Source organism: Pelophylax lessonae, assembly GCF_965119305.1.
Source record: "Pelophylax lessonae genome assembly, chromosome: 2".
NCBI lineage: Eukaryota > Metazoa > Chordata > Amphibia > Anura > Ranidae > Pelophylax > Pelophylax lessonae.
In genome coordinates, this window is record NC_138769.1 from 601,597,298 (window position 1) to 601,849,538 (window position 252,241).

Genomic DNA, 252,241 nt, shown 5'->3' on the forward strand with positions numbered 1-252,241 from the left:
ATGGCAACTTTGCATGAATATGTTTTTTTTCCTCTGTACCATTTTTTTGTATTTCTTATTTATCCCCCCCCCCCTTTATATTTTATTTTATAGTTGTATTTTTCCCCCTTCCCCCATTTCTTGACCATAACAGGGATGGAGGTGCTTTGATTATAAGCACCTCATATAAAGTCCCAAATTTTTCTTTTTTCTTTTATTATCTATATATGTTCATAGTATAGTCTATATACAATTAGGGCAAGCCTGTTGAAATTGACCAAACAAAGGGGATGTAATAAAACCTTGGATTGCAAGCATAATTTGTTCTGGAAACATGCTTGTAATCCAAAGCACTCTTAAATCAAAGCAAATTTTCTCATAAGAAATAATGGAAACTCAGATGATTCGTTCCACAACCATTTATTCTTAAATCCTTCAGTTTATAGTCCATATAATAAGTTTATAGCAATGGGATAGGTTGTGTAACCATAAAATTTCCATCCACAAGGGGATTAGAAGCAAAATCCAGCAGGAACTACAGAGTGTAAAAGGGATGAGAGGCGCCTATAGGTGTAGCAATATGGTTACATTTAATGAATGTTCAACATTTAGCAAATCACATGGTCGATTATTAAGAGGCACATCTAAGAATGCAGGCAACTGGGGTAAAGCTGTCCCCCTAGACCATCCTCTCTCTTCCCCGCTGGCTCCCACCGCCGTCAATCTGCAGTCATGCCCGGGATGACCACCCTGCAGTAGAGCGAACTGAAAGCGAGGCTTGAAGCGTTCGTAATGCGCAGTGTGGAAGGGATGATGTTGATAGTGGTGCGGAGGATGGCCTGTGTGGACAGCTTTATCCCAGATGCCTGCATAAATTGATGTCCCTGTTTTAATCTTCAACCATGTGAGATGCTAAATGTTGAACCTTCATTAAATGGTAACCATACTACTACACTTAGAGACACCTCACTTCTCTTTTTTAGTCAGTTGGGACATGACGCTACTTGTATATCAAGACATTACCTGTTTATCAAGTCAAAATTTATAAAAAAAATTTGCTGGTCTTGCAAAATGCTCTTAAACCAAGTTACTCTCAATCCAGGGTTTTACGGTCTAAAAATGTCTCCAGTTGCAGCTAACACAGTAAGTTCTTCCACTACACTTAATACACAAACTCCAAAAATGAGTGCAGCGCTACTGTGAACTACTTATAGGTACCTGCATTTGTGCAAATCATACAAACTTTTACCTAGTGCAAGCTTTATATACAAGAGTGCCAAGTAAATAAATAATTTCAATATATGGTTAAGGATAATAAATATGATATATAAAATGTTGTATATAAAAATGTGTGGTAAGCCGTAAATCAAAGTGACATGTGCATTTACGTCCCTCAAAAGCGACGTGTGCTAAAATGATCGTAAAAATAGAACCAAATATTGGTATAGGGTAGCGGTATTATGGATATAGGTGTCCTAGTGAATACAGGTGTAATAATATGTATACACTGACACCAATAAATAAATGCAAAAAAATATATATACTGTAAGTGCAATTATACTTAAAGTGACACGTGTGACAACCTCAATTTAAAGTGACATATGCTGATAGAACTATAAATAGATAATTAGAATCTTCCTAAAAAAAAATATATATATATATACATATATATATATACATATAAGTGCCAATAACCCAAGTAAAAAATTAAAAAATATTAATAAATAGAAATTTATATATACAGGGAGTGCAGAATTATTAGGCAAATGAGTATTTTTGAGGATTAATTTTATTATTGAACAACAACCATGTTCTCAATGAACCCAAAAAACTCAATATCAAAGCTGACTATTTTTGGAAGTAGTTTTTAGTTTTAGCTATTTTAGGGGGATATCTGTGTGTGCAGGTGACTATTACTGTGTATAATTATTAGGCAACTTAACAAAAATCAAAGATACAGTATACCCATTTCAATTATTTATTTTTACCAGTGAAACCAATATAACATCTCAACATTCACAAATATACATTTCTGACATTCAAAAACAAAACAAAAACAAATCAGTGACCAATATAGCCACCTTTCTTTGCAAGGACACTCAAAAGCCTGCCATCCATGGATTCTGTCAGTGTTTTGATCTGTTCACCATCAACATTGCGTGCAGCAGCAACCACAGCCTCCCAGACACTGTTCAGAGAGGTGTACCGTTTTCCCTCCTTGTAAATCTCACATTTGATGATGGACCACAGGTTCTCAATGGGGTTCAGATCAGGTGAACAAGGAGGCCATGTTATTAGCTTTTCTTCTTTTATACCCTTTCTTGCCAGCCACGCTGTGGAGTACTTGGACGCGTGTGATGGAGCATTGTCCTGCATGAAAAACTGAATTTTTGTAAAATCTTACCTGTAAAATTCCTTTCTCTGAGTCCTCCGACAGTCGCCGCCACTTCATAATCTTCACTAATGGGGACGTCCCAGAGCAGTGTAGACATGAGGGGTGGGAAAAACGCAGCCGCGCCTAAAGCAACGCAGTACCCACATCAGAAAAAGGCACCTTACCAAGGTAAGAAAACCAACTGGGCAACAGGAAAAAAGTGCCCAACAGGAGCAACAACCCAGGAAGAACAAGTAACCTAGGGGTAAAAACACCCCAACAGCCAAGGACCCAACAAGGGACCCTAAGGCACTGCCGCACTAAGAACTTTACGGCCAAAGGAAGCATCTGCCGATGCCTGAACATCCACCTTGTAAAATTTTGAGAAGGTGGGAACGGACAACCAAGTCGCCGCCTTACACACCTGGGCCACAGAAGCCTGATGACGATAGGCCCAAGACGTACTCAGAGACCTGGTAGAGTGCGCCTTCACAGGGAAAGGAGGAACCTTCCCCTTCAAAGCATAGGCTTGCACAATGGTCTGTCTGATCCATTTGGCGATGGTAGCAGCCGACGCCGCCATGCCCTTCCGAGGTCCCTCTGGAAGGACAAATAGAGAATCCGACTTGCGAAAGGATTTCGTCGACGACGGGTAAACTCTGATCGCCCGAACCACATCCAAGGAATGCAAAGCCACCTCCTTTGGATGCTTAGGCTTCGCGCAAAGCGAAGGCAAGACAATATCCTCATTGAGGTGAAATTCCGAGATCCTCTTCGGAAGAAAAGAAGGATTAGGTCGTAAGACCACCTTATCCAAGTGAATCACCAAGTAGGGAGAGCTGCAGGACAAAGCCACCAGCTCCGATACCCTGCGAGCCGAAGCGATCGCCACCAAAAAAGCAACCTTCTTGGACAACAGAGACAACGAGATCTCCCTGATCTTCTCAAAGGGAGCATGCTGCAACACGGACAGAACAAGGTTCAAGTCCCATGGAGGCAAAGGGTCCCTCCGAGGAGGAGCCAAGTGTCGCACCCCTTGAACAAAGGTGCTAACCAAAGAATTAGACGCCACAGGGCGTTGAAAGAGAACAGCCAGCGCAGAAATCTGACCCTTAATCGTGGCCAACGCCAAACGCTGGTCCACGCCCGTTTGAAGGAAAGCCAACACTCTCGACGAGTATGAGCGAGGGGAAAACCCCCTGGACTCACACCAGGCAAAATACGCCTTCCAAGTACGGTAGTAAATCTTCCCCGAAGAGGCTTTTCTAGCCTTGATCAAAGTGGGAATGACCTCAGGGGAGAGACCCCTATCCTTCAGGACCTGGCTTTCAACAGCCAGGCCGTTAAAGCCAGCGACTGGAAAGCAGGATGGAATATCGGTCCTTGAGACAGAAATCTTCCCGAAGAGGCAGACGCCACGGAGCGTCAACCGCCAGATTCACGAGGTCTGCGTACCAAGACCGGCGAGGCCAGTCTGGCGCCACCAGAATCACCGTGTGCGGTTCCGAGGCCAACCTGCGAAGGAGCCTGGACAGCAGCTGAATCGGTGGAAAGGCATACATCAGACGATACTGATGCCAGGGCGCCACTAACGCGTCTGAGGCGTTGTTAGCTCAATTCTCGTCAGGAGGCAATCACGATGATATTACAGCCCTTCAGTTGCTAACTTCCCCCAATAGATAATGGATTTCCCCTCCAACCAGCTGGGAGTTATGACGACACATCGTACTCAAACTTCGTGCAGTCACAACTAACTTTATTGAATGTGAAGCTCATATTTAAAGCATATTTGTTGAGCAGGAAAAGACTGCTCCAAACCGGTTTTACAGTTCATCAGTCGAATTACATATCAGACAGAACAATACATGAAAGGGCCTTTGCTTTTGCCATGCATCTGTATGTCAATCTAAGGCGTTCCCGAATCTGAATGTGTGTCCTATGACAGTCGCCCTGTCTGCATTTCGTTGTCATGTGTTAATGTAAGCAATTGTCAATTGTTTATGGGTTTGTCCGTAATTTCCATGCGCAGACTTAACTTTGTCAAGTGTCCCAATGAATGAATGAACAGGTGTTTACATGTCGTCTAAATGCAAAACATAGCTGTCTGCTGACCAAGGTGGATGAATGGCTGTCAGTGCCAGCTCGTTAATATGTAAATGCAAGGGCCTACACTTCATCACAGAATGGGCACAAACCGAAATATATATCTGAAAAATCATAAGGCATATTAATACAACCTTTCAACCCAACCTTTGATCCCAGCTTATTCATAACGGTGGGATCACTTAGAGTCTCTGAATAGCACAAAACAGGTGACATTATTCCAAGGTGTATGTAGGCTGGTGACTTGGTTGTGTGCACATAGGGATATAACTTCTTAGAATTCTATTAAATCAAAACAGACATGATCAATGGGGAGGGCCATAGCTTGCAAGAGTCCATGGTCTGAAAAATCCAACTCCATTGTTATGGCGATAAAGTCACTACAAATAGACCATGGCAGCACATACCACCTGTTGACGATGGCATGTGATTTTTCAACATGTCCTAAGGCCTTTTCCAGGAAAGGGCAAAAAATAAACCTCCCGTTTTTTTTAATGAGAGGAAAAAAATTCCCTTTCAACCCTCGTTCAGAGTGGTCAGACCAAGTCCCTGGTGGCTATAACGAAAAAACAATGTCCTTTGTGTCCAATCGGCTTGACTTCGACTGTAAAAGTGGAGACATGAATGTCTCGTGTCTCTCTCCTTTCCTGGGGTGAGCAAGGGCAAAATGAGGAGAGGTTCTCGGGTGGTGAGCACATGTTGCAAGTAACTAGACAGTGGCTACTAGTGCTCAGCTTGCTACAAAGAGTACCACTGTCGCACGAATGCGAAGTCTTCCAGGAGTAGGGGTGTCCACTGGCATTGTACCAATGCGTCTGTCTAGATCCAGCTGGAATTCGTCTGGTGCTTGTCGTCACAATCTCCAATGATTCGGCTGGTGCTCGTCACAATCTCCAATGATTCGGCTGGTGCTCGTCACAATCTCCGGTAAGTTGTCGTGGGGTCCAGGGGTGGGGCTTCCGTCTGTCGCGATGCGTGGATCCAAGCCGGGGAGTCGTCTGTCAGTACCGCTGTTCTGGTCACTGCTTGAACCGTTGCAGGAGGTCCGTAGGGTCAGTCTAGCGACGTCAGCTTATGGAGGGGCCTTCACCAGGATTCTGTCACCAGGCTTGAATGGGTGGGTTGGTGCACCTGTTGGCAAAGGAGATGAGAGTGAGAGATCACCATAATCACTGTTTAATTTTTCAATTAATTAATTCTGCCACATTTTCCTCTGGCAAAATCTCTAGATATGAGAATAAATGGACTCATGGGGTTGAGACAGGTCTGAAGTCATTCTGACTTTAGCAAGAATAGCAGGTAAGTACAGAGACAAAAATACAAGTTTTACAAGAATGGCAGGAGTATTTTGTGCCACTGGGCGTCTGGCCTATAGACAGGCAGCAAAAATAAATGCTAGTGAAACTACTCGCAGCACTGGGGTTTAGGGCCTACAGGAAGGCAGGTAACAGGAAGGATACTTAATGGCACTGTTTTGGGAGAACACAGCATGTCTACACATGCAACAATGGTGGGGGCCCTTGGAGGGGTTGAACTGCCTTGTATTCCTCCAAAGGTGGAAATGGGTTAAATTGCAGTCCTCTGACTCACCCAAGCAGGAAGCTACCTAGAACTGAGTATCCCTTGCATGGCTAAGATGCTGTGATCACTGAACAACAGGGAGTGAAATTCAAGCTGTCTTGTGTACATGGACACATAGAGACACACAAAACAGCTAGAAGTCAGTACTCATGCAAACATAAATTTATAAGAGATTGCACAGTTTGCTTGGTGACACCTGACCAGGAAATTGAAACCCAAATAGCCTTGGAGACACAAAATCTGACTTCAAGGACCATTCATATGCAAAACCTGGGCAGTGAGTCACTTTTTGGATGAAAAGAGATCAACTAATTGAATTCACCGCAGGAGGTTACCTTTAAAATTTTATCAGAGTAGTAACGCTGGCATAAATTCATTTTAATTCTTAGCATACTATCAACAATCCAACCACTTCTATCCTATTTTTTTTTTTTTTTTGAATGACAGCTTTCTCTTCTACTATTTAACAATACAGATTTCACATACTGCACATCTGATAACGTGCTGTGACATATAAATGACAATCAGCTCACTAGTTTCCAGATTTACATATGGTATACGTACACAAATCTGTAAAATTTCATTTGTATCCAAGATTATTATATAAGAGTAGTACTACAGTATCTGCCTGAGCACATTATCCCATACCAATAATCTTGTCAAGAGAAAAGGTAGTAAAAGCATAAGTGCATAAATTCAAAAATTAGTGTCTAGCACCAGAATACAAAAGTATGTACCAATATACCAAAGGAAAACTCTAAAAAAAGACCAGAGATGCTTAATTATCTAAAGCATAGCACCTCATTTATGCCAGAGCTCATATATGTCAAATTTAGAACACATCAAATATCTGACACCCAATAAATAGAAACTTTCTAACACCCATAAAAACAGTCTAATCAATCAGAAAAAAATCAATTTGGAAACAATACTCCCATGAGGTTGGTTGTTGTTGAAGGCTGTGCTTGGTCGTTCTGAAAATCTCAAATTTCACTTATCTGAGGAATAAGCATCAGAAAGGTTTAGTAACAAAACATTTTACTTTTCCTCCTAAAAATAAACCAACGGTTAGAGGAATTGAGCATACAGTACGCATATCAAACATTTCCCTTCCTAACAGTGCACTTTTCTAATACCAAAAATTGTTGACGTCAAATTAATTATTACCACGTGGATTTCTATATTTTTTTGTTATTATTATGGTATACCATAAACTTAAAGAAAAAAATTATTATTGTTCACCATGGTTGAAAAAAAATGAGCAGCTCAAAACATTAGTAATTTCTCATTTGAAATACAAGAACCCATACGTCACCCATTCTTCACCAATTCGGAACATTCCTTAAAACTTGTTTTCTCTACAAGGCAAAACTGATTGTTAATTTGTATGACAATACAGCTGTTTACAATTCTTCTTTCTATTACCTGTGTCACAGACCGAAAGAGGTGGGGGGGGAGGGGGGTTTGTTTGCTAAAAGGGCACTTAGAAAATATATACTTTTTTTTTTTTAAAAAGCCAGTGATAAAGAAAGAAAAGTTGGTGACACAAAACCTTAATGATGAAAGTTCAAAATTGCTTACGATTTTTAAGGATAGAAATACAATTTTAGTCCTTAAGGTCACACTTTACACACCAAATATATATTTCCTTGCTTCTAAAAGCTGCCATGACCAGCATAGTACGGCAAAATCACATCACTTTTAAAACATAAGTAATAACCACAAAACAAATTATTATGCAACCAATATTCATTTAGTGTTATGAAATGCTTTGCTTGATACAGCACCTTTAGGAACAGTGTTAAAACGAACACAACATAACGATTCATGGATCTAAGGTTGCCCATACACGATACAATTTTCATACAATCTTCCTAAACGTAAATTTCATCATTTTCTCGGAATTCTCCTTACCTTGAAAATTTCCCATTATCTTAAGCTCAGAATACAAAGTGAGATCAGCTGAGTTTGAAGGTTTATATCTCTATGGGTAGTGACATCAGTGTTTTATACTTTATTGGAAAAACCTAGTTTCCCAATTTATGTGGTTTGCTGCGCCTAAATAATCAGATTTATACATATCCAACTCATGGTCTGCTGATTAACTATCCTTGGTGGGCAAGACTATACCTTCAAGCTCAGCTTAATATCACATACAATCTCCACATACATCTATACAATGGCATGCAATCTTATATAACGACTAAATACACTTAAGTGTCTATACAAATATATACAAGGTTTTGGAGGGGGAATCCACCATCACACACAGTACTGCTTTGTAACCGGGTTCCAGACCCCATTTTATCTTTGGCGCTCCAAGCGCTGGAGTATCAAACCCCATCTTTGGGAATTTCAGATTCCCGGGAGTTGCTAAAATTAGCGGTTAACTGGGTACCGTTTATCTGCTCTGACAGTATAGGGTAGTAATAATAATAATAGAAAATATAATCACTTACCCCATACTGTGTTTTGGCAGATCTCACTTTCTGACACTAAACTGTTAGCTCAATTCTCGTCAGGAGGCAATCACGATGATATTACAGCCCTTCAGTTGCTAACTTCCCCCAATAGATAATGGATTTCCCCTCCAACCAGCTGGGAGTTATGACGACACATCGTACTCAAACTTCGTGCAGTCACAACTAACTTTATTGAATGTGAAGCTCATATTTAAAGCATATTTGTTGAGCAGGAAAAGACTGCTCCAAACCGGTTTTACAGTTCATCAGTCGAATTACATATCAGACAGAACAATACATGAAAGGGCCTTTGCTTTTGCCATGCATCTGTATGTCAATCTAAGGCGTTCCCAAATCTGAATGTGTGTCCTATGACAGTCGCCCTGTCTGCATTTCGTTGTCATGTGTTAATGTAAGCAATTGTCAATTGTTTATGGGTTTGTCCGTAATTTCCATGCGCAGACTTAACTTTGTCAAGTGTCCCAATGAATGAATGAACAGGTGTTTACATGTCGTCTAAATGCAAAACATAGCTGTCTGCTGACCAAGGTGGATGAATGGCTGTCAGTGCCAGCTCGTTAATATGTAAATGCAAGGGCCTACACTTCATCACAGAATGGGCACAAACCGAAATATATATCTGAAAAATCATAAGGCATATTAATACAACCTTTCAGGCGTCTGCCCGAGGATCGCGCGTCCTTGCCACGAACCTTTCCACCTTGTTGCTTAGACGAGACGCGAACAGGTCCACATCTGGAGAACCCCACTTCGCGCACAGCATCTGAAAGACATCCGGGTGAAGGGACCATTCCCCCTGGTCCAGGGTTTGGCGACTCAGATAGTCCGCCTGCCAGTTCTCCACCCCCGGAATGTGAACTGCAGATATCGCCGGGACGTGCGTCTCGGCCCAAGACAGAATGTCGGCTACTTCCCGAGCCGCTCGGGCACTCCTGGTGCCCCCTTGGTGGTTGATGTAGGCCACCGCTGTGGCATTGTCCATCTGCACCCGAACCGGACGACCCTGAAGTCAGTCCGTCCAATGCAGAAGGCAAAGATTTATCGCTCGTAATTCCAGAATGTTGATCGGAAGGGAGGATTCCTCCTCCGACCAAGTTCCCTGGGCGGACAGAACGCCCAGAACACCACCCCAGCCAGACAGGCTGGCATCCGTGGTGATCACCGTCCACGACAAAGGACGAAAGGACTTGCCCCCCGACACCGCCGGGGACTGGAGCCACCATAAAAGACCCCTTCGGGTGAGGCGGCTCAACGAAACCCACAGCTCCAGAGATTGCGGACGCCCGTCCCACTTGGCCAGGACCTCCGCCTGAAGATCCCGCGTGTGAAACTGGGCGAAGGGAATCGCCTCGAAAGCCGAGACCATCAATCCCAGACACCTCATACACGTCCGGAGGGACGAGCACTGATTGTCCCTGAGGGACCCGACTTCGCTCTGAAGTGTCCGGAGCTTGACTTCCGGCAGGATGACCTTCGCTTGAACAGAGTCCAGGATCATCCCCAGGTAGGGAAGACGAACCGACGGACACAGCGTCGACTTCGGAAAATTTATCGTCCAACCGAACTCCTGCAGAGTCTGCATCGTGAAGGACAGGTCGTTCACCAGGCCCTGACTGGTCGCAGACCGAATCAAGACATCGTCCAGATACCCCAAGACAGAGATGCCCTGGGCTCTCAATAAAGCCAGGACCGGCGCAAGCACCTTGGTGAAAACCCGCGGAGCCGAAGCGAGACCAAAGGGTAACGCCACAAATTGGTAATGATCCTCCGCAATGGCGAATCGAAGGAACCTCTGGTGACCCTCGAAAATGGGGATGTGAAGGTACGCATCCTTCAAGTCGATGGAGGCCATGAATTCCCCCGGAACCAGAGCAGCCACCACTGACCGTAGGGATTCCATGCGGAACTTGCGAACCCGCACAAAGTGGTTCAGAGCTTTTAAGTCCAGAATCGGACGTACCTTGCCCTCCTTTCAGGGCACAGTGAACAGATTGGAATAGAACCCCCGAAATCTGTCCCGATGAGGCACCGGAACCACCACTCCTTGGGCCCGCACCGCCAGGTGCAGATCCTGCAAGCGCTCCGGAGATAGCTGAAGGTTTGAGGGGAAAAATCTGCCCGCCGGCCGAGAGAGAAACTCGATCTTGTAACCAGATCGAACGATTTCCTGAACCCACCTGTCCCGAATGCGGGCCAGCCAAGGTTTAAGAAAACCGAGCAAACGTCCCCCCACCCCAGAAACGGGTGAGGGCGCCCCTTCAGGCCAAATTGGAATGGGCAGCGGACCCGGACTGACCGGACTTCTGCTTACCTGCCCACGGCTTCTTCTGGGAGCCTTGGCCCTTGAAGGGCTTGCCCTTATAGTGCGACCGAAAGGCACGAAAGGACCCCTGAGAGGGCCTGAACGAGGTATTCTTCTTACCGCGAACAAACTTATTCTTTTGAGTTTGGGGTAAGAGAGAACTCCTACCCCCGGAAATTCCCTTTATCAGAGTATCCAAGGACTCGCCAAAAAGGCGAGATCCCGCTTAAGGCAAATTAGCTAAAGTCTTGCGAGAAGATTGGTCAACCGACCAACATTTCAGCCATATCAGGCGACGGTTCAATACCGCCACACTTGAGAGGCGTGCAGCCAAAGGAACTAAATCCCAGTCCGCATCGCACAAATACATGACACCCTGATGAATTTGATCCACCATAGCCAACGTGGTCGGTGGGGCAGAGTCAGCCACCAGGGTGCGCCTGAGCACCTGCGTCCAATCCGCAACAGCTTGGGCTGCCATAATGGAAGCAAAAATAGGTTTCAGCATAGAACCAGCAACCGTATAAGCATGACGGGCCAGAGACTCCAATCTCCTGTCTGTAGGGTCCCGGAACACCGGGGTATCCTCAGCAGGGATCGCAGTAGATTTATTCAAAACCGCCACCGCGTGATCCACCTGAGGCGGCACACACCAACGCTCATCCGCGGTGGGTGTAAAGGGATAACGCAGCTTGAACTTACTTGGCACAGTAAAGGGCTTCTTTAAATTGCGCCATTGCTCATCAACAGCGCGCTGAAATTCCGCAGGGCAGGGAAAAACCTGCGCTGTTTTGCGTTTCCTTTGCATCCCATAAGAGGACATCAAAGCAGGAGGACATGGTTCATCCTGCAAATGCAGCGTCTCCTTGATAGAAGCAACCAGCTCATCCATGAGTGCAAGCTCTTCAGGCGAGCCAGGGGGAGAATTATCAACCCCTTCTACCTCAGCCTCCCCCTCAGACCCCCCAAGGTCTAGAGATGAGCGAGACCCTGAGAAGGGCACTCCAGCCATAGCAGCCCCATCGCCCTCTGAATCAGAGGAAATAGACAATTTGGGCCGTTTTGCGGATCGATCAGCCATAAGCATCTGCACCTGAGAAGCCAAATTTGCCACAATAGCAGCCAGATCAGCCCCCTCGGGGGATGCAGCAGCCCCTTGGCCCCCCACCAGGGTGGGAGGAAACTTGCAATCCTGAGAATCCATGCCCCAGCAATACTGACAAAAAGGAGAACTGCCCCTTTAAGACCGCGGCGAGCGTAGCCCACCGCACACTACTGTATGAACCGACCCCCACAGGGATAAAGACACTGGGCAAGGAATACAGGAAAAAGAAAGGTAAAAACCTGGAGAGACCACACAGTGCTGCTGCCACCGATCGCTGTTCCAGAGCAAAAGGAAGTGATGCAATGACTGACCGCCCTATGAAGCCTATGCAGGCTACACAAACATGGCCGCTCAGCTGAGGGATTCAAGCAATGAGAAAATGGTGCCGACATGTGGCTGTATGCGATCGCCGCTAAAATGGCGGCGTTTGGCGCCAAAACACAGCGCCGTACCACACAGGGCCGGTCACCATAAATTGCCGCAAAAACATGGCGGACCGCAGTAGCGGTCGCCGCACAGCATGTCAAAGCCCAGTCTGTCCCATACATTCACATAGCAGAGCGGGAGAGCCCCCCCCCCGCAGCCCACAGAAAGGCAGCTATTCCACACAGGAATCTGACAGGGAGCTCAGCACATACACAGACATGCAGGGTCACACAGTCACAGACTGACACCCAAAACAGACAGGTCCCCACATAGAAGTGCACTTACCAGTCCAGATGGCGTGGGAAGCCTTCTCCAGCGACCAAACCGCTGCACTGAGGACAGGGAGTGTCGCAGCCGGGACGCGTGGAACTGCGCTGCGAAACCGCAAATGGCGTCCGGTGAGGTAGCCACCTCACAGGCAGCATCCCTGCAGCGAACAGGGATGGGTCGTTCAATATGCCAGGGAAACCTGAGCTGAACGCTCGATGGCAGGCTGGGAAGCCCCTGGCCCTGCGCCCTGGGATCCAGGGTGGCCAGTCCGAGACCCAGCTCCGCATAATCATCTTCATCCGAAGAAACTAAACTAATGCTGAATAAAAGAACAGCTAAGTAAAAGAAAGAGAAAAAATACTCAAAATAAAATCAAAAAAGATGATAGAAGGCTGAGACTGAAAAGCCCCAGCACAGGATCAGCCTGCTACTCCTAAGCTAGGCATTAGAAACTGAGTTGAGAATGCAGGAAGCAGGGAGGTATTGACTGAGGGGACCACCCCCTAGGGGTGTGATATGCTAAAAGCTTTTATATTAACAAATCTTGTTGCCTAGCTACTCCTGCGGAGCAAAGGTCAATTACCCCATTAGTGAAGATTATGAAGTGGCGGCGACTGTCAGAGGACGTAAGAGAAATCATGTTTTTCTTGAAGGATGCAGACTTCTTCCTGTACCACTGCTTGAAGAAGGTGTCTTCCAGAAACTGGCAGTAGGACTGGGAGTTGAGCTTGACTCCATCCTCAACCCGAAAAGGCCCCACAAGCTCATCTTTGATGATACCAGCCCAAACCAGTACTCCACCTCCACCTTGCTGGCGTCTGAGTCGGACTGGAGCTCTCTGCCCTTTACCAATCCAGCCACGGGCCCATCAAGACTCACTCTCATTTCATCAGTCCATAAAACCTTTGAAAAATCAGTCTTGAGATATTTCTTGGCCCAGTCTTGACGTTTCAGCTTGTGTGTCTTGTTCAGTGGTGGTCGTCTTTCAGCCTTTCTTACCTTGGCCATGTCTCTGAGTATTGCACACCTTGTGCTTTTGGGCACTCCAGTGATGTTACAGCTCTGAAATATGGCCAAACTGGTGGCAAGTGGCATCTTGGCAGCTGCACGCTTGACTTTTTTCAGTTCATGGGCTGTTATTTTGCGCCTTGGTTTTTCCACACGCTTCTTGCGACCCTGTTGACTATTTTGAATGAAATGCTTGATCGTTCGATGATCACGCTTCAGAAGCTTTGCAATTTTAAGAGTGCTGCATCCCTCTGCAAGATATCACACTATTTTTGACTTTTCTGAGCCTGTCAAGTCCTTCTTTTGACCCATTTTGTCCAAGGAAAGGAAGTTGCCTAATAATTATGCACACCTGATATAGGGTGTTGATGTCATTAGACCACACCCCTTCTCATTACAGAGATGCACATCACCTAATATGCTTAATTGGTAGTAGGCTTTCGAAGCCTATACAGCTTGGAGTAAGACAACATGCATAAAGAGGATGATGTGGTCAAAATACTCATTTGCCTAATAATTCTGCACTCCCTGTATATATGTGGCTAATAAATGAAGAAAAAAAGGGGGACAGTATAGTGGTCCGATAATAACTATAAAGTGACAGGTGCTTGAAACTCCAAAGTGGTGGGTCCAAATGACAACAGCGGAATAAGTGGGAATAAATCAATAATAGTCTATTTCAGGTGAAACGGTGATGGGTGACCGTCCTAGGGGGGTGATTATGGGATTCTTCGTGTATACCGTACACCAGTGGTCCTCAACTCCGGTCCTCAGGGCCCAACAGGCCAGATTTTAAGTATTACCTTGGGGAGATGCAGACTAGAGTACTGCAATCACTGAGCAGCAAATGATATCACCTGGGATGTATTTCAGTTATCTTGCAAACCTGGCCTGTTAGTGGGCCCTGAGGGTCAGGGTTGAGGACCACTGCCGTACACAATACTGTGTGGCCCCGTGGGGGGTGGTGAGGTGCCCAGTGACCCCTTCGATATACAGCGCACTCACCAGAGATACCCACCCCACACAGGGGTACAGGGCGGGTATATTGAGATGTGTAGGTGGTAGGCCCTGTCTCCTTCTCCAGGTCCGGGATGGGGCGTCTGGGGAGATCCCTAGTGGTCCTAGGGTAAAGGTCACGGCTATAGGCTATGAGAGTCTGGTGGGGTCCGGGGGTATACACTCCAGAAGTCCGTAGTAGTGTGGGATAAGTGTTCAAAAGATAGAGAGGCACATAGTGTAATACTGTAGATTCAGCTTTTATTAAACATACAGGGTAAAAGGTACTCACAAACGATATGTCATAAGCAGGCAGTGAATCCGAGCGTCCGGAATGCTGTGCGGTCCAAGCCTCGATTTGGGAACCGGAAGTGATGCGACACTCTGTACCGGTTTCGTAATGATACGTCCTCAGCAGCCTCTGAGCAGGCTGCTAAGGACGTATCATTGAGGGATGATGCTCTGTCACCTGAAGGTGGAGGGATCTGAAGGAGCTTAGGGATGATGCCTAGCATGCTGCTGCTGAAGTGCACTGGTCTCGCGGGGGGGGGGGGGGGGGGACACACAGGCTGGTCACTCTGCATTGAAAGGGGGCACGCTGGCATCTCTGCATTGAAAGGGGGCGCGCTGGCATCTCTGCATTGAAAGGGGGCACGCTATACCTTAATTACTGAAGGCCACTTTCACACTTTTGTGACCTCAAAGCAGTAGCATGCTAGGCATCATCCCTAAGCTCCTTCAGATCCCTCCACCTTCAGGTGACAGAGCATCATCCCCAAGCCCCATTCAAAACCTTCAGATGTCCAGGTGACAGATCAGTATTCTAAGCATGATCCCCAAACCCACTCAGATCCCTCTACCCCCAGGTTACAAAGCAGCAAGCTAAGCATCATCAGTCTAGTGAAAGTTCAAATATTAGCCCTGCTCTTCACAGCCACTGACTTCTATCTAAGAGGCACTAAAAGAAAAAAACTAATAAGGGTTCCTCAAGACAGTTTCTTCCTTCACAGTAGAATGGATGAGGACTCCAGACCTACATGCATGCCTGTAGCAAAGACAAGTCTCTAGCCCTCTTCTGATAGGAAAGGGTGTGAATTATTGGCAGGGTAGCCTGGTAGTGTATCCTCCAGCCTCATGTTTTGATATTATTACAATAAGGTGTTAGAATCACGCCCCTAGGGACACACTTAACTGTATAGGGGCGTGGCTTGTGATGTAACCACAGACATACGATCCTACATAGCAGGATCATATGATCTCTGCAGTTACACCAGGGAGAATGACAGGCGGCTTTGTTTACATCAGCCGCCTGCCTTTCTCCCTCTCCAGCGGGAGATTGCGAGTGGCCAGCGGACATCAGAGCCGCCGGTCACATGCGCAGGAATGGCCATGAACAAGCAGGGGCTGCAGGCTCCTGGGCGAGCGACGTAGTACTACATCGCTTTGCCCAGGAGGGGCTGACTGCCGCAGTAAATATACTGTGGGCGGTCGGGAAGTGGTTAAAGAACTTTGTGAAAGTGTGCACTGAGGACCAGGAGGCCACCTTACAAACCTGCATCACACCTGATGACGGGAAGCCCAGGAGGCACTGAGCACTCGAGTAGAATGTGCCTTGACAGGGAAAGGAGGAACCTGACCCTGGATGGAATAGACCTGAACCACTGTCTGTCTGATCCATCTGGAAATGCAGCGGAAGAGGACAACCCTTTCCGATGCCCATCCATGAGCACAAATAGGGAGTTTGACTTCCTAAAAGACTCTGTAGCTGCCAGGTACACCCTAATTGCCTGGACCACATCCAAGCCATGCAAGGCAATTGTTTCGCCTGGGACACAGGGAAGGTAACACAATGTCTTCATTCAAATGAAAATCAGAGACAAGGAGGGAACGACGGACAGGGGTGAAAAACACCCAATCACTGTGAACCACCAGTAAGGTGAACGACAGGATAACGCTGCTAATTCAGACACCCTGCAGAGGTGAAGCCACCGAAAAGTAGGGATGCACCGAAATGAAATTCTTGGCCGAAGCCGAATAATAATGAAATGCTTGGCCGAAGGCCGAATACCGAACGCGGTGTTTCGCATTTTTTCCATTTATTTTGCCAATTTTTAGGGGGCACGCTGATGGGCACATTTTATGTTAGGGGGCACGCTGATGGGCACATTTTATGTTAGGGGGCACGCTGATGGGCAAAACAAAACATTTAAATCAGCGTTGCTCTTAACATAAAATATGCCCATTAGCGTGCCCCTTAAAATAAAATATGCCCATCAGAGTGCCCCTTAATATAAAATATGCTCATCAGCATGTCCCTTAGCATAAAATAAGGGGCACGCTGATGGCCACATTTTATGTCAAGGGAGCACTCTGTTGGGCACATTTTTTTTCTTTTAAGGGGCACTTTATAGGGCACTCTAATGTAATGAGCATGGCAAGTGGCAACAACATATGGCAGTCTGCACACTAATGCTTGTGCAGCTGCCAGCTACCGTATTCTCCCCCAAATGTGCTCAGCTCCACATCACATACCTGAACTGCAGCCAGAGCCAAAAGCCGCGAACAGGGGGGCGGGGCGTGGACCTAGTGTGAAGGAGCCGCTGTCAGGAGCAGGGGGCGGGACGCGCGCGTGACGTCACACCCCCTACTCGCGGCCGGACAGGACACCCGCGGCGTGTGAGAAGGGAGCCGCGAGCCGCAATGAGGAAGGTGAGCGGTAAGGGCGGAAGCTGACATTGTTCGGCTCAAAATTATTCGGCCTTTTGACTTATTCGGCCGAACGCCGAAAGTGCTATTTTCTCTATTTTCGGCCAAATAATGTTCGGCCGCCGAATATTCGGTGCATCCCTACCGAAAAGGCTACCTTCTGGGACAGCGTAAGCAGGGGAATCTCCCGAAAATTCCTAAAAAGCTGCTTCTAGGAGGACAAAGCAAAAAAGCGAGGCCCCAAGGCGGAAACAGAGACCACACTGGAGGTGTCAAGTGCCTAACTCCGTTGAAATAAGACCGCTAAGGCTGACCCCTGACCCTTGATAGTACTTTAGGCCAGTTTCTGTTGAAGGAAGGTCAAGATCCGAGCCACTGAACAAGAGCGAGGATGAACCCCAAGAGACCCACACCACGCAAAGTGCATCTTCCAGGTACGACGGTAGATCTTCCTAGAAGTAGGTTTCCTAGCTTTTAACAGCATAGGAAACACAGACTCACGACTGTAAAGCAGGATGGAAGATTGATCCTTGGGAGCGAAGATCCTCTGTGAAAGCTTCCAAGGAACGTTGGCGACCAGCCGCACTAGATCGGCGTACCAAGCCTGGCAAGGCCAGTCGGGGGCCACTAAGATGACCGAAATCACTTCTGCCTCGATCCTTCATGGAAGTCTTGACAGAAGCTTGAGAGGAGGGAAGGCATAAATCAGATGATACTGACCCCACAGGGCCACCAGCGCATCTGTGGCGTTCGCCAGAGGATCCCGTGACTGAGCCACAAACCTCTGCGCCTTTCTGTTGAGCCAGGAAGCCAACAGATCCACCTCGGGGACGCCCCACCGAAGATACAGTGGATAAAACCCCTCCGGATGAAGGGACCCCTCCCCTTGGTCCAATGCCTACCGACTGAGGTAATCCGCCTGCCAGTTTTCCACCTCGGGAATGTCTATGGCAGAGAGAGCTGGAACAAATCATTCTGCCCAACTTAGAATGCCAGGTACCTCCAGAGCCGCCAGGACACTTATTGTGCCCCCCTGGTGACTGACATAAGCCATGGCTGTGGCATTGTCCGACTGAACATGCACTGGACATCCCTGAAGACGATCCGTCCAATGTTCCAGGCACAGTCTGATCACTCGGAGTTCCAAGACCTTGATCAGTAAGTCTGGACTCTTCCAGTGTGCAGATCCCCTGAGCAGAATATTTGCAGAGGACACCTCCCCAACTGGACAGGCCGGCATCTGTGGTGACCACTGTCCAATACAAGGGGAGAAAAAATTAGCCCCGCCGAAGCAGAAAGCCACCATATCAGGGGCTCCGTCGCTCCCTGGCTCAGCCGGGTCTGATTGTCCAGAGACACTGGATTCTTGTCCAATTTGGCCAGAATCTCCTTTGCAGTGACCTCCTATGAAACTGTGCAAAACGGAACCGCCTGGAAGGTAGACACCATCAGGCCCAACACCTGCATGCAAGTCCAGAGGGGTGACGATCTGCTGGACAGCAGGAGACAAATTGCAGCCTGTAGTTTCTGGAGTTTGTCCAGAGGAAGCTGCACTCGGCTAAGGCCGGGTCTAGCGTCAGACCCAGATAGTCCAGCTTGGATGGAACCAGAGCAAACTTCTTAAAATTCAGAATGCACCCAAACTCCTTTCTAGCTTGTATGGTGACTTCCAGGCTTTACGCCAGAGCAGTAGAAGACTCCGCTCGCAGAAGGACGAAGTCCAAGTAGCCCAGTAGCGCGATCCTTCATTGGCACAACATTGCTAGCACCGGGTCAACACCTTCTTGAAGACCCGAGGAGCAGAGGCAAGACCAAAAGGTAATGCCACAAACTGATAATGCTCCTCTCCCACAGCAAAGCGGAGGAGACCGACACATATTAGAATATGAGGGTAAGCGTCTTTCAAGAAAATCCCCCTGATGCAGGGAAGCCACCACTGTGTGAACGGACTCCATTCTGAACTTTTGCACCCGCAAAAGCAGGTCAGCGCCTTGAGGTCCAGAATTGGACGCACCTTTCCTTTCTATCTGGAGACTGTTAACAGAATTGAGTAAAACCCCTGAAAAAGTTCCGAAGTCGGAACCGGCCCATTACCCATAAAGTAAAAGGTCTTGCACCGCCCCAAAATAAGCCTGTAAGCAGACCAGGGACAGTTGCATGTTGGAAGGAAGAACCTTACCGAAGTGTAAGAACAAAACTTGATCTTCTAGCCAGACCAAATGACCCCCATTTGTTCTTGTACCAGAGGAGTCCACGGGTCTGGGAACTAGTGAAGACGACCCCCACCCCAGATGCGGGTGAGAGCGCACCTTCCTGCTGAGGACGAGGGTCCTTGCCCTTAGTAGCTTGCAGAATAAAAGGTATTCTCCCCCCCCCTGTGAGACCTTTAATGATGTCATCCAGGGTAGCACCAAACAGGCAATCTCCTTGAAAGAAAAGATCAGTCAAGGTCTTTTTAGACGTTTGGTCCACAGACCAGCATTTAAGCCAAAAGACACGCCAAAGGACCACTGCCGAAAGAGAGCCGAGCCACTAGGGGGAGCCGCATCCAAAGAGGCATCACAGATCAACTGCAGCCCCTGGACCAGCTGGTCCGCCATCTTAGCAAAGGCAGGGGGCAGCTGTTCTCCTTCCAGGTCACGGCATAAAAGCTTAGCCCACTCGTCAGCCAGCGTGTAGTATTTCACGGGCCACAGCCTCCACCTTCCCGTCAGCCAGGTCCTTAAAGGCCGGGGAATCTTCAACTGGAATCATGGGTGCCTTGTTTAATCTGGAAATCGGAGGGTCCACCTACGGTGGAACAGTCCACTTCTTAACCAGTTCTGGAAGGATTTGCCCCCTAATGACCGAGCCATTTTTTGAGATTCAGCACTGAGTTAATTTAACGGAAAATTGTGCGGTCGTGCGACACTGTACCAAAATAAAATTGATGTCCTTTTATCCCACTAATAGAACTTTTGTTTGGTGGTATTTGATCATCTCTGTGATTTTGATTTTTGCGCTTTAAACAAACAAAGAGCGACAATTCAGAAAAAAAAAATATATATTTTTCATAGTCTGTTATATAACATTACCAAAAAAAAAAAAAAAAGTAAAAATCAAATCAAAATGTTTCATCCTTTTAGAGCAATTTGTATTCTGCTGCATATTTATGGTTAAAAAAGAAAAAAAAAAAAAACGCAATAAGCGTATTTTGATTGATTTGCACAAAAGTTATCGCGTCTACAAACTAGGGGAAAGATTTAGGTCATTTTATTTATTTTATTTTTTTACTAGTAATGGCGATGATATGCGTTTAGCGAGACTGCGACATTGCGGCGGATGGAGCGGACCCCTAACTGACATTGACACTTTTGGGAGGACCACTACAGTAATCAGTGCTATGTTACTGTAATAATGACATTGGCAGGGAAGGGGTTAACCTTGGGGTGATCAAAGGGTTAAGTGTGAGTCTAGGGGAGTGTTTACTAACTGGAGATGGGCTTGTGAAATGACCATAGAGACCTGTGATCCTATATAGAAGGATTACAGGCGCTCTGATCATTTCAGAGGGAAGAACAGTCAGGTGTGTTTAAAGCAGCTGACCGTCCTCTCTCAGTGGGAAGCGATCGCAGTTGCCCGACGGGAAACGCAGCCACCGATCCCGTGGTTTAACATCCCCAGTGGGGGCGGGAGGGCGGCGCGCGCCCCCCCCCCCCAGCACCACGCACGCGACCGTCGTTTTCCGCAGCCGAGCCAGCCGCAGTAAATATGTGGCTGGCAAGCAGGTAAGAAGGGACTCCTCATAGGAGTATCGCCTAGCAACTCGCTTAGGGACCCCCACAGGACGCTTTGGTCGTCCCTACTCTTCAGGGACAAGTCTGTCAAAATAGGAGGGGAAAAGGGAACTCCTTTGCCGCTCTGGATGGCTTGTGAGTACCAAAAAAGAGAACCTGCGCCTCCATCGCAGCCGCATCCTCCAACTTTAAGTCTCAAGCACAGACACAATCAATGCGCGGTTGCAGAAGCGGAGGAATAATCCTCAGTATCTGTGGATTCAAGGTGCATGGTTGCAGACCCAGCAGAGTGACCCATGTCCACGGTGGCTGAATCAGATTCAGGATTTGAGGAGATAGATGAGGCAGGGGAAGGCGAGGGGCGCTTTATGCCAGCCCATCGCCCATAAGCTACCTCCACCCAGGACACAAGGGACTCCAGGACCACCTTCAGTTCATCGATGGATGGGACTTGGAGGGACCCTCAGCCCCAGAAAGGGGATTAGGTAGGGAGATGTGCTCCAAAGACTCCATGAGTCACCAGGGGGACCCCACAAAAAAGTGTAAAACACTGCTAAGGGACAACCCCCACCACGCTGGCAGCACCACCCGGTCGCCAGGGACAAAGCACCAAGCGATCCTCAGCAGAGAGGGTTAGGGCCCCACCAGACTCCCCACTTCGCAGAAACCAGGCACCGCAGCCACCAGGAGAATCTGCACTTCACAAGCGGCGATCAGGAAATAAAGGATCCAGGAGTCAGCGGGGATGAGGAGGGGCTCTCACCGCCAAAATCGATGCCCAGAGGGCTGCACTGTCATGGCCGCCACTATTTTCAATTGCAAACCAGTGCAAAATGGCCGCCGGACTACACAAACATGGCCGCTGTGCATTGTGCACACTGGCTACAAGAAAATGGCGGAACCAAGAGGCTCCCGGTAGGAAACCTTAGGCCTCAAGGACAGGCCCAGGCAGGACAGGGGGCCCTTGCAGGAGTCCCTACCAGTTACAACCCCCCCAAACAGCCGATAGTCCGGTCGCGCTCCACTCCCTCATCGCCAACATGAGGTGGACCAGACCACCCACACAGCCCCAGCATAAGTGGAGGGGGGGGGGTAGAATGGGGGTGTAATGACATCTCGTAGTGGACAAACAAAAGGTGTCGCAAGTGGCAATGTTGTTTAGTTATCAAAGCTTTAGCCATGACAGTCTTTCAGGACAGTTACACATTGCTGCAGAGATATTACCCCCTCCCTCCTCCTTTAATTCATAGAATGCATAGGTTTTACACTTCAAAAGAGCCGCCATCTCAACTCAGAGCCATCAAAACCAGCACTTAATTATCGGTTTCCAGCTCTGCACAGGCCTAAGTCCTGGCAGGATGTCTGTTTCTTCTGTCCAGGCCTATTGTAAAACTTTGACCAAATCCATTAAGGATAACCAGAACTAATGGGGATCGTAAAAGGCAACCATAGAGCTCTGCCCAATTCAAAAATTAATAAATACACACACGATTCATAAACTCAGACAGGAACATGACATATTAAAAAGAAGTATATATTTGGATGAGAAATGTCATACTGAACGAATTAAGGACATACATGACCACACTAGCACATATAGAAGAGAAGATAGCTGTCAGATATTCCCTGTGTTACAAGTTTATCTGAGCTATCCTGTGTTCAGTATCCCTGGATGTGAGATTCAATGCTGAACCATAATCTATCACTTTCAAGATTGCAACCAGTACATATTGGAAGATATGAATAGTGGTATAAAACTGTCTATAGAGGGACCTGATATTGTCAAACTCAGGACAGCCCTTGACCGTTTTATTGGTCAGAGGCATCTGTCAACTCCCCTTTGATCCCAGAGAAAAAGGGAGATCCCTAACCAGTTGGGAGTGCTCATGGTAGCATCAAAGCAGGAACGACTGAACTCATAACACCCAGGACATTGGCTGCAGGTATTCTTTCTCTACAATTCTACCTTATTTCGCTATTGCTGAAATAGGTCTCCATATTTCTTTGAAACACCTTTTTTCTGTAACTAATTTGCACCCAGTGTGACCTTTTTTTATTATTAAAACCTTATTTTGAAAAGTGTTAACCTTGTCCCTAATCTGTTAATGCAAGCTATCAAAGAACCTCTCTCTTGAAGAGTGCTTCTGTATAGGATAAATCCTATGAACATACCTATACCCTGTGTAACTATGCTAATTAATCAAAGAATCAACAGCTGCAGCTTTAAAGTGAGATAACACCAAAAACAAGAAAAAAGAAAGAAAAAAGCTGCGCTAATCTGAAGAGACCATTGAATCTCCCAAAAAATGCAAGAAATGTTATTGAAAGCTGTGACCATTAATAAACAAGTGAAGTACAGTGAATCACAAAATCATACACCAAATATCACAAATGTTGTGAACAGATATAAATCAAAGGTGATAAAAACAAATAAATCAATATGTATATCTTTCTGAAATTATTAAAGAGTCCCAAATAATTGAAGATCCAAAAGGTGATTAATTGTAAGTGAGTAGAAGTGAAAAAGTGAAAAAATAGCAGCGATGCTGGCTTCCACCACGGTGCTCCAATCAATCAGACATACATATGAGCTTACCAGAGAGCAAAAAGAAATAAGCCTGTAGAGCAAATTGCTCGTGTCACTGCTTCTCATGAGAGATCACGTTCCTCGCCCAATCGATTAGGACCACAGGTGGTGTATGACACACGGGCAGCAATGTTCCTGAGCACTATTCCTTAATAGTGTCTCCGGTAATGTCATATAAAAATAAAATAGGCTCCATAGTGTTATACCATAAACACTTTTATTTTAATAATTAAAATCAAACTCACATTTTGCGGAAGAATGATATGCATAAAAGACAAAAAAGCCAGCCGGCTCACAGTGTAGCCCGTCCTTCCGGGTTGTGTGGCGACGTCAGCATGGCGGATCCTACGCGCTCGTCATAAATTACTTCTAATGGGAAACTCTCTTCACCAGTGGGTTTTTTTTTTTTTTTTTTTGCCATCTGTGTCCCATTGGAGAGATATCTCTGACTTCTGTCCTATAGACAAAACAGGGAGTGAGAGGAAATCCATCCATCAGCCGCGTGGCGGCTGATGAGGACAGGTCTTCAACGTCAGAATGCGACAACAACAACCCCTCAGGTTGGTCTGCATCTGCCATGTCTATCTCAGAGTCCGAAGACCCTGCAGATGGAGGTGAGGACGGAGGGCGTTTGCAGCTGGCAGCACTAGCAAAGACAAAATCTACTTTAGACATCAAATTTTAAAAAAAAAGCTGCAATCTCTGGCTGATACTGAGAACCAGAAGGTCCTGCAATCGCTCCCAGGGGGTCTGCAGGTGAAATATTATCTTGGGACTCCATGTTACACTTTTTAAAATAATTGGGCAGTGTCTCCTTAAGACTGCTAAAAACGTGGTCCCACCGCTAGAAGTGCGGGCTCACAAGAGTGATGAAGAAAAACCCACAGGGAACCTAAGGAAAAACGTTACCAGACCACAGAGAAGACTTCCAGCATGATCTGTGCAAAAACGAAACTGACACTGACTGTACAGGAAGAGAAAAAGCCTCTATATTTTAAACAACCATGCAGCCTTCCTGTCCAGCCTATGGATCTAAGGAAAATGGTCGCTCATTCATTCTCAATGGGGAATTACAGAAAATGGCTGCCCATATAAACTAATGGGAATATAAAAATCAAGATCCACAGCAAAATGGTGGCCCCCAAAAGCGTGCCACGCGGTCTCAAGGACCCCCAAAAGGGGGCCAGAATAATAGGCATCAAAAGGTCCCTGCCCAGGGGCCCACACAGGACAAGTTACCCCCCTCAAATAAGCGCCACAGCGGCCGCATTATTACCGTCCCTCCAAGGTAAAAACCTGCTAGGGGTAGGGGAATGCAGAGGGGTACAAAGGCCTAGTCCTCCGAGGTGCCAGGGGAACCAAGGAATTCCCTAAGGTCTGACTATTCCAGGGAAGGGCCCACGTCTGCCCTGAGACCGCCAGGGGTTTTTGGGGGGACAATTTACTCACCCTACCACAGTACCAGGTGGGCGCCATTCCAAAACAGATCACCTCCCACCCGGGATGGGGGTGCTGTCAGCCAAGGGGAAGCTGCAACTCAGGGCGTTCCAGGTCGAGTGTAGAGAAATTTTCTCGGGCCGCATATAAAATATATACTATAGTTAGGGGATATAAGTAATAAAATGCCGCCTTCCAGCACCGCCTGTACTAATTTAACACAACTAGAGGATGATCAAATGAAATGGAATCAGTATACAGAGGTTTACTTCTTCTGAGAGATAATAAAGGAACACTGTAACCACCATGACCACTTCAGTGATTTGAAGTGGTCATGGTGGTCAGAGTCAGAAACACTGCACATGCTCGCCCCCCCCCCCCCCCTTCGAGGCAGCCTCTGCCTACTGTTAGTTGGAAGCCGCTGTGGCCGTGCCCCCGACCCGACTTCCTTCCTCCCTAGCAAAAAAAAAAAAATTGTCAGGGGGCAGTGGGCCGCATTGCCTGGGGTTCCGGGCAGCATGTGGCATTCGGGCCGCAGGTTGGACATGCCTGATCTAGATTATCCAGTGCGAAACCTCAGCCGGCTGTTGCTTGTAGTTCCTCTGGATCTTGGTCCTCAGGAGCTAACTAGTGGAAATAAAAAAATCAGACTAACAAACTTTCCTATAATAGCGAAGACTGAAGTCCCACCTTAAACTAGGCAGAAACAAAATGTTTGAGGATGCAGGGTGTGTGGGGGTTATGCCTGCAGGGACAGCCCCCATAGGTGTGGTTAAGCTTTTTTCCTGCCTAGTGCCTATTCCTGATAGGAGCATAACCCTATTCCTGATAGGAGGAGCATAACCCTATATAAAAGAAGTATATATTATGGGGTTCTAAGTAATTTTCTAGTAAAAAATACTGAATTACTAAAATAATTGTAAACACGTGTCAGAAATAGGCCCGGTGCTTAGGTAGTTAATAAATGTTATTCAGTGCTTTAAGCACATTTCTTCAAAACCAGAAAAATACAATTCATATTCACAGAACATTATGCTGAACTTCATGTATTACCTAAAGCTGGCCACACACCAGTCGAAAAATCATTTAAACGCGTTTTCAAAAAACGGTCGTGAGATCAAACAATATATATTGTTCATCATGTAATGACTGAGTTTCGAACAATAAAGGTTTTTTTTTTATCTTTTAAAAATGGAAAATACTGCATTTGGCCACTGCTTGAGGCATGTCTATATGCTACATGGAGCCAGCTAGTGGCCAGATGCAGTATTTTTCTTTAAAAAAAAAAAAAAAAAAAAAAAAAAAAAATCAATGAAAAACATTCATCCAGCAAAGGGAAAAAGCCTGTTTTTTTATTTACCCAATGTCAAATACATTTTTGTTTAATCTCTAAATGTTAGGATCCTTAAAAAATACCTAAACCCTAACTAAATTAAAAGCCTGACTTTTTTTCAATAAATCAGTTTTCGGCCTTTATATTTACCCTTAGGCCTCATTCACACAGGGCGTTAAACAAAAAAAACAAGCTGCAGAGCCACTGCTAACGCCAGGAAAAAGAAGCTGTAAAAACGTGCTTTTAGTAGCTTTTTCCATTGGTTTTATTGCACATTTGGCCACATCAGCTTTTAGCAGTGTTTTTCTGCCTCCATTCAAGATCAATGATTGCCTATGAGCCGTTGATACGGCTTTCAGCCCATTGATTTGAACGGAAGTCGCATCACAAGTCAGATCATTCCAAATCCATACCAGACCCTTATCCGAGCATGCAGCCAGACAGGTCAGGAAAGGGGAGGGGACGAGCGAGCAACCCCACCCCCTCCTGGACTATACCAGGCCACATTTCCTCAACATGAGGGGGTGGGTGCTTTGAAGCAGCAGGGCTCTGCACCCCCCCACCCCAAAGCCTCCTTGTCCCCATGTTGATGAGGACAAAGGCCTCTTCCCGAAAACCCTGGGCGGTGGTTGTGGGGGTCTGCGGGCAGGGGCTTATCAGAATCTGGATGCCCCCTGTAACAAGGGGGCCCCCCAGATCCCGGACCCCCTCCCTAGGTGAATGAGTATGGGGTACATTGTACCCCCTACCCATTCACCCCAAAAAAGGCAGTGTAGTGTAAAAAATTATAAGAGATGGTTTTGACAAGTCCTTTATTAAAAATCTTCCTCCGACGATGTCTCCAGTGATTATGCTCTTTGCAGCTTCTTATATAGCCATGGGGGCCTGGCCTCCCGGTGAAGTCACCCGGAGACCCCACCACTTTACGTCGTCATGCATCATCAGATGATGCCATAAGGAGCGGGGTCTCTGAGAGGCCACGCCCCCATAGCTATGTAAGGAGCTGCAAAGAGTGGAGCCAGCATAATCACTGGACATCGTCTGAGGAGGGACCAGAGGAAGACTGGAGAAAGAAGACCAGGAGAGCAGATCAGAAGATTTTTAATAAAGGACTTCTCAAAACCGTCTCTTGTCATTATTTACACAACACTGCCTGTTTTGGGGTGAATGGGTAGGGGTACAATGTACCCCATACTCATTCACATAGGGAGGGTGGTCCGGGATTTGGGGGGCCCCCTTGTTACAGGAGGGCGTCCAGATTCCGATAAGGCCCCTGCCCACAGACCCCCACAACCACTGCCCAGGGTTGTCGGGAAGAGGCCCTTGTCCTCATCAACATGGGGACAAGGTGCTTTGGGGTGGGGGGGGGGGGGTGCAGAGCCCTCCCTGCTCCAAAGAAGTCACCCCCCCCCATGTTGAGGACATGTGGCCTGGTATGGTCAAGGAGGGGGTGGTGCCCCTCGCTCGTTCCCTCCCCTTTCCTGACCTGCCAGGCTGCATCTCGGATAAGGGTCTGGTATGGATTTTGGGGGGGACCCCATCCATACCATTTTTTCGGCGTGGGGCTCCCCTCAAAATCCATACCAGACCCGAAGGGCCTGGTTTGGAACCTGGGGGGGGGGGGGGAAGGGGACCCCCACGCCGATTTTTTCCCTCCATTTTGGAGTGAAGTTCCCCCTCAAGATCCTCAGAGCGCAAGTCGGACCACAAGTCGGATCATTCTGATCCGACTTGTGATGCGACTTCTATTCAAATCATTGGACTCCCATAGGGAACTGTATAAGCAACATTAAGCAGTGTCAGATGTTTTTACAGCCTACAGCTGTAACGCTGGTCCTCAGAACACACTGGCCCTGTTTTTTTTTTTTGCAGCTTGAAAACACCTATGCCACTTAGAAATGCAAAAACTGGATTTTTGACAAAGTACCACTTGGCCCTATGATCAACATATAGGGAGAACGACAGGACAATGTTGCGAGTGCTGATACCTGACAGCAACCAAGAAGGCCACCTTCTGTAATAAGGTAGGCAGGGGATACCCTCGAATACTCGCAAACAGAGGGTCTAAAAGAACCGACTGCACCAAAATCAAGGTCCCCAGTGGGTGACGGAGGTCGCACCGGAAGTCCTAAGTGTCGCACCCCCCTGGAAGAGGTCAGGGCACAGGCGGCCAATGGCCTTTGGAAGAAATTTGCCAAAACCGAAACCTGACCCTTGACAGTACTCGAGGCCAACTTGTGATCAACTCCCCATTGAAAGAAGCCAAAATCCGGGCCACTGAGAAAGAGCGAGGGAGAGCCCACGCAATATACAACTGTCTCGTATGATAAAAAAAAAAAAAAAAAATCACCCTAGAAGTCGCTTCCCACGCTTCAAGCAGGGTGGAAATCCCTGAAGCAGCCAAACCCCCATCCTTCAGCTCCTGGCATTCAACAGCCAAATGGGCAAAGTCAGTGAATGCAAAGTTGGACGGGATATGGGCCCTGGAGATAATAACTCCTCCCTGAGAGGAATTCTCCAAGAAGCGTCTGCAGCTAACCTGACCAGGTCGGCGTACCAAGTTCGGCGAGGCCCGTCTGGAGCCACGAGAAAGACCGGAATCCCTTCCGCCTTGATCCTGCGAAAAATTCTTGGCAGCAACTTGGGAGGAGGAAAGGCAGACTGCAGCTGATACTGACCTTTGCCCATCCATGAGCACGCACACACGACCATACCAGCGGCAGCCGTGCGCAGATGACCATGCTAAACTCCACGGCATTGTTCAAGTTGAACTTAGCAAATGTTCTTACCCATGACAGAACCCATGGTGCCACTATTGCATCCGCCAGAGGGTCCCGGGAGCGGGCCACAAATCGCAGCATTATCCTGTAGATGCAACGCCAACAGGTCCACATCTGGAGTGCCCCCAATGAAGGCACAACTGCTGAAACACCTCTGGATGAAGGGACCATTCCCCTGCATCCAAGGCCTGTCGACTGAGGCAATCCGCCCGCCAAAGTTTCCACACCTGGCAAAGGAACAGCGGAAGAGCTGGAACAAGGCGCACTGCCCAAGGAAAAATGGACACTTCCAAGGCCGCAAGGACACCCTTGGTGCCCCTTTGGTGAATGACAAAAGCCACGGTCGTGGCGTAGTCGATTGAACGTGCACCGGCCAGCTGCAGGTGCCCGATCCAGTGAACCAGGCAAAGCCGGATCGCTCTCAGCCCCAGGATATTGATCGGTAAACTGGATCCTCCAGGGACCATACTCCCGAAGCAGAGAACTTGCCAAGGGACTCCTTTCTACCCAGACAGGCTTGCATCCGCGGTGACAAGTGTTCAGGAAAAGGGGAGGAAGGATTCCAGCTCTAGACTACCTGGTTAGCCAGCTCAGCCAGATCCAAAAGTCCAGATAGTTTGGATTCTAGTCCTATTCGAGAAGGATCGCCTTCTGGGGGATCCCAGAGAGGGATTGAGCGAAAAGGACCGTCTCGAAAAACGGCACCATTAGTCACAGAACTCGCATACAGGTCCGAAGGGACAACCATGTGCGGGACATGAACCGCAGTCTGAAGTTCCAAGAGTTTTTTTCCCCGGAGGGAGAAAACAGACTGAGGGCAAGTCCAAAGTCAGACCCAGATAGTCCATTCTCATGGAAGGGACCAGGGATGACTTCTGAAGGTTCAGAACCCACCTGAACTCCTCCAGAGTTCTCGTGGTGACTTTCAAATTCGTTTGTCAGCACCGTAGGAGACTCCACAAGGAGAAGCAGATCAGCCAGGAACACCGGACCAATACGCCCTGCAGCCACAACAGCACCAGGACCGGAGCAACACCTTTGTGAAGACCCCAGTAGCATAAGCGAGACCCAAGGGCAAAGCCACAAACCGATAGAGATCCTTCCCCACGGCAAAAAACGGAGAACCCATAGGTGTCCCGAACATAACAGGATGTGAAGGTAGGCAGCTTGATGTCTATGGAGGCCAGGAATCCCCCCTGATGCAGGGAAGCCACCACTGTGAGAACCGATACCAATTTGAAATTTTGATCTGCACGGAACCATCAAAGGACCAGTTGGTCCAGCTTGTTGAACCAGAGCCTGAACTGCCCACAGAGTGCCTGTTAGCGATCCGGGGACAGCCGTACATTGGAAGGGAAAAAACCTTACTTGAAACAAACGGATCGGGACTCGATCTTGCAACTGGACCGCATTACCTCCTGAACCCAGCAACCTGGGAACCGGGCCAGCTGCAGGTCCTCGACTGGCAAGGACCTCCCCCCACCCCCTAGATGGGTGAGGAAGCACCTTCAGGCCGAGTAGGCCTAGTCCGCAGGTCTGGAAAAAAAAAAAAAAAAAAAAACGATCTCATGTTCTCCAGACCAGGGTTGTTGGAACCACATGCAGAAGTCTGGAAGGACTTCGCCACATCGACCGTCCCCGAGGGACGAAGAAACTGTTTGTGAGCCGAAAGGGAAGAACCCCAACTGTGACAAAGGCCCTTACCCTTGTTAGCCTGTAGAAGAAAGACTCTTCCCCCCCATGAGACCCTTATATAATGTCATCCAGGGCAGTGCCAAACAGACCATCTTAGAAGTTTGATCCGCAGACCAACACTACGGTCAAGTAGACGCTGGACAACCACCGCCAAAAATGACAAGGTGACCCATACAAGGGAGCCTCGACCAGCGCAGCATTGCAAACAAATTACAGCCCCTGCGCCAGCTAGTCCAACAGCTCCCCCAGGGCAAAAGGGACATGCCCCACACCAAGTCATGGCGGTGGAACTCCGCCCACCAGGCAGAATCTGCGTGGCAAGGGCAAACAACACTGTTCCCAGTGCAGACTACGCCAGGGAGCACAGATCACAGGCCACAGCCCGCGCCATCCTATCCCCAAGTCCTTAAAGGACAGGGATTCCTCCACTGGAACAACGGTAGTCCCATTCAGCTAGAGACTGTACGTCTGCGGTGGCTGAGCCAGACTCAGAGACTTCAGATGAGGCAGGGGTAGGCTGAGAAACGTCTCAGCGCACCTATTTCACCCGGGCCCAAATGCTTCCCGAACGGTCGAAAAGGCATCGATGGACAGTGGAGATCCGGAAGGCCCTGCGCCATCCATGAGGGGGTCAGGTGGGAACAAACGGCCTGCAGGGTCCATACTGAACCTGAGAAACCCGCCAGCAATTAAAAAAAAAAAAAAAGACAAAAATTACTTTTTTTTTTCAAAGCGGTCACAACAGGACAGAGGGTAACACCCAGGAGTGTGAGGGTCCGACCATCCCAGGGAGAGGGCCAGCGTCGACCCTAAAATCCACCAGAGAAAGGGGGGGGGGGGGGGGAGGGGACGTTCACTCACCATACCAGGAACACAGGCGGGCGCCATCTCGTGACAGGACCCCACGCCACCGGAGTAGGGGGGCTGTCGACCAAATAGGAATGCTGCGACATAAGCCTAGACCCTGTTCGTGTGCGTCGCTGGGCCAGTCCCCGTCCAGTGGGACTATGTCGTGGCTGACCCAGCACGGAGGTACGGTCTGCATGCGCTCGCTAACCAGACTGGGGTGACCACTGGATATGGGGGTCCAGTCTGTCGCCCAGTCCGGCATAATTGATTGAAGATCTCACAGGAAAAAAAAGTTCCGGAGAAAAAAAGGCTAGCTAAAAAAAAAAAAAAAAATTGACGTAAAAAAAAATACTTCATATGCCAGGACCAGAGATCCCAGCAAGGAACTAGGTCCTTACTCCTGACTAGGCAGATTAAAACTGGCATCCTATGCAGGAAGAGGGAGGGTGTACCCTCCGGGACTGCCCATAGGCATAGCCAGAACTTTTTTCTGCCTAGTGTCCTACTCCTGTAGGGGGCAGTATTACCCTACTGATATGGATCAGAGAGAACTACGTCCGTCAATGAACGATAGAAAAACGTTTGTGTGTGCATGAGTTCATCAGATAACATGGAGGGGCGTTTTTAAGCTGCAAAAACAAAAAAAGCGTCTGACGCTGCTAAAAGCAGATGCAAAAACACCCTGTGTGCATGAGGCCTTAGTTGGATCTTGGTACTCCTGATCTCCTGCAGCGCAGCCACTTCCTGTCTACATGCACTCCAGCAATGGCTGCATGGCATTCCCAGGGCAGGTTTTCGGATAGTGACAATAGTGGACCATGCCTGTGCAATGAGTGTTAAAATGGTCATCAGAAGCCCATGTGACTGGATGACAATGCAGGAGCACAAGTGGGAGACAGGGACAGAGCATCTTTATCCCATAACAGGAAACGGCTGCAAACGGATCTTCATGGCAGGATCACCAAGTATTTTTATTATTTGAATTTATATCATTATGTTAAAGTTTGTGAGATTTGTGATTGAGTATATATTACTTAAAAAAAAAAAAAAAAATACACCAATCGGTATTAACACTTGTTTAGAAGGCATTTTTCATGAGTCTATTGGAAACAAGCCCTAACAAAGGGGAAGGAGTCTTATCTGTCACAAATATTACCACCCATCAGGAAACCAGCACATTTGTTTAGACCGCTTTATTTTTTGCATTATCACTTTTCCAAAATAAACTGGACCAGGATTAAATCATTGGAGGTACAATTCTGTCATCTTTACATTTCACTTATCTTTGCAAAAACAGAAAGCTGAACCAAAAAATACCCACATTTATTTTAGTCCAAAATGTTGTGTCCCTCAGAAATGTTAGTTTCAAACTGAAACTCTTAGCCGGCAGTACATCCCAGATCATCCATACTGAGTAGACACAGACACAGGTGTACCAATCTGTACACCGTGCAAAGGGAACATCTTCAGCAGCCCGGGATGAAAAGGTGTTCCAAACAAGCAGCCTGTTGAATTCAGACTGCATCCTAATACGTATACGTGCATCAGACCCACTCCAAATTGTGCGTGGAGGTCTGTTTTGAACGGGCTTGCCTGCACACCTCCGCATACTGGGGAGCTAAAGATGGACTTCACTCAGTACAGATTAGTACATCTGCGTGAATGAATCCTTAGGGAAACCGGTAAAGGTGTTCTGGATGTAGCATAAAAAAAGATACATTTGTTGAGATTAAATCCCAATTTTACTTTCTAGTTAAACCATGTAAAAAAATGTTACTGTGCAAGAAAACTCTAAGAGCTCAGTCTTCCAGTCTATTTTGGATGTAACGCAGCCACATGCCAGAAATACCTGCCCCCCCATCCCTCTCAGTCAGTGCCACAACTCTACAATCAGCAGTTTGAGGCATACTGATTAAGTGCAGTGATCCTGCTCTGTCATAAACTGGCAGGGGACAGGCTTTTCTACTACTTTATAAACTAAACAAACTGTAAGCTTGTACCAGACCTATTGTTTTCTAGCACACAAGGTTTAATATTTATTACATGATTGAACCAAAATGTGCAATTGGGCTACGATGGGTGTCAATTTAAAAAAAATTGGATTTTTGTACTTACCGTAATATCTATTTCTCCAAGTTATTCGACAGACATAGCGCTCCATAAATCACAACTAGTGGGTTATATTGCCTCCTCCAGGACTAGGCAGAACAAAAAACACCTGGCTACGCCCATGGGCCGTCCTCAACTGGTATATAACCCCCTGCTCTAGGTAATCAGTTTAGTAGCAAGCAGTATTAGAAGTATCAGAATTCCATAGAGGGGTGGGTGCTGTGTACGTCAAATTCAGAGAAATAGATTTTACGGTAAGTACAAAAATCCCATTTTCTCTTTTGTTAATTGGTGGGCACATCGCTCCATAAATCATAACTACTGAGACATTCAAAAGCAGTGCCAAAAGGAAAATTAGGGGTGGGGAAAATAACCCCAGACTAAACATAAGAGCCCTTAATCAGGTCACAAGAGCCCCATCTGAAAAATAAAAAAAAAGTTTAAAGAACAAAAAACACCCCTCAAGGGGGAACAGCCCCTCTTTTAAACAGCAGTCTGCAAAACTTTGCAGCCAAAACAAAGTATCTACCTTATAGGATTTTGTGAAGGTATGCACTGACGACCAAGTGGCCGCCTTGCAAATTGTCAATATTGATGCCCGATGATGGAAGGCCCAAGAAGCACTCAGCGCCCGAGTAGACTGCGCCGTGACTGGGAAAGGTGGAACCGGAACTTTAATGGAATAGGCCTAAGTCACCATCTGTCTGATCCATCTGGAGATGGTAGCCAAAGAAGCAGCAAGCCCTTTTCTTGGTCCGTTTGAAACGACAAAAAGTCTGACCTTCTGAAAGGACTCAGTAGCTGCCAGATACACCCGAATCGTAAAAACCACATCCAAGGTATGCAAATCAAATTCCTTGGGATGACGCAGCTTGGGACAGAAGGAAGGCAACACAATGTCCTCATTCAAATGGAAGTCAGAGAGCAGAACCACTATATCCCTATGGACCACTAAATAGGTACTGCAACAGGATAATGCCACCAATTCTAATACCCTGCAGGCCAAAGTCATAACCACCATCACCTACTGGGATAACCTAGGCAAGGGAATCTCCCGAGTATTCTCAAATGGAGGTTTCTGGAGAACCGAAAATATTACATTTAAATCCCATGGCGGCAAAAGAGACCGTACAGGTCGAGCCGCATGCGGAACCCCCTGAATGAAGGTACAAACTAAAGAGTGCATGGCTAGGGGGGTCACTGAAAGAAGGTTGCCAGGGCAGACACTTGGCCCTTGATGGTACTCAAGGTCGACTTCTGATCTACGCCCTGTTGAATCGTTTAAGAGCCGAGTCACAGAAAAGGATCGAGGATGAGCGCCAATCGACTCCCACCAAGAAATGTATGCTTTCCACGTACGATGGTATATCTTGCTGGGAGAGTAATACCTCACCTTCATCATAGTATGAATCACTGATCCAGACAGACCTCAGTACCTGGCTTTCAATAGCGAAGCCATTAAAACCAGCAACTGTAAAGCAGGATGGTAGATCAGCCCTTGGGACAACTGGTCTTCTGAGAGGAAGCCTCCAAAGGAACGTTTATGGCCACCAGACTGATTGGAAGATCCTCGCCCTTGATTCCTTGCTGGAATTGTGGAAGAAGCCTGAGCCGAGGATAATGCTGGCCTTACCATGGCCCTTTGATGCCTGCGGCATCTGCCAGAGAAACCCATGATCTTGCCACAAACCTCGATATCCGCCTGTGGAGCCGAACCTGCTAAAGGAGCTGCATGAAGGATTGTGCACACAGAACTGTCCTGAAGGTGGGTTACACCAGACTCAGAACCTGTATGCAAAATGGGAGAGAACTATCTGTGTGACAGCAGCCGTTGAATCACGGCCTGTGGTTCCTGGAAGTTTGTGCAGAGGAAGGACCACCCTGGTCAGAATTAGACCGAGGTAAATTAATTTGCTGGACAGGGATGGGGGGGGGGGGGACCTTAGGTATTTCGAACATCACCTGAACCTTTGCAGGAAATAAATCCACCTAAGGAGACTCAGGACTTAACAAAAATCTGAAAAGGACAAGCTTTGTCCGAATTTCTGGGTACCCCCAAAAGAATAATTTTGTTGATCCACTTGACGCTCATGAAGGAGGTCCATGAGGCCGGAAACCAGCGAAGATGTCCACCCCACCCCAACAATGGGTGAGGGCAGACCTTCATGCTGAAGGGGGTCTTGTCTGCTGGTTCGGAGAAGCTAGCTCTAGGCTTACCAGACCAAGGATGCTTGGAACCTCCAGGGGAAGATTTGAAAGATCCATTTCCCTTATTCTGCGTCCCAGAAATACGAAAATAATTTCTATGTGCCAAGAGGAAGGGCCACCGACGAGGCTCCTTCCCTTTCCTAGACTATGGCAGGAAGGTACTCTTTCTCCCCCCCCCCCCCCGTGATACCTTTAATGAGGTCATCCATGGTAGCCCCAAACAGGCGAACGCCTTGAAAGGACAGATCAATAAGAGCTTTCTTAGAGGCTTGGTCTGCGGACCAATTCTTAAGCCACAGCACGCGCCTAATCACCACCGCTGAAACAGAAAGTTGGACAGCACAGGAGCTGCATCCAAAGCTGCATCACAAATAAACTGCAGCCCATGGACCAACTGGTCGGTTAAATCAACATAAGCAGAGGGGACCTGCTTACCCCCCCCCCCAGGCCCTGGCACAAAAGCTTGGCCCATTCAGTTAAGGTCTGAGACACCAGGGCTGGGACAAAGACTGGCCACAATGTCGAACCAGCCATAGTAAACATGCTGCGTGCCACAGCCTTCGCTTTCCTGTCAGCCAGGTCCTTAAAGAATGGGGATTCCTCTACTTGGACGATGGTAGCTTTGTTAAACCTGAAAACAGGAGGGTACACCACTGGTGGACTAGTCCACTTTTTTTTTTTTTAAAAGGGACTCCTCAAAAGGGTAACGTAGAGCAAAATGTTTGGGGACCACAAACAGTAATTTTGGTTGTTCCAATTCCTTACAGGAAAAGCTGTCAAAATAAGGTACATAAGGAAACACCTTTGGAGTGCGAGGTGACTTATGATACCAAACGATACAGCCACGTCCGTGGCTACATCAGCCACATCCTCCATTTTTAAAAGTCTCACACACTGCAGTGATAAGTGCGTTTAAAAAACGCTTTTTTATTTGCTGCTGCGACCATAGAAGAATCATCCTCACTATCGGATGGATCTGGGGGTGCGATGTTAAGCCCCCCTGGACAGGCCGCATCCACGGCGGCATCAGGCTCAGAAACCGATGAGACAGACTGAGCATAGGAAGGTGGGGGATGCTTCCTCCTGGGCCTTTGCCCACACGCCACTTCCACCCGGGACACTAAGGACTGCAGGACCACCGTCAGTGCAACCATGGGAAGCTGGGGTTCTGAAGGACCTGCCACCTCCATGAGGGGTTCAGTGGGGGAGATGTGACCCGAGGCTCCATAAAAGGAAAGGAAAAACTTGCAGTACAAAAACAAACTTTTGGCACCACTAAAGGATCCCCGAAGGCTCAGGGTACCCATCAGCAGAGAGAGAGATAACTGGGACCCCCAAGGACTCACCCTAATGATCGGAGGAACGCAGAGAATTCGGACCCAGCATCACCATGGACGCCAATCCTGTTCATATGTCCCGGGCACAGGAAGAGGAAACTGAGGAGCTTTGGCATTCCCACAAGGCTTCAGTTGTCTCCAGCATCTCCCAAACTAACGGAAAATGCCACCTGTGACATCAGGCTACACAAACATGGCCGCCAACCAGAGACCAGCCAGACTAAGGGAAAATGGCCACCATCAGCTACAGCATGCTACCAGGATCTTCCCATTGCCCTCTGCAACGCTGCACCCTCTGCAAGGGGACCCCCTCCTAAAAGTTAGGACACAAGTTAGGGGAGACTCCACTGCGCACTCTGCACCGGGACCCTCCTACACTATACCCACACTGCAAACAGTGGGGCATGCACCTAGGGGTCTCCTTCACTGGGACAACTTCAGACTACCAGGGCAGGACACTATCTCAGGACCCTTACAGAGTGGGGATAGCGGAGGGAGTCCCCAGGGGTCTCCACTGCATCCTCTGCCCCGGGACCCCACCAGACTCTAGGCCCAGACAGGGGGGAAAGAGTGGGGGGAGGGAAGGCCAGCTCACTGAGGGATTTTTAAGGATGGGTGGAGGGAAACTGCAGACAGGTTCGACCGTCCCTGGAGGTTACCCCTGTTTTAAAAAAAAAAAAAAAAAGCCAAAAAGGGGAGGGGGGGAACAGTACCTACCCTTCCATGGTGCGGGTAACGCTACAGACAGAATCCTCACCACCGAAGTAGGGGAGCTGCTGGCCAAGGGACCGCTGGGACTCAGACCCAAGCCCAGTCGCATGCGACCCTGCAAGACGTTTAACTCACGGGCCAGCCTCTGTCCGTGAGGCTATGCCGCGGCCGACCTATCGCGCTTGCTGGCTGGGCTGGGGGGACCACTGGATCTAGATTGCCCAGCAGTTGATTGTAGAGAGCGCTCCCAAGAGAAAAAAAAAAAGATGCTAGGACCAGAGAACCCAGCTGGGAGCCTAGGTCCTTACTCCTGACTAGACAGATTAAAACTGATTATCTACAGCAGGGGGGGGGGGGGGGGAGGCTTTATACCAAGCTGAGGATGGCCCATGGGCGGAGCCAGGTGTTTGTTCTGCCTAGTCCTACTCCTGGAGGAGGAGGCAATATAGCCTAGCAGTTATGATTTATGGAGTGCCGTGTCCGTCAAACGAAACAGAAATAAAAATGATTTTAGCTGCTAGCACAGTTAGTTAGATTGCAGTACTTTACAAATGCACCAAGATTTAGAAAATAAAGTGAGCAACACTCAAAAGTCTGTGTATACTACAAAAGTCAATCCCCTACCGCCAGAAATTCTAGAACCATCCTCTGAAAATTAGATCAAACCATATACTCCCATTGGCGGAAATGTGTGCCTCTTTTATAGAGATATATATATATATATATATATATATATATATATATATATATATATTTATTTCGATTGCTTGGCACTATAGGATTAGCTCTTGTATTATACTCTGAGCCGGCCATTCCTTTTACTTGAGTTTACAATGAAACAAATCATCCCTTCGTCCCACTTTTTTTTTTTCCACATTTTTGTACATAGAAACATACCACATTTAAAAAATAACTAGGATTTCTTTAGACCAGTCCAAAATAATAATAAAAAGTAATATATAAAAGAAGTTGCATCTTCATTTGAAAACCAGTGTCGATCCCATCTGTATAGCGTCCATCTCAATATTTGTGTGACTGTATAACTTAGGCTCCTGAAGTCTCGAGTCCTTGGCTGAAAAGGTAAGCTGGTTGTGGGGTTTCATTTTTCCTGGGGGAGCTGGTGCTCCCCCACCACATTCACTTGCCTCCAGCCATAATTTTCAGATACTGCAAGGCATTGTGTGCTGCATTTGCACGTGCTGCTTCTCTGGTTGCAGCAGAACCATGGCATACAGTGGTGGGTTGGGTGGAGAGTTCCACTAGACATTGGTACAGGCCACTCAAACTGCGTTCATCTGGGAAACAAACAAACAATGCAAAGCCAATGAGTACAGGCACGTTCAACAAAGTAAAAAAGAGATGACAAATGAATCTTCAAAACAAATGGAAAATATCAGAAATCAGGAAAATCTTTACTTAAAATACCAAAAATCTTTCAGGCTAAGAGAAATCTGTCATAGAAGAATTATGTAGGCTTCCACACGAATTGATAAGAGGGCAAAAAGGGGGAACTGCCCTGGGCCCCCCTGATAGAAGGGACCCCCTCCCTATACAAAAATATTATAAAAAAAGAATGGGATTTTTGCCTTACCGTTTATTCCTTTTCTCTGAAATTCGACAGACGCAGCTCCATCTAGTCAGACTATACTATACTTGGCTCCTCTTATAAGGAATAGGCACTAGGCAGGAAAAAAAGCTTAACCACACCTATGGGGGCTGTTCCTGCAGGCATAACCCCACACACCCTGCTATCAAACAGTTTAGTTGCAAGCAGTGTTTAGAATAGAAAAAACCTCATTCACGCAGAAGTAGAGGGGCGGGTGCTGCGTCTGTCGAAATTCAGAGAAAAGGATTTTACGGTAAGTTCTTACAAAAATCCAGTTTGCTCTATCGTTCATAAACAGACGCAGCTCCATCTAGTCCAGGCATGTCCAACCTGCGGCCTGGAGTCGCAGGCAATGCGGCCCACTGGCCGCGGAACTCCGCACAGTCTCCTGCCTTCACATTTTTTTTGTTTTCTTCTTGTTTCTTCTGTCAGGCAAGGGACACAGCTGCTGCGGCCGGCCGCGGCAGCCAGCCGCTAACTAGCTGATGGCGCTGATGCATTCTTGGAGTTGGGTGGAGTGGAGACTTGAGAGCAGCGCAGCCAGACAGGAAACTACAACTCCCAGATCTTTGAGGCAGGCAGAGGCAGGGCGCGCTAGGGAGTCAGGACACATGATTGAGGCTGTCGGGCTGAGCACTGGCAATTTTACTTAACCCCAGGACAGGAGCATCCACCCCCCCCCCCCCCCCAGGACTGGAGGAGGCCATGCAGGGACTTGCTGAGCTGGCAGCTGCCATTTCTGAGGCGAGACCCTGACATCCCCATATCCCATCTATATAACCCCCGTTTACCCTGCCCCAGTGCCCACCCAGCAACCTCAAAACAGCCCTCAACACTGTGGGTCCTGCTGGCCCATGGCCTGTGGGTCCTGCTGGCCCATGGCCTGTGGGTCCTGCTGGCCCATGGCCTGTGGGTCCTGCTGGCCACGGCCTGTGGGTCCTGCTGGCCACGGCCTGTGGGTCCTGCTGGCCACGGCCTGTGGGTCCTGCTGGCCACGGCCTGTGGGTCCTGCTGGCCACGGCCTGTGGGTCCTGCTGGCCACGGCCTGTGGGTCCTGCTAGGAGCTTGTTAATGGCCTGTGGCCGACAGCTTATGGCCAACTCCCAGCAGAACCTACAGGCCAGGAGGACCCAAAGGCCATGGCCAGCACCCAGCAGAACCTACAGGCCAGCAGGACCCACAAGCCATGGCCACCTCCCAGCAGAACCTACAGGCCAGCAGGATCCACAGTAATGGGCACTGGTGCGGCTGCATTGATGGGCACTGGTGCAGCTGCATTGATGGGCACTTGTGAGGCTGCATTGATGGGAGCCGGCTCTCTACAGAAGCCGCCGCTTCCTCCAGCAGTACCCGACGTCATGACCAGCAGTACCCACATGACTAGTTTTATCCACCAGCAGTGCCAGCATTACCCACCAGCAGTAACCGCCAGCGTTACCCGCCAGCATTACCCGCCAGCAGTAACAGCCAGCAGTCTGCAAAATAAGTAGAAAAGGTATGTGCATTAGCGTGTGTAAATTGTTGCAATGTGTTTTTTAATAACTAGTTGTGTTTTGTCATAATATATGTCATGTCCTTAACCACTTAAGCCCCGGAGGATTTGGCTGCTAAAAGACCAGGGGGTATTTTGCGATTCGGCACTGCGTGACTTTAACGGACAATTGCGCGGTCGTGCGACGCTGTACCTAAACAAATTTGGCGTCCTTTTTTTTCCCCACAAACAGAGCTTTCTTTTGGTGGTATTTGATCACCTGTGCGATTTTTTGATCATGCGCTATAAACAAAAAAAAAGAGCGTCAATTTTGCAAAAATAGCAATATTTTTCACATTTTTTTATATGAAATTCCCCCCAAAAAAAATGTAAAAATCAAAATTTTTTAACATTTTCGGCCAATTTGTTTTATGCTACCTATGTTTGGTAAACAACATTTTTGTTGTTTTTTTTTTTTTAACGCGTAATGGCGGCGATCTGCGATTTTTTTTGCGGTACTGCAACATTGCGGCGGACAGATCGGACCCTTGACTGACATTTGACACTTTCGGGGTTACCAGTGACATTTCTACAGTAATCAGTGCTATACATATGCACTGTTACTGTAAAAATACACTGGTAGTGAAGGGGTTAACTTTATTTGGGAGGGAGGGGCTGTGTGTGTCCCTAGGGACGTGCTTTCTACTGTGATTGGCTGTGGCTTGAGCTGTAAGGACACTGATCAACAGATCTACATAGTAGATCCGTGTGATCAGTGTCATTACACCGAGGAAAATGACAGGCAGCTTGTTTACACAAGCTGCCTGACTTTCTCCCTCTCCCCCGCCGATCGCAGAGTGGCCGGCGGACATCGGGTCCGCCTATCACACGCGCGGGGGGGTCCGGGAGCGCGGCGCGCGCTCGCTCCCCAGACCCTCCCAGGCTAGTGACGTACCGATACGTCACTCTGCCTGTGAGGGGCTGACCGCCGCAGTATATAGTCGTGCGGCGGTCGGCAAGCGGTTAATACATGTAGGAAGAAGGACATGACATTTTCTGGCTGCCTAAGTCACATGTGTGCTAGGGGTGCAACTATCCCCCTGCACATAACTAAATATCCCAGCATGTGCCGTGTTTCTGACTTATACCACCATGACCAATTCAAATCACTGAAGTGGTCATGGTGGTTAGAGTGTTCCTTTAATATTTCTCAGAAGAAGTAAACCTCTGTATACCGATTCCATTTCATTTGATTATCCTCTAGTTGTGTTAAATTAGTGCAAGGGGGCGGCGCGGCGGTGTTTTATTACTTATATACCTTAACTGTAGTATATATATATTTTATATGCGGCCCGAGAAAATTTCTCTACACTCAATGTGGCCCAGAGAAGCCAAAAGGTTGGACACCCATGATCTAGTCAGACTATAGAGAGGTCCCAAAGCAGTATATTCATGAGGGGTGGGAAGACAACAACGCAAAACGGAAACTTAACTCCCCAAAGGCTAAAAAAACTTAGCCAACCAGTAACATGGAGCTCAGCTAGGAATAACTGGAGCTTCCCCTGAAAACACAATACACCCTCTGGAGTATTCTGTCCAGTTCTGGTCGCCAGTCCTCAGGAGGGATGTGTTGGAGCTGGAGAAAGTCCAGAGAAGGGCAACTAAACTGATTAGGGGGTTGGAGGACCTTACCTATGAAGAGCGGCTGCAATCGCTCGATTTATTTTCCCTGGAGAAAAGACGTCTGAGAGGGGACATGATAGCAATTTATAAATATCTTAATGGGGATCTCAGCTTAGAAGAAAAGCTGTTCATTCGAAGGAATTGCATGAGGACTCGAGGACATACAATGCGATTAGAGGAGAAGCGTTTTAACCTCAGGCAACGTGGGGGGTTCTTTACTGTTAGGGCTACAAGATTGTGGAATTGTCTACCACAAGAGGTGGTTTCTGCGGGTAGTATGGTGACTTTCAAAAGACTCTTAGACTTACATCTCAAGGATCAGGAGATTGAGGGCTATGTTAGATGATTACAGTCACACACACCTACACAGGTTGAACTGGATGGACTATTGTCTTTATTCAACCTCACCTACTATGTAACTATGTAACCCTCAAAGCAGTGTTAATTTTGGCAGCAAATTTCAATTTAGTTTTAGTCTTAGTCTTAGGACTAAAATGGCATTTTAGTTTTAGTCCCATTTTAGTCTTCTGCAAGTGTTTTAGTATTAGTCGTATTTAGTCGACTAAAACTCCAGTATATTTTAGTCGACTAAAACGCCCTACATTTTAGTCGACAAACTCATTTTAGTCATCTATAATCAAATGGGTGTAGTTCAATTGTAATTTGTAATGCATTATTTAAGCATTTCTCTACAATTTCCAAACTCATTATATACTACTGCTGGTCCTGGAGTGAAAAATCTAATATGTTATTATTTATGCTTTGAGCATGCACCAGTGTTAATTTTTGGCAGCAAATTTCGATTTAGTTTTAGTTATAGTCTTTTGACTAAAATGCCATTTTAGTTTTAGTCGTATTTTAGTCTTAAGACTAAAATGCCATTTTAGTTTTAGTCGTATTTTAGTCATCTGAATTGTGTTAGTCGACGAAAACGTTTTAGTCGGTTTTAGTCGACGAAATTAACACTGCCTCAAAGAGAAACAAAAAAAAAAAAAAAAACAGTTCTCTTTAAACAGCAGCCTGTAAAACCTTGCAGCCAAAGGAAGCATCCAAAGATGCCAACACGTCTACTTTGTAGAATTTTGTAAAGGCATGCACAGACGACCAAGTTGCCACCTTGCAGACTTGCAGCACCGATGCCTGATGGTGAAAAGCCCAAAAGGCCCTCAGCACTCTCTTAGAACGTGCCTTCACCGGAAAAGGAGGAACCTGACCCTTCAGTAAATAAGCCTGAACAACCGTCTGCCTGATCCATCTGGATATGGTCGCCGCAGACGCAGCAAATCGCTTACGAGATCCTTCGGTGAAGGATAAAAAGAGCGTCCGATTTTCTAAAAGACTCAGTGATCTCCAGATAGACCCTGATCACCCAAACCACATCACCAGAACCACATACAAAGAGTGCAACGCAAATTTCTTAGAATGTTTGGGCTTAGGGCAGAGTGAAGGCAACACAATGTCTTCATTCAGATGAAAATCAAAAACAACCTTAGGAAGAAACGACTGATTAGGTCGTAGTACCACTTTATCCCTGTGTATCACCAGATAAGGTGAGCGGCAGGACAATGCAGAGAAATCTCCCGAATATTCTCAAAAGGAGGCTTTTGAAGAACAGATAATACCAGATTGAGGTCCCACAGGGACCTTCTCGCAGGAGCCATATGGCGCACTCCCTGTATAAAAAGGTACGAATCAAAGCAGGCGTAGGAAATATATAGCCAAAGCAGAGGACACTTGGCCTTTGAAAGTGCACAAAGCCAACCGCTGTTCAACTCCTTTCTGCAGAAAGGCCAAGAACACTAGCTATCGAAAACAAGCAAGGGTTCACCTTCAGTGATTCATGCCATCAAATATACGATTTCCTCGTACGATGATATATCTTCCCAGTCCGGAGCCACCAGAATGGCCTGAATGCCTTCCACCTCTATCTTGCGTAGAAGCCTCGGCAAGAGTTTTAGTGGGGGAAAGGCATAAATTAGCCGATACTGACCCCAAGGGGCAACCAGAGCGTCTGTGGCATCTCAAGACCTGGCTACAAATCTCTGAACCTTCTTGTTGGAGGCGAGAAGCAAACAGATCTACCTCGGGAGTCCCCCACCGAACACACAGGAGATGAAACACCTGTGGGTGCAGGGAACACTCTCCTTGATCCAACACCTGACGACTCAGGTAATCCGCTTCCCAGTTCTTCACACTTGGGATATGTACAGCAGAGAGGGCTAGAATAAATTTTTCCAACCAGGCCAGAATCTCGGCCACCTCTTTGGCTGCCAAGACACTCTTGGTGCCCCCCCTTGGGGATTGATGTAAACCACAGCCGTGGTGTTCTCTGATTGAATCCGAACAGGACAATCTTGCAGATGAGTCGTCCAACGGCTCAGACAAAGCTTTATTACTCTGAGCTCCAAAACATTTATTGGTAGTTTTGACTCTTCCATCGTCCAGGTACCCTGGGCACAGAGCTTCCCCAGCACCACGCGCCAGCCCGATAGGCTGGCTTCCAGGTTCACCACCGTCCAAACAACGGAAGGAAGGACTTGCCCTGGCATAGTGCTGGAGACTGGATCCACCACAGTAGAGTTGACTTTGGATCCTTGTTCCATTTGACAAGAATCTCCCTTTGCAAAGATCTGGTATGGAACGTAAACGTGGAAGTAAACGGAAACCGCCATAAAGGTTGATACCATCAGACCCAAGGCCCGCATGCAAACTCAAAGAGAGGACAGATTGTTCGCCAACAACAAGCAAATCGCCTCCTGCAACTTTTGCAGCTTGTCCGGGAGAAGAAACACTTTGGCCAAGGCCGAATCCAGAGTCAAGCCCAAATAATCCAGTGTCAAGACAGGTGTCAGCGCAGATTTCTTGAAATTGATGTTCCAACCGAAATCCTGCAGAGTTCTGACAGTGACCGTCCGATCTCCCAACAAGACTGAAGGAGAGTCCACTCTCAACAGGAGATAGTCTAGTTACCCCAGTACTGCAATCCCCCGCTGGCGTAGCAATGCCAATACCGGTGCTAAGACCTTGGTAAACACTCTGGGAGCTGAGACGAGAACAAAAGGTAATGCCACAAATTGATAATGCTCCTCTGCGACCAGAAAGTGAAGAAACCGCTGGTGTCCAGAGTAAATAGGGATGTGTAGATATGCGTCCTTGATAACTATGGCGACTAAGAAGTCTCCCTGGTACAGCGACGCCACCACCGTGGGGATGGATTCCATCCGAAACTTCTGTACCCACACAAAACAGTTCAGGGCCTTGAGATCCAGGATGGGACGCACCTTGCCTTCCTTCCTGGGCACAGTGAAGAGGTTTGAATAAAACCCTTAAATGTTCCTGAAAAGGAACCGGTACATTTGCTCCTTGCGACAGCAAATCGTGTAATGTCCCTCGCAAGTCCCTTACTCAGACTGGGGATAGTCGAATATTGGACGGGAAGAACCTGTCCGATGGGCTAGACCGGAATTCGATCTTGTACCCAGAGCGGATCAGTTCGTGAACCCATTTGTTCCGAAGTCCCCCCCACCCCACTACAAAGTGTAGGGCGGCACTTTGCGGGGGGCGGCAAAAAAGCCGCCCCCCCGCATGAAAAAAAAACAAAAACCTGATCCGTTCTGTGAGTCCCGTCTGCTTGTCTGCTCCAGCCGCCTCTTTTACACACACAGTCCCCGGCTTTCAGCAGTGAAGGGGGCATACGAACATGCTAGAGAGGGAGGCGTACGTACTTGCTAGGGAGGGAGGGACTGGCACCCCCATAGAGCGGCCAGTGACTGGCCAGATCAGCTGCACTTCATTCAGTGGGTGGGGCAGAGCCTGTAGCTCCGCCTACCCTCCTCCGCACGGCATGTAAGGGATACCAACTTCTCCCCAGGGCAGGTCTATGTATGTTGAGGAGGAGGAGGACTCAGGACAAGGAAACCCCCAGGCCAGGACTGAGGACATCCAACAGCAGGTAGGAATCACGATTTTAGGTCATCACTGCTATGGCTACAAATAATAATTCCATTTAAACTTTGCAGTACATGAACTTTCACTGCATGTGAACTGTTAAATGAGTTTGCATTGGTTTCAGAATGTGCAACCTGCTCCATGCATGCTGAAATCGTGGAAATGCATTTAACAGTTCACATGCAGTGAAAGTTCATGTACTGCAAACTGCTACAAGCTTTAACCACTTCTTTTTTCCCCCTTAATGACCAGGCAATTTTTTGTAATTCAGGACTGCATTACTTTGACATTTGTTCGGTTGTCTTCTTTTTCCCCACAAAAACAGCTTTCTTTTGGCGGCATTTGATCACCTGTGCGATTTATATTTATTACGCTATAAACAAAAAAAAGAGCAACAATTTTTTTTCGCATTCTGCTATATCACATTCCCCCCAAAAAAATGTCTCATCCTTTTAGGCCAATTTGTATTCTGCTACATATTTTTGGTAAAAAAAAAAAATCCCAATAAGCGTATTTTGATTGGTTTGCACAAAACCTATCGTGTCTACAAACTAGGAGAAAGATTTGTCATTTTTATTTATTTCATTTTTTTTTACTAGTAATGGCGGCGATCTGCGATTTTTAGCGGGACCAACATTGCGGCGGACAGATCGGACCCCTGACATTTTTGACACTTTTGGGGGGGGACCAGTGACATTACTACAGTAATCAGTGCTAAAAATATGCACTGTTACTATAATAATGACACTGGCAGGGAAGGGGTCAACCTTAGTGATCAAAGGGTTAAGTGTGAGCCTAGGGTGTGTTTTCTAACTGTATGGGGGATGGGACTTGTGAAATGACCACAGAGACCTGTGATCCCAAGTAGGTGGATCACAGGCGCTCTGTGATTATTCCAGAGAGAAGAACGGTCAGCTGTGTTTACAACAGCTGACCGTCATTCTCTCTCAACTGGAAGCGATTGCAGGTGCCCAGCGACAACTGCGGCCGCTGGCCCTGTGTAGTGACATCCCCGCTGCCTAGTGAGGGCAGGAACGCGCACTTACCCCCAACAGCGCTCCCACGAACCAATGTACCCATACGTTGGTCCTCGCAGCCGAGCCAGCCTGCCGCAGTAATTCTGCGGTAGGCAGTCAGCAAGTGGTTGACCACTTGCCGACCGCCCGCTGCAGTTTTACTGCGGCATGTTGGCTTGGCGAAACAGGAAGGGGTGTGGCATTGACAGGAAGGGGTGTGGCATTGACAGGAAGGGGTGGGTCATAGTTAAATTAGGGGGTGCACGAATTTAGTCCGGCCTAGGGCAGCACAAAACCTAAATACACCACTGTCCCACCCTAGAATCGGGCGAGGGCACCCCTTCATGCAGACGAGGACTTGCCTGCAGGTCCAGATTGGCCGGTCTTTGCTTTCCCCGACCACGGCTTCTTGGAACCCCCAGAAGACCTGAATGATTTACCTTTTTCTTGCGACCCGGAGGCACGAAAAAGACGTCTATGAGCATTAAAAGGAAGGCCCCTGCCTAGGAAGTTGCGCCTTCCCTTGATTGGGGGAAGATGAGTACTCTTACACCACCCCCCCCGTGATACCTTTGATAAACTCGTCCAGAGAGGATCCAAACAGCCCCTCCCCTAAGAAGGGAAGATCAGTCAAGGCCTTTTTAGAAGCTTGGTCCGCCGACTAGCTTTTCAGCCACACCATGCGCCTAATCGCAATCCACACTGCCGAAGCCCTGGCCACCTGGCAATCCAGGGACGTATCACACATGAACACCAGGGCTTGAGCCAACTGGTCCAGTAGATCCAACACTGCAGGGGGGGGGGGGGGCGTTCAGCTTCCAAGTTACTTTTCACCCATTCCGTAGCAGTCTGCGCTACCAAAACATTTACCGAGGTAGTCTTTAATATGTGACCCGCTACCACGTGTAAATGGCAGGACAAGGATTCCACCCGTCTATCCACGGGCCCGCAAAAGTTAGAGACTCTTCGACCAGTACCAGAGTCGCTTTATTGAACCTGGAGACCGGGGAATCCACTTTTGGTGGTACAGTCCACCTAGTGGACACGGTCTCCGCAAAGGGGTAACATCGTGCAAAACGCTTAGGCACCACTAACATGTGCTTAATGCGCCGCCATTGTTTATCCACAATAGTATGAAACAATTGCCCGATTTACAGGATTTGTGGGAGCAAAAAGACACCTGTGTACCCGGCGCTGTGGGTTCATCAGCCAATTTTAAAGTTTCCCGCACTGAAACTATCAGAGTATCCACCAAAGCACATTCCTACGAGATGGCTGAGGAGGACAGGTCCTCTTCACCGTCCGAATGCGATGACACAGACTCTTTAGGATGGTCTGCGTCTGTGGCGGCCAATCTCAGAGTCCGAAGACCCTGTAGATAGAGGTGATGGCGGAGGGCGTTTGCGGCTGGCAGCACTAGCAATAACAAAATCTACCTCAGACATCAAATTTTGCACGAAAAGAAAAAAAAAAAAAAAAAACTGCAATCTCTGGCTCTGACTGAGAATGAGAAGGTCCCACAAATCGCTCCCAGGGGGTCTGCAGGTGAAATATTATCCTGGGAGTCCATGTTACACTTTAAAATAATTGGGCAGTGTCTCTTTAAGACACCGCTATAACTGCGGGCTCACAATCCCTGGTTGTTATACGATAATAGAGTGATGAAGAAATACCCACAGGGAACCCCAGGAAAACAAGTTACTAGACCACCCACAGAGAAGACTTCCAGCACGATATGTGCAAAAACAAAACGGACACTGACTGCACAGGAAGAGAAAACTCAGCCCCTATATTTCAAACAACCATGCCGCATGCCTGTCCAGCCTATGGACCTCAGGAAAATGGCTGCTCATGCATTCTCAATGGGGAATTACAGAAAATGGCTGCCCATATAAACTAATGGGAATATAAAAATCATGATCCACAGAGAAATGGCAGCCCCCAGGGCGTGCTATGTGGCTCCAGGGGGCCCAAAACAATAGGCATTGAAAAGTCCCTGCCAAGGGTCCACAATGGACAAATCACCCCCCTCAAATAAGCGCCACAACAGTCACCTTATTACTGACCCCCCCCCCGGTAAAAACCTGCTTGGGGTAGGGGAGTGCCGAGGGGTACACAGGACTAGTGCTCCGGAGGTGCCAGGGGAACCGAGGGAGCCCCTAAGGCCCATCTATTCCAGGGAAGGGCCCACGTCTGCCCCGAGACCGCCAGGGGTTTTTTTTGGGGGGGGGGGGTCAATTTACTCACCATACCACGGTACCAGATGGGCGCCATTCCGAAACAGATCAACTCCCACCCGGGATGGCGGTGCTGTCAGCCAAGGGGAAGCTGCGACTCAGGGCATTCCAGGTCATGTGCATCCCAGCGAGATGGTCCACTCACAGGCTTGTCCCCCATCCATCGGGGCACTGTCGTGGCAAGGCCTAGTTCTGGACTATAACCTGCTCACGCTCGCTGGCCAGGCTGGGAGACCTTAAGCCTCAGCCGGCTGTAGCTTTTAGTTCCTCTGGATCTTGGTCCTCAGAAACTAACTGGTGAAAATAAAAAGAAATCACAAACTAACAAACCTTCCTATAATAGTGAAGACCGAAATTCCACCTTAAACTAGGCAGAAACAAAAGGATGATAGCAGGGTGTGGGGTTATGCCTGCAGGGACAGCCTCCATAGGTGTGGTTAAGCTTTTTTTCCTGCTTAGTGCCTATTCCTGATAGGAGGAGCATAACCCTATAGTCTTTGACTAGATGGAGCTGCGTCTGTCAATGAACAATAGAGAAATTATATTTTTACAAACAAATTTTGTCAGCTCCAGCGAACCACACAGAGCACTTACACTCTTAAGGCTGGGTTCACACTGTTGTGAATTGGATTCAGGTTTCCCCGCATCAAAATTTGCATGACAGGAGACTTTCCCTGGCTCTCAATGGAGGCAGTTCACACAGCTCTGTTGGCTGCGGTGCGGCTTGCAGAATAGTCATGTGCGTCTTCTGGTCTGAATTCAGTCAAATAGTCGGACCAGAAACAGTGCACGGGGATGCACCGGCGAACGCCCCTGCTGCGAGCCACCCCAGATTTAGTGTGAACCCAGCCTAAGGAAGGTGGCCTAGGACTGCATGTCCTCAGAATGATGTTGGTCATGCACTTTGAAAATGTGTGACTTATTGAGAATGTAAACAAACTCTGTAGGAGGGGCCCCCAAACCTAAACTGCCTCAGGCCCCCCAAGGTCTAAATCTGGCACTGGCAGGGCCAGATTTGTAAGGGGGCAAACTGAGCAACTGCCCTGCCGCCCCCCCCCCGATACGAAGTTAATACAAAATTATATTCAAACAAAAATATATAATAAAACGATACAACTTTAAAAAAGTACTGTTATTAAATGTATCGTGTGAAGTTATATTTTGCCTGCCATCATCTGTAAAAGTTTTTACTCTGGACTAATGTATTGTATAGTTTTTTAAAAAATTTTGGCAGCTCAAGCAAACCACACAGCATGCTTACACATTCTAAAGTGGTTGTAAACCCTTATATATACTCAATGAAGTGACTGGCCTCAGGTGATACACAGAGATGAAAAATTCTCCAATAAAAGTGGTACCTGTTTATCTGCAGTTTTCTCTTGGCTACATTCATTCAAAGTGCTGAATATTTAAAGTTTGTCTAAACTCAGAAAAAAGGGGGTGGAGAGTTGAGGTTAGACTCTGCAGAGCTCAGTGAGGAGAGCTCTGACAGCTGATTGGAGGGGGGAGACACACACCACACCCCCCTTTCACACAGCTCACAGGAACAGTGCTGTCAGTCAGCTGGAGGTCCCTGCCCTGTCACCTTTATTCTGTAGGTGTCAGGAAAACTCGTCAGAAATGATTCATGTTGATAGAGGAATGAAGCAGCAGACAGAAATTACACTTGGTGCTCTTAAGACCACTACATGCTATAGATGGATATGCTTTGTTCATATTTCATGTGTAAGGTTTACAACCACTTTAACCACTTCCCAACCGCAGATATACTGTGATAGGCTAGCTCCACTGCGCAAACTGACGTATGGGTATGTTGGTTCGCAGGAGCGCTCCTGGGGGGAGAGTGCGCGCCATCGGAGGCACGCACCTGCCCTCACTAGGCAGCGGGAATGCCAATCCACGGTGTGGGCCGCCGCGATTGCTCCCCGCTGAGAGAGAACAATGGTCTGCTGTTGTAAACACAGCAAACTGTTGTCCTCTCTGAAATTATCACAGAGCGCCTTCTATATAGGATCACAGGTCTCTGTGTTCATTTCACAAGTACCTCCCCCATACAGTTAGAAAACACTCCCCTAGGCTCACACTTAACCCTTTGATTATCCCTGGGTTCACCCCTTCCATGCAATTGTCATTATTACAGTAACAGTGCATATTTTTAGCACTGATTACTGTAGTAATGTCACTGCTCCCCCCAAAAGTGTCAAAAATGTCAGTCAGGGGTCCGATCTGTCTGCCGCAATGTTGCAGTCCTGCTAAAAATTGCAGATCGCCGCCATTGCTACTAAAAAATAAAAAAATGACATAAATCTTTCCCCTAGTTTGTAGACGCGACTGGTTTGCGCAAAACAATCAAAATACGCTTATTGGGATTTTTTTTACCAAAAATATGTAGCAGAATACAAATTGGCATAAAAGGATGAAAAAATTTAAATTTTTTTTGGGGGGGGGGGGGGGTAGAATATTATATAACAAAGTGAATATATATATATATATTTTTTCAGAATTGTCGCTCTTTTTTGTTTATGGCGCAATAAATAAAAATCCCGCAGGTAATCAAATACCACCAAAAGAAAGCTCTATTTGTGGTGGAAAAAGGCCATCAATTTTATTTAGGTACAGCGTTGCACAACCGCGCAGATGTCCGTTAAAGTAACGCAGTGCCGAGTCGCAAAAAATGGCCTGGTCAAATCCTTCCTGTCCCAGAAGTGGTTAAGGAAGGTAGCCTATGACTGCGAGTGTGTACATGTGTGACCTCTAAAGGACAGTCATGCATTTTGAAAACATGTGACTATTACGAAGCATGTAAACCAACTCTGTGTACGAGGACCCCCCCCCACCCTCCCCCCCAACCTGAGCTGCCCAGAACTGCAACCCCCCCCCCCAAGTCTAGCCCTGCTTCCACTGCTGAACTATTTTTTCAAGAATGTGGTCTGAATTGCTGACCCAGAACACATTAACAAATAAAGAGTAGTAAAACTTTTCTGACACTTCTTTACAGCATGTTTGTTCTAAATCAGACACAGCCAGGTCATCTAGTATTTTCACAAGAAGTCTTAAGTAGGAACTAAATGATACTTATGCTTTGTGATATAAAGCTGGTGTCCACTATTTTCATCTCTTAAATGTCTTCTTTTAAAACATTAAAAACATTGTTTAATAAAAAGTGAAAAGCTATAACTCTCCAGGTGCATTTCTCCTTCACTCACCAATATCAAGATAACTGATCTGAAAACTCTGCTCCTCAGACAGGTCCTGAAGAAGGCTGCAGAAACCCGAGCTCTGGATGGTTAGGGGATGACTCCTCAGGTGTAGGATCTTCTCTCCGGCAGAGTTACGGAGGGAGTCCCAAGTGCATGCCAAACCTCGCCCCCTGCCTCCGTCCATCTTTCCCCCTCCCGTACACTGAAAAGACATAACACCACCATGTAAGAGGTATCCTTTTCTTGATGCAGAACTACAAGATGAATTTAATGTTGAAGTGGTTCTGAAAGCAGATTATTTTTTATCTTAATGCATCTTAATGTATTAAGATTGAAAAAAAGAAAACCTGTGTGCAGTAGCCCTCCTCAGCCCCATCTCGATCGAGCAAGAGAGCGCGAGACTCGGCTGTCTGGAACTCTTTCTCCCGTTTGGCTGAGACACCGCAGTGAGTGACATAGGTTCCCGCTGTAGTCTAAGTCAGTGAGCCAATGAGGAGGGGGAGGGGGTGGGGCCTGAGCCGCAGCTCCATGTTTGAATGGACACAGAGCAGCGGCTCGGGTGCCCCCACCACAAGCTGCTTGCGATGGGAGGCAGGAAGGAGGGGCCAGGGGTACTGGTAAGGGACCCGAGAAAATGAGGACCTGAGCTGTGCAAAACCACTGTACAGAGCAGTTAAGTATGACTTTTTTTCTTTTAGTATCACTAAGAGCAAGAAAATTCACAAATAACCATGCAATTTACCTGCGGTTCCCTTGCCCTAAAATGCACTGCAGGCTGAGATGCGTGAGGGTGCCATTCAGAATGCATGACAGCCCCGCATGTCTCGTATGAGCAGCGCAATTTGGTTGCGGGTATGGGAACAGATGCAGCCCGCAGACTGCAGGCAGGTGCAAACCTAGCCATAAGCCTCATTTATATGCCCCCCCCCCCCTCCCACTTTCCTTTAAAAGCTGCAAAGAGTTGTACACATGCCATGGCAAAAATTACCCCCTATCGCTTTCACTGGAAAGGGCCACATCCCAACCACGTTCAACGCATGTAGTTGCGGAATGGTGGGATGGAGTTTACAGGATTAAAACCGCCAGTGAGGAGGTGACCCTCACTTTCTGTTTGGTGTTATAAGTCTCATCAGCTGTTTTAGTTTTAACATAAAAGCTTAGATTGATCTGCTTTCCACAATCCTTTCAAAAATGCTTATAGCTCACCCCTGGCAGTGCATTGGACAGAAACCAAAATCAGACAAAATTGCATATAAAAAGTACACTGTTCAAAAAAAATGGAACACTTTTTATAACACATCAGATCTCAACTGGGAAAAATCTCATGCTGGATATCTATACGGATATGGACTGGGTAATGGGTTTAGAATGAAAGGATGCCACATCTTTTGATGGAGATGAAAAATGATCAACCTACAGAGGGCTGAATTCAAAGACACCCCAAAAATCAAAGTGAAAAAATGATGCAGCAGGCTAGTCCATTTTGATTAAATTTCATTGCAGCAACTAAAAATGGTACTCAGTAGTTTGTATGGTCCCCACATGCTTGTATGCATGCCTGACAATGTTGGGGCATGTTCCTAATGAGACAACGGATGGTATTTCCTCCCAGATCTGGGCCAGAGCATCACCAAGCTCCTGAACAGACTAAGGTGCCACTTGGCGGCGCCAGATGGACCAAAACATAATGTCGCAGAGGTGTTCTATTGGATTTAGAGCAGGCGAACTTCGGGGGCCATTCAATGGTATCAATTCCTTCATCCTCCAGGAACTGGCTGCATACTCTCGCCACATGAGGCCAGGCATTGTCCTGCACCAGGAGGAACCCAGGACCCACTCACCAGCGTAGGATCTTACAATGGGTCCAAGGATTTCACCCCGATACCTAATGGCAGTCAGAGTGCCATTGTCTAGCCTTTAGAGGTCCAAAGAAGCAATCTCAAATGTATTTACATGTTTACTGATATTCTAGGTTCCCCAGCGTTGAGAGTAGCTTTGGGGTACCTTCTATTGAGTGATACCAACTAATACAGTACAACCTACACTCTGCTGTTGGGCTGCAGATATGGCAGCCGGGCTGGTGGTTTCCCCCCATAGTGAATGAGATTAGATGCGCCCACAAAGTCACCATGGAAGAACTGCTATGAAAAAGGTTAGGACCAAGATATGCCCGGTATAGTAAGCGTATAAGACAAATACTGGTCCAGGTGGATAAGCAATGGAAGTATATGCTTCAGCCGGTTGGCAAGAATCTTAGAAAAAAATCTACAAGTCTGTGTTAAGTAGGGAGATTGGGTGGTAGTTTTGGGGCAGGGTATGGTCCTTACTCTCTTTTGGGAGGACGGTGATGTGTGCCAAGAGGGCAGTATGTCACCTCCAGTAGCTAGGGAATTAGGGAAGCACTGACACATTTGTGGTTGGAGTTGGGTAAAAAATTTCAAATAGTAAGCCTTCGTGTAACCATCAGGCCCAGGCTTTTCCCATTACTGAGGGATTTTACTGTGGATAATAATTCCACAGGGGTAACTGCTGACTCCAGGGTGTCCCACTGTTCTGAAGAAAGGGAGGGAAACCCTGATGAAGCAAGGTAAGCATGGATACGGGGTAGCTTAGATTCTAGGTCAGAATGAGAACAGGCAAAGTCAAAGTCGTACAGAGCGGCATAGTAGTCAGGAAACAGTAGCAATTTTTGGAGGTGTGTACTGCTGCTGCTCCCATAGGGGTTTGGAGTTTATGTACCCAAGTAGATGTGCAGTGTTTGCGTAGGGCTCTCGCTAGTATCCTGCTGCATTTGTTGTCATGCTCATAGTATTTATAAGTAACAAATCGCATCCGTCGGTTAATTCATCAATCAAGGAGCTTGGTAAAGAGGTCACGGACTTCAGTGGAGCTTCTGCAGAGCCTCAGGGGTTGCTCGTTGTTTGCAACTCAACTCTGCTTGTTGTAAGGCCGTCAAGACCCTTTTGAAAACCGCCTCTCTCTCCTTTTTAAGTTTAGTACCTAGTGCGATAAATACACTGAGAACAACCACCTTGTGGCTTTCCCAGATCATACCATCGCTGACCCTCTCCGTAGCATTTTCAGAGAAAAAAATGCATAAGAGCCTTCATCACCTTTGTAACTATGAAGACGACATCTAAGAGGTTCTCATTGAGTCTCCAGGATAAGGTCTGATTTTACTGTGGATAATAATTCCACAGGGGTAACTGCTGACTCCAGGGTGTCCCACTGTTCTGAAGAAAGGGAGGGAAACCCTGATGAAGCAAGGTAAGCATGGATACGGGGTAGCTTAGATTCTAGGTCAGAATGAGAACAGGCAAAGTCAAAGTCGTACAGAGCGGCATAGTAGTCAGGAAACAGTAGCAATTTTTGGAGGTGTGTACTGCTGCTGCTCCCATAGGGGTTTGGAGTTTATGTACCCAAGTAGATGTGCAGTGTTTGCGTAGGGCTCTCGCTAGTATCCTGCTGCATTTGTTGTCATGCTCATAGTATTTATAAGTAACAAATCGCATCCGTCGGTTAATTCTAACCGACGGATGCGATTTGTTACTTACATTTTATGCATAAGGACTTTATCTGACCAAATCCAAAAGACTTTTTTAAATTGTTTCATGTATTTGCACTTTAGTTGATTTAAATGATTGTCAAGGCGACCAATCCGGGACCTCCAGTAGAGGTGTGATGGGAAAAAGGATGCTTCCTAAAATTGCTATATAAAAAAATAAATAAATAAAAATAACATATTCAAAAAAGGAACAGAGAACAACTGTCAAACAATCAACATATATATGCGACCCAAGGTCATAGTGAAACTGCGAGATTGACCCCAGAGTCACATTACCAAAAGGCGGGTCCTCCAGGGGCGAGCAAGATGCCCTTATCAGGGTAATCCCCTTGGTGGGGGAAGACCTACATGGGGAACACGGTCTGACATGTAGGTCAGGACTAAGCTCCTACACCGCACTCAGGCATGTAGAGTAGCATAAAGTTGTACAAATCGGGAGTATAGTAGGCATATCCCACTGTAGCACCTGGGATATCCTATGTGGAAATTCAGTCTCCTACGAAACCAAGGTCACCCAGGAACTGCAGCGAGGCCAATAGGGTCACATGGCTCACAGAGAGGGAGAGAAGAAAAAAAAGGCAACCTCTCAATGAGTATCAAATTTGAGCATTGATTTGATTGTGTCCCCAGTCAAATGTGTCTGTTGACATGGACGTACCCAAGCTGTCAAGAGAGCAATAGCAGGGAGTGTCACCTAATCGCCCAATGAGGGAGGTGAGGTGGCGGTAGAAGATTGCGTCTCCTAGAGCGAGCCGAGGGTATTTGAAAGCTCTCGGAGAGGCGCCAGTCTAGGAAATCCACAGGATTGAGGCCCAGTTGGGAAAGGAAGTGTAGCAAGTAATCCTTGGTGTGTAAAGTGACGAACAGACCATCTTTCCAGGCCTGGGAGCTAAAGGGGGTATAACCTGTAGGTAACTCCTGCTTTGGTTAGTGCCTCCAGGAACCTGCTCTCATCTGTGAAAAGCACAGGGCGACAGTTGCGGACCTGCCCATTCAGGGGTTCAATGGCAAATGCCAATCGAGCTCCACAGTGCCAGGCAGTGAGCACAGGGCCCACTAGAGGAAATCAGGCCCTCAGGCCACCCTCATGAATTTGGTTTCTGATTGTTTGGTCAGAGACATTCACACCAGTGGCCTGCTGGAGGCCATTTTGTAGGGCTCTGGCAGTGCTCATCCTATTCCTCCTTGCACAAAAGAGAATATACTGGTCCTGCTGATGGGTTAAGGACCTTCTATAGCCCCGTCCCGCTCTCCTAGAGCAACTGCCTGTCTTCTGGAATCTCCTCCATTGCACGTATTGATGTGCCATCCTGGAGGAGTTGGACTGCTGTGCAAATGCTATAGGGTCCAGGATTTGCCTCATGTTACCAGTAGTGACACTGACCCTAGCCAAATGCAAAACTAGTGAAAAACAGTCAGAAATAATGAGAAGGGAAAGAAATGTCAGTAGCCATCACCTGTAAAACCATTCCTGTTTTAGAGGAAGTCTCATTGTTGCCCATCTAGTGCACCTGTTAACACCAAAGCAGCAGAAACGGATTAACAACCCCCTTTGCTACTTAACTGACCAAATCAATGTCACAAGAGTTTAATTGACTTGATGCTATACTCTGATAAAAAAAGTGTTCCTATAAGTTCTGTGAGCAGTGTACTATAAAACTGCATTTATAGATCCATGTGTAATTTTTGGCTTTGGAAGCCATCGCCCAAGTAGAAATCTAAAAAAAAAAAAAATAATATATATATTACAGGAAACACAATCACAGCAGACTTTAACAAGGTGGGCCCTCTAACCAGCCAGCCATGTTTTCTTTTAAGAACCAAGAAAAAGCAGGGGAAACAGAGTGAAAGAGGGCACTGTGATTAGAGAGAAAAGCATACGGAGGGGGGCACTGTAATCATTACAGTGCGTCTTTACAGTGCAGTCCCCTTTACAGTGCAGTCCACATTATATTAATGTAAAAGGGACTGCACTGTAAAGGGGCACTATGTGAAGGGGAACTGAGGGACACTGTGGGACTGCCTTAAGGGGGAACTGTGCACACCGATATAAAAAAAGGGGGGGGGGGCTAGTGGTTAAGTTGGTGACTGCTGCTTTTAGACTTTAGGGTGGCTGGACTGTGGCCACTGAGTAGAAAAATGCCCCAGCATCAGTGGGAGTAGACAATGTTTCAATGGTCAGTGGGACTAAATTACATAGCCCCTATGGACAGTAGGAGGAATAGTACCCCACCATGGGTGTTAGTGGGAGTAATCGTGCCGTGGGAGTAATCATGCCCCAATTGTTCATATCAGGAGGAGGAATGACACATCATTGGTGTTCGTGATAGGATTGCTGGCTCATCGTTGGTGTTAGTGGAAAGAATAGTGCCCCATATCAGTGGGAGGAATGATGCTCGAAAAGCCAGATAAAGACAAGCAAAGGGCTACATCATCTAACTTGTGGGCCAGAGTTTTGAGACCCCTGGCTGAGAGGAACCAACTTTTAAAAGTCTGCAGTGAGTGTTTTCTGCATTCCAGTGGTGCTCGTTCGGGTGTTGTCCTGAAGAGATGACCGGTGAAAAAAAAAAAAAAAAAGACAAAAATTGTTTTCCAATGCACAGAACTAAACTTTTTTTCACACCAGTTTTCTGATGAATACATCAAAAAGCAATGATAATGTACATCGATGAATAACCAGAGTTCCAACCTAGGGCAATACAGAAAACTCTGAGAATGGAGCTAAAAACACAACCACAGCCTTGTCTTGGCTATATCAATGTACAAAACAAGACACATTGCCTTTCAGCTGGGGGAAAAAAAAAAAATGGATTTTTGACTTGATGTTCATTGACGGACACAGCTCCTGGCATTCATAACTATTGGATTATACTGCCCCCTACAGGAGTAGGACACTAGACAGAGAAAAATTCTGGCTACAACCATGGACAGTCCCAGGGGGTATACTCACTTGCTTTGCTACAGCCACTCAGTTTTGCAACAAGCAATGTCAAGAGAATAATAACTCTGCAAAGAGGTGGGTGCTGTGTCTGTCAATGAACATCAGAGAAATGGATTTTACAGAAAGTCAAAAATCACATTTTCTCTTTTGTTCAATGACGAACACAGCTCCTGGTATTCATAACCATTGGGGACGTCGCAAAGCAGTGTTAAACATGACGGGTGGGAACAGCAAAAACCTTGCAGCCAAAAGGAAGCATCCGCAGATGTCAACACATTCACTTTATAAAACTTTGTATAGTGTGCACCGACAACCAGGTGGCGGCCTTGCAAATATGCGTCACTGACGCCTTATGACCGAAGGCCCTGGAGGCACTAAGCGCCCTAGTAGAGTGCACTTGACCCCTCTGATGGAATAGGCCTCAACCACCGTCTGTCAGAGAAAGCGAACAACCCTTTTCGAGGTCCATCTGTGAGCACAAATAGAGAGTCTGACTTTCTGAAAGACTCCATAGCTGGCAGGTACTCCCCAATTGCACGGACCACATCCAAGGCATGCAAGGCAATTTTTTTTTCGGATGTTTAGGCTTGGGACACAGGGAAGGCAACACAATGTCTTCATTCAAATGAAAATCAGAGGAAACCTTTGGAAGGAACGTCAGACAGGGGCAAAGAACCACTTTATTTCTGTGAATCGCCAGGTAAGGTGAATGACAGGATAACGCCGCCAGTTCCGACACCCTGCGCACAGAAGTAGCCACTAAAAAGCCCACCTTCTGAGACGACGTAAGCAGGGGAATGTCCCAAATATTTGCAAAAGGAGGCTTCTGCGGAGCTGAAAGCACCAAATTAAGATCCCAAGGCGGCAACGGAGCCTGCACTGGAGGAACCAAATGTCGGACACTCTGAAGAAAGGTACATAGTCAGGTTGAAAAAAAGACAAGTCCATCTTGCTCAACCAATAAAAAACAAACAAAAAAAAAAAAAAACAGTAAAGAAAACCTAACCATACAATCCGATCTACACAATCCTATACCCACAGTTGATCAAGAGGAAGGCAAAAAAAAAACCCCAGCAAAGCATGATCCAATTTGCTACAGCAGGGGAAAAAATTCCTTCCTGATCCACGAGAGGCAATCAGATATTACCTAGATCAACTTTACCTATACCCGTTTATATTATGTACACCTAGAAAAGAATCCAGGCCTTTTTTTTAAAGCAATCTAGTGAGCTGGCCAGAACCACCCCTCTTGAGGGAGTCTATTCCACATTTTCACAGCTCTTACGGTGAAGAAACCTTTCCGTATTTGGAGACAAAATCTCCAGAAGATTCTCAAAGGGAGGCTTCTGGAGGATCGAAAGCACCAAATTGAGGTCCCAAGGTGGCAACAGAGACGGAGCACTGGAGGAACCAAAATGTCCAACACCCTGAAGAAAGGTATGCACCAGGCCAAAGGTCGTTGGAAGAAGACCGCCAAAGCAGACACCTGGCCCTTGATGGTACTCAAGGCCGATTTCTGTTCAAACCCCCGTTGAAGGAAGGTTTAAGATCCGAGCCACCGAGAAAGAGCGAGGAGGAACCCCAAGAGACTCACACCACGCAATGTACGTCTTCCACGTACATTGTATGATGGTCGATCTTCTTAGAAGTAGATTTCCTAGCTTTCAACAGGCTAGGAAACCCCTATCCTTCAGCACCTGGCGTTCAACAGCCAAGCTGTCAAAGCCAGCGACTGTAAAGCAGGATGGAAGATCGGTCCTTGGGACAGAAGATCCTCCCTGAGAGGAAGCTTCAAAAGGAACGTCAGCAACCAGCTGCACCAGATCGGCGTACCAAGCCCGGCAAGGCCAGTCCAGAGCTACTAAGATGACCAGAATTCCTTCTGCCTCGATCCTGCTTAGAAGTCAGGGCAGAAGCTTAAGAGGAGGAAGGCATAATATCAGCCAATACTGACCCCACTGGGCCACCCACGCGTCTGTGGCATCTGCCAGAGGATCCCTTGGCCAAGCCACAAATCTCTGCACCTTTCTGTTGAGCCGAGACGCCAACAGATCCACCTCGAGAGTGCCCTACCGGAGACACAGCTAATGAAACACCGCTGGATGAAGGGACCAGTCCTTGTGGTCCAACGCCTGCCGACTGAGATAATCCACCTGCCAATTTTCCACTACAGGAATGTGTATGGCGGAGAGGGCTGGACTGAGCTGTTCTGCCCACCTTAGAATGCCTGCTACCTCCAGAGCCGCAAGGACACTTGCTGTGCTCCTTAATGATTGACATAAGCCACAGCATTGTCTGATGGAATGCGCACTGGACAACCCTGAAGACGATCCGTCCAATGATCCAAACACAGGCTGATCGCACGGAGTTCCAAGACATTGATCAGTAGCCTGGACTCTTCAAGCGTTCAGTTTCCTGAGCAGAATGCTTGCCGAGGACGCCTCCCCAGCCAGACAGGCTGGCATCCGTGGTGACCACTGTCCAATACAAGGGGATGAAAGTTTTTTCCAGCCCAAGCGCCAGGGAAGGAAGCCACCATCTCAAGGACTCCCTTGTTCCCCGACGTAGCCGGATTTGATTGTCCAGAGACTGGTCAGAATCTCCCTTTGCAGGGACCTTGTATGGAACTTTGCAAACAGAACCGCCCCGAAGGTAGACACCATCAGGCCCAGCACCCGCTTGCAAGTCCGGAGGGATGACAATCTGTTGGACAGCAAGAGACGAATTGTAGCCTGCAATTTCTGGAGTTTGTCCAGAGGGAGGAGCACCCTGGCTAAGTCAGAGTCCAGAGTCAGGCCCAGATATTCCAGCTTTGTAGACAGAACCAGAGCAGACTTCTGAAAATTCAGAATCCAGCCAAACTCCCGCAGAGTCCATATTGTGATCTCCAGGTTGTCCACCAGAGCAGAGGGAGCCTCCACTCACAGAAGGAGATCGTCCAAGAAGCCCAGTACCACAATCCCCTGTTGTCATGACAAGGCTAGCACTGGGGCTAACACTTTTGTGAAGACCTGAGGAGAAGAGGCGAGACCAAAGGGCAACGCCACAAACTGATAATGCTCCTCTCCCACAGCAAAGCTGAGAAAAACGCTGGTGACTGGCACATATTAGGCATCCTTGATATCGATAGAGATGGCAAAATCCCCCCTGACACAGGCATGCCACCATTGTTCAAATCGACTCCATTCTGAACTTCTGTACCTGCGCACAAAGCAGTTCAGCGCCTTGAGGTCTAGGTTTGGATGCACTTTGCCTTCCTTCCTGGGGACTGAACAGGTTTGAGTAAAAACCGTGAAAATGTTCAGAAGTCAGAAACGGGACAATCACCTCTTGAAGGAACAGGTCTTTGTACTGCCCCAAACAGACCCTGTAAGCGGTCTGGGGACAGGCGGAAGTCGGAAGGAAGAAACCTTGCCGGGGGACAAGAGCGAAACTCGATCTACTCGATCTTTTTGCTGGACCGAATAACTTTGTGGACCCACTCATCTACGGTAAGTTCTTACAAAAATTCTATTTTCTCTTGCGTCCTCCGACAGTCGCAGCCCGTTCAGTTAGCCTTCACGAGTGGGATGTCCCAAAAGCAGTGCAGGTGTGAGGGCTAGGAAGACGTAACCAAAGAAAAAGGCAACGTATCAACCAGGCCAGAGACGAAAAAAACTGGGCCAACAGAAGCTCAACAGCAGCCAACCCTGAGCAAATACACCCCAAGAAGAGACAGAACAACCAGTCTCTGCAAAACAACCGGCGCGCTCAAAACCTTGTGGCCATAAGGAAGCATCATAGGATGCCAGTACAACAAGTCAGTAGAATTTTGTGAAAGTGCGCACAGACAACCACGTCGCAGCTATGCACACCTTAGCCACATAAAGCCTGATGGCGGAAAGGCCAAGAGACCATGACAGCTCTAGTAGAGCGTGCCCTCCCAGGAAAAAAGGAGGCACCTCAGCCTATAGTAAGTAGGCCTAAACCAAGGTCTGTCTGATCTAAACTGAAAGGGGCTGCAGCCGAACCCTTCCGAGGGCCCTCGGAAGGACAAACAGGGAAAAAGACTGCTCAAAAGACTCCGTGGCAGACAGGCAAAAACTAGATCGCCTGGACCACCAGCAAGGAACGCAAGACAAAAGTCCTTGGGATGCTTGGACTGCGCCCAAGGCAGAGGCAACGTAAGAACTAAGTTGAGGTTGAAAGCAGACACCACCTCAGTAAGAAAAGGCTGAGTGGGTCACAGGACCACCATACCCCTATAAACAACCAAATAAGGCGAACAGCAAGGCCGAGTCGCCAATACCGACACACTGGGAGCAAAGGCAAAAGCCACCAGAAAGGCAACTTTCTGGGATAACACAGGCAGAGCTATCACTCTGATGTTCTCAAAGAGAGGCCGTAGTGAAGACGGACAAAAAACCCCGATTTAGTCCCCACGGAGTCAAAGGAGCCGTCCGCGGGGGAGCTAGAGGACGCACCCCTTGAACAAAGGTGCGAATCAAGGAATTAGTCGCCAAGGGATGCTGGAAGAAACAAACAATGGCTAGGGCTGACAACTGACCTTCGAGCTTGCCCAGCGCCAATCCACACCTTCCCGCAGGAAAGCCAAGACCCTCGCCGCAGAAAAGGAGCGTGGAGGATACCCCTGCGACTCACACCAGGCAATATAAGCCTTCCAGGTACGATCGTAAATCCCCCTGGGAGGTAGCTTTCCAAGCCTCCAGTAAGGTAGGAACGACAGCAGCCGAGAGATCCTTGACTCCAGAAAATTGTCTTTCAACAGCCATGCATCCACAATCAGTGCATCCACCAGCACCTTTTCGTGCGCGGTCGCAGAGCTGGAGGAATCATCCTCACTATCAGATGATTCCAGGCGCGTGGCTAAAGACCCAGCGGGTTGACCTGATCAGATTCATGATCTGACGAGACAGATGAGACAGGGGAAGGCTGGGGGTGCTTTTTGCTAGCCTGTCGCCCGCAAGCCCCCTCCATCCAGGACACAAGGGACTCCAGGACTGCCATCAAATGTGCTCCAAGGACCCCATGAGTCATCAGGGGGACCCCACAAAAAAAGTGTAAAACACTGCTAAGGGACAGCCCCCACTGCGCTGGCAGCACCACTTGGTCGCCAGGTACAAAGCACCAAGCGATCCTCAGTAGAGAGGGAGAGGACCCCACCAGACTCACCACCCAGAGACAAGCACCTGCAGCCACCAGGATAATGTGCACTACATGTGCGGCAATGAGGAATTAAAATGATCCAGGAGTCAGCACCAGGGGATGAGGAGGGGCTCCCACCACCAAAATTGCCGCCCACAGGGCTCCACTGTCAAGGCCGCTGCTATTAATAGCGAACCACAGAAAAATGGCCACCAGACTACACAAACATAGCCGCCGTGTATAGAACACACAGGCTACAACAAAATGGTGGCCCCACGAGGCATACAGGGACCCAAGATTGGGAGACCAGGCCTCAAGGACAGATCCAGGCAGGACGGGGGCCCCTGGCAGGAACCCCCCCAGTCGATTGTTCAGTCGCCGGCAGCGTACCCGCTCTCCATCACCAATCAGCGCCCTGCCCCCATCCCAGGTAGGTGGCCACCCAAGCAGCCCCAGCAGGTGTGGATCTGTGTGTGTGTGTGTGTGTGTGTGTGTGTGTGTGTGTGGGGGGGGGGGGGGGGGTGGCAGGATAAGGGACTCAGCAAGGGTGGGGGGAGTGCCTGCAGGAAGGAGGGAAACCCGGGGGTCCAACCGTCCCAAAGGGAGGCCCATGTCCACCCCCAAATCTTCCAGGGGGAGGGGCACAGCAACTCACCATACCAGGAACCAGGTGGACACCGCCCCAGACAGATACTCCTCTCCATTGAGATGGGGGGGGGGGGGCTGTCGGCTAGGAGGAACCCTGCGACTGGGGCCATATGAGACCTTGTGAGGCATTTAACTCACAGGCAAGCCCCCATCCAGCGTGGCTATGTTGCGGCCGACCTAGCGCGGAGGTGAGGTCCACTCGCTGGCCAGACTGGGATAACCACTGGATGTAAATAAATAATTTCTATCTATCTAAAAAGAAATAAATTGCCAGGACCAAAGATCCCAGCAAGGAACTAGGTCCTTACACCTGACTAGGCAGAAAATAAAAAATCGAGTGGCTATAGCAGAGAGAGGGACTATACACCCTGGGACTGCCCATGAGTGTAGCCAGAATTTTTTTCTGCCTAGTGTCATACTCCTGTGGGGGGCAGTATAACCCAAAGGTTATGAATACCAGGCGCTGTGTCCATCAAGGAACGAAAGAGAAATCATTCTATGCACCAAATAGAACAATTGATATACAGTATGCACGCAGTATATAATTTCTAAAAACCTCTCTACTTGTGCAGTACACACAATGCTTTTTCTCCATTCACTAACTCACTAGGACTTATTCAAGCAATAATGATGTGCAACGTGCAATAAACCACAGATTTGAGTATACTGCAATCCTATAGCATACACATACTTTGACCATTGTTATTTGCTTTATTAAATTAATCTTTTTGTCATTGGAATGCAGAGCTGTGTGAACAGCAAGCTAAACATCAGTTTTGCTTGTTGTCGTGGAATCAACCGGAAGGTCCAGGAACCAATATGCTAATGCCATGGTGCCTATCCAGCAGCCCTGGGCCCATATGTGGCCATTGAACTTAGTGTGCAGCCTTCAGGGGCCCTGGTGATGGTGTTCTGTTTTCCTTATCCAAAGTACACACTTAGGCCAGTGAAGGAAAAATATTCTTTAGACTGGGGTCCATTAGTTAGGTTAGTTATGGTCCAGATTTACCATAGAGAACTGATCTTCTTCAGCTTCCGGCTCCCCGCTCTCTCTGTGTTCTGTGGGTACTCTGTGGATCTGAAGAAGCATTTTGGCAGCAGCATTCCTCTTAGCCAGCTTCTTGGATGTGCCGCTGCCTGTAGAAATAAAGTGCTGTAACTACTTAGTCCATAACAAAACTTCCTAATATGACTTACAAAAAGTTGAAGAAAAATGCATGATCAACAAATTTCTATGACCTCTTTACATCAGTCAGTTACGTTTTAAAAGTCCTACATGCTAAATATGAGGTATGGTCAAAACAACCCACACAAAAAACATGCACCTCCCCATTAAAATGAATGAAAAAAAAAAAAAAAAAAAAAAAACCACACCCACGGTTGGGTTTTTTGGTGCATTTGAGTTACACAGGTGCAACATGCACCGGAAATGTGGCAAAAACCCATATACGTTTTTGCAACAGAGCAATGTGAAAGCAGCCTTAGATGAAAGGGAGGGAGACAAGAGCAGATTGGCCACAGAAACAAAAAAACCCACCCCTTTTAACATCAATGGCCAGAGTGCTTAACAAATTTGTAGAAGTCTATGTGAACCCTGACTAAAGTAGCAGCCCCTTTCTAAGAGTGAACACAGATTAGCAGATATGGCAAATCAAGCTTTTCTTAAAAAAAAAAAAAAAAAAAAAAACCACCATCGACCGGCATGTGACTGGCCACTGCTAGTAACAAGTGAAATTTTAGCTAGTGAATGGATACAATAAACACACGGTGAAAGCTTGCTGGCTTTTGTGTAAAGGTTAGGTCACTTTAAGTCACTCGTGTTTTTAAAAGTGATCTTCATCTATTGAGCTCTGTAAACAGGCTTTTTAGATTTTTTAGCATAGTCTATAACAAAGGAAAAACGTACATAAACACCATACATTCCTTTTGACCCTCAATGTGTGTCTAAATGGAAGGACAAAGAGCAATATAGCAGTCCTTCGATTTGGTGGCTGTATTAGATTTTAAGCATTTATTGCTTTATTTATTTATTTTTTTTATGTTCACCTGATGATCCTGCAAGTGATACATATGTTGTAGGGTGACCATGCTGACTTGCTGTACTGAATTTGTGAAGTAGTGTCATCACCCAAGGACAAGAATTGTATTGGAACTACACAACGCTGTTTCCTCTGCATAACATATAGGGGAGATGTTCTGTAGGTTAGGGTGCAAGATGAATAGGACTACTTGAGATAACGCTGCAGGTTACAGGAAGCTAGGAGCGCATTGAATTTCTGGCACGATCAATAGGTATTTTTCTGTACTTTTTTTTTTTTTTTTTTTACATATATCTACATTTTTAGAGAGACAAAAACACAGGGAGATATACATGTATTATATAGCCATCCCCACCGGGAGAAGACAGTGATTATTGCTTGCACCTATAGCAGCCACTAGAGATAATCGCATGAAAATCTGTCAGGCTGGTTGTACCAAAGTTGATAAACTTCGTAAATTCAGCCTCCCCATTAACGGTTCGAACCATGCATGGCAGGCCTAAAACATAAGCTCAAGCCTAGGTAAAAACACACGGAACCCCGATTTGGTGCACAAGTATAAAATGTAATAGTTTTACAAAGTTTCACAACCAAAAGGTGATGTCTGGGTAAAAAAAAAACATCCATAAATGTGCGGAGAATTGGCCTCTCCACTGAATAGTCTTGATTCATAAAGCCAGTGGCTTTAGAAAACCTTTGCCTTCTAATGAACTGTTTCTAGATTTTATTGATGTCCATCTCACTACAAAAATGTCTTGGCCCCATCACCCCTGTCATACCAATCTCCAGGAATCTCTCCACACGGCAGGTCATGGTGAACTCCTTCCGGTGTGCTGGCCCAGACTCTTGTGTTACTGTATATTCAGGAAGTCGCCAACCTTTCTGCACCACCAACTCCTGAGAGGCAGAACAGAGGTGGGCATAAATGTTCACAGTCAACCAATTTATTACAAATTAGACAATTCCACAGGTAAAGAATGGCAATAATGTGTAATTTCCAGAATTCCATGACAGACCGGAAGACACTGCTCCCCTTACCTAACCCAAGCCACACACAGGTTAAAAAGCCTTTCCTCCCACCATAACTCTAGTGTTTACATGGAATAAAATGCCAAATTCCTGTGGCGATATAGGAGCCTGGATATATGGAAGAGTCCATAACTAGTACCATAACTGGTGAGTAACCATACGCTTCCCCTTCCTTCCCCTCTACAGCCCTGACACACAGAGTTGCAAGAGCATCAAGAATGATAGCTGGAAGGACTAGGACTGACTCAAATATCTTACTCACCAAGAGGTCCAAGCGGTGATGTCGATTTTCTTCCTGGTTGCTCTTTTACTCTGTAAAGCTAGAGCATGTCCCACCTAAAGAGGTTGCCATAGCCGAGGGCCCACTGACACCATAGCACATGCGATAAAGCACAATAAACACATTTTAGCACAAGCTAATGTATTAAGTACATGTGTTGTAGTGCAAATGTTACTCATTCTTAAAGCAGTATTAAACCCAAAACCGAAAATGTAATATATTGCAGCTTTCCAATCATTAAATGTGGTAGCTGCATTCGTTTTATTCTCTTAGCCCCCCCCCCAGGTGTGGTACTGGCTGGCGATCTGGCCAATAAAACACACCTTCAGTATTAGAGTGCCTCCACTCTGGATGAATTAGGGACAGAGACACTTTTGGACAACAACATTATCAGTCTGGGGGGGGGGGGGGGGGAGTGTTAGATGCGATAGCAAATTTAGATACACTAAACAAATTGAAGTAAAAAAAAAAAAAAAAAATGGGGATTTTTGACTTACTGTAAAATCTATTTCTCTGATTTTCATTGACCGACACAGCTCTTCATCTTCATGACTGTAGGGTTATGCTGCCCTAGGGCACTGGGCAGAGAAAAGCTTGAGTACGCCTATGGGGCAGTCCCTGGGGGTATACTCCCACTTCCTGCTATAGGTATTCAGTTTTGAAATAGGCAGTGTCAGAAGAAAAAACCCAACTCCAAAGAGGGGCGGGTCCGTCAATGAACATCAGAGAAATGGATTTTACGGTAAGTCAAAAATCCCAATTTTCTCTTTCGCTCATTGACAGACACAGCTCCTGATCTTCATGACTGTAGGGAGGTCCCAAAGCAGTGTTAAACATGAGGGGTGGGAACAGCAGAAAAAACAACTTCCCAAAGGCTAAACATATGGCGCTTTTCCACTGCATGGAACCGAAGGGTTCGGCTCGCTTTTGTGCTTTTCCACTGCATGGTACCACATGGTACGGTGTTGGAACGGTTCGGTACGGTACAAATTGATAATGCTCCTCGCCTACGGCAAAGAGGAAGCGCTGATGGGCAATACAAATGGAGATGTGAAGGTAAGCGTCCTTGATGTCGATAGATGCGAGAAAGTCCCCCTGATGTAGGGATGCTACCACCGTGTGAATAGACTCCATTCAAAACTTCTGTACCCGCACAAAGCAGTTCAGCGCCTAGAGGTCCAGAACAGGACGCACCTTACCCTCCTTCCTGAGAAAAGTAAACAGGTTTGAATAGAAATCTTGAAAGCGTTCTGACATGGGAACAATCACTCCTTGAGAGAACAAGTCTTGCACTGCCCCATAGAGATCCTGTAGGCGATCTGGGGAAAGTGCAGGTTGGAAAGAAAGAACCTTGCCGGAGGATATGACCGAAACTCGATCTTGTAGCCGGATCTAACTAACTACTTTGTGGACCCACTTGCCCTGAATTAGGAAGGTCTACAGGTCCGGAAAACAGTGAAGATGTCCCCCCCCCACACCTATCATACGGGTGAGGGCATCCCTTCATGCAGGGGAGGTTTTGACAGCAGGCCTGGCAGAACCCGCTCTAGGTTTGCCCGGCCAAGACTTCTTGGAACCCCCATAAGAGACCCTAAAGGGTTTTGATCCCTTGTCCTGAGAAACGAAAAGGCCGCTTGTGAGCAGAAAAGGAGGGTCCCCGTCTGTGATGGGACTCCTTACCTTTGGAAGCCCGAGGAAGAAGAGTGCACTTTCCCCCGTGAGACTTTTGATGATGTCATCCAAGAAAGTTCCAAACAGGCCATCTCCCACGAATGGAAGATCGGACAAGGCCTTCACAGAAGCCTGGTGCGCGAATCAACATTTCAGCTAGATAATGCGCCGCAGGACCACTGCAAAGACAGACAGTCTAGAAATAAAGGGAGCGGCATCCAAAGAGGCATCACAGACAAACTGTAGCCCTTGGACCAATTGATCAGCCAGCTCCACAAACTCATGAGGGAGCTCTTTCTCCTGCAGGTCCCGGCGTAAAACTTTAGCCCATTCAGTCATAGCTTGTGACACCAGGGTGATGGCAAACACCGCTCTAAGCCACAGTGAACATATGGCGGCACATATAGTCTCCGACCTCCTATTAGCCGGATCAGAGAAGACCGGAGACTTCTACCGGTATAACCGTGGCTTTTTTCAACCTGGAAACCAGAGAGTCCACTGCAGGAAGTATGGTCCTTTTTTTTTTTTTTTATTAGGAGGGACTCCTCATAAGGGTATCACATTGCCAAACGCTTAGGGATTGCAAAGGTGCATTTTGGGGACCCCCACTGTTTGAGACAATATTGTCAAAGGCGGCGGGAAAGGGGAACACCCTTGCCGCTGTGGCGGACTTGTGGGTGCCAAAGGTGACCCGCGCCTCTGATGCTGCATCAGTCGCATCTTCCCAATGCAAGGTTTAGAGCAAAAAATAGGGACCAAGAAAGCTGGACTATACCGGCATGTAATGGTTTCAGGAATACAAACAACACTGATATATATATAAAAAAAATATATTTATTTATTACAAATAACAAAACAAAATGTAACATCAAGACATACATTACATAAGATAAAATATCCAGATCCATGTGTGTATGATAACTAAAGGAAGATACCAAATATTCCACACTATCGAATTCCAGTATGTATGCAGACTATTGGTCCCTGGATAAGCCGACGCGTTTCGCATTCATTGCTTCATCAGGGCACGACAAAGACCAAATAGGTACTGCACTTAAGAAATACATAAATGTAAGTATTACAATCATAATACTCAATAATATATACACATTATATCATATCAATTTCCAAAATGTAATAATGCCAACCTCAAAATGGGACAGGCGGGGTGAGGAAAAGCCTCCTCTGCTGGCGTCGGGAGCCCATGTATGTGGATCATAAGGTGGTAGTAAATCAGTTGCTGATTAAATCATATAAGTAGGCCCAAGGGCCTCACATTAATAATGATGTATAGGTAAGTGCACCAAATAAGATGCTGTATATATCTCATAAATGAGAAGGGGAAAGGCTAATGATTTGAGCTTGAACTTCAAAAAATTAGGTCACTTAGTGATGACATCCATATAACATCCACCAGGGGGAGTATGCCTAAAAAGGGAGAGATAATAATGAATGTATCACATATATATATATATATATATATATATATATATATATATATATATATATATATAATATGTTAGAAGGAAGGCATAAAACCCCTTTAATAAGGAGTAACATCTTATGAAATCATGGGGGGGGGGGGGGGGCCCACCTCTGCCATGAACCGAAGGACACAGCTGCTAAGCCGATGATCAATCATTGATCATCGGCTTAGCAGCTGTGTCCTTCGGTTCATGGCAGAGGTGGGGCCCATATATAGCCGGTCAGGTGACCGGAAGGAGCGAGACGGCGGGTGTTTCATCACACTGAGCAGCGAGGTATGTTACAAGGGATGAATGGAGACACTACCTTGGGGGATTTCTTTCCTTCTTTCCTTGGGTCTTATCTTGTATATTGTACTCATGCAATTTGGTATCTCTATGGCATTCTTACATACTTATTGGCCATGAACTGTGGTACAACATTGCTCCTTTGGATCTTTTTAGGTGGAGCTGTTCAAATTGTATTACTGACTACTATGGCACCATCATAGGGGTCCTTCTCCTGATTTGCTTAATTTTAGGAGGTATGTATCCAGATTATTAGGGGTGTTTATTGAATTTGTAGAGGTTTTTTTTTTTTTTTTTAGGGAGGGAATCATTGTATTCCCTTCTTTTTTTTTCTCCCCCCCATGATTTCATAAGATGTTACTCCTTATTAAAGGGGTTTTATGCCTTCCTTCTAACATATTTATATATATGTGATACATTCATTATTATCTCTCCCTTTAGGCATACTCCCCCTGGTGGATGTTCTATGGATATCATCCCTAAGTGACCTCATTTTTTGAAGTTCAAGCTCAAATGATTAGCCTTTCCCCTTTCATTTATGAGATATATACAGCATCTTATTTGGTGCACTTACCTATACATCATTATTAATGTGAAGCCCTTGGGCCTACTTATATGATTAATCAGCAACTGATTTACTACCACCTTATGATCCACATACATTGGCTCCCGACGCCTGCAGAGGAGGCTTTTCCTCACACCGCCTGTCCTATTTTGAGGTTAGCATTATTACATTTTGGAAATTGATATGATATAATTTATATATATTATTGAGTATTATGATTGTAATACTTACATTTATGCATTTCTTCAGTGCAGTACCTATTTGGTCTTTGTAGTGCCCTGATAAGCAATGAATGCGAAACGCGTCGGCTTATCCAGGGACCAATAGTTTGCATACATACTGGAATCCGTTGGTGTGGAATATTTGGTATCTTCCTTTAGTTATCATACACACACGGATCTGGATATTTTATCTTATGTAATGTATGTCTTGATGTTACATTTTGTTTTGTTATTTGTAATAAATAAATATATTTTTTTTATATATATCAGTGTTTGTATTCCTGCAACCATTACATGGCGGTATAGTCCCGCTTTCTTGGTACCTCTCTTGGTCCCTTTTTTTTTGCTTTAGTTCTTTGGGGATGATGGCATACATATCATGGAACTCGTTTCTTGTTCCAATGCAAGGTTTCCCGCACGATACAATTGGTGCATCCACTGATCGCGCCTTTTCATGTGTGGCTAGAGGAACAGAGGAATCATCCTCACTATCTTAGCACGCGAGGTGCGCAGACTTAGACCCCGAAGGGTAACTGGCATCCATGGTGGCTGATTCAGACCCTGGATCTGAAGAGACAGAGGAAGCAGGTGAAGGCGGGGGGACGCTTTTTGGTAGCCCATTTGCCCAGGACCAAATCCATTTTAGACACCAAAAGACTCCAGGCCTGGTGTCAGTGCAGCCAATTGTGGGGCGCCCCGCATCCTCAGATTGGATCAGGTGGTGAAACATGTTTCAGTGACTCCAAGATGGAAGGATGGAGAGGGAAAGCTGCACCACAAGTGTAAAAACACACTGTAAGGGACACCCCACCACGCTGTCCGCACCACAAGGCCTGGCACAGCACTACCGCTGTAAAGCAGATGAGAGAGAGGGAGCACCAGGCACTCACCACCACCGGACAGCTCACAGGAAGCTTCTGCACAGCGATCAGTAAATAAGACAGGCCTGGCTATTAGCACTAGAGGCCGAAGACTCCCCACCGTCGAATCACCGCCCACCTGAGCTCCAAAAAACGGAATTTTTGTAAAATCTTATCTGTAAAATTCCTTTCTCTGAGTCCTCCGACAGTCGCCGCCTCTTCATATTCGTCACATATGGGGTATTAGACTTTGCTCCGAAGGAGTAGCTAGGCAACAGAATATGTTAACAATAAAGCTTTAACATATCCCACCCTCAAGGGGTGGTCCCCTCAGTCAATACCCTCCTACTTCCTGCAACCATATCTCAGTTTTAGTGGAATAGCAGTAGAGTATACAATCAAACCCCAAAAGAGGGGCGGGGGCGGCGACTGTCGGAGGACTCAGAGAAAGGAATTTTACAGGTAAGATTTTACAAAAATTCAGTTTTCTCTTACGTCCTCCGACAGTCGCCGCCTCTTCATATTCGTCACATATGGGGACGTCCCAAAGCAGTGCAAACATGAGGGGTGGGAAACGCATCCGCGCCGAAAGGCAACGCAGTCTCCACATCAAAGAAAGGAACCTTACCAAAGGAAGGAAACCAGCTGGGCAACAGCAAAAATAAGTGCTCAACAGGAGCAACAACCCAGGAAAAGACAAAAAAACCAGGGGATACAAAACTTATCCCAACAGCCAGGAGTCCCCAACAAGGGACCCTAGGGAACAGCCGCACTAAGAACCTTGCGGCCAAAGGAAGCATCCGCCGATGCCTGAACATCTACTTTGTAGAATTTTGTGAAAGTGTGCACGGTCGACCAAGTCGCCGCCTTACACACCTGGGCTACAGAAGCCCCATGACGACAGGCCCAGGACGTACTCAGAGATCTAGTAGAGTGCGCCTTCACAGGCACAGGGGGAACCTTCCCCTGCAAAGCATAGGCCTGTTCAATGGTCTGCCTGATCCATTTGGCGATGGTAGAGGCCGAAGCCGCCATGCCCTACCGAGGACCCTCTGGAAGAACAAACAAGGAGTCCGTCTTTCGAAAAGACTCAGTCGATTTAAGGTAAACCCTTATCGCCCGAACAACATCCAGAGAGTGCAATCTCACCTCCTTTGGATGTTTAGGCTTCGTGCACAACGAAGGCAAGACAATATCCTCATTAAGATGGAATTCCGAAACTCGTTTCGGCAGAAAAGAAGGATTAGGTCGCAAGACCACCTTATCCAAATGAATAACCAGGTACGGAGACTTGCAGGACAAAGCCGCCAGTTCCGACACTCTGCGAGCCGAAGTGATCGCCACCAAAAAGGCGACCTTTTTGGACAACATAGACAACGAGATCTCCCTGATCTGTTCAAAAGGAGCACGTTGTAACACAGAGAGAACGAGATTCAAGTCCCAAGGGGGCAGAGGATCCCGCCTCGGGGGAACCAGATGCCGCACACCCTGAACAAAGGTGCCAACCAAAGGGTTGGAAGCCACGGGACGTTGAAACAGAACGGCCAGAGCAGACACCTGACCCTTTATCGTAGCCAGCGCCAAACGCTGATCAACACCCGTTTGAAGGAAAGACAGCACACGGGACACCGAGTACGTGCGGGGTGAAAACCCCCTGGACTCACACCAGGCAAAATAGGCCTTCCAAGTACGGTAATAAAACTTCCCCGAGGAAGACTTCCTTGCGTTGATTAAAGTATGAACGACCTCCGGAGAGAGACCCCTCTCCTTCAGGACCTCGGTCTCAACAGCCAGGCCGTCAAAGCCAGCGACTGTAAAGCAGGATGGTATATCGGTCCTTGAGACAGTAGATCGTCTCGAAGAGGCAGACGCCACGGGGCGTCGACCGCCAGATTCACGAGGTCTGCGTACCAGGACCGGCGAGGCCAGTCCGGTGCCACAAGAATCACCGTGTTGCGTTCCGAGTGTAACCTGCGAAGGAACCTGGACAGCAACTGAATCGGTGGAAACGCGTACATCAGCCTGTACTGATGCCACGGGGCCACTAACGCGTCCGACGCGTCTGCCCGAGGGTCGCGCGTCCTTGCCACGAACCTCTTCACCTTGTTGTTGAGGCGAGACGCGAACAGGTCCACATCTGGAAGACCCCACTTCGCGCACAACGTCTGGAAGACAGCCGGATGGAGAGACCATTCCCCCTGATCCAGGGTCTGGCGACTCAGATAGTCCGCCTGCCAGTTCTCCACTCCCGGAATGTGAACCGCCGTTATCGCCGGGACATGAGTCTCGGCCCAAGACAGAATGTCGGCCACTTCTCGAGCCGCTCGGGCACTCCTGGTGCCCCCTTGGTGGTTGATGTAGGCCACCGCCGTGGCATTGTCCGTCTGCACCCGAACCGGGCAACCCTGCAGCCGGTCCGTCCAGCGATGAAGACAGAGCCTTATCGCACGCAATTCCAGAATGTTGATCGGAAGGGAAGACTCCCCCTCCGACCAAGTCCCCTGAGCGGACAGAACGCCCAGAACTCCACCCCAGCCCGACAGGCTGGCATCCGTGGTGATTACCGTCCACGAGATCGGACGGAACGACTTGCCCCCGGACACCAACGGGGACTGGAGCCACCACAGAAGGTTTTCCCTGGTGCGAAGACTCAACGAGATTTGAAGATCCAGAGATTGAGGTCGCCCGTCCCACCTGGACAGGATCTCCGCTTGGAGACCCCGCGTGTGAAACTGTGCGAAAGGAATCGCCTCGAAGGCCGAGACCATCAATCCCAGACATCTCATACACGTCCGCAGAGACGAGTTCGGAACGTCCCTGAGGGACCTGACTTCCTCCCGGAGAGTCCTGAGTTCGTCTTCCGGCAGGAAGACCTACGCCTGCACCGAGTCCAGTATCATTCCCAGATAGGGGAGACGAACCGACGGACTCAGTGTCGACTTTGGAAAATTTATCGTCCAACCAAACTCCTGCAGAGTTTGCATTGTGACAGACAGGTCCTCCTCCAGACCCTGTCTGGTCGCAGACCGAACCAGAATGTCGTCCAGATACCCCAGGACAGAAATGCCCTGGGCCCTCAATAATGCCAGAACCGGTGCAAGCACCTTGGTGAAGACCCGCGGAGCCGAGGCGAGACCAAAGGGCAACGCCACGAACTGGTAGTGATCCTCCGCAATGGCAAATCGAAGGTACCTCTGATGACCCTTGAATATGGGGATGTGAAGGTACGCATCCTTCAAATCGATGGAGGCCATGAATTCCCCCGGAACCAGGGCAGCCACCACCGACCGCAGGGATTCCATGCGGAACTTGCGAACCCGCACAGAGCGGTTCAGAGCCTTCAAGTCCAGAATCGGACGAACCTTGCCCTCCTTTCTGGGCACGGTGAACAGATTGGAATAAAACCCCCGAAACCTGTCCCGATGAGGCACCGGAACCACCACTCCCTGAGCCCTCAGGTCCCGCACCGCCAGGTGCAGGTCCCGCAGGCGCTCTGGAGACAGTTGAAGATTTGAGGGAAAAAATCTGCTCTCCGGCCGAGAGAGAAACTCGATCTTGTAACCAGATCGAACGATTTCCAGAACCCATCTGTCCCGCACACGGGCCAACCAGGGCTGAAGAAAACCGAGCAAGCGTCCCCCCACCCCAAAACTGGGTGAGGGCGCCCCTTCAGGCCGAACTGTTATGGGCTGCAGGTCCGGATTGGCCGGACTTCTGTTTCCCAGACCAGGGCTTCTTCTGAGAGCCTTGACCTTTGAACGGTTTGCCCTTGTAGTGCGGCCGAAAGGCACGAAAGGACCCCTGAGGGGGCCGAAAATTTGCATGCTTCTTCCCAGAAGCCCCCTTAGCCTTGGGGAAATGGGGCAAGAGTGCTCTTACCCCCGGTGATCCCCTTAATCAACACATCCAGGGACTCCCCAAAAAGGCGAGACCCATCATAAGGCAGATTGGCTAAGGTCTTACGTGAAGATTGGTCCACCGACCAACATTTTAACCAAACCAGGCGGCGAGACAACACCGCCACGCTGTGCACACGTGCAGCCAACGGAATCAGGTCCAGGTCCGCATCACACAGATACATGACACCCTGGTGGATCTGATCCACCATATCCAGGGTCGCCGCCGAGGCCGAATCCGCCACTAGAACGCGCCTAAGCATCTGCGTCCAACTTGCGATCGCCTGGGCCGCCATGAGAGAAGCAAACAGAGCCTTAAGCATAGAACCCGTAACAGAATAAGTATGACGGGCAAGAGACTCCAGTCTCCTATCCGTGGCATCACGGAAAACAGGGGAACCCTCTGCAGGAATCGCAGTGGCTTTGTTCAAAACAGCAATTGCATGATCCACTGGTGGAGGCACACACCACCGTTCATCAGTGGCAGGCGAAAAAGGATAACGCAGCTTGAATTTACTTGGTACCGCAAAAGGTTTGCGCAGATCGCGCCATTGATCCTTAACAGCGCGCTGAAAATCAGCATTGCAGGGAAAAACCTGCGGCGTCCTGCGTTTTCTCTGCGTCCCATAAGCCGCCAAGGCAGCGGGGGGACACACTTCGTCCTGCAAACGCAGCGTTTGCTTAATGGAAGCAATCAACTCATCCATGATTGCAAGCTCTTCAGGCGAGCCAGGGGGAGAATTATCGACCCCCTCAACTTCAGCCTCCACCTCAGACCCCACTAGATCAAGAGAGGAGCGGGACCCCGATAAGGAGGCCCCTGCCAGAACAGCCCCATCACCTTCACCCTCAGAATCAGAGGACAGAGCAACTCTGGGCCTTTTAGTAGATTGAGCAGCCACCAGCATTTGCACCTGAGCAGCAAGGCCAGCCACAATAGTGGCTAAATCCCCCCCTGGGGGGGAAACAGCGGTCCCCTGGCTTTCCACCAATACTGTAGGAAATTTGCCCTCCTGAGAATCCATTGCCCCTGTAATGCCAGACAACCAAGGGTTAACTGCCCCTTTTTAGCAAGCGCAGCCCACCGCACCACACTCAAGCACAATGAGACCCCCACAGGGAATATGCAAACTGAACACAGGCAATGGATAGCAAGAACAGAAGGATAAAACCTGAGGAGACCCTCGCCGCTGCTGCTGCCTCGATCGGTGTTCCTGGAAAGAGGAAGTGATGCTGCCAGGGCGCTCTATGTAAGCCTACGGAGGCTACAAGAAAATGGCCGCCATGCATGTAAACCATGCGGCCGGAGCAGGTGCAGGCAAAATGGCGCCGTTTGGCGCCGAAAACGCCGCTCCACAGTGCATTAAAACACACATTACATTCCAATATAAGAATACATGTTAGATCGCCGCAGCGATCGCTGTATATGCCCAAACATGCCAAAAAAACATGCCCCACAGCACACAGCTTCACACACTGCCCAGCCTGACACACACAGTGTCATACAGCTCCCCCCCCCCCTTGCAGCCCACAGCATGCAGCCGAGAGATAGGGAGACAAGCAGTGTGAATAGAGGCAGGGTACACAGTCCCAGACTGACACCCCCCCAGACAGACAGGTCCCCACATAAATACACTTACCTCACATGGCGTGGGGGACCCGCACAGGCGAACAAGCCGCTGCACATGAGGCAGGGAGAGTCGCAATTCAAGACGCACAAAATGGGGGTTAAGAAACCGCACAGCGTCCAGTGAGGTAGCCACCTCACCAATCATCCCTGCACCGAACAGGGATGGGTCGTTCACTATGCCAGGAGCGTTACCTGGCTGAACGCTCGATGGCAGACTGGGAAGCCACTGACCCACGACCTGCGACCAGGGGGATCAGCCCGAGACCCAGTCCGCATGTACCTCTTCGTCCGAAGAACTAACTAACGCTGACAAAATAACAGCTAATTAAAGGTAGAGAGAAAAACTCAAACAAAATATTAAAAAGAAGAAAGAGTCTGGGACAGAAAGTCCCAGCACAGAGAGAGCCAGCCACTCCTGACAAGCTAGACATTAAAACTGAGATATGGTTGCAGGAAGTAGGAGGGTATTGACTGAGGGGACCACCCCTTGAGGGTGGGATATGTTAAAGCTTTATTGTTAACATATTCTGTTGCCTAGCTACTCCTTCGGAGCAAAGTCTAATACCCCATATGTGACGAATATGAAGAGGCGGCGACTGTCGGAGGACGTAAGAGAAACATGGCGGCCACTTTACAATGGGAAACTATAGGAAAATGGCCGCCGAGGCTACACAAACATAGCCACCGATCAGTAGCTAAACAGGCTACAAGAAAATGGTGGTGCCATGTGGCTCCCAAGGCTGTAAAACAGGTCCCAACAGGGAGGGGGGCTCAGAAAGGCGCCCCCCCAGGCCCATGACCCTCCAGAAGGAATCATTTTGGGCACCGGCGGTGCGCTCCCCCCAATCATCAGTGCCACACCCTAATGCACCTAAAAAAAGTATGTCAAATGGGGGCCACAAAGACCACTGAGCTGGGGGGAGTGGAGACGAGATTGGGAAGGAGGGGAACCCAGGAGTCCGACCATCCCAGGGAGAGTCCCACATCCGCCCCAATACCTGCCAGGGGTGGGGGTGGACAGCTACTTACAAACACCAGGAACAGGTTGGGCACCGCGTCGAACAGGACACCACACCATTGTAATGTGGGTGCTGTCGGCCAGGGAAAACCGCTGTGACTCAGGCCGAAGCCAGTTCATATGCGCCCTTGCGAGACATTTAACTCGCAGGCCAGCCTCCTTTCAGTGGGGCTATGTCATGGCTGACCTAGCTTGGAGATGTGGTCTGCACGTGCTCGCAGGCTGGACTGGGGGGACCCTTAGGATCTAGATTATCAAGTTCATCTCCCAGTCTGGCAGTTGATAGTAGATTCTCACAGGAACAAAAATAATAAAAGGAAAATATTCCATTTAAAAAGAAAAAAGAGCTAGGACCAGAAATCCCAGAAAGAAACTAGGTCCTTACTCCTGACTAGGCAGAAGAAAAAAAAACTGAATACCTATTGCAGGAAGTGGGAGTATACCCCCAGGGACTGCCCCATAGGCGTGCTCAAGCTTTTCACTGCCTACTGCCCTACTCCTGTAGGGGGAAGCATAACCCTACGGTTATGAAGATGAAGAGCTGTGTCCATCAACGAACGAAAGAGAAAAACTGTTTGCTGTAAATGTTTATAAAGGTTTTACATAAATAGTTACATAATAGTGATTACTGTAAGTACTCCTGCTAGTGTTAAATGGTTGGTCTCATCTTTGTAACCGATACATCTGGATGAGAGCTTGTACTTTTGAAAAACAACAAACTTACTGTCTGGGTCACCAGATGAAAATGGAAGAAAGCAAGCCTAAAAAAAGAAAATAAATGCAGCCATCACGTATAAGAGTTGGTAAGCTCCAATATAATAAATATTGGCTTCATTTTACAGAGCAGCCCTGAATCTCTTCTTCTCGAGTTATATACAGCGCTATATAAAACCAAGAGTGCTGGATAAAAATATAAAGTGACAAGGTGCTTCATGTATATACAAGTTATTCCAAAAAGTGCATATATAAAGTGTCCATAAAGTGCATTCAATATAAATGTGCATAAAGGCCGGAAATGACGCCATGTGTGTTTAGGAAGACAGATGGTGTAGTGGCTGCGGAGGAGAGCTGGCTGCAGAAGGGGCCAGCCTGAAGTGATCAAGTAGGACTTCACTTTTTGACTAAAGTTCCACTTCCGTTGTGGGCTGTGTCCTCCGCATCCGCTTTAGGGTCCTTTCACACGGGCGTTCCGCATGTCCGTATATCATCCTATTTTTTAGCGGATGATATACGGACATAATGTATGTCAATGGCATTGCGGATTCAGCGGATGACCATCCGCTGACATCCGATTTTCGTCCTTTCAGTTCGGTTCTGTTTTTTGGAACGGAACAGAACCCTATTTTTGTTCCGTTTAAAAAACATAACGGATGCAAAATCGGATGTCACCGGTGTCATCCGCAATGCCCATAGACATACATTATGTCTATGGGCATTATGTCTATGGACATACATTATGTCCGCATCCGCAAACGGATGGGATGATATGCGGACATACGGAGCGGATGACACAAGTGTCATCCACTGTCATCCACTCCGTGGAAAAAAAAAAGTGCCGGAGCGGATCGCAATGTGGTCCACTCCGTGTGAAAGAGCCCTTAACAGGAAAGCCACCGATGACAGCTCGGTGTGGGACCGGACCAGCTTCAAAATAGCATACCGAATCCGTGAGTCCATGAGGGATATTGATCTGGCAAGAGGTATCTATTGATCTGAGCTTACCCTGATTGAGGATTAATATATATATATATATTAGTATATCATCTCAGTGAGGTGAGAGGCCATCTTGTGGCTAGATGGTGGTTGTGTTACGAGCACTTTTGTTTCATTGAGACACCTATCAAGCACCTTATATTTATTCCTTTTCACGGCTTGATCCATTTGTGGATTGGACTTTATGCACATTTATATTGAATGCACTTAATGGACACTTTATATATGCTATGCACTTTATGGAATAACTTGTTGTATATACATGAAGCACCTTGTCACTTTATATTTTTATCCAGCACTCTTGGTTTTATATAGCACTGTATATATCTATTTATTATACGCTGTATATATCCTATTATACCAATATACTCCCATTAGTGAGGAAGTTTTAATATAGCTGCAGTATATTATTACACAATTCAATGTTAATATTTACATTTGGTTACCCCATTTTTTATTGGGTTTAAGCACTGTGTCACTTTATAATTGTGCTGATTATTATTTTTGCACACTCCTCTTCTCGAGTCCCCGGCTTGCCCTCTTGGTCCTCCTCTTCTTGCACACCACCATGGGAAGCTGCTTCCTATGGGGGTGCACCTGCTGTCTTGCTACCAAGCCAGGCTGTGTGCAACACAGTGAAGCTCGACCCTGCCCCCTCCTCACAGGATTTGATTGACAGCAGCAGGAGCCAATAGATCCCACTGCTCTCATTGAGTCCTGTGAGGAGAGGAAGAGAGAGTAGAGCTGTTGAACTCGGGCACAACACTGGAACGAATAGGTAAGTATTTAGGGAGGTGAAGGGGTGATATAACCAGTGGAACATTTTTACCTTAATGAAGTAAATGCATTAAGGTAAAAAAATGTTCTGCTTTCAGAACCACTTTTAACCTGTGCTTTGCCCATTCATGAAAAAAAAAACTGGATTTTTGACTTACCGTAAAATCCTCTCTATGAAGTTCATTGACAGACACAGCTCCATATTCTTCTTAACCATTGAGTTATGCTGCCCCCTCCAGGAGGAGGACACTAGGCAGAAAATATATATCTTTACCACGCCTATGAAGCAGTCCCTGGGGGTATACACCCACTCACTCTGCTATAGGCATTCCGTTTTGTCAGAAGAAAATAACCCAAACTCATATATAAGGAGGGGCAAGTGCTGCATCTGTCAATGAACTTTAGGGAAAAGGATTTTTTCGGTAAGTCAAAAATCCAGTTTTCTCCATCGTTCATTAACAGACGCAGCTCCATATTCTTCTTAACCCAAAGCAGTATTAACATGAGGGGAGGGAAAACAACGCAGAAAATAACGTATTTCCCAAAGGCTAAACTTAACCAACCAGGTAACATGGAGCTCAACCAGGAACTGAAGCTCGCCTAGAAACAACAACTTTTCTTTTAAACAGCAGCCTGCAAAATCTTGCAGCCAAAAGAAGCATCTGAAGATGCGAACACATCTACCTTGTAGAATTTTGTGAATGTGTGTACAGACGACCAAGTTGCCGTCTTGCAATCTTATATCACTAACGCCTGATGGCAAAAAGCCCAAGAGGCACTCAGCGCTCTAGTAGAATGAGTCTTCACAGGGAAAGGTGGAACCTGACCCTTAATTGAATAAGCCTGTACCAACGTCTGCCTGATCTATCTGGATATGGTCGCAGCAGACGCAGCCAATCCTTTCCAAGGTCCGTCCGCGAGGACAAAAGCGAGTCCGATTTTCCGAAAGACTACGTAGCCGCCAGGTAAACCCTGATAACCCTAACCAAATCCAAGGAATGCAAGGAAAATTATTTAGGATGCTTGGGCTCAGGACATAATGAAGGCAGCACAATGTCTTCATTTAAATGGAAATCCAGGACCACCTTAGGAAGAAACGAATGTATAGGTCGAAGTACCACCCATGTCTGTGGACCACCAGATAAGGTGAGCGTCAGGATAGCGCCGCCAATTCCAACATTCTGAAGTAATAGCCACTAAAAAGGCTACCTTCTGTGACAGTGCAAACAGAAAAATCTCCCCAATGTTTTCAAAAGGAGATTTCTGAAGAACTGACAGTACCAGGTTATGATCCCATGGAGGTAACGAGGACGTATCAGGGCAGCCATGTGGCCAACACCCTGAATAAAAGTGCGAATCAAAGAATACTTGGCTAAAGAGCATTGAAAAAACACCGCTAGAGCTGACACCTTGCCTTTGATAGTACCCAAGGCCAACTGCTTCTCAACCCCTCTTTGGAGGAAAGTCAATATACCACTGAAAATAAGGTGGATGCACCTTAATGGATTCACACCATGCAATGTATAAATTCCATGTATGATGATAAATCTTCAGAGAGGTTAGATTTTTTGGCCTTCAACAGTGTGGGAATCACAGAGTCAGAAAGATCCCAATCCTTCAATACCTAGCCTTTAACAGCCACGCCGTTAAGGCCAGTCACTGTCAAGCACAGAGACTGTAAAGCAGGATGGAAGATTGGCCCTTGAGACAGATCTTCCCTGAGAGGAAGTCTCCAAGGAGAATCAGCGACCAATTTCCCCAGATCGGCGAGCCTAGTCTGTAGACATCACAAGTACCGGAGGAGTCCCTTCCGCCTATATTCTGCGCAGAAGCCTCGGCAGCAGTTTTAGTGGGGGAAAACGCATAGATCAGCAGATGCTGTCCCCAAGGAGACACTAGTGCATCTGTGGCATCGGCCAGAGGATCCCGAGAACGGACTACAAACCTCTGTACCTTCCTGTTGAGCCGAGAGGCCAAGTGATCCACCGCCGAAAACACAGCAGGTAAAACACCTCCGGGTGAAGGGAACATTCTCCCTGATCCAACACCTGACGACTAAGGTAATCCGCCTGCCAATTCCCCACTGTAACAAAGTTTTCTGCCCATATTAGGATCTCAGCCACCTCTTGAGCCGTCAGGACACTCTTGGTGCCCCCTTGATGATTGACGCAAGTGGACTGAATCAGAACCAGACACCCTCGAAGGCGATTTGTCCAGTGAATCAAGCAAAGCTTTATTGCTTCGAGTTCCAGAATATTGATCGGTAGTCTAGACTTCTTTAGAGTCCAGGTCCCCTGGACATGCATCTTTCCAAGTACTCGCCCCCCCCCAACTGGAGACAGGCTGGCATTCGTGGTAACCACAGTCTAATACAGGGGAAGGAATGACTTGCCCTGACGTAGAGCCGGGAAGCGGAGCCACCACAGCAGAACACCGTGTTTTTTGGCTCAGCTGGATCAGACTGTCCAAAGATTTTGGATCCCTGTTCCAGTTGACAAGAATTTCTCATTGCAGAGGTCTTGTGTGGAACTGTGCAAACAGAATCGTGTGGAACTGTGCAAACAGAATCGCTTCGAAGGTAGACACCATCAGGCCCAGCCCTCACATGCAAGACCGTAGAAAGGACAGTTTACTGGATAACAGCAGGCGAATCGCCCACTGCAATTTTTGCAGTTTGTCCAGAGGAAGAAACACCCTCAAAGTGGAATTCAGTGGCAGTCCCAGATAATCCAGTTTGGAGGATGGGAGCAGATTTCTGGAAATTGATGTTCCAACCGAACTCTTTCAGAGTCTGTACAGTGATGGTTAAGTCAGCCAGCAGGGCTGAATTGGGGTCTGCTCTTAAGAGGAGATCATCCAGGTATCCGGTGTATCACAATCCCCCCGTTGTCACAGTAATGTCAATACCGGAGCCAACACTTTGGTGAAGACACTGGGAGCGGAGGCGAGACCAAAGGGTAACGCTACAAATTGATATTGCTCCTCGTCCACAGCAAAGTGAAGGAAATGTTGGTGTCCAGCATAAACAGGGATGTGAAAATAGGCGTCCTTGATATCGATAGAGGCCAAAAAGGTCTCCTTGGTGTAGGGACACCACTACCATGTGAATGGTCTCAATTCTCAACTTCAGTACCAGCACAAAGCAGTTCAGAGCCTTGAGGTCCAAGATAGGACACACTTGCTTTCATTCCTGGGCACAGTGAACAGGTTTGAGTAAAACCCTTGAAAGCGTTCATGAGAGGGAACCAGCCCAATCATCCCTGCAACAGCAAATCTTGTACCACCTCTCGTAGATCCCTTAAGCAGTCTGGCGACAGGCAAAGATTGGGTGGGAAGACTCTATTCGACAGTCGAGACCTGAATCGGTTCGTGGACCCATTCGTCTTGAATCAAGAAGGTCCATGATTCCCGGAAAGAAACAAAGACCTCCCCCACCCCAGTTACGGGTGAGTGCGCCCTTTCGTGCAGAAGAGGGCTTAACTGCAGACCTGGAGGGGCCTGCTTTCAGCTTACCTGACCAAGTCTTCTAGGAACCCCCAGATCTAAATGTCTTAGATCCTTCTGTGTGCCGGAGGCACGAAACGGCCACTTGTATGGTGAAAAAGAGGGACCCAGTCATGATGAGGTGCCTCGCCCTGAGCAGATTGATGAAGAGTACTCTTCCCACCAGTAAGTCCCTTGATAAGTTCATCCAAAGAAGAATCAATTAAGTGATCCCCTGTAAAGGGCAGGTCTGACAAAGCCTCTTTGTAAGCCTGGTCCACAGACCAGATTTTTAGCCACCCCATGCGTCTCATGGTTACCCCTACCGAGGATACTCTAGCCGCAAGGGGGGGCGCATCTAAAGACGCATCACATATAAATTTTAAACCTTGGACCATTTTGTCTGCCAGTTCGGCAAAGTCGGGGGGAAGTGGTCTCGCTTCCAAATCACTTTTCAAGAGCTTTGCCCATTCTGTAAAGGTCTGGGACACCAGAGCGATCATGAAGACAGGTCTATGTATTGAGTCCACTATCACATCTAAGTGGCGGGACAGAGTCTCATCCTTCTATCCACAGGGTCTATAAAGACCAGAGACTCCTCCACCGGAATCACAGTGGATTTGTTTAGTCTGGAGACTGGGTGGTCCACCTTTGGTGGAACGGTCCATTTTTTGATCACAGCGTCCGCAAAGGGATAGCGTCTCATGAAATGCTTCGGCACCGCTAACGTGTTTAAGGCGCCCCCACTGTTGTAACAAATTTATCAAAAAGTTCCGGACAAGGGAAAACCCTGACCCACTCTGGGTTTTGCGGGTGCCAAAAGACACCTGCGTCCCTGATGCTGTAGAATCATCTTCCTTTTTAGTTTAGTTTCCCACACTGACACTACAAGTGCCTCCATCAGCGCTTTTTTCCCCGCGTGGCTGCAGAAGAGGATAGATCATCCTCGCCATCCGAATCAGAGTGCGATGACGCAGACCCCCAGGGTAACTTGCGTCCATGGCGGCCATATTAACCTCAGAATTTGAGGATACAGATAAGGCAGTGAGGGCAGTTTTGATAGTAGGGTTTCAAAAACTGCCATTAAGGCAGACAAGGGTTGCGACCCGGAGGTCCCCGCAACACCAAAAGAGGGGATCTGTAGGTGATACTTGCTCCTGGGACTCCATGGTAACCCAGGGACAGCCCAGTGTCACTTTAAGAATACTGCAAAAAACGGCCCCACCCTGCTGCACCAGTGGTACTGCAAGTCCCAGCACACTAAGCTGCAATATAGCAGAGTGAGGGAGCGATCTACAGGGACCCCAATAGACTAACCACCGCCCGATATTAGGGAGAGCAGAACCGGTCTGAAGTATTCTGAAAAACTATCCTCACAGGAAGAGGAAGTACCTAGGACAGTACCAGAGGGAAAGCCTTGCCACTCACTGTTGTACAGAGTTTGAGCCGCGAGAAAATGGCCGCCTAATGCATTTCAATCGGGAAATCACAACAAAATGGCTGCCCAATGCATTTCAATAGGAAACTGCTAAAAAATGGCTGCCGAACCTTGTACAGCTGATCTACAAGAAAATGGTGGCGTCCTCAGCACTCCATGCAGTCTACAGGATCCCCTGAGGGGTCCAGTGATCCATCAGGCATAGGTGGCCCCCACCAGGATTAACCCCCCCCAGAGGATCGCTTGATTAGCAGCATCGGCGCCACAGCCCCTACGCCGTTACAGATTAGGGTAGGATCCTGGGATGGTCGACGGGGGATTGTCCCTAGGGACCCACATACAAGGGGGTGGGCATGGGGGATAACCCGAGAGTCCGACCATTCCAGGGAGGGGCCCATGTCCACCCCGAGACTGCAAGAGATATGGCCGGGACATTACTCCCCATACCAACGATATTCGGGTGGGCACCACTCCGGACAGACCACCTCTCCACCCGGGATGGGGGTGCTGATGGCCAAGGGATACGCTGAGACTCAAGCCAAACCAGGTTGTGTGCATCCTGGTGAGGTGTTCCACTCGCAGGCCAGATACTGTCCAGTGGGGCTATGTCGTAGCGAGGCAAGCCTTAGCGCGGAGCTGCGACCTGCACACGCTCGATCCAGTCTGATTCCCAGTCCGGCTGTTGATTGCATTTCTCTCAGAACATAACTAGCTAGAGAAAAAAAAAACTAGGCAGAAAAAAACTGTATACCCCCAGCGACTGCCCCATAGGCATGGTAAAGATTTTTCCTGCCTAGTGTCCAACTCCTGTAAGGGGCAGCATAACCCAATGGTTAAGAAGAATATGGAGCCACTACCAGCATGCCTCCATTTTGTAGCAAAGTAGTACCATGAGCATGATCATAAATAGAGAGGGATGGGACCTATGTTCCTCAATGTACTCATGAAAAGGACTTTAAGGCAAATACAAAAATAATAAAATTTTCTTTGTCCATTGAGGGACACAGGAAATCTTAGGCTTTGGGACATCCAAACAGTACCTCTGAGGGATGGGCAAAAGATCAAATGCGAACAGGTCCAAGAAAGAGAACTGGGGCCTGCCCAGAGATCTTTTAAATCCCTTGCCAGACTCGGCTTTCCACAACCTTCTTTTTAAAGGGTTTAGAGAGTTCTTTTGATCCTAGCATTATGACACAACAAAACATCAATAGTAGTGATGAGCTCGAGCATGCTCCGACTAGGATCCAAACCCCTATTTGCAAGCCCGCCAAGAAGGGGGTCATCTATGGGCTAATCATATGCAGCCAAATCAATCCCTGCACTGCAGCTGTTCATTTACAAGAGGTGTGTATATATGCAGCGGGGGAATGCCACAGCTGCAAAAGACTGGCCCATACTGAAGACAGCTTCCTGATGGGCTTACACACAAAGGTTTGGATCCAAGTCTGAACACATCCAAGCTTGTCACTGCTCAATAGCAAAAGGAAACACCAGACCCTATACATCTGTAAAGTTTAGTTAAGACAGGTTCCACCTGCATAAAACGAAAGGCCCCTTTCACACATGCTGTCCGTTTGTCCGTTTTTCATCCATCCGTTGACGGATGAAAAACGGACATCAATGCATCTCTATGTAAAAACGGATGACAACTGATGATCATCAGTTAACATCCGTTTTCATCCACTTCCATCAATGTCCGTTTTTTTGAACAGATGAATGCCCTATTTTTCATCCAAAACGGATCGGACGAAAAACGGACGACAACGGATGACAACTGACGAAAAACGGATAACAACTGACGAAAAACGGATGACAACTGACGAAAAACGGATGACAACTGACGAAAAACGGATGACAACTGACGAAAAACGGATGAAAAACTGATACAATTGACGTGACTGAACTGATGAACTGAACGGACTATGTGTGAAAGGGGCCTAAGGAGGTTATAATCATTGGCACCTATCTGGAACACTCAATTTTAATTTCCTGGATTTGAAATTGTGGTATAATGTAGGTGTGTGCTTACTTTTCCCCATGTGACAAACCTACATTTTGTTTAGGAGAATGAATATACTATGTTAAATTTCGTGTGTCATCTTTATCTATAGGCACGGTTTTAAAGGAAGATAGAGGGTTTGCCTGTTAAAACATGTTAAAAGTATCAACATCTTCCATGCTGTGTACTTCTATAAAAACTAATTAGTAGACTAGATTGTGATCCAGGAAAGACACAGAGCATATCTACACAGCATCTTGAAGACCTAAGAAGCTTTCAAATCAAGAGACGCACTAATCAAGCTCAGGTTTAAAAAAAAAAAAAAAAAAAAAAAAAAATTTAAATGATTCTGAATATTCTGTATAGCAGCATTAAATAGATTACGAAAAGCTGTTATAACTTGACTCTGCTCAGAGGAGAGCATCCAACCATCACAGCAGAGCTAAGGGAAATTGTATAGAATCAAGCTCCACAGCTTGCACTTTACCCATACCACTGCTTCTCCCTAAACTAGAATAGCTTGAAGCTTGTAGCTCAAGAAGCTTATGTACTTTTTTTAGCTTTAGGCCTCACATACACTGAGTGTTTGCTCCACTCCTCTCAACAGCAGGAGAAAAGTGGATAAAAAAAAAAAAAAAAAAAACACACACCACACCCCTAAAACTGCATGTTACATAGTTACATAGTAGGTGAGGTTGAATAAAGACAATAGTCCATCCAGTTCAATCTGTGTAGGTGTGTGTGGCCGTAATAATCTCTCATAGCCCTTAATGTCCTGATCCTTGAGATGTACGTCTAAGAGTCTTTTGAAAGCCACCATACTTCCCACAGAAACCACCTCTTGTGGTAGAGAATTCCACAATCTTGTAGCCCTAACAGTAAAGAACCCCCCATGCTGCCTGAGGTTAAAACACGTGTTTATGTGCTTTAAGTGGTACCGGCTGTAAAAGCAGCGTTCTTAAAAACCCACTGTACATGAGCCCTTCAGCTTCAAGCAACACTACACTCCGGTATGAACAGGCACAAATGAAACCCACGGGATTTTGTATGTTGAGTATTTTGCAGCTTTGAGCTCAGGTGTGAATGGGGCCTCATAATGAATGAAGGTCCTGTGCAAATTAGATCAGTTCAGATGCTTTTCATGGGAAGAGCAATGAAAGTTGAAAAAAAAACAGCAGAAATAAAGCAAAGTTAAAATAAAAATAGTTACCTGCAGCGCCCCCACAGGATTACATTCTGACTGCTGAGCAGATAAAGGGGGCTTCAAGTCAATGGTGTGATTTCTAAAACAGAAAAAAAAAAGGGGCCACATGTAGAATCATTTTCTGCAAAGCTGTTTGGGGAGCCCACATTGGGCAGGTTGAAAACAATAGTTCAGCTGGTTTCAAGCTGGAAATCACTGTAGTGGGCACCACTACTGCTGCTAGCTTCTGGGTCTCATTCTAAGCAGCTTTCCTGATAAGTAGCAAACACAAAGTTATTCACTTAGCACGGGCACCATTAAGGTGACACTTTGCGTTTTTTTTTCTCAATAAATGCAAAGCATTTTCGGATTGGATGAGGTAGAGAGGCGGGGCAGCGACATTACAATCTCTACTTCAACCAATTTAGAGAAAGCCTTGATTTAGGCACAGGGCCCAGAAACTAGTAGTGAGTACTGTAGTAGCAGTGCCCACTTAAGGGATTTCCAGCTTTCACTGGGATCCCATAGGTTTGGCACATGCAAACGGTTTAAAACCATTTTACACCCTAAATATGGGCATGTAAAAAGGTAGCGTTAGCCTTTAAACAGAACCATACAAAAAGGCAGGTAAGTACACAGCTAAAGGACAGTTTTTAGCAGACAAGGGTTAAGTAATTTAATTTTGTTTAGCCACCCTTAATATTCATTCACCTCTATGAGACAATACAGCCAATGTCCCTAAGCTCATATTTCCCCACTGCAGTTAGAGCAAAATGCAAGGACCAAACCGCAAATCAATAATGTAGGAATGGCAACACACTGATAAAAGTCATCTCTGCTCCTCCCTCCTATCAACATGCTTTCAAAGCTAGACTGAGTAGATTGTGAAATGCTGTAAAATCGGATTGGCATATAGTGCTGCACCTACCTCATCCAGACCTACAGTTTTTCATAGCAGAGTCACCACAGTGCCTACTACTAAGAAAGTTCTCTAGATTACAGCCCAGCATAGTAAAGCCTTCTTAAAAAACAGAAGGTATAAACCACTGGCCAGTTACACATCCAGAACACTGCTGGTGTAGAGTGCAAAATAGCTCTACATTTTAAAATTCCAAACTGCATGCAGCTTTTTAACCACTTGCCGACTGCCGCACGACTATTTACGTCGGCAGTCAGCCCCTCACAGGCAGAGTGACGTAGGGCTACGTCGCTAGCCTGTGAGGGCCTAGGAAGCAAGCAAGCGCCGCCAGAGGCGCGCTCCCGCGCGGTCACGGACCCGATGTCCGCCGGGCACTCGCGATCGTCCGTTAGAGCGGGAGAAAGGCAGGCGGCTAATGTAAACAAAGCCGCCTGTCAGTCTCCCCTGTGTAAGAATAGTGATCATACGGTTCTACTATGTAGGACCGTTGATCACTGTTCATACAACTCAAGCCACAGCCAATCACAGTTATAATCACACCCCTAGGGACACACATAAACCCTCCCTCTCAAAAAAGTTAACCCCTTCCCTGCCAGTGTCATTTTTACAGTAACAGTGCATATGTATAGCACTGATTACTGCAGTAATGTCACTGGTAACCCCAAAAGTGTCAAAAATGTCAGTCAAGGGTCTGATCTGTCCGCTGCAATGTCGCAGTACCGCAAAAAAAAAAAAAAGACAAAAATCTTTCCCTTTGTTAGGAAACGCAATAACTTTTGTGCAAACCAATCAAAATACGCTTTTTGCGATTTTTTTTACCAAACATATGTAGCCTAAAACAAATTGGCTGAAAATGTTAAAAAATTTTGATTTTTACATTTTTTTTTCTGGGAATTTCATATAAAAAAAAATGTGAAAAATATTGTTATTTTTGCAAAATTGATGCTCTTTTTTTGTTTATAGCGCCAAAAGTAAAAATCGCACAGGTGATCAAATACCACCAAAAGAAAGCTCTGTTTGTGGGGAAAAAAGAGGACGTCAAATTAGTTTGGGTACAGTGTCGCATGACCGCGCAATTGTTCGTTAAAGTCACGCAGTGCCGAATCGCAAAATAGGCCCTGGTCAGGAAGGGGGTAAAATCTTCCGGGGCTTAAGTGGTTAAAGGCTATTTGACCATCATTAGCGCAGTCTATGGAAAGATATGGCTCAATAACCTTAGACTATATTTGCATCATACACCAGCGGCTCTGTATATGCCTTTAGTTGTTTGGAGTGGTAAGGAATGATCTGCATGGCTCTGCCCACTGTCCTGAAATTAGAAAAAATATTTTTGAGATATGTGACAGAATGAGATGGGAATACTTTCTGTTTAGAGAAGACCTTACTCAGCTACGCAATAATTAGAGAGGAATTTTTGACTGCTTTAGTCCCTCCACACAATAACCTGTACAGTTATATAGTCTAGAGTGGTCCCCAATATATCAAGAATCAGACTGCAGACCTGTAAGGAAAAAGAAAAAAGGGTACTACACAAGAATGAGGGTTAAGAATGGCTGCAAATGAATATCTCAACTTCCAATTAACTACTGGAAACAAACCTAGTTGTTTTTCCCTTTAGAATACATCTTGATTTAGGCTAGCCATACATAATACAATTTTCTTATTCAATTTCCTTTAGATTTACCTTTAACTATGTAGTACAAGGGCCTGCCTGATTGCATACAAATTGAAAGTCTTTAGGTTTTGACCTAATTTTATATGGTTTTGGTAAATCTAAAGGAAAATTGAATAAGAATATTTTTCACAATGAGTCCTGCAGACTATGAATGGGCTTTGCATTTATGTGGCTCCAGGTGCCATTTGTAGGCAGCTCATGCAAGTATGGGAGACGCAGTAGCTACACAAACACAGCTGCTTGTACTAATCTAAATGGTGTGCAGGTGTTGGTGAGCGAAGTCAGTGAGCATTTGTGGCTGCTCTGAGCGACTGTCTGTGCAGCCATTGCGTCCCCATACACTTAAAGTGGTTGTAAACCCTTACATACAGTTAGGTCCATATATATTTGGACACAGGCACGAGTTTAGTTTTTTTTCCCTGGGTATTTGCAAAACCTATTCAAGCTATAGTTCTATAATGTATATAGGCTGAAAGTGGTTTAGGAATTACAGCTCTTAAGAATAGCCATCTGCCCTTTTTTTTTTTTTCTTTTTTTAAAAAGGGACCAAAAGTAATGGGACAATTGAACCAAAAGCGATTTCACCGTCAGGTGTGGGCTACTTCATCATCATTTTTTCATCAATTAGGCAGGTAAAACGGTCTGGAGTTGATTCTAAGTGTAGTATTTGCATTTGGAATCTATTGCTGTTATTCTACATCATGCGTTCAAAGGAGCTGTCCATGCAAGTGAAAAAGGCCATTGTAAGGCTTCAAAAACAAAAACAAATCCATCAGAGAGATAGCAGCAACATTAGGAGTGGCCAAATCAACAGTTTGCTACATTCTGTAGGAAAGAAGAATGTACTGGTGAGCACAGCAACATAAAAAGGCCTGGATGTCTGCGAAAGACAACAGTGGTGAATGATCGCAGGATCTTCTCTATGGTAAAGAAAAACCCATTCAACATCAAGACAAGTGAAGGACACTCTCCAGGAGGTGGGAGTATCATTGTCAAAGTCTAGAATCAAGAGAAGACTTCACAAGAGCAAATTCAGAGGGTTCACCACAAGGTGAAAACCATTCATAAGCCTGAAGAATAGAAAAGCCAGATTGGACTTTGCCAAAAAGCATCTAAAAATGCCAGACCAGTTATGGAAAAGCATTCTTTGGACGGATTAAACTAAGATTAATCTGTATCAAAATGATAGGAAGAACAAAAAATAAAAAGGTCTGGCGAAGGAGAAGGCTCATGAGCCAAAGCACACATCATCTGTAAAACATGGTGGAGGCACTGTGATGGCATGGGCATGCATGGCTTCCAGTGGCACCGGGTCATTGGGGTTTGTTGAGGATGTGACAGAAGACAGAAGCAGCCGAATTAATTCTGCAGTGTTTAGAGATATACTGTCAGCCCAGATTCAGATAAATGCAGCAAAGTTGATTGGACGGCGCTTCACAGTACGGATGGACAATGATCCAAAACACACTGCAAAAGAAACCCAGGTATTGGCCAGGTGATGAGCGGTGCCTGGATTCCTCCATTCAGGCCAATCTTTGTTCCATCAGACCAGAGAATTTTGCTTCTCATGGTCGGAGAGTCCTTCAGGTGCCTTTTGGCAAACTCCAAGTGGGCTGTCATGTGCCTTTTACTGAGGAGCGGCTTCCATCTGGCCACTCGACAATACAGGCTAGATTGGTGGAGTGCTGCAGAGATGGTTGTTCTTCTGGAAGGTTCTCCTCTCTCCACAGAGAAACGCTGGAGCTCTGTCACAGTGACTATCAGGTTCTTTGTTACCTCCCTAAGGCCCTTCTCCCCTGATCGCTCAGTTTGGCTGGGCAACCCGCTCTAGGAAGAGTCCAAATGTCTTCCATTAATGGATGGAGGCCACTGTGTTCATTGGGACCTTTTTCTGTTTTTAAATTTTTTTGTACCCTTCCCAAGATCTATGCCTCAACAAAATCCTGTCTCGGAGGTTTACAGACAATTCCTTGGACTTTATGGTATGGTTTGTGCTCGGACATGCACTAATAACTGTGGAACCTTACAGTATATAGACAGGTGTGTGCTTTTCCAAATTATGTCCAATCAACTGAATTTACCACAAGTGGACTCCAAACAAGTTGTAGAATCATCAAGGATGAACAGTGGAATCAGGATGCATCAGAGCTCAATTTTGAGTGTCATGGCAAAGGCTGTGAATACTTCTGTACATGGGATTTTTTTTATTTTTAATAAATTTGCAAATATTTCAAACAAACTTCTTTCACGTTGTAATTATGGGGTATTGTTTGTAGAATTATGAGGAAACTACCTAATTTAATCCATTTTGGAATAATGCTGTCACATAACAAAATGCGGAAAAAGCAAAGTGTGTGAATACTTTCCGGATGTACTGTATGTGCTTCGTTCAATTTTCATCAATGGGGTTTACAACCACTTTAAGCCTCGTATACATAAGTGTACTGGATGAAAGATCTTTTTTTTTGCATGCTAGTTTTAGATCGAAAAACCAAAAGGTTACTAAAGTTACAAACAAACATTCTTGTATGACAGAATACAACTTTGAAAGTGATGTAATGTGTTGTATTGTAATGTAATGTAATGCATTTTTTTGTTTCGCGCATGCGTAGACATGGTTGTACGATTTTTTGTTTTGTTTTCATAAATACCATACTATATTAGAAGAAAATCATTTGTTCTGTTATCATATAAGAAACATTTTTGTGCTTGTCCCCTTTAGATATTTTCACATCAACTGTCGTAATTGGCTCTCGAAAGCGGTGTACTAAATCAGATTATCAGATGATCGCAGTTTTACGTCCGCTTCTCATCATGTGTACTAGACATTATATGGGTTGTCTGCATTGCAGCGCCTGGTGGCTAAAGCTACATAGATACACACCCCATTCATGAACTACAGGCCTTAGCGCCCATGTAAATGAGGCCTTACAAAAGTATAACTGGTTATTATTTCAAACAAGCAAAATCAACTGTAGCAAGCCGAACACCACATCTTGGAGGATTATAAATGAGGACACTTAACACTCTGACTGGAATGTGCTAACAATTTGCATAATGTGTTATATTTATAGTAGAAGACTAATTACATTTATTTACAGGAAATCTGTATAAGGAATGCAAGCTATGCAGATAAAGATTGGAGGTTATATCTTCTCTGTAGTTGCTCTGGTAAACATTATTTAAAGATTTACCTGGTGGGTGAAGGAGACGGAGACATGTCTGTTTTAATCCCTGGATCTTCCGGCGATTCCACTGAAAACACTGCACTATAGGGGAGAGAAAGTGTTGGTTCACATTTAGCAGTTTACATTACAAAAGGGTTTCTTTTTTCAACTTGTAGGTGGTACTGTATTAACATAATGAGGTATACATACAGGCTTACAGGCGGACTTTATGCCTTAAAAGGGTCCCCCTCCACTAACTGGTATTTAGTAAAGAATGTAAATGATACTCACCATGACCCTTCATGTCCATACACAACCCTTTGGTGTGCATATGTATCTCATCTTACTGTACAGCAAGGCCCATAGCAAGCTATGGGGGATCTCTAACACCAGAGTGCCCAATATGTGTTTAACACTGGCGTTATAAACATGTGGCTTAAGCTGACAATAGACGGTTCAAATCCTGCTGAACCGGTCAAGATTCAAACCATGTATGGGCAGGCTAAATGTACCCAAGTTGATTGATCAAATCAATCAATTTGGGGACTACCCACCAGCCGGACAGTCCCTAGCAATAATCACTGTTCTCCTGGTGGGAATGGCTTCCCTCGCCTGGCGAACACAATGGCTCCGTGGGAGGGATTCCCCTATCAACACTGTGCGTTAATGGTGGAATGGAGAACCATGACTCTCGATTCCCCCATCAAAACCATTGTTGCAGGAAAGAAATTTGCTCCGTATATGACCACTCATGTTATGCTGGCCAGACATGCATCACACAACTGACTGTACAATCTCCTTCACCTTTACCATCAAAAATATTGTGCAAGGACCTGCCTAATTGGATATAGATTGGGTTGTCTTGAGGAGTCTTTGTGCTTTGTGATATAGTTGTTGGTAAACCTAAAATAGATTGTAAAGGAGGATGTATATAAAAAAACACCACACACACACACTCCCTAAAAACAATGTCACCCTTACAACCACCAGTAGAAAGAGAAAAAGGAACCATGTAAAATAACTTACCGTGCTCCGATCAGCTGGTCTGCATTTAATTTTGATTCATTATAGAACTCTGCTAACCACCTAATGGCCTTGTAGTTTAAACTCCCAGTGTTTGACCATCATAAAGGCCAAGCTGAGAAGGGACAGAAGACTATAGCTTCCCTAACACGGATTACGCACAAGTGAGCGGTGCCGTGTTACTTCCTGAGTCTTTGAGTCTGCCAGAAATTCTGCTTGTATGTTAAAGCTTTACTGCTTAACTGATACATAATTATGCATCAATTATGCAAAATATTCCAAGATTGCACCACTCGTAGGAGGAAGAGTGAGGGGACAGTAAGAGCTATTTTCGTCTGTCAGTTTAAAAAGACTTGTCAATATTTGACGTTCAGTGGCAAAAAGCAAAGATTTTGATGCCGTCCTTAGTTTGGTGAGCTGCTAAAAAGGTATACTTTTAACACCATACATGTAATGTGTTGTAGTTAATGAAAAAAAAAGAAAATAAAAGAAAAAAAAAAAAAAGTGGTCACATTTTCCAGAAATATACAGGTGTATAAAAGTTACAGATTTTAAACTGAAGATAGGGGGACATTTTCCCAAACAGAATTTTAATTACTTCAAGAAAACTGCAATAAGAGTAACCCACATACAGTATGTTGTCAAAAGTATTGGGACACCTGCCTTTACAAGCACATGAATTTTTTTGGCATCCCAGTCTTAGGCTGGCCATACATGTTCCAATTTTCTTACAATTTTCTGTCCAATTTTCTTGAAATTTACCTTCAAGTATGTAGTACAAAGGCCTGCCTAATTAAATACAAGTGAATGTGTTGTTTAGCTTTGACCTCACATTATGTGGTTTGTGGTAGATCTACCAGAAAATTGTACAACAAAAGTTGAACATGTATGGCCAGCTTTAGTCTGTAGTGTTCAATATTGAGTTGGCCCACCCTTTGCAGCTATAAGAGCTTTAACGTTTCTGGGAAGGCTGTCCACAAGATATAGGCGTGTGTCTATGGGAATGTTTGACCATTCTTCCAGAAGCGCATGTATGAGGTCAGGCACTGACATTGGACGAGAAGGTCTGTCTCGCAGTTTCTGCTTTAATTCATCCCAAAGGTGTTCGACTGGGTTAAGGTCAAGTTCCTCCACCCCAAACTCGCTCATCCATGTCTTTATGGACATTGCTTTATGCACTGGTCCAAATCATTTGGTGGAGGGGGGATTATGGTGGAGGGTTGTTTTTCAGGGATTGGACTTGGCCCCTTACGTCCAGTGAAGGGAACTCCTAAGACATTATCATACCAAGATATTTTGGACAATTTTGTGCTCCCAACTTTGTGGGAATAATTTGGGTAAAGGCCCTTCCTGTTCCAACACAACAGTACACAAAGCAAGTTTCAAAAAAGCCATGGATGAGCAAGTTTGGGGTGGAGGAGCTAGACTGGCCTGCACAGAGTCCTGACCTCATCCTGATAGAACAAATTAGCGATAAAGCAGTATGGAGACTGCGAGCCAGGCCTTCTCGTCCAAACATCAGTGCCTGACCTCACAAATACACTTCTGGAAGAACGGTCAAACATTCCCATAGACACACTCCTAAACCTTGTGGACAGCCTTCCCAGAAGAGTTGAAACTGTTAAAGCTGCAAAGGATGAGCCAACTCAGTATTGAAACCTACGGACTAAGACTGGGATGACATTACCATACCATTGCCATTACCCCAAACCATAATCCCCCCTGCACCAAATGAGTTGAACTAGTGCACAAAGCAAGAGCCATAAAGACATGGATGAGCGAGTGGCAGTGGAGGGGTACCCGCTCCCACTTCCTGGTAAGATTGCTGCATAGTGATCTACATCTTGTCCGGCCCCTTCTCCTTCCCCTGGCTGCCTTCTGGGACATTTTTGTGTCCTAGAAGACAGCGGGACCATTAGGAAAGTAGCTGCTGACTTTAATTTTTTTGCTCAGACTGGAATGCTTTAATTTATTGGCTGCATATGGAGACTGCAAAAAAAAAAAAAAAAAAAAAGACTTAAAGCAGAGATTCACCCAAAAGGGTCTGCTTCCTCCCCCTCTGCTACCACATTTGGCACCTTTTGGGGGGGGACCCCCTGCTCCTACTTCTGGGTAAGATTACCGCAATTGTTCTGCAGCGATCTACGCAATTTCTGACCCCCCTCGGCTGCCTTCTGGGAGACCCACAGGTCCCAGAAGACAGCGGGACCATTCAGAAAGCGCAGCGCGACTTGAAGTAGGAAACAGGCTGTGAAGCCACAAGGCTTCACTTCCTGTTTCCCTTAGTGAAGATGCCAGCGCGGGATCCTTGGACAGGTAAGTGTCCTTTTATTAAAAGTCAGCAGCTACAGTATTGGCTGGAACCTCCTCTTTAAAGTGATTGTAAAGTCTTTGCTTTCTATAAAAATAAAAAAAAAAACATATACTGACCTGCTCTGTGCAGTTGGTTTTACACAGGGCAGCCCAGATCCTCCCCTTCTCAGGTCCCTCTTCGGTGCTCCTGGCCTCTCCATCCTGCTGAGTACCCCCACAGCAAGCTATATGGGTACCCCAGCCGAACTGCAGAACCATGCATCTATTCAGACACGGAGCCGTGATTCAGCCCCGCCACCTCTCACTACTCATTTGCTCCCTGACTTTGACAGCAGCGGGAGACAATAGCATTGCTGCTGTGTCTCAGACGAACAGGAGGGAGTGTCCCGGATGGCTGAGGCTCTCGTGGACATCACTGGAATAAGAGGGGGCTCAGGTAAATATTAGGAAGTGCTGCTGCACACAGAAGAGTTTTCATCTTAATGCATAGAATGCATTAAGATAAAAAACCCTTTGCCTTTACAACCACTTTAAGTGGTAATAAACCCCAAAACAAAAAATGTAATTAAACACACCACAACACGTTGCAGCAATTGTTAAATTGCTAACTGGAGCTCGGTTTTAAGGCATGGTTCACACCACTGTGGGTCTGAGAGCCATGTTTTGTGTGGGCACGGCAGCCTATTTATTTAAATGGGCTGCTGTGCTCCTGAAAATTAGAGCCGGTTCACACTGCCGGGACCATAAATTCACTCCATGTCGGAGCGACTTTTTACCGCGACTTCAGCGCCACTTGTGAATTATTTTGCGCGACTTATATGACAGAGGACTTTGTGTTTGGCCAATCAGAATATGATCTGTTGTGACCTAATTCCCCTTTTCTGTTTTTTTTTTTACTCATTTCCTCATTGCCCACCAGTGCCACGTATCAGTGTCCACCAGTGCCACTGCCCACCAGTGCCACATATCAGTGTCAACCAGTGCCACTGCCCACGTATGTGTCCACCAGTGCCACTGCCCTCCAGTGCCACGAATCAGTGTCCACCAGTGCCACGAATCAGTGTCCACCAGTGCCACGAATCAGTGTCCACCAGTGCCACGTATCAGTGTCCACCAGTGCCACGTATCAGTGTCCACCAGTGCCACGTATCAGTGTCCACCAGTGCCACTTATCTGTGTCCACCAGTGCCACTTATCTGTGTCCACCAGTGCCACTCACACAGACCAAGCAGAGATAATGGAATATATATACCATTACATACATACATACACACATTACACATCCGACTCCCATTGAAGTATATGGGACATTCGGATCACAGGTCGCCTCAAAGTAGTACAGGACCCTTTTCTGAAGTCGGAGCAACTTCAGTAGTGCCAATTAAGACGGCACTGATTAACATTGCTTTTGTTATGTCAAGCGACCTGGGGCAACAAGTTGCCTCACAAGTCGCGCTATTGTGAATGGGCTCTTAGGGGAAAAGGTCCCTGCATCATTTTTTTAATCGCAGCCCGCACAGAAACCACAAGTGCAGTGCAGTTCTCAGTGCAGGAAGCGGCTACTGAGATTTCCAGTGATTGCGGGATAAATTGGGCACGCATCTCCTGCATTTTCTGTGCAAGTGATTGCGGCTGCGGGAACGTGTGCGGACCCGCAGCAGGAACCTCCCGCACAGGTGTGAATAAGGCCTAACTTATTACTTAAATCCATCTAAATCTTTTGGTACACCTAAATATGCTAGTACATCTAACATTACCCTCTATCCAGATTGACAATATTGCTGTTCAAAAAGTGTTTAAATGCTAACATAAATAAATAGTGCCACACACACACCACAGCTGACAGGGGTTTTAACCCTCCTTTATCAAAACATTGCCCTTTTAATTATACTTTACGAATTGGTAAGCTGCAATATATTACATTTTGTTTTAAATTGCAGAGCCTGCATCCCTTTAGACGTGGTTTCCTATCGGGAGTATCTCACCAAAAATTAGATTTTTGTTGCAGGAGATGCCTGAAATCTGACTTGTGTCTTAGTGCAGACTTCAGTGAAAAATCAGTGAGCCAATCACACAAGCAGGAAATTATGTTTTTTTTTTGTGTAGAGAACACCTCCAGGTAGCCATATTGCATTGCACGTTACAGAAAATTACAGAGCTGCAAATTTCTTTTCTCTTCACGAAAGTGGAGTTACTCTTTAAGGTTAAAACCCTTAAGATTTTAGAACCGCTTTAAAGTGTTACTAAATCCGAGAGCCTCCATTCACTATATCTGGTCTCCCACCGCACACAACATGGAAATGCAATTATTTTAGTAAAAATAAACTGCGAAATACCTTTTCTCATGAGCAGTATATAGCAGTCTTGTGACTTATTAGTGTCCAGCAGAGCACTGGGTAAAGCTTCTAGGAGGAGTTTTCATTCTCCCAATTGACCTATGAGGCTGCAGAACCCCTGACCCTCTGTCTGAACAGTGCTGATTGACCCTGTGATGATCACATGCACTCTCCCAAGAAAAAAAAATAAAAATTGCTCTAGAAATACACACCAAAACGGAGCATGTGGAAAGCGTCCCTAAGGCTCTGTTCTATCAGGAGATGGGGACAGTGGAAGAAGAAGATCTGTGCATACAGGATCAAACAGCCTTTTTACACAATGCAGAGAATTACCCCTTAGGTTTCATAGTGAGAGAGTATAACAAGCATGCTGTACTGCATATACAGACTAATTTTACCGTTGTGGGTTTAGTAACACTTTAACTATGCTTTAGAGGAGATAGAACAGGATAAATATTTTTAGTACAACATAATAGTGGAACACTTCAGATCGCAATGCTCTACAACTGGGGTGTCCAAAATATGGCCAGCAGGCCACATCTAGCTCGCCAAAAGATTTTATCTGGCCCCTGGCTAGGGTCAATAGCATATCCTCAATGTGCACTGGCCAAGGATAAAAGGTCAGCAGAGGCTGCCAATAGTCCCAGCTTGTAATGTAAGGGAGGACACTGATGGGGACACTATTGTAAGGTGTAAAGGAGGACTTGGACAAGGTATTTTTTTTTTGGCCCCTGAAAATTTGTAAAATATATGATGTGGTATTCTTACTGAAAAGTTTGGAGACTCCTGCTCTATACAGGACATAATTAAAATGTCCAACAATGGATTTCCTGTGGCATCCAATCAACCTTATTAAACAAGCTGATGATTCATATCTGTAATAAAAAGGTATATTAGTGACAAAACACTGAGGCTATGGCATCGAAGTTTTATATGATCACACTTCCTCAGAATTCCAGACAAACAAAACACCAACCCAGAGAGGAGATGTCTCACCTGTTATCCTCACAAATTCCAAACATATCAGCACCCTTTAGTAGAGAGAGCGCCACTTCTGCTGCTTTGTGCTTGGCTGCCTTCTTGCTGGGTCCTTGACCTAGAAGAATGAACGAGAAACGTAAGTGGAACTTTACCCATGCCAACTTAAAAAAAAATAAAAAAATAAAAAATTATATGATATGATATGATAGAATATATTATTAATGTTCTTTAGTAAGGAACATACATTCTACATTAATAATTATGCTATCAAAGTGTGTGTGCTGTAAATTGCCTCCAGCATTGTTCCCTTTTCTTCGTGCTGTAGGCTTCAATTTTGCTGAAGCCAAGAGCCCCTGAACAGCACAAAATCATAAAGCAGCACTAAACCTATCGATTTAACAGTTTCAAAAAAACTGTTAGCAATCCCTGCATTCCAGGAATGTAACTGCCACATTTCCTTGTTTCCTCAACCAAAAGGTCAAACCATCATTTAAATGGCTGGCGTCATAACTGATAGCATGTGCAGCACCATGGCAGTTGCAGATCAAACAGAAGAAGCTTCATTGGCTGTAAAAGATAGTGCCAATAGTGCTATGTCAATGATAGTGCTGTGCCAATCAGGTCCGAATTTTTGCCTGTATTCGGACCTGAAAAAGGGGCCAAAGGGCTCTCTTTCACACGGGCGTTCCTTTTTTTTTTTTGCCCGATCAGGTCCTTTTTTTTTTTTTTTTGTAACGGACACGGATGACACTTGTGTCATCCGGTCCGTATGTCAGTTTTTCATCCCATCCGTTTGTGGATGAAAAACTGACATAATGCATGTCTATGTAAATACGGATGTCAGCGGATGACACCACTGACATCCGTTTTTGCGTCCGTTCCGTTTTTTGAAAGGAAGAAAAAAATAGGGTTCTCCTCCGTTCAAAAAAACTGAACTGACGAAAAACGGATGTCAGCGGATGATCATCCACTGACATCCGTATTTACATAGAGATACATTATGTCAGTTATTCATCCGCAAACGGATGGGATGAAAAACGGACATACGAAACGCCCGTGTGAAAGAGCCCAAAGACGCACAGGACCCTTCTCCAGTGCGCTCCGCGGCCGCAACAGAGTTGTGTGAAACAGTCACACTGTCATGCGAATTGGATGTGGAGAAACCTGGATCTAAGCCGCATCAGATTCAGCAGTATCTAAAAATAGAGAGCAACTGAGCATGTGCAAAGCAGAGTAAGACAGTATTTACGGGATTTTCAAACAGTATAGACACTTATTTTGATGCATTACATAGCTACAGTTGTGCTCATAAGTTTACATATGGCAGAATTTATGATTTCTTGGTAATTTTTCAGAGAATATGAATGAGAACACAAAAAAAAAAACTTCTCTCTCATGGTTAGTGTTTGGCTGAAGCCATTTATTATCAATCAACTGTGTTTACTCTTTAAATCCTAAAAAAGGACAACAGAAACTACCCAAATGACCCTGATCAAAAAAAGTTTACATACCCCCAGTTCCTAATACCATGTATTGCCCCTTTAACATCAATAACAGCTTAAAAGTCTTTTGTGGCATTTGTGGATGAGGCTCTTTATCTTCTCAGATGGTAAAGCTGCCCATTCTTCCAGGCGAAAAGCCTCCAGTTCCTGTAAATTCGTGGGAGATATCAAAACGTGCACTTCATGCAAGACAGCCCCAGAGTGGCTCAATGATATTGAGCTCAGGAGACTGAGATGGCCACTCCAGAACCTTCACTTTATTCTGCTGTAGCCAATGACAGGTCAACTTGGCCTTGTGTTTAGGATCATTGTCATGTTGGAATGTCCAATTACATCCCATGCGCAGCTTCCGGGCTGATGAATGCAAATTTTTCTCCAGTATTTTTTGATAACATACTGCATTCATCTTTCCATCAATTCTGACCAAATTTCCTGTGACTTTGTAGCTCACACATCCCCAAAACAGCAGCGATCCACCTCCGTGTTTCACAGTAGGAATGGTGTACCTATCATAGGCCCTTGTTGACACCTCTCCAAATGTAGCGTTTATGGTTGTGGCCAAAAAGCTCAATTTTCGTCTCATTGCTCCAAATAACTTTGTGCCAGAAGGTTTGAGGCTTCTCTCTGTGCTGTTTGGCGTATTGTAAGCGGGATACTTTGTGGCAATTGTGTAGTAATGGCTTTCTTCTGGCAACTCGACTATGCAGCCCATCTTTCTTCAAGCGCCTCTTGAAACAGCCACACCACATGTTTTCAGAGAGTCTTGTATTTCCCCTGAAGTTATTTGTGGGTTTTTCTTTGCATCCCAAACAATTTTCCTGGCAGTTGTGGCTGAAAATTTTAGTTGGTCTACCTGACCTTGGTTTGGTTTCAACAGAACCCCCAATTTTCCACTTCTTGATTAGAGTTTGAACACTGCTGATTGGCATTCTCAATTTCTTGGATATCTTTTTTATATCCCTTTCTTGTTTTATACAGTTCAACTACATTTTCCTGCAGATCCTTTGACAATTCATATATAATTATATATATATATATATATATATATAGTGCCGGTTCCCATCTGTGCGATCACTGAGATCACATGTAATTCGGAGTGCACTGCTCCTAAAATTACATGCGATCTCTGTGCGGTACAAATTCAGCCAATCGCACCCAACACGCACAGGACCTTTTTTTTGGTCCGCACCAGAATCGTATCGCATGGTGGTTCACACTAGTGCGATCTGATTCTGTGCGAACTTTCAGATCGCACTGTGATATGCGATCTGATCTGGGGGTGCCGTTAACTCTTAATAGACACCCCCAACGTATCGCATATGGCAGTGTGAACTGCCAGGTGTGCGGATGCGATGCGGGAACACACTGTATATTTGCAGCTTTCCCGCATTGCACAAATGTGAACCGGGACTTAGAAGTAACTCGAAAAAGATATGGCTCCACAGAGGCTAACAAACATGTTCAGATTTGGTAAAGATACACGGCAAACAAGCGAAACCACAGCCTTAGTGGGGTGTGGGTCAGTGATTATGCACGCTCTCTCTATCCCCCCCCCCCCCCCCCAAAAAAAAAAAAAAAAACAATTCCTAACAAATGCAAGCAAAACCTATGGTCCTCTTCATTACAGGCAAACCAGCCCAGACTAGTACATATCTTTTTATGACATAGGGTTGGATTGCCAGCACCACACCCAGTAAAGGAAACGCCCACCAGTGTAATTAATTCAGTCTCTTCATATCGCACACCTGTGGATGAGCAACACACACACACTCTTGGCAAATAAAAGAATGCATCAACATATAGATCTGTGCAGTGTAAAACAGAAAAAAAAAAAAAAAAAAAAATTTCCTAGGTTTTGGCCATGATCAGTGATATCAAAAACAAAACTATTCAAGTTGCAAGTTGTTGGGCATGTGGAGGGTACAAAGCAGGAAATGTCAAGTTTGTGAGGGCTGCTTCCCTCGAATTGTTAACCGAACACATTCGTCATTCATCATCATAGAACATTCAAATAGAAGTGCAGGATCACACATATCTGCCCACAAACACACAGTTGTAGATCAACTGCTTTTGCACCCACTTTCTTTAGAATGTCATTGCTAGGTTTTCCATTATACAAAACCTGTCAGAAATATATTACCTTGTGAAAATGAAACTAGAACAAAAAAAGAAACTTGTAGCCAAGTAGTAGAAGGTTTGGTGATTCGCACCAACGACCCCGGTGCTGCAAGGCGGAAGCGCTTACCATTTAGCCACTGTACTGCCACATGCATGGAGCCTCCATTTCCGTGATGTTAAACATCCATAAGTCCCTGGGGGGCCTAAAGTTAATCAATGCAGATGTACTCTGGAAGTCCTGAGTGCCATTGAGCAACCCGTTTCTGTGATATGCCATCTGGGTATGTCTGATTACTGTCAGGATGCTCCTCTTTTTTATTGTTAAGAGGCTGCAATTGGTGCTAGCGTGGAATTCACAAGGCTGCTTCTGGTCCTTCCCCGTGGAACACATATGGCAAAATTTGCAGTGGTGGTGGAACCCGCTCTACAACCAAAAATTTAATTTGTTGGGGCATTTACCTATAGGTGGTGTAATTCCATCAGTCAGGAGTTGTTTTTTACTCTGTGATGATTTTTGAAAATTGATGTGTGAGCGTAGAATAGTGGTGTTACCCTCTGAATGTTGGTAATGCCATTTTGAATTGGATAAATTAAGTCAGGGCTTGACAAATTTGCCTGAAATCTAGGAGAAAGCTAAAAAAGTTAGGAGCCAGTTTTTTTTTTTTTTTAAACTAACAACCAAACTTTATTTAAAAAAGACTGATACTAAATTTACACCTAAATACGACTAGAACCCCGCTCTCCTCTATAGGGCAATCGGATGGAAACAGACCGTCTTGTCTGTTTCCATCCAATGCCATCTGATCCGATCCACGGGATGGATAGAAAATAGAACCACCATCCGTCTGTTTTTGGCGGACAGGATCAGATGGCAGCAGATAACCGCTCCCATAGAGGAGACTGAAGGGTCCATTCAGGTCTGCCTGAGAAACTGACAGGTGGACCTGATCAGACAGCCAGTGTGAAAGGGGTCTTCGGCTGTGTGGCTGTGGCATGGCAGGGAGATAATAAAAAAGAAAAATTATTATTTTTTAAATAATTTAAAAAATAAATACAGGGTTCATACACATTTTCACCAATAAAATTCCATGACTTTTCCATGACTTTTCGTAAATATTCATGACCTAATGTCTCATGAAATGTCTATGTATACATGTTAAATAAGAAGAAAATCCATGTCACACCCAGCATATTTTTACTAAAATAAATGACAATCTTTGTAGTGTACAGTACCTCTGCAGTTAGGGTTTCATTTCTGGATACAGCGCGACTCAAAATGGTCCCTTGTTTTACAGTGGATGAGATGGAAGCACCGCTGCCGCAGCTGGGAGCTGGTGTCACTTCAGGCGCACAGGGTTAAAAAGCCAGCGATCGGATTGGAAGCTGTCAAGCACGAAGCTGCAGACTGGTGCTTTGCACCTTTAGCGTGGCGAGACAGCGCTGCCTCTCCCATGTTTGAAATGTCAAACGTTTTACGACAAACACTGTACATTTAGCGGACATGATACAGGAGGTGGTAAGAGGCTGCGGACATGATACAGGAGGTGGTCAGAGGCTGCGGACATGATACAGGAGGTGGTCAGAGGCTGCGGACATGATACAGGAGGTGGTCAGAGGCTGCGGACATGATACAGGAGGTGGTCAGAGGCTGCGGACATGATACAGGAGGTGGTCAGAGGCTGCGGACATGATACAGGAGGTGGTCAGAGGCTGCGGACATGATACAGGAGGTGGTCAGAGGCTGCGGACATGATACAGGAGGTGGTCAGAGGCTGCGGACATGATACAGGAGGTGGTCAGAGGCTGCGGACATGATACAGGAGGTGGTCAGAGGCTGCGGACATGATACAGGAGGTGGTCAGAGGCTGCAGACATGATACAGGAGGTGGTCAGAGGCTGCAGACATGATACAGGAGGTGGTCAGAGGCTGCAGACATGATACAGGAGGTGGTCAGAGGCTGCAGACATGATACAGGAGGTGGTCAGAGGCTGCGGACATGATACAAGAGAAGGTCAGAGACTGCAGACATTATAGAAGATAGAAGAGCACAGGGGAAGCAGAGAGCACTGGAGGAGCTGAAGGGCACGGGGGGGGGGGAGTGGGGGTACGGTAGAGAATTAAGGGGGGTTTGGAAAGCATTGCAGGGGGGTTGGAAGGCGCGGGGGGGCATGGAAAACCAGGGGGATGGAGAGCACAGGGGGAGGGGGGGGGACTGGAGAGCACTGAGGGGGGAGCCAGGGAGATGGAGAGCACTGGGGGAGCCAAAAAGCATGGGGGGGGGGGGGGGGAGAGATGAAGAGCACTGGGGGGGGGCTAAAGAGCACTGGGGGGGGGGGGGCTAAAGAGCACTGGGGGGGGGGGCTAAAGAGCACTGGGGGGGGCTAAAGAGCACTGGGGGAGGGGCTAAAGAGCACTGGGGGAGGGGCTAAAGAGCACTGGGGGAGGGGCTAAAGAGCACTGGGGGGGGCTAAAGAGCACTGGGGGGGGGGGGCTAAAGAGCACTGGGGGGGGGGGCTAAAGAGCACTGGGGGGGGGGGCTAAAGAGCACTGGGGGGGGGGGGCTAAAGAGCACTGGGGGGGGGCTAAAGAGCACTGGGGGGGGGGGGGCTAAAGAGCACTGGGGGGGGGGGGCTAAAGAGCACTGGGGGGGGGGGGGCATTTTTACATTCAGCGTATAGCACTGGTACAGGTAGGTGTCCTTCCGGTCCGCAGTTTGCCCTTACTGTCTGTCACTGGCCAGCAGCAGCAGTAGCCGAGGAGATGACCCAATCAGGCAGGGGGGAGGGCCGGCCGCGGTTTGCCTGGAGACACTGTGACTGGCTAGCAGCAGCAGTAACAGCCGGGAGATTATCAACCAATGAGGCAGCGGAAGCGTCACTGGAGGGCTGGCCGGCCGCATTAACCTGATGATGCGGGGGTGCGGTAACCGAAACTGTTACTGCTGCTGCTAGCCAGTCACATTGTCTCCAGGCAAACCGCGGCCGGCCCTCCCCGCTGCCTGATTGGGTCATCTCTTCGGCTGCTGCTGGCCAATGACAGCACACACATACCGCGGACTCGGAAGGACGCTAATACAGCGAAATGTAAATACAGTATGTGGCAATATAATTATAAAATAATTAAAATAATTATGCATCCGCTCCCCGCTCCTCCACAGTAATTTAATTCCATGACTTTTCCAAAACCTAATGTGTTTCCTAATTTTCCATGACCTTTCCAGGCCTGGAAAGTGTCATCTAAAAATTCCAAAACTTTTCCAGGATTTCCAGGACCGTATGAACCCTGTCCAGGGTTCATACACATTTTTACCAATAAAATTCCATGACTTTACTTAAATATTCATGACCTAAAGTTTCATGAAATGTCTATGTATACATGTTAAATAAGAAGAAAATCCATGCCACACCCAGCATATTTTTACTAAAATAAATGACAATCTTTGTAGTAGGCTTGTGACGGTATCAGATTTTCATGCTGCGATTAATTGATTAAGGTTTTGCCACGGTATACGGTATTATCACGGTATTCAATTATAATTATTAAATTTCTACCTCACTTGAATTTCATTGCTGAATTTAGGGGCTTTGGTTCACTTATGCACATTATTATATAGTCGGTCAGTAGAGACTCTGTGAACCAGGCCTAAAATAGGTCATCAAGCAGTGTCTGGCCTACCTGGTGATAACTGGTCCTGGCGCTCGGCTCCGATCCGATGGCCTGGTCATTAAGGGGGCAAATCCTTGTGGTCAAGAAGTGGTTAAACCTGAAGGAGGGCCGGTGTTATTTATAAATTACTTTACTATTGCTTTAGGCCTGGTTCACATGTATGCGGGTTGGCGGCACACATTTGCACAGGCATAGCAGACCATTGATTTGAACGGGCTGCTATGCCCTCATTTTCCGCAGAAAAAAGGTGCATGCAGCATTTTTTTTTAAATTCAGTGGCCTTGAAATCCATCCTGCTTTTGCACCATGCGACTTACCTGAAGTTCCTGCTCTGGCGAGCTTTCTGCGTTTTTTCAGAGCCGTCTGATTGGTTACAGGGAGGAGTTAAGTCTCTCACTCTAGGATCATATTACCAGAGCTGTTTCTATTTAGTGAGTGAGTGAACTGTTGAGTGAGTGAATGAGTCATCCAGCTCACTGAAATGTATCAATTCAAAAGTCAGACTTGAGGAGCAGATAAGCATGGTATTTTAAAAATGCCACAATAACAATACCGTGGGTATGCAATACTGCGATATATCGAATTACCGAAAACCGGCACATCTCTAGTCCAGTTATAGGTAACGTTGATCCAATGAATATCCCATTGCCTGTTGGGGGGGTTAGAAAAGATTTTTTTTTCCCCTGGGGAAAAAAATTGGATCATGCTTTACTGATGTTTTTTTGCCTTCCTCTGGATCACCTGTGGGTATAGGATTGTATAATATGGAGGTTTTCTACTTGTGTGTTTTTTTTTTTTTCTATGTTGGTTAAACTGGATGGATTTGTGTCTTTTTCAACCAGAATAACTATGTAACCTTGCAATGGAATTTGAGGGTCTTGCAGACTTTTTATAGCATCAAACAGTTATCACATGGAGGTCTTCTGCAGACCTGTAATGTATCTCTGAGACCGTACATCCTGTACGGGCAGGCAGATACACTGACAGGAAGAATCAATGAACCACAACAGTACTCCACAGCGCCATGGTAGTTCATTGAGAACTATAAGCTAACAGTCGCAAAGGATGTCCGTACTTGTAGTTCATTAAAAAAAAAAAAAACTCTGAATTGATGATGCAGGACCGGGCTAATTTCAAAAACTGACAGCTGGTAGGGGGGAACTTCTCCCCGTTACTGCTGCCACAGGGAGGAAATCAGGCAGTGGCTGCAGCATTGGGAACACGGTACATGCTTCCAAAGGTCAATTTATCCAAGTTGAAATTTCTGGGTAAGCCAATCCTCGAAAAATTAGCAGTTGCTTGTAATATACACTCATTGGTAGATTAGTTAATTTACAGTGGCATTTTTGATTTCAACTAATTTGAAAATCTTTAAATACCTTTCCAGACTCATAGGCATCCACGACTTTCTTTCTGAGGGCCTTAGAACTCACTTACACTTCTAACGCCCTCTGAGGAGAGATCTGATGTGGATCGCTCTTCAGGGGGGCGTATAACAGGTAGGGAGGTGGAGTTATGACGACTCCTCGCCATCTGTTTAACTCCCACCGCATCCCATATGGTTGTGGCATGGCCATATCCAGTTAAAACGGGTGGCATTTGGAGGGTGGTATTGCCTGTCGATCATAACAGCAGGGATTTTGCTAGATAAAGAAAAGCATCGGAAAATGCGTACAACCCCATCTGCAGACTTTGCGGCTTAAGGGGGTGCAGTTGGGGCCAGTAAAAACGCAGCTCAGACGCATGTTTTAATAGTCCCGCAACCGCAGATGTAAATGAGGCTATAGACAGATCTATTGATCTTGACATGAGGACACCACACGTCAGCGGGGAAGACAACATCAGACCCTAGATGTCAGAGGTTTAAACAAGTTCCACCAGCATACTCCTGAAGGACATTCTAATCACTGGCACCTAATCTGGGACATCGAAATCCAATTTCACCGATTTGAAATGGTGGTTAAGTGTAGGGATGTAATTATTTTTTTGCAATTTTATTCATTTAGATAGGGGGTCAGCAAACACACAGGTAGGCCATGGTCACATCCCTGCTTTGCCGGTACTTACCCCTTCCCCTGTGCTGCCTACACTGCTCTCATCTTCACTGCAGCACATTGCTGGATGGAGGGCGGGAGCTGCCTCAGTTAACCTTTCAAATTAACAAGCAGGTGATTGCTTGGTTACTAGGACCACCCGGCATCCTAGCAATCACCAGCTTGTTAATCTGAAAGGTTAATTCTGGCTGCCCCCCCTGCTCTCAGCTTTTCTTGTGTCAGAGGAGGAAATGTGAAGGGGGCAAAGGACATTACTAAAGGGTGGCTGAACAGAAGACACTGGCTTGGGACACACAGGACAGTCCTGGGGAAAAGGGCAGAGGGTACTACTACAGGGGGGGGGGGGGGGTGTTGTGAAGGGAGGTAGAGGACACTACTGTGACACACTGATTTTTTTTTGCCATCTTTTCATTAGGGGCTTGATAGTTATTTTTGACTTTTTTTTTTTTAAACGGGCGCCACACCCTGGAGATCTTTGATTCCAACCATGTTGTCCAGGTAGATTTCAACCTCTGAAAGGTTGCTTAGCTCGGATTTAAATCATGAAAATGAATACACCAAGTACATAAGCTTGAGCAGAAGTCAGGGCCCCACGTCCAGCCAGTGCCTACTGTTCAAGTGCCTCTACAAGGATATAGGGATTGATTAGAACACAGATACTTCACCACTGTGTGTGTTTAAAGTGGTTGTACACCCACTCTTAGAACTTTTACTTAAATCGGTAAGCCTTAAGTAAGGCTTACCTATAGGTACTGTAAATATCTCCTAAACTTCCACCATTTAGGAGATATTTACATTTCATGCAGCCAATGACGTCAACGGCACATGCTCTGAAGAAAAGGCCGCCTGTGGCGTTTCTTCAGAACCCTGTGCCGTAACCAGCAGCTCCCGGCCAGTAGTATAGCCGGAGTCCACAGACCAGGAAAGAAGATGGCAGAAGATGGATGCAACCGCCAGCGGGGACGACAAAGGCTTTGTTTGGAGGCAGGTGTCACATAATGTGCTAGTATGTGATGCATATTAGCATTTACTTTGCAGGTAAGAAAAAAAACTAAAAGGAAAAGTTTACTTTCGCACACTGTATACAGTATATAACTGTTTCCTAAACTTCTGTATTAGTGCGACTTGTGACTTGGTTTAGCGCTTGCGACCATTCCTATTAGGCTTAGGGTACCTGCCACCCCACCCCCCCATAAATATTTAACCCCCTGATCCCCCCCAGTTAATCCCACCCCCCCCTCACATTGCACACTATATACAGGTAATATAGTGGTTTTCTGTGATAGTGTGATTGTGACTTCAGTTAGCGCTAGCGAGTTAGTTTGTAGGTTTAGGGTCCCCGCCACCCCCCCATAAAGATTTAACCCCCTGATCACCCCCAGTTAACCCCTACACCCCCTGTCACATTGCACACTATAGACAGTATTTAGCATTTGCCTATATTTCTGTATTAGTGTGACTTAGTTTAGCGCTTGCGACCGTTACTTTTGGGCTTAGGATACCCGCCACCCCCCCAATAAAGATTTAACCCCCTGATCCCCCCCAGTTAACCCCTTCATTGCCCTGTCACAGTTTTTTTTCTGATCCCTATTAGTGTCACAGGTGACATTAGTTAGTGTCAGTCTAGGACAGCGCAGATCCCGGGCATATAGTTAGAAATATTAGTTAACCCCTTGATTACCCCACACACACACACACACACACACACACACACTTCCATTACTAGTATAGTGTTTGAATGAACAGATCAATATCTGATCAGAACTATACTAGCGTCCCCAATAGTTTAGTGTTCCCAAAACGCGGTGTTTGCATGATCAGCACTGATTCCTGCCAGCACCTGCATTTAGCCCCTCCGCCCAGCCCACCCCACCCAGGCAGGTGCAGTAATCAACAGATTACTGTCACTTCCGAAAACACATAGTTACATAGTACCACAACACACAAAACCACTGTGTTAGAGTCAGGCCTGATCCCTGCTAGCATTAGCAGTTTTTTTGTAGCGGTTGTAATAGTCCGACAACCAGGTGCTTTTTTTCCTTTAAGTCAAACTACTGTACCGGTAAATTTAGTTGCTAAAATGTCCAAACGGTGGTACAGTAATGCAGAGGCCTACAGTATACTGACCATGTCAGATGAGAGCGATGGGGAAGCCTCACTGGCAAAATCAGGGTCAGTATAGGAACCTTTAGAGAACAGCGGCTCCCTGACAGATAGCTCAGACGGATGGGTACCTGTTAAGATCAGGCGTACACGACCCCATTCTGGAGTTGAGGTGCAGGAATTGCAGGGTGCTCGTATGTAGCATAGGGTCGGTACTAGTGCCCCTCACGCTTCTGGCAAGCGCCAGCGGCCTAGTACACCCTGGACCTAGACATACCAGCACTGTAGTATCACTTGGTGATGTGGCGAGTCCCATAAGTGCAGTTGAAGCTGGTGCAGTGGCTAGCACAAGTAGTGGCCCGCAGCCACCGCAAATTCGAAGACAGGCCCGTAGAGCCCATAGTGCCCTCCCTGATGCGCTGGCATATCCTAATTGGCAGCCCACTAATACTACAGCACCCGTACTCCCCACACCCCCCCCCCCCCATTCACTGCCCTACCTGGAATCCACGTGGAAACAGCCTTTTCAGATCTATTGTGGACCAAAGCAATTTATACGCTGGTCAATACATCGCCGCCAACCCAAATTCGTCCCTTGCCAGACAATTCGGCTGAAAACCTATAACGATTTCCGAGTTTAAAACCTTGCTGGGCCTTTCCCTTAACATGGGCATAACCAAAAGGAGTGAGTTGCAGTTATATTGGTCCACTAACCCAATTCAACATATGCTCGTGTTCTCTGCTTCCATGTCCAGGGAGAGATAGGAGCAAATTCTGCAGTTCATGCACTTCAACGACAATGAAATCTGTCATCCTCGGGGAGACCCTGAATATGACTGGCTCCACAAAATTCGGATCCTCGTAAACAGCGGTTTTTCAGCCTTGTTTACCCCCCAACAAGTTGTCTGCGTTGAGGAGTCCCTGATTAAGTTTACTGGTCGCCTTGCTATGAAGCAGTATCTCCCCAGCAAGCGAGCCAGATACAGGGTCAAGCTGTATAAGCTATGTGACAGGGCCACAGGCTATACAGCTAGTTTCTGGGTTTACGAGGGAAAAGATAGCACTGTGGAGCCCCCCCAACTGCCCAGACTAAATAGGGAGCAGCGTCAAGATAGTTTGGGACTTGGGGGTCACCCTTATTCGGAAAGGGGTACCATTTGTACATGGACAATTTTTATACAAGCGTGCCACTTTTCAGTCACTTGCTTGTATTACAAATTGGCACATGTGGCACTGTGCGACCTAATCGCCAGGGCTTCCACCAAAGGCTTGTGAATTCCCGTCTTAGTTGGGGGGGGGGGGGGGGGGGAGAGAGCCTGCTTGAAAATGGACAAATGCAGTGAAGTGGAGGGATACACGGAAAGTTTTCGTTCTGTCCTCCCTTCAAGCAGATACGACAGTCTAAATTCCTACAGCAACTGACGTTTTGGAGAAACCCCTCTGTATCCACGAATATAACCTTAATATGGGAGGGGTGGACCTCAACGACCAGCTGTTAACGCCGTACTTAGTTGCCCGTAAAGCCGGATGCTGGTACAAAAAAAATGTCTATTTATTCCAATTGGCCATGCTGAACGCCTTTGTGCTATACAAAGCGTCAGGACGAGCTGGATCCTTCCTAGAATTCCAGGAAGAGATTATCAATGCCTACCTGTATCCAGGAGGTGCTCCTGCCCCACTTCCCCTACCAGATGCAGTGAGCCGGCTGCATGAGAGGCATTTTCCACGTGTTCTCCCGCGTACCCGTAGCCAAAGAATCCCCAAAAGATGTTGTGTCTGTAGCAGGGGCGGATTTAGGCGTGACACCCGTAATTACTGTCCCACCTGTCCTGACCAACCTGGTCTCTGCATCAGGGAATGTTTCCAACGCTACCACACACTAGTGGCGTATTAGCGTAGGGTACAGCACGACACACTGTAGGGCACACTAACACAGGGTCTCGAAAGATGTTTGATGGCTATCGACATTTTGAGAGACCCTAAGCTGGAAAGCTGCAGTTGAAAAAAAAAAAATAATAAATATTACATTATATATATATATATATATATATATATATATATATATATATATATATATATATATATATATATATATATATATATATATATATATATATATATATATATAATAAATATAAAAATAAAAAAAATCTAAAAATAGTTGTCATTTGAGTTATTTTTCTGTTCTTCTACACTTCCTACTGTACTTTGTTATTGTTTTTCATTCTATTGTTAACCAGTTTGCCTTGCAGGTACACTTATCGGCTGCTACACTGATTTTATATATTCTGACACAAACAGCGTTTGTGCTCAGCATATATGGAAATCTCTGATGGCAGAGCTGTAGGAGGTGATTTCACCACCGCAGTTAAAAAACCATTAGGTATACATGGAATTTTGTCATGTATACCCATCATTAGAAAGTGGGTTTGGATGTTTTGGGCAGCTAATGGTGGGTATACTACACAATTTTCTTGCAGAGATTTCTGTTAGGTTCTCTTTTTCGTTCAGCCCACTGACTGCATGAAAAAAGAAAAAAACCTACAATATATGCCAAACAAGGACCAGCAATGTACTGGTACGTTGCTGGACTTTGAGTGGTTATACCAGGATGATGCCTGCAGATTTAGGCATCACCTTGGTATCGTTTTTTTACAGCCAGCGGTCGGCTTACATGTAAAAGCAATCCTAGCGGATAAGTGACACAAAGTTGTCACTAAAGGGGGAGATTTACTAAAACTGGAGCACTCAGAATCTGGTGCAGCTGTGCATGGTAGCCTATCAGCTTCAAACTTCAGAATGTTCAATTAGGCTTTGACAATAAAACTTGTTAGAAGCTAATTGGTTTCTATGCAGAGCTGCACCAGATTTTGCAATCTCCAGTTTTAGTAAATCTCCTCCTAAATGATATATTGCTCACACGTGCCATAGGTATTTGTGAAATGACACCCCAAAATACATTCTGCTGCTTCTTCTGAGTACAGGGATACCCCATGTGTGAGACTTTTTGGCAGTCTAGCCGCGTACAGGACCCCGAAAACCAATCACCGCCTTCAGGCTTTCTAAGGGCGTAAATTGTTGATTTCACTCCTTACTACCCATCACAGTTTTGAAGGCCATGAAATGCCAAGATAGCACAAAACCCCCCAAAATGACAACTTTTTGAAAAGTAGACACACCAGGGTATTTGCTAAGATGCATGGTGAGTATTTTGCAGCTCTCATGTATTTTGGAAAATGAAGAAAAAAAAAAATGCATTTTTTTTTCTCTTTTTTCAATTTCCAAAACTTTGTGACAAAAAGTGAGAGCTGCAAAACACTCAACATGCCTCTCTGCAAATAGCTTAGGGTGTCTACTTTCTGAAAATGGGGTCATTTGGGGGGGGGGGGGGTTGTGCTGTCTTGGCATTTCATGGCCTCCAAAACTGTGATAGGTAGTGAGGAGTGAAATCAACAATTTATGCCCTTGGAAAGCTTGAAGGTGGTGATTAGATTTCGGGGTCCTGTATGCAGCTAGACCGCAAAAAAGTCTCACACATGGGGTATCCCCATACTCAGGATAAGCAGCAAAATTGTATTTTGGGGTGTCATTTCACATATACCCATGGCATGTGTGAGCAATTTATCTTTTAGTGACAACTTTGTACTGCCCTGAAATTTTAGCACTTCATGAAATGAGATAGGCAGTCAGAAAGTAAAAGCTGCATAAATTCTAGTATTTACACCATAGATTGTAGACGCTATAACTTTTGCGCAAACCAATAAAAATACGCTCATTGAGACGGTCAAAGACATGTAGCTAAATACATTTTGGCCAAAAAATATGACATTGAGTATATTGATATTTTTTAACCACTTAAGCCCCAGAAGATTTTACCCCCTTCCTGACCAGGCCCTATTTTGCGATTTGGCACTGTGTGACTTTAACGGACAATTGCGCGGTCGTGCGACGCTGTACCCAAATTAAATTGACGTTCTTTTTTTCCCCACAAATAGAGCTTTCTTTGGTGGTATTTGATCACCTGTGCGATTTTTACTTTTTGCGCTATAAACAAAAAAATTGCGACAATTTTGAAAAAATAACAATATTTTTCAAATTTTTTTAAGAAATTCCCAAAAAAAAAAATTTAAAAATGAAAATTTTATAACATTTTAGGCCAATTTGTTTTCTGCTACATAGGTTTGGTAAAAAAAAAAAAAAAAAAAAAAAAAAAAAAAATCGCAATAAGCGTATTTTGATTGGTTTGCGCAAAAGTTATTGCGTTTACTAACTAAGGGAAAGATTTTTGTCATTTTTATTTTTTTTAACGAGTAATAGCGGCGATCTTTTTTGCGGGACTGCGACATTGCAGCGGACAGATCGGACCCTTGACTGACATTTTTGACACTTTTGGGGGTACCAGTGACATTACTACAGTAATCAGTGCTATACATATGCACTGTTAGTGTAAAAATGACACTGGCAGGGAAGGGGTTAACTTTATTAGAGATGCAGATGTTAAATGTGTCCCTAGGGGCGTGCTTCTAACTGTAAAGGGGTGTGGCTAGTGATGTAACCACAGAGACATACGATCCTACATAGCAGGATCGTATGATCTCTGCAGTTAGATCAGGGAGAATGAAAGGCGGCTTTGTTTACATCAGCCGCCTGCCTTTCTCCCTCTCCACCGGGAGATTGCAAGTGACCGGCGGACATCGGGTCCGCCGGTCACACGCGCGGACATGTTAGGGAATGAGCGGGGGCGGGAGCGCGCCTCCGGCGGCGCGCGCTCGCCCCCTAGAGGCTCTTAGGCTAGCGACGTAGTACTACGTCACTTTGCCTGTACGGGGCTGACCACCGCAGTAAATGTACTTGCGGCGGTCGGCAAGTGGTTAAAAGACAAAATGTAATTTTTTCTCAAAATGTTCGCTCTTTTTTTTATTAATATCGCAAAAAAATAAAAAGCGCAGCGGTGATCAAATACCACCAAAAGAAAGCTCTGTTTGTGGGAAAAAAAAGGACGTCAATTTCGTTTGGGTACAGCATTGCATGAGCGCGCAATTGTCAGTGCCAAGTTGAAAAAAGGGGCCTGGTCTTTTTGCAGCCAAATACTCCGGTCTGAAAGTGGTTAAGGTAGAACAGTTTTAATTCAAAGTAAGACAAGTGATCAGTAATTCAAGGCATTGCATCTCTAATAGTGGATGAGTAGAACTAACCAGTGCAGTTGATGTCTCCAACGGATACACGGAAGGTAAAGTTGGGTTGATGTGCTTGTCCCTCAGCTTTGAGCAGGTCATAGACGGGGGTCTTTCCTACCCGAGTCCCATACTCTTGAAGTAAGCTGATAGGGGTCTTCCCGGGACTCGACGCCAGCATCTGTTCTACACTGTGAAAATAAAATAAATAAATGATCTCCAGTATTCACATAATGGCAAAACCATAAAAAACTACTGTGTGGTACAAGATGCCCATCAATGTCTATAGAATTGTACACTCTGGACCGAAGCCTGAACTAAAGTTGTTTCTCTACAGCCAGTACAGCAGCTCTGTAGGCAGAGGGGTGGGGCCCTAGCGACAAGTTTGTACGCAGAGGGGTGGGGCCCTAGCGACAAGTCTGTACGCAGAGGGGTGGGGCCCTGGCGACAAGTCTGTAAGCAGAGGGGGTGGGGCCCTGGCGACAAGTCTGTAAGCAGAGGGGGTGGGGCCCTGGCAACAAGTCTGTAAGCAGAGGGGGTGAAGCCCTGGCGAAAAGTCTGTACACAGAGGGGGTGGGGCCCTGGTGAAAAGTTTGTACGCAGAGTGGGTGGGGGGACACTAAAGTTTTATTAGGATGGGAGTGCCACACCAGCTTGTCCAGTCCTTTGAAAGATTTTATTTTGCAACACCCAATGCATTTCAGGGACTCAACAGTTCCCTTCATCAGGGCTAAAAAGCTTTTCCAATCCAGGCACCGGTGACCGTTCAGGTCAGTATAAACACAAAGGGACGGGGCACCGACTGCCCTACAGAAGGACAGGGGCATGATGACAGAATACAGTGGCGGCCGGTGCGTTGGGGGAGCAGGGGCGCCGCCCCCCCCATCCATGCGTCCGGCCCCCTAATCTGCATGCGGGGCGCCGGACGCATGGAGTTCAATGGGTTTTTTTTTTTTTAATCACCTGATTAGAGCCAGAGGCTCTAATAGGCTTCAGAAAAGGGAGGACCTGGGGCGCAGAGCAGTGCACCCCAAGCCTACCCATTTGTGTGACAATAGCGAATGAAAATTCGCTATTGTCACACGGATCCTCCTCCTGGCCAATCAGGAAGCGGGTCCGAGACCCGCTTCCTGATTGGCCGAAAGGCAAAAACCATGGCATTGGCCGGGGAGGAGGTGGCGGGAGGACGCGAGGAGACGCCGCGGCTGCAGGTAAGTGCACTGGACTGTCTGCATTGAAGGGGGCACGGGACGCTGGTCACTCCGCTTTGAAAGGGGGCACGGCGTGCTGGTCACTCTGCTTTGAAAGGGGGCACGGCGCGCTGGTCACTCTGCTTTGAAAGGGGGCACGGCGCGCTGGTCACTCTGCTTTGAAAGGGGGCACACTATACCTTAATTACTGAAGGTCCCTTTCACACTTTTGTGACTTCAAAGTCACGCAATTTTTTTACAGCGTTTTTTGCCGCAAAGCAATGCCCATTACATTTTTCAGTTTGCGCCCCCAAAAAATTTTGAGCACCAGCCGCCACTGACAGAATAGTAGCCGGGTGTTCAATAGTGGGTCTGCACACTTATGGGGTCATGATAAGGTGCGGTATCGGACACACACCCAGGGTACAGTAGGTGACATAAGGAGCGATATCAGCCACACACACAGTACACTAGGTGCCATGATAAGGACCAGTATCAGGCACACAGGGTTAACTAGATACCATGATAAGGATCGGTATCATGCACACAGGGTACAGCAGGTGCCATGATAAGTATCGGTATCATGCACACAGGGCACAGCAGGTACTATGATAAGGATCGGTATCATGCACACAGGGTACAGCAGGTGCCCTGATAACGATCGGTATCAGGCACACAGGGCACAGCCAGGTGCCATGATAAGGATCGGTATCATGCACACAGGGTAAACTAGATGCAATGATAAGGATCGGCATCAGGCACACAGGGTACAGCAGGAGCCCTGATAAGGATCGGTATCATGCACACAGGGCACAGCAGGTGCCCTGATAAGGATCGGTTTTAGGCACACAGGACACAGCAGGTGCCATGATAAGGATCGGTATCATTCACACAGGGTACAGCAGGTGTCCCGATAAGGATCGGTATCATTCACACAGGGCACAGCAGGTGCCCATGATAAGGATCGGTATCAGGCACACAGGGTACAGCAGGGTCCATGATAAGGATCGGTATCAGGCACACAGGGCACAGCAGGTGCCATGATAAGGATCGGTATCAGGCACACAGGGTACGGCAGTGCCCATGATAAGGATCAGTATCATGCACACAGGGTACGGCAGTGCCCATGATAAGGATCGGTATCATGCACACAGGGTACAGCAGGTGCCATGATAAGGATCGGTATCAGGCACACAGGGTACGGCAGTGCCCATGATAAGGATCAGTATCATGCACACAGGGTACGGCAGTGCCCATGATAAGGATCGGTATCAGGCACACAGGGTACAGCAGGTGCCATGATAAGGATCGGTATCAGGCACACAGGGTACAGCAGGTGCCATGATAAGGATCGGTATCAGGCACACAGGGCACAGCAGGAGCCATGATAAGGATCGGTATCAGGCACACAGGGCACAGCAGGAGCCATGATAAGGATCGGTATCAGGCACACAGGGCACTGCAGGAGCCATGATAAGGATCAGTATCGGGCACTCACACAGAGTACACCAGGTGACATGTGCGCTCAGCCCTGTTCCGGTGCCATGTAGAGTGTGCGCCGCTCTCCTGTCAGGACCACTCCCAGGGAGGGCTGCACCGCCTACCTGGGACACCCGGAGTACGTCTGGCTGTCACAGTCCTCCGGCTCACTCATTCCCTCCTGTTCTCCACTCTCCAGCTACAATGGCCGGGGCGGGAAGCCGGACTCGGAGAGGTCATACCGTCAGACCCCATGGCTCGACGGGAATTGTAGTTAGATCGCCCGTATGCTGCCCTGCCTGTGTGCGGCTCACCAGACTACATTTCCCAGCATGCACCTTTCCTGCATCCTCCACAGCCACCAATTACAGCGGGGCTCGCAGTGTCAACGGATTGGTCTGTCGGGCGGAGCTGCGCTGACGTCACGGTCACTGTTCACATTGGCTAGCACAAAGTGGTAGAAACAAGCAGGCAGACCACGCCTATTAATCCACGCGGCGCTCATTTCGTTTGTTGATAGGTTTAAACCTTAGGTTTAAACTCCACCCATTAGGGTTCCATGATCTCTACTGGGTTCTGGTCACAGTTTCCACGCCCCCTCGTTTCCTATTGGCTGACGCGGCACACTTCTGTCCTGCTTGATAATTCCCCAGCAGTAGCAGGCTGATCACACTGCGGGACATGGAAGGATCTCTGATGAAATGGACCAATTACTTGTCAGGTACTGGCAGTATCACATCTCCATGCAGAGGGGCCTTTAGAGCTTGGTGCATGGAGCTGTCATCACTGGGTGTCCTGGGATCTGGGTAGGCAGTCTGCAAGCTGGGGCTTGCTGGGACATGTAGTTCTTTATGTGCTCCTCTTTGTAGGTACAGGTCAGTAAAACCATTCCTGTTCTAGAGACATGCTGATTGGCTTTGTATTGACCAATAAACTAATACGTATTGGAAGCTTTTTCCCTCAATATATCTGGGATGTATGGGGTTCATTTATTTATTCCAGGAATGTATATAGCACCAACATAGTCATCCCTTTACATACTATACATCCGTCTCTCGACCCATAATTTTAGTAATGGTGGTCCTACAAGCTTCTATAATCAATTTATTTTCCAATCGATTGCCTCCAATAGGAATAGATCAATATGTCGTATGCGGGAACGTGAATTTATTGATCAAATCTATGTTTTCCACCATATAATCTTTATCTATAAAAATACAATTGTGTTCAAGAACAAAGTATCTCAGTGTTGCCGATTGATGCAAAGCGATCAGTAATTCTCCCCCCCCCCCCTCTACTCAGTTTGATCAAATCTGATTGAAATGCAGTCTAAATCGATCAAATTGGAAGTTATGGTTATGTGATTGTTTGCATTGTGTGCATGTCTCCAATGAGATACAAAAAAAAGTGGTGGCAATGTGTATAGTTGGCTACATTGTAGACCAAGGGTCCCCCATTGACCTGGGGGCCACGTCCAGCCCACAACAAGATTTTACCAGGACCGCAGCAACTCTGATGTGAAAAGAGAGACTTCAGATTTGAAAGGGAGTTCTTCTGATGTAAAGAGGGGGGACCCGGATGTGAAAGGGAGGTCTCCTGATGTGAAGGGGGGGAGCTTCTGATGAAAAAGGGAGGTCTCTAAAGTGAGGAGGGGGGAACCCAGATGTGAAAGGGGGGAGGTCTCCTGATGTGAAGGGGGGGGAGCTTCGGATGAAAAAGGGAGGTCTCTAAAGTGAGGAGGGGAGGGGGGCCTTCTGATATAAGAGTGAAGACTCTGATGTGGAGGGGGGCTTCTGATGTGAAAGGGAAGATACTGATGTTGGAAGGGGCTTCTGATATGAAAGGGAGGACTCTAATGTGAAGGGGGAGGCGTCTTCTGATGTGAAAGGAAGGAATCTGACATATAGGGGGTTGGAGGGACTCTTATTTGGAGGACTTCTGATGTGAAGGAGGGGCTTCTGATTTAAAGAGGGTGACTCTGATGTGAGGGGGGGTTTCTGATATAAAGAGGGTGATTAATGTGTAGGGGAGACACTGATGTGGTGGGGAAAGGCTTCTGATATAAAGAGGGTGACTCCGATGTGGAGGGGGGGGGCTTCTGATGTGAGGAGGGACTTCTGATGTGTAGGAAGGACTCTGATGTTATGAGGGCTTCTGATATAAAGAGGGGGACTCTGATGTGGGGGGGCAGGGCTTCTAATGGGAAAGCGAGGGCACTGATGTGAGGAGGGGGTGAAGGGAGGACTCTGGTGTGGAGGGGGGCTTCTGGTATGAAAGAGAAGACTCTGAATTCGGGGGCTTCTAATGTGAAGGTGTGGCTTCTGATATAAAGAGGGTGACTCTGATGTGCAGGGGGAACTCTGGGGGGGGGCTTATGGTGTGATAGGGAGGACTCTAATGTGGGGGGAGGGGCTTCTGATATAAAGAGAGTGACTCTGATGTGTGGAGGGGTGTAAACGGGAGGCTTCTGGTGTGAGAGGGAGAGTGATGTGATTGAGGGGCTTCTGATGTAAAAAAAAGGAGACTTCTGATTCTAAAGGGGGGGCTTTTGATGTGAAAGGGAGAACTCTGATGTGAAGAGGGTGCTTCTGATATGAAAGAGAAGACTCTGTTGTGGGGGGGGAGGGGGGGCTTTTGATGTGAAGTTATTTCTTGAAGCGTGTTTATTCATTATAAGTATTTATTCATAAAAGGAATTTCTTTCTCCATCTGTGAATATTTGTGAAGCAGTGAACCTACTAGGATAAAGATCATGGAACTGTCACTGGTAAAGCAATGAGGTGATCGGATGTCAGTTACTGTTCTTGCCTGGCATCACACACTGACCGTGCTATGCCCCGTTTTTTTGGGTCATGTCTTACATCCTTTCTCTAGCACCAAGCAGCCATCAGCAGAATACATACTCTCCTAGTTTCACATGTCCCCCCTCTCTGGGTGAGAGCGCCATCACTGGTGAGTGACACTCTGCAGCGGCTTCATCAGCAATGGAGCGGCAAATCGCTCATACAGACAGCAAGGGAGCAACGTGTGGAACCAAGCGAGTATCAGCTCTGCATAGCAATCCTATCTGTGGTGATCACTGGTGTGACATGGCCCTGAGTGTGCAAGCAGCCGACAGGCTTGGGTCAGGACCAAATTAGGCAAAGCTCAATAAATCAGGACACTGCATGTAGGCAGTCCCTTTCATGTCTGTTGGGACAGCAGCTACATGGAAAAAGCCTCTGGTCTCAGTTTGACAGCTGTGCGGGTGTATTATTATTATTATTATATAGTATTTTTATATAGCACCGTCAGTTTACGCAGCGTTTTACAACTTGAGGGTAGACAGTACAAATACAATACACTTTAATACAGTAGGAATCAGAGGGCCCTGCTCGTTAGAGCTTACAATCTAAGAGGGAATGTCCCTGAACGCATGTTGTCTGTGCATAGGAACTCCTGTGTGCATGGGGCCTAAAGCACTGTTTATTCGAAATCTGGACTTGTTGCTACAAATAAAAAATAGTTGATAGTTGCTGATGGACACTAACCAATGCCTAATGGAGTTTTATCTTCAGTTTAGAATAGTCAGTGACAATTGTTGATTGGTGCTAATGGTTGGTTAGTGTTTGTGGCTGCTTGAATATGCATATATAATTCAATCTGCTGTTGTGTTTATTTTATATCGTTTAGAAAGCATCAAGAAGTGTAAGACCATCCATATTGTAACAAGAGAAGTGCGAGTCCATGGTAGACCAGAATGACGCTGGTGTAGCACCAGCCGCAGACGGGTCTGACAATTTTGTCCCAGATTCTATTCCCTATGAGGTACACAGCAGCCAGGCAAACAGCAGCTCCAGTCTCACAACTCAAACCGGCAGTGCATGTCTTTTTGTAGTTTAGTGCTGGTTAAAATTGGTTAGGGTGCAAGTAGGGCCTTGGGATACTCCAAATGTAGTACAACCGAGGACACTTTCTGGCTAGAAATGAACTCTTCAGGCTCCTTTGTGGCTAGTGGTAGGTGAACATACAGCTCAGGAAGCTCTAATACAGGGATCCTCAAACTATGGCCCCCAGCTGTTGCAGAACTACACATCCCATGAGGCATTGTAAAACTCTGACATTCACAGACAAGACTAGGCATGATGGGAATTGTAGTTCCTGAACAACTGGAGGGCCATAGTTTGAAGACCCCTGCTCTAATGCATAAGCAATCCTAAGCTACCAACTTTGGAATCACCTATGCAAGGGTTAACAAGGACAGTCACTAGGATATCTCTTTCTTAGGCCTTTAAGCCTCGTACACACGCAACAATTGTTGGCTGTGAATTTTCGGCCAACGTCCGATCGGCCGATTGTCGGCTTGTTAGTATGATGCTTCCGACAACCGACTGCGACTTTTCGGCTGAAAAAAATCTGGTGTGCATGCTATAAAATTTTTGTTGGCCGTCAACAGAACGGCCGATTGTTCGTCAGTCAGTACAGATTTCGGCAGACAAAAATCAGATGAGCAAGACTGGGCATGCTCAGAGAAGAAAAAACACACTGAAAGTAAACCAGCACATGACATCACTTCTGAAGTTGGTTGTTGTTGGCCCGAAAAAATTTTGTGTGCAGTCTAGAGCACATTTCAACCAACACAACAACACTGGACAAAAGACGGCCGATCGGTCGGCCAACAATCGTTGCGTGTGTACGAGGCTTTACTCACTGTGCCCTGTCTACTTGAATGCCTTCTTCCAGTGCCAGCCAGATTCTGTACTGTGAGCCTCCAGGCTAGATCCTCTGTGGACCATTGTAAATTTCATCGACTAAAATATTTTTGTTGATGAAATGAACACTAAAATACAAATAAAATACAGCAGTTCAGATGACTAAAATTGGCTAAAACTAAAATGGCATTTTAGTCAATAGACTATTATATTACTAAAACGAAATCAAAATTTCACATCAAAGTAAACAGTGGTTGTATATGACAATGGCTATATCTGTAGTACACGTTCAAACTTTAATACCATAAATAATAACCTGTTAGATTTTTACTCCAGTAGTATAGCATGAGTTTGGAAATTCTTGAGAAATGCTTAACTACTTGCCGACCGCCGCAAGTAAATTTACTGCGGCGGTCAGCCCCGGCCAGGCAGAGTGACGTTAATTAACGTCACTCGCCTGTCACTCCTTTTAGAGCCAATAGCTGGCGAGCGCGCGCCCGCTGAGGCGCGCGCCCGCTGAGGCTCGTTCACAGAGGAGTGCGGGCGTGTGACCGACGGACCCCATGTCCGCCGGTCACAGTACGATCGCCGGTACAGCAGGAGAAAGACAGAGCGGCTTATGTAAACAAGCCGCCTGTCATTCTCCCCTGTGTAAAAATGAAGATCAGACGGTTCTACTATGTAGAACCGTTGTTCTTTGTTTTTACACTAGGAGACATGTCCCTGCACAGTAAGAATCACGCCCCTAGGACACACTTAACCCCTCCCTGTCCAATACAGTTAACCCCTTTCCTGCCAGTGTCATTATTGCAGTAACAGTGCATATTTATAGCACTGATTACTGTAGAAATGTCACTGGTACCCCCAAAAGTGTCAAAAATGTCAGTCAAGGGTCCGATCTGTCCGCCGCAATGTCGCAGTACCGCAAAAAAAAATCGCAGATCGCCGCCATTACTCGTTAAAAAAAAAAACACCAAAAATGACAAAAATCTTTCCCTTTGTTAGTAAACGCGATAACTTTTGCGCAAACCAATCAAAATACGCTTTTTTTTTTTTTTTTTTTTTTTACATATGTAGCGTAAAACAATTTGGCCGAAAATGTTAAAAAATTTTGATTTTTACATTTTTTTGGGGGGGAATTTCATATTAAAAAAAAAGTGAAAAATATTGTTATTTTTGCAAAAATTACGCTCTTTTTTTTGTTTCTAGCGAATGATCAAAAAATCACACAGGTGATCAAATACCACCAAAAGAAAGCTCTGTTTGTGGGAAAAAAAGGACGTCAAATTCGTTTGGGTACAGCGTCGCACGACCGCGCAATTGTCCGTTAAATTCACGCAGTAAAAAATCGCAAAAAACCCCCTGGTCAGGAAGGGGGTAAAATCTTCCGGGGCTTAAGTGGTTAAATAATGCATTACAATTTAAACCCATTTGATTTTGGTCGACTAAAATGTACTGGAGATTTTAGTCAACTTAAATACAACTAAAACTGGACCAAGACTATGACTAAAACGAAATCAAAATTTTAATGCAAAATGAACACTGCTGTGGACTTCCTCCAAACTGCTCCCAGCAACTTCAGAAAGAGGTCCCTCCGCTCTCCCTGAGCTGGAACCTGTTGGCCTCCTGCAGACCTCAACTAAGGGACCCAGAGGGCCACAGCCCTCCAAGCTGGGTCTTCTCCACAAGGACCCTGCTGTTCTAGGTCCCTGCCTATTTGTACACACCCCAGCCCCCTACTGGTCATTCTTTCTTCCACGGATCGGCTGAAAATATGCAAGTCTGCCTTTTCTAGACCAGGGGTTCCCAAACTTTTCAGACCGCGACCCCCAATATTAGATTGCTGACGACCCGCGACCCCTCCCCCTCCCCCTCGTATGTAAGATTTGCGATTTGGTTACATACTGACAGAGCTAAAACAAAAAGGAACACAATCTCTAAGCCAGGCTATTTTATTAACAAATTACAGCCCACCAGCAGTGTCCATACATGCAGCCCACCAGCAGTGTCCATACATGCAGCCCACCAGCAGTGTCAATGAATGCAGCCCACCAGCAGTGTCCATACATGCAGCCCACCAGCAGTGTCCATACATGCAGCCCACCAGCAGTGTCAATGAATGCAGCCCACCAGCAGTGTCCATACATGCAGCCCACCAGCAGTGTCCATACATGCAGCCCACCAGCAGTGTCCATACATGCAGCCCACCAGCAGTGTCCATACATGCAGCCCACCAGCAGTGTCCATACATGCAGCCCACCAGCAGTGTCCATACATGCAGCCCACCAGCAGTGTCCATACATGCAGCCCACCAGCAGTGTCAATGAATGCAGCCCACCAGCAGTGTCAATGAATGCAGCCCACCAGCAGTGTCCATACATGCAGCCCACCAGCAGTGTCAATGAATGCAGCCCACCAGCAGTGTCCATACATGCAGCCCACCAGCAGTGTCCATACATGCAGCCCACCAGCAGTGTCAATGAATGCAGCCCACCAGCAGTGTCCATACATGCAGCCCACCAGCAGTGTCAATGAATGCAGCCCACCAGCAGTGTCCATACATGCAGCCCACCAGCAGTGTCCATACATGCAGCCCACCAGCAGTGTCAATGAATGCAGCCCACCAGCAGTGTCCATACATGCAGCCCACCAGCAGTGTCCATACATGCAGCCCACCAGCAGTGTCCATACATGCAGCCCACCAGCAGTGTCCATACATGCAGCCCACCAGCAGTGTCCATACATGCAGCCCACCAGCAGTGTCCATACATGCAGCCCACCAGCAGTGTCAATGAATGCAGCCCACCAGCAGTGTCCATACATGCAGCCCACCAGCAGTGTCCATACATGCAGCCCACCAGCAGTGTCCATACATGCAGCCCACCAAGTGTCCATATAAGCAGCCCACCAAGTGTCCATACATGCAGCCTAGCAAGCGCAATGTCCAAATATGCAGCATCGCAAGCGCCATTGGAACTAACCTCATTTTGTTTCAAAAAAGACCGGGAAGCAGCGCCGAGAGCAGAAGGGGCGGGCCGGGCCGAGAAGGAAGGACGAGCTGTCATACCGTAAGAGCAGAAGGGGGCGGGCCGAGCCGAGGAGAAGGGAGAACAAGCGAGCGCAGTCATCGGAAGTCCCGTCTCCTCTGCCGAGACGTGTGACGTCTGTCATAGGCGGGACTACCGATGACTGCGCTCGCTCGTTCTCTCTTCTCCTCGGCTCGGGCCGCCCCTTCTGCTCTAATGACAGCTAGTCCTTCCTTCTCCTCGGCCCGGCCCGCCCCTTCTGCTCTCGGCGATGCTTCCTGGCCGTTTTTTTTTTTAATATCGGCGTATAACACGCATCTCGCGACCCCCCTCTCCCCACTCCGCGACCCCCCGGGGGGTCGCGACCCCCACTTTGGGAACCACTGTTCTAGACCACCAAACTCTAGAAAACAGGGGAAAGACATTAAGCCTGCAACCAACAGAACCCAGAACAGCCAAAAATCAAATCTTTGCTTCATTGGCTACAGGGGAGCCAAAAACTACATTTCCTTTAATCCTACTAGCAGCCTAACTAGAAGAATGCTACGTTGGGAAAGTCAGAACTTAACATATTCCCCCTGGACTCCTTGATCCCTGAAATCTCACTTTTTAGTGCAGTAAACCTTCAATTTTCTGCTCTAGCCACTTAAAACCATAGGATAAAACCTGTTAAGAAATGTGATTTGACAAATGTCAATGTTATTATTTAATCAGTCCCCGCCCAACCAATAGCAGATTGACGGCCAGGCAGTGGATTTGTTATGATGACGCTGTATTGCACTGGTGACAGTATGTTTAAAAAAAAAACAAATTGTGAAAAATTTTTTTTGATTAATTTAACCAAAAAGTTATGACAAAAAGGTTCAACCCCAAAAACCCCGCCCTGCCTCTTACTAAATACATTGGACAGCTTTCTTTCCAAAAAGGGGTCACTTGGGGGGGGGTCATTTCTACTGTCCTGGCATTCTCTGACTTCAAGAAATTAGATAGGCCAGCCGTACATCAGAATTGATCAATTTTCAGATATACTGTATACCATAATTTGTGAACTCTAATGCTGGCCATACACTAGTCGAAAGATCGTTCGAAAATCTGCCATTTGGTCCGATCGTTTGTTTTTCATCCAGTTAATGGCCACAAATAGAAAATAATTTTTAACTTTTCAGAGCCGAAAAATCGAAGGAACAGTTTTGAAAATCCGCCGAACGAACGATAAATTAAAAGGTTAAAGCGGAGTAACACCCTGAAAAAAATTTCTAGATCAAAATACCCCCGGTACAGTCAGGACTAGTGCATTTAAGCAACGATAGTCTCTGAACTGTCCCCTGTTTCACTTACCTTTTAGAAGAAATACTTACCTTGAAAATGTCTTGTCCAGCGCTGCCATCTCAGGTGTGGGCAGCTGGAGCCGGAGCGTCCTCTTCGGTGACGTCGGAATCCCAGAATGCCCTGCACCGGCCCTGCTCGTCACTTTGGGTGCAGGCGCGTCATTCCCTGCTAAACAGCTTCTGGGCATGCCCTGTGCAGGCGCATTGATTTCTGGGATCAATGACGCTCATCTCCCAGGAGTCAATGCATGCAGGAAGTGACGGCGCGGGCCGCAGAGGGAGGAAGAGGAAGGAAAGTAAGTATATTTTCTTTAAAAACACGGTAAGTGAATCGAAAAAAAAATTTTAATTATCCAATTCTTTTTCAGGTAATTTAGAGCAAGCGGATGGGAAAAAGCTAATTTTGCGGGTGGAACTCCGCTTTAACCACTTCCATACAGTGCAGTTAGACACCCTTCCTGCCCAGACCAATTTTCAGCTTTCAGCACTCTCACACTTTGAATGACAATTGCTCAGTCATGCTACACTGTAATCAAACAAAATTTTTATCATTTTTTTCACACAAATAGAGCTTTCTTTTGGTGGTATTTGATCACAACTGGGGTTTTTTTTTTTTCGTGATATATGCAAAAAAAGAGCAAAAATTTTGAAAAAAAAACACTTTTTTTTTAGTTTCAATTATAAAATTTTGCAAAAAATTAATTTTTCTTCATACATTTGGGCCAAAATGTATACTGCTACATGTCTCTGGTAAAATTAACCCAAATTAGTGTATATTATTTAGTCTGTGTGAAAGTTATTGAGTCTAGAAGCTATGGTACCAATTACTGAAAATTGATCACACCAGATGTACTGACGGCCTATCTCCTTTCTTGAGGCCCTGAAATGTCAGGACTGTACAAATACCACCCAAATGACCCCTTTTTGTAAAGTAGACAGTCCAAGGTATTTAGTAAGAGGCATGGTGGGTTTTTTGAAGTTGTAATTTTTTCCCACAATTCTTGGGAAAATGAAGAAAAAAAATTTTTTTTTCTTTTTTTTTCCCACAAAGTTGTCAATTTATAAGCTATTTCTAACACATAGCATGTACACAGCAAAAATTACACCCAAAAATACATTCTGCTACTCCTTCCGAGTATGGCGATACCACATGTGTGAGACTTTTACACAGCCTGGCCACAAAAAGAGACTCCACGTCCAAGAAGCACCTTCAGGCGTTTTAGGAGCATAAATACACATAAAACTTTCTTACTACCTATCACACTTTTCAAGGCCCTAGAGCACCAATACAATGGAAAAGTCCACAAAATGACCCCATTTTGGAAAGCAAACACTCCAACGTATATTCTATGAGGCATTATGGGTCGTTTGAACATATCATTTTTTTCCACAGGTTTTTGGAAAATGTGGGAAAAAAATGAAAACTTTTTTTTTTTTACACAAAGTTGTCAATTTATAGGATATTCCTAACACATAGCATGTACACAGCAAAAATGACACCCCAAAATACATTCTGCCACTCCTCCTGAGTATGGCAATACCACATGTGTGAGACTTCTTCACAGCCTAGCCATATAGAGGGGCCCATCATCCAAGGCGCACCATCATGCATCCTAGCCACTTGCCTAGGCCTATTTTTGACATTTGGTGTTTACAAGCTAAAATCAGTTGTTTTGCTAGAAAACTGCTTAGAACCCCCAAACATTATATTTTTTTTTAGCAGAGACCCTAGAGAATAAAATGGAGATTATTGCAATATTTTTTATCACACCGTATTTGCGCAGCGGTCTTCCAAACACAATTTTTTTGGAAAAAATTCACTTTTTTTAATTAAAAAATAAGAAACCAGTAAAGTTAGCCCAATTTGTTTCCATAATGTGAAAGATAATGTTACGTCGAGTAAATAGATACCCAACATGTCATGTTTCAAAATTGCGCATGCTCACAGAATGGCGACAAACTTTGGTACTTAAAAATCCCCATAGGCGACAATTTAAAAATTTCTACAGGTTGCCATCTTTGAGTTACAGAGGAGGTCTAGGGCTCAAATTATTCCCCTTGCTCTAACGATCGCGGCGATACCTCACATGTGGGGTTTGAACACCGTTTACATATGTGGGCGGGGTTTCTGTATGTGTTCGCTTCTGCGCGCGAGCTCACGGGGACAGGGCGCTTTAATTTTTTTTTTTTTACTATTTATTTTATTTATTATTTTTTATTTTTACACCGTTTAAAAAAAAAAAAAAAATTGATCATTTTTATTTCTATTAAAAGGAATGTAAACATTCCTCGTAATAGAAATAGGCACGACAGGACCTCTTTTTTGTGAGATCTGGGGTCAAAAAGTCCTCAGATCTCACAAGTACACTAAAAGATAGAAAAAAAAAAAAATTATTATATAAAATGAAAAAAAAAAAAAAAAAAAAAAAAGGACCTTTAAACCGGTTGCTAGGCAACAACATTTTCCGTAGCTCCGGTCCTCCAAGACCATAGAGTCAAGTGAGGGCAAGCTTGCCCTCACTCGACATCCTGTCTGTGAGGATCCGGGACCGGATCGTTTTCCCCGCTGCCGGCGGGTCCGGTAAGCGGGGAAAAGGACCGGAACGTGGCGGGAGGGGCGCCTCTTCCGCCATCCCGGAAGGGTGATCCCACGGCGAATCCGCCGCTGGGACCACCCTTATCGGAAAGCCAACCGTCCACAGTTTAAAAAAATACCAGGGTTATGGCAGCTATCTGCTGCCATAACACCGGTATTTAGGTTTAAACGGAGGACGTATATAAACCTTTTTGGACTTGGACATGGTGGCTGTATGAAGGGTGATCGGTACTCGGGTACTTTGTTGGGCAGGTGACAGGTACTCTGGTACTGATGAGCAGGTGGCAGGTACTCGGGGTACTCCGATAGGCAGGTGACAGGTACTCGGATACTCTGATGGGCAGGTGACAGGCAGGTGATAAGTACTGATGAGTAGTACTGATACTGATAGGTGATACTGTACTGATGGGTACTGATGATCAGTACTGATACGTGATAGGTACTGATGAGTACTGATAAGTAGTGATGGGTACTGATGAGCAGGCGGCAAGTACTCGGGTACTTCAGGCGCCAGGTACTCTGATGAGCAGGTGGAAGGTACTCGGGTACTCTGATGGGTAGGTGACAGGTACTCAGGTACTCTGATGACGGGTACTCCGTTGAGAGGTACTCAAAGTACCCGAGTACCTGTCATCAGAGTACCCGTCATCAGAGTACCCGAGTACCTGTCATCTGAGTACCTGATGGGCTGGTGACAGGTACTCGGGTACTTTGATGGGCTAGTGACAGGTGCTCTTTATTGGGGGGGGGGGGCAATCAGTGTGTTTGGGGTGCACTATGATTGGTAACTAGCTGTTACCACATTCTCTTCCTCACACAGGATCAGTGTGTGAGGAGGAGAACACAGTGACAGCTTGTTACCGTGTTCTCTGTTGACATTTGTGACCGGCTGTGATTGGACACAGCCGGTCATGTGATAAAGAGCCAATTTCATTGGCTCTTTACCTAGATCGGGGATCGACTCTGTCCGAGGGACGAGCCTCGTCCCCGATCGCTGCTCTGCGCGCCCCCGGGGGCGCGCATTGCAGAGAGAACGAGCGGCTCGTGCTGGAGCCGCTCATGTGATCGGCTGTGATTGACACATAGAAATTGGCTGTTTACCTTGATCAGGGATTGGCTATGTCCGAGGGACGAGCCTCACCCCCGATCGCCGCGCTGCGCGCCCCCGGGGGCGCGCAGTAGAGGGGAGATCCGGGCGACGTCATATGACGGCGGCCCGGATCCTCACAACCACTTTGCCGACGTCATTTTACATGACGCGGTATGGAAGTGGTTAATGTGTTTCTCGGCCGACCTGTTTGCACTAGGCATATGTGACAAACTGAACATAAAACAGATTCATTTATGTCCATTGAACGATTTATCGTTCGAAATTCGGTCATTACATGATGGCACGATCGTCTGCTCTCACGGCTGATTTTTCATTTTTCGAAAATGAGTTTGCCTGATATTTCAGCTAGTGTATGGCCAGCATTACTCCTCAACAGTGGTGATGAAATGCCACCAAAAAGAGATGTTTTTTTGTGTGAACAAAATGATAAAAATTTAGTTTGGGTACAGTGTTGCATGATCGTGCAATAGTTATTCAAAGTGCAACAGCATTGAAAGCTGAAAATTGGCCTGAGCAGGAAGGGGATAAGAGCCGGGTCACACTGGGGCGACTTGTCAGGCGACCTGGTCGCCTGACAAGTAGCCGCGGGTCGCCTGCCATAGATTAGCACAGGACCCGTTCTAATAGGAGCGACACAAATCGCTCCGACTTAGAAAAAGGGTCCTGAGCTACTTTGGAGCGACCTGCATTGACTTCAATGATATGAAGTCCGTGCATGCCGCTCCGAGGCACCGCGACTTCACAGGTCGCCCCGGCAAGTCGGGTCGCGCCTATGTGAACCGGCTCTTAAAGTGCCTGATATTGAAGTGGTTAAATAATTATTTTATTTCCTATTAAACATGGAAAGGAAGATCCTGAAGATTAGGGTCGCATTCACATCTAAGTGTTCCAAGAACGTGGGCAGAAATGTGCATTTTTGTTAGTTTTTCCAGATCTGGCAAGAAAATGTGTTTGTGTGTAGGGCTGGGCGATAAAACGATATGTATCGCGATAGACAAGTGATCGATATCAATAAAAAAATTGTTCGATAAAACGTTCAATATTTTTCCTTAAGCAGTCTCACTCATAGCGCTGCAAGTCGGCTTCTATTCCTCCTGCTTTTTCTCTTTTTTTACAGTTGGAAGTTGCCGCCTACTTGCTCGGAGGCTATGATTGGATAGCGGTTAGGTACTGATTGATTTTCATTGGGACTTTGGAGGCGTTTTTCGACTGGTCCTGGATTCATTTCCGGTTCATCCGAGGTACGCTTCCTCTGTCCTTAGCAATGTGCGGTTGGCGCTAGCGGTGGGGGAGGTGATTGGCTGGATCAGACGCCGCTCCTCCCTTTCCGACTCTTGCAGCCATTTAATGGGGTGATCGGCGGTCCTGAACCACGCCCCCTGATGACGTCACGCTTTGACGAAACCGGTAGGGGACCGGTGATCGTCCGCCCTGTGTATACCCTGTAGTGTCCTCCTGTTTTACATCGCAGGAGACCGGGCTGCAGCTACCACACCATCCATTCAGAGATCCCCGCAGGATTTTACCTGGATGTGGAGGTCACATCTTTTCAACTTATCACCTGAGCTTCTTATTGGACTTTTTCCTCTCCACGGACTCTCCTTCTACTGTTTTCTCAGTACACTCTGATACATTGTGGAAATTCATCTATACTCTGTGTGTGTATATATATATATATATCAGTGATTGCCTGTTTTTGTGTTTTCCATCAAGCGCTGCATACCACTGTTTTCATTTTTTCTTCTTCGTCGGAAGCAAACAGAGGACGCGAAGCAAGTATGGTTGTGTTGACATTTTATTGTCTTAAGAACTGAGGGGATTATGATCAGAGGAAGGTTAAGTTTAAAAAAAAAATGTTTAAATGTAACATTTTTCTCCTGGTCCTTATTTTAAATGGGTAATAAAAATATCAATAATTATCGATATCGACCGATATGAAACACTGATATCGTGATACAGTTTTCAGCCATATCGCCCAGCCCTATTTGTGTGTGTGTGTGTATATGTATATGTGTGTATATACATATATATACAGTAGGTACGGAAAGTATTCAGACCCCCTTAAATTTTTCACTCTTTGTTATATTGCAGCCATTTGCTAAAATCATTTAAGTTCATTCTTCTTCCTCATGAATGTACACATAGCACCCCATACTGACAGAAAAACACAGAATTGTTGACATTGTTGCAGATTTATTAAAAAAGAAAAACTGAAATATCACATGGTCCTAAGTATTCAGACCCTTTGCTCAGTATTTAGTAGAAGCCCCCTTTTGATCTAATACAGCCAGGAGTCTTTTTGGGAAAGATGCAACAAGTCTTTCACACCTGGATTTGGGGATCCTCTGCCATTCCTTCTTGCAGATCCTCTCCAGTTCTGTCAGGTTGGATGGTAAACGTTGGTGGAAAGCCATTTTTAGGTCTCTCCAGAGATGCTCAATTGGGTTTAAGTCAGGGCTCTGGCTGGGCCATTCAAGAACAGTCACGGAGTTGTTGTGAAGCCACTCCTTCGTTATTTTAGCTGTGTGCTTAGGGTCATTGTCTTGTTGGAAGGTAAACCTTCGGCCCAGTCTGAGGTCCAGAGCACTCTGGAGAAGGTTTTTGTCCAGGATATCCCTGTACTTGGCCGCATTCATCTTTCCCTCGATTGCAACCAGTCGTCCTGTCCCTGCAGCTGAAAAACACCCCCACAGCATGATGCTGCCACCACCATGCTTCACTGTTGGGACTGTATTGGACAGGTGATGAGCAGTGCCTGGTTTTCTCCACACATACCGCTTAGAATTAAGGCCAAAAAGTTCTATTTTGGTCTCATCAGACCAGAGAATCTTATTTCTCACCATCTTGGAGTCCTTCAGGTGTTTTTTTAGCAAACTCCATGCGGGCTTTCATGTGTCTTACACTGAGGAGAGGCTTCCGTCGGGCCACTCTGCCATAAAGCCCCGACTGGTGGAGGGCTGCAGTGATGGTTGACTTTCTACAACTTTCTCCCATCTCCTGACTGCATCGCTGGAGCTCAGTCACAGTGATCTTTGGGTTCTTCTTTACCTCTCTCACCAAGGCTCTTCTCCCCCGATAGCTCAGTTTGGCCGGACGGCCAGCTCTAGGAAGGGTTCTGGTCGTCCCAAACGTCTTCCATTTGAGGATTATGGAGGCCACTGTGCTCTTAGGAACCTTAAGTGCAGCAGAAATCTTTTTGTAACCTTGGCCAGATCTGTGCCTTGCCACAATTCTGTCTCTGAGCTCTTCAGGCAGTTCCTTTGACCTCATGATTCTCATTTGCTCTGACATGCATTGTGATCTGGAAGGTCTTATATAGACAGGTGTGTGGCTTTCCTAATCAAGTCCAATCAGTATAATCAAACACAGCTGGACTCAAATGAAGGTGTAGAACCATCTCAAGGATGATCAGAAGAAATGGAAAGCACCTGAGTTAAATGTATGAGTGTCACAGCAAAGGGTCTGAATACTTAGGACCATGTGATATTTCAGTTTTTCTTTTTTAATAAATCTGCAACAATGTCAACAATTCTGTGTTTTTCTGTCAGTATGGGGTGCTATGTGTACATTCATGAGGAAGAAGAATGAACTTAAATGATTTTAGCAAATGGCTGCAATATAACAGAGTGAAAAATTTAAGGGGGTCTGAATACTTTCCGTACCCACTGTATATATACTGATGTGTATACCCAGCTTCATATTGGAAGGTCAAAAATAACTATTGTTTGTTGTCCATGCTGATCACAGAACTCCTATATGCTCATCCATCTATTATGCTTCCTGGAATCTTGCCTGGGGTATTTTAACTCAATTATAACAAGAATTTGCACATTCTTACAGTTACATGGCTTGATACAAACCATAGAGCACTGCCTGGTTTGGTTGGAGACAGATGACCTTCTGTAGAAGACAGTGAGAGACTGGGGGCATGTTAAAGAGGTATTAAACCCAAAACCAAAAAGTTTAATGTATTGCATCTTACCAAACATTAGATGTGGTGGCTACATTCCTTTTCTTTTCTAGGCTTTTTTCCCCTCTTTCAACTGGTGGTCTGGCCAGTAAAAGCCCTCCTGGATTAGAGTGCCTTCACTCTGCATTGTCAGTCTGTGGGAAGGGGAGTGTTGGGTGCACTAGCAGATTTAGATATGCTAACAAATTAAAGCTGTGCTTCAGCTAACAATTTTTAAGCAGTTGCACGAACAATTTCATTTTTCTTTTGGAATAAAGGTTTTATATAAAAAATCATTGTAAGCACCCCTGTCAGTGGTAAATGGTTTGTTTCAACCTTGTAATTGCTACATCTGCTGCTACTTATTCTTTGGAAGAACAACAGACTTACTAGCAGGATCACCAGGTAAAAATAACAGAAAGAGAGCCTAAAATAGACAAATGCAGACTAGAAATCTAAGAATTGGTAAACCAAAATAATATTAAATATTTGCTTTTGGGTTTAAAAGAGAAGTGTGGGAGTAAAAAAAAAAAAATAATCATACTCCCCTGGGTAGATGCAACATCAGTGTGATGCTGCATCTGTCCCCTGCAGTCTCAAAGAACTGAGCGATCAAAGACCACTGATTGCTCAGTTCTCAGTCTTCAGTGAGCAGAGAGCGTGAGGCTGTGCAGTGGGGAGGGGGGGGCTGGCTTTGGCTCTGAGTAGAATGCTGAGAGGCTGAGCCAAGTTGCTGGTCAGGCATCTGGGTGGATCCAAACATTAAAGTCGGGATCTCTCCAGATGCTGGACCAGCCGAGTGAAATCACTGACAGCAGACTTTAGTCCATCGGCTGAATACAGGTTACCGGAGTGCAGAACTAAATGCACTCTTGTGACCCACAAAAGAGCTTTGGCCCTACTTCTCCTTTAATATCTTTAAATTATTCTGCTACAGATCATTGCTATCACTTTACAGGCGGCTGGGGTCTGATCCATGCACAACAAGCACCAAAAGGCTGCATGTGGCCCTTGGGCGCAGGTTGGACACCAGGGTGTTAAAGTGATACTAAAATCCTAGTTTTTTTTTTTTTTAAATACATGTTCTACTTACCTGCTCTGTGTAGTGGTTTCACACAGAGCAGCCCTGATCCCTATATTCCCAGGTAACTCATTGGTGCGCCTTTCCCCTCCCTCCTGTTGAGTGTCCCCCACAACAAGCAGCTTGCTATGGGGGAACCTGAGCTGAGCCACAACTCCCTGTGTCTATTCAGACACAGAGCTGCGGCCTGGCCCTGCCCCCTTTCTCTCCTCATTGGCTGTCTGACTTTGACAAAAGCAGGCGCCAATGGTGCCTCACTGCTGTCTCAGCCAATGAGGAGGGGAGTCCTGGGCAGCCGAGACATTCCTGCAACATCACTAGATCTAGATGGGTGCTCAGGGAAGAATTAAAGGGGCCGAGGGGAGCTGCTGCTCACAGAAGGATTTTTATCATAATGCATAGAATGCGTTAAGATAATAAAAAAAAAAAAAACCTGCTGCCTTTTTCCAAGCCCATTTCCAGGGAAAGGACAAACCCTCCTTTGCAGTGCAGCAATTCTTGCATTGCAGGGGCCAAAAAGCTTCTTTAGGATCTAGGGTACTGGAAAAGGTAGTTTTACTTAGCAAATCCCCTGCACCCCCAGCGGTCGGTGCCCTCCTTTTTCTCCCTTTCACTCTGGTGGTACTGTCCATTGGCATCTTCTTGTCTGGTTGCCGCCACTTTTTCTTCCCTATGCCCTGGGTCCATAGCCTTGCACTAATCTGGAGCAATATGGAGGTAGCCTGCATGAGCGGTGGATCAAGTAAATAAAACTGCTTTTTCCGAAACCACCGCAAAGAAGATGTTTGATTTCCCTGGAGTATTTTTTTTTTTTTTTAAATGTATTTTATAACAATAACCTGTAATACACAGTAAAACAAACAATATTATGTACAAGAAAATTCTTCAAAAGTGTACAATCAGCGCTGTGATAAAAACATCATGCTAAACATCAATCGTTTTTTTTTTTCAACACATAAACCTTATGTCATATATGTAGCGCAAAATCCAACAACAATCCAACTGCTCTATCAAAAATGTGTGCATTTTTCTAAAGTCTTCTTAAAACGTATTTATCCACACTGCAATATATGCGCTTACCTTCTACACTGGACCTCCATGTTACTCAAGGGCATAGAAGCATGTCATCTCTTAACTGAAGGGATGTCTTAACCACTCCACCATGGTCTTCTCCACCTCCTCTTGCCATAACTACTCTCACAGATATAATTACATGCAATAAAAAATATAGTGAGATTGATCAAATGTTAACAGTCAGAGTTCAACTTTAACCACTTAAGCCCCGGAAGATTTTACCCCCATTCCGACCAGGGGGTATTTTGCGATTCGGCACTGCGTGACTTTAACGGACAATTGCGCGGTCGTGCGACGCTGTACCTAAACGAATTTGGCGTCCTTTTTTTCCCACAAACAGAGCTTTCTTTTGGTGGTATTTGATCACCTGTGCGATTTTTTGATCACGCGCTATAAACAAAAAAAGAGCGTCAATTTTGCAAAAATAGCAATATTTTTCACATTTTTTTATATGAAATTCCCCAAAAAAAATTTAAAAATCAAAATTTTTTTACTTTTTCGGCCAATTTGTTTTATGCTACCTATGTTTGGTAAAAAAAATCGCAAAAAGTGTATTTTGATTGGTTTGCGCAAAAGTTATCGCGTTTACTAACAAAGGGAAAGATTTCTGTCATTTTTGTTGTTTTTTTTTTAACGCGTAATGGCGGCGATCTGCGATTTTTTTTTTTGCGGTACTGCGACATTGGGGCGGACAGATCGGACCCTTGATTGACATTTTTGACACTTTTGGGGTTACCAGTGACATTTCTACAGTAATCAGTGCTATATATATGCACTGTTACTGTAAAAATACACTGGTAGTGAAGGGGTTAACTTTATTTGGGAGGGAGGGGCTGTGTGTATCCCTAGGGGCGTGCTTTCTACTGTGATTGGCTGGGGCTTGAGCTGTATGGACACTGATCAACGGATCTACATACTAGATCCGAGTGATCAGTATCCTAACAGCAAGGAGAATGACAGGCAGCTTGTTTACACAGGCTGCCTGACATTCTCCCTCTCCCCCGCCGATCGCCGAGTGACCGGCGGACATCGGGTCCGCCGGTCACACGCGCGGGGGGGTCCGTGACCACGCGGGAGCGGGAGCGCGCCTCCGGGGGCGCGCGCTCGCTCCCTAGACCCTCACAAGCTAGTGACGTAGCCCTACGTCACTTTGCCTGTGAGGGGCTGACTGCCGACGTAGATCGGCGTTAGGCAGTCGGCAAGTGGTTAAAACTAAAGTTTATTAAAAAAAATGGGGAATACATTACCAGGGATATAAATTGCCTGCAATGAAGGCTATTCTATGTTCTTTCGGCTTCCGATCATCCCCTCCCCCTAATGCTGGATCCTTCTGACAGTGGTGAACTTCTGGCGCTACACAGATTATCAGGGAAAGGACTCGCCACTCATCCTCCCCTTCCTTCTCTCTCACATCCTTTCATAAAGCTTGTCTATTTTCATGTAGCACCTTACAAGGTAGGTGCTAGGTAAAAGCATAATGGGCTTTGGCTGCATAACAGCAAGGCTATGATTTTCAGCTGGGCTGTCATGTCTCCCAGGTGTGGCTGCTGAGAGGGGAGTCTCCACACTGGCTGCATGAGAGGATTCTCAATGGACATTGGAGGAAACCCAATCAGTGGCCCATTCAGGCCTGTATCTACCCCAGAAGGCAGATTCTGCCGCAGAGGATTCTGGGAGTGGGTATAAGTTTGAGGGCAGTGCATGACGCAGCGTCTTTGGCAGGAAGCAGAGTCCCAGGAGGGAGAGTATCAGAAGGATCGGGTGTCTCGGGTGGCTGCCTGAGAATCCAGAAGGCAGAGCTGAGCTGCAGAGAGGATCTGGTGTGCCGAGGACCAGTGGAGAAAGAGGGGTTCAGTTCCAGGAAAGCCTTCCAAGGTCGTGAGTACTGTGAACTGCCCCTGGGCTCTGCCTAGTGTAGAGGGGACCACTCCGGTGAAGGTCCCAGGGATCCTGGAGCCTTCAAGTGTCAAGGGGGTTGCCTAGTGAAAGGGCCCTGAAGTGTCAAGGGGGTTGCCTAATGATAGGACCCTGAAGTGTCAAGGGGGTTGCCTAATGATAGGACCCTGAAGTGTCAAGGGGGTTGCCTAATGATAGGACCCTGAAGTGTCAAGGGGGTTGCCTAATGAAAGGACCCTGAAGTGTCAAGGGGGTTGCCTAATGAAAGGACCCTGAAGTGTCAAGGGGGTTGCCTAGTGAGAGGACCCTGGAAGTGTAGAGGGGGCACCAGTGGTTGGGCCCTGAAGAGTCAAGTGCACAGTGTTAAGAGTTGCAGCAGTACAAGCAGTTACAAGGAGCTACCTCAGTCAGTGAAGGGCTGGAGGGAGTCATACCCAGGACTTTTGAACTAGACAGAGTGTCAAGAGTCAAGGATCATTACAGTCCTGGATCTTCTGAGTTAACCAAGAAGTTAGAATCAAAGTTTCAGCACTTTCAGCAGAACAGTATTTCAAGTGCCAGGAAGCGTTGGCCAGCATTCAGCTGGCGTCAGGGCAGCACTAATAGGCATTTTTCTACAAAGTGTCCCAGTTAAACCTAGTTGAGCCAGAGGAGTATCCCACTTATTCCCTTCTCCCATCCCCATTATCAAATAAACAAACCAAAGATGCCGAAATGGTCATTGTCTCAGTTCTCACACTTGGGTTTTTAACTTAAATGTGTTGGAAGTGTTCCCGGTAACAATGGCAGACCCACATCAGGCCCAATGCCTGGAAATATTGCTACATTTATTTATTTTTTCTTTTCAAGTAATTCTTGACAAAATAAACATCCAGTGTTACATAGCAAAAGAAAAAAATGCATTACAATTATATAAAGTAAGGGCATTAATATATCTCGATAAGCATGAACAATTGCATACAGAGTTATGCAGTTTAAAAATGCGTATCATCTAAAGATCAGCATACGAGATACAAAGATATTATGCTGGTGTTGTCTTGGTGTTCATTTGTAATTTTATATTTATGAGTTAAGGGGAAGGGTGTGATAGGGAAGAAAGTTGGAGGGTGTATAATGATTCCCTCTATATGTGCAGAGTGGTTTCAAGGTAGGAACAGGATGGTGGAGATATTGCTAGAGTGCAGGAAGACTATAAGCTGAAAAACCCAACACCAAGCAATGTACAAATCTTTTATCTTTATTTATTAAATCGGTTCATATACTCTTACAACTGCAAAAATTCAATGCTTACTTGCCCATTAAGTCCCAACTTTTCTTTGGCCTGAGGCAACAAAAAAACCCACAAATAAGCTGAAAAAAGGGGAGAACACTAGCATAGGGAAGAGGGAGGAACAAGAGAAATTGTAAAAACAAGGGGGGGTGGAGGCCACTTTTACATAAGCGGACCGTTCAGATCCGCCTGTCCGTTTTTCAGGCAGATCTGAAGGGATGCCCCATGTATCTCTATGGGGCATCGGATGTCAGCGGAGACATGTCCGCTGCCATCCAATCCGGACAGATGGAAACCCTATTTTCCATCCGTCTGGTGGATCAGATCGGAGGAGAACAGACAGACGGTCCGTTCTCATCTGATTCCCCCATAGAGAACAGCGGGGACCTGACAGCTCTGTCTCCGCACACAGCGCGGAGACAGAGCTGCCATCCGCCTGCTCAGTGGGGGATCGGCGGATCGATTCCCCCGCTGAGAACTACGGGAGTCCGCCAACGGACTCCACTGTGTGAAAGGGGCCTTAGGCACACCTGTGCAATAATCATGCTGTCTAATCAGCATCTTGATATGCCACACCTGTGAGGTGGATGGATTATCTTGGTAAAGGAGAAGTGCTCACTAAGGCCCCTTTCAGATGGCGACGGAGTCCGTTCTGCTCAGCACAGGATCAATCCACCGATCCCTGCTGGGCAGGTGGATGACAGCTCCGTCTCCGCTCTGTGTGCAGAGACGGAGCTGTCAGATCCCCGCTGTCCTCTATGGGGAGATCGGATGAGAACGGACCGCCTGTCCTTTCTTATCCGATCCGATGCTGCAGACAGATGGAAAATAGGGTTTCCATCCGTCCGGATTTCACGGACAGGATCGGAATCGGATAACGGCAGATGTCGGCGGAGATGTCTCCGCTGACATCCGCTGCCCCGTAGGGATGCATGGAGCATCCGATCAGGTCCGCCTGAAAAACTGACAGGCGGATCGGATCGTATCGCTCGTGTGAAAGGGGCCTAACACAGATTTAGGTTGGCCATACATGTACAATTTTCTGTTAGATTTACCTAAAACCCTATAATATGAGGTCAAAACTAAACAACACTTTCAATTGTATTAAAATTAGGCAGGCCTTTTTACTACATAGTTGAAGGTAAATCTAAAGAAATTGTGTAATGTATGGCCAGCCTTAGACTGATTTGTGAACCATATTGGAGAGAAAAAATATGCCTTTTGTGTATATAGACAAAATCTTAGATCTTTGAGTTCAGCTAATGAAAAATGGGGGCAAAACAAAAATGTTGCGTTTTTTATCATTTTGTTTACTGTAGTTTCTTTCCCGCAATCCGTCTTTGCAGGAAATACATTTGTGCTCCGTGTATGGCCGGCTTAAGTCGGAAAGTGAGATCTCAGATCTTTCAAATGTCCCACAGGTAATTTATTTGGGATTGTGTGCAGTAGGTATAGCAGACGGGGAAAAATTTTAAATTTTAGGTCACTATTCCGTCCAAACCAACTAAATAGCTCTTTGTTCCACTAGCTCCTGCTTTAGGCGGGGTTCACATATAAGCGAATTGGATGCATTTTGCCTGCATCCAAATTGCATAACATGTGAATGTGACTGGCTTTCAATAGAGTTGGTTCACACTTGTCCAGGATGCCGCCGTGTGGTTTTGAAAAGGGTCCTGTAGGTTTTTATGTCCGGTTCAGGTCGAATTCAGGGAAAAAATTTGACCCTGAACCTGTGAACAGAAAGGCTCCGGACTGCAAACCGCAGCCAGACATGTGTGAACCCAGCCTAGTTTTGGTCAGGGAACTGAAATTTAGCCCAAAAGTTTGATGAACATTTACTGGGATACTAGTGCCCAGATATCGAATGTGCAATGTGGACCACTTGAATGGGAAGTTATTATAGAGGGTGAAAGGCACTGTGATGTTCACGGTCCTACTATTATTTTCTCAGAATAAAAAGCTTTTGAATTGAGAAGGGGTGGACAAATGACAGGATCTCCATTCACAGAAAACCTTGATTCCTGTGAAAAAAAAAAATTAGAGAAGTTTGGTGAATGAACGAGGTAGGTAGAGGGACTGGTTAATTGACACAAATCTTTACTGTAAAATCCAAGGCACCTAACCCATGCAGCAGCCAGCAGTATGTAAGATACACTTTGTTTTAGAGGTAAGTTATGTCCCTGGTGCTATATACCCAAAACATTTTTTATTTAACCTCCGCTATAAACTATGGTATGGGGGGACTAAAAACCGAAACTGGTGTTTAATGTCATTTTTTTTTTGCTCATTATTCCACTTGAATAACCAGAGCTGGCACAGTCTATAGACGACTGCTACATCTTTAAATTCACAACATTAGGATCACATACAGCGAGTGTTAAGTCAGTGACCAAATCCGCCAACATGTTCTGTACACTTGGAGTTTTGGTTGAGATTGAGTTTGAGCAGAACTCTCTATTCCTGTTCTGGTGTCAACCCAAAATTTGAGATTTTCTTTCATCTTCACTTCTGGCCATAAAGGTAAACAAGACAAATAGTGTGAATCTCCCTAAGCCTCGGTTTCCACTAGTGTGGCTACGAAGTCGTGCTACTTCTAGCACGACTTCGTAGCAAAAGTAAACCACGGCTTCAGTTAGACTTGTCCCTCATATATAGAGGGAAGTCGCGCTCAAAAGTAGTACACGATTTACTTTTGAGGTCGCGGCAACTGAAGCCGCGGCAGTGGAAACGTGCCCCATTGAAAACAATGGGTTTTGACTTGCTGTGCGACTTGACATGTGTCAAGTCGCACCACAAGTCGCACTAGTGGAAACCGAGCCTAATGGGGGGCACAGACTGCAAAAAAACGGGTTCTAATCTTTCTCTACTCTATCAATATGCTTGGATAGGCTTTGATTGTTTGCCTTGGCGCAAATAGCTGACTGGTAAAAAACAGAATATTTTAACGCTTTAGTGCCAGTTCACGATGGAATTGCACAGGAACGTGCTCCACTTTCTCTTGCGATTCCTGTGTGATGCGCTTTTCAGCCTATTCATTTGAATGGGCTGAAATAGCACTGGATGAAATGGCACCGCATGAACTACTTTTAAAAAGCTCTGCAATGGGATCACATGGTACTGCAATACCATGCGATCCGGTGTTCCGTGAGAATTACCTACCCTGTGAGAATTACCTACCCCTCGTCACTTCCGGGCCAGAAGCATCTGAGCAGCGCAGCAGTGCGCATGCTCAGAGCCCCGGATACCTAATGGCAGAACAGAGGAGCTTACTAGTGCGCATGCGCACTAGTATAAAACGATCACGGTGTACCGTGAAAAAAACCTACCGACGCGGCGCTTACCTAAAACAGCTGTGCTGACATACAAGTCATCCCCGCTCCTGTCCCGGTCACTTCCCTGCTCTCGGCAAGTAAATATAAAAGCGGCTTTCGGCTCAGTGATTTATGTTTTCATACAGCCGCCGCCGCTTTTATATTTACTATCCGAGAGCAGGGAAGTGACCGGGACAGGAGCGGAGATCACTCGTATATCAGCACAGCTGTTTTAATGTACCCGCTGCATTACATACAGTGCTGAGTACCGGAAGTGACGAGGGGTAGGTTTTTCTCACGGGTAGGTAATTCTCACGGAACACCGGCAAAGACAAAAGCCTTCCAATTGCGATCTGCATGTGGGGTGTCGTTAGGAATCTATTGACAACTGCAGCAGATTACACACCCAGTGCCTGTTCACACCCAAATGCGGTGTAGAAAGCCCGCATTCTGTGCACGTTTCCTGCACCACATTTGGGTGTGAACAGGCACTAAGCACTGTGGTTTATGTCTTTATTATTTCAGTAATATTAGCAGGGCAAAGAAAGCTTTGTGACACCTTTTAGAATTGACACAAGATTAATGTAGAAAAAAAGGCTTGGCCATTGTGTGTCTGTGTAGGTATGTAATGTTGGGTATATATTACACCAGTGGTTCTCAATTCCGGTCCTCGGGACCCACCAACAGGCCAGGTTTGCAAGATAACTAAATTACATCACAGGTGATCTCATTTGCTGCTCAGTGATTGCAGTATTCTAGTCTGCATCCCCCAAGGTAATACTTAAAATCTGGCCTGTTAGTGGGTCCCGAGGACCGGAATTGAGAACCACTGTATTACACGATGTATAATGCTATATATTTTTTCCATACAAGAAATATACTTCCTAATTAAAGCTGGCCACAAATGGTGCAGCTTTCTTTCATGCAACCACGGTTTGCAGGAAAGAAAATCGCTTGATTCTCTTATCAACACAGTCGGTGTTGATGGGGGGAATCCCTAAACGCAGTGATTATTGCTAGCGGCTATAGCCGCTGGCAGCAATCGCATGCAGAAAATCCAGTGCCACTGGCAATAATCACATGCAGAAAATCCGACATGCTGGTTGTACCCAAGTCAATTGATAGACCGACTAGGGTACATTCAGCCTGCCCATAGATGGTCACGGCTGAACCGGCCGAGATTCACACCATCTTTGGCTGAATTAGGGCAAACCATTATTTGACCATCGTACATTGTAAACAGGACTCTTTAAACTAAGGAAAAGTTTTAGGAGATCTAGTATAGATAGTTAGCATCCCTATTCTATGCCACATACCTCAAGGTCAGGTATTACTTTGGCCCATTTCTGCTGTTCCTCTCTGACAGTAGCAGAATAGCAGACCTCATGCATATGATACAAATCCATAGTAAATCATCCTTCACCTGTTCATAGCAAGATCTCAGGAAATATGTCCTAGGAGTCCCACATAGCATATGATGCAATAAACTGCCTCCTAAACAAGAAAACAGAAGGTGTATTGTGTAAGAAGAAAAAACAGACAGAGACAAAGAGTGAAGGAGGGCAGGGAAAACCCACCCACAGGAAAAGGATGGATAAAGGGCCCAATCTACTTTACATAGGCATATTACCTAATGGTACGAAGCTGCCATTTTGTAATAACACTCCCACGTCTCGGTGAACTTTCCCGGTCTGTCCTGCACAGTATGAATAAGCAATTTCACCTCTTCTATTTTATTCACCTTCATGAACCATTCCATCAAACTCGGTGGTTGAGTATCTAACCAGTGGGTCAGTATGCACAATGTTATGCTACAGTATCTGACAAAAGTGAGTACACCCTCATATTTTTGTAAATATTTTATTATCTTTTCATGTGACAACACTGATGAAATTACACTTTGCTACAATGTAAAGTAGTGAGTGTACAGCTTGTATAACAGTGTAAATGTATTGTCCCCTCAAAATAACTCAACACACAACCATTAATGTCGAAACCGCTGGCAACAAAAGTGAGTACACCCCTAAGCGAAAATGTCCATATTGGGCCCAATTAGCGATTTTCACTCCCCAGTGTCATGTGACTCGTTAATATTACAAGGTCTCGGGTGTGAATGGGGAGCAAGTGTGTTAAATCTGGTGTTATTGCTCTCACTTTCTCATACTGGTCACTGGAAGGTCAACATGGCACCTCATGGCAAAGAACTCTGAGGATCTGAAAAAAAGGATTGTTGCTCTATATAAAGATGGCTAGGCTATAATAGGATTGCCAAGATCCTGAAACTGAGCTGCAGCATGGTGGCCAAGACCATACAGCGGTTTAACAGGACAGGTTCCACTCAGAACAGGCCTCGCCATGGTCAACCAAAGAAGTTGAGTGCACATGCTCATATCCAGATGTTGTGTTTGGGAAATAGACGTATGAGTGCTGCCAGCATTGCTGCAAAGGTTGAAGGGGTGGGGGGTCAGCCTGTCAGTGTTCAGACCATACACTGCATCAAATTGGTCTGCATGGCTGTCGACCCAGATGGAAGCCTCTTCTAAAGATGATGCACAAGAAAGCCCGCAAACAGTAGGCTGAAGACAAGCAGACTAAGGACATGGATTACTGGAACCATGTCCTGTGGTCTGATGAGACCAAGATAAACTTATTTGGTTCAGATGGTGTCAAGCGTGTGTGGCGGCAACCAGGTGAGGAGTACAAAGACAAGTGTGTCTTGTCTACAGTCAAGCATGGTGGTGGGAGTGTCATGGTCTGGGGCTGTGGGGTGGTCATAAACGCAATATGGCAGTGCCTAAGCGTTTCGATAGATGGTATTTCCTTGGGGACTCTCTGTAGAAAATGTGGATGTCCCACCTGTGGTGGACTCTCAGGTTCCCGGGGCCGAATAAATCCACTCTATTATTCACAGCGGAGGAGTCTCCTGGCCTTTAAAAATCCCTTTGACAGGAGAGCCGAGATTGGTCCGCCACGTATTGTTATGACTGGTTCAGTCCTTGGGCCGGTGTTCACCATAGCTTGATGTCCCAGACTCTGACGGGAGTGGGCAAAGCTTTGCGCCAGGATCTGGAGGGGAAACCGCTTCCCCCTGCCTTTTCGGAGCTGGCGGACCATTTTGGTCCAGGGGTTGCAGTTCATCTTTTGATGTCTCCCTGGATGCGGCTCCCTTAAGGGCCATACACACTATAAGATTTTCTGAAGACTTTTTCCTTCACATTTACCTTTTCTATGTAGTGCAAGGGCCTGCCAGATTTCATACAAATTGAGTGTTTAGATTTACCAAAACCATATAATATGAGGTCAAACCTAAAGGAAAAGGTCTTCAGAAAATCTTATAGTGTGTATGGCCCATTAGTCTTTAGGCAGTCTGTGACAGCAGTGGTCCTTCAGTGCATGATATGGCTGAAATGCTGGTTTGCGAGCCAGACTTTCCAAAAGGCTTTATCTGATCCTCCTTTTGTGGGGAATCGCCTGTTCGGATCCTCCCTGGATGATATAATTTGGGTCTTTCAAGGGGAACTCTTCTTCTTCCACAGGCTGACTCATAAGCGGCCTTTTCGTTCCTCAGGGTCTCAAGATCAAGGGATCTGCCAGGACATGTGGTCTCCTCAGGGCGATGCAACACTTGCTACTACAGGGGGTGATTGTTCTGATTTCGGCTCCTGTTGTCCAGCAGTCATCTCTCAGGACTTGCATGTGGGTGCTAGGTCTTATGGGCTCTACCTTCAAGGCAGCTCCGTTTGCACAGTTCCACGCGAGACCTCTGCAAAAAGAGATATTCTTGTCATGGGAAAATAATCCACAGTCTCAGGACATTCTGATCCTGTTGAGCCGTGGTACGAAAAGGCCCCTGATTTGGGGGCTTCGCTCTCTCCGGTGCTTCGAGAAGAAAAAAAAAAAAAATCTTTCCTTCCAGACTACCAATCTATATACTGGACATTTTCCTCCGGAGGTATTTCATCAGTTTCTGTCTCCGGTAGGGAACTCCCGAGGTGGTTCTGTTTGCCTCTCGTCTCAACAGTGAGGTGCTTAGGTTTGTGGCATGGTCTCGGGATTCCCTGGCCGATGCCACAGAGGCACTGGTGCCTCCTTGGGGCCAGTATCGTCTGATATACGCTTTTCCTCCTCTAGACCTTCTGCCTAGATTCCTGCATAGGATTGAGGCTGAAGGGATTCCGGCCATCCTAGTGGCTCCAGACTGGCCTCACTGGTCTTGGTACGCAGATCTGATGCCATTGGTGCCTTTGCTCCTTGGAGACTACCTTTCAGGAGATCTCTTGGCCCAAGGGCCAATCTTCCATCTTGCTTTACGGTCGCTGGCCTTAACGGCTTGGCTGTCGAAAGCCAGGTGCTGAAGGATAGAGTGTTGTCTGAATCGGTGCTTCCTATTCTGCTGAAAGCTAGCAAATCTACTTCTAGGAAGATTTTTCCATCGCGTTTTTGAATAGCGTATTTTGCTTGGTGTGAATCTCTTGGGGTTCACCCTCACTCCTTTCGGTGGCTCGGAGTGCTTCCTATGCTCTTGGTGTTATCCATCCTAGACCTCGACATGACTTCCTTGTAGTGAATATGTCATCTATTTAGAACATATAGAGAATGTCATGGGCTTGCTCTCTCTGTAGCATGAGTGTAATGCTAGAACCATTAACACTACATCTTTTACCATATGCTTTACTTATGGGGGCTGGGGGTATCTATCTTGTACCACAGTGGTTCCCTCTTTATAGCTTCCTTGCACATGGGTAGAAACTCTGTCTCCAATGTTTTAAGGCATTTTTGGAGTGTTTTTTGTCTTTCTTTGCTTCACTTAGTGTGGAGTGTTGCAACAAATTTACATTTGCAACACTAAATCCATTTTGCAGGTCATGCATTGTACTTAAGCATTTTGGGATGGTGTCTATCCTGTATCAACATGTCCTACCTCCTTCCATGGCTTTGTGTAGATGGTATGCTAGTTTATATTGCTGCATTTATGTAGTGTGTGTCCTTGTGCTACAAGAAATGTTGGTACAGGGGTATAACCATATTTTGCATGGGTAGTTTGGTGGGCACTTCTGCCCTGGGGTCATCGGTTCAGATCCAACCATGCCATCAGAGTCCTGTATGTTTTCCAAGTATGCAAGTGGTGATAAAGGCAGAACATAAAGACAGCAACTTGATTGCGTTCCTTCTGCCGCTTCACATAAGGTTTTGACAAAACACAGCCAGCAGTAGCGCCTTCTTATCTTCAGCATTGATTGCAATAAGTGAGGTGGTAGTGATTGCAGGCACGAATAAATATGTGCATGTACAATTAGACCTGTATGTGCTCCAATTAGCAGAAAGAGGGATGCATTTGGAGGCTTTTTCTAGTGAATTTTTAGCATCCCAGAATATTCTGGAGGTACGGTAGTCATGTCAGCATTTTAGGCCTAGCCCCTACTGCTTAGTCTTTTCAGGTGGCAGTGAGGGCACAGTAGCTTGGGGTATCAGCGCTGTCGCCATATAACAAAGCTCGTGTATGTATCATGTTCTTACATAGTGAAGATCAACATGGGTCCCTGAAGGGATTATGTATGTCTCTAGGCACGGGATTTTGTCACATTCATATACAAGGATGTAGGTGGGGGAAAGTCACTAGACGATTAAGCACACATTGTAGTGTGTGAAACGCGTCTACCTTGTCACATTGGGATGTCCAGTCAATAAATCTGGAGTGCAGCCGTTTCTTTTTCTTTATTGATTATCCACGGAGGCGAGCCGGGGCGTGCATCGGTGTGTGTCATTTGGCTTATGGACCACCTTGAGCAGTGAGTTATTTTTCTTGAAAGGATTTCCCTAGCTTGCATTAATTTTCTCTCAATTTGTATTTGGCTATGGGACAGGAAGTGAAGGTAAATCTCCTCAATGGGACACCGATGTCGAAAAATATTCTTACAGGGGTTATAACACTCCCTTGCTCTATCCAAAACGGGGAAACAGTTTTGCCTATAGTTCTACTTTTGTGTCAGGGAGATCTCTCTGGATCATTGTGTGTGGCCATTGCCCAGGAGAAATTGTTTTCTCCTGCAGTGAATGTTGTGATCATTGCCTGCAAAAATCTGCTCCTTTATGGCTACCCCAAGGGCCTATGTCACATTTTAAAGATTTTGTTGCAGTGATCTGTAGCGCTTAGACTTATTCTCCTTAAAATTGGGATTGAACTCCCATGCATGAATTTTACCAATAGGTAAGCCTATAATAAGGCTTACCTGCAAGTACTGTAAACCTCACTGAAGCGTGCACCGTTTAGGAGGTATTTACTGCAGATGCAGCCGGTGACGTCACCGGCGCTTGCGCTCTGCAGGAACGGCATACTCATGCCATTCCTTCAGAGTCCTGTGCTATAAATGGCAGCTCCCGCACTCATGTGCAGGAGTGATGTCCTCACGGCTCCAGCCACCTCCACAGCCCAAGTCCGCGAACCCGGAAGGAAGACCAGGCGAACATGGAAACTCCTTCAGCGGTGATAGTGCGCCGCCAGAGGGCTTTGTTCTAAGGCATGGGTGTCCAACCTTTTGGCTTCTCCGGGCCACATTGAGTGTAGAGAAATTTTCTCGGGCCGCATATAAAATATATACTATAGTTAAGGTACAGTTGTGTTCAAAATTATTCAACCCCCACTGAAATTGATTGTTTTGGCCAGTTTGACATTGATTTTGATCATTCAGTCATCCTGCTTACAATTAAATCAAAGAGGCACTTGTAGGTGAGACAAATATAACATTTATAATGAAATAACCACAAATGTCTTTTTTCTGTGCTCACATCATTATCAGTTTTATTCAACCCCCAAGTGAAATTCAATCTTAGTACTTAGTACAACATCCTTTTACAGTTATAACAGCTTTGAAACGTGAAGCATAGCTTGACACAAGTGTCTTGCAGCGATCTATGGGTATCTTCGCCCATTCGTCATGGGCAAAAGCCTCCAGTTCAGTCACATTCTTAGGCTTGTGCACTGCAACTGCTTTCTTTAAGTCCCACCAGAGGTTCTCAATCGGATTTAAGTCAGATGACTGTGATGGCCACTCCAAAATGTTCCAGCCTTTAATCTGCAACCATGCTCTAGTGGACTTGGAGGTATGCTTGGGATCATTGTCCTGTTGAAAGGTCCAACGTCTCCAAAGCCTCAGGTTTGTGACGGACTGCATCACATTGTCATCCAATATCTCCTGGTACTGAAGAGAATTCATGGTACCTTGCACACGCTGAAGCTTCCCTGTACCTGCAGAAGCAAAACAGCCCCAAAGCATGATTGACCCCCCACCATGCTTCACAGTAGGCAAGGTGTCCTTTTCTTCATAGGCCTTGTTCTTCCTCCTCCAAACATAGCGTTGATCCATGGGCCCAAACAGTTCTAATTTTGTTTCCTCAGTCCACAGAACACTATCCCAAAACTTCTGTGGTTTGTCCACATGACTTTGGCATACTGCAGTCGACTCTTCTTATTCTTTGGAGACAGCAAGGGGGTGCGCCTGGGAGTTCTGGCATGGAGGCCTTCATTATGCAGTATGCGCCATATTGTCTGAGCAGAAACTGCAGTACCCACATCTGACAAATCTTTTCTCAGTTCCTCAGCAGTCACACGGGGACTTTTCTCCACTCTATGCTTCAGGTAGCGCACAGCAGTTGAAGTCAGCATCTTCTTTCTGCCATGACCAGGTAGCGTTTCAACAGTGCCCTTTGCCTTGAATTTGCGAATGATGCGTCCTATGGTGTCTCTTGGTATGTTTAACATCTTTGCAATCTTCTTATAGCCATTGCCCTTCCTGTGAAGAGTAATCACCTCTTCTCTTGTCTTTCTGGACCATTCTCTTGACTTCACCATGTTTGTAACCACACCAGTAAATGTCTAGAAGGAGCTGAGTATCACAGTCATTTTAAAGCTGCCTAATTGATGCTTATTAGGCTTTATTGCTGCTCCCTGACATCCACAGGTGTTTTCAATACCTGATTGAAAACACTTCAGTGAACCTCCTGTTCTTCAGAGTGGTAGTCTTTAAGGAGTTGAATAATTGTGTCCATGAAGAATTCACAAAAGAAACATTTGCTACTGTATTACAAAACCAATTGATGTCATTTTAGTTGCATATGGTTCTTTAAGAAGTCCTTGTAGGATTTCATTCTGAATACAATTACAAATGTACACTAAATTCCCTAAAACCCTTTACAGCATTGGGGGCATGGGCATCCGCAGGTAGGGGCAAGGGGGACAAATGCCCCCCCTGGAATCTCAACTTCCCCTTTCATGTGGTTGTTAAGCCATTTTATACCATCCTGTCTGGTCTGTTTAATAATCCTGTCTGCCCGTGCGTCTGTGTGTCTGTGTATGTGTTTTAAAAAAATAAGCCTTTCTTTACCAGTTTTCAGAGGGACGAGCACCGCTCACGTGACCTGTCAGCTCTCTCCTCTCCCCGTCTGACAGCTGCCTGCAGCGGGCAGGGCCAAGGATTCCTCACTGATGTCAGTCAGAAGGGGATGAGGAGGGGAGGGGGTGAGGAGAAGAGAGGCGGTGGGTCACGTGAGCGGCGAGTGGTGCTCTGAAAATTTGTAAAGAATGGCTTATTTTTATAAAACACAGACACAGGGGCACACAGGATTATTAAACAGACTGTAGACAGGATATGAAACTTTAAATGAAATTTACAGCAGCAGGAGGGGAGGGCGGGCACTGACACAGGAGCAGACAGGCATGGAGATTGAGGGGAGAGAGGACAGGAGGGCTGCGGATGACAGAGGCATGTAAACTGACCAGTGTCAGGGCTCAGCAGCCATGGTATACTGTGGTCAGTTTACAGAGGGGAGGACATAACCAGGGAGGATCAGCCAGGTATTTTAGGTGATAGAAGGGGCCAAATTGCACAACAAAGCACTGTGCTGTATAACATGCTTTAACCACTTGCCGACTGCCTAACGCCGATCTACGTCGGCAGTCAGCCCCTCACAGGCAAAGTGACGTAGGGCTACGTCACTAGCTTGTGAGGGTCTAGGGAGCGAGCGCGCGCCCCCACTCCCGCGTGGTCACGGACCCCCCCCGCGCGCGTGTGACCAGCGGACCCGATGTCCGCCGGTCACTCTGCGATCGGCGGGGGAGAGGGAGAAAGTCAGGCGGCTTGTGTAAACAAGCCACCTGTCATTCTCCCCGGTGTATGAAGGCTGATCATACGGTTCTACTATGTAGAAGCGTCGATCACTCTTCATACATCTGAAGCCACAGCCAATCACAGTTAGAATCACGCCCCTAGGGACACACACAGCCCCTCCCTCTCTAATAAAGTTAACCCTTCACTACCAGTGTATTTTTACAGTAACAGTGCATATGTATAGCACTGATTACTGTAGAAATGTCACTGGTAACCCCAAAAGTGTCAAAAATGTCAGTCAAGGGTCCGATTCTGTCCGCCGCAATGTTGCAGTACCGCAAAAAAAATCGCAGATCGCCGCCATTACGCGTTAAAAAAAAAAATGACAAAAATCTTTCCCTTTGTTAGTAAACGCGATAACTTTTGCGCAAACCAATCAAAATACGCTTTTTTTTTTTTTTTTTTACCAAACATAGGTAGCATAAAACAAATTGGCCGAAAAATGTTAAATTTTGATTTTTACATTTTTTTTGGGGGGGAATTTCATATAAATAAAATGTGAAAAATATTGCTATTTTTGCAAAATTGACGCTCTTTTTTGTTTATAGCGCGTGATCAAAAAATCGCACAGGTGATCAAATACCACCAAAAGAAAGCTCTGTTTGTGGGAAAAAAAGGACGCCAAATTTGTTTAGGTACAGCGTCGCACGACCGCGCAATTGTCCGTTAAAGTCACACAGTGCCGAATCGCAAAATACCCCCTGGTCGGAATGGGGTAAAATCTTCCGGGGCTTAAGTGGTAAGGGAACAGGATACATTTTTTTTTTTTTTTTTTTTTTTTTTAGGTTAAAAATGCTTTAAAAATAAATTCTGGTGTTTGCTCTTTAAACATAAATACTCAAAATTAGTATAATGACTAAGCAGGGGCGGACGTACAGGGGTCGCAGGGGTCGCCATGGCGGACCGGGCCCCATGCTGCAGGGGGCCCGAGAGGGCCCCCTGTATGTATAGAGAGGAGGAGACCGAGCGAACAAGTGCAGCGGAGACCGAAGCTCCCCGATCCTCAGCGAGTTAAACACACACGGCAGCTGATCTCTCTCCCCAGCTGCCTGTGTGTGAGTGCAGAAACTGAAAGCAGAGCGAGCACTGACTGAACCCGCCCCTCCCCCTTCCTGTGTGTTTCCTGTACAGTACACGGAGGAGAGGAGGCGGGACCAGTCTCTCCACTCTGCCACAGCATCGCTCTGATCTGAGGTCTGTGATGTTTAACTACTACTAACTTGCAAGGGGGGATGTATGGAGATGGAGGGGAGTGTAAAGCTCAGGGGGGGGGATGTATGGAGATGGAGGGGAGTGTAAAGCTTGGGGGGGGGGGGGAGGTGAGGATGTATGGAGATGGAGGGGAGTGTAAAGCTTGGGGGGGGGGGGAGGTGAGGATGTATGGAGATGGAGGGGAGTGTAAAGCTCAGGGGGGGGGGGATGTATGGAGATGGAGGGGAGTGTAAAGCTTGGGGGGGGGGGAGGTGAGGATGTATGGAGATGGAGGGGAGTGTAAAGCTCGGGGGGGGGGGATGTATGGAGATGGAGGGGAGTGTAAAGCTTGGGGAGGGGGTGAGGATGTATGGAGATGGAGGGGAGTGTAAAGTTCGGGGGGGGGATGTATGGAGATGGAGGGGAGTGTAAAGTTCGGGGGGGGGATGTATGGAGATGGAGGGGAGTGTAAAGCTTGGGGGGGGGAGGTGAGGATGTATGGAGATGGAGGGGAGTGTAAAGCTTGGGGGGGGGGATGTATGGAGATGGAGGGGAGTGTAAAGCTTGGGGAGGGGGTGAGGATGTATGGAGATGGAGGGGAGTGTAAAGCTCGGGGGGGGGGGATGTATGGAGATGGAGGGGAGTGTAAAGCTTGGGGAGGGGGTGAGGATGTATGGAGATGGAGGGGTGTGTAAAGCTCGGGGGGGGGGGGGATGTATGGAGATGTCTCAAAGGTGGAATATCAGGGGTCTGTTTAGACTCCTGATATTTCGCCTAAAAAATTGTAAAAAAATATAAAAAAAAAAAAATTAATAAAGCAAATGGTAGAAAAATGTAATTAAAATAAAAAAACTACTGACACCAACTACCAGAACTGGCAGAACTACCACACAAACATTGCACTTGTGACCGGCCCTGGCGTTCCGCCACCAGGCTGGGAGGGAAGGGCCCCGTCCCGGGGGGCCCTTTATGGTTTCTTGCATCGGGGCCCTGAAGGTTCTAGTTACGCCACTGTGACTAAGCCCCTCCCCTTCATGACATTGTTGAAAAGGGGCGGAGCAAGGGTGACCAAAAATGATGCCCCCCCCTGAAAAAAGTTCTGCGGACGCCCATGATTGGGGGTTGAATAATTTGAACACAACTGTATATAAGTAATAAAATGCGTTGCGCCCTTTCCGTGCTGCCGCACCCCCCCCCCCCCCCAGCACTAATTTAACACAACTAGTGGATGATCCCCTCCGAGGCAGCCTCTGCCTACAGTTAGTTGAAAGCTGCTGTGGCCGTGCCCCCGACTCAACTTCCTTCCTCCCCAGCAAAAAAAAAAAACAATTGTCAGGGGACAGTGGGCCGCAGGTTGGACATGCCTGTTCTAAGGTAAGTTTCACATGATGTAGTATGCAATGCGGTGCATACTAGCGCATTATGACTTTGCCTTGCAGGTTTAAAAAAAAAAAAAAGCTAGCTGTTTACTACCGCTTTACCACTTGCCCTCTGGAAGATTTACCCCTCCTTCATGACCAGGCCATTTTTTGAGATACGACACTGCATTACTTTAACTGACAATTGCGTGGTCGTGCAACGCTGTGCCCAAACAAAATTTATGTCCTTTTTTCCCACAAATAGAGCTTTCTTTTGGTGGTATTTGATCACCTGCGTTTTTTTTTTTTTTTTTTTATTCTGCTATAATATAAAACTGTAAAAAAGAAAAATCTAATTTCTTCATCAATTGTGGCCAATATGTATTCTGTTACATATTTTTGGAGGAACACCGGATCAGTGCCTTCCCGGATCAGTAGGGAAGGCACCGGATCAGTGCCTTCCCTACTGACAGAACTGTGATCTGCCTTGTTTACATGGGCAGATCAGTATTCTATCTGTGTACTGATTGATCATCCTGTGCCGCAGGACCCGCTGATCAGTCCTACTGTGTAGAGTTGGAAGAGCGAGCCGGCGTGCCCTCGTGCCCGATACCCCGGATGTTCAGGATCACGTGTGTATATATATATATATACGTGATCCTGCGCAGCGTGCCCACCCTGTAGCAGTAAAACTATAGGGTGGTCGGCAAGTCGTTAAAGAGACCTGGTCATCAGACCATTCATGTCAACAGTTATTCTCCCAATACAGTAAAACCTTGGATTGAGAGTAACTTGGTTTGAGACCGCTTTGAAAGAGAAGTAAAATTTTCCAATAAATTTTGACTTGATAAACAAGCGATGTCTTGATATACAATTAGCGTCATGTCACAACTGAGTAAAAAAGAGAAGATAGGCATCTCTAAGTGTAGTAATATGGTTACATTTATTGAAGGTACAACCTTTATCAACTCTCATGGTTGATGATTAAAGCAGGCACATCTAAGTATGCAGGCATCTGGGGTAAACCTATCCACATAGACCATAATCCACACCGCCATCAACGTCCTCACTTCCACACTGCGATCCATGAGCGCTTCAAGCCTCGCTTTCAGATCACTCTACTGCAGGGTAGTCTTCCTGGTCACAATTGCAGACTGACAGCGGTGAGAGCTGGTGGCGCGGAGGACGGTCTATGTGGACCGCTTTACCTCGGATGCCTGCATTCTTAGATGTGCCTCTTTTAATCATGAACCATGCGAGTTGCTAAATGTTGTACCTTCAATAAATGTAACCATATTGCTGCACTTAGAGGCTCCTCTCTTCTCTTTTACACTCTGTAGTTCCTGCTGGATTTTGCTTCTAATCCCCGTGGAGGCTGCCATTTGTGGATGGACATTTTATGGTTACACAACCTATCACATTGCTATAATCTTTTTATATGGACTATAAATTGAAGGATTTATGAATAAATGGTTGTGGAACGAATCATCTGAGTTTCTTATGGGGAAATTCACTTTGATATAAGAGTGCTTTGGAATGGTGTTTTGGTAAATGGACAAGGAGAGAGAAGAGTAAATGACAGAAAACAATGGAGATTCCTCCATTCAATGTGGATGGGGAAATTTAATTGATTTTTTATCTTTCTACCTATAGGCTGAACAAGAGAAAACCAGGCTGTAAATGGCCAGCCTTTGTTATCAACAGATATACAGCTCTAAGGCTGGATTCAGACATATGCAGCTGCAGTTTGCAGTCCAGAGTTCGCTGCGTTTCTGATAATGGATTCAGGTGTAAATTTTTACCCGCACCGGACCCTTTTCAAAACCGCACTTCGGTCTCCCCGCACATGTGTGAACTGGCTCCATTGAAAGCCGGTCACAATCACATGGTTTGCGAATTGGATGTGGTTAAAAAAATCCAAATTTGCATATGTGTAAACCCCTAAGCACATTCACATACGAGGAAGTGCGCGGATATGTTTCAGCAGGAATTAAAAGTATACCTCCTGTCCTGTTTACTGTTCTCATCCAAAAGTAAAAATAAAATAAAATAATTTTTGGTTGTCACCACTACTGGGAAAGAGGTGAAATCTTCCAATGGGGGCATTAGTTCTAGTGACAACCAGGGATTCCTTAAAAATGTAGGGATGGCCTCTCACTTCCTGTTTTGGCTATGGGACAGGCAGTAAGGAAATTTTCCCAATAGAACAGAGGTGTGTGTTTTTTTTTTTTTTTTTTTTTTTTTTTTTTTTTGCCATAACGGGTTATAACCCTTCCTTGCTCTATCTAAAGTGGAGAAAAAAACACAAGTTTTTTGCCTTTTAGTCCTAGTTAAGACCAGGGATACATTTTTCAGGGTACTGCTTGAAGGATAATTTCACCTCTTGTTACATGTTCCATCCGTATTTAGGGGCTCCATAATCCATTCACAGAGTTGGGGCGCTGTTGAGCACTATAAATAGTTTATTGATGCTTCCCTTCACTTGGGAGGTACAAGCAAGCAGCTTACACTGACAGTCTGGAAGAGCCCTGCATTGCACCCGTGATCTGCTCCTCACGGGTGCAATGCTTTGCAGGCGCCTAGTAAAAAAAAAAATAATAAATGCACCTTCTTTTTTTTTTTTTTTTTCTGCAAAAAGATGTGTATTTTTTATATATATATATATATATATATATATATATATATATATATATATATATATATATATATATATATATATATATATATATATATATATATATATATATATATATATAATTTTTTTATTGCAAAGGTGAACTTTGTCCTTTTTAAGCACAATTAACATTTCTAAATGTTCCCTATAATATACCAGTTCTTCCCTGTCAGGTTTCAGAATCTTTTTACGTTTATCAATTCAATATCCACATACTACCCTAGTGGCTTAAAAGTGGGCAGAGCCCTTATAACATGCAATAATCTATAAACACCTTAAATCCATTGAATACACAGCCCTCTAAGCAATAATTCACCAGACAAATATCTTTTCTTTATAACCGGCTCATGCAATATACAAATGTCAACATCTGGTTTGTTGGATAAGCCGTCGTGTTGACTTTATGGGAGAGCTCCTTCACATACGCTTGGCTTCAGTGTAGATTGGGGAATATATGTTGGTTTGGTGTAGAATTGCTTCCATTTACCATTTTTAATAACATTCTATTTTAAATATTTTTCTATACATGACATATTGCAGCCAGAGAAATTAAAGTATAACTAAAGGCAAACTTTTTTTTTTTTTTTTTTTATTTATTGCTGTCTATGCCCCGTTAACCACTTAAGCCCCGGAGGATTTTCCTGCTAAAAGACCAGGGGGTATTTTGCGATTCGGCACTGCGTGAATTTAACGGAAAATTGCGCGGTCGTGCGACGCTGTACCTAAACGAATTTGACGTCCTTTTTTTCCCACAAACAGAGCTTTCTTTTGGTGGTATTTGATCACCTGTGCGATTTTTTGATCACGCGCTATAAACAAAAAAAGAGCGACAATTTTGCAAAAATAGCAATATTTTTCACATTTTTTATATGAAATTCCCCAAAAAAATGTAAAAATCAAAATTTTTTAACATTTTCGGCCAATTTGTTTTATCCTACCTATGTTTGGTAAAAAAAATCGCAAAAAGCGTATTTTTATTGGTTTGCGCAAAAGTTATCGCGTTTACTAACAAAGGGAAAGATTTTTGTCATTTTTGTTGTGTTTTTTTTTTTTTTTAACGCGTAATGGCGGCGATCTGCGATTTTTTTTTTTTTTGCGGTACTGCGACATTGCGGCGGACAGATCGGACCCTTGACTGACATTTTTGACACTTTTGGGGTTACCAGTGACATTTCTACAGTAATCAGTGCTATACATATGCACTGTTAGGCTCCTTTCACACGGCCGCTCCGCTGCTTTCCGTGTGTCCGCAAATCATCCTATTTTTTTGCGGATGATTTGCGGACATCAATGTAAGTGAATGGCACTGCGGATGTCAGCGGAATACGATCCGCTGACATCCGATTTTCCTCCTTTCAGTTCTGTTCCGTTTTTTGGAACGGAACAGAACCCCATTTTTCCATCCGTGTAAAAAACGGAAAGGAAGGAAAATCGGATGTCAGCGGTGTCATCCGCTGACATCCGCAGTGCCATATACTTACATTATGTCCGCATATCATCCGCAAACGGATGGGATGATATGCGGGCACACGGAGCGGATGACACAAATGTCATCCGCTCCGTGGAAAAAAAAAAAAAAAAGTCCCGCAGCGGACTACAGCAGCGGAGCGGCCATCTGAAAGGACCCTTACTGTAAAAATACACTGGTAGTGAAGGGGTAAACTTTATTTGGGAGGGAGGGGCTGTGCTTTCTACTGTGATTGGCTGTGGCTTGAGCTGTAAGGACACTGATCAATGGATCTACATAGTAGATCCGTGTGATCAGTGTCTTTACACCGAGGAGAATGACAGGTGGCTTGTTTACACAAGCTGCCTGACATTCTCCCTCTCCCCCGACGATCGCCGAGTGACCGGCGGACATCGGGTCAGCTGGTCACACGCGCGGGGGGTCCGTGACCGCGCGGGAGCTGGAGCGCGCCTCCGCGGGCGCGCGCTCGCTCCCCAGACCCTCCCAGGCTAGTGACGTTAATTAACGTCACTCTGCCTGGCAGGGGCTGACCGCCGCAGTAAATCTACTTGCGGCGGTCGGCAAGCGGTTAAGGAAATTCACCCTCTCTATTTGTCCTGTTTTTCATTATCATTGAAAGTTAAAAGTAAATCCAACAATTTGGGTTGTCCTCAGAAAAGTAATACAGGGGAAAACTTCCAATAGGTACATTAGTTCTGGGGGGGGGCAAAGAATTCCCATTTATTATGCAGAGATTTCCTCTCACTTCCTGTTTGGCTATGGGACAGGAAGTTAAGGGAAGTGTCTGCAATGGAACACAGATGGCAAAAAAAACCTGACTGGGGTTATAACCCTCCCCTACTCTATCCAAAATGGAAAAAAAAAAAAAAGTTTTGCCTGTAGCTCTACTTTATTTACCCCCTCTGCATGACTGTATTAAACTACAGATAACCTTTACAGGGAAAATCTACAAATCTGTATTACAGTTGGGGAAATATGGAACAGCATGTAAAATAAGCACAATAAAAGTACTCTAGAGGCCGCCTTAGATCCATGTGTGTGCATAGATGTGTGTGTGTGTTTTTTTTTTTGTTTTTTTTTTTTTTTTTTTAGCTTTAGCAGAAATGTGGAAAATAAATTTTAAAAAAAACTGCTTGTCCAAGGGACTAAATCGGGGTCCTGATGTAAAAAAAATAAATAAATAAAGGATTTAAATCTGAGGTGCTTTTAGGATTGTCTGGGGCGTTTTTATAAACGAAAGGGGCTTTATAGCGACTTAAGCCCCGAACACATGTTAAGAATATCGCACAAAAGTTATTTCTAATTTAATTGCATGTGAGTCCTAATATCACACAGGCCAGTGATACTATAAATATGAAAATTCTCATACGATTAAATAAAACGTTCCGTGTGCGTAGCTACATTGCACTGTGGAGTCGGAAATGATGTCATAACTTGACCCTGTGCTTGCCACGCCTTTTTGGGTTCGGAGTCTTGAGGAAATTAGTTGTCTGCATATACATCGGTTCTTTCGTGTTTGGTAATTTTTGTTTTATATTACTTTTTTTTTTTTTTTTTTTTTCCAAAATGCACTTCTACAAACCCTTCCAGTGGGCATGCTGGGCGTTTTGGCCATCCAAAATGTCATGAAAAAGAAGAAATGGAGCACAGCAATTGAAGCAATAGCTGCGGAATCGAGAGAACTGCTCACACACGTCACTTCGGCGTTGTGCGACTTTAACTGACAATTGCGCGGTCATGCGACACCATACCCAAACAAAATTTACATTTTTTTTTCCCCACAAACAGAGCTTTCTTTTGGTGGTATTTGATCACCTGTGCGATTTTTACTTTTTGCGCTATAAACAAAAAAAGAGCGTTTATTTTGAAAAATAACAATATTTTTAACATTTTTTTATATGAAATTCCCCCCCAAAAAAGATGTAAAAAACAATTTTTTTTTTAAATTTTTGGCCAATTTGTTTTCTGCTACCCATGTTTGGTAAAAAAAATTCACAATAAGCGTATTTTGATTGGTTTGCGCAAAAGTTATTGCGTTTACTAACTAAGGGAAAGATTTATGTCATTTTGTGTGCTTTTTTTTTTTTTTTTGTCGGGACTGCGACATTGCGGCGGACAGATCGGACCCTTGACTGATATTTTTGACACTTTTGGGGGTACCAGTGACATTACTGCAGTAATCAGTGCTATATATATGCACTGTTACTAAAAATGACACTGGCAGGGAAGGGGTTAATTTTATTGGAGAGGGAGGGGTTAATGTATGCCTGGTGCTTACTAACGTGTGGGGGGGAGGTGACTGTGTGACACAGGGACAGATCCAGGGTTCAGCTATGCTGAACCCTGAAATCTGACCCTGCCTGTCACTTAGGAGATCCGCCCGCTCTGTTTACACAGGCCGGCGGATCTCCAAACTAGATTCCCCGGCGATCGGGGAAGAGCGGCGGCAATCGCCGCCGCTCCTCCCCTGGCCCGACTCCCGCTGTAAATGAAAACAGAGGGAGCGAGCCTCCGGCGAGATAGGGGAAAGTCTGGTGACGTAGACCTACGTCGCCAGACGATAACGAGCCACTGTGCTGCAGTAGCAGCACAGTGACCAGTGGTAAAGCGGTTAGACCGTTTGTCCGTTTTTCATCCATCCGTTGATGGATGAAAAACGGATGATCATCCGGTTTCATCCGCTTCCGTCAATATCCGTTTTTTTAATGGGTAAAAGCCCTAATTTTCTTCCGTTTTCTTCGTTAAAAAAACGGATCAGACAAAAAACTGATGTAAACTGACAAATGGTTGAAAAACTGGATGAAAAACTGATGAATACTTCATCCATTTTGATGTAACTGAACTGGTGAAATGAACGGTCCGTATATGTGAAAGGGGCCTTAACTTAAAAAATGCTTTTAATACTGGGCTGTTTATCTCCTACTCACCTCCCTGCCCATCTCCAGTAGCGCACCCGGGGACCAGCAGTGAGGGGAGAGACCTTGCAGTGTCATGAGCATTGATTGGGTGCTCCTCAGAAAAGGGGAGTGTTGGGCTCTCAACACTCAGCAGATGCACAGGCCCCAACAAGGAAATAATGTAGAGATTGAGGGTATGATCGATAGAGAATTCAGGCCAACATTCCAGGTACATAGAAAAAACAAAAAAGGGGAAACTCCCTAGTGGGACTTAACGGCTGTTAAAGTAATTGTAAAGGTTAGATTTTTTTTTATAAAAATAACTAACAAACCTGTTCTACTTTCCTGCTCTCTACAAGGATTTTGCACAGAGCAGCCCCGATCCTCCTCTTCTGGGGTGCCCCGCTGGCCCTCCTGGCTCCTCCTCTTCATCAGGTGCCCCCACGGAGAGCCCCTTTCCTTGGGGTTACCAGTGCAGGCGCTTCCGAGTCATGCTGCTGAGTCCATTGACACAGAAAGCTGGACTGTAGCGGGAGCCAATGGCTGCTACTGGCTGCTACTGCTATCAGTTTATCTAATGAGGATAGAGATAGCGGCTGGAGCCGCTGGGCTTGTGCACATGCTGGAACATGTAGGCTCAGCTAAGAGGGGGGGGGGGGGGGGGCTCTAGGGGCAGCAGCACCAAAGAAGGTTTTTCACCTTAATGCACAGAATGCATTAAGGTGAAAAACCTTGAGACCATATAATCCCTTTAAAGTCCCACCAGGGGGTTTCCCTTTTTTGTTTTTTCAATGAGGGAAAAGTAAATTCCTTCAGGTGACCCTTGCACACAGAAGCACTTAGGTGCTCAGTAGAAGCTTATGCTGAGCAGCAATATTAAGCACCAGTGTCTGCTCCCTAATAGGATAAGTTCACCTTTTAACCTCTTCACACCCATGCTATAGCCGAAAGACTGCTACAGCGTGGGCCTTAATTGCTGGGAGAGTGCCCATATAAGTGCTCGCATGCCCCCTGCGGGGTGCGACCAGCACGATCTTATCAGCGAGTCCATGAGACTCATCTGATAACAGATCAGTGTAAGGGGCCGATCTGGGCCCCTTTACCACGTGATCAGCTATCAGCCAATGACCGCTGATCATGTGATGTAAACAGAAGCCGGTAAATCAGCTTTTCTTTCCCCTCACGTCAGGTGACAAAAAGCTGATTACCGGTTTGTATAAACGGGACATTTGTCCTGCACACGGAGAGTCACTGTCACCTCATCAGTGCCAACCAGTGCCCATAAGCACTGCTAAGCAGTGCCACCTATCAGTGCCCGCCAATGCTGCCAATCAGTGCCTCATCTGTGGTATTTATCAGTAGTGCCTCCTATTAATGCCCATCAGTGCAGTCTCATCAGCGCACATCAATGAAGGAGAAATTTTATAACAAACTATAAAAACTTTTTAATTTTCGGTGTTTTTTTGTATAGCAAAAAATGAAATTATGAAAATGAAAAAATGAAAACCCTAGTAATGATTAAATACCACCAAAAAGAAAGTTCTATGTGTGTGAAAAAAAAAATGATAAAAATGTCATATGGGTACAAGTGAAGCATGACCACGCAATTGTCACTAAAAGCTGAAAATCGGCCTGGGCAGGTAGGGGGCTTAAGTGTACAGTAAGTGGTTAAAAATAAATGCACTTTTTTTTTGGCGCCTGGAAGTTAAGGGCTCCTGCAGACTGTCAGTGTAATCTGTGTACCTATACATCTCTGCCAGGAAGAAATAATGAACTACCAGCACACTTAACAGCGCCGTGTTAGTTCATTAAGACCTACAAGCTGACAGCCGCAGAGGATGTCGGTACTTGTAGTTGTCATTCACAGAACTCTGTAAATGAATGGTGCGGCTGTGTCGGCAGAGCCCTGCACAACCATGCGCTTTTCAAAAATTGATAGCTGGTATGGGCAACCTCTCCCTGTACTGCCGTGACACTGAGGACTTCGATCACAGAGCCACTACAGGAACATAAAAATCAAAAAACGTGCTGCGCCAGAAGTGCACAAAAATAATTAGTGATTACATGAATCAACAAGTGTTATCAACAAAATATGGTGTCCATCATATGTGCTCTGATGAAACATAAATGTTCATATAAAGTGCTCCAAAGTAATGATTAGTATATCCAGGTGATGACAGGACAGCCTCAATCCCTTGTGAATCAACCAGGAGGTGAAGGCTGGAGAGGTTACCTGTGATAGTCTGTTTATCCCCTGATATGCTCATGCTGGCCCGTTTGGGTCTGGTATCAAGGTGAGAGGCCAATCTTACTGGTGGAGGGAGTTCACACACTGGTGGTTCCTGGTTGATTCACAAGGGATTGAGGCTGTCCTGTCATCACCTGGATATACTAATCACAGATTTTACCCCCTTCCTTACCAGGGCCTATTTTGCGATTCGGCACTGCGTGACTTTAATGGACAATTGTGCGGTCGTGCGACGCTGTACCTAAACTAATTTGACGTCCTTTTTTTCCCACAAACAGAGCTTTCTTTTGGTGGTATTTGATCACCTTTTGTGATTTTTTTTTTTTTTTTTTTTTTTTTTATCATGCGCTATAAACAAAAAAAGAGCGTAAATTTTGCAAAAATAACAATATTTTTCAAATTTTTTTTATATGAAATCCCCCCCCCCCCCCCCAAAAAAAAAATGTAAAAATCAAAATTTTTTTAACATTTTCAGCCTATTTGTTTTATGCTACATATGTTTGGTAAAAAAAAAATCGCAAAAAGCGTATTTTGATTTGTTTGCACAAAAGTTTGTGCGTTTACTAACAAAGGGAAAGATTTTTGTAATTTTTGTTGTTTTTTTTTTTTTTAACGCGTAATGGCGGCGATCTGCAATTTTTTTTTTTTTTTTTTTTTTTGCGGTACTGCGACATTGCGGCGGACAAATCGGACCCTTGACTGACATTTTTGACACTTTTGGGGTTACCAGTGACATTACTACAGTAATCAGTGCTATAAATATGCACTGTTACTGTAAAATTACACTGGCAGTGAAGGGGTTAACTTTTTTGAGAGGGAGGGGCTATGTGTGTCCCTAGGGGCGTGATTCTAACTGTGATTGGCTGTGGCTTGAGGTGTAGGAACAGTGATCAACGGTCCTACATAGTAGAACCGTATGATCACTATTTCTACACAGGGGAGAATGACAGGCGGCTTGTTTACACCAGCCGCCTGCCCTTTCTCCCTCTCCACCGACGATCGCGAGTGACTGGCGGACGATCGGGTCCGCCGGTCACACGTGCGGGGGGTCTGTGACCACGCGGGAGCGCGCCTCCGGCGGCGCTCGCTCCTGAAAGCCCCCACAGGCTAGCGACGTAGTACTACGTTGCTTTGCCTGTGAGGGGCTGACTGCCGCAGTAAATAGTCGTGCGGCGGTCGGCAAGCGGTTAAGCACCCTCCGCCCCCCCCCCCTTTCTGCACTTGCCTGCTGCTGACATGCCTGCCTGCAGTGTCTAATTAAGGCCTGAATAATATTAATAATAACGTGACCACTTATAAAAGACACAGCCCCCCTCACCCTTTTTAACATTTCTGTTTTAAACTGAATGGGTTGTTTTACGAAGTAAGGATTCAGATATACTTTAAGAATTATCACTCCTCATAGAATAAGACTGGAATTTTTTTTTTTTTTTTTTTGTAATACATTTGTGTTTTTTATTAATTATAGGCTGGCAGCCGCGTTATTTTGTATTGGACAGGGGCATCTTGTCATATTATGACTCTCAGGATGATGTTGGAAAGGGAAGTAAAGGAAGCGTTAAAATGGCTGTGTGTGAAATCCGAGGTATGTTTTTCATTATTTTTGATTTGTATATCATTGTGGTATTAGCATCTTCTGTTTAGTACAGTAGTTTCAATGATAGTATAATGACTGAGGAAGAAACCTGACTGGTCCTGAAAGCTTGCATCTTTTTATAGCTTTTAATTCGAGGAGAATGGACATCAATTAAGCTCCAAATTTTCCATATTTAATTGATCAAACCCGATACAAGGCTCTACACTTAGAAACTAGTAGTAATGTTCAGTCATACAGGGACAATAAAACAATAACACTTTGACATGCTTTACAGTATATGAAATGAGGGTGGGGAACCTTGAACAGGAAAAAAATACTTTTACCAGTGTAAGAGATTTGTCAGCATTGGATAAAATAGTGTAGCAATGGGGGAAGTTTGATATCCTAGAGGTAGAAGAATGGTGTCAGGATCAGGCAAATATTCCTAAAATTCATTTTAGGAAAATTCTGAAACCTTCTAGGATTTGTGAATGCCTTCAAGCACCCAGAAAGCAGTAGGAGTCTCCGAGGAAATTATTGCAAAGATTTGTGCAAACTTTAATGCATATCCTTAGCTGTCCTGTTTTAGAGATATGAATATGTTCCCTGCTTTAACAGAAAAGCTAAAACTTTTGTATCCCTTTTACAGAAATGTACAGTATCTATCAAGATTAAACTCCCATTGTAGAGTATGCCTTTAATTTATCATCAAAGCTATGTGCAGACTTCTAGAAAAAGCTGTGAGCTAATTTTGTTTGAAGGGCATAGGAATTCTATTTTTGGTCATTTTAGCAAATCCATAGCAACTGCAGATTAAATTGCAAAGGAAATTTAATAGCGGTGAATCATAAAATGCGTTGCATGGCAGCTCTTCATGTCCCGTCAGTTTTGGCAAAGGTAGAGTCTTGCTTTAAAAAATGGAAAGGTGCATGTGGGATGGGCGTTAAATGACGATCTCCTGATATGTACAGTATCATCAAAAGTATACAGTTGACTCATATTATTTGTAATAAAATCCTTCCTTTTATATATCTTTAAAACAGGACAAAACATTCACTGAGCAAAAACAAATCCATTTTAAAATCAGATAGAGGTTGTAGTCAGATATTGCGTGGAGCATGCCTACATGTTTCGGGGTACAGACCACTTCTTCGGGGCTTCAAACTCTGTCTGACAGGTACATTCAGGCTAGAGGGAGACCATGAATAGGAACCAACCCATGAACACAGGGTAGGACAGACGGTCATACCGGCTATCATGTAAACTTCTTTTCAAAGGATGCCAGAATTGTCACTCTCAATCCTTCTGATGGCCTGCTAGGAAACGGGAAAGGAATTCCAGATCCAAGCATAGAGTGTACAACTCATGGGACAGCACCAACAATAGGAAAGACGCCAAACGATAGCAACAAAATTAGGGTCAGGTCCTCCCCAGCCATAGGTCAATGGGTATCCAGAGAATTAAGACAAATGCTGCCATGGATACTTTCCTCCTTCCTAGGAAAAAATCCCAAACTTGTCATTCAAATGTCAAAGCCTGTCTTACCCATTAAAGTTCTTTGATAGTTGGACGACAGGGGTGAGGATTGGCACCTGGAAGGGTGAAGCCTAAAACTGACTCCGACAGTGTGGAAAGCTCCATGTACTCTAGGCTTAGTATCCAATATGGTTCCACAGGGATTGCTATAAAACTGACACCACAAGGTCCTTTCACCTCATCACTATTGTTCCCTTGGGAAAGTTTTAGGCCAGGTCAAGGGTAATTATAAGCGGCCCATAAGGATGAGATGTTGTGCATTTTGACCAGACAAGTTTATGCTTGTGCAGATAGCCAACAGCTCTGGATATGTTTCTACCCTAAGCAAGAGATCTAATGAAGTTCTCAATAGGTGCTGGCATATAGGTTTGAAACCACTTTTTTGACGGAGCAAACCAGAAGGAGAGTTTCATGAGATTTGCTTAATTTAAAATTGTATATCTGGTCCTTTAATGTGTACACGCTTGTCCTGGTACCCAAATGAAGCTGCTCTTTCCATCCCTTGCAGTGCACCAGGCTGACAGCTGTCGAATGGATCTCTTCATACCGAGAGAGCAATGCTTCTACTTGCGTGCGGAGAATGCAGCTGAAAGGCAGAGGTGGCTGGTGGCCCTGGGCTCTTCCAAAGCTTGCCTTGGAGATATCACCACCCATCAAGCAAAAGGCATGTAAGGACCGCTGTTCAGCATAGAATGAAAAATGATTATTTGTACTCTAATTCAAGATACAATAAAGACTTTTATAAGTCTATTAAAATGCCCCCCCCCCCCCAACCCACTGATACCTTTCTGGAGATACCCCACTGCTCCTTCCTCTGCCCCAGGCCTCATCAAAATAACTTGGTGTTGGCTGACATCACCGCCTCTTTCATATGCCATTGGTGTCCAGACCTGATTACTGTTACATAGTAAGGAGGGTATATGCTCTCTCATCCCCAGAAGCAGCAAGCTGAGGCAGGAGTGGTGTGTAAGCACTGCGGAGGTAAGTTTCAGTGGGTCAAGTAGGTAATTTCAAAAAACGCTGTCAGTATGTTCTGATTGGTCATAGTTGCAGTGGTTGATTTGCTAAAACTGGAGAGTGCAAAATCTGCAGCGCTGCATAAAAACCAATCATCTTCCTGCTTTTTTTTTTTTTTTTTCTTTTGTCAAAGCTTAATTGAGCAAGCTGAAGGTAGTCAATCAGCTTCTAACCTGTACAACTGCACCAAATTTTGCACTCTCCAGTTTGTCTCTTTATGGTCATGTGGTCCATCTCCGTACCACAAAGGTCCATCCAGACTCTGATTCTGTATTTACCTGTTAAGGTGACAAAAACTGTTGTGTCTTTTAATACATGTAACTATATTTTATTATGTTTAAACAGTAAATTGTGAAGCAAACAATGCATTTAAAAGTAGTCAAATAGCCTGTGATGTCGTACAGGCAATTCAATTTGTATCTGGCACACGTAAAGGGGAGGTCCCACTTCATGCCCTTAAGCAAAACTGGAGGGATTTCCTTTCATTCCTTTCACTTCCTAAGTGAGGGAATCCTTAAAGCGATTTTTTTTTTTTTTTTGAGTAACAAACAGATCCTGTTCCCTTAAAGCATGTTATACAGCACAGTGCTTGTGCTGTGTAATTTGGCCCACCATATCCCCTAAAAAAAATCTGGCTGATCCTGCCAGTTTCTGCCCTGACACCGTGGTCTGTTTATGTGCCTCCGTCATCCACAGCCCTGCACTGCCCTCTCTCTTCTTTTGTGTGAGGGATGTACGGAGACGAAGCATCTCCCCAGTCAGGGCCTAAAGTCGGGCATACTGCAGGGGATCCTGGGTCCTAACATATAAAGCTTCCTGGGTGCTTACCATGTCTTCAGCCCTAGTTAGATCAGCTTTCCTTTCTCTACGGATTTTGGCAATAATGGTCTGAGATTGTCCCCGGGTATATGCCTTAAAAGCGTCCCAAACAGTCATCACTAAAGCTGAGTCGGGATTGACAGGCTCGACCTGGGCAAGAAGGGGGATCGCCACAAAAAAAAATCGTGATGAGAGTTGGTAGACTTATGCCCTTTCAGGAGTTCAGGCGACTGTATTTGGTCCCTAAATCCTTTGAATTTAGATACTGGCAATTGAGACATGCCACCGGGGCTCTGTTCCCGGAGCTTATTCTTGAATCCGACTCCCTGGCATGTCTTCTTACCTAAAGTGTGATGGAAAAACCTTTTTATCTTCCCTCTATTTATATCTGACACTGGCCCATGACACTAAACCGACTCGCTCAGTTGACAAGTGGAAGGCAGATATTCCTGCTCTCAGTGAGTGGGAGGATTGCGTCTCTTCCTTTGTTCCTTCTATGATAGCAGCAAAGGACCGATTTTCATACAACACAAGTTTCTCCATAGGGCATACTTCACTCTGCAGCGGCTGTCCCACATATACCCTCAGCTGGATCCCAAATGTACCAGATGCAATCAGGAGAGTGGAACCTTTTAGCATTTGGCCTGGTCTTGCCCTAAACTTCCTCCATACTGGAAAGCAGGAGTTGCCACCATGAGCAACCAATGTGATACTAAGGTGCCTCTAGACCCTCTTGTCCTTCTGCTGAGCCATTTGGAGGATGTGGGGGGGAGACAGATACACCAAGCTCTCTCACTTTCACCCTGTTTTATGCCAGAAGAGAAATCCTTTTGAGATGGAAATCTGGAGATCCCCCCTACTCACACTTCCTGGCAGAAAACAGTCAACTCAGCCCTACCTCTGTATAGAATCACATATGAGAGCAGATAGTGCCCAAGAAAATTTGGTAGCTGGGTAGACGCACATGGTTAAAATGTCTGAATGGATGCCCTCATTGTCCTGGATATGCAACAAGGCCACCCTGTATTCTCTCTCTCTCTCTCTCCCCCCCCCCCTTCTTTCGCCCATGCATTCCTCTCACCCCCCCCCCCCCCCGGAGCCCTTCTTCTCCATGCCCCACCCCCACTTTACCTTCCATCCTCAGACTTCAACTGGTTAATTTTAGTGGATATAGGATAATAAAGTTTAATGATATAATACACTTCTCCTTTAAGTTTCAAATGGTTGGGAATCATATTATGTATGGTGTGTAACTAGGGGTTAGCCCCCTATTCAAGAACTTTTCTTTTTCTTTTGTCAATGATTACATTGTCGTGCAATGTGTTGGATGCCTTTATGCATTTGTTTTGTAATGCTGATTTGTTCAATAAAATTCTGTTAAACGATATGCAATCCACAAAACCAATATAAAACAAATAGTATTTGGGGTCTGCACTAACTAACCACAGTGTGGTTAAAATATTGAAATCTCTCAGAAATATCTTTTAGTTGCATTTGCAGAAAGCATGCATTTTGTGTGATTTGCGAGAGTGGAATTGTCCTGCATAACCACGTCACCCGCTAAGTCTAGATTCTCATCTATGCGGCCCTCCGAGCCGCGTTTTACATGGGCATAGCAGCCCATTAATTTGAATGGGCTCCTATGCCTCCAGAAACACAGAAAAAAGATCCCTGCACCATTTCTGGAATTGCAGCCCACACGGAAATTGCAAGTTCCCAGTGCGGGTGTGATTTCCAGTGCGTGTGATGTGCCATAAGGATTAATGGCACCAGAAAATAACACATGTTTCATCAAATAGGTCCTACTAACCTTGTGAGGTGGTTTGTGTGTGCTGTACATTTAATAGAGTACACCGATTTTTGATGAAGAATACCCTTTCTAATGAAGCCCTGGTTTATTCCAATGCATTAATAGATCACTGACCGGTTTCACTTGTTTCCTGAAAAATTTTTTGCTGTTATCTGATTGTTTGCAAGGCACCATACAGATCAATTCGAAATCCGTTCTTGCCTATGTATTGAAGCCAGACAACTGGTAAAATATCAGAGTAGTTGCCATTTTTTTTCCTAAACATGATTACAGTTGTACGATATTAATCAATGTTTCAAGAAGACCTGTATCTTGTATGTAACATCCATACAAACACCTTTTTTTTTTTTTTTTTTTCTGTACAAGAATATATACGCTTGGCTGACTTAACAGAGCAGCTTTTATTAAGCTGAGTGCAATAGTAAAGTGTATGCTGTATTTTATGTAGAATCTCTACATGGATTGTTAAGCAACTTTTATCACTCTATGCTACAGTGCTGTATTTTTATGCACCTGCTAATGAAAATGTACCTTCTCTAGAAATGATTTCAGACAGCGAATCCTTGGGACGGAAACTGTCAGAGCTTCGGCTGTTCTGTGATTTGCTTATGGAACAAGTGATGGAAGTAAAAGGAGCAGTGGATGCAGATGATCCAGGAGAACCTCCCAACAAGGAGGTAAAGTAATTGTAACATTGCACCCAAGACATGTCCAAGGACATCATGGCTAGATCCCTCATGCACAAAAGTTATTTGAGTGGCTCAGTACATTTGTATTTTGAATCAGTCAAGACTACATGTTTCACCACCATGCTTTATCAGGTTACACAAAATCCCTGGGGCTGAAATCTTAAAGTGGACCTGAATTTTAAAAAACATTTTCTTTTCTAGAAAACATTTAGAAATATTTATTGTGCCTAATCTAAACCCTGAATAATGTAACCTTGGCCTGTAACTCCTCTTGAAAGATAGCAGAACTCTTCTATTGTCTACTTCCTAATAGCTCTATAACGTATCTGCAGTGTGAGATCATCTAAGGCACTGTTGCTTATTTTTATTGAGATTTGGTGATGTCATTTCTGTGCTGTTCACTGTTCACCTTGCTGGAGAGAACTCTCTCAAAGGACATGCAGACAAGAATCTCCCTGCTTCTGCTTCATTTATTTTGTGGATCTGTGCTCTCTGAACCTCTGCTTCTTGAGCATTGCTGCACCATTCCACAGACCACCAGCCACTATGGAGGGCAGCCATGACGCGAGGAAGCAAAACCCTGCTTCCCTGCTGAGATGACAACCTCAATGCAAAGACAAATTGTAAAACAAGGCAATGGAATTCTTACAATAGACAGATTATAGCTGTGGAGTTCTGTGCCAGATATATTTTCAGAGACTAATTCAAAGGTTTGTATGTGAAGCAGTGTGTTAACCATAGACCCTGGCAGGTAGATGTTAGCAAATAGTCCAACCGATCTTATTTCTCTTTCGTTAATCAATGGACCCAGCGCTCCATAAATCATAACTACTAGGTTATATTGCCTCCTCCAGGAGTAGGACTAGGCAGAACAAATAACACCTGGCTATGCCCATGGGCTGTCCTCAGCTGGTATATAACCCCCCTCTCTGCTCTAGGTAATCCATTTTAACCTGTATAGTCAGGACCAAGGGTCCATGCTGGGATATGTGGTCCAAGCTATTTCTTTCTCCTTCCTTGCATCTTCTTCTTCTTTCTTTTTTTTTTTCCCTTGGGAGATCTACAATCAACGGCTGGGCAGCGGGCTGGATATTCTAGATGCAGTGATTTCCCCCCCCCCCCCCGCCTGTTCAGCGAGCGTGTGCAGACTGCAGCTCCGCGCTAGGTCTGCCACGACATAGCCTCACAGACAGAGGCTGGCCCACGAGTTAAACGTTTTGCAGAGTCCTATACGACCGGCGCTGGTCCGAGTCGCAGCGTTCCATTGGCCGACAGCTCCCCCACTTTGGTAGAAGGGGAATGGGGGAGGTCTCCCCGCCATTCCCTTTTTGTAAGGTCTTGGGGTGGTGTGGGCCCTACCCTGACGGTATGTGGGGGGTTCCAGCGCAGAGGGCGTAGCGGAGACCCCTAGGTGCATGCCCTGCTGTGTGTGTGTATGGCGCAGTTTGGGGGTCCCCAGTGCAGAGAGTGCAGAGCGCACCGCGGAGTTCCCCTAAATGTCCCTGATGGTGTACAGTACCTTTTAGGTGGGGGGGGCGCACAGTGGTTTGAAAGGCACAGAGTGTTCCTGGCAGCAGGCTTTTGACCTACACAGCAGCCGACGGTAATGTTTGGGAAGTCCAATAACGTGGCAGACATTTTTCCATTAGTTTGGCTGGTCTCCGGCAAGCGGCCATGTTTGTGTAGCCCGGTGACGCCATGGCGGCTATTTTTTCCTTAATCGGCAAGACGCTGGAGACGGCCAGAACCTCATGGAGAGGCCGGAGCTCCTCTTCTTCATCCTCAGCCTCCTCTTCCTGTCATATGAATATGGGTCCGAATTTTCAGTGTTCCTCCGGTCGGTAGGTGGGGTCCCTGTTATCTCTGCCGTGCTGATAGGTACCCTAAAGTTTTGGGGGGGGGGGGGGATCCTTTAGTGGTTCCAAAAGATTGTTTGTTTCATACTGCAAGGCTTCCTTTCTCTATGAAGCCTCAGGGTCACGTCTTCCCCACTGACCCCCCTCATGGAGGTGGCAGGTCCCTCTGAACCCCAGCTTCCCATGGTTGTGCTGACAGCGGTCCTGCAGTCCTTAGTATCCCGGGGTGGAAGTGGCATGTGGACAGAGGCCCCGGGGGAAGCGTCATCCATCCCCTGCTCAGACTCTCATCTGATTCTGAGCTTGATGCCGCAGTCGGCGTGGCCCATCCAGGGGGCTTAATATCACACTCCCAGATCCGTCCGATAGCATTGTGGCAGCAGCAAATGAAAGCGCTAGTAGACGCACTTATTACTGCCGTGCAAAAGACTTTAAATATGGAGGATGCGGCTCATATAGCCACGGACGTGGCTGTGTCTTTTGGTACGCCTAAGTCACCTCGCACTACAAAGGTGTTTCCTTATGTGCCTTATTTTGATTGGTTGTTCCCATTCCTTATAGGTAAACCTAAGTTACCCTTGTGGTCCCCAAACATTTTGCAGTACGTTGCCCTTTTGAGGAGTCCCTTTTTAAAAAAAAAAAATTAGACTAGTACACCACTGGTGGAGCCTCCTGTTTCCAGGTTGATAAAACAAACGTGATCCCAGTAGAGGAATCCCCATCCTTTAAAGACCTGGCTAACAGGAAAACAGAGGCTGTGGCAGGCAGCATGTTTACTATGGCTGGTTCAACCAGTCTTCGCCTCAGCCCTGGTGTCTCAGACCCTAACTGAATGACCAATTGTTTGCGCCAGGGTTTGGGGGGGCGAGCAGGTCCCTGCTGCTTATGTTGATTTAGCGGACCAGTTGGTCCATGGACTGCAGTTTTATTTTGGTTACAGCTCCTGTACTGTTCAAGCTTTCTGTTTCATCAGTGGTGATTAGTTGCGTGCTGTGGCTTAAGAATTGATCTGCAGACCAAACCTCTAAGAAAATTCTCATTGATCTGCCCTTACAAGGTGATCTCCTCTTTGGGGCTACCCTGGATGACCCCATTAAGGGTCTCACGGGGGGGGGGGAACCTTCCTTCCACATTCTAGGAAAGGGAAGGAGCCTTGTCTTATACGGGGGCCCTTCTTCTTAACCCATAGAAAATTTTTGTGCTTCCGGGACTGAGAATAAGGGAAATGGATCCTTCAAATCTTCCCCAGGAGGTTTAAAGCAACCCTGGTCTGGTAAGCCTAGGGCTAGCTTCTCTGGACCCACAGACAAAACCCTTTTAGCATGAAGGTCTGCCCTCACCCATTACTGGGGTGGGAGACATCTTTGCTGGTTTCTTGCCCTGTGGACCTCTTTCATGAGCGTCAAGGAGGTCTGCAAAATGTTTCTTTTGGGGGTACCTAGAAAAGAGGGATAAAGTTTGTCCTCTTCAGGTTTTTTTAGGTTCTGAGTCTCCTTGTGCAGATTTAATTCCTGAAAAGGTTCAGGTGACATCCGAACTACCCAAGGTGTCCCTCCCCCCCATCCCTGTCCAGGGAATAAAAAGAAAAGGGGTTAATTAACCCCTTTTATTTATGGGGTAGTGACAGGTACAGATAGAATAGCCTAATTTTTATAAGAGGAGGAGTGTTACTAGGGAGTTTAGGCTGGTCAGCTCATCCTTGAGATGATTGGCTATTGTTCCTGTTACTAGCTGCCCCCAGTATCCAGGTAGATTGGGGTCCTTACCTGCTACATCCTGTTTTTCCCGCCTGTTTTTTCCTCATCTAGGATTGGTCCAGAGCCCTCCAGCACCTTCATTTAAGGGGTCTCTCACGGACGGGACTCCAGATCGCCTCAGGAAGCCGAAGCCGAGCGGTTCCCCTCCCCTCCCCCCCCCCCCCCATTATTTGTCGCGGTCAGTTTATTATTTTAGGGTCACCTTTGCATGCTGCAAAGGGGGACGTTTATTATTTGTGATTGTATGTTTCAAGTTTGGTTGGATAATTATTCTGAAGTGTTAATTTTTTGCTGATGGCAACCTGGTTCGTGGTGACTGGGTTGTTTCTTCTAATGTTGTATCAATATTTAAAAGTTATTGGTTATTTTAATTAAATAATAAACGGCCGCGGCTTCTTTTATTCCAATCTTAAATTATTGTGGTGTCAATTATTTATTTAGTTTAAGCTATTTATTTAGATAGGAAATCCTGTCTACAACCCCATTGAATTACCCAGGTCTGATTTATTTCTGACCAGGGCGGTCCTTCCTTTTGACAGACTTCAGGAACCATAGGCCATGATTCACATGCTGCTGTCACAGACAGTTCTGTCTCCCGACTTGCATACAGGTTCTAAATCTGGTGGTGTCCACCTTCTAGACAGTTCTGTTTGCACAGTCCTACATCCAGCTCCTTTAACAGGTTCAGCTCCACAGGAGGTTTGTGGCGAGGTCACGGGTTTCTCTGGCAGAGGCCGCAGGCGTCTTAGGGGCAAAGTAGGGCCAGTATCCTCCTTGGCTCAAGCTTCTTCTGTGGTTCCTGCAAGGAATAAAGGGCGAGGGTCTTCTAATCAGTTTGGTGGGCGTAAATGTCCCTTGGGGGGGACCATTTGAGAATATTTGGGAGATTCCCTTGCCTACGTAATCCCAGAAGGTGGCATTCTTGGTAGGTATTGCCTCGGCCCGCAGGGTTTTGGAGTTGGTGGCATTATCCTGTTGTAGTCCCTATTTAGTGGTCCATATAGATAAAGTGGTTCTTCGTCCCTGTCAATGATTCCTGGCCGAAGTGGTCTCTGACTTCCATTTAAATGAGGACATTATGTTGCCCCAAGGATTTTGCTTTGCATACCTTGGATGTGGTTCATGCGATTCGGGTGTATCTTGCAGCTAAGGAGTCCTTTTTGGAGGTCAGACTCTTTTATTGGTTATGGAGGGACCAAGGAAAGGGCTGGCCGCTTTTTCGGCTACCGTCTCCAGATGGATCAGACAGGAGGCAACTCAGGCCTATTCTATTAAAGGTCCGGTTCCTCCTTTCCCTGTCACAGCGCATTCTGCTCGGGTGCTGAGTACTTCTTGGGCCTTCCGTCATCAAGCATCAATATCTGCAAGACGGACACTTGGTCGTCGGTGCATGCCTTCACAAAATTCTACAAAGTAGTTACTTTGGCATCTGTGGATGCTTCTTTTGGCCGCAAAGTTATGCAGGCTGCTGCTTAAGACGGGCTGTTCCCTCAAGGGGGTGTTTTTTTTTTTTTTTTTCTTCCAGATGGGGCTCCTGTGTCCTGGTTAGAGCTCTTATGTTTAGCTTTGGGTTATTTACCCCAGTATTTCTCAACTCCGGTCCTCAGGGCACACTAAGGCTGGCCATACACTATACAATTTTCTTATTCAATTTCCTTTAGATTTACCTTAAACTATGTAGTGCAAGGGCATGCCTGATTGAATACAAATTGAAAGTGTTTAGGTTTGACCCTATATTACATGGTTTTGGTAAATCTAAAGGAAAGTTGAACAAGAAAATTGTATAGTGTATGGCCAGCCTAACAGGCCAGGTTTGAAAGAAAACTGAAGTACATCACAGGTGATATAATTTGCTGCTCAGTGATTGCAGTTTTCTAGTCTGCATCTCCCCAAGGTAATACTTAAAATCTTGCCTGTTAGTGTGCCCTGAGGACCGGAGTTGAGAAACACTGATTTACCCCACCCCTCATTTTTCCTTTTTGGCACTGCTTTTGGACATCCCCAGTAGTTATGATTTATGGATTACCTAGAGCGGGGGTGGGGGGGAGGGGTTATATTCTGCCTAGTCCTACTCCTCCAATATAACCCAGTAGTTGTGATTTATGGAGCGATGTCAGTCGAACTCAAAGAAATTGATTTTACGGTGAGTACAAAAATCTAATTTTTTTTCCTATGACCATGCCACAGTAATATCCAATGAGTAGTCTTGTTTCTTGGCTGGGAGAAAATTTGATTCCATAATATTGTCCCTTCTTCCTTTTTAGGAATAAGGATGGCATACAAATATCTGGAGTCATTGTAAATCTCTTGGCAGTTTGATCAGACCCTAATCCTGAAACTGCAGTCATTTGAAAAAAACAGTTGACAAAACCACAAATTTTTAAAACTGTTTTTTTTACAAATAGCAGTGCAAAAACATTGTATATGATTTTATTTTTAATGAGATCTCTTCTGAAAGCTGTTTACGCTGTGGATGGATCCCCAAAGGATCTGCTGGCATAGAGCATTCTAGTTCGGTTGCGTACCAAATTGGTTGATATAGCCAATATATCAATGCTTTCTATGGGAGGCTATGCATCTGAGGTTCTTTCCCATGGTTGGACATTGACTTCAAAGTACAGTCAGATTTGACTAAAGTCACATTTCGGGTCAGTAAATGAATATTTGAGGAGTTCAGATTGGTTGCAGAGTCACTTTATTTTTGTTAAAGCATCTTGAATCTGCATGTGATTTAAAACGATCTAGACAGTCTTATTTCACGAGTCATGGTTTGTAAGTGCAGCAAGCTTGTGCTTTTTAGAGAACACTTGTGTCACAGAACAGGTTTTGCATGTTGACTGACCTCTGTACATTATGTAATTTAATCACTTAACATGGCTAATAGGTTTGAGGAGAAAGATGGAGCTTTTAACTATTCATAGGAGGCTAGATTGGGATTTGTCTAGTGTAAAAAATAGCATTAAGTCCATTGCTTTGTATTGTGTAGCTTGTTAAAGATCACTGTGTAAATTCATTTGTATTAATATATTTATGGTTGCAAATTAGATTAGAAGGCTATATTTTCCAGTTCCACAGCAGTGCTACCTTGTGACAGAGTAACTTTAAATGAGCATTGCGTGTGTGTATGTTACATAAGTAAGTTTGCTGCCTATATTATCAGTGTTTGCTCGGGCATCTAGCTCATCATTAAAGAGTCAGTCTACTGGGAACTGAAATGAGCATGCCAAGTGGATAAATCACCTACCTGCTTCTTACTTGCAGGCTCCGGTGACAATTTCAAACTCCAATTTATTGGTGTGAAGCTATTTGATGGGAGTTCCACTTTTTCTACCTGTTGGATTTATACATTTATTTCTAACTAGACATTAAGCCCATTAAATTAATGGGCGCTAGAACATATGTGGTCAAACATTTGTAAAAACAGACTTGTTCCAGTAAGGCGTACTTTGCTACTAAAGTCAGTTTGCTTATAAATGTCCCTTTAATAGCGTGTCTATGTTCTGCGATTTTTTTTTTTTTTTTTTTTTTTTACAGTAATGCACCTACAGTCGCAGATTTCATTCAGGCGTGCTATGCGTCTGCAGTCTTTCTATTTGCAAATGTCCCATTCAAAACGTGTCTTTACTTTCCATTTTTTTGTAAGGTTTCGCAATCACACTCGCAGATTTTCTGTAGGCGTACTTTGCTACTAAAGTCAGTTTGCTTATAAATGTCCCTTTAATAGCGTGTCTACGTTCTGCGTTTTTTTTTTTTTGTTTTTTTTTTTTTTTACAGTAATGCACTTACAGTGGTAGATTTCAATCAGGCAATGTCCCTTTTAACAGCGTTTTTGCAGTCGCAGATTTGATTTGCTGAGTGTGACAGGTTTTTTCCTCTGTTTAAATGATCCTTTTCCTGACAGCAACAGCTTTTTTCCTTTAAAAATTAATCATGACTCTATTCGCTTTTTTTCACCACAATAATTACAGTGAAAGGGTTTGCCAAGTATAAGTTTCCTCATGCAATTCCAAGTATAAGTTTCCTCATACAATGTCCTTTTAATATCTTTAAGTCTCTCCCTCAAAACAAAACCCTTTTAGCATGAAGGTCTGCCCTCACCCATTACTGGGGTGGGAGACATCTTTGCTGGTTTCCTGCCCTGTGGACCTCTTTAATGAGCGTCAAGGAGGTCTGCAAAATGTTTCTTTTGGGGGTACCTAGAAAAGAGGGATAAAGTTTGTCCTCTTCAGGTTTTTTTAGGTTCTGAGTCTCCTTGTGCAGATTTAATTCCTGCAAAGGTTCAGGTGACATCCGAACTACCCAAGGTGTCCCCCCCCCCCCATCCCTGTCCAGGGAATTGAATTACCCAGGTCTGATTTATTTCTGACCAGGGCGGTCCTTCCTTTTGACAAACTTCAGGAACCATAAGCCATGATTCACAGGCTGCTGTGACAGACAGTTCTGTCTCCCGACTTGCATACGGGTTCTAAATCTGGTGGTGTCCACCTTCTAGACAGTTCTGTTTGCACAGTCCTACATCCAGCTCCTTTTAACAGGTTCAGCTTCACAGGAGGTTTGTGGCGAGGTCACGGGTTTCTCTGGCAGAGGCCGCAGGCGTCTTAGGGGCAAAGTAGGGCCAGTATTCTCCTCGGCTCAAGCTTCTTCTGCGGTTCCTGCAAGGAATAAAGGGCGAGGGTCTTCTAATCAGTCTGGTGGGCGTAAATGTCCCTTGGGGGGGACCATTTGAGAATATTTGGGAGATTCCCTTGCCTACGTAATCCCAGAAGGTGGCATTCTTGGTGGGTATTGCCTCGGCCCGCAGGGTTTTGGAGTTGGTGGCATTATCCTGTTGTAGTCCCTATTTAGTGGTCCATATGGATAAAGTGGTTCTTCCTCCCTGTCAATGATTCCTGGCCGAAGTGGTCTCTGACTTCTATTTAAATGAGGACATTATGTTGCCCCAAGGATTTTGCTTTGCATACCTTGGATGTGGTTCATGCAATTCGGGTGTATCTTGCAGCTAAGGAGTCCTTTTGGAGGTCAGACTCTTTTTTATTGGTTATGGAGGGACCAAGGAAAGGGCTGGCCGCTTTTTCGGCTACCGTCTCCAGATGGATCAGACAGGAGGCAACTCAGGCCTATTCTATTAAAGGTCCGGTTCCTCCTTTCCCTGTCACAGCGCATTCTGCTCGGGTGCTGAGTACTTCTTGGGCCTTCCGTCATCAAGCATCAATATGTCAAGTTTGCAAGACGGCCACTTGGTCGTCGGTGCATGCCTTCACAAAATTCTACAAAGTAGTTACTTTGGCATCTGTGGATGCTTCTTTTGGCCTCAAAGTTATGCAGGCTGCTGTTTAAGACGGGCTGTTCCCTCAAGGGGGTGTTTTTTTTTTTCTTCCAGATGGGGCTCCTGTGTCCTGGTTAGAGCTCTTATGTTTAGCTTTGGGTTATTTACCCCAGTATTTCTCAACTCCGGTCCTCAGGGCACACTAACAGGCCAGGTTTGAAAGAAAACTGAAGTACATCACAGGTGATATAATTTGCTGCTCAGTGATTGCAGTTTTCTAGTCTGCATCTCCCCAAGGTAATACTTAAAATCATCCCCTGGTGCTGACTCCTGGATCTCTCCACTTCCTGATCGCCGCACGTGGAGTGCAATTATCCTGGTGGCTAGCAAAAAGCGTCCCCCCTGTCTTGTCGGATAATGCCTTTCGTCGGATAGTGCATCCGACGGACTGCGCATGCGCGGTAAATGAAGTCACTCCAGCTGACTGCTCCACTCAGCTGGGGCTGACGTCATTATTGCACATGCGCAGTCCGTCGGATGCACTCTTCGACGAAAGGCTGCGGGAAGAATTGTCGCGATCTGCGTGCTATTGGGCGAGCTATGGCTTTGTCTATTTGTGACGACACTTGACATGCGCAGTTTGTCGGATGCAACGGATCCGACAGTAAATGGAGTGCAGCGGAGGAGGGGAGAGAATCTATTGTCAGATTCTGCCTCGCTCTCTGCACATCTATCGGGACGGATTGGATTACAGTGCAGTGTATTCTTATATGAGAAATGGCGGAATATTGTCTGATAGAGAACACAAACACAGCTCTTATCGGGACACATTAACCACTTAGGCCCCGGAAGATTTTACCCCCTTCCTGACCAGGGCCTATTTTGCGATTCGGCACTGCGTGACTTTAACGGACAATTGCGCAGTCGTGCGACGCTGTACCTAAACAAATTTGACGTCCTTTTTTTCCCACAAACAGAGCTTTCTTTTTGTGGTATTTGATTACCTGTGCTATTTTTTTTTTTTTTTTTTTTTATCATGCACTATAAACAAAAGAGCGTCAATTTTGCAAAAATAACAATATTTTTCACATTTTTTTTATATGAAATCCCAAAAAAAAATGTAAAAATCGAAATTTTTTAACATTTTAGGCCAATTTGTTTTATGCTACATATTTTTGGTAAAAAAATCGCAAAAAGTGTATTTTGATTGGTTTGCGCAAAAGTTATTGCGTTTACTAACTAAGGGAAAGAATTGTCATTTTTGTTTTTCTTTTTTAACGCGTAATTACGGCGATCTGCGTTTTTTTTTTTTTTTTTTTTTTGCGGTACTGCGACATTGCGGCGGACAGATCGGGCCCTTGACTGACATTTTTGACACTTTTGGGGTTACCAGTGACATTACTACAGTAATCAGTGCTATACAAATGCACTGTTACTGTAAAATGACACTGGCAGTGAAGGGGTAACTTTTTGAGATGGAGGGGTTAAGTGTGTCCCAGGGGCGTGCTTCTAACTGTGATTGGCTGTGGCTTGAGGTGTAGGAACAGTGATCAACGGTCCTACATAGTAGAACCGTATGATCACTATTCTTACACAGGGGAGAATGACAGGCGGCTTGTTTACATTAGCCCGGACGATCGCGAGTGACCGGCAGACATCGGGTCCACCGGGCACACGCGCGGGGGGTCCGTGACGAAGCGGGAGCGCTCGCTCCCCAGAGCCTCACAGGCTAGTGACGTACCCATACGTCACTTTGCCTGTGAGGGGCTGACCACCGCAGTATATGTACTTGTGGCGGTCGGCAAGTGGTTAAAGGGGAACTCTGACCAAAGGGAGCACTCCGATGGGGACACTGATGTAAGGGAGCACTCCGATGGGGACACCTGTTGTAAGGGAGCACTCCGATGGGGACACCTGATGGGATGGGGACACTGATGTAAGGGAGCATTTCGATGGGGACACTGATGTAAGATAGCATTCCGATGGGGACACCTGATGTAAGGGAGTACTCCGATGGGGACACCTGATGTAAGGGAGCACTCCGATGGGGACACTGATCCCCATCGGAGTGCCTCCTTACATCAGTGTCCCCATCGGAGTGCTCTCTTACATCAGTGTCCCCATCAGAGTGCTCCCTTACATCAGTGTCCCCATCAGAGTGCTCCCTTACATCAGTGTCCCCATCAGAGTGCTCCCTTACATCAGTGTCCCCATCAGAGTGCTCCCTTACATCAGTGTCCCCATCAGAGTGCTCCCTTACATCAGTGTCCCCATCAGAGTGCTCCCTTACATCAGTGTCCCCATCAGAGTGCTCCCTTACATCAGTGTCCCCATCAGAGTGCTCCCTTACATCAGTGTCCCCATCAGAGTGCTCCCTTACATCAGTGTCCCCATAAGAGTGCTCCCTTACATCAGTGTCCCCATCAGAGTGCTCCCTTACATCAGTGTCCCCATCAGAGTGCTCCCTTTGGTCAGAGTTCCCCTTTAATGTGCCCCGATAAGATCTGTGTTTGTGTTCTCTATCAGACAAGATTCCGCCATTTCTCATATAAGAATACACTGCACTGTAATCCAATCCGTCCCGATAGATGTGCAGAGAGCGAGGCAGAATCTGACAAGAGATTCTCTCCCCTCCTCCGCTGCTCTCGATCTACCGTCGGATAGTGCATCCGACAAACTGCGCATGTCAGTGTTGTTACCGCCAGCACAGCTGATCTGAGCAGTCAGCTGGAGTGACGTCAGTCTGTCGGATGCACTATCCGACGGAAGGCACTATACGACACCCCCGTTTTCCCCTGCCTCATCGGTCTCCATATCCTGAATCTAATTCAGCCAACGTGGGTCCGTGACCACTCGCCTGGAATTCTCAGCTAGTGAGGAGGATTACTGCACATCTGCTACCGCACACAAAAAGGCATTGGTGGAAGCACTGATTGTATCTGTGATGGAGGCTGCGACTGAGGCACAGGTCCCGTTTGGCACTCACAAGCCATCCAGAGCGGCAAAGGTGTTCTCTTTCCCCACCTATTTTGACAGAATTGTCGCTAAAGAGCGAGGTTGACTAAAGCGTCCCCTTGGGGTCGCGAAGTGATTTACTAAGTTGCCCCTACGAGGAGTCCCTTTATTAACCACTTTGGGATCTGAAGGATTTGCCCCCTTAATGACCAGGCCATATTTTGCGATTCGGCACTGTGCTACTTTAACGGACAATTGCGCAGCCAGGCGATGCTGTACCTAAATAAAATTGATGTCCATTTTTTTCCCACAAACAGAGCTTTCTTTTGGTGGTATTTGATCACCCCTGCGATTTTTTTTTTTTTTTTTTTTTTTTTTTTTTTTGCGCTATAAACAAAAAAAGAGCGACAATTCTGAAAAAAACAATATTTTCACATTCTGCTATATAATCGGAGCCGCCTGCGCCCTGCATTGGCTTCCCCGCTGATGAGCGGGGGCGGGAGAGCACCACCGGTGGTGCACGCTCACCCCCTAGCTCCCTGTGTGCGACCGACGTATACCTAAGGGGGTTTGTGCAGGAGCGACTGCCTGCTGCAATATAACTGAAGAGTCCCCGGGCCTTTAAGGATCCGGCTGACAAAGGCAGAGGCTGTGGCCCGCAATATGTACTTTGGCTGGTTTGGCACTGTGGCCGGTATTCACCATTGCCCTGGTGTCGAGAGACCGAGTGGGCTAAGCTTTTATCCCTTGACCTGGAGGGAGAACAACTCCCCCCTGCCTTTGCTGAGCTGCCAGACCAGCTGGTTTGGGGGTTGCGGTTTATATGTGATGCCTCTTTGGATGCGGCTCCACTAGTGGCTCGGCTCTCTGTTTTGGCATTGGTCCTTCGGTGTGTCTTTTGGCTCAAATGCTGGACTGTGGACCAGACTTCTAAACTGATCTCCCCTTTCAAGGAGGTCCTCTGTTTAGAGCTACCCTGGATGACCTCATTAAAGGTTTCACAGGGGGAAAGAGTATTTTTTCTTCCGCAGGCTACTAAGGGCAAGGAACCTCGTCGTAGACGTGGGTCCTCCCTCCCTCAGGGTCAACTGACAAATGATCGGAGCCCTTCGGGCCTCCTCTAGAGGATCCAAACGAACCAGGTCTGCCAAGCTGAGAGTGGGCTTCTCCAGACCCGCGGACAAGGCTCCTTCAGCATGATGGTGCGCCCTCACCCGTATCAGGTTTGGGGGGATGTCTTTGTTGGTTTCCAGACCCGTGAACTTCCCTGGTACAATTGGGTCCACAAAGTCATTCTATCCGGCTACAAGATCGAGTTTCACTCTTGTCCCCCGGCAAGGTTCTTTCCTTCTAACTTGCGCCTGTCCCAGGACAGTTTACAGGGTCTGTTTGGGACAGTACAAGGCCCGGTACAAGGCCTGTTGCTTTAAGAGGAGATTGTACTGGTTCAGACTTCGGAATGTTTTCAGGGTTTTTACTCAAACCTGTTTACAGTTCCCAGGAAGGAAGGCAAGGTGCTTCCAATTCTGGACCTCAAGGCACGGAACTGCTTTATGCGGGTGCAGAAATTCTGGATGGAGTCCATTTGCACGGTGGTGGTATCCCTGCATCAGGGGGATTTTCTTGCCTCTATCGACCTCAAGGATGCTCACCTTCACATTCCAATATGTGCCAGTTACTAGCGCTTCCTCCGCTTTGCCGTGGGAGAGGAGCAATTATCAGTTTGTGGCGTGTACCCTTTGGTCTCGCCTCTGCTCCTCGGGTCTTCGCAAAAGGGTTAGCCCTGGTGCTAGCATTGTTGCACCAGCGGGGGATCGCGGTACTGGGCTACTTGGGTGACCGCCTTCTGTGAGCGGAGTCTCCAACTGCTCTGGTGTAAAACCTTGAAATAACCATACAAACTCTGTGGGGGTTCGGCTGGATTCTGAATTTCAGAATTCTGCTCTGGTTCCGTCCACAAAGCTGGACTACATGGGTCTAACTCTGGAGTCGACCAGTGCTCCAGAACTCCAGAAATTGCAGGCTGCAATTCATCTCCTGCTGTCCAGCAGATGGTCATCTCTCTGGATTTGCATGCAGGTGCTGGGCCTGATAGTATCTACCTTTTTTGAGGTGGTTCCGTTTGCAAAGTTCCATATGAGGTCCCTGCAAAGGGAGATTCTGGCCAAATGAGACAAGACTCCGCAGCCTCTGGACAATCACATGCGGCTGAGCTGGGGAACGAAGGAGTCCCTGATATGGTGGCTTCCTTCTCCGGCGCTTTGGCTGTGCAAATCCTTTTTCCCCTTGTATTGGACAGTGGTCACCACAGATGCCAGCCTGTCCAGCTGGGGAGGTGTCCTCGGCAAAAATTCTGCTCAGGGGATCTGGACACTGGAATAGTCCAGACTTGCCAATCAATGTCTTGGAACTCCGAGAAATCAAACTGTGCCTGGACCATTGGACGAATCATCTTCAGGGATGTCCAGTGCACATTCAGTCGGACAATGCCATGGCTGTGGCTTATGTCAGTCACCAGGGGGGCTGGTCCTGGGGGCTCTGGAGGTAGCCGGCATTCTAAGGTGGGCACGATGGCTCATTCCAGCCCTCTCTGCCTTACACATTCCTGGGGTAGAAAACTGACAGGCGGATTACCTCAGTCGGCAGGCATTGGACCAAGGGGGAGTAGTCCCTTCATCCGGAGGGGTTTCATCAGTTGTGTCTCCGGTGGGGCATCCCCGAGTTAGATCTGTTGGCGTCTCGGCTCAATAGACCAGTGCAGAGGTTTGTGGTTCAGTCACAGGATCCTCAGGCAGATGCCACAGACGCACTGGTGGCCCCATGGGGTCAGTATCGTCTGATTTACACCTTCCCTCCTCTCTAGCTTCTGCTAAGACTTCTACACAGGATGGAGGCAGAAGGGATTTCAGTCATCTTAGTGGCTCCGGACTGGCCTCGCCGGGCTTGGTACGCCGATCTAGTGTGGCTGATCACCGGCGTTCCTTGGAAGCTTTCTCTCAGGGAGGATCTGCTGTTCCAAGGGCCAATCTTCCATCCTGCTTTACAGTCGCTGGCTTTGATGGTTTGGCTGTTGAACACCAGGTGCTGATGGATAAAGGTGATTCCAACGCTGTTAAAGGTAGGAACTTCCTACTTCTAGGAAGATTTACCATCGTACGTGGAAGTCGTACATTGCATGGTGTGAGTCTCTTGAGGTTCATCCTCGTTCCTTCTTGGTGGCTCAGATATTGATTTTCCTTCAGGGGTTGAACAGAAATTGACCTCAAGTACCATCAAGGGCCAGGTGTCGGCTTTGACGGTCTTCTTCCAGGGACCCTTGGCCCCACAATCCCTGGTGCGTACCTTTCTTCAGGCCGTTGGACATTTTGGTTCCTCCAGTGCGATCTCTGTTGCCACCTTGGGACCTCTATTTTTGTGCTTTTGGTCCTCCAAAAAGCCTCCTTTTGAGAATCTTCGGGAGATTTTCTTGCTTACGTTGTCTCAGAAGGTGACCTGTTTTTGTGGCTATCCCCTCTGCACGCAGGGTGTCGGAACTTATCCACCTGGTTGTCGGTGCACACTTTCACTTATTCTATAAAGTGGATGTGTTGGCATCTGCGGATGTTTCTTTTGGCCACAAGGCTTTGCAGGCTGCTGTTTAGAGGACCTGATCCTCTTTGAGGGTGTATTGTTTTTTTCAGGTGAGCTCCAATTGTTTTGGTTGGGCTCTTGTTGCCTGGTTGGCTACTGTTTAGCCTTGGGGAATTTTTTGCTGTTCCTACCCCTCATGTTTAACACAACTTTGGGACATCCCAATGGTTATGACGATTGGGAGCTGTGTCCATCAAAGAATGAAAGAAAAAATAGAGTTTTGACTTACCGTAAAATCCATTTCTCTGATGTTTGATTGACGGACACAGCACCCAACCCACTGTGGAGTTGTAATTCTTCTGACACTGCTTGTAACCAAACTGAGTAAGTAGAACAGAAAGAGAATACCCCCCTGGGACTGCCCATAGGCGTAGCCAGATTCTTTCTGCCTAGTCTCCTACTCCTGTAGGGGGCAGTATAACCCAATGTGCATGAAGATCAGGAGCTGTGTCTGTAAATGAACATCAGAGAAATGGATTTAAGTCAAAAATCCTATTTTTCACTCATAATGTCGGTTTATTTTTCTACACTGCATAAAGGGGAAGGCCAGTATGGTTGTCACACAGGATGGACTTCAAACATGTCTGCCTCTGATTGTCTCCATTACATAACGGATTGATTGGACTATTAGTTCACACAATAAAAACAACGTTTTTTTGTGCTTTCTTTTAGGCTCACCGAAAATTACACGGACACTGCATTTCTGGCAAGATCAACAGGTATTTGCTGTACTTGCTGAAAATGGTCCTAGTCTGAATAATTTAAAAACCAACGCAGTCACCACATCTAGGACTGGAAAGCTGCTTTTTTAACACCCAGGCATTGTCCACTGTTGTCAGGATCAGGAAACCCTCACTTTTAGAAGTGCCATTTAGCCATTGTTGGTGCAAGGAAATCAGCAGCACTGGGATGCAACAAAGGAAATAAAAACAATTAAAAAAAAAAATGTCAGTTGTTTGATATAGTTGATATAGAAGACTAAATGTCACCTACTTTGGGTTTACATAATACTGATCTGTCTTCTTACATAAGCATTTACAATGTGGTAGCTGGCTGTAATTTGCTGCAGGTCAAGAATTTCAGGTTTGTGATGTAAACTGACACATTGGCCATTTTTTCGTTGGAATTCTTGGTGAAAGTTTCAGGAAATACATTTACTTTCTGGTAAATGGTTACAGATCTTGTTTAGTTTCATCACATTTCTCCTTAACAATGCTAGTCATTTTGACATGTTTTCTTAAGTGTATTAAAAATGAATGTCAAAGTATAGTAAATAACTAAGCACTTCCCTGATGAAAGGTAAGCAAATTAAAAAACTGTTCCTGCTCCTGTAAATCAGAAGCTTCTCATAGTTCACAAAGGAATTCTATGACTGAAGCCAACAGACAATTTTGTGGATTGGGCCAATAGATTTTATAATAAAATCTTATTTATATTAAAGGATATGTCTGCAATGGGAACATCCAGTTTAATTTGCCAAAACAACCAATTAATCATCAGTGTTACCTTTTTTGAGTGGATTTTTATTGCTGGGTGCCATAACTCTCCCATATCCTTTTTCTCATGGTGCTGCTCTGCTTACAGTCAAACCACATAGAGACACACAGGAGAGCAATAGGTCTTAATTAAGGGGAGTACACTAAAACTTTTATCCTTAGGACAAGCAAGCACAGTTTTTACCTTCCTTTACATCCTCCTTCAAAGCATAAAATAAAAATGTATTACTCAAGAAGCTTTAAAACTGCACTCCATGCAGACCGCTAAATACACAAATGAAATCCATATATAGGAGCTGTTTACCTGCCAAAGGATTTGTATTTCTGGATCTAGTAAACAGATTTACAGAGCTCTGCCATACAATAAATCTCTGTATGACTTGATTTTGGCAATGTGCAGGAGAGTCTCTGCTGTCCTGGGACTTCCTCTCCTCGTTGGCTCCCACTGCTGTCAATTACAGCCAGTGAGCCAATGTGGAGAGAGCGAGGGGTAGGGTGGTCTGTGTCTTATAAACGCATAGAGCGGGGCCCATGAGCGAGCACACACCAGTGCCTTCATAGCAAGTGGCTTGCTGTTGCCACTGGTCAAGGGGGAGGAGCCAGGAGCGCAGGCAGGGGACCTAAGAAAATGGACTTGGGCTGCTCTGTACAAAACCACTGCACAGAGTAGGGAAGTATAAAAAAAAAAGGGGGAAAAGCCAAACCTTTCTTGCCACTTAAAGCGGACACCACTATTTCAATGATTTCCACTTGCCTCCGGGTCCCCGCACTAAGCGGCCGGCCCATGCATGGTAAATACAGGAGGGTGGCTGCTTAACACGGGATTCAGACATTCACAAAATGCTTTGCATTCTGTGAATAAATGCAAAGCGTTCTCTAATTGGTGTCACTGTCCCACCTCTCCACCTTGTCCAATTTTGAGAATGCTTTGCATTCACTCAATAAATGTGCTGTGCTGAGCGGCTGGCTCAGCAGACCAGTGGCTCAGCACGGGACCCAGAAGTTAGTTGAGATCACGGTATTAGCCATGTCTATTTTAGTGATTTTGTAAAAATATACCATGCCTGGAATTCTTCTAGTAACACCTACAGGCTTTGTCCTTCATCTATCCAGTTTCTTGTTGGCACATGAGCACTGCAGCACAAGTGATTGGCTTCTGGTGCAGATTTTCCCTCAGTAGAGCTCAGCTGTACAGCCGATTGTTTATAATCCTTAAGAATAACTGCGGCAGGTCAATAGGTACCGTGTATAGTAAGTACAAAAGACGAGGTAAAACATTCATCTTTAGAACATTGACTAGGCCTAACCAGGTGATAGTCGTTTTCCCCCATTTTCTGAGGTCAGACTCCAGTGATCGTAAACGCGTGCCATAATTCTCAGAGTACAATAATCCGAGATCCGAGGAGATGTTGGTGCCCAGATAAGGCAGAGACTTAATCTGCCACTTTAATGAAAAATTTCCGCGTATGCGTTTTTACCACGATTTTGCTACTGATCAGTGTGAAAGAAGCCTACGTTACTGACTACAACAAGCATTAAAGTGATTGTAAAGTCTTGTTTGTTTAAAAAAAAAAAGGAATACCACCTCTGTGCAGTTGGTTTTGCACAGGGCAGCCTGGATCTTCCTCTTCTTGGGTCCATTGCTGCTGCTTCTAGCCCCTACCTCCTGTCGAGTGCCCCCACAGCAAGCTGCTTGCTGTGGTGGCACCCGAGCCGAGCTGCAGCTCCGTTTGCCCATTCATTCACGGAGCTGCTGTTTGGCCCCGCCCCCTCTCTCTCTCCTGCATTGGCTAACTGACTTTGACAGCCGCGGGAGCCAATGGCGCCGCTGCTGTGTCTCAGCCAATCAGGAGGGAGAGTCCTGGATGGCTGAGGGACTTGTGGACAGAGATGGGGTTCAGGTAAGTATTAGGGGGTGCTGGGGGGGGCTGCTACACACAGAAGGGTTTTTTTTATCTTAATGCAAAGAATGCATTAAGATAAAAAAATCTTCTGACTTTACAACTCCTGTCTTTAAATGCAACACCGTTATATCGGGGGCCGATATGCACTTTGCCGGATCTATAAGAATCGGCCCCTGAGGTAGCTAGAGGCATCACTCCGGTACCGGTGTCCATAGCCGACGGTTGGCTGACTTGTAATGGCAAACGATGCAGCTGAGAAGCTGCTCGGCTGTCATTACAAGGAGCGGAAGGGGTCGTCCCTCCCGCCGCCCTCCGCGGCTCGCCTGGGTCTCCCGTCCCACTGGAAGACCCAGGCATCCTACCTCCACCACCGCCGCCGCCGAAGAGAAGACCCGGGTCCTCAGGTAAAAAACCCGGAAGTGATCTCATGACATTACTTCTGAGTACTCAGCGCAGAATTACTGACAGCATTCAAAACAGCCAAACGTGGCGTTTTGAATGCTTTTCGGTGCTGAGGAGTGGTTTGGGGTCCCTCCACAAGGAGTACCTAAAAAAAATTTTTAATATCCGAAAATATCGGCTGATACCAATATCCGATGCCCAAAATGTCGGTATCGGCATTAAAAAAACGATATCGGTCGATCACTACTTTAAATCTAGTTTATATATATCTCTGCCTTGAAGAAAACATTGGGCACCCCAGAACAAGGTGGTCCATTATGTAAAGCTCCAAGTTGTCGCACCTTTTCCTGCCACTTACTGTTGGTGCATTACTGTAATGGGAAGCCTCAATGACCAATAGTGAGATGCAGGAGGGAGCAGACTTAAGTAATTAGAAACAAGATCACTTCAGGAATTCGAAACAAGATCTGTATGGAGTGCCCTGGGTTTTGGGGTTCCCATGGTGCTTTGCAAGCTACCTAAACGAACATTTTGAACCAAGTAGAATATTCCCATCACAAACATTTCTAGAAATGGCTTAAAGCAACTGAGAGCTCTAGTAACTACAGGCTAGAATCTGATGTCAACACAATCAAAGTAGGGTTAAGCAGATACCGGAAAGTATCGGTAATTGCTGATACCGAGTACCAATACTTTGCAGTGCAATTTGCGTCAATACAAAATAAATGGGCACAAATTGCACGGCAAAGAATTGCATGCGATTTTAAACAGGAATGTGGTGTGATTCCTGTCTGAATCGCATGCAATTTCCACACTCCTCCTGTTTTTTTTTTTATTATTATTATTTATTTATTTATTTTTTGTGTATATAAAGAGAAAACCGCCATCTAGTGGGCAGTTTATAAAAAATGTTAGAACTCCCATTAATATATATCTGGACAAATGCAAAATCTGCATAGGTGCCTCGGTCCCACCGATTAAAAAATCACAGCCGTTGGAGGTGCTCACAGGGCTGGAGGGAGAAGTTCTGGGACCCCGTGGGTAGAAATGTCAGCCTGGGGGACAGATCACCTATGCATCTCCTCCAGCCCTTTGAGCATCTCCAGCGGCTGTGATTTTTCTATCGTGGGCAGGTTCAGGACACCTATGCAGATTTTGCACTGTACTTAAAGCAGTTGTAAAGCCACTGACAAAAAAAAAAAAAACCCTGCAAGATAAAGGCCTATTGTGCTAGTATGCATCACATACTAGCACGCTATGAAATACCCACCTTAGAATGAAGTGGCTGGGTGCCACTGAGAGGGTGGACCTCTTCTCCCATCCTCTTTTCTGGGATCGTGGGCTCCAGTGCCGTGAGTGGCTGAAGCCGCAATAACGTCACTCCCACACATGCGCGTGGGAGACCTCGGTTCCTGGCATCAGTTGCTGCATGCAGTGTGAATATCTCCTAAACCATGCAGGTATGATAAGGCTTACCTGTAGGTAAAAATAAGAAAGTGGGTATACAACCGCTTTAATGTGAGTTCGAACATTTTTAATAAACTGCCCATTAGATGGCACTTTTCCCTTTCTATTCACAGAAGCAGTGGGGGAAATAGCATGCGATTTGTACAGGAATCGCACCCCATTCCTGTTTGCATGCGATTCTTTGCAGTGCGATTTGCGCTCAATCCTTTTGTATCAAGGCAAATTGCACCGCAAAGTATCAGTTTCAGTATCAGCATTTTCACAAGTACAATATATGGCCAGCACACTATGCATGGTGCTACGATATCTTTGCTTTTTGGATGCTCTTTTGAAGATCTATGGTGTACTGGCAATACATGCTTTTAATGTACACGTGAGCCCTTTTAGGCAGTCATTTTAGTAAGTATAAATGGAACACGCGTTGATTTAACTTTACTGCCCTGCAGCTAGAATGTAGCTCATTAGTCAGCAACTGGTGCTTCCATCACACATTTCGGAGACCGATATTTCCTTTATAACAGGGCACAATGTGATCATTTTCATTTCTTTGTTTTTTCTTCTAGAAACTTGGTTCCGCATGCTCTGTGTTACACGGGACCTGCTCTCACATCTGTTCAACGCTAGACGAATGTATGAAGTATGTCAACAACCTGCATCCGCTGATACAGGCCCCACCTCTGCCTGTCCTACCTGAAGATGTTGTTGGCAGCAAACTTCCACAAAGCCGAAAGGTATATTACTGGACTTGTCAGCAAAAAACAACGGTCAAAAGTAAAGTGACCATGACTGTTTTTGTTCTAACTGAGAATTGGTTGAGAATACACAGGGGTTGATTTACTAAAACTAAACAGTAAAAGTGGAGAGTGCCAAATCTGGTGCAGCTGTGCATAGAAACCAATCCACTTCCAGGTTTTTACCCTCGTTCACACTGAACACGGCTTTGAAATTGTGCGACTTTACCTGAACTCGCAGGATTTCAAAGCCGCATTTCAGTCCGACTTCGGGGGCAACTTGAAAAACATCTGTGCAGCTTCATGCACCGTTGTCTATTAAAGTCTCCCCTGAAGTTGACAAAAGTAGTGCAGGAACTACTTTTAGAAAACGGTGTGGTGTCACAAAGACGGCATCGCACTGATTGGGACGCTCCTATTGCTGGCCGTAGGCCTGTTTAAAAGATTTTGCTGGAGTTTTTGGCTTTTTTAACCACTTGGGGACCGGAAGGTTGTACCCCCTTATTGACCAGGCCATTTTTTTCCGTTTGGCACTGCGTGACTTTAACTGGTAATTGCGCAATCATGCAATGCTGTACCCAAACGATATTTTGTGTTTTTTTTCTTTTTTATTTATTCCCAAAAATAGAGCTTTATTTTGGTGGTATTTTATTACCAATGGGGTTTTTATTTTTTGCGATATAAACGAAAGAAATACCGAAAATTTTGATGAAAAAATCCCATTTATCTTTCGTTCATTGACGGACACAGCTGCTGATCTTCTTAACCATTGGGTTATACTGCCACCTACAGGAGTAGGACACTAGGCAGAAAAAAACGTCTGGCTACGCCTTTTGGCAGTTGCATGGGGTATACTCACTCTCTCTGCTATAGGTACTCAGTTTTTTTTTTTTTTCTGCCTAGTCAGGAGTCCTAGGAATTTTATTTATTTTTTATTTTATTTTTTTCTCCTGGATTTTTTCCTGTGAGATCTACAATCAACTGCCAGACTGGCAACTTAGCGGGCTGGATAATCTAGATCCAGTGGTCATCCCAGTCTGGACAGCGAGTGCGCGCAAACCTCAGCTCTGCGCTAGATCTGCCGCGACATGACCCTACTGGTTAGGGGCTGGCCTATGTGTTAAACGTCTTGTGAGGTCGCATATGACTGGGTCGTGGTCCTCCTGGCCGATAGCCCCTCCCCCATTATGATAGAGAGGAGGTTCTGTTGGGAGCGGTGCCCGCCTGGTTCCTGGTATATTAACTGTCCCCTTCTCCCCCTGGAGGGTTTTGGGGTGGACGTGGGCCCCTCCATGGGAACTCTGAGTTTCCCTCCTTTCCTGTAGGCACCCCCCTCATCGGTCTGGTAGTTCTTGTGGGCCATCTTGCCCCCCCTTCTCTGATGCTGTGGGGGTGGCCTGGTTCACCACCTAGGGTGGGAGCAGGGTGCTGAGCTGGCGATGGGGGCGGGAGGTTGGGCGATCAACTGTTGGGGGGGCTGTATCTGGTGAGGCCTTCTGCCAGGGCCTCCTCTTCCCGCCGGTGCTGTTTTTCTGAGGCCTAGGGATCCCCCCTGGGAGCCTCGTGGTGCTGCCATTTTCTTGTAGCCTGTGTGCCTAATGTAATGGCAGCCATGTTTGTGTAGTCCAGCTGTCATTTTTTCTGTGGTTTGCCATTGAAAATAGTGGCAGCCATGACAGTGGAGCCCTCTGGGCGGCGATTTCGGATGCTGACTCCTGGATCTTTTTGTTTCCTGATCGCTGTTCGTGCAGTGCAGAGATTATCCTGGTGGCTGCAGGTGCCTGTTTCTGCTGGGTGGTGAGTCTGGTGGGGTCCTCTCCCTCTCTACTGAGGATTGATTGGTGCTCTGTGGCTGGCAACAGGGTGGGCTGCCAGAGCCGTGGGGATTGTCCCATAGCAGTGTCTTTTGACTTTTTAGTGGGGTCCCCCTGGTGACTCATGGAGACTTTGGAGCAAATCTCCCCACCTGATCTCCTACAATCCCTTAGACTACGGGACCCTACGGGTCCCTTCCATCCATTGATGCACTGACGGCGGTCCTGGAGTCCTTGGTGTCCCGGTAGAGATGTTATTTTTGCGACAGGCTGGCAAAAAGCATCCCCTTGGGGTCCTTAAGCAATTTTTCTAGGCGATACCCCTATGAGGAGTCCCTTCCTAAGAAGTGGACTGCTCCACCTTCAACCATGATTCCAGTTGAAGAGTCCCCGGCCTTTAAGGATCCATCTGACAGGAAGGCGGAGGTTGTGGCCTGCAATATGTACACCATGGCTGGTTCAGCACTGAGGCCGATATTCACCATTGCCCTGTTGTTGCAGACTCTGACAGAATGGGCTAAGCTTCTGCGCCGTGACCAGAAAGAGGAGTAGCTCTCCCCGGCCTTTGCTTAGCTGGTGGACTAGCTGATCCAGGGGCTGAAGTTTATCTAGGATGTCTCTTTGGATGTGACTCCCCTAGTGGCTTGGCTCTTTTTCGGCAGTGGTTCTTTGGCATGTCTTGTGGCTCAAATGTTGGTCTGCGAATTCCAAAAAGACCTTGACTGATTTGCCCTTTATAGGAGATTGCTTGTTTGGGGTTACCCTTGATGACATCCTTGGGGTCTCACAGGGGGGGGAAGAGTACCTTTCTTCCGCAGGCTACTAAGGGCAAGGACCCTTGTCATAGACGTGAGCCCTCCTTCTCGGCTAATAAGAAGTTTTTTCGGCCCTCAGGTTCGGCTGACAAGGGATCAGAGCCCTTAGTGGCCGCCTCTGGAAGATCCAAGAGAACTTGGTCTGGCAAGTCAATAGCAGGCTTCTCCAGACCCGCGGACAAGGCCGCCTGTGTCTAGGGTGGGGGGACACCTTCGCTGGTTCCCGAATCCGTGGACTCCCCTGGTACGAGTCAGATGGGTCCACGTGGACATTCGGTCCGGCTACAAGATCGAGTTTCATTCTTACCCTCCGGTAAGGTTCTTCCTTCCAACGTGCGACTGTCCCCAGTCCACTTACAGGCTCTTTTTGGGGAAGTGCAAGACCTTTTACTTTAAAGGGTGATGGTCCCGGTTTCCGGGTTCAGAATGTTTTCAGGGGTTTTTACTCAAACCTGTTTAAAGTCCCCAGGAAGGAAGGCAAGATGTGTGTAATTCTGGACCTCAAGGTGCCAAAATCCATTCTGAACTTCTGCACCTGCACAAGAGTCCTTTCGCATAGTGGTGGCTTCGCTGCATTAGGGGGATTTTTCTTGCCTCCATCGACATCAAGGGCGCTTACCTTCACATTCCAATATGTGTCTGTCTCCAGCACTTCCTCTGCTTTGCCGTGGTAAAGGAGCATTATCAGTTTGAGGCATTACCCTTTGGTCTCGCTTCTGCTCCTCGGTTCGTCACGAAAGTGTTGGGCCCCCCATGCCAGCATTGTTACGCCATTGGGGGATTGCGGTACTGGACTACTTGGATGACCTCCTTCTGCAAGCGGAGTCTCCTAATGCTCTGGTGGAAACCTGGAAATCATCACACCATACAAGGGTGTTTGGCTGGATTTAGAATTTTCAGAAGTCTGCTTTGGTTCCATCCACAAAGCTGGACTATCTTGGTCTGACTCTGGACTCGGCCTTAGCCAGAGTGCTCCTTCCTCTGGACAAACTCCAGAAACTGCAGGCTGTAATTCATCTCCTGCTGTCCAGCAGATGGTAATCCCTCCGGATTTGCATGCGGGTCCTGGGCCTGATGGTGTCTACCTTTTTGAGGCGGTTCCGTTTGCACAGTTCCATACGAGGTCCCTGCAAGTGAGATTCTGGCCAAATGAGACAAGAATCCACAGTCTCCGGACAATCGGAAAGAATCCCTGATATGGTGGCTTAGTTCTACGGCTGGGCAAATCCTTCCTCCCCTTGTATTGGACAGTGGTGACTACGGATGCCAGCTTGTCTGGCTGGGGAGGCATTCTCTGCAAAATTACTGCTCAGGGTGTCTGTACACTGAAAGAGTCCAGACTACTGATCAATTTCTTGGTACCCAGAGCGCTCCGACTGTCCCTGGAACATTGGACGAATCGTCTTTAAGGATGTCCACTGTGCAATCAATGTTACAATGCCACAGCCATCAATCACGAGGGGGGCACAAGAAGTGTCGTGGAGGTAGCTGGCATTCTAAGGGGGGCAGAACGGTTAGTTTCAGCCCTCTCCGCCGTACACATTTCCGGGGTGGAAAACTGGCAGGCGGATTACCTCAGTCGGCAGGCATTGGACCAAGGGGAGTGGTCCATTCATCCGGAGGGGTTTTATCAGTTGTGTCTCCGGTGGGGCATCCCGAGTTAGATCTGTTGGCGTCCCAGCTCAACAAAAAGGTGCAGAGGTTTGTGGCTCGGGTCGCGGGATCCTCTGGCGGACCCCATGAATGCGCTGGTGGTATTGTCTGGTTTACGCCTTCCCTCCTCCCAAGCTTCTGCCAAGACTTTTACGCAGGATCGAGGCAGAAGGGATTCCGGTCATCTCGCTCTTTTTTTCGGTGGCTTTCATCTTGACCTTCCTTCAGCAGTTTAGTTTCGTTGAGCAGAAACTGACCTTGAGTACTATTAAGGGACAGGTGTTTCGGACTTAGCAGTCTTCTTTCAGTAGCCCTTGACCACCTACTCCTTCGTACTTTTCTTCAGAGAATTAGACACTTGACCCCTCCCATTGCGGTCTCTGTTGCCGCCTTGGGACCTCAATTTGTTGCTCTCAGTCCTCCAGAAGCCTCCTTTTGAGAATCTTCGGGAGATTCTCCTGCTTATGCTGTCCCAGAAGGTGGCCTTTTTGGTGGCTTTCACCTCTGCACATAGGGTGTCGGAATTGATGCCGTTATCCTGTCGTTCACCTTACTTTGTTCAGTGATCAGGTGGTTCTTCGCCCCTGTCCGTCGTTCCTTCCTCAGGTTGTCTCTGATTTTCATTTGAATGAGGACATTGTGTTGCCTAATCTGTGTCCCAGGCGAAAACCTCAGAAGGAAATTGCTTTGCATGCCTTGTATGTGGTCTGGACGATAAGGGTGTACCTGGCATCTATGGAGTCTTTTAGGAAATCGGACTCCCTATTTGTGCTTATGGATGGGCCTTGGAATGGGTTGTCCGCTTCCTCTGCGACCATTTTACAGATGGATCAGACGGTGATTCAGGACTATTCCATCAAGGGTCAGATTCCTCCTTTTCCTGTCAAGGCGCACTCTACTTGAGTGCTCAATGCCTCCTGGGCCTTCCGTCCTCAAGCGTCAGTGACGCAGGTTTGCAAGGCATGTATACGCTTAAAGCGGAGTTCCGGGCACAGAAGTCATTTTTCACTGAACATACCCCCGGGACAGTCAGGGCTAGCACATTCCACAATGGCTAGCCTCTGATCTGTCCCGGTTCGCACTTACCTTTTAGAAGAAATACTTACTTATAAAATTTCTTCCACAGCGTTTCCATCTCTCTTGTGGGCAGCTGAAGCCGGCGCGGTCCTCTTCTGAATCTTCTTCCGTGTCTCCTTGTCCCAGAATGCGCCCGCACCGGCCCCTCTCGTCACTTCCGGTGCGGCGCCGCATTCCTCCACAGCTTCTGGGCATGCCCAGAAGCTGTTTAGCAGGGGAATGCGGCGTCGCCCGGAAGTGACGAGCGGGGCCGGTGCCGTCGCATTGATTCCTGGGAGCGATGACGTTCAGCTCCCAGGAATCATCGCGAGACAGGAAGTGACAGCGGAGCCTCAGCGCTGAGGGAGGAAGTACTCTGAGGTGAGTATTTACGATCTTCATTTACAAGGTGAGTAAACAAAAAAAAAAAAAAACCTAACTATCCAATTCCTTTTCAGGTGATGTCTAACTAGCGGAGGGGCACAAAAAAAAAATATCGATTTTGTGCCTGGAACTCCGCTTTAAAGCAAACGCTGTTGCTGTCAGAATAAACAAATCAGTGCTGCAGCTGATGAGCAGCAAAGCAATCTCTGGTAAACAATTAAAAACTCAGCAACAATAAAACATCACATTATAATAGCATACATTAGAGTAAACCAGAAGAATGACAGTATCTGCAAAGCAAACTATGGTTAACAATAAAACATTACACTATAGCAATATATTCTCAAATACAGTAAAACAGAAACCTAACTAAAAAAAAACGTTCCAGGCTAGGATCTCTTAAAATGCGATCACCATCTAACATCTTTTGAAACCCTGTGTGAAAGTTTGCCCTAGACTGTACCATGCTGTACCGTATACTAATACTCTACTAGTGTGTGGTAGCTACGGAAACAGTCACCGATGCAGAGACCAGGCTGGCCAGGACAGGAGGGACTAAATTAGTGGGTGTCACGCCTATATCCTCCTTTTTCTACGGACGCAACATCTTCTTTGGGGGGCTCTTTTGGGTAGAGGTACCAGGGAGGACATCCAGAAAATGGCTCATCGCTGCATCTGGATTGTGAATTTGGGCCACAGCACCTTCTGGATACAAAAGTGCTGTGATGATGTGGAGTTTTAGGAAGGATCCACTTCCTGATGGGTTGTGGATGGGTCTTCCAGTATGACAGTGACTAGAAACCTACAGCCAAGGCAACAAAGGAGTGGGTCAAAAAGAAGCACCATAAGGTCATGGAGTGGCATAGCCAGTCTCCAGACCTTAATCCTATAGAAAATGTATGGAGGGAGCTGAAACATCGAGTTGCCAAGCGACAGCCAAGAAACCTTTAAGGATTTGAAGAAGATTTGTAGAGAAGAGTGGACCAAAATCCCTCCTGAGATGTGTGCAAACCTGGTCACCAACTACAAGAATCCTCTTACCTCTGCTTGCCAACAAGGGTTTCTCCACAAAATACGAAGTCATTTTTTGCTTGGGGATCAAATACTTATTTTACTCACTGAAATGCAACTCCATTTATAACATTTGTATCCTGTTTTTGTCTGGATTTTTGGTTGATATTCTCTCTTTTTCTCTCTAACATTTTAAAATACACCTATCATAAAAATTAGACTTAATTTCTTTGTAAGTGGACAAACTTACAAAATCTGCAGAAAAAAAAAAAAATAATAATAATTTTCCCCACTGTACGTTATAGTATTAAAAGCTAGTCCACTCACTCTATCCTCCTGTATTACTAGCCTGTAACTAGAGGGGGAAAGCTTTCTGTGCAGTGGAAATAAGCAGATGGGGGAAGGACCAGGCTGTAACACTGGGCTGATACTAAGTAACAGTACTTCTAATTTTTGGAGTTCCTCTGGGACAGTCTATTAAGTACACATAGGGGGTGATTTACTCAAACTGGTGCACACCAAATGTGGTGCAGCTGTGCATAGTAACCATAGTAATCAGCTTCCAGGTTTTATTGGCAAAGCCTAATGCCTCGTACACACGTACCGATCGTCGGCCGACCGATTGGCCGTCTTTTGTCCAGGGCTGTCCTGTCCGCTGAAAAGTGCAAAAGACTGCACACGAATTTTGTCGGCCAACAACAGCCGACTGCAGAAGTGATGTCATGTGATGGTTAACTTTCCTTGTCTTTTTTCTTCTCTGAGCATGCCCAGTCTTGCAAATCTGCTGATTGTCGGCCGAATTCTGTACTGACTGGCGAACAATCGGCCGTTCTGGTGTTGGCCAACAAAAATTTTAATGCCTGCACGACAGATTCTTTTCGGCCGAAAGTGCGCTGTCGGCTGTCGGAAGCATCATACTAACAAGCCTACAATCGGCCGATTGGTCGTCGGCCGAATATTTACGGCCGACAATCGGTACGTGTGTACGAGGCTTTACTGAATAAGCTGAAGCTAGAAGCTGATTGCTGGTTACTATGCAAAGCTGCACCAGTTTTAGTAAATCTCCCCTATAGTGCCTTCATATAGTGTCTGGGGGGCCTGCATTAGATTCAGATGTAGAGAATGAAGTAGTGGAGCTGCCTGCTGCAGAAAATAGGCCAAGATAAAATGTAGCATCATTTAACTAATTGTTTGATTTAGCTGTGCTACTTTTGTATGCAAGTTGGTGTAAGGCTGGGTTCACCTATGTCCGCCTGCAGTTAGCAGTCCGGGTCTGGTGCATTCCTGTTTACCACCATTTCATGCGTGAATTAGATGCAAATTTTTGCTTGAACCTGGACCCAAAAATGCCCCGGGCATGTGTGAACTGGCTCAATTTGAGAGCCAATCACATTCACATGTCATTGGAATTGGATGTGGTGTTAACCGCATCCGTTTCGCATTTATGTGAACCCAGCCTAAAGGTTCCCTCTGTCTTCCTTTTACCTTGTCTTATGCGCTCAGTGTCGTGTGTTTTTTTTTTTTTTTTTTTTAATATAGGTTTGTGTTAATCTGCATTTCCCTTCTTTCAGATAAAACGTTCCATTAGTCAGCCAGCACCCCAGAGGTGAGTAGGATTTGACTCTTCGAGGTTAGACATTCCCTGCTATCCAACAGTTTTAGTATAATCACAATATCTACCTTGACTGTCGCCTCTGAAATGTGGAATATGGAATTATGCTATTCCTTAACGAGAGCTTAAAGTGGTTGTAAATCTGAATATTTAAAATTTATAAGCAGTTTACTTCTACCATACACTAAAGAATCAGAAGCCATCTGTTTCCAGCCTTGCCATGAAAGGAGCATCCAGCAATCTGAAATCCCCTCCACTTTTCTGTTAAAACCCGACCCATCCAAACATTTTGTGTTGCCACACCCCCGCTCTTGTGACTGACAGACTATTTAGTTCTCTCATGCATGAGAGAAGAGCGCGTGTGTCCAGAACTTCAACATTGTTCCACTGCCTCCTCCAGCTCACCCAAGATTGGCTGCTCTGCATTTGAACATATTTGGACTAGATGAAGTCAGGTGGTGCTTTGTGTGATGTGCATGCACAGTGGGTGAACTATTTCATCTGCGTGCGTGCTGCTAAGCCACGCTAGTGTTATTGCTGAGGGGGGTGACCAGATGAGAGGGGAGCCCTGTGATGTCACAACTCTGCCTCTCGAGCTTTGGCATGGAGATGCGCCCACAGATCATACATTTTCAGAGGGCTGTGACAGGCACAAGAGACAAAAAAAGCAGGTACATCTAAACTATTGCAATTTGGTTTAGTACTGTGAAAGCATAAATATGATGCATGTCTTTTGATATTTCTTGAACTTGAGTTTTACAACCACTTTAATCTTTTAACCACTTAAGCCCTGGAAGATTTTACCCCCTTCTTGACCAGGGGGTATTTTGCGATTCGGCACTGCATGACTTTAACGGACAATTGCACGGTCGTGCGACACTGTACCTAAACGAATTTGATGTCCTTTTTTTCCCACAAACAGAGCTTTCTTTTGGTGGTATTTGATCACCTGTGCGATTTTTTTTTTTTTTTTTTTTTTTTTTTTTTTTTTTTTAAATCATGCACTATAAACAAAAAAAGAGCGTCAATTTTGCAAAAATAACAATATTTTTCACATTTTTTTTATATGAAATTCCCCAAAAAAAATGTAAAAATCAAAATTTTTTAACCTTTTCGGCCAATTTGTTTTATGCTACATATGTTTAGTAAAAAAAATGGCAAAAAGCGTATTTTGAATGGTTTGCGCAAAAGTTATCGCGTTTACTAACAAAGGGAAAGATTTTTGCCATTTTTGTTTTTTTTTTTTTTTTTTTTTTTTTTTTTTTTAACGTGTAATGGCGGCGATCTGCGATTTTTTTTTTTTTTTTTTTTTTTTTTTTTTTTGCGGGACTGCGACATTGGGGCGGACAGATCAGACCCTTGACTGATATTTTTGACACTTTTGGGGTTACCAGTGACATTACTGCAGTAATCAGTGCTATACGTATGCACTGTTACTGTAAAATTACACTGGAAGTGAAGGGGTTAACTTTATTTGAGAGGGAGGGGCTATACGTATGCACTGTTACTGTAAAATTACACTGGAAGTGAAGGGGTTAACTTTATTTGAGAGGGAGGGGCTGTGTGTGTCCCTAGGGGTGTGATTCTAACTGTGATTGGCTGTGGCTTGAGGTGTAGGAACAATGATCAACGGTCCTACATAGTAGAACCGTATGATCACTGTTCCTACACAGGGGAGAATGACAGGCGGCTTGTTTACATCAGCCGCCCGCCTTTCTCCCGCTGTCACGGACGATCGTGAGTGAGCGGCGGACATCGGGTCCGCCGCTCACATGCGCGGGGTGGTCCGTGACACGCGCGCTCGCTCCCCAGAGCCTCACAGGCTAGTGACGTACCGGTCGGCAAGTGGTTAAAAACATTTTTTTTAAGTGTATGTTGTTGGGTTTTTATTTTTTGCTCTGTCCAGTCGGGGGTTTTTCATTCACTTTTTGTCCCAGAATCCCAGCAGGAAGTAAGAGGAGAGCTGCCAAATGGAGAGGTATCCCCTCTAAGGCCTTGTTCACCCCATACGTGCAACAAAAGTGATGGGAAAAACGCACAGATTGGACTTACAGAAGCTTGTTCACACCATGTGCAGTGACGCGCCTATTATGTAAAAGTTTTTCTGTATGTGTCCTGTTCACACCACAATGTTGTCGTCCTTTTTTTTTTTTTTCCCCACGCATAAAACTTCATATATGCAGATACCAGTTGTGGTGTGAACATGGCACATAGAGAACAATTGTTTTATTTGTGACCGTGCAGAAAAGCTGACGTCTCTGCACATGGTGCAAACCGCTGCCAAAGGAACAGGTGTCCTTTTTGAAAGATTTCCTTCACCTCCTGTTCCTATACCAACTGAAAACTCTTCTGTTTCTTATAACATTTTGTACCAGAGATCATCACCAGGACCCAAAGAGAAGATGAATTTATCCATTGGGGACACAGACCGCAATACCATCCTGACATAGGTTCCAATACTTCCCCAATCCCATAATATAAGAAAAACAGTTGGCTTTACATACAGTTTTTTTATGTTATGGGAGCAAGAGAGATGATTTGACAGTAACGTCACTCCTTCTTCTTCATAGAACTTCTGCATCACCAAGGCGGAGTAATGGGATGACAGTGGTAAGGAATCTGGAGGAAATGGCAATGCGTGTACACTCTCGGGAACAGCATCATATGGCATCTGGTAATGGCATTGTAGATTGAACAGCATATATACGTAACCAGCCACGCTGCCAAATGGGTAAGTCCTCTTGTGTTACTACAGCGCAGGTTAGGATGCACCGATACCATTTTTTTTTTTCCTTAGTACTCGCCAATACTTATTACTCATACCTACCTGCAACTGTTCTGTTTACACTTTAGCTGTCAGCAATGGCAAACCACTGAAAAGTCGTTTAGAATTGAAAGAAATGCATTTATAAAAAATGTTTCAAACATTTTTTTTAATGTGAAACATGTAAATATATGTTAAAGGTGTAAAAATATTAACAAACAAAGCAAACAAAAAATAAAAAAGTTTTATTAATAGTCGCAATATAAAAAAAAAGCAGCAGGAAAATAGAAATTAAGGCTGATTTACAGTAAATTAAAGGGTAGTTCCAGTCATTTTTGTGTTAATTAAAAGTTAGCAGCTAAAAAAGTGTAGCTGCTCAGTTTTAATTAACATTCACTCACCTGTCCCACGATCCAGCGGTGCACTTACCCTGTGTCCTCCCTCAGAGGTGCCAGCATCTTTACTATGGGTACCCAGCTGTGACAGCTTGCGGCTTCACAGCCAGGTGCCCACTGCGCATGAGCAAGTGGAGCTGCGCTCTGTGACTGGTCCCAAAGTCTTCTGGGACTTGTCTGATCGCCTAAAGCAACCAGAACGGAAGTGGGAGCGGGTACCTGTCAAAATCGGGTACCCGCTCCTCCCCAAAAGCTCCATTTTACAAACAGGAGTCGGGAGGGTGGAGCTTCACTTTAAGAGTTAGTTAGGGGTTGAGCAGGAACATTTAATTTAAACTCCCCCCCCCCCCCCCCCAAAAAAAAAATAAACCTTTTTTTACTTGACAGGTTGCTTTTCACTGACTTCATCTGCAGATCGAAATTCATCTTTTTGTGTAGATTAATAAACCGAAAGATATACAAAAAGAAACAATGTTTCTTTTTTTCTTTCTGTCTCAGCGGCTGAGAAATGTTAATAAACATTCCCCAACTGCTTTTTTTTTTTTTTTTTTCTCTTCAGCTGTCAACAGGGGAGCCCCACTGACAGCTGAATGAGTCAGCAGTCCGACTCCTAACAACCAGTAATTGCCGGGGTTTTTTTTTTCTTTATTTGTTTTTTTACATTTCAGCTATCAGTGGGGGAATCCCGTTGGCTTGGTTTTTTCAGCTGTATCATTTCAAGTATCGGAAAACATTTGCATGAGTACCAATGTTTGTGCAAAGGCTTAGTGTCGGCACAGATATGCTTATCAGTGCAACCCTAGTGCAGGTAGCTCATAATGTTACATTTGATTACCATATAGCCTTTTTAAATACCCTTCTTGCTCGTTTTCAGTCATTGATAGAAATGGTTGACCTTTTCAAAAGATTTCTGTGTACAGTGAAAAATGAAAGCTCATCTACAGGCAGATATAAATACAAAGAATACAGCCTATTTAAAGTGTCCTAAAACACAAAAATTGTATTTGTGTATACTGTATACTGTATGTCTTTAAACTTTCTTCCAATAGCTGTGTGCAGCTTTCTATCTGGCATATGTTAGTTTTTGTAAATACCTGGTTGATCCTGTCATTTCCAGGCACTTCCCCCTAAGTCAGTAGCAACATAATTGCAGGTGGTCCTCTGCCTGCTGAGTTGCCACTCTTAGTGCGCTATAATCCAAGACCAAAAATTTTGAAACCTACCCGGAGATAAACAAACAATAACAAATATATATATTTCTCTTTTTGTTCACTGACAGACACAGCTTCAATTCTTCAGACCATTGGGTATTGTACTGTCACTCTTCAGGAGTAGGACTAGGCAAGAAACCTTTTCGGTTATGCCCCTGGGACAGTCCCAGAGGGTATGCCATCACTTCCTGTTGTAGGACTTCCAGTTTTTTCGGCCTAGACAGGAGTAAGGACCTGGCTCTCTGCTGGGATTTGCGGTCCTGGCATTTTTTTTATTTAAATGGAATTTTTTATTTTCTCTTTATTATTTTTGTTCCTGTGTGAACTACAATCAACAGCCAGACTGGGCGATGCACTTGATAGTCTAGATCAGGGGTGGGCAAACTTTTTGACTCAAGGGCCGCAATGGGTTCATATATTGGATCCGGGGGCCGGACCAAGAGTAGATGGCAAAAAACGCTGTAAAAAATTGTGTGACATTGAGGTCACAAAAGTGTGAAAGGGGCCTTCAGTAATTAAGGTATAGTGTGCCCCCTTTCAATGCAGAGTGACCAGCATGCCCCCTTTTCAATGCACAGTGACCAGCGTGCCCCTTTCAATGCACAGTGACCAGCGTGCCCCCTTCAATGCACAGTGACCAGCGTGCCCCCCTTCAATGCACAGTGGCCAGTGTGCCCCCTTTCAATGCACAGTGGCCAGTGTGCCCCCCTTCAATGCAGTGACCAGCGTGCCCCCCTTCAATGCTCATTGACCAGTGTGCCCCCTTTCAATGCACAGTGACCAGTGTGCCCCCTTCAAAACAGTGACCAGTGTGCCCCCTTCAAAACAGTGACCATCGTACGTGCCCTCTTTCAGTGCAGAGACCATCGTGCGTGCCCCCTTTCAGTGCAGAGACCATCGTGCGTGCCCCCTTTCAATGCAGAGACCATCGTGCGTGCCCCCTTTCAATGCAAAGACCATCGTGCGTGCCCCCTTTCAATGCAGAGACCATCGTGCGTGCCCCCTTTCAATGCAGAGACCATCGTGCGTGCCCCCTTTCAATGCAGAGACCATCGTGCGTGCCCCCTTTCAATGCAGAGACCATTGTGCGTGCCCCCTTTCAATGCAGAGACCATCGTGCGTGCCCCCTTTCAATGCAGAGACCATCGTGCGTGCCCCCCTTCAATGCAGAGACCAGCGTGCGTGCCCCCCTTCAATGCAGAGACCAGCGTGCGTGCCCCCCTTCAATGCAGAGACCAGCGTGCGTGCCCCCCTTCAATGCAGTGTGGCTCCCCCCCGAGACCAGTGCACTTCTCCTCAGTCCCCCGGCATCTCCTCGAGTCCTCCGCCTCCTTCTCGGCCAATGGCATGGGGTTTGCCTTGCGGCCAATCAGGAAGCGGGTATTAGACCCGCTTCCTGATTGGCCAGGAGGAGGATCCGTGTGACAATAGCAAATTTTCATTCGCTATTGTCACACAATGGGTGGGCTCAGGACGCACTGCTCTGCGCCCCGGGTCCACCCTTTGCTGAAGCCTAGTATCATCGGTTTCCCCAAAGAAACCAGTTTCCCCTTGCTTTCGGCTGTGAACGGAACTCCGCCCCTCCAGTCCGATGCAATCCAGCCCTCCCAGCTCTGCCTCTCCAGCCGATCAATACTCCACCCTGCTCCGCCCATTGTCTCTCCGTGGAATCTATTTACAAAACATTACAGCCTGATCCCGCCCCCGTGCACGCTCCCAATGCAGCCATTCAATTTATGGATAATAGTGAAACATTAAACAGAGCTGGGAGGGCTGGATTGCATCGTGCTGGAGGGGCGGAGTTCCGATCACAGCCGAAAGCAAGGGGAAACTGGTTTCTCTGGGGAAACCGATTTTGGCACAACACCGGCTGCCACTGTAAATTAGCTAGGGCTCCGCAGGCCGAATTAAAAGGTCCTCCAGGCCGGATACGGCCTGCAGGCCGTAGTTTGCCCATTCCTGGTCTAGATCCTTACGGTCTTCCCAGTCTGGCCTGCAAGCGCGACCCAACTTTTAGCTCCACGCTAACAGGGGCTGACCGGTGAGTGAAACCCCTTGCGAGGTCTCATAGCCCTGGTCATGACAGCAGTCACGACCAGAGTTGCAGCGTACATCAGGCTGCAGCATCCCCATTCCAAGATGGTGCGATGGACTGGGAGTAGCGCCCGCCTGGTGACCACGGTATGGTGAGTAATGTCCCCCCTCCTTTCCTACTGAATTGCTGGAGTGGTCGCGGGCCCCCCCTGGGGATGGTAGACCCCCCTGTGTCCTTCCTCCCTCTTTTACTTCCCCCTCTTCCTTGCGGGTTTCACCCTTAAATTTGGTGCCCTCATCTGTCCCCTGTCCCCCCCCCCCCGGCCCCTTTTTTGGGGGCATGGATGAAATTGGGTAGGGGGGGGCTACATGGTGCTGGGCTGGAGGAGCGGTGGGTGATGCCGCTGTCGGCCCCTGTAGAGGGTGTCCATACCTGGGTGCTGCAGGGGGGGGGTTTCCCTAGGGGGTCCCCTCCTGTGGTCTGTGAACTTTTTCCGTGGGGTCCTGGGTCCTGCGTGGTGCCACTATTTCTCTGTGTTCCCGGTTCGGTGGCCATGTTTCTGTAGTTCAGCGGCCATGTTTTTTTGGTTTGCATTGGCATCCATTTTCCTGTAGTCTGAGACAGTGCTGAGGCTGTGGGGGCCTCCAGGTCAGCGTTTCTTCTTCCTCTTTCCAGCAGTGTGGCAGATCATTTTGGCACTTTCCAACTCGGGTGGCGAGTCTCTGGGGGTACACTATCCTTCCTCTGCTGTATACAGCGCCGCGGGTGTGCTGATTCTTGTGGCAGCACAGCGGTGCACAAGGGGGAGGGGCCTCATTTTTTCAGCCCTGCAGTCACTGGTAGCCAAAGTAGATATGGCAAGACGCGTACCACCCCCCCCCCCCCCGCCTTCACCTGTATCCTCTGCTTCCTCAGATTCCGAGGTGGATTTGGCCGCCGCGGACAAGAGTCAGCCCACTGGGTCTCCGTCCACGCATGCTGAGTGTTCTAATCGTAAGTATGAGTCCTCCTCCTCTGCAGCCGCGCATGAAAAAGCGCTGGTGGAGGCCTTGATTGTATCAGTGCGGGAAACTTTACAGTTGGAGGACTCAGCTGCTGCTGAGTCGGCAACGCCGGTGCAATTTGGTACCTGCAAATCTTCCAAGGTGAATAAGGTTTTTTTTTTTCCCTTTTCTGCCTCTTTTGACAAGATTGTCAGTAGTCAGTGGGGTTGCCCGAAACGCATGGTTGGAATGCCTAAGCATTTTGCTAGAAGATATCCCTTTGAGCAGTCTCTTCTGAAGAAACTGACGGTTCCACTGTCGGGACTCTCAGGCTCCAGGCTGAATAAGACCACACTTTTGCCGGTGCAGGGTGGGGGTGTACATCATCCAGTGAGCGCCGCCATCGGAAGGAAGCGTGTCCCCCTCTTCACCGTAGCCGGCAATTGCGGTAGATGGAGCAGGAGTAGGAACGAGGCTTGAGAGTCAGAACGGATGAAACCAAACTCTGGATTATTTTCACCCCCACCCTGGATACACCCAGGAGAGTGCCAACCTGTCACTTGTTACCCCTAACCAATGTGAGTGTTTATTACACGTTCATAAATGCATTAAAAGTCTACACTTTTCTTCATTCCTAGCCCTGTTGGAACCCCTGGCTTATTGGTTCACCTGATGGCTGCCCTATATGTTGGACTTCTCTATACATAGACTTACATGGATTTTTTTGAAAAAAACTGTGCGGCAGATGCGCCTGATATATATGTTTGTCCTACGGATTAGAAATGGGAATGCTTTGGAAACATATTAAACAAAGGCATCACACAGTGTATTCCAATGGGAAATAAATACAAAAGAGCCACAGTCAGACCAGGGTGGCTAAACCGTAAAGTAAAAATACCTCTTGGAGAAAAAAAAAATGGCCTTTTAAGAAATATAAAATGGAGGGGACACTATCAGCTTTGCAACAATATAAGGAATGTAACAAGAAATGTAAAAACAAAATTAGGGTGGCTAAAAAAAGACTACAAGAGACACATAGCAGAGGAGAGTAAGACAAACCCTAAGAAATTCTTTAGATATATTAATAGTAAAAAAGCGAGTTCGGAGCAGGTTGCACACATAAATAACGATGAAGGGAGGATAGTTACAGATGACACAGAGAAGGGAACTGTACTAAATACTTTCTTCTCCTCAGTTTTTACACAAGAAAAGGAGGGGTATACTGACCATGACAGTATTGTTAGCAGCACATCACAGGATGTACCGCTGTGGCTAACAGAGGCTGGAATCAAGGAAAGACTCGATAAGATTAGCGCAAATAAATCACCAGGACCAGATGGCTTACACCCGAGAGTACTCAAGGAAATCAGTCGGGTTATATCTAGACCGCTGTTCCTAATCTTTGAGGACAGTTTACTGATAGGAACTGTACCAACTGACTCAAGGAAAGCCAATGTGATGCCAATATTCAAAAAAGGGCAGAGACATATTCTGGAAAACTATAGGCCGGTCAGCCTGACATCAATAGTATGTAAATTATTGGAGGGGATGATAAGGGACTATATCCAAGAATTTTCTGAAGATAACCGTATCATTAGTAGTAATCAGCATGGGTTTACAAAGGGACGTTCTTGCCAGACCAATCTGTTAACATTCTACGAGGAGGTGAGCAACTAACTAGACAAGGGGAGGCCTGTTGATGTGGTGTATTTGGATTTTGTGAAGGCATTCGTTACAGCTCCCCATAAATGCTTAATCTACAAGCTAAGGACTGCAGGCATTGACCGCAAGGTTTGTTCTTGGATAGAAAACTGGTTACAGGGGTGTGTCCAAAGGGTAGTGATAAATAACCTGTACTCAGACTGGTCTGGAGTGGTAAGTGGGGTACCTCAAGGCTCTGTTCTTTGATCAATTCTGTTCAATTTATTCATAAATAATATAGAGGAGGGGATTATTAGTTCAGATTGCCATGCCTATTTTTGCAGATGACAAAAATAGGCATGGCAATAACTTCACATCACGACATAGAAATCTTCCAGAAGGACCTGAACAAAATAACAGGGTGGGCAACAACATGGCAAATGAGGTTTAATGTGGATAAATGTAAGGTAATGCACTTGGGGGCTAAAAACATAAACGCAAACTACTCACTAGGGGGGTACCTCTGGGGGAATCAAGGATGGAGAAAGATCGGGAAGATAAACTAAGCAATAGCATACAATGTCAAGCTTCAGCTGCCAAAGCTGGCAGAATATGAGCATGCATAAAGAAGGGGATATATTCCAGAGATAAACTATAATCCTGCCATTTAATAAAACTCTGGTCTGGCCACATCTGGAGTATTCTGTCCAGTTCTGGTCACCAATCCTCAGAAGGGACGTGCTGGAACTGGAGAGAGTCCAAAGAAGGGCAACTAAACTAATTAGGGGATTGGAAGACCTTAATTACGAGGAGCGATTAGACGCACTTAACTTATTCTCCCTGGAGAAAAGACGCCTAAAGGGGACATGATATCGATTTACAAATACCTCAATGGCGATCCCAGCATAGGAAATAAACAATTTAGTCTAAGAGAGTGTAAGAGGACACGTGGCCACACAATGAGATTAGAGGAGAAGCGGTTTAACCTTAAGCTACAGTTGTATTCAAAATTATTCAACCCCCACTGAAATTGATTGTTTTGGCCAGTTTGACATTGATTTTGATCATTCAGTCATCCTGCTTACAATTAAATCAAAGAGGCACGTGTAGGTCAGACAAATATAACATAACATTTATAATGAAATAACCACAAATGTCTTTTCTGTGCTCACATCATTATCAGTTTTATTCAACCCCCAAGTGACATTCAATCTTAGTACTTAGTACAACATCCTTTTACAGTTATAACAGCTTTTAAACGTGAAGCATAGCTTGACACAAGTGTCTTGCAGCGATCTATGGGTATCTTCGCCCATTCGTCATGGGCAAAAGACTCCAGTTCAGTCACATTCTTAGGCTTGTGCACTGCAACTGCTTTCTTTAAGTCCCACCAGAGGTTCTCAATCGGATTTAAGTCTGGTGACTGTGATGGCCACTCCAAAATGTTCCAGCCTTTAATCTGCAACCATGCTCTAGTGGACTTGGAGGTATGCTTGGGATCATTGTCCTGTTGAAAGGTCCAACGTCTCCCAAGCCTCAGGTTTGTGACGGACTGCATCACATTGTCATCCAATATCTCCTGGTACTGAAGAGAATTCATGGTACCTTGCACACGCTGAAGCTTCCCTGTACCTGCAGAAGCAAAACAGCCCCAAAGCATGATTGACCCCCCCCCCCCGCCATGCTTCACAGAACACTATCCCAAAACTTCTGTGGTTTGTCCACATGACTTTTGGCATACTGCAGTCGACTCTTCTTATTCTTTGGAGACAGCAGGGGGGTGCGCCTGGGAGTTCTGGCATGGAGGCCTTCATTACACAGTGTGCGCCGTATTGTCTGAGCAGAAACTTCAGTACCCACATCTGACAAATCTTTTCTCAGTTCGTCAGCAGTCACACGGGGACTTTTCTCCACTCTACGCTTCAGGTAGCGCACAGCAGTCAAAGTCAGCATCTTCTTTCTGCCATGACCAGGTAGCGTTTCAACAGTGCCCTTTGCCTTGAATTTGCAAATGATGCTTCCTATGGTGTCTCTTGGTATGTTTAACATCTTTGCAATCTTCTTATAGCCATTGCCCTTCCTGTGAAGAGTAATCACCTCTTCTCTTGTCTTCCTGGACCATTCTCTTGACTTCACCATGTTTGTAACCACACCAGTAAATGTCTAGAAGGAGCTGAGTATCACAGTGATTTTAAAGCTGCCTAATTGGTGCTTATTAGGCTTTATTGCTGCTCCCTGACATCCACAGGTGTTTTCAATACCTGATTGAAAACACTTCAATGAACCTCTGTTCTTCAGAGTGGTAGTCTTTAAGGGGTTGAATAATTGTGTCCATGAAGAATCCACAAAAGAAACATTTACTACTGTATTACAAAAGCAATTGATGTCATTTTAGTTGCATATGGTTCTTTAAGAAGTCCTTGTAGGATTTCATTCTGAATACAATTACAAATGTACATTAAATTCCCTAAAACCCTTTACAGCATTGGGGGGTTGAATAATTTTGAATACAACTGTATGTAGGGGTTTTTTCACTGTCAGGGCGGTAAGAATGCTTCTGCGTGCAGAGTCTTTCTCGGCTCTAGATGTCAACTTGGACGTTACGGTGTAAACGCTGCAGGAGTTCGGGTGGACACTGAATTTTCAGAAATCAGCATTGCCTCCATCCACAAAGCTGGACTACTTGGGTCTGACGCTAGACTCTACGTGGGCCCGAATGTTTCTTCCTCAAACAAAACTGCTGAAGCTACAGGAGGCTGTTCGGCTCCTGTTGTCCAATCATCGATCATCACTCAGGACTTGCATGCAAGTGCTAGGTCTGATGGTCTCCACCTTCAAGGAGGTTCCGTTTGTGCAGTTCCACACCAGACCTTTGCAAAGGGAGATTCCGATTAAATGGAACAAGGATCAGCTGTCATTGGACAATCTGATTCGGCTGAGTTGAGGTTTGAGGGAGTCTCTCCTATGGTGGCTCCGCTCCCCGGCCATACGTCTAGGGAAAATCTTTTCTTCCCCTGTATTGAACTGTAATCACCACGGTTGCCAGTCTGTTTGGATGGGGAGGTGTCTTGGGAGAGTATTCGGCACAAGGTGTCTGGACTCGGGAGAAGTCCAGGTTGCCGATCAACATCCTGGAAATTCGGACAATCGGACTTTGTCTGTCTCAGTGGACGGACTGTCTACAGGGGTGCCCTGTGCGGATACAATCAGGCAATGCTACGGCTGTGACATATGTCAATCATCAAGGGGGCACAAAGAGTGCCCTGGCGGCCTGGGAAGTGGCTGACATCTTGAGGTGGGCAGAACAAAATGTACTGGTCCTCTCTGCTGTGCACATTCCGGGGGTGGAGAATTGGCATGCGGACTACCTCAGTCAGCAGACGTTGGATCCGGGAGAATGGTCTCTTCACCCGGAGGTTTTCCATCAACTGTGTCTTTGGTGGGGGGACCCCCGATGTGGACCTGCTGCTTCCCGTCTCAACAGGAAGGCCTGGTAAGGCTGGTAGCAGATGTCCCTTGGAAACTTCCTCTCAGGGAAGATCTTCTGTCTCAGGAACCAATCTTCCATCCTGCTTTACAGTCGCTAGCTTTAACAGCGTGGCTATTGAAAGCCAGGTGCTGAAAGACAGAGGGCTGTCGGAGTCACTGATTCCTACGCTGTTGAAGGCTAGGAAATCTACTTTCAGGAAGGTTTATCATAGAGTTTGTAAGGTATATATTACTTGATGTGAGTCTCTGGGAGTTTCTCCCCGCTCCTTTTCTGTGTCGCGCCTGTTGGAGTTTCTACAATTGGGTGTAGATCTGCAATTGGGTTTAGCTCTGGGTACCATCAAGGGCCAGATTTACACCTTGGCTGTTTTTTTTCCAAAGGCCGTTGGTGGCAAAGTCTTTGGTTTACACTTTTGTGTAGGGAGTTCACCATCTGCTTCCTCCAGTACGATCCTTGGTACCTGTGGGATCTCAATTTGGTTCTGTCGATGCTTCAAAGGCCTCTCTTTGAAAATTTTCGGTAAATTCCTCTGCTCACTCTTTTCGCAGAAGGTGGCTTTCTTAGTGGCTATTACTTTCGCATGTCTGAATTGGCTGCGTTGTCCTGACGGTCACCTTACTTGGTGACTCATAGGGACAAAGTGGTGTTACGACCCTGTAAGGCTTTCCTTCATAAGGTTGTCTTGGTGTTACATTTGAATGAAGACATTGTGCTACTGTCCCTATGTCCTAAGCCTAAACATCCTAAGGAAATTGCCTTACATTCCTTAGATGTGGCGATTCGGGTTTACCTGGCGGTGACTGAACCGTTTAGGAAATCCGAATCTTTGTTTGTTCTTACAGGTGGACCTCGTTAGGGCAGGCCGCATTTGCTGCGACAATTTCTAAGTGGATCAGGCAGACGGTGGTGCAGGCTTACTCCATTAAGTGTCAGGCTCATCCTATCCCTGTTACAGTGCATTCTACGAGGGCGCTTAGTGCCTCCTGGGCCTTCTATCATCAGGCGTCAGTGGTTTAGGTGTACAAGGCGGCTACTTGGTCGTCTGTACACACTTTCACAAAATTTTATAAAGTGGATGTACTTGCATCATCAGATGCGGCGTTTGGCTGCAAAGTTTTGCAGGCTGCGGTTGCGGAGTCTTCCACTTCTTGAGGGTGAAAATCTTTTTCTAGTGGTGAGCTCCAGTTTTTCCTAGTTGAGCTCCTTTTACCTGGTTGGCTGTTTAGCCTTGTTGGGAATTCTGCTTTTGCTGTGTTTTTTCCCACCCCTCATGTTGACACTTTTTTGGGACATCCCAGTGATCTGAAGAATTGAAGCTATGTCTGTCAGTGATCGAAAGAGGAAACAGGACTTTTGTCTTACCGTAAAATCCGTTTCTCTGAGTTTAACTGACACACACAGCACCCGCCCCTCTTTTGGGGTTGAGTTATTTGTTTTTCTGACACTGCTTGTTACAAACTGGAAGTCCTACAGCAGGAAGTGATGTTATACCCTCTGGCACTGCCCCAGGGGCGTAACCAAAAAGGTTTCTGCCTAGTCCTACTCCTGAAGAGTGACAGTATAATACCCAATGGTCAGAAGAATCAAAGCTGTCTCTGTCAGTGAACCTCAGAGAAAAGGATTTTACGTTAAGGCAAAAATCCAGTTATTTTATATTTCTGCACAGCAGGCCTACACTGTAGCATTAAAGCTTTATTAATTAATCCAAGATGTAAAATGATGGCTGTGGGTTTAATTACTTTTTAAATGCACACTGTTTACCTGAGTATGACTTTGTATCAATATCTTGCAATCCACTGTACAGCAGAGCTCGGAGTGGGAGAGGGAGAAGCAACAAAGTGACCAAGTCAGTTGTGCTGTAATGCTTGTGTGCGAACAAGGGACTTACTCATTGGAGAAGAGAGTAGAGGGACAGAGATGAGCACAATATTGTGCTGTTTCTAATTTATTGCCCAGACCTGGGCAGAGACAAGATCTGAAAGTGTTTAGTGCAGAAGAGAAAAAAAACAGGTCTCCTGCCCTGTCAGTCTGGGCTGCGTGATGCGACAGAGCTGTGTGAATCTCAGAACTACAGTAGGTAGACAGACAAAAAAAATCCTTTGAAGGGGAAGACAGCTGTTTGCCTGGATAAATGTAATATGTGGCTTTTTAGTTCTTCTTTTAATCCAAAAGTGTTTTTAATTCCTATTGAAATGTGCATAAAATAACGACATGAATGTTGACCAAGACATGCAACTATGCAGGTAGCACTACTTTTTGTTTTTGGGCTCCTTCACATCAGCGAAAGTGTTATAACACCAGCCGTTGGTGTGCACTAAGAAGAGAGCAGTAATGATGCATTGCAGAGTTCTTTTATTTTCAACTTTATTGAAATGTCACCACATGGTATTTGATTAATGTTCATGCATGGCAAATTGCTGTAATTTGGTGTAGTGTATTGCTACACACTGCACTTCCTAAAAATGCAGCATGTCCTACTTTTATCAGCGCACACCACTAGTGGTATGAACTAAACAAGGAGTTGATTTACTAAAACTGGAGTGCCAAGTCTGGTGCAGCTGTGCATTGTAGCCAATCAGCTTCAAACTTCATCTTCTTTAACCTCCTGCCGTCCGCGCTACAGCCTATATACGGCTGCAGCGCGGACTCGAATTTTCGGGAGGCCGTTTTTAAACGGCCTCCCAGTGACACGCCCCCCGCGCGCTCCCGCGAGCACGCATCGGGGGGAATCTGTGTCGGCCGTGTCCCTTGGACACAGCCGATCACAGATCGTGGTGAATGGCCAATCACAGCGGCCATTCACCACGTGATCAAGCCGTCCAATGAGAGATGATCTCATATGTAAACATATGAGATCATCTCTCATCGCCGGCGCTCCTTCCTCACACAGAGCCTGCGTGTGAGGAAGGAGGGAGAGCTGCACAGCGCCGGGGACACAGAAAAAAGTAATCAGGGCACCGATCACCAGTGCCCTGATTACCAGAGGTACACCAAACACACCTTCAATGCCCACAGTGCCCACCATCAGTGCCCCCCATCAGTGCACACAATCAGTGCCCATAGTGCTGCCAGTCAGTGCCCATCAGTGCCTGCTCATCTAGGCACTGATGAGCACTGACTGGCAGCACTATGGGCACTGAGTGTGGGCACTGATGGTGCTGCTCATCAGTGCCGCCCATCAGTGCTCATCAGTGCCACCCGCCAGTGCCCATCAGTGCCACCCGCCAGTGCCCATCAGTGCTGCCCGCCAGTGCCCATCAGTGCCACCCACCAGTGCCCATCAGTGCCGCCCACCAGTGCCCATCAGTGCTGCCCGTCAGTGCCACCTCTCAGTGCCCGTCAGTGCCACCTCTCAGTGCCCAACAGTGCCACCTCTCAGTGCCCAGCAGTGCCGCCTATCAGTGCTCATCAGTGCCGCCTATCAGTGCTCATCAGTGCGGCATATTAGTACCTCCTCATCAGTGCCACCTCATCAGTGCCCATAAGTGCCACCTCAGCAGTGCCCATAAGTACCACCTCATCAGTGCCCATCAGTGCAGCCTATCAGTGCCCATCAGTGCCGCCTCATCAGCGCACATCAGTGAAGGAGAAAAATTTATTTATTTTCAAAATTTACTCGCAAAAAATAAGAAAAACTTTTTTTTTTTTCAAAATTTTCTGTCTTTTTTCTTTTTTTTTATAAAAAAAAAAAAACCCAGAGATGATTAAATGCCACCAAAAGAAAGCTCTATTTGTGTGAAAAAAATGATAAAAATTTTATATGGGTACAGTGTAGCATGACCGCGCAATTGTCATTCAAAGCGTGCGAGCACTGAAAGCTAAAAATTGGTCTGGATGGGAAGGGTGTTTAAGTGCACAGAAGGCAAGTAGTTAAGCTTTGTCTAAAAACCTGGAAGCTGATTGGTTTCTATGCAGAGCTGCACCAGATTTTGCACTCTCCGGGTTTCATAAATAAACCCCATAGGGTTGAAGGCAAAATTGCCATGCCAAGCAATTGGACTACATTGACCAAGGCTGCCTATTGCAGCCCAACACATATGGCATGAATGCGCCCTAAGAAACCAGTGAATTTGGAAGAACATGAGACGTGTTTTTCTTTTGGAGTAAAAATGTAGCTATATGAAATGTGATTGTCTTTTTTATTCTTATTTTCAGAAAGCTACCTGTTGTGAAATCCAAATTCCCTGAAGTATTTCTATTTTGGACAAAAAATATTTTTTTTTATCCTATTGAACAATATTTTATATATTAAAATGAAGGATGGAGGAAGATTTCTATTTCCGAGTTGAAAAAATTGGCTTTGTTTATTTATGTGTCCAAAAATTGTGCAGTGATACACAACATTTTGTAATATAAACTGTCAATACAAAATAAAAGAATCCTTTTATATTTTTAGAAATTGATGAGTTTTGGATTACGCTTCCTTTATACATTATTTGGATTATTTCATTGGGGAATATGTCTAAGAGTCAACCTATTTGGTTTAGGATTATATTTATTTTTTTTCTTGCAGACTTAGACCCCGTTCACACTGGGGCGACCCGACCTGCGCACCGCGGCCTCGGAGCGGCCGGCACGAACTTCATATCATTGAAGTCAATGCAGGTCGCTCCAGGTCGCCCCAAAGAAGTCCGGACCCTTTTTCTAAGTCGGAGCGACTTGTGTCGCTCCTATTAGAACGGGTCCACAGCTACTCTATGGCAGGCGACCTGGTCGCCTGACAGGTCGCCCCAGTGTGGACGGGGTCTTAAACCTGTCATCTAAGCTGAGTGTGTGTGTGTGTGTGTGTGTGTGTGTGTGTGTGTATATGTGTGTGTGTGTGTGTGTGTGTGTGTGTATGTATGTATGTATGTATGTATGTATATATATATATATATATATATATATATATATATATATATATACTTAGTTATTTTTTTTTTTTTTCGTTCAAAAAACAAACGTATTCCTCCATCCACACAAGTGAGATGGCTGAAAAAAATTTCCCCACTGCAACATTGTATTCTGACAACGGGGACTCTTCACTGTCAGAATACACTGATCGGCACCTGCACCAGATTGCCTAAACACAGATTAAAATTCAGCTGGCCCCTGCTGAAGCGACTAAATTTTGGTCTATGCATACCCACCTTAAGCTGTTAACCAATGCCCCACCACCAATCAGCCTAAAACTTGAAGTGTATATTAACCCAGAGAAAAATTGAGAACAAAATATGTGCTTTACTTCTCAGGAATGAATAGACACTTGATAGAAAAGAAAAATCACATTTTATTACATACAAAAGATTAAAAACTAATCCTGATTGTAACATCTATAGTCCATCATTAAAATATACCAGACACTCCCAGCCTAGGATCCACTATACTCACTTGTAAAAAAAATAGCCAAAAGCTATGACAATTCAAACACAACATTGTCACATATACAGTATCTCACAAAAGTGAGTACACCCCTCACATTTTTGTAAATCTTTTCATGTGACAACACTGAAGAAATGACCTTTTGCTTCAATGTAAAGTAGTGAGTGCACGGTTTGTATAACTGTGTAAATTTGATGTCCCACTCAATATAATTCCACTCCAAAATGAGTACACCCCTAAGTGAAAATGTCCAAATTGGGCCCAATTAGCCATTTTTAACCTCCCGTGTGTCTTGTGACTCGTTAGTGTAACAAGGTCTCAGGTGTGAATGAGGAGCAGGTGTGTTTAAATTTGGTGTATCGCTCTCACTTTCTCATACTGGTCATTGGAAGTTCAACCTGGCACCTCATGGCAAAGAACTCTCTGAGGATCTGAAAAAAAGAAATGTTGCTCTACATAAAGATGGCCTAGGCTATAAGAAGATTGCCCAGACCCTGAAACTGAGCTGCAGCACAGTGGCCAAGACCATACAGCGGTTTAACAGGACAGGTTCAACTCAGAACAGGTCTCGCCATGGTTGACCAAAGAAGTTAGTACACGTGCTCAGTGTCATAAACAGAGGTTGTCTTTGGGAAATAGACGGTGGAGGGAAGGGGTGGGAGATCAGACTGTCAGTGCACAGACCATACGCCACACTGCATGAAATTGGTCTGCATGGCTGTCGTCTCAGAAGAAGGCCTCTTCTAAAGATGATACACAAGAATGACCGCAAACAGTTTGCTGAAGACAAGCAGACTAAGGACATGGATTACTGGAACCATGTCCTGTGGTCTGATAAAACCAAGAAACTTTTTTGGTTCAGATGGTGTCAAGCATGTGTGACAGCAACCAGGTGAGGAGTACAAAGACAAGTGTGTCTCGCCTACAGTCAAGCATGGTAGTGTCATGGTCTGGGGCTGCATGAGTGCTGCCGACACTGGGAAGCTACAGTTCATTGAGGGAACCATGAATGCCAACAAGTACTGTGACATACTGAAGCGGAGCATGATCCCCTCCCTTCGGGGACTCGGCCATAGGGCAGTATACCAACATAATGACCCCAAACACACCTCCAAGACGACCACTGCCTTGCTAAAGAAGCTGAGGGTAAAAGTGAAGGACTGGCCAAGCATGTCTCCAGACCTCAACCCTATTGAGCATCTGTGGGGCATCCTCAAACAGAAGCTGGAGGAGCACAAGGTCTCTAACATCCACCAGCTCCGTGATGTCATCATGGAGAAATAGCAGAGAACTCCGGCGGCTACCTGTGAAGCTCTGGTGAGCTTCATGCCCAAGAGGTTTACGGCAGTGCTGGAAAATAATGGTGGCCAGACAAAATATTGACACTGTGGGCCCAATTTGGACATGTTTACTTAGGGGTGTACTCTTGTTGCCAGCAGTTTAGACATTAATGGCTGTGTGAGTTGTTTTGAGGGGACAGCATATTTACACTGTTATATAAGCTGTAAACTCACTACTTTACATTGTAGCAAAGTTTCATTTCTTCAGTGTTGTCACATGAAAAGATATAATAAAATATTTACAAAAATGTGTGTGTGTGGGGGGGGGGGTGTACTCACTTATGTAAGATACTGTATAGTGGGACTAAAAGGCTGTAAAATCTCGATACGTTTCGCTACTGTTTCTTCTTCAGGAGCTATCTGATAGTGTACTGGTATGGTAATGTAAGAAGCTCTGCTTGCAGCCTAGAGGAGGAGGAAGGAAGAGGAAAGAGGCCACAGGTGGTGATGACCCCTGAGTGCGTGCACAAAAATGGAGGAGCACTCAGTAACCAGGACAACAATCCCTGATTGGGCAGAATAAGGGACTAATGATGCCAGAGGTACAATTAATGCACATAAGCGGATATACTACCTTCAGGGGTGCAGCGCTCTCCTTCAATACGTAACGTGCATATATTAATATATAAAGTTCATCAGTGGTCATAAAAATAATAAAATTACATACAATAACTATTACATGCACATATACATACATATATGTATATATACAGTATCTCACAAAAATTAGTACACCCCTCACAATTTGTGAATATTATCATATATCTTTTCATGTGACAACATTGAAGAAATGAGACTTTGCTACAATGTAAAGTAGTGCGTGTACAGCTTGTATAACAGTGTAAATTTGCTGTCCCCGCAAAATAACACAACACACAGCCATTTAATATCTAAACCGCAGGCAACAAAAGTGAGTACACCCCTAAATAGAAATGTCCAAATTGGGCCCAAAATGTCAATTTGTGTGGCGACCATTATTTTCCAGCACTGCCTTAACCCTCTTGGGCATGGAGTTCACCAGAGCTTCACAGGTTTTCACTGGAGTCCTCTTTCACTCCTCCATGACGCCATCACGGAGCTGGTGGATGTTTGAGACCTTGCGTTCCTCCACCTTACATTTGAGGATGCCCCACAAATGCTCAATAGGGTTTAGGTCTGGAGACATGCTTGGCCAGTCCATCACCTTTACCCCCAGCTTCTTTAGCAAGGCAGTGGTTGTCTTGGAGGTGTGTTTTGGGTCGTTATCCTGTTGGAATTCTGCCCTGCGGCCCAGTCTCCGAAGGGAGGGGATAGTGCTCTGCTTCAGTATGTCACAGTACATGTTGGCATTCATTGTTCCCTCCATGAACTGTAGCTCCCCAGTGCCAGCAGGACTCATGCAGCCCCACTCCCCACCAACAAAACCCCTGTCCCCCATTGATAGATTCCCACTCTTCCAACTACTCATCACAGCCCCACACTGATGGACCAGTGGCACTGACCATTTGGTATTCAATAGGTAATCCAGCCCGCGTACTTACATGTGCAGTCGCAGCAGGGGATAACGTATTTTATGGGATACCCATCTTGCTAAACTGTTGTGCCCCCGTTTCAGCCTGGTCCTGTGTGCCCCGCCGACCACTCGGCATGTAAACGGTTAATTTTACAAAGCTGCCTCATCAGTGGCATCATCTCCACGCTCGGCTGGTTTCTCTTCATGCTGCACCGGCATGGTCACAGAGGAGTGAGGAGGAGTTACACTACTGCCATCTAGTGCCAGTAGATGAAATTGCGGTAACGACTCTTAAGTAATGGAAACGGCGTTACCACGGGGGGAAAAGTAATCAATTAGATTACTAGTTACCCGCAAAAGTAACGGCGTTAGTAATGCTGTTGACTTTTAATGCCGTTATTCCCATCACTGGTGACCAGTATCGGAGCGTGAGAGCGATGACACCAAATTTAACACACCTGCTCCCCATTCACACCTGAGACCTTGTAACGCTAACAAGTCACATGACACCGGGGAGGGAAAATGGCTAATTGCGCCCAATTTGGACATTTTCACTTAGGGGCATACTCACTTTTGTTGCCAGCAGTTTAGACCTTAATGGTTGTGTGGAGTTTTTTTGCGGGGACAGCAAATTTACACTGTTATACAAGCTGTACACTCACTAGTTTACATTGTAACAAAGTGTCATTTCTTCAGTGTTGTCACATGAAAAGATATAATAAAATATTTACAAAAGTGTGAGGAGTGTACTCACTTTTGTGAGATACTGTATATATCCAGGAATCCATCTTTCAGTGCTAGTTCATAAAGATATTTGTAAGTATGCAAGTAAGTAGTCTAGGTGACTACCTATAGCGCTTGCTTTAAATAATTAGAATATATATTATTATAAGTGAGTATTGCACTTTTCGTTTGGAAATTGGCACTGTTTGCACAAAAGAATCACTTTATATAGCATTATTTATTGGACTTTTCACATTCATAAATGTTATATGGAAGGTTTATTATCTGCACTTATTATTATATTTGTCACTAATACCAATTTTATGAAATTTATTATACTCACTTATAATAATATATATTGTAATTATTTAAAGCAAGCGCTATAGGTAGTCACCTAGACTACTTACTTGCAAACATCTTTCTTATTTCTATAGCAGCTGCTATAAACACACCAATTTTAAAATCATTTTTTTTATTCACAAAAAAAATGTTTTATTTTTTTATTCACATATTTATAAATGAAACACGTGGTGCGGGGCATATACACTAGTATATTCCTTACATATTTGTAAGTATGTTTATATAATCGGTGAATCGTGTAATCCCATACACCAAAAACAATCCTGTGTGTATCAACCTTTGTTCATCATGATGCCCTTCATCCCACCTAAGGGGTGTCTTCTCACCTGCTTGCGTGGACCCCACTACCTAAAGGAGGTCAGTATGTGCCGTTGCAGTGTAAAAGTAGTACTGCTTCCACTGACAGATCAAATCCAGAGGCAAGAGGAAAAAACCATAGTGCAGATTGCCCATACAATATATTTATTAAGAGTAAACATACCACTCACAATTCAGAAGTCAAATACAGGCATTTTTCAGTACTCTCCTTAGCTTGCACAGCTCCGTCCAGCATGATTATGTCACCGCCCACTTCGCGCGTAGCTCCCAATGTTCTTTCTCAAAGGTCTAGGCCCATATATATATATATATATATATATATATATATATATACTGTCCTTGGGTAACAGCTGCAACAACATCTCCCCCCACCAGCAAGCAGAGCACCATACATTGTTTTCATTTTTTCTTTGATTTATGATTTAGGGATGTGGTGCTTTTTATACCCATTTACGCTATGCCTACACTGATACTGTATATGGACCCTGACAATGAACCTATCTTATTTGCTCCTCCATTAAACAGAACTTATAAAAAAAAAACATTATTATATTCAATATATGCAAATAAATTCCCGATTGAGCCTGCCAAAAATCCATGAATCTGATAACTCCATGTGCTCTCTTACTGTGCTGCACTGTTATCAATTGGAAATTATTAGTTCTTCTTGGGGAGTACAGAACACCTCCCCTATGGTATTGATAAGGTTGAAAACCTTTTTAAATGTATTACATTTAAAATTGCCTGACCACTGAGCCAAGTGCTTGTATAATCTGTATACCAATGGATTGCCACCCTATATGAAAGTTTTCTTTTTTTTTTTTTTTTTTACGAACTTGCGTCAGACACTTCTAGCAATATCACTGAGCGTTGATTGGTAAAACACGCCTTGTCAAAGTTTTACTGTTGAAAAGGGCTAAACCGTGCAGCACAGACATGTGACAAGAAGCATGGTCATCCCAGGTCATCTTCAGCCACAAGGGAGGAGGGGAGGTAGAGGAATTACCTTGATCTTGGCACAGAAGTCCTATGAGAAAGGGAAATGTCAAGGATAGATTTAATCCACTTTAGTTTGCAAATGTCATTAAAAATCATGTCATTGACAATTTAATAAACCAGATACCAATTTCAATTACTTGATAGCATCTGCAACCTTTTGTAGGAGTACAAAAAGAGCCCATAGATTTTAAGGCATATCTGCTGATTGGTATCAGGATAAATAAAATGTGGCCACGTGTCTTCAGCACCCATAAATCCTGGCTACACCAAATCAGCAAAGCTGTGGCCAGACTGGGACATCAATCCTATGGAGCTGTCTGACACTAAAAATCGTTGCATTGCGGGCAGTGCTTACCTCTCCAGCCTCTTCCTGGCATTTTTTTATGGTCTAATCAAAGAGAATAAACTTCAGCGTCCATTGGTCATCTAGAGAATGGCATTGTTTATAGGAGTATTGTGCTGTGAAATATACAGAACAGCTTTTTTTTTTTTTTTTAATCAAATGCTCAAAGAAAATAGAGCAATATTTTAAGATGCTATTTTAATGGGAGTTTATAGGAACTTCTTCATGAACTCCAGTCAAGTCCAAAATTATTAAACTTTTAGTGGGAGATTTACTAAAACTGGAGCACTTAAAATCTGCTGCAGCTGTGCATGGTAACCATTCCGCTTCTAACTTCAGTTTATTCAATTAGGCTTTAACAATAAAACCTAAAAGCTGATTGGGTGCTATGCAGAGCTGCACCAGAATTTGCACGCTCCAATTTTAGTAAATCTCCCCCTTCGAATATTACCTGATACAATTTTTCATCCAAATCTCTTCTGACCATTAAAGTATAACTAAAGGAAAAACATTTGATTAGGTTTTGGAAAGAGTGATTAGAACTCTTGTCAGATTTTATAGCTGTTTGTGCCCCCATTAGGGAGATTCACCCTCTTTATTTGTCCTGTTTACCACTTTCATTGAAAGTAAAAAAATCCAAAATTTTGGGTTGTCCCTAAAACAGTAATAGAGGGAAAATCTTCTAATGGGGACATTAGTTCTGGTGACCTGGGGGTCCCCAAGGAATTCCCTTAATATTCAGTGATTTCCTTTCACTTCCTGTTTGGCCATGGGACAGGAAGTGAAGGGAAATCTCCTCAATGGGTCACAGATAACCCTCACTTACTCTTTACTCTAAAATACGTTTTGCCTATAGTTCTACTTTAACCACTTTACCACCGGAGGATTTTGCTGTCTTACGTCCAGGCCACTTTTTGCGATTCGGCGCTGTGTGACTTTAACTGACAATTGCGCGGTCGTGCGACGCCGTACCCAAACGAAATTTACGTCCTTTTTTTCCCACAAACAGAGCTTTCTTTTGGTGGTATTTGATCACCTGTGCGATTTTTACTTTTTGCGCTATAAACAATAAAAGAGCATTTATTTTGAAAAAATAACAATATTTTTAACATTTTTTTATATGAAATTCCCCCCAAAAAAATTTTTGGCCAATTTGTTTTCTGCTACCTATGTTTAGTAAAAAAAATTACAATAAGCGTATTTTGATTGGTTTGCGCAAAAGTTATTGTGTTTACTAACTAAGGGAAATATTTTTGTCATTTTTGGTGTTTTTTTTTTTTTTAACGAGTAATGGCGGCGATCTGCGATTTTTTTTTTTTTTTGCGGGACTGCGACATTGCGGCGGACAGATCGGACCCTTGACTTGAATTTTTTACACTTTTGGGGGTACCAGTGACATTACTACAGTAATCAGTGCTATAAATATGCACTGTTACTGTAAAAATGACACTGGCAGGGAAGGGGTTAACTTTATTGGAGAGGGAGGGGTTAATGTATGCCTGGTGACTGAGTGACACAAGGACAGATTGCATGTTCAACTATGCTGAACCATGCTATCTGACCCTGCCTGTCACATAGGAGATCCGCCCGCTCTCTGTTTACACAAGCGGGCGGATCTCCAAACTCGATTCCCCGACGATCGGGGAAGAGCAGCGGCGATCGCCGCCACTCCTCCCCTGGCCCGACTCCCGCTGTGACTTAAAACAGTGCGAGCGCCGCCTACAGGGGGAGGAGTCCAGCGACGTAGGTCTACGTCGCTGGATGGGATCGTGCCACATTGCCGCAGTAGTGTCATGTGGGCGGTCGTAAAGAGGTTAAAGGGGAATAGGATAAGCAAATGTCATGAGTCATGTATTCTTAAATCTTGAGCACTAATCGAATGCTGGTTTTTCAGCATGACTGTTCACCAGAAGCCAGGCATTAGACCAGCATCCGTTGACCAGACAGCAGTATATACATACTGAAACTTGCCCAGTTCCTGCTGAACCAGCAGGAACCAGCCAAATTTTGGTACATGTATTGGGCTTAAGGTAAGTAATTCACATTAGCCCTGCACTCTTAAGGCCCGTACACACGATAAGAAAACTTGAAGGGAAAATTCGTCCGACGACCGATCTGCCGATTTTCGGATTGTTAGTATGGTGCTTTCGACAGCCAACTCCTGATGTACCGGCTATAAAATTGTTGTCGTCCGTAATACAACGTCCGATTTTCATCTCATAAGTACAAATTTCGACGGAAAAAAATCTTAAGAGCAAGACTAGGCAGAGACGAAAGAACACAAAGCAATCCAACACATGACATCACTTCTGAAGTAGAATTCTGTCGTACGGGAAAATTCGTATGAAAATAACCTCTTCACTTTCCACATCAGATTAGCATGCCACAAAAAATGAACGACAGATCGTTCGATAATCTGATCGTGTGTACGCGGCTTTAGGCTTAACATTCAGTTGACCCTTGCTAGGCGGGCCCTCACTGCAATGGTAGATTTTGTTCATTCCTAGAGCTTAGAGATTCCTTTGGACAAAGGCAATTTTACATTTCCTCTACGGATCTGTTTTTTTTGGGTGATAATATTCTTTGTATTGTAGCTGGGGGGAGTGGTTTTGCTAATTAGGGCTGATTAGCGTTAACTATGGAATAATAAAGGGTTAAATAAAATGTATTTTCTCTTACGTCCTCCGACAGTCGCCGCCTCTTCATATTCGTCACAATGGGGTAATTGACCTTTGCTCCGTAGGAGTAGCTAGGCAACAGAATATGTCAATATTAAAGCTTTTAACATATCCCACCCCCGGGGGGTGGTCCCCTCAGTCAATACCCTCCTACTTCCTGTGTCCATACCTCAGTTTCATTGTCTAGCTTTCAGGAGTGGCTGGATGTTTCTATGCTGGGACATTTTGTCTCAGCCTTTATCTTCTTTTTTTTAATTTTATTTGAGTTTTTTTTTCTCTCTCTTTACCTAGCTGTTACTTTTGTCAGCATTAGTTAGTTCTTCTGATGAAGAAGATCGTGCGGGCTGGGTCTCGGGCTGGCCCCCCTGGTCGCAGGTTGTGGGCCAGTGGCTTCCCAGCCTGCCATCGAGCGTTCAGTCAGGTATTTTTCCTGGCATATGTGAACGACCCATCCCTGTTCGCTGCAGGGATGCTATGGTGAGGTGGCTACCTCACTGGATGCCATGCGGTTTCGCACCGCAGTTCTGCTGCGTCCTGGCTGCGACTCTCCCTGTCCCATGTGCAGTGGCTTGATCGCTTGTGCGGGTTCCCCACGCCATTCAGGAGGTAAGTGTACTTTGTGTGGGGACCTGTATGTGTAGTGGGTGTCAGTCTGGGACTGTGTAACCCTGCATGTCTGTTCACACTGTTGGGCTCCCTGTCTAGTTTAATGCTGCTGTGGGCTGCAAGGAGGGGGGCTGTTGTACACTGTTCAGTGTTAATACTGTGAATATCTGTGTGACATGCTGTATGTTATAGGGCATGATGTTATACATGTTGGTGCATACATGCGGCGGCCGCTACGGCGGTCCGCCATTTTTATAATAGCTGCAGGCGTGTGCTGGCCATTTCTATGTGATAGGAGCGGCGTTTTTGGCGCCAAGCGCCGCCATTTTGGCGGCGATCGCTCGGGCCGCATGTCAGCGCTGCATGCTCTGCCTTTGCTAGTCCCTCACCGGCGGCCATGTTTGTGGAGCCTTCCATAGGCTTTATAGGAGCGGTCTGTGTTTCATCACTTCCTTTCCCTGAGCAACAGCGATCGGTGCAGCAGCCTGAGTGGTCTCTCCAGGTTTATCTTCCTTATCCCTGTATTCCTTGCCTAAGTTTTGTGTTTCTCCCTGTGGGGGTCGGTGTGTGCTTGTGTGCGGTGGGCTGCGCTCGCCGCACTGTTAAAGGGGCAGTACTCCTTTTCTTCCTAACACACTGTTGGGGGCATGGATTCTCAGGAAAGCAAATTTCCTCTCACCTTAGTGGGGGGCCAGGGGACTGCTGCTGCTTCCCCCGAGGGCGGTGATTTGACTACTGTTGTGGCTAACCTTGCTGCTCAGGTGCAAATGCTTGTGGCTGCTCAATCCACAAAACGGCCCAGAGTTTCAATTTCCTCTGATTCAGGGGGTGGTGGTGATGGGGCTGCTATGGCTGGGGTCTCCTTATCGGGGTCCCGTTCGTCCCTGGACCTTGTAGGGTCTGAAGTGGAGGCTGAGGTTGAAGGGGTTGATAATTCCCCCCCTGGCTCGTCTGAAGAGCTTGCACTCATGGATGAATTGGTTGCTTCTATCAAACAAACACTGCGTTTGCAGGATGAGCCTTGTCCTCCTGCTGTCCTGGCCTCTTATGGGACGCAGCGAAGACGCAAATCATCGCAGGTTTTTCCCTGCACTGAGGATTTTCAGCGCGCTGTTGGTGAACAATGGCGCAATATACGAAAGCCTTTTGCTGTGCCAAGTAGGTTCAAGCTGCGCTATCCTTTCTCACCCGCTACTGATGAACGTTGGTGTGTGCCGCCTCCGGTGGATCACGCGGTGGCGGTTTTGAATAAGTCCACTGCGATTCCTGCTGAGGATACCCCGGTGTTCCGGGATGCCACGGACAGGAGGCTGGAGTCTCTTGCCCGTCATACTTATTTGGTTACCGGTTCCATGCTAAAAGCTATTTTTGCTTCTCTTATGGCAGCTCAGGCTGTCGCGGATTGGACGCAGGTACTTAGGCGCGTCCTGGTGGCTGACTCTGCCCCTCCGGCGACGCTGGCTATGGTGGATCAAATCCATCAGGGTGTCATGTATTTGTGTGATGCGGACTTGGATATAGTCCCGTTGGCTGCACGTGTGCACAGCGTGGCGGTGTTGTCACGCCGCCTGATTTGGCTGAAGTGTTGGTCTGTGGACCAATCTTCGCGCAAAACCTTGGCTAATCTACCCTATACGGGATCTCGCCTTTTTGGCGAACCCTTGGATACGCTGATAAAAGGGATCACGGGTGGTAAGAGCACGCTCTTACCCCAATCCCACAAGGCTAAGGTTGCTCCGGGTAAGAAGCATGCTTCTTTTCGGCCCTCTCAGGGGTCCTTTCGTGCCTTTCGGTCGCACAGTAAGGGCAAGCCCTTCAAAGGTCAAGGCTCCCAAAAGAAGCCGTGGACAGGTAAGCAGAAGTCCGGCCAGTCCGGATCCGCTGCCCATAACAATGCGGCCTGAAGGGGCGCCCTCACCCAGTTCTGGGGTGGGGGGACGTTTGCTCGGTTTTCTTCAACCCTGGATGGCCCGTGTTTGGGACAGGTGGGTTCAGGAAATCGTTTGATCTGGCTACAAGATCGAGTTTCTCTCTCGGCCGGCGAGCAGATTTTTTCCCTCAAATCTTCAACTGTCTCCGGAGCGGTTGCGGGATCTGCACCTGGCGATGCGGGACCTGCGAGCTCAGGGAGTGGTGGTTCCGGTGCCTCATCGGGACAGATTTCAGGGGTTCTATTCCAATCTGTTCACCGTGCCCAGGAAGGAGGGCAAGGTGCGTCCAATTCTGGACTTGAAGGCTCTGAACCGCTTTGTGCGGGTTCGCAAGTTCCGCATGGAATCCCTGCGGTCGGTGGTGGCTGCCCTGGTTCCGGGGGAAGTCATGGCCTCCATCGACTTGAAGGATGCGTACCTTCACATTCCAATTTTCGAGGGTCACCAGAGGTACCTTCGATTCGCCATTGCGGAGGATCATTACCAATTTGTGGGGCTACCCTTTGGTCTCGCTTCGGCTCCACGGGTGTTCACCAAGGTGCTTGCACCGGTTCTGGCTTTGTTGAGAACTCAGGGCATCTCTGTCCTGGGGTATCTGGACGACATTCTGGTTCGGTCTGCGACCAGCCAGGGTCTGGTGAAGGACCTGTCCGTCACGATGCAGACTCTGCAGGAGTTTGGTTGGACGATAAACTTTCCAAAATCGACGCTGTGCCCGTCGGTTCATATTTCCTACCTGGGAATGATTCTGGACTCGGTCCAGGCGAGGGTCTTCCTACCGGACGTCAAGCTCAGGACTCTTCAGGAAGAAGTCAGGTCCCTCAGGGACGTTCCGTGCTCGTCACTCCGGACGTGCATGCGATGTTTGGGATTGATGGTCTCGGCTTTCGAGGCGATTCCCTTCGCCCAGTTTCACACGCGGGGTCTCCAAGCGGAGATCCTGTCCAGGTGGGACGGGCGACCGCAATCTCTGGATCTCCAGATTTCATTGGGCCATCGCACCAAAAGGGATCTTCTGCGGTGGCTCCAGTCCCCGGCGGTGTCGGGGGGCAAGTCTTTTCGTCCTCTCTCATGGACGGTGGTCACCACGGATGCCAGCCTGTCGGGCTGGGGTGGTGTTCTGGGCGTTCTGTCCGCCCAGGGAACTTGGTCGGAGGAATCCTCCCTTCCGATCAACATTCTGGAATTGCGAGCGATAAATCTCTGCCTTCGACGTTGGACGGACAGGCTGCAGGGCCGTCCGGTTCGGGTGCAGACGGACAATGCCACGGCCGTGGCCTACATCAACCACCAAGGGGGCACCAGGAGTGCCCGAGCGGCTCGGGAAGTGGCCAACATTCTGTCTTGGGCCGAGACACACATCCCGGCGATAACGGCGGTTCACATTCCGGGGGTGGAGAACTGGCAGGCGGATTATCTGAGTCGCCAGTCCCTGGACCAGGGGGAATGGTCCCTCCACCCGGGTGTCTTCCAGATGTTGTGCGCGAAGTGGGGTCTTCCAGATGTGGACCTGTTCGCGTCTCGTCTGAACAACAAGGTGAAAAGGTTCGTGGCAAGGACGCGCGATCCTCGGGCAGACGCGTCAGACGCGTTGGTAGCTCCGTGACATCAGTACCGACTGATGTATGCATTTCCACCGATTCAACTGCTGTCCAGGTTCCTTCGCAGGTTGAACTCGGAACCGCACACGGTGATTCTTGTGGCGCCGGACTGGCCTCGCCGGTCCTGGTACGCAGACCTCGTGAATCTGGCGGTCGACGCCCTGTGGCGTCTGCCTCTTCGAGAAGATCTTCTGTCTCAAGGTCCGATATTCCATCCTGCTTTACAGTCGCTGGCTTTGACGGCCTGGCTGTTGAAACCGAGGTCCTGAAGGATAGGGGTCTCTCCCCTGAGGTCATTCACACTTTGATCAACGCGAGGAAGTCTTCCTCGGGGAAGGTCTATTACCGTACTTGGAAGGCCTATTTTGCCTGGTGTGAGTCCAGGGGGTGTTCCCCTCGTACATACTCGGTGTCTAGGGTGTTGTCCTTCCTTCAAACGGGTGTTGACCAGCGTTTGGCGCTGGCTACGATCAAGGGTCAGGTTTCTGCGCTGGCCATTCTCTTTCAACGTCCTGTGGCGTCTAACTCCTTGGTTAGCACCTTTTGTTCAAGGGGTGCGACATCTGGTCCCTCCTAGGAGGGAACCTCTGCCTCCTTGGGACTTGAATCTTGTTCTGTCCGTGTTACAACATGCTCCTTTTGAAAAGATCAGGGAGATCTCGTTGTCCATGTTGTCCAAGAAGGTTGCTTTTTTGGTGGCGATCACTTCGGCTCGCAGAGTGTCGGACCTGGCTGCTTTGTCCTGCAGGTCTCCGTATTTGGTCATTCACTTGGATAAGGTGGTCTTGCGACCTAACCCTTCTTTTCTTCCGAAGAGGATTACGGAATTTCACCTCAACAAGGACATTGTCTTGCCTTCGCTCTGCGCGAAGCCTAAACATCCGAAGGAGGTGGATTTGCACTCCTTGGATGTTGTTCGGGCGATTAGGGTTTACCTAAAATCGACTGAATCTTTTCGTAAGTCGGATTCTTTATTTGTCCTTCCAGAGGGACCTCGGAAGGGCATGGCGGCGTCGGCTTCTACCATCGCCAAATGGATCAGACAGACCATTGAACAGGCTTATGCTCTGAAGGGACAAGTTCCCCCCATGCCTGTGAAGGCGCACTCTACCATATCTCTGAGTACGTCTTGGGCCTGTCATCATCGGGCTTCTGTGGCCCAGGTGTGTAAGGCGGCGACTTGGTCGTCCGTTCACACCTTCTCAAAGTTCTACAAGGTGGATGTTCAGGCATCGGCAGATGCTTCCTTTGGCCGCAAGGTTCTTAGTGCGGCAGTTCCTTAGGGTCCCTTGTTTTAGACCCTTGGCTGTTTGGGATATGTTTTTTATCCCTAGGTTATTTGTTTTTCCTGGGTTGTTGCTCCTGTTGAGCAAGTTTTTTTCATGCTGCCCAGCAGGTTTCCTTCCCTTGGTAAGGTTCCTTTCTCTGATGTGGAGACTGCCTTGCCTTAGGCGTGGCTGCGTTTCCCACCCCTCATGTTTGCACTGCTTTGGGACGTCCCCATTGTGACGAATATGAAGAGGCGGCGACTGTCGGAGGACGTAAGAGAAAACGGAATTTTTGTAAAATCTTACCTGTAAAATTCCTTTCTCTGAGTCCTCCGACAGTTGCCGCCCCCGCCCCTCTTTTGGGGTTTGGTTGTATACTCTACTGCTATTCTACTGAAACTGAGGTATGGATACAGGAAGTAGGAGGGTATTGACTGAGGGGACCACCCCCCGGGGGTGGGATATGTTAAAAGCTTTAATATTGACATATTCTGTTGCCTAGCTACTCCTATGGAGCAAAGGTCAATTACCCCATTGTGACGAATATGAAGAGGCGGCGACTGTCGGAGGACTCAGAGAAAGGAATTTTACAGGTAAGATTTTACAAAAATTCCGTTTTTTTTTTTTTTTTTTATAAGTTTTGTGCTACGTGAATGAAATAGTAAATACAATGAAACACACATATTGTATTTACTCTGTTTGCAATTACGATACACGAGTGCGGCTGTCATTTTGACAGGCAGTAATAGCAGAAGGGGCAAAGGAGAAGAATGTAAAAGAAGCATGCTTGAAACTTTGTTGGACCTCTTGCATTCTAAAGTGATAGAGAAGAGATTTTAAAATAAGTTGTAATTATCTCCTAATCATTCAGTGCTCCTTCTATGCATTTCCTCTGGGGTTGATTTACCAAAGGTAAATAGGCCATGCACTTTGCAAAGTGCGATTGTTCCAGAACCTAGTAAATGAGGTAAGGTTTCACTTTGCAAAGAAAACCCAATTGCACGCAAGGAAAATAAAAACAAACAGCATTTTTGCTTGCACATTATTGGAAGATGGAAGAGATTATGCTCATTTACTAAGCTCTGGAGCAACTGCTCTTGTAGAGTGCAACTGCACATTTCAAAGTACACAGTCTGTTTGCCTTTAGTAAATCAACCCCAGTGTGTTAAAAGTAAGCAAATTGTTTCATTTATTGAGCAGATTGTTTACCATGGGACTCATAAGCCTGATCTTCAGTCACACATTTACATTTTTCATGCTGTGTGATGCTATATTAAGCAGCCTAACCAATTAATAATTGACTATGCTGTAGTATGTTTCTTTTTAGGCGAGCAGTATCGTCCCTTCTAATTGCAGAATAGAAATGCATTCATGTTCCACTAATTTATACACACATGCACAATACATTCATGTACTAATATATATGTATCAATATTTATTTTTCCACAAGGTTGCAGTGTGTGGATTTATTTTCATATGGTTGCAAAAATTAAGTTTTGGTTGCAAAGTGTTTATTTTTTATATATAATTATATTATATTATATACTGTAATTATATTATGCTTACACGTATACAAAATAGCAATACATATAAAAATGTCTGAAAACAAAACAGAACTCCAGAAAAATACCTTAATGATATTATGATATAATTTCTTAATTATAATTACTATCAAAAAAGCTGTTATATTTCTCATGTAAATGCTTTTTTTCTCCCAAATAAATTCCCCAAATCCTCCAGAACCCAGAAATCATGCAAGGATGGTAGGATTAGCTTTGGCATCTGAATAGGATAATACGTATCAGGTAAAGACTGTGGGCCACTTACATTGTCAGCAATGTCAGGCTACATTATCCCACCACATTTTTTGCATCTAAATGCACAACAGTGTACAGCAGAGGTGTCAAACTCAATTTTCATTGCGGGCCGCATCAACATTATGGTTGCCCTCAAAGGGCCGGTTATATATGTGTTAGACTAGATTGTCCAAAGCACCCCACGCCCCCTTACAACCTTACATGAGATGTCAAGACTCAAGAGCTCCCCCACCATCAGAAGTCAAGAATCACCCACCCTTCCTTACATCACAATGCACCTCCTTACCTTGTGCTGCTGCCAGGAAGAAGATGTGGGTGGATCTGGGAAGAAGAAAGTACAGGGTCTGGAGGAGGACCAGAGTCAGACTGGAGTCAGCTTCCAGAGTCTGCTAAATGCTCAGATCAGGGGAGGCATAGACAAGCTGGTGTTGCGGCTCCACAGAGAGGTGCAGAATCTGTAGGAGGAGTTCTGCCCTCCTCTCTGCTGTGGACTGCTGGGAAGGGGGGTTGGGTAAAGGCGAGCCTTTCTGCAGCTGCACAGAGAAGCTTTGGATCTGGCAAAGGAGTTCTGTCCTCTCTGCTGTGGACTACTGAGACAAGGTGGGGGCAGAAACAAGGGGGTGCTGCAGTTGCAGGAGAGGTGCGAGGGGGACATGAAATGGCCTGGGGGGGGGGGGCGCAATCGGCCCGTGGGCCTTGTGTTTGACACCTGTGGTGTACAGTATATTTACAGTAAAAGAATCCTGCAAACCAGGTTGCTTGCTTGATGTTTGCCTAATTTGCTTTTGAAAATGTGAAATGGATCTTGTAGTAGACCTAGGCATTAACAAAGAATAAGGTATGAGGTGTTCCCAAACTTCCCTAGAGCCCCATATGGTAAGGATGGATTTGTCTGCATTGTAGATCCTTAAAGCACTGAGGAATTCCCCTGATTCATAGTCAGTAACAACATATATTTTGGCTACCAGAAACCAAATCATCACTAAGAGTTGGTGACCATGTGAGCTGGATATGTCTAGGTTTATGGAATGAGGAGGGGAAATAGCAGCACTACACTTCAAGGTAATGATCTTATTTTCTAAAAATTTGTAGTATTATAGTCACTAGAGGTCTACCTTAAACACTAAAGCCCCGTACACACGTACCGATTGTCGGCCGTAAATATTCGGCCGACGACCGATTGTAGGCTTGTTAGTATGATGCTTCCGACAGCGCATTTTCGGCCGAACAGAATCAGTCGTGCAGGCATTAAAATTTTTGTTGGCCAACACCAGAACGGCTGATTGTTTGCCAGTCAGTACAGATTTCGGCCGACAGACAGCAGATTAGCAAGACTGGGCATGCTCAGAAAAGAAAAAACACAGGGAAAGTGAAACATCACATGACATCACTTCTGCAATCGGCTGTTGTTGGCCGACAAAATTAGTGTGCAGTCTTTTGCAGTTTTCTACAGACACGACAGCCCTGGACAAAAGACGGCCGATCGTTCGGCCGACGATCAGTACGTGTGTACGGGGCTTAAGGGTTTTGTTGCAAGATCTGCCATCTTTACATTGATAGTCAGTGTAGAATCCCCCATTATGCTGGTGGTCAGCATAGAATTCCATATCTTGGGTAATAAATTGGCTGCACACTTCTGCAAAACCAGGTTTTGAAGAAGCTCATTGTCAGTGTAAAATGCATCAACCCTTCATGGTTTGTGTCCTTGTCCTGGTGGCAGTTTTATACATATTTCAATAAATCAATTGGACCGGCGAAGGTGTGCAGCCAATTTCTTTCCCAAGTTGTATACACGGATGTGAGCCGGGGCTAGCACCCAGTCCCACCTGTCCTCAGGATTACACCTCTCTCCTGGATCAGCGAATTGGCCTCTGTTTTCCCCATAGAATTCTCTATAACAGGGTATTTAGGTAGCAATATACTGGGAGATTCTATACTGACCTGCAGTGTAACATGGGCATTTACCAATATAACAAAGATATGGTACATTGACTAATAATGTATAGGGATATATAAACTGGCCAATATAATAATTTAATTCTACACTGACTACCAATGCAGTTGATAAAATGGTGTAAATCTCTCTTTTACATTGGTGTTTAATTTAAACGTTCCTGTTATATCGGTGGTCTGTGTAGAATCCCTTATTACAGTGGTGATCATTGTAAACACCCCCATGACAATAATGGTCAGTGTAAACACCACCATTGGTGCTCATTGGGACAATAATGGTTCCTTGCACTGGTGTTCAGTACGAGAATAGATGCCTCCTAACATCAATAGGAGAAGTGCCCTGTTACGTTGGTGTTGGTAGGAGACGGGCCCCTATCCAAGGTTTCAGTAGGACAAGGATCCCCTGGTGTCACTGAAAGATAGGACACTAATTTACTGGTCTTCAATAGGTGCTGAGAAGGAAAACTATTCGCACACTGTTGGATATGGCCTTTGGGCACATGGCAAGCAGAAGTGGCCCCTGTCTATAATGTCCCAACAGGACTGCGACATTGCGGCGAACAGATCGGACCCTTGACTGACATTTTTGACACTGTTGGGGGTACCAGTGACATTACTACAGTAATCAATGCTATAAATATGCACTGTTACTGTAAAAATGACACTGGCAGGGAAGGGTTAATTTTTATTGGTGATCAAGGGGTTAATGTACATTGCCGCAGTAGCATTATTATGTTAACCTCCCTGGCGGTATGATTTTGTCAGGAATTACATACCAAAAGCGGTACAATTCTTTTCATGGAAATTTGGCGTTATGTATTATAGGCCTACAATTCTTAGTAATTACTGACTTAAACCTGACCAAAACAAGAGTCTAGTAGACATCCCAGATGTGATAAATTTGAAACACAAACGCATGAATTATAATCAAATCAATAATATAATTTTATTATTTAATATATAATATATATAATAAAATTATATTATTGATTAGATAATAATTCATGCATTATATAATATATATATATGTGTGTGTATATGTATATATATATATGTGTGTGTATATGTATATATGCATTCTAAGATAAAAAAACCTTTGTTTAGCAGCCCCCCTACAACTTACCTGAGCCCCATCTTGATTCAGTGATGTTGCACGAGAGCCTCGGCTGTACAGGACTTCCCCTCCTCATTGGTTAAGACGGCAGTGGCCGTCATTGGCTCATGCTGCTGTCAATCAAAATTAGTGAGGCAATGAGGAAAGAGAGGGGGCGAGGCTGAGCTATGGCTCCATGTCTGAATGGACACAAAGAGCAGCAGCTTGGCTTGGGTGCCCCCCTAGCAAGCAGCTTGCTCTGGGGTCGCATGGCAGGAGGGGGCCGGGAGTGCCAGCAAGGGACCAAGAAGAGGAGGATCTGGGCTGTTCTGTGCAAAACCAATGCACAGAGCAGGTAAGTATAACCCCTTTATTATTTTTAAACAAAAAACAAACAAGACTTTAGTATCACTGTAAAGTGGAGTTCCACCCTGAAAAACATTTTTTAGCTAAAAAATACTCCCGGGACAGTCAGGGCTAGTGCATTTCAGCAACGATAGCCTCTGAACTGTCCCCTGTTTCACTTACCTTTTAGAAGAAATACTTACCTTGAAAATGTATTGTCCAGCACTGCCATCTCAGGTGTGGGCAGCTGAAGCCACAGCGTCCTCTTCGGTGACGTTGGAGTCCCAGAATGCCCTGCACCAGCCCCGCTCGTCACTTCCGATGCAGGCGCGTCATCCCTGCACAGCTTCCAGGCATGCTCAGAAGCTGTTTAGCAGGAAATGACCCGCCTGCCCCGGAACTGACAAGCAGGGCCGGTGCAGGCGCATTGACTCCTGAGAGCGATGCCGTTCAGCTCCCAGGAGTCAATGCAAGCATGAAGAGACGGTGCGGGCCACGGCATCAGAGGGAGGAAGAGGAAGGAAGGTAAGTATATTTTCTTTAAAAACAAGGTAAGTACATAAAAAAAAAAATGTAAACTATCCAATTCTTTTTCAGGAAAAAAAAAGAAAGCGGATGGTGCAGAGTGGTTTTCGAGGCCGGAACTGCGCTTTAACTTGTAAAGCTCCCCCTCTGCATGGGAATACCCTTTGAATGATCAATGGACTCTCTTTAACAATCTCTATTACTTGAAAATGTGTGTAAAACTGAATATGCAGTACAATATACAGTACAATAAAAATACGTGTTTAGGTCAACAGGGCTAAAAAGCATCTCAGAACTCAACAGGAAACCTTAATCCTGTAAAATTCCATATGGCAAAAATAGTTCTATAAACGATTTATAATTATGCCGCAAAGCATATCATAAACGTAAATCTTGCAGATCATCAGTGGAGCAAATTGACATCATTTCACTCATTCCTATGGTACTTTTTATTTCAAAATTACTAAGTATTTGATGTGGGGGATCTTTAATGGCGGAAGCATTAGTCATACCACTAATCAGTACATTTCCAAATAACAGTTTACATTTTTACACTATGCTGCTTGTTTCTGTTTACCATGTACCCCCTGCAGGTGGTGACAAACATTAATTAAGATCTCTGTAAACAGATAGCGCAGATTATCGCTTAAACATAGTGACACAAATATAAGTACCATGTGCAACATCTAATTACTGTTGAGTTAGTCAGGAGATCTATTGCTATATAGTTTCAGCCATCACTGTTTGCGTCCTAATAATACTATTTCTGGTGATTTCTTGCAATGTGAGCTGAGTTGTGATTGATAGGTAAGAGGGTCCAAAAGCCCATTGTTATTACATCTCCTCCAATCTTCCCTGTGTATGTTGGGCTCATCTGCCTCCAGATCACTTAGGCCATTAACAGCGTGTGCTGGTCATATCAAGTTACAAATGGCTAAGACCTTAGGGGCTTTCTAACATTACCATCGCTGCTCTTAGTTGGCTGGTAACTTCAACAGATCAGCATCAAGCAGCATAGCCTTCAAAGTTAACTATGACAGCACTGTATCCCATTACCTTTCAAATATCGATACACAAAGCCCTTGAATGTGGAAAATTCCTTTTTGTGTATCAGTCTCAGGACACCTGTGTCTTACCATCATGACCAGTAGGGACATTACCTATTTAGTCTACTGTAACAGCAGGTTACACACTTTGGTTTAAGCTTGTAACATTTATAATCCGGAATCCGGCATATAAGACGACTGGGCGTATAAGACGACCCCCCTAATTTTCAAGATAAAACATAGGTTTTGGGCTATACTCGCCGTATAAGACTACCCCCCTTCCGAAGCAAAGCAAGGCAACACCATTGAAAAACATCAGATTTCTCATAGATCTCCAAGGTACCCTAGTACTGTAATACATGTAATCTCTCATAATATCTCCAAGGTACCCTAAGTATTACCAGTAGATGTAATCTCAAGGCGCTGGCTATGCAGGAATCCTGTACCAGTATACCGTATGTACCGTAGCTTCGGCTACATACAGTATACCGTGCTGAGCCAATCACAGTGAGCAATGTATTCTATTATTGAATGAAAAGCCTGCTCGGACTGGCAGAGTCAGAGAGGCGGGCTGATGTTACTCCACCAATCCGAGCAGGCTTTGAATTCAATAATAGAATACATTGCTCACTGTGATTGGCTCAGCGCGGTACACTGTATGTAGCCGAAGCTACAGTACATACGGTATACTGGTACAGGATTCCCACACAGCCAGCGTCTTGAGAGATTACATCTACCGGTAATACTTATACTTAGGTTACCTTGGAGATATTATACTCGGCGTATAAGACGACCCTCCATTTTTGGGGGGTTTTTTTTGAGGTTCAAAAGTAGTCTTATACGCCAGAAAATACAGTAATACATATGTGATCATAAATTTTAAACAAGAAGAGACTAACTTGAAAAAGGTTTCCCCAGATGTAGTCGAACTGCAGTGGGGGTCTTGTAGAATATTTCAGAGTATTACTATGACAGTTTGAATGTTTATGTATTTAGGGGTCATCTTGAAATACATTTTGTTTGCAATCATGTGTACATTTTTACATATTTTTTTAAATTGTTTTATTATTTTTAGTATTAGTACAAGATACAGTCCAAAAAACAGTAGGGCAGCCTATACAATGAACCACTGCCAACAAAAATAAAAATCATAGTTTCAAATGTAACATTTAAAACCTATAACAAATTCAGAATAGAAAAGAAATTCCAATAAATGTTTTTATTACACTTATTTGACTTGTTATGTGACAGATTGGAAAATTATTAAAGTTTCCAATTAATTTTACAGAAATATTTACATGTGTAGATATATTAAATAACTTCATAAAATATATTGCAGCTGTGTTAAAAGAAAAAGCAATCAGTCAAACTGGAAAATATATTTATTTCACGCAATCTAATTTGAAGAGTGTACAATTCTGCATAAAATCAATGGGACTCTTCATGAGATTGTATAACCTGGCTGTCATTGAAATGCACCTCTTATTAATTATATTATTATTGTATTGTTAAAAATTAACTCCACTTTTGTTGAGAAAAAAAAAAGCTTTATGTACATTGCAAGGGTTTTAACAAACTTTGTTGCAGATTCCTACCTTTTGTTGTACTGAAAAAATCCCTGTGTGTTTGTCTGTGTCCATGTGATAAGTGAGTCTAATGGGAGTGGTTTCATAATTGTCAACCAGCTGCTGCACCTGCAGGGTTCTAATGAGGAAAGCTGCTGGGTCTGCATCCCTTTAGACATGATTTCCTATTGGGAGTATCTCACCAAAATGACATTTTTTTTGCAGGGGATGCCAGATATCTGACTTGTATCTTAGTGCAGACTTCTGGGAAAACCAGTGAGCCAATCACACAAAGCGGAAATTATGCTTCTGGGCAGCGTTCTGTACACATTGTGTGTACAGAAAATCTCCAGGTAGCCATATTGCATTGCATTTTACAGAAAACTACAGAGCTGCAGATTGAAAAGGAAAGGTCACTTTTTTAACAATATTCAATTACAATATGACTTGTGTTGCAGTTGTATATGCCATATTTTTTTTTATTTGCTATTTTTTCCCCCCGCAAAAGTGGAGTTACCCTAACAAGCAACTATTGCCATGTGACTACTATTATTTTGATGATCAGCAGGGCATCAGATGTCTTTGAAAGTTTTTACTTATATTTCAGTATTCTTGCAGGTCATTTAGAGCCGGTTCACACTGCCGCGAACATAAGTCGCCCCATGTCCCACTTATATGACAGACGACTTTGTATTTGGCCAATCAGAATATGATGTGTTGTGACCCAATTCCCCTTTTCTGTTTTTTTTTTATTCATTTCCTCATTGCCCACCAGTGTCACGTATCAGTGTCCACCAGTGCCACTGCCCACCAGTGCCACTTATGTGTCCACCAGTGCCACTGCCCACCAGTGCCATGAATCAGTGTCCACCTGTGCCACATATCAGTGCCACGAATCAGTGTCCACCAGTGCCACGTATCAGTGCCACGAATCAGTGTCCACCAGTGCCACATATCAGTGCCACGAATCGGTGTCCACCAGTGCCACGTATTAGTGGCATGTATCAGTGCCACATATCAGTGTCCACCAGTGCCACGTATCAGTGCCACAAATCAGTGCCACAAATCCGTGTCCACCAGTGCCACATATCAGTGCCACGAATCAGTGTCCACCAGTGCCACGTATCAGTGCCATGTATCAGTGTCCACCAGTGCCACGTATAAGTGCCACGTATCAGTGTCCACCAGTGCCACGTATCAGTGCCACGAATCAGTGTCCACCAGTGCCCCTTATCTGTGTCCATCAGTGCCACTCACACAGACCAAGCAGACATAATGGAATATATATACCATATAGGCATGGCTGCAATGTGGGGAATGCCTGGCTAATCTCTTTCTTCTTCCTGGAAAGTCTGATAACAAGTTGCTTCAATTAAGATAAGGAGGCGACTCCCATTGAAGTATATGGGACAAGTCGGATCACAGGTCGCCTCAAAGTAGTACAGGACCCTTTTCTGAAGTCGGAGCGACTTCAGTAGTGCCAATTAAGACGGCACTGATTGATTGACATTGCTTTTGTTATGTCAAGCGACCTGGGGCTACACAAGTCGCCTCACAAGTCGTGCTAGTGTGAATGGGCTCTTACATGATATTATCATAACAAAACTGAACAATTCCGATGAAATTAAACAGAACTGTAGCGATGTAATTGAAAAACTTGCTACAAATGTATTCTTAGGGCCCTTTCACATGGGCGCTCCGTATGTCCGCAAATCATCCTATTTTTTTGCGGATGATTTACGGACATAATGTAAGTCAATGGCATTGCGGATGTCAGCGGAATACCATCCGCTGACATCCGATTTTCTTCCTTTCAGTTCTGTTCCGTTTTTTGGAACAGAACAGAACCTTATTTTTCCTCCGTTCAAAAAACGGAAAGGAAGCAAAATCGGATGTCAGCGGTGTCATCCGCTGACAACCGCAATGCCCATAGACATACATTATGTCCATATATCATCCGCAAACGGATGGGATGATATGCGGACATATGGAGCGGATGACACAAGTGTCATCCGCTCCATGAAAAAAAAAAAAAGTGCCGGAGCGGATCACAATGCGGTCCGCTCCGTGTGAAAGAGCCCTTATTCTATTAAACCATAACAGTTTAAACACTTTTTCCCTCTTTGGATAGAATAGGAACAGTTAAAGCCCTGTTAGTTTTTCTAGAATCTGTTTCCCATTGGGGAGATTTCCCTTCACTTCCTATCCTGTATACCAATGGTTCTCAATCTTAGTGAAACTAAATTCTTTCAAAACCTCCCATGACCCAGCAAAAAAATCAAAGTTTATTCTTACACAATAAAGTTTAGAAATAAAAAATTTATTGAAGATCTGGAAGGCTATGGGTTTGCTTTGTGTTCTTTGTGGAGGAATGAGAGTTATGTAGTGGGTTAGGGGACTGTATAGCAGACTTGGTGGTGGCCCTGTAATGTAGCTCGGGGGGGGGGGGATCTCTAGAGGGTGTTGGCGGTATCTCTAGGAGGCTGGGGACTATGCAGGGGCGCTGTGGGAGACTACAGGTCATTGTTGGAGGTTGGAGGCACTATGGGGAGCTGCAGCAATTTAGGAAGCATTGCAGAGGGCAAGGGGGGGTTGAGGGGCATTGCAACCCACTATAGAAGACTGGATGGCACTATGAGGCAGGTTGGCCAATCTGCAGCTGGCTTGATGCTGGATGAAAGGAGGCTGAGGACCCCCAGCGGTTGAGTTGAGAACCATTGCTGTATAAAAACAAGAAGTAAGAGAAAATCTTTCAGAGTGGATTATGACCCTTTAGAAATAAATGCTCCTGTTTTAAAATGTTCTCAAGACTTTTCCCATCACTTTCACTCCTGGTCATGGGGCTCATTACAACATATGGAAAGGAGGAATATCCCTATCAGGGACACAGGGGTCAATTCACTAGTAGTTATTGCCAGGGCTGTATTTTGGCCTAGGCCAACAAGGCCCGGGCCTAGGGCAGAACTTTGCAGGGGGGCAGCAAAAAAACTGCCTCCCCCTCCACCTGAGACTCTATTGGCCACTGGTTGCTAGAGCCGCCTCTCTCATTCCCCCCTCTCTCTCACCCCCCCCTCTTTCGGTCTTATCCCCCCTCTCTCTCACCCCTCTCTCTCTCTCACCCCTCCTCTCTCTTTCACCCCTTCTCTTTCTCTCTCACCCCCCTCTCTCTCACCCCCTCTCTCTCGGTCTTATCCCCTCTCTCTCTCATCCCCCCTCTCGCTCTCTCTCTCACCCCCCCTCTCTCTCATTCCCCTCTCTCTCTCTCTCCCTCCCTCTCTCTCTCTCATTCCCCCTCACCCACCCCCCTCTCTCTCTCTCTCTCTCACCCACCCCCCTTTTGTGAGATTCTCAGAGGTTCATGCTGGGACTTGTAGTCCTTCAATTTTGGAGGGAGCCACATCCTTTAAAAAAGGAGTGGGGCAAATTTACATAGGAGGGGGAGGGGGGGTGCCCAATTTTAGTCTTGCCTAGGGCAGCACAAAACCAAAATACACCACTGGTTATTGCATGTAATATTCTTGATTTTTTTTTAAAAACTATTGTATGCAAAAATAAAATAGTCATTTTATTAAAGTTAAATATCAAATTTGAAGTAATTATCTAAATTATCATTAAATTGTGAGGTAAATAAAGCTAAAAAAAATGATAAATCATTAAATTAAAGTCAATTCAATAATTCACTAAAAAAAAACATACATTGGTTATTTATCTAGGTTAGGGGTCTCCAAAATTTCTTAACAAAGGGCTGGTTTATTGTCCTTCAGACTCTAGGGGAGCCAGACTGTCGCCAGTGGGAGTGGAAATTTACCTGGAATCAGTGGGAGTAAACATTGCCACATTTGATATTAGGGGAAGGAGCAGTACCCCATCATTGTTATCATAGGGAGGAATAGTGCCCCATTATTGATGTTAGTGGGAGAAATGGTACCCCATTATTGGTGTTTGTGGGAGAAATGGTGCCCCACTATTGGTGTCTGTGGGAGAAATTGTGCCCCATGATTGGTGTCTGTGAAAGAAATGGTGCCCCATTATTGGTGTCTGTGGGAGAAATTGTGCCCCATAATTGGTGTCTGTGGAAGAAATGGTGCCCCATTATTGGTGTCAGATGGCAGAATAATATCTCATATCAGTGGGAGGAGTAGTGCCCCAAGGGCTGGATAAAGGCAAGCAAAAGGCCGCATATGGCCCCCGGGCCACAGTTGGCCGACCACTGAACTAGGGTATAGGCAGATGATATTTCAGCAATGTGCAATAGCCAGGTAGTTAAAAGTATACAATGTATTAGTGTGAAAATGTTCTGTCCTGAGCTCAGGAATGTGAATAAATTGTAACATTTCAGTAGATTGGTATCGTTACATAGTTAGTGAGGTTGAAAAAAGACATCCGTCCATCCAGTTCAACCTATGATGTGTGTGTGTGTGTTTGCTTTTAACCGTACATTGTATACCCCTGTATGTTGTGGTCTTTAAGGTGCCCATCTAATAGTTTTTTGAAACTATCAATGCTCCCTGCTGATACGACTGCTTGTGGAAGAGAATACACATTCTTACCGCTCATACAGTGAAGAACCACATCCTTACCGCTCGTTATGTGAATGAAGACACAAAGGGTCCTTTCACTGTCCGATCAGGTCTGCCTGTCAGGTTTTCAGCAGGACCTGATCGGACACTGCATTGTCCTCTATGGAGCTTCGAATGTCAGTAGGCACATGTCCGCTAACACCCACCGCCATCCAATCTGATTCTGTCAGCAAAAAAGACAAATGGTGGTCCTATTTTCCATCCATCTGGCGGATTTCCTCATAAAGGAGAGCGGAACTGTGTCCATATCTGCTTTGCTGTACAGAGTGGACACGGACAACCCAAAGGCAAAAATTTGTGTGGTATTTTTCTCTTGGAGCAGCTCTACACTTGTGCAGGTCATGTGCTGTACCTGCAAGAAACGCAGGGAAAAAAGTCTTCAAATCGGATATTCCCTGGATCAACTTTAAAAATAGGCCTGGATTATTTCCTAGATACACATAATATAACTTGATCCTAATATTTATAGATAAAGGAAACATGTTACACTCATTATTAGGATGAAACATGTAACATGTTCCCAGTGCTGCAAGCACTGTGCAATTCCCCCCTCCCCGTACTTTGTGTGTGAATGAACTACAAGCCCCGACATCCTTTGCCTTGGCCAAAACCAGCTCTTGGGGGAGTCTATTTCACATTTTCACAGCTCTTACTGTGAAGAAGCCTTTCCATATTTTGATATTAAATCTATTTTTCCTCTAGACGTAAAGAAAGCCCCCTTGTCCTCTGTGATGGCCTTAAAGTGAATAGCAATACCAAGTTCACTATAGTTTATAGACCACTTATGTATTTATACATGTTGATCATATCCCCTTTAATCTGCTTTTCTCAAGAGAGAATAAACTCCGCTCCTCTAATCTTTCCTCATAGCTGAGCTCCTCCATGCCTCTTATCAGTTTGGCTGCCCTTCTCTGCACTTTCTCCAGTTCCCCTATATCCTGTTTATGAACTGGTGCCCAAAACTGAACTGCATATTCCAGATGAGAATACAAAAAAGAGTTCAGGCACTGATCCAAAACACGAAGTTCCTATAGTGTCCTTATGCAGAGAGTACACAATTGTGATGGAAATGTATCTGATGCACCACTGGTCGCCCAATCCTAAACACAGGTTGGTGTATGGGAAAGTAGAAATAAAAAATAGGATGGCGCTCTAGTGTGCATGAATGTAGCAAAATCACCCCAACTGAAGCTCATATGTGCAATCTATGAAAGTTTATTGGGTATATCCATGGTAAATTAAAACAATTGGCATATCATCATACCACCATACCGGACCTTGAAGCCTCTGTGTCTCCTG

At 45.9% G+C, this 252,241-nt stretch overlaps 2 protein-coding genes across 2 annotated transcripts; one reads left to right on the forward strand and one right to left on the reverse strand.

The window, feature by feature from the left end:
* Positions 1-39,057: 39,057 nt before the first annotated feature.
* TARBP2 (TARBP2 subunit of RISC loading complex) lies at positions 39,058-123,196 on the reverse strand. Its single transcript, XM_082247695.1, has 9 exons — positions 123,016-123,196; positions 120,243-120,412; positions 103,619-103,718; positions 96,978-97,052; positions 91,217-91,289; positions 68,434-68,551; positions 66,625-66,752; positions 53,323-53,518; positions 39,058-39,450 (listed from the first exon to the last, which is right to left on the reverse strand). Exons 1-9 carry the CDS (start codon positions 123,063-123,065, stop codon positions 39,293-39,295), a joined length of 1,068 nt encoding a protein of 355 aa, XP_082103821.1. The 5' UTR covers positions 123,066-123,196; the 3' UTR covers positions 39,058-39,292.
* Positions 123,197-123,491: 295 nt separating this feature from the next.
* LOC309547054 (pleckstrin homology domain-containing family A member 3-like) lies at positions 123,492-223,338 on the forward strand. The gene is made up of 8 exons (XM_082246840.1): positions 123,492-123,611; positions 170,692-170,808; positions 172,844-172,999; positions 176,522-176,658; positions 197,967-198,134; positions 206,439-206,473; positions 209,050-209,210; positions 223,154-223,338. The coding sequence occupies exons 1-7, from the start codon at positions 123,572-123,574 to the stop codon at positions 209,171-209,173; spliced, it is 777 nt and encodes a 258-aa protein (XP_082102966.1). The 5' UTR covers positions 123,492-123,571; the 3' UTR covers positions 209,174-209,210; positions 223,154-223,338.
* The last annotated feature ends 28,903 nt before the right edge of the window (positions 223,339-252,241 follow it).

Coding starts and splice junctions, on each gene's coding strand:
- TARBP2 (XM_082247695.1), bottom strand. CDS start 123,065: ATGAGTGAGCCGGAGGACTGTGACAGCCAGACGTACTCCGGGTGTCCC. Junction 120,413..123,015: donor ACGTACTCCGGGTGTCCCAG/GTAGGCGGTGCA, acceptor TTATTTTCACAG/TGTAGAACAGATGCTGGCGT. Junction 53,519..66,624: donor AAGAAGATCAGTTCTCTATG/GTAAATCTGGAC, acceptor ATGTCTTTTCAG/TGTACGGGAGGGGGAAAGAT.
- LOC309547054 (XM_082246840.1), top strand. CDS start 123,572: ATGGAAGGATCTCTGATGAAATGGACCAATTACTTGTCAG. Junction 173,000..176,521: donor CACCACCCATCAAGCAAAAG/GCATGTAAGGAC, acceptor TACCTTCTCTAG/AAATGATTTCAGACAGCGAA. Junction 206,474..209,049: donor AGTCAGCCAGCACCCCAGAG/GTGAGTAGGATT, acceptor TCTTCTTCATAG/AACTTCTGCATCACCAAGGC.